The sequence below is a fragment of the Lagenorhynchus albirostris genome, chromosome 10 (assembly GCF_949774975.1).
Source record: "Lagenorhynchus albirostris chromosome 10, mLagAlb1.1, whole genome shotgun sequence".
Lineage (NCBI taxonomy): Eukaryota > Metazoa > Chordata > Mammalia > Artiodactyla > Delphinidae > Lagenorhynchus > Lagenorhynchus albirostris.
The window spans coordinates 53,464,240-53,691,838 of record NC_083104.1 but is presented as its reverse complement, the minus strand read 5'-3'; the positions used below and the strand labels follow the sequence as shown (position 1 = coordinate 53,691,838).

The 227,599-nt window shown below is 40.3% G+C and overlaps 1 protein-coding gene and 1 non-coding gene across 3 annotated transcripts; both read right to left on the bottom strand.

The window, feature by feature from the left end:
• Positions 1–16,874: 16,874 nt before the first annotated feature.
• GADL1 (glutamate decarboxylase like 1) lies at positions 16,875–206,947 on the bottom strand. 2 transcript variants are annotated; one of them, XM_060164089.1, is made up of 15 exons: positions 206,739–206,947; positions 166,265–166,437; positions 161,430–161,556; positions 159,105–159,195; positions 155,169–155,275; positions 154,364–154,479; positions 148,465–148,544; positions 148,289–148,343; positions 143,432–143,548; positions 137,739–137,803; positions 137,384–137,465; positions 113,487–113,686; positions 103,811–103,862; positions 89,095–89,184; positions 16,875–18,638 (listed from the first exon to the last, which is right to left on the bottom strand). In XM_060164089.1, the coding sequence occupies exons 1-15, from the start codon at positions 206,773–206,775 to the stop codon at positions 18,465–18,467; spliced, it is 1,566 nt and encodes a 521-aa protein (XP_060020072.1). In that variant the 5' UTR covers positions 206,776–206,947; the 3' UTR covers positions 16,875–18,464. The 2 variants fall into 2 exon arrangements, with proteins under 2 accessions (XP_060020072.1, XP_060020073.1); XM_060164090.1 differs by lacking the exons at positions 137,384–137,465; positions 137,739–137,803.
• On the bottom strand, positions 97,213–97,319 carry LOC132528345 (U6 spliceosomal RNA). Its single transcript, XR_009543216.1, has one exon. It is a non-coding gene; the product is annotated as a U6 spliceosomal RNA (small nuclear RNA).
• Positions 206,948–227,599: the final 20,652 nt, after the last annotated feature.

Here is a 227,599-nt window from a genome sequence, read left to right as displayed (position 1 = left end):
TGGCTCACGGGCCGAGCCGCTCCGCGGCATGTGGGATCTTCCCGGACCGGGGCACGAACCCATGTCCCCTGCATCGGCAGGCGGACTCTCAACCACTGCGCCACCAGGGAAGCCCAGGTCCCTGTTTTTAAAAAAGCAGTCACTTCAGTACTGGGAAATGTGGCAGATGCTGGTGGTGGCTTGCCCCTTATCCCAGGTCCGGCACGGTGTCCCTCTACATCCCCGACCACCATCTCCCCTGTCCCCGGGTCCTGAGAGCGGCCCGCATCCACACATGGCTTCTCGCGGGGTGCGCAGCGGGCTCCGCGCATGCCCACTTCTCCCTCCCCACTCCTCTCAGTTAACAGGCTGCTGCTATCTCTCCCCTCCCCCCACCCCGCCATGTGTCACGCTTCCTCCCTCTTCCTTTCTACCCAGCCACCCCATCCCACTTGGAGCTTTTTCATTGAGGTATAATTGACATACGAAATTGTATGTTTCAGGTATACAACATAATGATGCAATATTTGTATGTACTGTGAAATGATCACAGTAAGTCTGGTTAACATCCGTCATCATACAGAGTTGCAGGATTTTTTTTTCTTGTGATGAGAACGTTTAAGATCGACTTTCTTAGCAACTTTCAAATATGCAGCACAGTATTATTAACTATCATTACCATGCTGTCACACATTACATCCCCAGGACTTATTTATGTTATAAACTGTAAGTTTGTACCTTCTGACCCCCTTCACCCATTTCATCCACTCCCCACCCCCTGCCTCTGGCCACCACCAGCCTGTTCTCTGAATCTCGTTTTCTTTGTTTTTTCCAATTCCACATATAAGTGAGATCATATGGTATTAGCCTTTTTCTGACTTATTTCACTAAGCGTGATGCCCTCAAGTTCTGTCCATGTTGTCACAAATGGCAAGATTTTATGGCTGAAAAACATTCCATTGTATACATACGCCACTTTTTTTTTTTTATCCATTCATCCATCCATGGACACTTAAGTTGCATTGTTATCTTGGTTTTCATAAATAATGCTGCAGTGAACATGGGACGCAGATATGTTTTCAAGATAATGTCTTCACTTTCTTCAGATAAATACCGAGAGGTGGAATTGCTGGATTGTGTGGTAGCTCTATCTTTAACTTCTTGAGGACTGTCCACACTGCTCGCCTCCATAGTGGCTGCACCAGTATGTGCACTCCCACCAGCAGTGCACCCGCCCCACAGCTGCAACAACCAGAAATGTCACCAAACATTGCCACATATCCTCTGGGGGACAAAAATCTTCACTCTCAGCTGAGAATCACTTAGCTGGATGATGGGGTCCTGTACTACTGCGGGCATTAGTTGTAGTGCTGTCTTAACTAGTAGCTTGGCAGTTTTAGAGGTTACTAATTTTAGCAGTTTCCTGCTCCTCCATTTACCACCTGTGTGACCTGGGCAAATTACTTACGCTGTCCATGCCTCAGTTTAATTATATGTACAGTGGGATTTTACAGGCTTCATCCCATACCAGTGACCACTGTGGTAAGGAATACTGGTGTTGCGTCTTGAACTTGGAAAGCCTTCAGTGCATACTGGCCAGTATTCGGTTGGTTTAGTGTGCCAGGGCTGCTTTCCAAAGAGGCCAATACTGAGATACATCCTAGAGGGCGTTAACAACACAGAGAAGTGGACACACACTGCAGGCCTGGAGCACAGGGAAGCTCCTGTCCTGGGTGAGTACTGGTCATCCTGGGAGGACGCCCATTCACTGAGCACCTGCCAAGACTAGGTCCATGAAGTAGGTACTGTGCCCATTTTACAGATGAGAAATCACACTCGAAGGACCCCAGTAAGAAGCCTAGGGTCTCACAGAGGTAGGTCTGCTTGCAAAGTCAAGGTGTCCTGGACTTCAAATTTGAAATAATAATTTGGAATAATGCTTGGTTCTTTTCTTGTATTGTCTCCTGAGGGACATGGCCTGCCCAGCAGGATGAGAGGGCTGTACCACCATGAAACATCCCCATAGCACCATCATTGTTCTCATCCACCCCCACCCCCCGGGGGTCTGTCTGCACAGTGGGAGCAAGGAAGGTGTGTTCTTATCTCTATTGCTCCACTTGCTTCCACTCACATGAGAAGTGCTGTCTAAATTCTTGCCAAGAGCAAAACTGGAGGACGAGTGAATAGTGTTGCCTAATGTGTGGAGTGTGCCCACTCCTTCAGACAGTTTCAGATTGTGCCAACCTTTAAAAACATTATTTTAGTGGGTCTGTTTTTAACATGTACTAGAAAAAATAAACACATTTACCCTGGGCTTTCACAAATATTATTGCTTGAAATATAGCTGGGTTTAAAAACTTGAATTGACTTTTTAAAATGCATTAACTAGATAACAGTCCTTATTTTTGGCAACTGCAGGGGCTGGGAATATGAATGATGAGGTTGGCGTGCTCCCCACAAGGAAGCAAATCCGTATGAATTGCTAACATTCATGGAGCACTCGGGAAGCACCAAACACCATTCTCTGTGTTTTACCATCTTTATCTGCTTTAATCTTCACCACCAACCTATGAGGTAGTCTTACGTCCATATAAGAGGTGAGGAAACAGGCAGGGAGCAAGGTATTACTAAGAGTCCCACAGTGAGCGGTCTTAAGGCCAGGATTGGAACTGAAGCAGTCAGACTCCAGAGCCCACATGCAGACCTTGAACACAAGGTGAAGCTGGAGTTGAAGGGCAAGGTGGAGTCCTGGAATGCTCGAGGTCTGATTCTTTAGGGTCAAATCCACAGGAGGAAGATGCAGTGCACACTGGAGGGGCCAGGGTGGCCATCAGGGAGCAAAAGTCATTCCTCAACGGCACATGGACTCTGGGCTCCAGCCCAAGTGCTCCAGCCAAAACAGGAGCCAAGGTCCTCTGACACCCCCCCCTTACAGGCTCTGTTTTACCCGGGTTATTTCAGTCCTGGCTACTGCAAAGTCGGGAGCATTCCCGGTTGGCAGTAAGTCTCCAAGTGCCCTCAGTGGGGTCCTGGTCCTTGCATCCGTCAGCAGCTTTGGAATGCAGGCGCTCTCTGTGCCTGGCAGTGGTGGTTTTTGTTTTAAGCTCCCTATGCAAATGACAGGGTGTACACTAATAGTCTAGTCCCGAGGGAAAACCCTTCCCAGGGTGACAGAGAAGTTTTCATCTAAGCAAGCGTGTCCATCCTTTTTCACAAGTCACCACAGTTGGCATCTGCAATTCTGTTCATTTTCCTTCTGAAATAGGCTGCCTAATCGTTGCTTATCACATTTCCAATTAGTATTTCTTTTTTTACTTGGATAATTATAGCTCCAGACTACGGGTGTGGGGCTATGGCTTTCGGGCCTACTTTGCAAACTGCAGATAAAGACAAGATTGTGAACCTTCCCCCGTTACATGGCCTGCCAATCAGCCTCACACGGTGTAATTTAATTCTAATACACCTCCTGATCTTTGGTGCATTTAAAAATAGCTTGTTAATAGTCTTCCTATTCTAATTAAGCTAAAATTGCACACGGTGTGAAATGTGTGCTCTCTCTCACTCTTCTTCTACACACACACACACACACAATGCTAAAAACTCACTCTGCGTGCACCCTGTGCAATCGGTGTTGCTGAAACTGTCCTTGAATCTTCCCCCCTCCATGCCTGCTGTGTAGACAATAGAATAATGATAGCCCTGGTGCTGGTGTGTCACCAGAAAGATGAAATGCCTTTGAAATGTCATATTTTGTCTAAATATTCTAACAAAATCATTAAAATTGGGACCTCTGGAGTCAGATCCCCTTGGTTTGGTTCAAATTATTGTCAGCTCCACAATGACTGACATGGCATGAACCTTTTAATCATTTTATTACTTTGGTTTCTTACCATGTAAAATGGGTAATGACAGGATCTACCTGAGAGAGTAGTAAGAATTACTATAAAAATAGAGTTACTGTTTTCAAAGTCATTAGAACAGAGACTGGTGCACATAAGCATTAATTATTATTATCTACTCCAAAATGAAGTTGTGATGTTGTCATATTTCAAAGACATAATGTCTCAACATCACTATCAGAGAAATGCAAATCAAAACTACAATGAGGTATCACCTAGCACCAGTCAAAATGGCCATCATTAAAAAGTCTACAAACAATAAATGCTGGAAAGGGTGTAGAGAAAAGGGAACCCTCCTGCACCCTTGGTGGGAACGTAAATTGATACAGCTACTATGGAAAACTGTGTGGAGGTTCCTTAACAAAAACTAAGAACAAAGCTACCATATGATCTGGCAATCCCACTCCTGGGCATACGTCCAGAGAAAACCATGGTTCAAAAAGATACATGGACCCCAACGTTCACTGCAGCATTATTTACAACAGCCAAGACACAGAAGCAACCTAAATGTCCATGGACAGATGAATGGATAAAGAAGATGTGGTACATACATACAATGGAATATTACTCAGCCATAAAAAACAATGAAATCATGCCATTTACAGCAATATGGATGGACCTAGAGATGATCACACTAAGGGAAGTAAATCAGACAGAGAAAGACAAATATCATATGAGATTGCTTACCTGTGGAATCTAAAAACTGATACAAATGAACTAATTGACAAAACAAAAACAGACTCACAGACTTAGGAATGAAACTTAAGAGTTACCAAAGGGGGAAGTTGAGGAAGGGGGAGAGAGAAATTAGGAGGTTGGCATTAACACATATACACTACTATATATAAAACAGATAATCAACGAGGACCTACTGTATAGCACAGGGAACGCTATTCAACAGTCTGTAATAACCTATGTGGGAAAAGAATCTGAAAAATAATAGGTACATGTATATGTATAACTGAATCAAGTTACTGTACACCTCATAAAAACACAACATTGTAAATCAACCATACTCCAACAGAAAATAAAAATTTAAAAAAAAGGAAAGAAATGCCTACTCTATTCTCCTCAGGACTTGGTGACCTGGGTTGGTGTCACATCCCCTGGAGCCTGAGCAGGCTTGGGTCCCAAGGCTAGACTCTCATGGGGCTGAGGGAGCTGGGGAGAATGTACCAGCAAATGAGCCCCCCTTGGACCTGTAGTGCCTGGTCCCCTCTGGATGGGACCACAAGCTCCAGATCCAGGCAGGCCCTTCAAAAGCTAAACCAAGCCCATTGCACCCAAAGAAGGGTGGACCCTCTGGTTTGGAAGAGCTTTGAAAAGTCACCTGCTCTCCACATCTCCTGGTGGTGGGATTCCTACTTCCATCCCCCTTCCTTACAGTTGCCCCACCTACAGATGACAGCACCCTCAACGTAGTGGTTTTGCAGGGTTGGGGTTTGTCTGGTGGGTGACGGGTAAGGGGGAAGAAGTAATGAGACACAAGCCCTCAGGAGTTTCTTCTAGCACATTCCACTCTGATAACCCAGGAATGCGAATTTCCTAAGGCTCTGGTGGCCCAAGTTGCCAGAGTGGGGCATATAGAAATGCTGCTGCCTTGTAGCCATTTCTCATAACAAAAACTTTAAAACTGGTGCTTATGGGTACTTCGTCTTAACAAGACCTGTGGGGGCCATAAATATACCTGCCCTCAAGAAATGTCCTGTGGTAGGTAATCAAAAAGGAATTCAAAACAGGGCCAACTTTCAAGAAGCCAATTTCAAGAGGCAAATTTTACTCACACTGTTTAAAAAAAAAAAAAAAACACATGAAAAGATGCTCAGCATTGCTAATGATTAGAGAAATGCAAATCAAAACTACCATGAGGTATCCCCTGGCACCAGTCATCAAAAAGTCTGCGAACAATAAATGCTGGAGAGGGCATGGAGAAAATGGAACCCAACTACACTGTTGGTGGGAAGGTAAATTGTAACAGCCACTATGGAGAATAGGGAAGTTCCTTAAAAAATGAAAAACAGAGATACCATAAGATCTGGCAATCCCACTCTTGGGTGTGTATCAGGAGAAAACCATAATTCAAAAAGATACATGCATTCCAATGTTCATGGCAGCATTAGTCACAATAGCCAGGACATGGAAGCAACCTAAATGTATATCGACAGATGAATGGATAAAGAACTGGTACATAGAGACAATGGAATATTACTCAGCCATAAAAAAGAATGAACTAATGCCATTTGCAGTAACATGGATGGACCTAGAGATTATCATACTAAGTGATGTAAGTCAGACAGAGAAAGACAAATATCTATGATATCACTCATGTGGAATCTAATTTTGAAAAAAATGATATAAATGAACTTATTATAAAACAGATTCACAGATTTCAAAAACAAACCTATGGTTACCAAAGGGGAAACGTGGCAAGGGGGATAAATTAGGATCTTGGGATTAACATACACACACTACTATGTATAAAATAGATAACCAACAGGGACCTACTGTATAGCACAGGGAACTCTACTCAGTATTCTGTAATAATCTATATGGAAGAGAATCTAAAAAAGAATGAATGTATGTATATGTATAACTGAATCACTTTGCTCTACACCTGAAACTAACACAACATTGTAAATCAACTATACTCCAATAAAATTTTTTAAAAAGACATAATGTTCCACAAATCATTGGGTAAAATGTACTCTTGAGGAAGATGAGTCATGTCTTCTGTATAAATACCTTGCCCCTAGCTCTGGTCTGTGGAGCACTCCTAACTACTTTTGGTTTTTTAATATGTTTCAGTTTACCTTTCAATACACATGAATATACCACAATTTCTTCATTCACCTTACTCAAAGACACTGGGTTTTTTCCAATTTTTTTTAATAATTACAAAGTGTTGAGTAGACAGTATGGATCTATTTTATTAGAAAAAGGAAATGATATCAAAATTAATTAAAAGAAGATGATTTACTTCATAAAATTCATTGAAAAATATACAGATTGAGCATGACTAGTGAAAAAACAGGATAAGGAGCAGAAGACAGCATAATTGTGACACACACACACCCCAAAGTGAGAAAAGCTCTACCAGTTTAAATGCTAAAAAATTGTATGCAGGATCTGTATGCTGAAAACTACAGTAAACTGATGAAAGGAATATAAAAGACCAAAATAAATGGAGTGCTATTCTGTGATCATGAATTGGATGACTCAATATTGTTAAAACATCGATTCTCTCCAATTTGATCTGTAGAGTCAAGACAATTAAATCTAAACCCTAGCACTTCTTTTGGTAGGTATCAGCAAGAAAATTCTAAAAGTTACGTAGAAGTGCAAAGAAACTAGGATAGCACAAACAATTCTGAAAGCGAACTAAGTTCTATCTACTTTGAAGACACACTATAAAACTATGTTGACCTAAAACAAATAGACTGCCATTTATTTCTCCAGCAAAAATGGGTTTATTTTGGATCCTCAAGAGATTGTAATTTGGAGTCTGCAACCATGGCAAGTCACATGCAAGTCCCCTGCACAGCAAGGAGAGGAGAACTCTTTTAAAGAGAGGTGAAGGAGGAGTGGGAGGTACAATCTATGGAGTGAAAGATAGGCTCAGTGATGTATTTTACAACATGGGGGATACTGCCAACATTTTGTAATAACTGTAAATGGAAAGTAACCTTTAAAAAGCATATAAAACATTTTTAAAAATTAAAAAATAAATAAAGAGGGTGAAAAGAAGTTAAAAGGGCTATAGTAAACAAAGAGTCGACTGGAGGAATTAAGATTTTGAAGAATAGTGGCTTTTCATTGGCTGAGTTGTGACAGTCTCTCATTGGTTGAGCCCTTGCCAGACATAAAGAGAACATCTTTCTTCTTCCTTTTGGGCTCTGCTATGGTCATAAGATGTTTGTTCTCCTTTTCTTTTTCTGTGGTTGATTTCTCGTTTCATGCCACTGTGGTCATAAAAGATGCTTGAAATAATTTCTGTACTCAAATTTACATGGAGACTAAACTACATGCTACTAAAAAACCAATGAGTCAACAATGAAATCAAAGAAGAAATTTAAAAATACCTTGAGGCAAACGACAATAAAAATACAACCATTCCAAATCTATGGGATGCAGCAAAAGCAGTTCTTAGAGGAAAGTTCATAGTGATACAGGCCTTCTTTAAGAAACAAGAAAAATCTCAAATAAATAACCTAACCTACCACCTAAAAGAATTAGAAAAAGGAGAACAAACAAAACCTAAAGTCAGCAGAAGGAAGGAGACAATAAAGACCAGAGAGGAAATAAAATACAGATAAAAAAACAATTAAAAAAGTCAATAAAACCAAGAGCTGGTTATTTGAAAGGGTAAACAAAATTGACAAACCTCTGTCCACGCTCACCAAGAAGAAAAGAGAGAAGACACAAATAAACAAAATCAGAAATCAAAGAGAAGAAATCACAACTGTGATGGTTCAACATACACAAATCAATGAATGTGATACATCATATCAAATAAAGAAAGGACAAAAACCACATGATCAACTCAATAGATGCATAAAAAAACATTTGATTAAATTCAACATCCATTCATGATAAAAACCCTTATGAAAATGAGTATAGTGGGAACATATCTCAACATAATAAAAGCTATTTATGACAAACCTACAGCCAATATAATACTCAACAGTGAAAAGCTGAAAGCCTTCCCCCTAAAATCTGGAACAAGACAAGGATGCCCACTCTCACCACTTCTCTTCAACATAGTATTGGAAGTCCTAGCCACAGCAGTCAGACAAGAGAAAGAAAGAAAATGTATGCAAATTGGAAGGGAAGAAGTAAAAGTGTTATTATACACAAATGACATGATACTACATATAGAAAACCCTGAAGATTCCACACAAAAACTACTAGAACTGATAAACAAATTCAGCAAGATAACAGGATACAAGATTAACTACAGAAGTCGGTTGCATTTCTTTACACTAACAATGAAATATCAGAAAGAGAATGTAAACAAATAATCCCTTAAAAATTGCATCAAAAAATACTTAGAAATAAACCTCACCAAGGAAGTGAAAGACTTATATGCTGAGAACTACAAAACATTAATAAAGGAAGTTAAAGATGATTCCAAAAAATGGAACGATAACCCATGCTCTTGAATTGGAAGAATTAATATTGTTAAAATGGCAATACTACCCAAAGCAATCTACAGACTTAATGCAATCCCTATCAAATTACCCATGCCATTTTCCACAGAACTAGAACAAATAATCCTAAAATTTATATGGAACTATAAAAGACTCAGAAGTGCCAAAGCAATCCTGAGGAAAAAAAACAAACCAGGAGGCATAACCCTCCCAGACTTCAGACAATACTACAAAGCTACAGTATTCAAAACAGGGTGGTATTGGCACAAAAACACACATACAGATCAATGGACCAGAATAGAGAGCCCAGAAAGAAACCCACACACCTACGGTCAATTGATTTTCAACAAACAAGGCAAGAATAAACAATGGGAAAAAGTTTCTTCAGTAAGTAGTGCTGGGAAAGTTGGACAGCTGCATATAAATCAATTAAGTTAGAACACATGCTCACACCATGTACAAAAATAAACTCAAAATGGCTTAAAGACCTAAACATAAGATATGATACCATAAAACTCCTAGAAGAGATCATAGGCAAAACATTCTCTGACATCAATTGTACCAATGTTTTATTAGGTCAGTCTCCCAAGGCAACAGAAATAAAAACAAAAATAAACAGATTGGACCTAATCAAACTTACAATCTTTTGTACAGCAAGGGAAACCATAAACAAAATGAAAAGACAACCTACGGAATGGGAGAAAATATTTGCAAATGATGCAACCAACAAGGGCGTAATTTCCAAAATATACAAACAGCTCATACAACTCAACAACAAAAAAACAAACAACCCAATCGAAAAATGGGCAGAAGACCTAAATAGACATTTCTCCAAAGGAGACAGTTAGCCAACAGGCACATGAAATGATGCTCAACATCGCTGATTATTAGAGAACTGCAAATTAAAACGACAGTGAGGTACCACCACACACCAGTCAGAATGCCCATCATTAAAATCTCTACAAACAACAAACATTAGAGAGGTGTGGAGAAAGGGGAACCCTCTTACACTGTTGATGGGAATGTAAATTGGTGCAGCCACTGTGGAAAACATTATGGAGTTTCCTCAAAAAACTAAAAATAAGAGTTGCCATATGATCCAGCAGTTGCACTCCTGGGCATATATCCAGAGAAAACTATAATTCAAAAAGATAGATCCATCCCTATGTTCATAGCAGAACTATTTAAAATAGGCAAGACATGGAAGCAACTTAAATGTCCATCAATAGATGAATGGATAAAGAAGATGTGGTACATATATACAATAGAATATTACTGAGCCATCGAAAAGAACGAAATAATGTCATTTGCAGCAACATGGATGGACCTAGAGATGATCATACTAAGCGAAGTAAGTCAGACAGAGAAAGACAAATATCATATGATATCACTTATATGTGGAATCTAAAATATGACACAAATGAACCTATCTACAAAACAGAAATAGACGCACAGACATAGAGAACAGACTTACGGTTGCCAAGGGGAGGAGGGGTAGGGGAGGGAAGGAATGGGAGTTTGGGATTAGCAGATGCAAACTATTATATATAGAATGGATGAACGACGAGCTCCTACTGTATAACACAGGGAACTATATTCAATAACCTGTTAGAAACCGTAATGGAAAAGAACATAAGAAAAAAATATATATAAAAGTATATATACATATATATATAACTATAGTCACTTTGCTGTATAGAATACAATATTGTAACTCAACTATACTTCAATAAAATAAAAATAAAATAAAATAATAAAGAGCCCAGAAATAGACTCTGCAAATATAGGCAACTGATTTTTAATAACTGATGGGGAAGTCTAATATTATAAATAAAATCTTCTGCTAATGAATAAAACCTAGCCCCAAAGGTGACAGTTTTATTGTTGACTAAGCATTAAACCAGAGGTTACGTGCAGCTCAGGTAATATGCTAAAGAGATGGTAAAGACAGAAAGAAATCACACAGGATTAGGCACATGAGTGTTTTTCCAGTGGTTTAGCTTTAGCCCCAGGAGGGATGGAACAGGCCCAAATGTCATATAATCTGCTTATGAGTAATCTCCAGGATTGGCAATTCACCCTGGATTGTTCACGTTAGGGGACATGATGCAGAAATTCCCACCTAGACTTGATTATGTGACTGCAACTATAACGCGCATCCAGTGCTTGCAGGAAGTGGAGAATCTCAAACAGATCCTTATCATTTGCACACCAGATTCGAAGGAATGTGTGTGCACCTGCCTGGCAGACCAGCAAATCCCTCTAATATGAATATAAGACCTCCCCAGAAGCCATGCAGATTGAGGTGTGTGGTTCTGCCCCAAGGATGTGAGAAATACCAAAATTTATCCTCTAGAAAATTCCTCTCTGGAGACCCAAATGTGAGAGGCCTTAGAAAAACATGGCACAACCTAATAATCATTCAACTAAAAATTCAACTCACATGTTGACTTAAGTAGGATTGGAAGACATATTTTTAGGTTTAGCACAGGTTCTCCAATGTGACAATAGGGCCCTCTTCCAAGGGCAGGGAGGCGAGGAGGTAATGAAGTTCCTCCAGCATCGATGCTCACCCACTGCCCCACCCAGCCCACCACAGAAAGGCCTCCTCCTGCAGAGAGAACAGCTGTGTTTCCATAATGGTGTAACAACCTTCTCATCCCTTGGTCTGCAGCAGAACATGACCTGCCCATAGAAGAGCCTTCAAATAACAGAAAAAAATTGTTTAGGACTCACTATTCACTTGGGTTACATTTTGTGGCTATTTGTATTCTACATTGTTATGAGCTATCAGTCAGAATTGCAGAATATGTCAAATATGAGTGGGTCCTAGGCAGTGTTCATAAAATGTTAACCGACCTGTAACTTGTGATTCTTAAAATGAATATGGCTTTAGCCTGACATTCTCTTGTGAGAAAATATTTAGAAATCAAAATCATGCTACTCCCAAGAAGAAAAGTTTTCTCAGATAAGTCAATCTAAATTCATTTTTAGGGGGAAACTCTTCTCTTTTCCTGCAGGGATGCATATACTAACCAGAACACTTGACATTTCAGTTTGTAGCATGTGTTTTAAGATTAAAGGTGACTTCTGTTGGTGGGAATGTAAACTGATACAGCCACTGTGGAGAACAGTATGGAGGTTCCTTAAAAAACTAAAAATAGAATTACCATACGATCCAGCAATCCCACTACTGGGCATATACCCAGAGAAAAACATAATTCAAAAAGACGCATGCACCCCAATGTTCATTGCAGCACTATTTACAATACCCAGGTCATGGAAGCAACCTAAATGCCCACTGACAGACGAATGAATAAAGAAGATGTGGTACATATATACAATGGAATATTACTCAGCCATAAAAAGGAACAAAATTGGGTCATCTGTAGAGACGTGGATGGATCTAGGGACTGTCATACAGAGTGAATAAGTCAGAAAGAGAAAAACAAACATCATATATTAACGCATATATGTGGAACCTAGAAAAATGGTACAGATGAACCGGTTTACAGGGCAGAAATAGAGACACAGATGTAGAAAACAAACGTATGGACACCAAGGGGGGAAAGCGGCGGGGTGGGTGGTGGTGGTCTGATGAATTGGGCAATTGGGACTGACATGTACACACTGATGTGTATAAAACTGATGACTAATAAGAACCTGCTGTATTAGAAAATAAATAAAATTTAAAAATTAAAAAAAGATTAAAGGTGATTTAAAAGCTTTTTCTAAGACATGAGTTAGTTATTTTACATTTAGGTATCCAGGTGTTCCCTAAATAGAGAAGTTATCATCTCCAAAGGCAAACTAAATGCACCTACTTGCCAACCTTCCTCACAGCCACGATTATTTATTAATTACTATGTGCTAAGCCCCCTATGGATATTATAGTCTAATTTTTAAATGCATAGAAATATATAATTACAAATAGTGATACGAATATTTTAAGAAAATTATAGAGAGCTTATATTGGGACAGATCCCCTTTTGGGTGGCTGGAAGGCAGGCAGAGAACATCCCTAAGAAACAAAGAATCAAGCTGGGACCAGAACTGTACGCAGAAGTTTAGCTAGATGGAGGGGGAAACAGCATTGTAGGAAGAGGCAGGACTACATCCAAAGGTTTTGACAGCTGGGGAAAAAAGGAGGGGTGGGATCTGAAAAAAGCCCAACTTCCGGCTCCCATGAGGTGGGTGACAGCACAACACAACCTGTATGGGGCTGGAAGGACACAGTGCCTTGGCAGCCACTTCCAGAATTTGATCTTTATCCTGGGGATTAAAATCACCTGCTTTCGTATAGCTTAACTATCAGGGTCGCGATCACCTACGCCAACATGATTTAATTTTGTTTCAGGAGATTTTCGCTCAGAAACTTCATGTTGTAAATCAGTGAGTAACTTTACTGTTTGCTTTAGGAAATTTCTGCCAACCAGCTTATCCAGAGAAACACTTGACTCATCTCTCCCATCAGGACAAAAGAGGGCTCAGCTGTAGAAACAGCTCACTTATCACACAATTTATTTATGGAGACTTGTGCCAAGACACTCCCCTTGCTGTGCCCACCAACCCTACACCATTACATGGCGGACTGTGTCCCAACCAGTTTGCCTTAAAAGACCCACTATTTAAGCCACCTGAGCACACACCTGAAGCCTGTAAATAGGCTTCTTCAACTCCCCCTTCTGAGACCCCACTGAAACTCTTTCAAGGCAGTGTTGCTCCATACTCAGTAGGGCTAATAAAGTTTTAATTAGCTTTGCTTGACCAACAGCTTTTCTGAAGACCTTCTGCAGAGCTTGTAAAACAGAAAGTGAGAGACAGGATCAGTTTGTGTTTTAATATGGTTGCAGTTTGGTGAGCAGATGGGACAAAGCCCAGAATCAATGTGTGGATGCACTAAGAAGGCTATAGCTATAGTCCAGAGGAGAGGTGAAAGGAGTTTGGAATTTGGACATGACAATGGAGCTGGGATAAATGGATGGACTGGAGACATGTTTTGGAGGTAAATCCAACAAGGTCTGCTCGTAGGTTGGACACTGGGGGAGAGATGGAGACAGAGATATTAAGCATCAATTATAAATTCTGGTTTGCTGAACTAGATAATGATGTCATTCGCTGAGATGGAAGCATGGACAAAGGAACTTGTTTGAACAGGGGTGTAGAAAATCCTGAGTCAGTTTTGGGCACACTGAGTTTGAGTGGGACCTGAGTGGAGTTGTCAAGTAAGCATTTGCCCATGTGGGCATGGAGCTCACAAAGGTCTGAGAAAGCAATGGCCAAATACTAAGAAAATATTTATTCTCACCTCCACTGGGGTCCCTATTAAAATTTCTATTTCAAATCAAAATGCCCTCTAGGCTATTGCCCTCCAACTTCAATGGCAAAAAGCAGACAAGAAAATTCCTATCCTCTGGTTTGAGAAAGGGGCCATGACAGTATAATTATTGTCCTCTTAGACCAACCTAGTTCTTGATGTTTCTGTTTGCCAAGTAACTGTGGGATGTCAGACACAGATTGCTAGGATTAGTTCAAGATGACCCTTTTCTCTCTATACATCTACAATAGCAAAGTGAAGAAGTTTAGAGCCTGGGTTCTGGGGTGAGGTGGATTTAGATTTGACCCTGGGGTCTACCACTCAGTAGTCTGATAATCTTGGAGAATTTTCTTACACTATTTGTGTACCAGGTTCCTTGACTGTAAAATGAGGATAATAAAACTCTCACCTTGACCGAGTTTTGTAAGGTGTGTGTAAGACCATGTAGATGTACTAGCTGGCACAGTCCTTGGCATGTCGTATGGACTCAGTAAATGTTAGCTATTGTCACCATCATCCTTGGTTTTCTGCATTAGAGGAGGCTCAAACTTGTAGAATTTGCCATGAGAAACACCGCACCTGCAGGACTAACAGGTTAAAGAAACAGGAAACCTATATTATCTTTCTCCTTTTGGCTATAGCACTCCACATACTCCCCCTGTCCCAGGGGCATTTACTTTAATGGTCTGGGTGTCCAATGCTTCATTGGTTCAGTCTAATGGCCCCCCGGAAGTTGAGACTCTGTAAGAGATTTCTTGTATCATATCTGGTTGGCTGACTTACAGCTCACATTTTACATGACCAAAACCAGGTAAAGCTACTCTTCTTGCAGCCCTCACCCAGTAATGGCAATTCCTTTCTTATGGTTGCCCAAGCCAAAGGTAAATGAAACTATCCTTCATTTCTCATTTCTTTTTAAATACTCTACTCCGTTAGCCAAGATTCCACCTTTCAGTGCCTCTGGGATCAGACCCATTTTCACCGCTTCCTTCACTACACCTCTAGCATAAACCACCACAGTCTCTTGTTTGCGCTATTGCAATTGCCCCCATTTGATCTCCACCCTTGCCCATGCACGCCCTATTCTCCAAACAGCAATCAGAGTGATCCTCCAAAAATATAAGCTGAATCATGTCAATACGCTGTTCAGATGCTCCAGTGTGTTTCCATCTAAGTCTCCATCTACATGGTCCAGTGTCCTAACTCCCAGATACGTCCCTGATTCCACCACCCTATCCTGACTACCACTCACCCCCATCAGTCCCTCCACTCCAGCCACACTTACCTCCACGTTGGTCCCTGGATGGATCACAAGTGCAGCTCCTCAGCCTTTAGTTTACCAAGCCCTCCTCCTGGTACGCCCTTTCCCCAGATACCCACAGGGCTCTCTTTCCACTTCCTTGACCTCCATGCAGAGGTTCCCCTGTCAGCGAGGCCCTGCCTAACCAACTTCTCTCCGACAGCCAAGTCCACCCTCACAGCTACCATATTCCATCCCTTTACTCTCTGTCTTCAAAATACACATTGCCACCTGACTTGTTACATAGTGACTTGACTGTCAGCCCCAAGGATATAGAAAGCTTCACAGGAGCAGAGATTTTGTCTATTTCAGTCACTGGGTATTCCCTACATCCTAGATAACAGTCTGGAACATAGTAGGCCCATTAGCAATACATTTAAAGGGTGAATGAATTACAATTAACCTTTTATCAAAAAATTTTTCTTGACCATTCAGTCAAGTACCTGATTGGGGGTGGTATATCGGAACATTTTAAGGAGAAAGGATTGGGATGTTCAAAGTACTGGTAGCAGTTGGGTTTTTTTGCCATTGAGCAAGGAACTGTCATCTTTCAAAAAAAAGGCCCAACAGGAGCAGAGCTCAGGCTATTGAGTCTCCCATGACCTGCCTTGTAGATGAAGAAAGACTGAACAAGAGGCAAATCCATACTTGGCTATTAACTGTTTTTTCCACCTTATTCCAGGTGTTAACTAAAAAACAGACCACTTCCAACCTACTGTCTCAATTATTTAACTAAAATGTCAACAGAGCCCAAATTACTTCTAAAATGTATTGGTACCAAATGAACTAATTTACAAAACAGAAACAGACTCACAGACTTAGAAAACAAACTTAAGGTTAACAAAGGGGAAATGTAGTAGAAGGGATAAGTTAGGAGGTTGAGATTAACATGTACACATTAACATATATAAAATAGATAATCAACAAGGACCTGCTGTATAGCACAGGGAACTCTACTCAACACTGTAATAACCTATATGGGAAAGAATATGAAAAAGAAAAGATATATGTATATGTATAACTGAATCAAGCTGCTGTACACTGACAACAAACACAACATTGTCAATCAACTCTACTCCAATATAAAATAAAAATTAAAAAAAAGATTTTAACACTTAAAAATATTAAAAAATAAAATAAAATGACTGTGTTACTTACAAAATAAATAAATAAAATGTATTGGTACAATCCAGTAAAGGGGGGTGACAGGAAGAGAAAAGCCAAACACGGTGTGCTCACATTGCTTTTTATTTCATTAAACCCAAATTACTGCAAACATCAATTTCAGAACATTTTAGGAAGACATTAAAACAAAAAGGCAACAAGAAATGCAATACACACACACAAACACCTATCACCAGAGACTGAAGTAATTCAGAGAAAGATTAAAATATTCTTTGACTGATGGAGATATTGAGAAATGACACACCCTAAAATGAGAATATGGAATAAAAGCAAATAGTACACATCTGCTTTTTAAGTCTTCACAATTTAAGTAAGTTAGGGAAGGCATACAAAATGGTTATTGAATATGCTACGTCTAATACTTGAACAATCTGCAATCATGTGCCTTCCAAATCACAGCTCTAATTAGATTCATAATTATACTTTGTTGAACTCTGCACCCACACCTCTGAATTCTGTTTATTTCTTAGTCAAAGAAAATTCTGCTATAAATCTAGGACCAGGATTAGATAGAATTACAATTATCCATTCCCAGGAGAAATGGAGGAGGTGTTTGCCCTGAAAGACCTCTAATTCTCAGATTCTCTGCCCAATATAAATCACTTAATAGTCTACACTGACATTTCAAAGCTTGCGAAAGGGAGTGTTGTATAACCCTGGACTTCATTCTGGTTCTTTCCTACAAGCAGAGAACAAGATAAAAAAAGGGCCCCTCAAGCTTAAAGAGGTACCTAATTAGAGACATATATGCCTAACGTCTACTCCCAATTAATGACACGAATGATTTTGGGAAGTGAATTAGGACTATTGCTTTGATTAAAAGGACTACACTACAAAGTGTTTGTCTTTTATCCTTATCTCTAATTTAGATAATTTATAATAGATTATGGCTAATTTTAACTTTTGAGAATAAACATTTAGTCTGCATAAAAGATACTTTTTATAAAGTAACCATCTTATATAGTTTCTCTTTTAAAAAACACTTTTGATACACTTCTGATGACCCTAAACATTTGTGCTACAGATGCCACAGCTGCATTTTCAGAGACCGACTCAGGAACCACTGAAATATTAGATATCCTTTTGCTGGCAACACATAAGAGTGCTTATTCTGTCAATTCAAAGTTGTGCTAAACTACTGGTTCTCAGATTTTAACTTGCCTCAGAATCACATGGAAGGCTCCTTAAAATTCAGAATACCCAGACCACCCCCAGAGTTTCTGATTCAGTAGGTCTGGCACGGGGCTGAGAACCTGCATTTCTAACATGTTTCCAGGTGCTGCTGGGATGTAGGGATCACACTGTGAGAACCACTGCTTTAACCCATTAATTTCGATGTTCTTTCAAGAGAAATGAAAGCTTAGAATCCAGAGCCCACGTAGTACTCACTAAACTCTCTCCCAGGCTCTGCCCCAGGGATCATCCGTGAGAAAATCCTTCATTGCAGCAGTAGCACCCAGGCAGCTAAAGAGTCCTTAACACTACTTGCTTAGCATTTTGGTTTTGCTGGGCAAGGATGTGGCATGTTTCCTATTTCTCATTTCCTATAGGCTGCAATCTCCTATGTGCCCCCAGATGCCCTGGATCTGTAACCCTCCAGGGCAGGACCTGTGCCTCTGGGGGATCAAAAACCATAGCTACATGTCCCTACCCAGAAGGTCTATCTCATCCAGGAGGAAGTCCATGTCCTCCCGTCTGACTTGAGGGCTGATCAGCACCTGCCGGAAGAAGTTGACCTTCCCCCGGTGGGGCTGGTAGCCCAGCATGAGGCTCCCCTTCTTCATCATCCGCTCCTTAATGGCCGGGGCCACCTGCATGGGAGAGGAGGGAGGCGGTGAAAGACCAGAACACTGAGGCATCATGATTGCATTGTACCCAGTCATTGGCTACTCATAGGGCAGCCACTGGTGTGGATGCCATTCTCACACACACAAAGTTGACATTAATAATAATCACCTGCTGAGAACTTATGGCATATGAGTACTGATTCAAGTGCCTTAGATAGATGAATTCACTTAATCTTCACAATAACTCCACAAGGGAGATATTATTAATATACCCTTTCCAGATGAGGAAACTGAGGTGCACAGAGATTAGATAAATAGCCTGAGGTCCTGCATTTGGTAAGTGGGAGAGCTGAGATTTGAAAGCAGGCAGTCTCACCCAAGCCCATGCTCAGAAACTTAAATCACGATGCAGTGATGCCACATTAAAATCAAACCAGGTGTTTGTTCTCAGGGGTCACAGTCTCAAAAGTGTCAAATGTTACGTTCCCAAATTTGTTGGAACTAAAAAATACTCCAGTTCAGGCAATTCGAATAAAGAAGATTAGTCAGAAATGGATAAAAAGCACAAAAAATAACAGCCATGCCTTGACAGTCTACCAAAGAAAACACTAAAACAGGTATTATGTGCAGTTATATTTTGCAGACTATCAGTTTATTAGTTTATTAATAGAACATATTGGTTTATTAACAGGAAATATAACCACCGTGTCACTTATTAAGAGGCGTACAGTTGGTAATAAAATTAGTAAGTCCGTATTTTAAGGATTTCTGGTGAACACGGGAAGAATGGGCCCTGAGAGTCCAAGTGCACACATTTTTCTAATTTTCCACTTCCATTTTCATTTTAACTCTTTCACAGTTGCTGAGCATATCCTCAGTGAATATGGGCAAAGAGAACAGAATGAGTGTCTGTCCTCTCCTGTCAGGAAGAGGAGACGTAGCTAGTCCAGAGGGAGAAACGCATACTTAAATAAAACCAGGCACAACGTGGTATAAGATGCCTTAGATGAGGGGCATAAATCTTGGTTCCCGGGAGCCCTTCTCAGAGTGTGACCACCCCACACCACTCTGGTTTGAAACACATCTATGATTTGTCAGATACTTCCCTAAACACAAGCCAAAGTACTTCACCCAGCTCTCAACAAAATGATCTATTCCAAGCTTATGGGAGGATCAATGCTTCAGACCTCTGGAGATATATGTTGGACTCAACCAGAGCCTTCTTAAGCAATGTCCAAGGGTCATTTTAGCTAAATACTTTTTTCATAATGTGCTCATTTTAGAACTTAAATCTTGTAAAACATGAACTATTACTGTGCTTACAACAGCAAAAACGAAGACTTACTCAGCACAGTCACACTGTCATTCTAGCGAAGGACTGGACGTCTCTCACAGTAAAAGGAACATAGGGCTTCCCTGGTGGCACAGTGGTTGGGAGTCGGCCTGCCGATGCAGGGGACACGGGTTCATGCCCCGGTCCGGGAAGATCCCACATGCCGCGGAGTGGCTGGGCCCGTGAGCCATGGCCGCTGGGCCTGCGCGTCCGGAGCCTGTGCTCCGCAACGGGAGAGGCTGCAGTGGTGAGAGGCCCACGTACCGCAAAAAAAAAAAGAAAAAAAAAAAAAAGAACATAAAAAGAAAATATAAAAGCTTTAATGAAAAATAAATGTAGAAAAAGAAGATGAAGTCAGAGGTCAAGTTACTGAAAAAATAGAGACCATCAGGTTCTATAAATGTCTGGGAATGTGTCACAAATTTTATTCTGAGCTTTTTAGATTAGGAAAACAGGGTTAAATCAACACCACCTCCATTCTCTTTGCAAAACTTAGCGACAAAATCCAGTGGATACTGAAGCTGGAAGCTGGTAGGTAACTGTGTATGCTTATGCATGTCCATTTGAAACCCTTCAATTTGTATGCTCTTAGCATCAGTTTTCTTCCAAAGCTGTCTATGCAAGTACTATTTCTTTTAGAATTATAAAATCTAGTAAATAATACTAAGCAAAGGAAAAGTTAAAAGGATTGAGTGTTTTCCATAAAAACGAAGTTGAATCCTTTGGAAAGACCAGATAAAGGAGGCGAGGGGCTGCCAGAATTTACTGCCATCAAGTTAGGTGTGATGGGAGAACTGTAAAAGCTTTAAAACAAAGTCTTGAGAGTCCAGGCCAAATCTGCCCACAGGTGGCTGCCTAGGTTCTGAGCACGTTTTCCATTGAAAAAAACCTGAGCTGGAAAGGACAGATGATTCCTCAAGAGTATAAGTTTATGTAAGAACCATAGACGCCCTCAGAGCATCAGAACCCTGCTCAAGAAAAGCCTCATTTGCTCTTGGAGATCCTCACTTGATGGAAAAAAAAAAAAAACCTTTCCATCAAAAGATGGGAAAATTAAAATGCACATAGATGTGTTTTAAGTTAAAATATTTAAGTTACGTATGCATCACATATTTTTCTAGGATTATTTGCTTTAACTTGATCAATCCTCATCCCCTTAGGTAGGTGGGCTTCTAGTGCATATGTGGGTATGAATGCATGTATATGTGCATGTGTGTATGTGTGGATATGTGCATTTGTGTGTGTACATGTGTTTGTGTGGTGTGTATGTATGTGCATGTGTGGGTGTATGTGTGCATGTGTGTGCACAATCACATGTAATTTAAACTTCTAACCCCCCATTTGTCATTTACTGCTCTTAAAATCCTCCTAGTCAGAGGGCAATGCAGAACTGTGGGCTGACTTAGGCTCATGACAAAGGTACATTTATTTTTAATTCCAAGAGCGAGTGGGCTCTTGCATGTAACCTGTAGGTGTGAGAGTAGGTATGAGAAGGCATGGCCCACAGTGCCCACGCTAATCAATGCCAGGAAGATCTGGTCCATGTGGGGCAAATGTCTACCCAGGAGAGTCACAGACTATCAATTTTAGAGCTTACAGCTTGTGGTTCTGTAGACTGTTTTTAAAATAAAAATTCCCTTCGTATTTATCTCCATCTTCCTCTAGGTAGTACCCAGGGTTTAATCCGCTCTGGCTTATAGCAAATTTTAAATTTAAAACAGGCATGTTCTTGGCTCAAACCTAATTTGCATTATCTATTCCTATTTATTTTTCCTCTATTTTTCTTTCCCAAATGATAATTTATGCTTTACCTTTGGAGAGCAGTAGAATTTTGATTGCAGCTCCTAATGTGGCTCACAGGAGGCGCTTATCAAAATGAATGTCAGGTTTGCATTTCTTGTTAGCAAACCAAAAACATCTCCTAATGTGAGCAAGAAAGATAAAACTAAGAGGCACTCAGATGTGTTAATATAAAGATATTTTTGATCTTTAAATTCTTGCTCTTTGTAAGGCATAAAAATTTGCTTCCATGGGCAGAACACCTGGCATCAGAACCAAACTTCTAAACTAAATTTTGTCACTGACTTTCAAAAATTATAAAGAAATGACTAAATATCTGTGCGATTCAGAGAACCAGCTAAGTAAGGGTTTGGCAGTACAACACACATCTTATTTTCGTACCCATGAATATAAGCTTAATTCCTAGAGGTAATTAATTACTCCTGGCCAAGAGGGGAAAACCTCCTTTGTTTAAATACTTCATGGGGAAAGCAAGCTGTAAGCAACACCAACATCGTTCATTAAATCTGCCACAAATTATAATTGTAGTAGTAGTGGTTGTTGTTAATATTTTACCAGCTCTTTAACATTTGCAATGTGCTTTTCATGTCTCTGATTCTCATAAACCCAAATTAAAGCTTATTTGAAAAGAATCCACATTTTTGCAATTTAGGGACCAGAATGTTCTCGTGACTAGCCAGCTTGTCACCTTTGCACATTAAAAAAAAAAAAAAAAACCACTTCCTATTTATAAAGCTTCAGGCATAATCCAATTCTTGGCAACTAGGATATTCTTTTGCTGATCACAGCAGAGAAACAGTCCTAATCCGACAAGATGGAATACTCACAAGGGAAAGAAAATATGCGCAAACTAAATGTAAATATCTGAATATCGCCCCTAAAGGGAGCACGCAAGGAGGAAAGCAATTTAGCAGGAGTGAGAGTGCTTTCCAGCTCTCAATTATTTTACTGCTGGTTTCTCCCCCAAATTGTAAATCAAATTCTTTTCTCCTGCCTCAGTGCTCTGGTCCCTGCATCTTAAGTGGAGGAAGATCCTGACATTTCTATTTGGTTGCACAGGAACTTAATCGACACATTTCTGTAGGGTTGCTGTTTCCCCCCTTAAATTATGTTTCAGCAATGATTTAGCCATTTAAACAGAATGTTGTTGCCACACCCCTGCTGCATAAACAGCATTTGGTATTTAAAAGTTGCTTAAACCCAAGGAAAAGAAAAAAACAACTCTCTCATTCTGGCCAAGTACAGTAATTTGGTAACAGATAACTGACCAGATGTCACCAGAGCCTTTTATTAAAATAAAATCGTCATGTCTGTAAAATGACATTTCTTCTTAAAAATGTGTAACTTATTTAATGTTAAACAACACATTTTTTTTCAATATACAAAGTGTTTCTCAAACTCTCTGTAAGGAAGTTTATTTTTTCCAGTCCATTACATACTTTTGTGAAATACAATAAAAGTGAATAACTAAATGAAAATTAATTACTAAATTAAAATGAAATAAAAAAGACATAAAAACAAGGTCCTACTGTATGGCACAGGAACTATATTCAATATCCTGTGATAAACCATAATGGAAAAGAATATGTGTGTGTGTGTGTGTGTGTGTGTGTGTGTGTGTGTATAACTGAGTCACTCTGCTGTATAGCAGAAATTTAAAAAACATTGTAAATCAACTATACTTCAATAAAATTAATTTAAAAAGATTTTTAAAAAGAAAGTAAGAAGGTAAAAGGAAGACATAATAAGTACAAGCTAAATTAGTGTGTTTTTTTTTTTTAATCAACAGTAAACTTACTGTTGTTATAAAAGCTTCTAAACAGTAACTCTGGGTTCCCATGTTTTTCATATGGCAGACACCCAGTTCATGGATCTGCAGGGTGCTGGAGACCACATTTTGAGGATTGCTGCTCTGTTTTAACTCCCTTGTCTCCTTGGGGGTGTATATAATTTTAGTTATGAATGTTGGTGTTATTTTTCATACTTACTTCTGCATACTGGCATAATCTCCATACCATTTTGAATCGTGTTTTTGTTTTTCACTAAACCACTGTGCCACAGTTTACCTAAACATGTCCCACTTGTTAAGTCTTGGAACTGCTTCCAATGGCACTTCAGTGAAACCATGAACCCAATCATGAAAACTCTAAATCACTTCTTCGAAGTCTAGTTCAGAGATGATAAATGTCTCAAAATCTCCTAGACATTAGGATCTTTATACAACTTTTTCCATCAGATGCTCTAAGGGTGAAATAGCCACATTTTCACCTGCAAAATATGGGGCAGCACAACACCCAGCATGACTGAGAAGATAAGCCCGTAATTAAAGGAAGTGATCCTTTTAAGCAAATATGAGGGGCAAAGACTACATACACTTCTACTGTGACTCTAGATAGCAGAATCATTCAGAGCTTCTAATAAACCCAGCAAGATGTGTGTTTTGCTAAATTCTCCCCTAAATTGATGTTCTTCAAACTCCAGATTTTAGAGCTGTTTTCTCAATTTCAATTTAATTAAATCTTCATTCTGTAATCTTTAAGGAAGCAAAGATTTTTTAAGGAGTAGGAGGCTAAACTCATAATAATTTGCACATCTTGTGGGGAGAGCATGGAGTGGGCAGGCAGACTAATAAACTGAAGAATAAATTAGAGTTTTATTGTAATTAATAAAACTTTTTCTAAGATTATTTTGCCTAAAGGAGAGTTAGTTGTATCAAATGCAGAAAATTATCTACAATATTTTTTCTCTCTATAAAAGTCACTTGAAAGAGTTTTTAATTTCCTTATATTTACACTAAACTTCATACATCTTTGGCACCTTCTGTATTTCCCAGAACAGAGTTTATAGCCATACCAAAGCTACTCATTGCAATACATGGTTAAGCAAATAAACACTGAGAAAGCAATATAGTGGGGGCTGATTCAGCTGCTATGTTGAATGTTATTTGCTCTAGCTCTAGTTTGGTAAGCTTATTTTTTTTCTGTAAAATGCCAGACAGTAAATATTTTAGGCTTTGTAAGTCATACAAGCTCTGCTGCAAATACTCAACTATGCCACTGTAGCATGAAAGCAGTCCTAGACAATATATAAACAAATGAGCATGGCTATTTAGGGACTTTATTTAGGAACAATGGAATTTAATATTCAATATCATATGATTTTCACATGTCACAAAATATTAACTGCTTTTCATTATTTTTCAACCTCTTAAAAATATTAAGCCCATTTGTAGCTCCTAGGCTGTACATAAATAGGTGATAAGCTAGATTTGGCTTTAGACATAATGTACTAACTCCTTGGTCAAAATGGAAAAAAATACATTACGATATATAAAATCTACCCCTTAGAAGGAAAAAGTGCATGAATATTAGGTTCACTGGGCTTCTTTCAGAAACTCTGAATTGGGCCAGGAAATGAAGAAGCTCTTCCTGTCTCTTCTTCTCCAGCAGAGCATGAAACCAGAGGCACAGATGGGTGGGCAGGGTTGCCACAACGTATTTCTTCCAGAACAATTATTCTTGAACCATCACAACAAGTAGCTTGTTTTATATTGTCTTCCCAAATAATCTGGGTTCCAAATAAGCCCCATGTTCCATGTTAACTTGAGGTGGGTTCTTCTGAGTAGGATATTAAAATCTAGCTCATGAAAAGAGTTGGCAGGAAATGTCCACACTTGGTACCTGGCACCCAGCACAAGACTCTTTCTGAGACTTATAACAAGGTATGTAACTCCTTTCCCCATTTAAGTCATTTTTTTTTTCTATAGTTTGGGGACATCTCAGATTTGCTGAGCCCAGATAGAGATGCAGTGATGATCAAGGTGAGGGCCAGAATTCAGGGCATGAATAGCAGCAACGGCCAGGATTTAAATGGAAGAATTCCAGTCCAAGAGAAGAATTAGCAAGACTAAACCAGTCAGAGAACTTAAGTGGGCTTTCCAGGGGCCTTCCTTCTTCTGAGAAAAGTGCAGACTAGCACAGTGACAATCTAGGAAGCAAACGAGGCTTTCCCAGTGCATATAAGCTGAAGGCCAATCAATCATCAGAGAAAAGATACCCTGGAGAGATTCCCCAGGCATTCCTGAATGCCCAATTTTGCAGTTATAGAAAATAAGATGTGAGAAAGCCTGTAAATCCTTTATTTGTTCATTACTTTCTCTGGTATTTATCTCCATAACTAAAGCATCATGATGGTCCTTGCATGAGCCAGTGAATGGAAGGTCATCATAACACTGATACTGGATCACAGTCTAAACACAGATTTTCATCTCTTATTTTCCTTTTGGCTTCAATTAAAAAAAGATATCCTCTCCAGTGGATAAGTGCATTCCATCAATTTCTGACTATGAAAAGAGCTCAGACATATAAGAACTTCCCAAAACTTAAATGAACATTTTTATCTTGATTTCTTCTACCTGTACATAAGAACCAGATAACTTGATTTCTTCTGACTGTACATAAGAACTGACTTTTCTAAATTTTAAAATTTGTATGGAAACACAAAAGACCCCAAATAGCCAAAGCAATCCTGAGAAAGAAAAACAGAGCTGAGCTGGAGGAATCAGGCTCCCTGACTTCAGACTATACTACGAAGCTACACTAATCAAAACAGCATGATAGTAGTGCAAAAACAGAAATATAGCTCAATGGACAGGATAGAAAGACCAGAAATAAACCCACAGACCTATGATCAATTAATTTATGACAAAAAAGGCAAGAATACACAATGGAGAAAAACAGTCTCTTCAATAAGTGGTTCTGGGAAAACTGGACAGCTACATGTAAAATAATGAAATTAGAACATTCTCTAACACAATACACAAAAATAAACTCAAAATGGATCAAAGACCTAAATGTAAGGCTGGACATTATAAAACTCTTAGAGGAAAACATAGGCAGAACCCTCTTTGACATAAATCACAACAATATCTTTTTGATCCACCTCCTAGAGTAATGAAAATAAAAACAAACTAATGGGACCTAATTAAACTTAAAAACTTTTGCACAGCAAAGGAAACCATAAACCATGAGAAGAGGCATCCTACAGAATGGAAGAAAATATTTTCAAATGAAGCGACCTACAAGGGATTAATTTCCAAAATATAAAAACACCACATGCAGTTCCATGTCAAGAAAACAAACCACCCAATCAAAAAATGGTCAGATCTAAATAGACATTTCTCCAAAGAAGACATACAGATGTCCAAAAAAGCATATGAAAAGATGCTCAACATCAATAATTATCAGAGAAATGCAAATCAAAACTACAATGAGGTATCACCTCACAGTAGTCAGAATGGCCATAATCAAAAGTCTACTAACAATAAATGCTGGAGAGGTTGTGAAGAAAAAGAGAACCCTCTTACACTGTAAATTGAGAGTGAGAGTGTAAATTGGTACAACCACTATGGAGAACAGTAATCCCACTCCTGGGCATTTATCTGGAGAAAACTCCAATTCAAAAAGATACATGCATCCTTATGTTCATAACAGCACTACTTAACAATAGTCAAAACATGGAAGCAACCTAAATGACCATCAGCAGAGGAATGGATAAAGAAGATGTGGTACATATATACAATGGAATATGACTCAGCCAAAAAAAGAATGAAATAGTGCCACTTGTAGCAACATGGATGGACCTAGATATTATCTTACTAACTGAAGTCAGACAGAGAAAGACAAATATCATATGATATCACTTCCATGTGGAATCTAAAAAAAATGATATAAATGAACTTATTTACAAAACAGAAACAGACTCACAAATATCAAAAACAAATTTATGGTTACCAAAGGGGAAACAAATTTATGGAGCGGAGGGATAAATTAGGAGCTTGGGATTAACATACACACACTACTATATATAAAATAGATAACCAACTGTAACTACTACTGTAGAACTCTACTCAATATTCTGTAATAACCTATATGGGTAAAGAATCTGAAAAAGAATATATGTGTGTGTGTGTGTGTGTGTGTGTGTGTGTGTGTGTATATATACATATATTTGTATGTATAACTGAATCAATTTTCTGTACACCTGAAAACTAACACAACATTGTAAATCGACTATACTCCAATAAAATTTTTTAAAAAAAGATATTTTCATTTTCACAGGTTTAACGTATTTCTGCTGTTTGGATATATGTGAAATTATAAATTAAGGAAAAATGAACACTATTGTAACAGTGAAACTTCCCATCAAAGAAAAAAAAAAGAATTGGCTTTTCCTTTACACATGCAATTCAGAACATATAGAAATGGGTTTTGAATTCAGCTAAATATATATCCTCCCATTTGTAACCTCTGTGTTACACAGGGAGGTTGTTGCTAAATGAACAGCTATTGAAAGAAAACATTTCCTGATGGTCTAAACATGATATAGTCCAAAGGGGAAAGTGATTTTTTAGTCTTATAAAAAAAGTTCTTTGTGGTAATGGTTAGCTTTACATCCTTAAAATGTAGTAAATGGAATCTCTCACCCGATACTAAAGAAACAGTTGCTACCTCACAATACAGAAACAGTTCCCTTGTATTTCCAAACACTTTAGAGTAATTTGCCCCAAACATGACATTCTATATAGAATAGGCATTTGCCCTCCTAACACAGTTTGCTTTTGTCTAAAATTGTTCTGAGCTCACAGCCCTAAACAGCAGAAATTTTGCTTATGGCTGATCACAGGCAGTTTCCACCCCCATCAAGGAAGAAACCAGTATCTGCCAGAACAACATTAAAGCACTTCCACATTTCTAAGAGCATTTCTGACTCAAAGAAGGAAAACTGTGATACTGTAGTGTGGATACGTGACCACTGGACTATAAACTCTGTTCAAAGCTAGGTCTTCACCTTATTTTTCTTTATATCCCTCAGAACCTAATGTAAAGCCTTGCCAGGCACTTGTCAAAACTCACAGAACTGTGCACCTTGAAAGGTAAACTTTACGTGTGTGTAAATTAAGAAATGAATAAATTAATTAACTTAAAAAAAACAGAGATTCTGAGAGGGCCATGTAGATCATGAGAGGGCCATGTGAGATCATGCAAGTATCTTCAGCTCCTAGTGCCCCAGTTTCCTTATCTCTAGGCAAGAGATAATAATAATAATAGTACAGATCTCTTCCTAAGATTGATAAAATATGGAATGTGATATTGTGGGTGAAGTGTGTAATGCTGTGAACAGACAGTCCATGATGGAGATTAATACTCTTACTCAAGAAGAATCTAGAAATACAAATCAAAACTACAATGAGGTACCACCTCACACCAGTCAGAATGGCCATCATCAAAAAGTCTACAAATAACAAATGCTGGAGACGGTGTGGAGAAAAGGAACCCTCCCACACAGTTGGTGGGAATGTAAATTGGTACAGCCATTATGGAGAACAGTATGGAGGTTCCTTAAAAAACGACAAATAGAGCTACCAATTGATCCAGCAATCCTACTACTGGCCATATATCCAGATAAAACTGTAATTCAAAAAGATACATGCACCCCTATGTTCATAGCAGCACTACTCACAATAGCCAAGACATGGAAGCAACCTAAATGTCCACTGACAGATGAATGGATAAAGAAAATGTGGTACCTATATACAATGGAATACTACTCACCCACAAAAAAAGAACAAAATAATGCCATTTGCAGCAACAATGGATGCAATTAGAGATTATCATAATAAGTGAAGTAAGTCAGACAAAGACAAATATCATATGATATCACTTATATGTAGAATCTAAAATATGACACAAATGAACCTATATATGAAACAGAAACAGAATCACAGACATGGAGAACAGACTGGTCGTTGCCAATGGGGAGAGGGTTGGAGGAGGGATGGAGTGGGAGGTTAGGGTTAGCAGATATAAGCTTTTATGATAAACCATAATGGAAAAGAATATATAAAAAAATAATGTGTATATATAGATATATGTATACATATGTATAACTGAATCACTTTGCTGTACAGCAGAAATTAACACAGCATTGTAAATCAACTATACGTCAATAAAAAATATTAAAACTGAAAAAAAAGAAGAGTCTAGAGAACAAAATCTGGAAAGGAAATGGAGCATGAATTGCAATGTTTCCTTCTAGTTCTACCACTCATTGCATGTCCTTTAGCAAATCACTTGAGTTCTCTGTAGGTCTGAAAATGAGAAGGGTCATGTTGACCACTCTTAGATGCAAAGGATAAAGGTATTTTGGACATGGTGGCACTTGAAGCTTTTCTTCATGGTGGGCAGTGGAGACTAATGGAAACTGTACGGTCTGAGGTTTTTTTGGAGGCTTTGCAGCACATAAGATCAAATATACTGGGGCTTCCCTGGTGGCGCAGTGGTTAAGAATCCACCTGCTAATGCAGGGGACACGGGTTCAATCCCTGGGCCAGAAAGATCCCACATGTCGCAAAGCAACTAAGCCCGTGCACCACAACTACTGAACTTGAGCTCTACAGCCCGCTAGCCACAACTACTGAAGCCCACGTGCCACAACTACCGAAGCCCATGTGCCTAGAGCCCGTGCTCCGCAACAAGAGAAGCCATGGCAATGAGAAGCCTGCGCACCGCAATTAAGAGTAGCCCCCACTTGCCACAACTAGAGAAAGCCTGTGCGCGGCAGTGAAGACCCAATGCAGCCAAAAATAAATAAACGTATTTTAAAAAAAAGATCATATATACTGTAATAGGGAAAAACAAATCTGACTTTATATTAGATCTGTTCCTTTTGCTTTAACCTTTGTGCTCCGTTGCCTATGCTTAGTAATGCTGGCTCTGCACCTTTTGTAAAAGAATGTTGCATATAGCCTGAAATATACAGGATAGCCCATTCTCAAGTCTCTGATCTTTAAGAGTCCATTCATATAAAGATAAAAAGTTGCAGAACAGAGAATAACATGTGTTTTGTTGGAGGTTTACAGGAGCATCATGACCTATGTGGACAGCTGCAAGAATGAAGGATTCTGGCACCAAGAAGTTTGCAACTAACCATGCCCCCCTCCCTCTAGTTTGCCTTTAAAAGTGCTTTGCTGAAACCCTTTGGGGAGTTTGGGGTTTTTTCGGCACGACCCACCCATCGCTTAGCATGGCCCTGCAATAAACATTTTCTCTGCTCCAAACTCCGACGTTTTGGTTGTTTGGCCTCAATGTGTGTCGGGCACGGGAACTTGCATTCAGTAACAATATCACCGTACTTATTAAATAGAATTCACACATAATTATAGAAGATTTCAGTTGAGTTGTGATTGACTAAGTTAACATAAGGTTCATTATCTGTGATTTTGCAGTTTTCCTTTTGTATTTTGGAGCCATCTTTCAAAGTTAGCAAGTATTTTTATATGCCCCAATTCAATTCTTATACCCCACCCCATGCTTATTTTGCCTGATGACTAAATAAACTAGCTCTATGCACATATGAGTGGCCAAATATCCACTGTCCTCAGGACAGACTCGACTTATACCTGTAATTATCACAGCACTCCTTTTCACTGTTATAAGTGTCCCAATTCAGAGGCAAGGTTATATGGTTTAGACTAACCATAAATGGACCAAGACACTAGTTTACTGACTAGGGACACAATTCCTGAGATTCTGTGACTCTGGACAAGAACTTTGGACTTAGGACTATGACTCCTGTGGGACTCATAGTCCTCTCTTATGAAAAACTGATAATCCCTTGTAGGACTGTCATGTGGACTAAATGAAATAATATAGATAAAAACACCAAGCATAGGGGCTTCCCTGGTGGCACAGTGGTTAAGAATCTGCCTGCCAGTGCAGGGGACACGGGTTTGAGCCCTGGTCCGGGAAGATCCCACATGCTGCCAAGAAAGTAAGCCCGCAAGTTGTGGCTCTAAAGCCCACGAGCCACAACTACTGAGCCAGCGTGCCACGAGTACTGAAGCCTGAGCGCCTAGAGCCCATGCTCTGCAACAAGAGAAGCCATCGCAATGAGAAGTCCGCACACTGCAATGAAGAATAGCCCCTGCTTGCCGCAACTAGAGAAAGCCCGCACGCAGCTACGAAGACCCAATGCAGCCAAAAATAACTAAATAAAATAAATAAATTTATTTTAAAAAAACAAGCATAGCGTTGGCATCTGCTAGGCACTCAATAATATGAACTAGTATTATTAATTTCTTAAAATGAATTGGCTTTTAATCAACTTACATTCACACCTGGTCTTTTATTACTCTATTTCATTATCTCTTGAGACACAAGCATTTGAAAGTGTTGTGAAAACATGACTTGTAATTTATTCTTTCTCCCCAAAGCATCTAAACTGTATTAAATAATTCTGAGAGGTTGTGAGTTAGCAGTTTTAGAAATTAAATCTTACACCTCATGTATGCTGCTTCTATATTAATCTTCTATTTATGTTCTAGGTTTTTTCCAAATCAGACAAAAATTAACAAAGCAAACTTTTTCTTTCTTTAAAAAGTAAAACAGTTGTTGATTATCTTGGCCATTTGATGGTGGGGAGAGAAGTTTCCTTGAAATGTACTGTGGGCAGGGATGAGTTTCTATTGTATTCTAGAAATTTCTATGTGTTGTGTAATTTTGCATACAGAATATCTTGCATACAGAAATATTTTCTAAGTAATGAAGTTACTTCTTCTTTGGACATGTGAAAAGTTCACATATAATGAAAAGGTCATTTGTCCCCATATTCATGAGCTTGTATCCAAAACTTTAGTCTCTGTGTTGTCCTGCCACGTACATTTTTATCAAAGGAAGATCAAGGTGCTTCCCAAATGTGCCTGACAATACACGGCACCTGGTTCCAGACCCAAATCCACAGCAGCTGAATCTGAACTTCGATGGGACAGCCCATTGGTCTGTATGTTTACTGACCAGGCACTCAAGTTCTTGCTATCATGATGCAAGTTTGGGAACCTGGACCATGGCAGTCCTTTAACTAGGACTTTGGAGACATATGGTGTGCTAGGAGGTGAGAGGTGTTGGACAGGAAAAAACAATTTTGAGAGAGGAAGGAGGTGAGATTGGGAATCTCCCATTCCTGAATTGCTTATGTTGATTTCATAATAAACGAGTGACCTTCAAAGAAGCTGTTAGCCAACTTTTCTGTTAATCATAAAACATGAAAAAGTATTCAAAACACTGAATTACGGCCCAGGAAACAATGAAACTCTTCATACTGAATGCTTAAAGAATCAATTTTCCTCTCTCGATATATCTCCTGCCATTCCTTACCTGCTCAATTCTTCTCCTACTCCTTTGCCCTCACTCTTTTCCCTTGACGTCTCCCCCTCTACAATTTAGAGGTGAGCTGCACTGGTGTGCCTCCCAAGCTTACATTATGTAAAATCGGTGGTCCAGAGCCCATGATCATTTGCGTCTAAGAGATCATTTCAGCTTGGCAGACATGGAGAAACAGGCCACACTCGGGGCATACCTTTTTTCAAATATGGATTTTTACCCTTATTTTCCTCTGGAGTATATCTCAAAATCAGCACAACATTAAAAAGTGCTCCACTTTAAAAGCACTGCCCTGTCTATATGCCTCCCAATACAAATGAGCAAAGCCACAGAAACAAAGAGGTCAGACCTCCAGGAAGAATGAAAAACACAGCTTCACATGCGGTGTTTGTAACGTAGAAATGACAATGACGGCAATTCCAGTAAACCTAATGTCAGTCATACATTCAAGGCAGCCAGAATGAACAGTCATAAAAGGAAACCAAACTGAACTGAAAGCTTTAGCTGGAGAATGGACACAATAAATGTTCTACACACTCTATAAAGTAAAACCTTAATACTCAGTGGTGTCACATGAGCTCACAGCTCCTCAGTAACTGTTGTGGGCCAACCCCCAAACGTTAGCCCATGCTGCGAGATCCCTGTATTGTCCCTTAAGATGGCAAGTTATTCGGTAATGCTCGGCCAAGGCTGGCACCACCTCCCGGGGGCATTTGGAAAGGAGTCCAGGCATTTTGGGTTATTGCAATGACAGCTGCGTGTTTCCTGCACTTGATGTGTGAGGTCAAGAGTGACAGATGCTTCACAATGGTTAGACACAACTTGCCCAAGGAAGAATGATGTTGCCCCAAATGCCAGTGATGCCCCTGCTGAGAAATGCTGATCAGGAGCCCTGTGGGCTCCAGGAACACCTTCTACACTTTGTCTTGACACCTCTGGGTCCTTTCAGTTCCTCCCACAAGTTACTGACCTTGCTTTGAGTCAGAACAGATGACTCAATTGATGGGTCAGCGAAGTAAATGGGACCCTTGAGAGCAAAAAATAGCATTTTGTTGTTTCCCTTAGATTCTTTTTTTTTTTTTTTTGCGGTACGTGGACCTCTCACTGTTGCGGCCTCTCCCGTTGCGGAGCACAGGCTCCGGACGCGCAGGCTAAGCGGCCGTGGCTCACGGGCCCAGCTGCTTCACGGCATGTGGGATCTTCCCGGACCGGGGCACGAACCCGCGTCCCCTGCATCGGCAGGCGGACTCTCAACCACTGCGCCACCAGGGAAGCCCTAGATTCTTTTTTTAATGTTTCATTTTAATTTCATTTTTTCCTAGCTTTATGAGATCTATTTGAGAAATAAGAATAGTATATATTTATAGTGTCCAGTGTGATGTTTTGATCTACACTTAAGTAACAAAATGCTTTAGCTTTGCACATACTGAGCAAATTAACAAAAGTGATTATACATTCTTCCTTATGGAGCTCCCTCAACACTGTTGAACCCAGTACTTAAAATTAGAAGTTGCTTTTGAAGCCACATACAAGCCCCTGTGTCCCTGACTTTTGAAGTAAAATGCTGACTCAAGAGTTATGATTGGGAATTGTGAAGAGGTAGAAACAGAGAACAGCTGTTGGGCTGGGGAAATGATGACAATTTAGACTATAAATCCATCACATAGCAGAATCACCTAACTCCCAGTTCCCTGAAAGATACAGATAAAGGCCTGACACACTCCTGAGTTGTTTGTACAGGAAGCAGACCCCCTGCAGGTGAAAACTGCTGACCACAAGCACATAGACCCTAGACTGGCTGAAACCAGAAGGTTGAAGATGCTGACTCCCAATTACCTCACCACCAGCCAATCAGAAGAATGTCCATCAGCGGATCACATCCTCTTTGAACCATTACTATAAAACTCCTCACTACCCCCTCCAGGGGTACACAGTTTTGAGGGCATTAGCCCGCTGTGGCCCCCCTTTGCCTGGCAAAGCAATAAATCTATTCTTTTCTACTTCACCCAAAACTCTGTCTCCAAGATTTAATCCAGTGCTGGTGTACACCGGCCGAATGTCAGCAATACTTTTTCCTTAAAGTCATGGAAAAAGTGTTGGCTGCAGGGTCCTGCCCCTGGAAAGAGGGGCTGCCACAGAGGCAAGAAGGAGGCAAAGCAGACAGGGCCCTTCTTGGCCTCAACCAAGCTCCTCTTTACCTGTCTTACATGTTGGAGTTCTATGTAAGAATTTGTGTGACAAAAAGGGATCTGCCACTTAAAAAGACCAACTTTGAATTTGATTGGCAATGTATGTATTATTCAAGAGCTATCATTTTGGAATATCTGCAAAATAGCCCTCTAGATGTTGGCCAAGGGAATGCTCCCTAGATGCTGAGTCTAAGGGCAGAGAGTGGACCCTGGGGTCTGACATTCTTGACCGGGTTGGGGAAGCTAAGAAAATTCACAGGGAAATATGTCTCCTTGCTAAAACTAAGCTTGTTTTATTTAAGAGTTAAGGATAAGGGGCTTCTCTTATCCGCAGTGGTTAAGAATCCGCCTGCCAATGCAGGGGACACAGGTTCAAGCCCTGGTCCGGGAAGATCCCACATGCCGCGGAGCAACTAAGGCCGTGTGCCACAACTACTGAGCCTGCTCTCTAGAGCCCGGGAGCCACAACTACTGAGCCCATGTGCCACAACTACTGAAGCCCGTGCGCCGAGAGCCTGCGCTCTGCAACAAGAGAAGCCACTGCAATGAGAAGCCTGCACACCGCAAGGAAGAGTAGCCCCTGCTCGCCGCAACTAGAGAAAGCCGGCGTGCAGCAACGAAGACCCAAACGCAGTCAAAAATAAATAAATTAATTTAAAAAAAAAGTTAGGATAATCCATATGTTGCCAAGTTACATTCCAGTACAGTAATAATAAATAACCAACAATAAAAAATGACCATTTCACATAATTGAACTTAAGTATGTCCCAAGCGCAACTATGTAACAAAGCCATATCACATTCCAGGGGCTCTGTTGCCTCTGGCAGGTAAACATCATTCCATTCCCATGCTCTCACTCTCCTGTAAGTGCCCCAGGGTTTCAACTCATCCGCTGGCCACTTGAATGTCCTCTTTTTAAGAACTGCTTGTTCACGTTCTTTGCCCATTTTGGGTAATCATCTTTTTCTTACTGATTTAGAAGAACTCTATGTTGGTAAGAACACTATCTGATGGCTTTACATGTTGCAAGTGATTTATCTGCTTTTAACTTGGTTTTCAGTAGCTTTAATTACATATTACAATTTTTAACCCTTAAAATCCTTAAGAAAACCAAGAAACAAGTAATTGAACTGTTACTCCAGCATTTACTGATTGGCAAACTTAAGAACATATTCCATAACCTCTAAAAACTTACATTTTTCTTATAGCATAATTTCTCCTTAATGTCGTATAAGATGCGTGTTTAATAAACCCAAACATCTTCTGAAGTTCTACTAATGAACCCAAGGCTGAAGTCTCAGGCAAAGTGGGCTGTTTGTATTTCAAGGACATGATGAGAGCTAACTTCAAGTTTTCTCCAAAGTATATTTTTGTTCTCTCAGGGTCAGAATTCTGAAAACAGTATTTTATCAAGCTAGCTTTCTCTAACTGCATATGCAAACAGAACCAGTTTTGGAGTTTCAAAAGAGTTTCATCTTAACCAGTTTTTTCCAGAGTCTAAAGAATACCATTGTCATATATTGTTAAAAAAATTATCTTTCTTTTTCTTTAGTCATAATATCATAGCTAAGGTTTTTCCAATGAATTGAACCTTAATTTCCCATTTTACAAAAGACAACAAAGATACCAATCACACAAATGAAATATACACTCATACACCAGAAAACACAACTGTCACAAATCCTCCGAGAGATGACTGATAAGTCCCAAACACTTCCCAACACAAACAGGCCTCGACGTCAGTCACACATCAGAACCAACTAGCAAAACACCCAAATGACGCTTCGTGCTCAAAAGAGAAGTTTTCCGGGTGCACACCGGTGGACTTACTCGGTCTTGGAGCTCGTCAGCTCTTCCAGCGGCATCTTTCCATTCTAGCAAGGGAAAGCATACATTGGCAGCCAGGGCTGAGCAGGGGAGAAACAGGGAGAAGCCCCGAAACAAATGGTTTGGGCAGCTGCTAGGAATGTCCACGCCAGACCCCTCTCAGGTCAGGTCCAGTGAGCCACGACCAGGAGGCTCCTCGCAGCCACCCCAACGTATCCTCATGGCGGCTGCCCTGCTCAGGAAAACCCGGGAGCCAGATATCGCGAGAGCCCAGACTCACGCTGGGAACCAAATACTTACCTAAAGTGGGTCCAGCTGCTCGCAGCTCAAAAGTCAATAAAGAGACAAGCCTGGGGGAAGGGAAAGCTTGCTTTATTTTGGAGGCCAGCAACCAGGTTGGGGGGCAGGCTGCTGTCCAAAGGCCGACTCCTCCCACTGACAATCAGTCGTCAAAAGCTTTTATAGACAAAGGGAGAGGGCTACATGCAGAAACAGCCCAGTCAGCTCTGACAGTCATCTTGAAACTGGTCATCGGTGGTCTGACCACCATCATCTTGATTGTTTTAAATACAGTTAATCTTCAGTTCCAGGGTGGGTTTGTTCCCATTTCTTTGAGGCCAGTTCTCAGAATTGTGGCAGCTTATGTCATGGCGACAGTCTGGCCATCATGTATTAACCTCTTCCACCTGGCGGGGGTTTCAGTATCTATAAGACAGCTCGCAGGACACGGCTCAGAATATTATATATAGCACTTGAGGAGGAACTATAGGTCCTTTACTTTGCTTCATGACTAAACTATTATTATTTAGTCTTGTTGGACTGTTTTGCTTTGTTTCTGCATTTTCTCACTTCTCTGATTGAACTTATTCTTCGGCTAAAGTTTTCCCCCAGACAAAAGGCAGGCTGAGAACATGCAGGGGCAAGGACCATAGGGTCCTGCTCCATTTCAGATGGACCTAGCCATGATCATACTAAGTGAAGTAAGTCAGACAGAGAAAGACAAGTATCACATGATACCACTTATATGTGGAATCTAAAAAATGATACAAATCATCTTATTGACAAAACAGAAACAAATTCACAGACATAAAAAACAAACTTATGGGGCGTCCCTGGTGGCACAGTGGTTGAGAGTCCGCCTGCCGATGCAGGGGATATGGGTTCGTGCCCCGGTCCGGGAAGATCCCACATGCGGCGGAGCAGCTGGGCCCGTGAGCCATGGCCGCTGAGTCTGCGCGTCTGGAGCCTGTTGCTCCGTAACGGGAGAGGCCACAACAGTGAGAGGCCCGTGCATCGCAAAAACAAAAAAACAAAAAAGCCCACAAACTTATGGTTGCCAAAGGGGAAAGGGAGTGACAGGGGGAAAGGGAGCGACAGATAAATTAGGAGTTTAGGAGTAACAGATATACACTATTTATAAAATAGGTAAACAACAAAGATCTACTATATAGCACAGGGAATTATATTCAATATCTGGTAATAACCAAAATAGAAGAGAATCTGAAAAAGGTATATATATATATATATACACACACACACACACACACACACACACACACATATATATCTGAATCACTTTGCTGTTCACCTGAAACTAATATGATATTGTAAATCAACTATACTTCAGTTAAAAAAAAAGAAGGGATACAAAGAGGAAAAAAAAACTTCTATTGATATGATTAAAATTATATTAGGCCTAAATATTAATGAGGGAAAATTAATCTTCTTATCTAGAATTATGGTGTTTTCCAGTTTCTTTTTTTTTAATTATACAAATGGTTTATTTGCTTCATCTTATTATGAATATTATACATACTCAGTATAAAACACATACATGTGCATGTATGCATACACATACAAATCACCATCACCACCATTAAAAATATTATAAATTAGAAAATAAAGATTATCCAAAATATTATGACCCAGTGATAATACCCATCTCTATTTAACAAGAAAATTCTTAATTCGCAGATGTCCATAAATAGGGTATACAAGGGCTATTCTGGATCGCGTTCTCTTCTTTCTTCACTTTATCATTCTTCATAAGTCTTCAATTTTTTTTGAATTTTATTTTTCTATACAGCAGGTTCTTATTAGTCATCCATTTTATATACATCAGTGTATACAGGTCAATTCTAATCTCCCAATTCATCCCACCCCCACCCCCACCCCCCACAGCTTTCCCCCCTTGGTGTCTGTACGTTTCTCCTCTACATCTGTGTCTCCATTTCTGCAGTGCAAACGGGTTCATCTGTACCATTTCTAGGTTCCATATATATGTGTTAATATACAATATTTGTTTTTCTCTTTCTGACTTCACTCTGTATGACTGTCTCTAGATCAATCCACATCTTTACAAATGACCCAATATCATTCCTTTTTATGGCTGAGTAATATTCCATTGTATATATGTACCATGACTTCTTTATCCATTCGTCTGTCAATGGGCATTTAGGTTGCTTCCATTACCTGGCTATTGTAAATAGTGCTGCAATGAACATTGGTGTGCATGTGTCTTTCTGAATTACGGTTTTTTCTGGGTACATGCCCAGTAGTGGGATTGCTGGGTCATACAGTAATTCTATTTTTAGTTATTTAACGAACCTGTATACGGTTCTCCATAGTGGCTGTATCAATTTACATTCCCACCAACAGTGTAAGAGGGTTCCCTTTTCTCTACACCCTCTCCAGCATTTGTTGTTTGTAGATTTTCTGATGATGCCCATTCTAACTGGTGTGAGGTGATAACTCATGGTGGTTTTGATTTGCATTTCTCTAATAATTAGTGATGTTGAGCAGCTTTTCATGTGCTTCTTGGCCGTCTGTATGTCTTCTTTGGAGAAATGTCTATTTAGGTCTTCTGCCAATTTTTGGATTGGGTTGTTTGCTTTTTTAATATTGAGCTGCATGACCTGTTTATATATTTTGGAGATTAATCCTTTGTCCGTTGATTTGTTAGCAAATATTTTCTTCCATTCTGAGGGATGTCTTTTCGTCGTGTTTATGGTTTCCTTTGCTGTGCAAAAGCTTTGAAGTTTCATTAGGTCCCATTTGTTTATCTTTGTTTTTATTTTCATTACTCTAGGAGGTGGATCAAAAAAGATCTTGCTGTGATTTATGTCGAAGAGTGTTCTTCCTATGTTTTCCTCTAAGAGTTTTATAGTGTCCAGTCTTACATTTAGGTCTCTAATCCATTTTGAGTTTATTTTTGTGTATGGTGTTAGGAAGTGTTCTAATTTCATTCTTTTACATGTAGCTGTCCACTTTTCCCAGCACCACTTATTGAAGAGACTGTCTCTTCTCCATTGTATATCCTTGCCTCCTTTGTCATAGATTAATTGACCATAGGTGCGTGGGTTTACCTCTGGGCTTTCTACCATGTTCCATTGATCTATATTTCTGTTTTTGTGCCAGTACCATATTGTCTTGATTACTATAGCTTTGTAGTATAGTCTGAAGTCAGGTAGCCTGATTCCTTCAGCTCCGTTTTTTTCCCCAAGACTGCTTTGGCTATTTGGGGTCTTTGGTGTCTCCATACAAATTTTAAGATTTTTGTTCCAGTTCTGTAAAAAATGCCATTGATAATTTGATAGGGACTGCACTGCATCTGTAGATTGCTTTGGGTAGAATAGTCATTTTCACAATATTGATTCTTCCAATCCAAGAACATGGTATATCTCTCCATTTATTGGTATCATCTTTAATTTCTTTCTTCAGTGTCTTATAGTTTTCTGCATACAGGTCTTTTGCCTCCCTAGATAGGTTTATTCCTAGGTATTTTATTCTTTTTGTTGCAATGGTAAATGGGAGTGTTTCCTTAATTTCTCTTTCAGATTTTTCATCATTCGTGTATAGGAATGCAAGAGTTTTCTGTGCATTAATTTTGCATCTTTCTACTTTACCAAATTCATTGATTAGCTCTAGTTTTCTTGTAGCGTCTTTAGGATGCTCTATGTACAGTATCATGTCATCTGCAGACAATGACAGTTTTACTTCTTCTTTCCCAATTTGGATTCCTTTTATTTCTTTTTCTTCTCTGACTGCTGTGGCTAGAACTTCCAAAACTACGTTGAATAACAGTGGTGAGAGTGGACATCCTTGTCTTATTCCTGATCTTAGAGGAAGTGCTTTCAGTTTTTCACCATTGAGAATGATGTTTGCTGTGGGTTTGTCATATATGGCCTTTATTATGTTGAGGTAGGTTCCCTCTATACCCACTTTCTGGAGAGCTTTTCTCATAAATGGGTATTGAATTTTGCCAAAAGCGTTTTCTGCATCTACTGAGATTATCGTATGTGTTTTCTCCTTCAATTTGTTAATAAGGTTTACCACATTCACTGATTTGCATATATTGAAGAATCCTTGCATCCCTGGGATAAATCTCAATCCATCAAGGTGTATGACCCTTTTAATGTGTTGTTGGATTCTGTTTGCTAGTATTTTGTTGAGGATTTTTGCATCTATATTCATCAGTGATATTGGTCTGTAATTTTCTTTTTTTGTAGTATGTTTGTCTGGTTTTGGTAGCAGGGTGATGGTGGCCTCATAGAATCAGTTTGGGAGTGTTCCTTCCTCTGCAATTTTTTGTAAGAGTTTGAGAAGGATAGGTGTTAGGTCTTCTCTAAATGTTTGATAGAATTCACCTGTGAAGCCATCTGGTCCTGGACTTTTGTTTGTTGGAAGATTTTTAATCACATTTTCAATTTCTTTACTTGTGATTAGTATGTTCATATTTTCTATTTCTTCCTGATTCAGTCTTGGAAGGTTATACCTTGCTAAGAATTTGTCCATTTCTTCCAGGTTGTCCATTTTATTGGCATAGAGTTGCTTGTAGTAGTCTCCTATGATGCTTTGTGTTTCTGTGGTGTCTGTTGTAACTTTTCCTTTTTCATTTCTAATTTTATTGATTTGAGTCCTCTCCCTCTTTTTCTTGATGAGTCTGGCTAATGGTTTATCAATTTTGTTTATCTTCTCAAAGAACCAGCTTCTAGTTTGACTGATCTTTGCTATTGTTTTCCTTGTTTCTATTTCATTTATTTCTGCTCTGATCTGTATGTTTTCTTTCCTTCTGCTAACTTTGGGTTTTGTTTGTTCTTCTTTCTCTAGTTCCTTTAGGTGGAAGGTTAGATTGTTCATTTGAGGTTTTTCTTGTTTCTTGAGGTAGGTTTGTATAGCTATAAACTTCCCTTTTAGAACTGCTTTTGCCGCATCCCATAGGTTTTGGATCGTGGTGTTTTCATTGTCATTTGTCTCTAAGTATTTTTTGATTTCCTCTTTGATTTCTTCAGTCATCTCTTGGTTATTTAGTAATGTATTGTTTAGCCTCCATGTGTTTGTGTTTTTTTTCCCTGATTGATTTCTAATTTCATAGCGTTGTGGTCAGAAAAGATGTTTGATATGAATTTACTGAGGCTTGGTTTGTGACCCAAGATGTGATCTATCCTGGAGAATGTTCCGTGCGCACTTGAGAAGAAAGGGTAATCTGCTCTTTTGGGACAGAATGTCCTATAAATATCAATTAAATCTATCTGATCTATTGTGTCATTTAAAGCTTGTGTTTCCTTATTAATTTTCTGTTTGGATGATCTGTCCATTGGTGTAAGTGAGGTGTTAAAGTCCCCCACTATTACTGTGTTACTGTTGATTACCTCTTTTAGAGCTGTTAGCAGTTGCCTTATGTATTGAGGTGCTCCTATGTTGGGTGCCTATATATTTATAATTGTTATATCTTCTTCTTGGATTGATCCCTTGATCATTATGCAGTGTCCTTCCTTGTCTCTTGTAACATTCTTTATTTTAAAGTCTATTTTATCTGATATGAGTATTGCTACTCCAGCTTTCTTTTGATTCCCATTTGCATGGAATATCTTTTTCCATCCCCTCACTTTCAGTGTGTATGTGTCCCTAGGTCTGAGGCAGGTCTCTTGTAGATGGCATATATATGGGTCTTGTTTTTGTATCCATGCAGCAAGCCTGTGCCTTTTGGTTGGAGCATTTAATCCATTCACATTTAAGGTAATTATCAATATGTATGTTCCTATGACCATTTTCTTAATTTTGGGGGGTTTGTTTTTGTAGGTCCTTTTCTTCTCTTGTGTTTCCCACTTAGAGAAGTTCCTTTAGCATTTGTTGTAGAGGTGGTTTGGTGGTGCTGAATTCTCTTAGCTTTTGCCTGTCTGTAAAGCTTTTGATTTCTCCATCAAATCTGAAAGAGATCCTTGCTGTGTAGAGTTATCTTGGTTGTAGGTTCTTCCCTTTCATCACTTGAAGTATATCATGCCACTCCCTTCTGGCTTGTAGCGTTTCTGCTGAGAAATCAGCTGTTAACCTTATGGGAGTTCCCTTGTATGTTATTTGTTCTTTTTCCCTTGCTGCTTTCAATAATTTTTCTTTGTCTTTAATTTTTGCCAATTTGATTACTATGTGTCTCGGCATGTTTCTCTTTGGGTTTGTCCTGTATGGGACTCTCTGCACTTCCTGGACTTGGGTGGCTGTTTCCTTTCCCATGTTTGGGAAATTTTCGACTATAATCTCTTCAAATATTTGCTTAGGTCCTTTTTCTCTCTCTTCTCCTTCTGGGACCCCTATAATGTGAATATTGCTGCGTTTAATGTTGTCCCAGAGGTCTCTTAAGCTGTCTTCATTTCTTTTCATTCTCTTTTCTTTATTCTGTTCCACAGAAGTGAATTCCACTATTCTGTCTTCCAGGTCACTTATCTGTTCTTCTGCCTCAGTTATTCTGCTATTGTTTCCTTCTAGTGTGTTTTTCTTTTCAGTTATTATATTGTTCATCTCTGTTTATTCTTTAATTCTGCTAGATCTTTGTTAAACATTTCTTTCATCTTCTCGATCTTTGCCTCCATTCTTTTTCCAAGGTCCTGGATCACCTTCACTATCATTATTCTGAATTCTTTTTCTGGAAGGTTGCCTATCTCCGTTTCATTTAGTTGTTTTTCTGGGGTTTTATCTTGTTCCTCCATCTGGTACATAGCCCTCTGCCTTTTCATCTTGCCTCTCTCTCTGTGAATGTGGTTTTTGTTCTGTTTTCCAGTTTCTTAATGAAGTGGTTTTTAAAATATGGCTGCAAATTCTTTGGCACTGCTCTCGGAAATTTCCTGAATTGGAGATGATTTGTGGCAGGTTAGTTACCAGTAGAAAGCAACAGACACTGCGTGGCCCCCAAGATGAGGTCAGGAGAGGTATTAGGGCAGAGTCCAGCTAGTTCTCAGGGACACTCATCTTTTGAGGTCCAACTATCCTGAGCCCCCCAGCTCTGCTGAATCCCAGGCCACCTGGAGAGGCCTCTAGCAGGTGCTCTGGTTGAAAGTCCCCAGTGAGTTTCCTGCCCAGGGCCAGCACCAACCATCAGACATAAGACTGAAGATGCTTCCAGAATATTTCAGCCCCAGCCACTGCATCACCCTCAGCTATATCAGTCTCCTAGATGCGGCTTCAGACATCCCATTCCCTCTGTGCTGTCTGAATGCCTAACCCACAAAATCTGGGTGTATAATAAAATGGCTGTTTAAAGCTGCTATACTTCAAAGAATTTATAAAACAGAAACTGTTCCTGGAACATTAAGGATATTGTTTTGGTCCTTAAAATTTTATAGTTTTCTTCTGAAGGTACTATACTTCATTAAATTCAGTTATTTCAAGTATTTTTTGCTATTGTGGTGATGAAATTATTCTGACTAAAAATCTGCCTTCTGATATAAATTTCAATTTTCAAGCTCCTAGTTTCTCCTTCTGTATGTAAGAAAAAACTTTTTAGGTATTCAACTTTGTACATCTACTATGGAAAATTTCTAAGTTTTTTATTTGATGCCCTTGGGTCTTATAGGTATACAATCATATAATCTAAAATGAATGTATTTGGATGTTCTCCTTTTAAATATTTTAAAGCCCATGTCTTCTTCTGGCTATTAAGCTGGTAGCACTCTTTGAATAACATTAATGCACAGCGGGGAGGGCAGATGCTCGTAATTTGTTCCTGAGTTTAATGGGAAGGCTTTTTGCGTTTAATATAATTTAATCTAAGACGTCATATAAGCAAACAAAATGATATAACCATGAGATAACCTCTAAACCTTAACATTATTTTTTTAATTGAAGTATAGTGAATTTACAATGTTGTGTTAGTTTCAAGTGTACAGCAAAGTGATTCAATTATACATGTACATATAAATACATTTTCAGATTCTTTTCCATTATAGGTTATTACAAGATATTGAGTATTGTTCCCTGTGCTATACAGTAGGTCCTTGTTGTTTACCTATTTTATATATAGTAGTGTGTATATGTTAATCCCAAACTCCTAATTTATCTCTCTTAACATTAATTCTTTTTTTTTTTTTGACTGCTTTGGGTCTTCATTGCTGTGCATGGGCTTTCTCTAGTTGTGGTGCATGGGGGCTACTCTTCACTGTGGTGGGCAGGCACACATTATGCGGAGCATGGGTCCTAGGTGCATGGGCTTCAGTAGTTGCAGCACACGGGCTCAGTAGTTGTGGCACGTGGGCTCTAGGGTTCATGGACTTCAGTAGTTGTGGTGCGTGGGCTCAGTAGTTGTGGCTCATGGGTTCTAGAGCACAGGCTCAGTAGTTGTGGCACACAGGCTTAGTTGCTCCATGGCATGTGGATCTTCCCCAACCAGAGATCGAACCTGTGTCCCTGCATTAGCAGGCAGATTCTTAACCACTGTGCCACCAGGGAAGTCCCTTAACATTAATTTTGAAGGTCATTCAACATGTGTATTTCTTTTCAATTTCTAAGGATTTTGTCTTTCTTGCTTCATTTTAAGTGGGAGAAATACTTTTGGACTACTTTCTTGATTTACTTGTTCAGCAATAGGTATAAAATGATGAAGTGGCTTTTTCAAACCTGCTTTGGCTGAGCATTGGAAATAATGGAGTTTGGCAGGATGGAGCACAGAAAATGGAACCTTGGGCACTTGGCTGACTAATCCATCTCCTCAGTTTTGGGGAATCCAAAAACACTATATAAATTAAGTTTGTCTTAATTCAAACAACTTTCAACTTCAGGCTCACAAAAGGGTCAGCTTTCTTTAAAAAGGACATGGAAACTTAAACCATAGGGTATCTTCTTAGGCGATTTGACTTTCTTTGTTGTAACCCTGACAAACAGAAGACAGAGATCTGGAATAACTGAAATGCCTCAGAATGGCGCCCACCTGCTGATGGAAGTAAGTCGAAAGCTGTTGAGTGGACCTGCTTTACCTCACCATTGATTGTTTAGCAAGTCATGGGCACTCGCCCCAGAAAGAAAAATAGAAACACGTGCATGGAAGGTGAGGTAAGGCTGGGTGGTTAGAACAAAACACAGAACAATAACCCACCTGGAAGAGGAGGGGGATCGTGAAGTGTTTACAGGAAGCAGTAACTCTGAGATTTCACAACACACCCTGGTTACCTAAGGATGGTTAGGAGGATGGAGGTTCTCTAGTTGGCAGATGGGGGACTGATTGTTCTGGCCTGCAGTAGGTTTTATTACTGTCCTCAATTATCCACATGTCCTGCTCACTGTAAGAGTGTGCATCCTTGCCCTTGCCTCACTGTAAGAGTGTGCATCCTTGCCCCTGCCTCGCAGCCTGCCTCGCAGCAGGAGTATGTATCATCCTTTCATCAGCATGTGACCAAGTACCTGCTGAAATTATAAGAGCCCTTGTGTATTTCCGTCAACCCTTTCCTCCTTTCCCTTTGTTGTGAGGACGGCATGTCCCAGACAGGGGTCCTCCTTCAGCCTGGATGTGAGGATGAGGTCCCTGTGTCAGAGCAGAGCAGCTACTGACCTGCAGCAGACATAAAATGCAATCAAGAAATAAACCTGAGGGCTTCCCTGGTGGCGCAGTGGTTGAGAGTCTGCCTGCTGATACAGGGGACATGGGTTTGTGCCCTGGTCCAGGAAGATCCCACATGTCGCGGAGCGGCTAGGCCCGTGAGCCATGACCGCTGAGCCTGTGCGTCTGGAGCCTGTGCTCCGCAACGGGAGAGGCCACAACAGTGAGAGGCCCGCGTACCACAAAAAAAAAAAAGAAATAAACCTGAGATTGGGGAGGGGGAGCTCACTTGTTCTGTAGTATAACTAAGTGAACCCTAATGAATGTGACTCAAACTAAGTTATAGGTTAAATCTAGGCTGAGTCCCACTTTAGAGGAAACTAGGTAACTCGTGCTTGTTTGCAAGTTTGGATCTAACTAATTCTTCCCACATTAGACAAGGGAGACTAAAGCCCTCAAGCCCTGATGACACCACACACTTAGATTTCCACAATGTCAAGGCAACAATCTGGTGATTCTAAGCTATTATTCGATGAATATCTGCCATCATGAAAGTGGTTTAGTCATATAGAGAGAGCATCAATGTGTAGCACAGGGGTTGGCAAACTTTTTCTATAAAGGACCAGGTAGTAAAAACTTTAGGCTTTGAAGGCCATACAATTTCTGTTGCAACTACTCGGGTTGTAAGTGAAAGCAACTGTAGATAATACAGAACACAGACTGTGGCTGTGTTCCAATATAATTTATTTACAAAAACGAACACTGGGCTGGATTTGGTCTGGGGGCTGACCCTGCTATAGCGTAAGAAAACTTAAAAAACACACAAAGAAACAAAAAAAAATCTTAAAACCAGCCTAATGTTTTACAACCACGTTTCTATTGTTTTAACATTAAAAGCCCCACCTAGCAGCCACGGAAGGACATGCATAATTCCTCGGTTTTGCCACAGAGATAATAAAAGCCACTTCATAAGGCTTTTGGAGGAATTAATTAAGATGAAACATAAAGTGCCAATGAGTAAGCACTCAATGAATTTCAGCTCCTTGCATCCTTCTTCATTCTGCTCTACAGACTCACAGTGGATTCTCACTTTAGACCTATTTAATGCATGCTGAGTTAACGCATGAGGTCAAACAGTAATGAGGTGAAGCAGAGAATCCTTTAAGTCAACACTTGCTGAGCAATTGGTTTGATATGACAAACAGGATAACTAAGAATAAATATTAATATCTGTCATGATTTACATGACCATTAATTAGATTCTTAATTATATTGACCTGACATGGAAGTGCCTTATTTTCAGTTCAGGGGTGTATTTTGAATGATAGATAATAACTCTGTGTTCTATAGCAAAGTCATGAAATTCCCAAAGCCTTGCATTAGAGCTTGTTCTGCATGGACAAGGAATAGAAAAAAGATCTTAGTGCTATCTGCTCAATTACACAGAACTCAATTATGTGACTTACTGAACTCAAGTTTTCTTTTAAAAGACAATGAATCTCAATACTACGTTGCTCTATGTTGTGTTAAATGTCTTCTGACATAAATCGTTAGGGTCAGATGTGCTTAGGACCCCATGGCCAATATCCAGCTGGATATCTGGCCGATATCCAGCTCATCCAGCATGAGCCATAGAGACAACTGTTGAGATAAGTGAACCAACTTTTTTCTTCCTTTAAATGTACATGCCACCAGAGAAAAGTATATATTTTTTTCAATACATTTTTTGGCCTGATTTAGCATATTAAATTTATCTTCCAGTCCTCCTCTTGGACTCACCATGTCCCCGAATTTTAAAATCCCCTCCCCTCCATTCTTTCCATTTCTTCTACTGCCAAAATAATGACCAACATCATTAACAACCACACAGTGTCTTTTCTGCCTAGGAGATGGATGATCTGACATGCATCTTATCTATCACTGTTGCCTTGCAGGACACCAAGGCAGGTATGAACACCTTCCTCCTGGAATAGTGTACAAAGGAAGGGAGAAATATTCTCCTGTAAAACTGGTTATATACTTACGGAAACTTCTACTTTTTCACAGGGTAGGGGAGATTTTTAAGGTAAGTGAAATTGCTCTGAGGTGATGGTATGGTTGTGTGTTTAAATAAACACATGGAGAAGGGAGTACAGAAAAGGGAGATGAGTTAATATTCATTTCATCCTGATGTTAACATACTTCAAGTATAGTGGTGAGTGGAGACAGTATCATTTACACGAGCCCTGAAGCACCCTGTCTAGTGCTTCCGGAATGTGGACACATTGCCTTGGAATCATCTGGAGATGCTTGTTAAAAATACAGATTTTAGGGTACCACCTACTGTAGACCTACAGAACCTTCATTCTCTAAGAAGTTGAGCCTGGAAATATGATTTTTACCAAAATTTCCCTATGATTCCAATGTTAAGTCAAGTACAGGAACCTCCTTATGAAGATCATGAGTGAGGCAAACAGACATGACCATGAGTGTTTTCACATCGGCACGAAAAATGGCACCGGGGCCCATCCCACTGGCCAGCAGGGTGACAGGTGGGCTAACATTTCTGTGAGAAGCTTCTTTCTCTTTCTACTTTGTACTTTTCTCTAGGCCATCAGGCATCTCACACTCTCAGGAACATCAACAAATAAAAATGAAGTATAATTTGGGGACTCAAGAAAAAAATTATTAAAATAATTGTCAGAAAAAATGCCATTTAAATGTTTGAAAAAATGAACCAGATCGATCACATGTACAAAAATCATTCATTTTCTATGAATTCAGTGCTGTCTTTAAGCGTTCTTGAGGGCTGGCCACAGAGGAGAGTGAAAATGAACTAGTGCGAGTTTGAGCATTAAAGGGCAGAAGGCCACTGAAAGATCCCTCCATGGAAGAATGCAGTTGAGGCCAGAAACATCCATCCTTGATCTTCACAGGCTCTTTTGGGTACCCTGTAAAATCACAGCAGTTATATAGGGATGTCTCTAAAACATAGCACCTTTCAGGGTCTTGCACTTTTCTCTTTGCCGCTCAGATGATTTTCATCATCACAGGCCCAGACTAAGCCTTGCACATGAAGCATATCCTCAGATCAGTCCATTAGAACTGGGCTCTGCTCTGTTTATGGTAACAGCAGAATCATCACAAGTGGAACCAGGCCATTGTTCCCTCCCAGAGATTTTAGACCCAGACCACTGGGTTGTCTAAAAGTTCTTTTTTCCCATGGAGCTGCCTTCAGACACAAACATGTCATGAAAAATTTCAGTTTCCTTGGCTACTGACAATAAGGAATCAACTGCATATACAGCTGTCAGAGTGATGGTGTGTTTAGCTCTCTGAATAATGGAGCACAGCCTGGGGAGGAGAGCATGAGGAACTGTGGAACTAAGTAGGATAATTTCATATCTATTCATATATCTCACTGGACCGTCATTTTTTTAATATCTTCATTGGAGTATAATTGCTTTACAATGTTGTGTTAGTTTCTGCTGTACAACAAAGTGAATCAGCTATATATACACATATATCCTTATATCTCCTCCTTCTTGAGCCTCCCTCCCACCCTCCCTATCCCACCCCTCTAGGTTGTCACAAAGCATCAAGCTGATCTACCTGTGCTATGCGGCTGCTTCCCACTAGCCATCCATTTTACATTTGGTAGTGTATATATGTCAGTGCTACTCTGTCACTTCATCCCAGCTTCCCCTTCCCCTGCTGTGACCTCAAGTCCGTTCTCTACGTCTGCGTCTTTATTCCTGCCCTGCCACTAAGTTCATTAGTACTGTTTTTTTAGATTCCATATACATGCGTTAGCATATGGCATTTGTTTTTCTCTTTCTGACTTACTTCACTCTGTATGACAGACTCTAGGTCCATCCACCCCATTACAAAGAATTCAGTTCTGTTCCTTTTTATGGCTGAGTAATATTCCATCGTATATATGGGCCACATCTTCTTTATCCATTCATTTGTTGGTGGACATTTAGGTTGCTTCCACATCCTGGCTATTGTAAATAGTGCTGCAATGAACATGGTGGTACATGTATCTTTTTGAATTATGGTTTTCTCAGGGTATATGCCCAGTAGTGGGATTGCTGGGTCATATGATAGTTCTATTTTCAGTTTTTTAAGGAACCTCCATACTGCTCTCCATAGTGGCTCTATCAGTTTACATTCCCACCAACAGTGCAGGAGGGTTCCCTTTTCTCCACACCCTCTCCAGCATTTATTGTTTGTAGATTTTTTGATGATGGCCATTCTGACCGGTGTGAGGTGATACCTCATTGTAGTTTTGATTTGCATTTCTCTAATGATTCGTGATGTTGAACATCTTTTCATGTGTTCGTTGGCAATCTGTATGGCTACTTTGGAGAAATGTCTATTTAGGTATTCCACCCATTTTGGGATTGGGTTGTTTGTTCTTAAAAATTTTTTTTAATTGAAGTGCAGTTGATTTACAATGTTGTGCCAATCTCTGCTGTACAGCAAAGTGACTCAGTTATACATACATACACATTTTTTTTAATATTCTTTTCCATTGTGGTTTATCACAGGTTATTATATGTAGTTCGGGTTGCTTGTTTTTTTGATATTGAGCTCCATGAGCTGCTTGTATATTTTGGAGATTAATCCTTTGTCAGTTGCTTCATTTGCAAATATTTTCTCTCATTCTGAGGGTTGTCTTTTTGTCTTGTTTATGGTTTCCTTTGCTGTGCAAAACCTTTTAAGTTTAATTAGGTCCCATTTGTTTATTTTTGTTTTTATTTCCATTTCTCTAGGAGGTGGGTCAAAAAGGATCTTGCTGTGATTATGTCATAGAGTGTTCTTTCTATGTCTTCCTCTAAGAGTTTTATAGTGTCTGGCCTTATATTTAGGTCTTTAATCCATTTTGAGTTTATTTTTGTGTGTGGTGTTAGGAAGTGTTCTAATTTCATTCTTTCACATGTAGCTGTCCAGTTTTCCAGCACCACTTATTGAAGAGACTGTCTTTTCTCCATTGTATATTCTTGCCTCCTTTGTCAAAGGTAAGGTGACCATATGTGCATGGGTTTGTCTCTGGGTTTTCTATCCTGTTCCATTGATCTATAGTTCTGTTTTTGTGCCAGTACCATACTTGGACCATCATTTTTATAGCATCCTCAAATCCAGTTTGTTTTTGAAAGATAGTCTCCAATATCATTTATGAATCAAATGAATTTTTCAGTATTTGAGAAAAGCAACATTAATTCACCATTTCCTTTGAAATGAAGACCCTAGACACAGCCTTGTCTCACAAACACAGATCCAAGATTTACATATGTGGGCACAGATCTGTACATTTCCCAGGTCTATCACCTTCTGTAAATATTTCTATTCATTATTCATCTGTTGGCCCCACTCAGGGGCCACACCCAGGTTTCAGTTCCTGTCGGGATAGTGGCTTGTGGTTTGAATTGACCATCTTCACCAGGGGGTTAAAACGAATTTGCTTGTGATTCCCAGCACCAGCGAGAGTCATGGGGGCCGCTGATGATGAGTCTAGCAAAGCTTCCTGCCAATCACACAGAAATGTCTCCTGTCAGAACCACTCCCATATACTGACACATATGGCCCTGCAACACAGGTCAACAATATGCAGAACTACTCACTGGGTAGCAGGGAAAAGTCCAGCCATTCTTGAAGGCAGAGGGAGGGACCACGGTCAGTTACAGAGGGATGGCTGTGTGTTTCCCCCATTTTCCTGGACCAAAGCAACCATGTAGAGATCACGGATTGATTTGGAACACCATCTAGCGAAGGATTTGAGGAAGTGCATGAACAGAGAGAAAATCCCAAGCCCAATCCTGATTCAACTCTTTCAGACTATTTTAAATGGTTCTGAAATGATGATGGTATGATTTTTTTTTTTTAATTTAGGGCAAAAGCAAAACAGGATGACCTGTGTGCATTCCAGCAAAGACCAGATTCAGCTAGTTATCCCATCTGCTTCTTAGGATAGAATGGGCACTGCTCCCCTAGCACTTTCTCGTGGACTATAGTAGGAATGGAAGCAACACACAAGTCAGCCCAACCTGCCAGAAAGTCTCTTCTGGGAATGACAACAAAGGGCTTGGGAAGTATGATGCGAGGGCACCAGGTTTTCAAACACGCCATCTACAAACTGCCATGTTTTTCTTCTAAACAGTATATGTGTCAGAGGCCTTAGCTATGAAAATTTTTTTTTAAATTTCTAGAACTCAATAGCTTTTATTGCCAGAAAATGAGTACCAACATTACCTATTTCACAGCGGGCTGCACACCAAAAGCACTCAATAAATATAAGATTGTTCAATAACTAGAGGCAGGAGAGAGAATTTTTTTGTTGTTTTTGTTGTTTTTTTTTTTGTTCGTACGCGGGCCTCTCACTGCTGCCGCCTCTCCCGTTGCGGAGCACAGGCTCCGGGCACGCGGTCTTAGCGGCCATGGCTCACAGGCCCAGGCGCTCCGCGGCATGTGGGATCCTCCCGGACCGGGGCACAAACCTGTGTCCCCTGCATCGGCAGGCGGACTCTCAACCACCGCGCCACCAGGGAAGCCCACGGGAGAGAGAAATTTTAACTGGGGAGGAAAGCTGAATACAACTCAACCATTACATTTTGAATTCTTCTATATAAAGCTGTGTCCTTTATTTATTTACTTATTCATTCATTCATCTATAACTTAGCTCCACATTTCAATGTCACACTCCTCCATACATTGACCTACGTGCTCTTAGCGTTGAATAAATGTCATGTGACTGCCTCTGAACTTCAGGGGGAAGAAATAAAGCAAACAACAACAACCCCGGACCCCCCAAGCTCAATCTTGGGGTACTTTGACCATACTTAACTATCAGTAGTTTCTAACAAATCTTCATTCATCTTATTCTGACTTTCAAAAAACCTCACTTCACATTCTTGATCAGAAGCTTGCTTTGTCATTTCTAGCTGTTGCTCAGCAGTTACACCCTCCGTTTGCCATTTGGAGCATCACAGTTCCTAGGAGTAACTGATTCTAGCTACTCTAAATGAAAGCAAATGCTGTATTTGTGTTTCTAATGTTGCTGAGTTTTCCTTTTCAGGTGAAGAAAAAAAGCCTCCATCAGGCCTCCCAGCCTCGATCAGAGGTCCCTGGGGAGATGGTGGCCTTCCATCAGGCCCTTGGTCTCTCTCTAATTAGAAGGAAAGAAGGCCAGCCAGAATGGTGGGTGGCTCTTTTACTTCTTCCTTGAACTCTTCCACTGACTAATGGCATATTACTGATCATTATCTTAATCCAGCCCTGCACTGACTAAGCCACACTTATTTTTTAGCAACAAGTGACTCTCGGGACATTTCTTCAAGAAGTCAACACTTTAAACCAATTGGACTTACTTTGAACTTAGAGAATATAGCAGTTTTCAGCAGTTTTCAAACATTTCAACTATGCTTTCCTTACATTTATTGGTGGTTCTTTAACTAACAAGGAGGGAGGGTTGTTACCTGGCAAAACATTCTCAGTCTGCTAGACACTCCGTGAAGAGCACCTGTAGGCAGGCAAGGTGGTCAGATGCTGCTGTTAGTGGTTTGAGCCCCACTGCCTGTGTCACTTGCCCTAGTTCAGCACCTCACACAAACGAGCCACCAAGGCTGCTAACAAGGAATAAGTAGGAAAAACACATCATCTCTCGGGGAGGGGTGAGAAAACATGAAAATGACTATTGCATGAAATGAAATGGATTAAATATCAGAATTGAAGAGTGAAATGTGATGGAGATTTAAGACACAGTGTTCTATAGGCAGAGATCAGGGGTGACGGAAAAGAATACTTTGGGCAGGAGAGTTTATACTTTAGACAAGGGTCCAGAGATACTGCTGGCGCTCAATCAGGTGCGCAGTGCATAGGCAACTTATTATTAATCAGGTTACAGCAGAGGAATTTGCAAGTAACTCTTCCTCTTCCTCCTCCTTCTTCAAAGTAAGTTAAAGGCATTTCAGATTATCCCAATATAACACATCTCTCACTCCTCTGACATGCTTTCATGAAAGAGAGAGAAGGGGTTAAAATTACAATCAAAAAAGTGTATACCAGAGCATTCACTTCTGTTATTTATAATGTTAAAAATGTAGAGGGGAGGGATAAATTAGGAGGTTGGGATTAACATATACACACAACAATATATAAAATAGATGATAAACAAGGACCTACTGTATAGCACAGGGAACTCTACTAAATACTCTGTAATAACCAATATGGGAAAAGAAACTGAAAAAGAATAGGTATATGTATATACCTGAAACTAAGGCAACATTGTAAAACAACTATACTATAATATAAAATAAAAATTAAACTACAAAAAATTGTAGAAGCAAATGTCAATAATGCAAGACTGAATTATGTAAAACAATGGTATAATACATGCATTCTCTTGTGTGTGTAGCCATTGAAAATGGTGCAGACCTATATCAGACACCATGGAAAGATGTCTAAGTGTTTACCAAAGAAAAGCAAACTGTAGAACATTATATATAATATGATCCCATTTGTGTAAAAGTATATTCGTGTATCTGTGTACATATGCCCATATGTAGAGAAGACCAGAAGAATGTTTACCAAACTGTTAACCCTAGTTATCTCCTGATTCTGACACAATGGATTTTTACTTGTCTTGCACTTTCTGTATTGTTGGGTTTTCCAATTTGTTTTTACAATGAGTGTGTATCATTTTCACTAAAACAAAGGTCTCTTCTAAGATGATGCTGGTTTCATCAAACACATATATCAAAATTGAATAAAAATATGCTTTCTGCTTTTGGACCTCATCAGAGAAAGAATCATGAACTAAAAAAAAGAGCCTATAACTAGGATGCTGGTTTGCTCTGAGATCCACTTCACTTTCAAAAGTGTCCTGAGTTAAGCAATACATTCTCTGGTCACCAGACACAAACTGACAGTCTATTTTATGGATGCTACGTAAGTGGACGGAGCTGCCCAAGTGGGCGGGATGCATTAGCAGCACACACTGCCCCAGAAGCCTGTGGGTCTCCCTCTGCTAAGGTTTCCAAAATGCGATGTCTCCCAAGACATCCAAACAACATTCCAATGGTGAGGCTGTAAGAAATGTCATAGTCCATTGAGAGGGTACCATTTTATGCTTTCATATGTTGGAAAGCGCACTGGCTACAAGTTCCCATCTCTCCCTTCCTTCCCCGGACACCAACCTTTTGCGATAACTGCTACAACTAACTGCCAATATTGGCAACACACACACACACACCCCATACACACAGTCTCTCTCTCTCTCTCTCACACATACACCTGTGTACGTAATTTGTTCTGTGGTTTCATATTGCTTGATTTAAATAAGTATCTTTGTCAAACTAATTTACTTTCAGCTCAACTCAAAATAAGTGCTAATTGTCTTTGGTGGGGCTAATGGTGGACTGTGGGAGGGCTCACGCCAAGGAGTACTTCCTGGAACTTCTGCTACCAGTGTCCTTGTCCCCACAGTGAGCCACAGCCACCCGCCACCTCTGCAGGAGACCGTCCAACACCAGCAGCCTGTGGAACAAAAACCACATTCACAGAAAGATAGACAAGATAAAAAGGCAGAGGGCTATGTACCAGATGAAGGAACAAGATAAAACCTCAGAAAAACAACTAAATGAAACGGAGATAGGCAACCTTCCAGACAAAGAATTCAGGATAATGATAGTGAAGATGATCCAGGACCTCGGAAAAAGAATGGAGGCAAAGATCGAGAAGATGCAAGAAATGTTTAACAAAGATCTAGCAGAATTAAAGAACAAACAAACAGAGATGAACAATATAATAACTGAAATGAAAAATACACTAGAAGGAATCAATAGCAGAATAACTGAGTCAGAAAAACGGGTGAGTGACCTGGAAGACAGAATGCTGGAATTCACTGCTGTGGAACAGAATAAAGAAAAAAGAATGAAAAGAAATTAAGACAGGCTAAGAGACCTCTGGGACAACATTAAACGCAACAACATTCGCGTTATAGGGGTCCCAGAAGGAGAAGAGAGAGACAAAGAACCTGAGAAAATATCTAAAGAGATTATAGTCAAAAACTTCCCTAACATGGGAAAGGAAATAGCCACCCAAGTCCAGGAAGCGCAGAGTCCCATACAGAATAAACCCAAGGAGAAACACACCAAGACACATAGTAATCAAATTAGCAAAAATTAAGACAAAGAAAAATTATTGAAAGCAGCAAGGGAAAAAGGACAAATAACATACAAGGGAACTCCCATAAGGTTAACAGCTGATTTCTCAGCAGAAACCCTACAAACCACAAGGGAGTGGCATGGTAACCTTAAAGTGATGAAAGGGAAGAAACTACAACCAAGATAACTCCACCCAGCAAGGATCTCATTCAGATTTGATGGAGAAATCAAAAGCTTTACAGACAGGCAAAAGCTAAGAGAATTCAGCACCACCAAACCACCTCTACAACAAATGCTAAAGGAACTTCTCTAAGTGGGAAACACAAGAGAAGAAAAGGACCTACAAAAACAACCCCCCCAAAATTAAGAAAATGGTCATAGAAACATACATATCAATAATTACCTTAAACGTGAATGGATTAAATGCTCCAACCAAAAGACACAGGTTTGCTGAATAGATACAAAAACAAAACCCATATATATGCTGTCTACAAGAGACCCACCTTAGACCTAGGGACACATACACACTGAAAGTGAGGGGATGGAAAAAGATATTCCATGCAAATGGGAATCAAAAGAAAGCTGGAGTAGTAATACTCATATCAGATAAAACAGACTTTAAAATAAAGAATGTTACAAGAGACAAGGAAGGACACTACATAATGATCAAGGGATCAATCCAAGAAGAACATATAACAATTATAAATATATAGGCACCCAACATAGGAGCACCTCAATACATAAGGCAACTGCTAACAGCTCTAAAAGAGGAAATTGACAGTAACACAATAAAAGTGGGGGACTTTAACACCTCATTTACACCAATGGACAGATCATCCAAACAGAAAATTAATAGGAAACAGAACCTTTAAATGACACAATAGACCAGATAGATTTAATTGATATTTATAGGGCATTCCATCCAAAAACAGCAGATTACACTTTCTTCTCAAGTGCACAAGGAACATTCTCCAGGATAGATCACATCTTGGGTCACAAACCAAGCCTCAGTAAATTTAAGAAAATTGCAATCATATCAAGCATCTTTCCTGATCACAATGCTATGAGATTAGAAATTACTGGGAAATTAGGAATTACTGAGAAAAAAACATAAAAAACAAACACATGGAGGCTAAACAACACGTTCCTAAATAACCAAGAGATCACTGAGGAAATCAAAGAGGAAATCAAAACGTACTTAGAGACAAATGACAATGAAAACACAATCCAAAACCTATGGGATGCAGCAAAAGCAGTTCTAAGAGGAAAGTTTATAGCTATACAAACCTACCTCAAGAAACAAGAAAAATCTCAAATAAACAATCTAACCTTACACCTAAAGGAACTAGAGAAAGAAGAACAAACAAAACCCAAAGTTAGCAGAAGGAAAGAAAACATAAAGACCAGAGCAGAAATAAATGAAATAGAAACAAAGAAAACAATAGCAAAGATCAGTCAAACTAAAAGCTGGTTCTTTGAGAAGATAAAATTGATAAACCATTAGCCAAACACATGAAGAAAAAGAGGGAGAGGACTCAAATCAATAAAATTAGAAATGAAAAAGGAGAACTAACAACTGACACCGCAGAAATACAAACCATCCTAAGAAATTGCTACAAGCAACTCTACGCCAATAAAATGGAAAACCTGGAAGAAATGGACAAATCCTTAGAGAGGTATAACCTTCCAAGACTGTAGCAGGAAGAAATAGAAAATATGAACAAACTACTCACAAGTAAAGAAATTGAAACTGTGATTAAAAATCTTCCAACAAACAAAAGTCCAGGACCAGATGGCTTCACAGGTGAATTCTATCAAACATTTAGAGAAGAGCTAACACCCATCCTTCTCAAACTCTTCCAAAAACTTGCAGAGGAAGGAACACTCCCGAACTCATCTATGAGGCCACCATTATCACCCTGATACCAAAACCAGACAAACATACTACAAAAAAAGAAAATTACAGACCAATATCACTGATGAATATAGTTGCAAAAATCCTCAACAAAATACTAGCAAACAGAATGCAACAACACATTAAAAGGATCATACACCGTGATCAAGTGGGATTTAGCCCAAGGATACAAGGATTCTTCAATATATGCAAATCAATGAAAGTGATACACCATATTAACAAATTGGAGAATAAAAACCATATGATTATCTCAGTAGATGCAGAATAAGCTTTTGACAAAATTCAACACCCATTTATGAGAAAAACTCTCCAGAAAGTGGGCATAGAGGGAACATACCACAACATAATAAAGGCCATATATGACATATCCACAGCAAACATCATTCTCAATGGTGAAAAACTGAAAGCATTTCCTCTAAGAGCAGGAACAGGACAAGGATGTCCACTCTCACCACTATTATTCAATATAGTTTTGGAAGTCCTAGCCACGGCAATCAGAGAAGAAAAAGAAATAAAAGGAATCCAAATTGGAAAAGAAGAAGTAAAAGTGTCATTGTTTGCAGATGACATGATAGAGAATCCTAAAGACACTACAAGAAAACTACTAGAGCTAATCAATGAATTTGGTAAAGTAGCAGGATATAAAGTTAATACACAGAAATCTCTTGCATTCCTATACACCAATGATGAAAAATATGGAAGAGAAATTAAGGAAACACTCCCATTTACCATTGCAACAAAAAGAATAAAATACCTAGGAATAAACCTACCTAGGGAGACAAAAGACCTGTATGCAGAAAACTATAAGACACTGATGGAAGAAATTAAATATGATACCAACAGATGGAGAGATATACCATGTTCTTGGATTGGAAGAATCAATATTGTGAAAATGACTATACTACCCAAAGCAATCTACAGATTCAATGCAATCCCTATCAAATTACCAATGGCATTTTTTACAGAACTAGAACAGAAAATCTTAAAATTTGTATGGAGACACAAAAGACCCTGAATTTCCACAGCAGTCTTGAGGGAAAAAAATGGAGCTGGAGGAATCATATTCCCTGACTTCAGACTATACTACAAAGCTACAGTAATCAAGATAATATGGTACTGGCACAAAAACAGAAATATAGATCAATGGAACAGGGTATAATGCCCAGAGATAAACCCACACACCTCTGGTCAACTAATCTATGACAAAGGAGGCAAGGATGTACAATGGAGAAGAGACAGTCTCTTCAGTAAGTGGTGCTGGGAAAACTGGACAGCTACATGTAAAAGAATGAACTTAGAACACTTCCTAACACCATACACAAAAATAAACTCAGAATGGATTAAAGACCTAAATGTAAGACCAGGCACTATAAAACTCTTCGAGGAAAACATAGGAAGAACACTCTTCGACATAAATCATAGCAAGATGTTTTCTGATCCATCTTCTAGAATAATGGAAATAAAAACAAAAATAAACAAATGGGACCTAATGAAACTTAAAACTTTTGCATAGCAAAGGAAACCATAAACAAGACGAGAAGACAACCCTCAGAATGGGAGAAAATATTTGCAAACGAATCAACGGACAAAGGATCAATCTCCAAAATATATAAACAGCTCATGCAGCTCAATATTAAAAAACAAACAGTCTAATCTAAAAATGGGCAGAAGACCTAAATAGACATTTCTCCAAAGAAGACATACAGATAGCCAAGAAGCACATGAACAGCTGCTCAACATCCCTAATTGTTAGAAAAATGCAAATGAAAACTACAATGAGGTATCACCTCACACCAGTTAGAATGGGCATCATCAGAAAATCTACAAACAACAAATGCTGGAGAGGGTGTGGAGAAAAGGGAACCCTCTTGCACCGTTGGTGGGAATGTAAATTGATACAGCCAGTATGGAGGTTCCTTAAAAAACTAAAAATAGAATTACCATATGACCCAGCAATCCCACTACTGGGCATATACCCAGAGAAAACCATAATTCAAAAAGACACATGCACCCCAATGTTCATTGCAGCACTATTTACAATAGCCAGGTCATGGAAGCAACCTAAATGCCCATCGACAGACGAATGGATAAAGAAGATGTGGCACATATATACAATGGAATATTACTCAGCCATAAAAGGGAACGAAATTGGGTCATGTAGAGATGTGGAGGGACCTAGAGACTGTCATGCAGAGTGAAGTAAGCCAGAAATAGAAAACCAAATATCGTATATTAACACATATATGTGGAACCTAGAAAATGGTACAGATGAACTGGTTTGCAGGGCAGAAATTGAGACAGAGATGTAGAGAACAAACGTATGGACACCAAGGGGGTATAGTGGGGGCGGTGGTGGTGTGATGAATTGGGAGATTGGGATTGACATGTATACACTGATGTGTATAAAATGGATGACTAATAAGAACCTGCTGTATAAAAAAATAACTAAAATCACATTAAAAAGAAAAGTGCTGGGCTTCCCTGGTGGTGCAGTGGTTGAGAGTCCGTCTGACGATGCAGGGGACACGGGTTCGTGCCTCGGTCCGGGAAGATCCCACATGCCACAGAGCAGCTGGGCCCGTGAGCCATGGCCACTGAGCCTGCGTGTCTGGAGCCTGTGCTCCACAACGGGAGAGGCCACAACAGTGAGAGGCCCGCGTACCGCAAAAAAAAAAAAAAAAAAAAAAGAAAAGTGCTAATTCATTTGCCTAACTTAGCTATTTTTTATTTACAATGAAAACCAGGCCCTGGTAGAGCGTATAATAAATAGAACATGATATATTTTACATAGTTTTGGAAGACACAGGACCTCATCTGCAGCCCAAGATCAACTTTTGTTGCAAATGTGAAAGGGCATATTTGGTAGAGAAAGAAGTAAAGAGCTATTTCTTAGGCAAACTGAATATACCAAGCAGAGCAGAAGAAAGCCCTCCAAGGTTTTGAATGGCAGTATCTGGGGAAAATAGGCTAATACACAATTTCAAAGACAAATGATTTGAGGGATGATCTTCCCCTCCCCCAGTATTTGTACTACAGCTGTGTCCCAGAGACATCAATAGAGGGACTGAGAAACTCAATTAGATTTCTGCTGCACTGACGCCCCCCACTGGTCTCACCATCTCACAGTTTCAGAGGAAAGCCCTTTAGAAAAATTTTCACAGGTTTTTGTCACATGCAGGATTTAATTCAGCTTCCCTCTTCGCCCCCGGCCAATTTCATTCCCCTCTCTTTCCAACAAGTGAATGGCAAAGGGTAATGAGGCCAAGGATGAAAAGGACAAAAAAAAAAAAGAAAGAAAGAAAGAAAGAAAGACGTGTGATGGCTGTCTGTCTGAATAAAACAGGCCAAGGTTCTGAAATTAAACCCAGCAGGCAGAATTTTCCAAAGGCTGCCTGACCTGACGGCTGAAACCTCTTTCATGCAAGTTCCAAGTGCTGGTGTGGGTTCTCAGTACACACACACAAAGGGACCTTCACTGACACACCTGAGCTGTCGTCCTGCTCTCCGGGCTTCCTCAGTTAATTTCAGGGTCATTTCCAAGGGATGCAGAATCACAAACTGAGCACTAGCCCAGACTGGCATGAGACAAAGCGTACCGTTCTCTCGTTTCAGACACTGTAGGGCCTGCCTTTCCTGTCTGACAGTCACGGTACAGTTTAAGTCAGGGTACAGTTTAAACATAAAATTCATGTAAGTGGTGTGCTGTGCATGAAGGTGAAGGAATTTATGGTACAAGAGGATGGGAATAACAGTGGAGTCTGTGCCATGCTGACCTCAGCTTTAGCTAATGCCCTGCATCTCACAGTTACCATAATTACTGTGCATTTACTGTGCATCTCCATAGCCCATGAGGATCACATGGAACTCTGTTTGCTTCTTTAAATCACCAGAACCACTCTGAGACCCAGTCTCAAGGAGCTCTAAGTGACTCTTTCCTCGTTCCTTGTCTCTTCACCTCTCCCCCTTAACACATCTTATAGCTGCAAGAAAATGGTGGCTGGAACACACTCCACAGCAGATGGCAGGAGCAGAAGGGCACCATAGATTGTTCTAGAAGAAATTTCCACCATCTCCTAGTTCTCTTGTGGGTTTCTAGAAACGGTTTGTTAACATTTGAAAGATGTCAATCACCTGTTAAAACAACCCAACTGTTGGGAGACTAGTGCTTGCTTTATTTAAATTAATAGGATAATTATTTCTTAAAGTCTCAAAAAAATAAATGCTAAAAAAGGTGGTTGGAAGTCAAGCCAGTATAAGTGGATGACAGCAAACAGGTAAGTCCCTTGAAGTCAGCTAAGAATGTAGACTCTCATCCTCACCAACTTCAATCAGTGTAGGACACTCTATCATCAGAGCAGATGAAGTCTGTCTTTTTAAAAAATTTTTCGTTTTGAAGCAGTTTTACAATGTTGTGTTAATTTCTGCTGTACAGGAAAGTGATTCATTTATACATATATATATATATTCTTTTCTATATTCTTTTCCATTATGGTTTATCACAGGATATTGAATATAGTCCCCTGTGTTATACAGTAGGACCTTGTCGTTTGTCCATCCTATATATAACAGTTTGCATCTGCTAATGCCAAACTCCCACTCCATCCCTCCCCTGATGAAGTCTTAAATTAAATTTCAAGTATATTCAAATTCATAGAGGAGAGTCATAATAGGCATCTTTGTAAACCAGCTTCTCTTTAAAACAAAACACTGTCACTGCCAAAAAAAATGCAATGTTTTCTCTTATTGATGAGGCAGCAATTCACAGCCTCTGTGATGTCAATCTGCTAAATAGGCTTGTGAAATATTAACCACACTACAGAGACCCCACCCATGATTGCACGCAAACAGGGGGAACTTACTTCAGATCGTGTGCGTGGGGATGGTTCCAGTTGACATTACATGCTGTGTCCATAACAGCATTTTTTCTCCGACAGTTATTCCTTCCATTCAGAAGTCTTTCCTCAAAAGCAGCTTTCCTAGGTCCAAATACATCTTTAAAGATGCCAGGGAGAGATTTGCATACAATATGCATTTTGCTTATTTATCTTGGTTAATTGGGGTTCTTGCTTATTGTCTATTTTTAAGTTTTCTTAATTTTAATATTTAGGGAAAACAGAATATAATACTCTCTCAAGTAGTGATTTTTTTCCATTTAAAAAGAAATTAGACAGCAGAAATTAAACACAACATTGAAAATCAACTCTACTTCAATAAAATTTTTTAAAAAAAGAAAGCAAACTACTTCTGTTAAGGAAGGGTGGTTTCTTATTGAAGGTGATTAATGAGAAACCCTTTTCCCCACCCACCACCACAGAGCTCATCCAACAAAATCAAAGACCACAGACGTTAAAAGGATAACTGGTTAGTCCTCCTGCTGAGCAATACTTAAACTCACCCTCTTAACCCCATGTTTACCTGTGGGTCGGGACCTACAGGAGGTCCCGCTGACATGTGGGTAATCATATGAGGAAACCAACGTGAATTTAGTACCACGAAAAATAAACAATGACAGTCTCATTTGCTTCTTAACTATTAAACCTGGAAGGCATGTGTTTCTAGGTAAGATTTAGCTGATTCATAAACTGCAAGAAAACAGGCAAGTTTCTTTGATGCCTTAACCCACTTATGAGGTTCCCGACTCAGTACTTAGTTTTAGTGGTCTCTGCAAAAATAGGTAACTAGAACCTTGACTAATCAGAGAAGAGGAAGCAATTGCTTAAATGACATCACTAGCTGCTAGAAGCACGCTGAGAGTCACGGAGATGCACACAATTTCCCCAGGGGCGATGAGGGCCATTTGCATTACCAATTTCATTTTCTGTCTTGACTTTCAAGTGATAAACTCAATTACTGACACAGGCGCTTATAAAAAAGTAGCTGATTGATATGTGGTTTCTAAATGATTAAAACCCCTTTCAATAAAAAGAGAAAAGAAAGTGTATTAATTTGCCTTTGAAGTGTGACTCCATCCTTTTCACTTTCTCCACGGGTTACAAGTCCAGTGTAGTGTAAGGCGCAGGAAGTCCACCATTTATTTTTAACAAGATGTATAAAAAGGGTCCTACACGCGAGCCTTTTGGGACACCAACTATAATTTTATCCAATTAATGAAATAAAAGTTATCAAGTAATATTACCTTCTGGATTCCTTCAGGAAAGAAAAAGGGAGTATGTTGTGACTGCATTTTGAGAGTCATGATGCAGTGATGATGATAAACATTACAGAGCCTAAATCCTAAAGGGATAGGGAAAAAGAGAGCTCCACAGGGTTGCTGATGACAAACTTTTGAAGGTACAGAAGACTGGGAGCATCAGGAGTATGGAGTCCAGCTTCTACGGCTAAGCTGACAGATGATAAAGTATATTACCTCAATGGGTAAATATTTAAGCTTCATGGAGTGTTAGATATTTGACTGTAAATGAGCCAAGAATACAAAATTAGAAGGAAAAAAACTGCCTGTGAAATTATACTGCAGACACAAACCCTCAACTGCCTGAGAGCCCCAGTTTTTTAAAAGCTGTGGTTGACAGAACAATTTAAGCAGTGAGATGTTTACTATGGTTAACAGAGATAAACCAGCACATGTAAAAGGTGTAATTACCCAGCATGTTTTCCTAACAATGGATCTTAACTCTGGGCCATGGGAGCACTGGTTTCTTTTCCTTTCTGAAAAATCATCTCAGGCGCTTGGGAAAAATTTTTTACGTTTTCTTTAGAAACTAATAAGATGGTTAAATATTGAAAAACTGAGACTTTCATTGAGAAAGCATTATAGCATCTCTGAAGAGGATTTCCTGGATGAAGAATACTATTTAAGCTAGCAAGAAATCCAGAGAATTTGCATTTCTATCAAGGACTTACCTTTCCCTTAATGTAAATTACATCCCAACTAGATATGTCTTGTATTATAATAGGAGATAATAATTATTTATTGACTTGAAGGTATACATACAGAGATGTTTACATTATGAAACCATAAACCTGACTTATTAAAGAACCTGGGTGGTTTTTTCTTGTTATTAAATAGCAACAATAAAAGAGGACAGTTCCAATCTAGCTCTTGGAAGAAGAGAACCACTATAAATAAAGTTTTCTACATAATGAAACTTCTAATAAGTCAAAAATTTCTCTAAGCCAACACTGGAGTAACTACAAAGATAATTAGTCACACATTAAAAAATATATTAAGTTAAAGTCTTGGTGAAGATTCTACCTCTCCATTGGGCATTTCTTGAGCCTGTCCTAGGGTGGGGTTATCTCCTCTGCAATACTGGTAAGACAGGAAATTGTCAGGGGGCTTTTGTTAGGGTGTGACTTTGGAGAGAATATAAACTTTCTGAATGACGGTAAAGTTATAGTTATTTATATGTTTATCTGTATATTTATATGTATTAATGTTTATATTGCATATATACACACATACATGTATATATGGTATGTATTTATATACACTAATGTAATTTGTCTGTTCACCTGTATATTTATACACATATTATATATGCACATATGTACATATATGTATACACACATGTATATACACATGTAAATATATATGTATATATAGTATATTTATATGTTTGTCTGCATCCTCTATTAGACCTTAAGCTCATCGAGGACACAGAACCCTCCGAGAACAGAGCCTGACATATTGGAAACACTCAATAAATATTTATTAAATGAGTGAGTGAATAAGATAAAGGCTAAATGTCCAGAAACATATGTTATGATAGAAAATGATTTAAACATGTGCCAAAGCACTCTCTTTGCCTACTAAAAGAAAGTGCGAGGCACTCGTCTGTATACCCAACATTCACACAGGTAACCCCAAGTGAGCCTTAAGGGGCTAGTTCCTCTGGGAGAGCCATGCTGCCTCACAGGTAGACCTCCGGCAGCCCTCTCCTATGTGATATGAAGAGCCCCCCATACAGACCGTCCATAAAGGCACCATGCCCAGGCCTGGCAGCAGAGACCTAGCATGGGTCAGGAGACACTCACAGCCAGAGGGAGCTTCCCAAGATGCCTCAGCAGCGTGGAGCCAGCAGCAGCAGAGACAAAATGACTCACCACTCTTTGGGCACACATGATCTAGCTACATCAAGAGCATTTCTTTTCCCTTCATCCTTTGATGTAATCATCTTCTCATGAGCCATGAAAACCACATGGGGCATGGTTACAATAAGAACTGTATTTAAGTCTTGGCTCCACCTCAACTCTACCTAATTAACTACCTAATGAGCTGATCTGGGCCTCAGTTTCTTCATATGTAAGATGGGAATGATCATAAGAATGAAACTGACTTTACAGGATTCTTAGGCAAATCAAGTGAGATTGTGGATGTGGAAACACTTGTCAAGCCACAGAACACTCTGAAATATACAAAGTTATAAAGAAAGGGGTCTGTGTGGTAGAATGCTAATTTCTATCCCTCTGCCATGCTTTGCAATGTGACTTTTAAGTTCCCCCCATCAGCAGTTGTGGCGTCTATTCCTCCACCAAACCTCTTCTCCAATCTGTCTGGCTTCGCAATTTGCTCTGATCTATAAAAAACAGCAGAGGGCTTCCCTGGTGGCGCAGTGGTTGAGAGTCCGCATGCCGATGCAGGGGACGCGGGTTCGTGCCCCGGTCCGGGAAGATCCCACATGCCGCGGAGCGGCTAGGCCCGTGAGCCATGGCCGCTGAGCCTGCACGTCCGGAGCCTGTGCTCTGCAACGGGAGAGGCCATAACAGTGAGAGGCCCGCGTACCGCAAAAAACAAAACAAAACAAAAAAACAGCAGAGGTGATGGTGTGAGAATACTGAGCCCAAGAAGTCCTGCAAACTTTCATTTTCTCTCTTGGAACGCTACCACTGCCAGGACAACGCACCCAGAATAGCCTGGTGAGGATTAGAGTCATTCGGAGGACGGCTCGGTTGTCCCAGCCGAGGTCATCCTAGTGCAGCATCCAGCAGCAAACAGAGCCACGATGAGCAGAGCTGCCTGCCTGCCCCATAGCTGACTGTAGGCGTAAAGGGAGCCCAGCCAAGACCAGCAGAACCGCCAGACCATCTGTAAATTCATCAGGACTGGTGACAGCTTATTGTTTGAGACCACTGGGTTTGGGGGTAGTGTGCTACGTGGCAATGGCTCACTGACCTGGCATCATAGCTGCCTACCAGAGCCCTTGGGGACACCTCCAGAGAAGAGGGCTCACGTGGTCGGAAAATGTGTAAGTCAACGACAACTGCATGGTACAGCTTTTCCCTTCAGCTTCCTTCAGCATTTCCAGGGTGGTTTTAACCACAATTTCTGGCTGACCTCAGGACTAAGGCTGAGGGCTTCTGATCTCAGCAGAAAGCCTGCCCTGAGTTCACAGGATACCATGTGAACAGCTGTGCTTCTGCTTCCAAGATGCGATCTAAAAAGAAAATAAGAAATGGCCTCCTGGATCTCATCCCTCTTTAAGTATGCTGTCCCGGCAAAGAGCCAAAGATGCAGGCAGGTTTCTTTTTAAATATAGCTTCTGAAATCAACCTACCCAGACTGACATTTAAAAATTGGCTGAGGGCTTCCCTGGTGGCTCAGTGGTTGAGAGTCCGCCTGCCAATGCAGGGGACACGGGTTCGAGCCCTGGTCCGGGAAGGTCCCACATGCCGTGGAGCAGCTAGGCCTGTGAGCCACAACTACTGAGCCGGCGCGTCTGGAGCCTGTGCTCCGCAACAGGAGAGGCCGCGATAGTGAGAGGCCCGCGCACCGCGATGAAGAGTGGCCCCCGCTCGCCGCAACTAGAGAAGGCCCTCGCACAGAAACGAAGACCCAATACGGCCAAAAATAAATAAATAAATAAAAATACAATTAAAAAAAAATTGGCTGATACAGGAAAGCAGGAAGGGATTAGTCAGCAGAAGTGGAAAAGGGAATAGATCAGAGGCTAGATCATCAGAAGCCTATAAAAACCATAACTGTTCAGGATGATTTGTGTGACAAGTGGAAAGGTAATTAAGAAAGAAATGAAAGGGTAAAAGCCATCAAAGTCTTCTTTACGACCAACTATGTCTTTGCTCACAGAGCTTTGGCCACCATAGCCAAGGCTAATGTGATGCCCTTCGTGAATATTCTGAGGATAATCACAGGCCCATGGGTTAATGTTTCCCTATATTTTTGCCTTGTTCATGTGAGTTTTGTTTATTTCCTAGGGCTTAACTCTCCCACACAGTGTGCATAAGCATGGGATGAGGGCCCAGGACTCCAATCATCCAAATATGTCTCATGATTAATAGATCAGGTTCACTAAGTTATGAGGACTTGAAGGAATTCTACAACTCCTACAAATATATCCCCACCCTTGCTTAAAGGGTTCTCTTTCTATACTGTAACTTCGTGATACCCAGCCTTCTCTCTTTCTCCTTTATTATCAAAATACACCAGCAGCAAAGCTGTTTAAACAACCAACAAATCAGCAGAAACTAAGAAAAGCATATGAGCTTAAGATCAGAAGGCCAAGTACCCATAAACAATGACTGCAGATACCATTCATGGAGTACTTTACAATGTACTAAGCACCATGGTGTTCACACATTACCTTAAATTTGTCTCTCAACAATTCCATGAGGCAGGTATTGTTAAGCCCATTTACAGATGAGAATTGGCAAGATGCAGTGGCTTGTCCCAAAAGTCTCATAGCTACTTACTGGCAGAGCTGAGAGCAAAACTAAGTCTGGATGAGACCAAAGTACTTGAATCTCAAGCTTTGACTCCAGCCAAAATTCTTCGCATTTGAAAATAATGCTTATTCAACATGTTACAAACTGCCAAGCATTTTGTCAGCTGCCTGAACCAAATGTTTCACCTTCCTGAGTGCATCCCCTTCCTTAGCAGAGCTTGGTCCAGCTCCCTGCAGAGCCCCTCCTGGCTGACAATTTTTCTTGGGGCCACTTTTTGCAGCCTCTCCCAGCTCTGCCTTTTGCCTGAGCTCCATTCTCTACACTTTGCTTTTCATCCTTTTTGCTCCCTTCCCCTTACCAAGAGCCACGGTGCCTGGGCTTAAGAACTTTAGTGTTAGACTAGCTCTGTCATTAACTAACTAATTGATTAACATGAGATGTTTGACAAGTAACTTACCTTCTCTGAGGGTAATAACAGAACCTACTTCATAGAAAAGACTAAATGAGTAGAACAGAAAACTAGTCTCAACAAATTTAAGAGGTTATTTCAAGCATCTTTTCTGACCACAATGGCATGAAACTAGAAATTAGCCATGGAAAGAAAAATGAGACAAAAATGATGACATCGAGACTAAAAAACATGCCACTAAAACACCAATGGGTCACTGATGAAATTAAAGAGGAAATTTAATGATAATTTGAGACAAATGACAATGAAAACACAACCATACAAAATCTAGGGGATGCAGCAAAAGCAGTCCTAAGAGGGAAACTCACAGCAATACAGGTCTTCCTCAAAAAACAAGAAAAATCTCAAATAAACAACCTAACCTACCACCTAAAAGAATTAGAAAAAGAGAAACAAACAAAACCTAAAGTCAGCAGAAGGAAGGATATAAAGATCAGAGAGAAAAAAAATAAGATAGAGATTTTAAAAAATTAGAAAAAATAAGTAAAACCAAGAGCTGGTTTTTTGAAAGGATAAACAAAATTGACAAACCTCTGGTCAGGCTCACCATGAAGAAAAGAGAGAGGACCCAAATGAACAAAATAAGAAAAGGCTAAATGAAATTATATATGTACTGGGCTTAGCACAGTGTAAGGTAATATAGTAAAAGCTCAAAAATTGTTATGGAAAAATAAATATATGCCTTCCAGGAACATATAGATTTGGTGGAAGGAGAAAGCCAAAACTATTCCTAGATTCTTGTTACTGAGAAAAAGGTCTCCATGGTGACCCCATTCAAGAGGACTTCATTGGAAGTGCATAAAGCAAGTCTTCTTTATATTTGTTTGCTGCTTTACAATTTATAAAGTACTTCCATAAACAGAATCTTATGTCACCCTTGACATGAGGCAGCACTTTCCAAGACATGGTACCAATGCCACACTCTCGATGACGTCTTCCCTGAACTTCCTGTAGAAAACATTAGGGATTGATTCAGCATCATCCAACCTCCTTCTAATAAAGTCTCTTTTGCAGCTAGGGTGTCTGATGTGATTGAAGGTTAGCCAACTATTGGAACGTGTATAAGCCATCATTTCAGAATCGACTGGGAGAAGGGGCATAATGGCAGGGATCTGTTTTTGCCAGGAAGGTCATGGTGGGGTAGCTGGTTCTGGTGCTGGCATCTCTTATGGCAGATTCACAATTCAACAGGCCACTTCAGACTCGGGAAGGAGCAGCAGTCCCCTGCATGGCCCAGTTCTGGGGTAGGACTTTGAAACATGTCTTTTCAGCCCTTCAGTGATTATGTAAGACTTTAATTTTCTATAAATCCCTTTCTTCTTAAATTAACCAGAGTATGTTTTATTTTCTGAATTTGATCTCTAAGCAGTCACTTAGAAGAGGAATTCTTCTTGACTTCCTTTCTGTACCCACAGTCCTTTGTTCCTGCCCATAATTCTTGTGACATTTGACTTTTCATTACAGTAACTTTTATACATGACTGTCTCTTTTTCCAATTGAAGGCAGCTTGATAGAAGACATCATTTTCATCTTTGATTTTCCCCACAGCACTCAGCACAATGCATGTGCTGAATGGAACTGGGACTTCCCCACAGCAGCACCGTGGCTGGCAAAAGACTGATTTTGAAATATCACTAGGTTTTATTATTCCATGTTTGATCTCTTGTTAAATTACACCTAAATGTAAGTTTTCACAGTGGCCATCTTTATTTGTGGTAGACTAGGTAGCTCTTCAGAAATATTTCTTCCCACTGACTCACTTCCAAGGGAGTACTATATTGATTTTGATCACATGGCTTGATTTGGCCTCACACTGGGGTAGAGCATATCTCCACCATCTTTTCATGTTGGGTTCAGTTACATGATTTGCTTTGGTCAATCATCTGTTAGCAGACATGCTATGACAGAGACTCTTGAAATGCTCTTACGCAGTAGGTTTGTGCTCTTGGGTCTCTTGTCATTGTCATAACAACATGCCCCAGAGGGTCCACTGGCTAAAGGAGGAGGATAAGGGATCCATGGAGCACAGCACCCCCTCCAAGAGTCCAGCCTAAATTAGCACCCCCACCTCTCCTTCCCCTCTCATCTGCAGATGCATGAGTAATACATGCTTACTGTTTTCTATCACTGAGGTTTATGACACAGTGTTGTTGTAGCAATAAGTCATGTTTCTGGAGAGGCAAAGAGGGAAATTCCCTTTTCAAAGAAGACTGGATGTATTAGAAAGAGAAGGTGCCTCTTGTAGGAAGTTTAATACTTTCCTCCACACCCTCTTCCTCCTGGAGACTAATCTCCTTCATTTCCACCCAACACACATTGTGGGGTTGGAGCTACTTTCTGCCCTTCCCACCCCACCCTCCTTGTGCTTTTCAGTAGATGTTGGCTTCTCTTCATTGAGTCCTCTTCTCTCCTCTCAGTATCATTTTTGAGGACTTGTATCACTCTCTGTGGAAAATTCCCAAACTCTAGCCCCAGTCCCTAAGTTGTCCTCAAGTCATAGCCATTGAGTTCCAGCTGCCAAGAGCCTGTCTCCAGCTGGCACTCCTCACGGGATCTCTGACACGGAACTCCCAGACCACAGCCAGCAACTTCTAATTCACTCTTCTGTCTCCTCTTCCTTTGACCATCTCCCAGGTCATCCATACACAAAAATTGCAGGAATAAATAGTTCTCTTCCTGTCACCAAATACCTGCCAGATACCTTGTAGGTGAACTGATGTGGCTTTCAAAAGCACTCAGAGGGAGTTATTTAGGTTCATGGAGCTTTTAAGTTAAAGGAGCACTCTCTGGAATAATTCTGTAAAGCAGAGAGACTTTGGCAATGAGGCTTTGCCCTGAATGTGTTCTCTAATTTCAGGATTTTTAGTGTATACATTATCCTTGAATTAGGGGCAGGGTGGTGAGGGACAGAAGATGGAGCCTCACGTATAAAAAGACTGTGGGAACCAGTAAGGGTTTTGGTGGGACACAAAGGGCATAGGGAAACTGTGGCCACGCCCACTTCAATTATCAAAATTAAAGGCTGATATCCTGTACTGTCCTATTCAAAAATCAATGGCTAATAAAAATGTAAGCAATATTAATTCAGGCTGGCAAAACAGGGATTAAAATTTACCATGCAGAACACAGCCCATAAAAATTTTGCAACTAGATTTTTTTTGCCATTCACAAAGGATATCACACTCTCAGCTTATAGACAGGCATTTAACGAAAGACTTCTGAAGAGACCCTGGGCATAAATCTCATGTTGGATGCTTTTTTTTAAAACTCATTTTGTATAATTCCAGCTTTTCTTCCAGTCTGGCTGGCTTTCTACCACACTGTCTGTTACTGAGATCTGTTGGGCAGGGACAGTAATGAGAATTCTGGGCACAGCCTCTAGGGAGGAGACAATGAGAGCCTGTCAGAGCCCCTTACCACGTTGCTGAGTTAAAACCGATACAGAGAATATTTGTTTGGTGGATTCCAGGAACGAATGACAACTGTTTACTAAGTGTGTGTGTGTGTGGGGGGGGGGGCTTATTGACAAAACAAGTGGCTACGTCTTCTCCCAGGCACCCAGTGTCTGTAGCAAACACATTTTCACATCCCATTAACTGCAGGACTTGAAGTTTTATATGTTTATTTTTATTGCATGGTATATTTTAGCTCCTGTGCTGGTCAAGTGTTTTAGTGCAGATGGAAATTGGGCAAGCTTCCTTCCCTGACTCTGTAGTTGATCCTTGTTCTTTACCCCCAAAAAAGTCTTTGAGTCTAGATTAAACTTTGTCCCATTGAAAATATCAATATTTAGCAGACTGCAGTGATCAAAAAGGGGACTGGGATGAGATTTTCAGAGGTGTGTAGGGGGAGAGAGGAACAGACAGAGAGAAAATGACTTTACTGGACCAGCATTAAGTCAAAAAATCATACTGGAACTCTTATTCTACACCATACCCACAATCGAGCATGCAGACATGCACCAACTGGGGCCAGACGTAAGGTTAATATTTTTAACACAGTGTTGAAATAGTACAGCACATCAGTATGCTGTCTTTGGCCTTACATATAATAAGAAATGTTTACATGTGTGTACACATACACATACGTATATACGTATGTGATATTTCAGGAAGATGGGATGATGAGTGCAGTGAGATTCTAAGAAAAGGGGGCAACTGGGACTAAGGTACAGAATGGAGAGATGAGACTTTGAGCTTGGAGCTCTGGGATCTGAAAGGAACTCGTGCAGCCAGGACAGGTGGGAGGTGTAGCTGCAGGAGGAGGCAAAGCCACACCCCCAAATGCCTCGACGGCCCTGCTCAGGAACCCGCATTTTCTAGAGAAGGTGGCGGGAAGGTCTTTAAGCAGTGGAGCACAGTGATTCATGGCCATTTATGCATGGCCCTCTGACAGTGTGAGGACAGGGGCTTGGAGCAGAGGCAGTGCCGGAAGCAGGTGAGTCAGGTGGAGACATCTGTGGCAATAATCTACGTAGGAAAAGTGAGAACATAGGTTTAAAATAGCTTCCAGTTCACCCAGTACCTCAATATAATGTCCCTTTGGAAGGCTATAGTCAAAATTTCCATGTGATTTTTCAGAACTGCCATTACTTGAAAAAATACACAAAACATATCTGAGTTCTCCAGTACAACAAACTCACCTCCAAAATCAGAGATTAGAAATTTAACAAAAATATTTTTATTAGCTTGTAAACTGTTTTTTATTCAACATACTTTCCACCCTTTGACTTCCATTAAAAATATGTGTGTGGCCGGTCAGGATGGCTGTTATCAAAAAATCTAGAAACAATAAATGCTGGAGAGGGTGTGGTGAAAAGGGAACCCTCCTGCACTATTGGTGGGAATGTAAATTGATACAACCACTATGGAAAACAGTAAGGAGGTTCCTTAAAAAACTAAAAATAGAACTACCATATGACCCAGCAATCCCACTACTGGGCATATACCCTGAGAAAACCATAATTCAAAAAGAGTCATGTACCAAAATTCATTGCAGCTCTATTTACAATAGCCAGGGCATGGAAGCAACCTAAGTGTCCATCAACAGATGAATGGATAAAGAAGATATGGCACATATATACAATGGAATATTACTCAGCCATAAAAAGAAATGAAATTGAGTTATTTGAAGTGAGGTGGATGGACCTAGAGTCTGTCATACAGAGTGAAGTCAGTCAGAAAGAGAAAAACAAATACCGTATGCTAACACATATATATGGAATCTAAGAAAAAAAAAAAAGTCATGAAGAACCTAGGTGTAAGATGGGAATAAAGACAAAGACCTACTAGAGAATGGACTTGAAGATATGGGAGGGGTAAGGGTAAGCTGTGACAAAGTGAGAGAGTGGCATGGACATATATACACTACCAAACGTAAAATAGATAGCTAGTGGGAAGCAGCCACATAGCACAGGGAGATCAGCTCATGCTTTGTGACCACCTAGAGGGGTGGGATAGGGAGGGTGGGAGGGAGGGAGACACAAGAGGGAAGAGATGTGGGAACATATGTATATGTACAACTGATTCACTTTGTTATGAAGCAGAAACTAACACACCATTGTAAAGCAATTATACTCCAATAAAGATGTTAAAAAAAAAATTGCAAGAGGACTACAGAGCTTCCATATGCCCTTCTTCCAGTTTGCCTAATACTAACATTTTACACTACTGTAGTATAATGATCAAAACCAGGACATTAACATTGGGAAAAATATTATCAATCAAATGACAGGTTTGATTGAATTTCATCAAGTTTTCTCTGCTAATGTTGCAAAAATTGAATCCACCACCCGGTATTGTATTTAGTTCCCTTGCATTTTATGACCTAGAAAAGTTATGAACCTTGGAGTATTGGGCAAGTTATTTTACAAAAGGGTATTCATTTTGGGTCTGCCTGCAGTTCCTTCATTATTAGAACATAGTTACACATGTTTTGGTGAGAATACTACCCAAGTGTTTGCCCTTCTTAGTGCATTACTTTGATGCCAATGTCTCACTGTTGGTGATTATTTGGTTAAAGGGGTGTGTGCAATGTTTTATCTTTGTAATTAAATACTTGGGAGAGATACTTTGAGACAATTCTAATATCTCATTTTTTCCTTATACTTTCACCTTCAACTCTTACCATCCATCAATGGATTTTGTATATAATTACCACTATTATGGTGATTTCCTATTTCCCTCATTCCCTTTACATTTATTAATTAGAATTCTTCACCATTAAATTGAACCAGAATCCAAAAAAAATTAATTTTATGATAATAGCATAGAAAAATTTAATACAAGTATTTTACAAAGATGTAAATTGATATTTCATATATATATTTATATATTTATATTTGACATATTCACATTTATCTTTAATAATGTAATTACTGAAGCTATTTTATATTTAAACTTCATACCAAAAAATAAAATAAATTGCTTTAAGAAATTTCAAAATTTAGTTCTCTTAAATAATAACTAAAGATATGAAAGGGGAAAAAATCTCAGTGGAATTAAGAGTGTAAGATTTTAGATCCAAGACATTTTCTCTGTTCAGACTATAAGAAGTAGAACAGAAGTACACAGTAGAAACTAGTTTCTAAGACATGATCTGATAGATTCTGGTGTTCAGAGTATAAAAGAAATCATAACTCAGTTTTGCAACATTTATGTTAGATTACACTTACAATGTAATGTATGCCTATAAGAACAACAGAGCTGCAGGACCACTGCATTATAAACTAAAAACCAAGCTGAACCTTCATTTGTAAAAACTGAGGAGTAATTCAGTTTTAATTTTTTAAATCTTTCCTGTCATCCTTCATAAAGCCTCAGTCTCTGTAATTTTTCTAAGCTTTGATCACATTTTATTAGAGAAACTACTCAACAAAAGAGATGTACCCCAAGCACCTAGAAAAGAGTCTGGTGCATGGTAGGTGCTAGATACGTATTTTTTGAATGAATAGGCAGATTCAAATGAGAATTCTGAGTCCCTGATTGTCTTTTTACCCTGAAGCATTATTAACCCATATGAAAGACATGATTAAGACCCAATTCATTACCAACAAGATTCTAACCCAGGCGTCCCCAAACCCTGGGCCACGGACTGGTAATGGTCTGCAGTCTGTTAGGAACCAGGCCACACAGCAGGAGGTGAGCAGCCTGCAAGCAAGTGAAGCTTCATCTGCCGCTCCCCATCGCTCCCCATTGCTCACATTACCGCCTGAACCATACTCCACACCCCCGCCCTCCGGTCCATGGAAAAACTGTCTTCCACAAAACCGGTTCCTGGTGCCCAAAAGGTTGGGGACCGCTGTTCTAGCCCATTGTAGTACCACCTGGAAAAGCAGCTCCCCCCGGGTTGGAGACTGAAAGACAGTCTCAATTCTGAGTCAGACAGGTGGCATTACAATCAACTAAAGCAAGCTCTGCCGCTGTATTTCTAACATTTGAATTATCCCTGCCCCCTAAGACAGTGGAGTGCTATTCTTTCTAGGACCTCCTAGATAGGGGGATATTTTTATAAGAAGCGGAGCATAATTCAAAGATAGGTAGTATGAAAAGTCTGAACTAAAATCGAGAGAGCTATCTGAAGTCAGACTTTAAAAATTTTGACCTTCAAAATTTTTTTTTTGCATTCTGAACTAATGATGATTTGGTGAACAAAACACAACTAACTAGACAGCAAACTACAACACCAACCCTGCTAGATTCACATAGAGACAGAGGAGGTGGCCTCCTCCAATTTATCTCCTCACGATCTCTTCATTATTAAGCTGCCCTCATCCTGAGAATCCCTTACACAGATCATTCATAAGATGTGATGGTTCCCAGTCCTTCCTGCATATCAGAAACCAGATAAAAAAGATGATCCCAGCACTTCACTCCAGACCAACCCAATCACACTCTGAGAATGAGCACTCTTAGTTTTTAAAACTTCTACGGGTGAGTTGATGGGCAAGAAAGGTAAGAACAACTAATGTCTCTAGGAAACCACTATAAGCACGAGAGTCAGTCACCCAAAGGGTAATCCATCAGGCCATGTCTTTACTCACCGATTCATTCATTTAGCAAACATTTATTGTGCATCTACCGTGTGAGACCAGCGTGAGAAAATGCAAAGAAATAGTAACACTAGCAACTTTCCCCTTATTAAACACTCACACCACATGAGTATACAACCAGGCTGACCTCGTAAGTGTGCAACCAGTGTAGCTGCATAGGGCCCTGGGTGTGGAAGAGCCCCGTGCTGTCACCATCTTGAAATTCTTGATAATTTTGGAACAAAGGGCTCTGCATTTTCATTTTGCTCCAGTATAGAGCTTCAAGGGCTCTATGCTAGCCTGGCTTGGGATATTGAAGCTCAAATATGGCCAACCCCAGTGGGACATGCTGCCCACTTTCTTCATCTCCCCTCCATCAACAGTATCATCAGTACAAATAAGTGAATCTTTGTTGATAACGGGGCTTATCAATGCATCTTCCTTGGCTAAAATCCATCAGCTATTTCCTGCAATGGGTGACTTCTCACCGCCTACTCCCCTCCTCCCTGGCTTGCCACCATCTTTTCCATTCCCCACCCCAAATGCTGCTATCTTACGGTAACAGCCAAGACAGGGTAGCAAAGATGTCACAGGAGTATATGGAAAGGGTACTCATACTCAAGTGTCAGGAAATGCCTTCTGGGCAAGTTGAGGTGTTGCCAGCCTAATTGAAGGTCGACTCAGACCCCCAGATTCCCTATACTATATTAGGTTGAAAGCTATAAGAGGCTTCGAGAAGACTAGGTCATAGTCATAATACTTCAGAGGAGGAAACAAGTACGTATCTCTGGGGCCTCCAGGAGAAAACTGTACATGAAGAGGGTTAGCAGGAGACAGGGCGTGGAGGCTGAGTTAAATCATATCTCCGCAGTCCCTGAATGTTTGCGGACTCTTTCCTTTGGGACAAAGGGAAACATAAGGAGTGACATGATCAGGGTTGTATTTTAGAAAGTTTACTGTTGTAATAGTATTTAAGGTAATTTGAAGGGGGATAAGCAAAAAGGCATGAAGAAGACATTTAAGGCTCATACAGTCCTTCAAAAATGAGGAAACAGGATTAATAATAATGCAAGATAATATTTAATGAACTTACTCTGTGCCAGACACTGTACCTGGATTATGCCATTCAACCCTATCAAAACCCTTTAAAATAGGTGCTTTTTATTATCCCCACGCTATTGAGGAAAAAGAGGAGGTAAAGGGACTTTAAGTAACTTGTCCATGGTTACACAGCCAGTGGCAGCAAAGGTATTATTTATTTAACTCCAGATTCAATGATTTTAAACTCTGATAAAAATCCTAACAAGATGTCTTTAACTAAAAAACAGTTCTACAATCCGTACAAAAAATTTTAAATGTAATGTTAAAGAATGCTCTTTTAAAAAAGAACCAGAAGGGTGATATTTTAGCAGCCTTGAGAACTCATTATAAAGCAACACCATTTAAAACCTTTTGTTCCTGACACAAAAACAGAAACACAGATCAATAGAACAGATTGGAAAATCCAGAAATAGACTAAAGTGTTTTAAAAAGTGTAACACGTGATAACACAAGCTTCCCATAATAAAAAGAGTTAGGAAGAATTATTAAATAAATCAAATTGGAATAACTGGATAATAATTTGGGTGAACTGAGCAGGTTAGATACATATTTTACACTGTACACAAAAATAGCCTCCACATGAATTGAGTTAAATACAAAAAAAAAAAAAAAATGGAATGACAGAAAAACCAGCAGGAGATGGAACAGAATATTTACCAGATTTGTGAAAGAACAATAACTTCAGCTTTGAAGCAGTGGAATAAATCATGAAGGAAAGGACTGACAGATCTGAATACATAAAAAATTTAAAACTTCTGTACAATGAAAAAACAGCAAGACTAAAATAAAAAGCACATTATACTAAGGGCATTATTTGCATTCCATGTGACAAAAAGGGCTTTAAAACTCAAACTATATATATCCTCATTCAAATTTATAAGGAAACCATCAGACCTCAAAATACAAACATGTAAGATAAAAAACAATGGGTACACAGAGAAGCACCATCAGGAAAGAAAAAAATAGAAAATGGTTCAAACCACCAACAACTAATACAATAAAAGCAAAACAAACTTAAGATAGTATTTTTTCCCCTTTCTAAATAAACTTCCCCCCAAGCAGGCAACACCCAGTGTTGCCGCAGTTAGATGGAAGGCTGTGTACTGGTTGCTTACTGGTGGAATGCAACCTTCTTAAAAATCAGTATCCCAATACACAGCCAGAGTCAGGCTCCAAACCACAATGATTTCTATAATCAGCAATTACATACCAAGCACTTTATCTTCTGGAAATAATAAAAGCAAAAGTGGATTGGGGATGGAGATGGTCATTTGTTACTGCTCACAAAGGGGAAATGTTGGAAACAACCCGAACACCCCAAATTATGAGAATGGTTTTATAAACTATGACACAGACTATTATTCAGGGTGAGACACTTTAAGCTATTATTTTCATAAGATTAGTCCAAAGGGATGGAGAAAGAGACAGGGATGTATCTTGAGGGGACAACAGTATTAAGAGAAAAATCATAAAATTATTTCCTTTAAGGTTGTCAGAGCCTGGATGTGTTTATCATTGGAGGGGAGCAATATATTAGAGAAAAAAGAAGAAGGAAAATGTGAGAAGGAGTGAGAGAGAGAAGTAAGGAGAAGAGAGGGTGGGAGGGCAGAGAAGGAGAGGGAAGTGAGTGGTAAGATTGCAGGTGGGATGAAGTCCAGACAGCAGACGCAAAGGTAAGCACAGAGGAGTTTGCCGTGGAAACGAGGAGTGAAGACGAAGGAAGAGCAACAAGAAACACGTTTGAAGTGAAGACACACAGGTCAATTTTATCCTTTGAGAATTCCTCACTCAGGTGAGCTGCTCTTGGTTTGGCAGAATCCAGAAGCCCTGAACCCAGTGATGCTGTAATTCTGTAACATTTTATAACCGCATTTATTCAGTCAGCATTTAGTGTCACTTCCCAGCAAGGAAAGGAAAAATGAGCAAAAGTGCCACCAGGGGGCAGGTTTGGTACTGGCAAAGGGACTTCAAAGACAGCATGCAAAAAAATATATATATATTTTTTCTTTCAGCACAGGATCCATTCTTTGTTTTGCAACAATAAATATTGCATCAAGTCCAGAGAAATTCCTTAATGGATATGAATTTCGCTCAGGTGTGCAAGAAATGTCACAGTACTTTATATCCTTTAAATAAAATTAAACCAACCTCAAGCCGCTATCCTACTAGGTCAGGTTAAAAGTCAATTTCAGTCATTATTATGGCTCCCACAGCCTCATTGGGTCCTGCAGAGGTTCTTGGGGGTCTCATCCAGGGCTAACATTTAGGTCATTGGTTCAATATGTGAAATGCTTATGGTCTGAACCAACATGATCCCTTGATAGTCTGTAACTTGTTAGGAATGGGCAGACATTCCATCACCTGGAACACACACACACAAACACACACGCACGCGCGCGCACACACACACACCTCCTTAGGGCACTCAGAGAAGAGAAGCTGGGATTCATCCTTATCTTTAGAGCTCTTGTCTCCAGCACGCCCCTTTCTGCTCCTCTCTCCTGTGCCTGCCTCTCCGCCTCCATACTCCTCGCCTTCCTCTATGGGTTTCATCTCTGGCCAGCTGAGGCTTTCAGAAAATCTAGGAAGACAGATGTCTTCAAGGCTACAGAAGCCTCAAGAGAAGCATGGAGCCCAGAGGCCAGGTCCAGTGCTCAGTACAGGGAAAGGAGAAAACACAAGAACAGCAAACACCCGTATATCCTAATTGTATTGCCGCACTGATCACAAGACCACAGTTCTTAAAACCCCATTTACAAGTCTGACAGCATGCAACAGTGAGTTTTCTTTTTCTGGTAGATGACACAGAACTTGGACATCTCTCAAAGTTGATGGCGGGCCGGGACTGGCTATCAGATTAGGTGCCCTGGGGGAACAAAGACAAAGACGGGGCACACCCTCATCTCAAGGAGCTTCTGGTGACACATAAAGAGAAACAGGTGATAGGGCATTAATGGATTTAGGTAAGAGTTGCAAACTAAAAGCCTGAAGGCCAGAACCTGTCAACCTTAGTAATTTTTCACTTGCCAACATTTAAAACATTAAAAGCAAAGGACGGTTTACATAAATTTCTATAAATCTAGCATCTCTTTAAAAATAAGAAGACCTGGCAACCCAGACCTGCATTTCCACATGGCAGCCATCATTAGGAGCTGAGTAGAGGCTGCCCCCTTTAGCTGGGGCCACTGCTTTCCAGTTGTCCACAGTCCCCACCACTCCCTATTGTGTTATGCCCCGTCTACTTCCCTCATGTATGCTACTGGCCTAGCTTCTATAGGTTTTGAGTCTGTAACTCCTGACTGAGTGAACTAAATAAAATTATACTCAGGGTACAGTGGTAAGTGTTCCATGAAACTGATTAAGCTTCTGCATTTCTTCAATTCGCACTCTGATAGATCTGGAAATTCAGAATTATTTCAGATGGGCCTGAAGATTTGAGCAGAGACTGGAGAAACTGTTGTACTTAAGTGATTAACTTGGTTCTTATGCAAATGTTACAGACAAGGCCAGCCATACTCCTGGCATCAAGTAGACTTGTTGCTTGTGTGCTAAAGAGTAAACCCAAGGCACAAAAAGATACTTGTGAAATGCAGCTTTAGCTATGTTCTTTGGCCTCATTTCCCATTACTGCTATCTTGAGTGCCCCATGGAGTGTGCGCTGGTGTGAGTGAGCTACAGGAAGCCATACCCATGGACATTCCTCTCAGACCCAGTCCTGTCCTGACCTCAGGTCCAGGACAGTTCAGCCCCAGCCTGCAGAGACACCCAGCTTCATTTTGCTCAATTTTAACTTTCAATAGATCATTCCAAGTTTAGAACTTCTTGCACAGTCAATAAACTTAGGGGAGAAAAATAAAGGAAAGAAAAAATAACTCTTTGTTGAGGACATCTGGACTTGTCTGGCTTCCCTGGGGATTCAAGTAACTATCCATGGAAATTCCTCTCTATGTGTCTGAAAATAATGTTTAAAAGACTAAAAGGCAACATATGAAATAAATTAACAACACCAATTTGGCAAATGTATTCTACATGTTGAAAGGTGTTGTTGAATACAAAGGTCAACTCATGTGAACTTCCCCATAGTACACGCATATCCAACAAGGATGCTGTTGGAATCTTAATGCTTGAAATTTTATTGATCCAATGGAGTAGAGCTATTTAGAAAGCTCTACTTTCTAAAGTAGTAAACAACTGGGGAAGAGAGATGGGCATAAAAGCTATAAGACAGAGTATCCCATGTCCTTCAACAGAAGGGACACCCAGCTTCCCCAGCTGATTTCTGAAGAAGGCCAGACACACAGGACTTACTTAAGTAGCTCCTTGACCCTTAATGACACAGAAGAAACTGATTACAGCTAGTAGAATATCTGACAGATTGTAGAAAATAACATCTCTCCCTGAGAGAATAGTTAAAAGAACAGCATTTTATCTCAGGTCTTAATAATCTGGGGAAAGAGAATATAGTATCTGCAAGAAATAGTACCTTAAGTATTTAGTACATTAAGCATTTTCAAAATCGACATCCCAGCCATCATCAGAAGGAGAGAGTCTCAAGTCACACTCAGAAATATTTTAAGATACTTCTATATTACATTCTCCTTAAATATAATTTTTTTAAAGTAGAGCTTTAAAATGAGGGATATCCACTAGCAAACAGGATTTTTGAAGATGTTATCATTTCTATATTACAGGGTTAAAAAAGAAACTCATCTTTGAAAATTAAAAAAACAAAACAAAACACTGTCACACCTTTAAAGAAACGGGGTTTTTTTCCACAATCCAAAAACGAGTGCTTGCTAAGCAAATGTTACAGATGATGAGGGAAAGAAAATCAGAATCAAAGTCCTCAAAATACATAGAAGACCTCAAAATGTGTATGGACTCATATGCACTCATGTGAACACACATGCACATACACACACACAGCGGAAACAAGTGAAGCACAGCCAGGGGCACTGAGGCCCTCCCTGATCCAAAGCCAGAAAGTGGGCATCCTTGAAAGCACACAACCCTACCCAGTCTACGCTGTCTCATCTTCAAGTGCTGTTCATCAGAAACCCGCCAGGGAGAACACTAGATTCTCTCCAAAGATATTTGGAATACCATATCAAGTTATATCACCAAATAAGCAAAACAACAAACCCATCTAGTAGTTTCTAAAAGATTTATTCTTTGCCTACTGTTGAGGAGAAATGAGCCTATTATAAATGTCTAACATTAGTCACAAATCTGCAGGCCAGTGAATGAGAAAAAAGTTGAAATGGCCATGCTTAAGTACAAAGAGACACCTTGGTAATTACTTTTAAGAATGTAAATTATGTTGGTGGAATGCAGGACTGTTTATGAAATGTCGACAAAAGAGGAAATCTTCTGCATCAGAACATTGAGTAATGATGAAATAAAACAAACTGATGAAATTTTCAATTACATTCTCTGGGTCTTATGCTTTCAGCTTTATCTTTGCCCTCTCTCCCCGACTCCCTCGCCCTTCATACCTGATCACCAAGGGAGAAGAAACAAATATACATAATCTTATTTGGGGCAGCCACCTTAGCGAGTGAAGTCTGCCTCGACCACAGAGCAGGCAGCTTTCAGGAAGCCCTGGGAAGCCTGCTGAAGTTCTCACTGTGGACCCCAGGGGCAACGTCTCTGAACTTGAAATCAGTGCAGATAGTGTAGGTGTTTCAGTAAGGAGATAAGGAAAGAGAAAAAGAGAAATAGGAAGGGAAGACAAATTATATACTATGTCTGGGAGCAAGTCATGAGAGAAATTAGTTTGCAAACTAATTGATTTGACTATGGTATAAACATGGTCTCCAAACAAGACAATCCCTTTGGTATAAGAAGAAAAGATTAGAGCATCTCTGAATAATTAAATATTTTAAATCCATCCTTAAAAAAACTTATTTTGTGCATTTTTAAAATGTACATACTATATTTAAAAATGAATACATGTAGATAATTTAAAACAATAAACATATTGGGGTAAATACTCAATTAAAAAAATTTTTTTTAACTATTAGGAGATTGTGGTTAAAACCTGGGTAACCTTTGCCTGGATAAACACTCAAGGAACTCTAAGGCTTCGTTGGGTCAATTATTCTATACTTTGTTTTATTATTATTATTATTGTTGCTGCTGTTATTATTATTTTCACAAAAGCAATATATATTAATTGTAGAAAATTAAGAAATTGCAGAGGAATACAAAAGAAAGGAAAAATCATCTGTAACTCTATTTCTAAAATAGTTTGGTGCCCCTTATCTAACCACATATACAATATTGTATATGTATATAAATCTCTATGTATATACAATATAGTGACTGTTCTATAACTTATTTTTTCAATTAATAATAAATTATGACTACATTATTTTGGAAGAAAATTTTGATTGTCTATCCACTACAAATTTGCATATAAATTATGTACCACATTTTAATCAACTCCGTATAGTTGAATATTTAAGTTTTTAAAATTTTCTTGCTCTTTTAATGCCTGAGGAACAGACATGGAGGCCTTTGGATGCCAAGCAGAATGAACTAGATTTTATACTGTGGACCAGTCATTCTCAAGGAAATGGTATTATACCTCCAGGCAATATCTTCAAAATTTGGGCAGATGTTTTTGGTTTTCATGATGTTTGGGGGTTGCTCCTTGTGTTGAGAAGGTGGGGAACAGGGATGCCAGCTGCCTTGCACTGTGGAGAGCAGTCCTGAGCCAGGAAGAGCTGCCCCATGTCCTGTACAACTTTGAAATGTCCTGCTGGAAATGCAGGAGGCCAGGAGCCTGATTACAATTATCCAAGCCCAGAATTTAACTCTGGTTTACAGGCAAATGCAAACTATTCTGTGCCCATTTTAAATAAACATTAAGTTTTCTACTACCATGTAAATCAAGGGGAAAATGTTTTCTTCAATGCTTTACCAAGAATTGTGCACCTTTTTTGAAAATTATGTCACTAACATCACCCCATTCCTATTATTGGCATCAGCAACATCACCTACTTCTAAGAGTCTCCGTTTGAAGATGGCTCACATTCACAGTGATTCTAAGAGGATGTGTGAGCATCTTATCACTTCCTTGTGTCTTCTAATATTGTCATGCCAAACGTTTATGTAATGAAATACATATCTTTATTATAAAGATTATTTTTCCTTCATATGACATGTAAGGCCTTCTATTGCCTTTTACAAAATTCCGTGTAGGTAGGTCCTATTTTCTATTGGTTTCATCTTAGGAGAATAAAGAGAACATTTAACAGCATTTATTATAAACAGTGGTCATTGGTCGACTGGGTTGAAAGCTGCGAGTGTAAAGCATTTGGAAGCTTCCAGCAGGAAAATGACAAGATAAAACAGGGCTGCAGGTACGACTGTGCGGAGAGGAAGGAAAATAAACAGGAGGCAGAGACCAGAAAAGAAGCGAGTACAACCTGGGCAGGGAACTAATGAAGACCCAGAATGCTGCAATGCCTGAAAAAACCAAAAAGAAGAACTTTCATGGAGGACATTTTAAAAAGAGGAGTTGCTGGAACTCGGTGGTTGAACACTGTGTCAGAGAGGGGCTGTCACAGCATCAGTAGACAGCAGAGTGACTGTGTTCTCAAAAACAGTCTCACGTGTGTGGGCGCACGCATACACACACACACACATACACACACCCAAACTCCAGGCTCTTTATGAAATAATCCTGCTCCCCTCCTGCTGCCAAAGGGAAGACTTATCACACCACTGATTCTGAAATCTGACAGCTCCGCCTGACATGAGTCTGAATTGGAGGGGCGAAGCCTTACTCGGTTTATTTATTTGTTTGTGATTCTCCATCCAAGATAAATCCTAAAACAAATTTCAAGTGTGCTTTAGGTACACTCCAGGTTATAAATCATATACTTGCATTCTCATACTACAGTAAGCATGAAACCACATAGATCAACAACAGATATATATGCCTCCCTTCCTTGCCAAATTCATGCACACACACCCATGCCAAGAGAGAGGATAAAAGGAAACTAAGACAGAACCAATGATGATTCATCGGCAGCATACATGTTTAGGAATCAGAAGCAACCAGAACAATTAAAATAATATGATATTAGACTGGGCAAGGGCCCCATGGTTCTAAATGGCAGAAAAGTGTTTCCAAAATGAAGGGATGGAGAATCATGTATGTCAATCATGAGAGAACCGATGCTGGAGAATACTGGGGAGAGAAGAGACTGTCCTGATTCATATTTGATCTCCACTTTTTTTAAGATTAAAAGTGTATTATATGCTGATTTATCTGATTTTAGCTTATATACCCATCCTCAATTTCAAATTTTCTGAGACTAGATAATGTAAATGTTTCTTTAAACAATGGAAGAGTGAGTCCATAGTATCCCCAAACATAAAGAGACTATTTACTTATCCTGATCCGTGTCCATGCAACAGTATTGAGTCCATAAAACACAAATATCACCTTCTCGGTTGCTTTTCTTAACAATCAGAAAGTGAGAAGGATGGCAGCCATATCCTTCTCAACATCACCAAACAATGCCTGATGCATTCCATCAAAGTGCAAAATGTCCCTGGAAACATCACCATTAAATTCTCACATTGTTTCTTTTTGAGTCACTTACCCTCTGAAATGTATTCTTTAGCACTTTCTCATTTACATTGTGTGACAAAAAGACAAACCAGATCCAAGGACCATGCTAACTGCCTGATATGGCCAATGGAGGGTTTGTCTAGGCAAAGGCACAGGTAACTCTGTCCATCTCTGCTGCCTGACCTCAGGTTTAACAAGAGGTAAGACATTTATATATTGAGTATGTATTGTGCTACCTTGAAGGAGGCTAAATGAGCCATGAATAAACAGAAACTGGCCTAAGGCTAAAGAAGATGCTGCAGGTGAGGATCCAGGTGGCTATGACTTAAAGGCCATGGTCTTCCCACCTCTACCTAACTAGGCACAAATTCCAAGCACCTGTCATGGAAGATGAGGCCTCTGTGCGCTCCCGTGCCTGCTGCTCTTGTCCTACTCCTAGCACTGTCCCCTGCACCACTGTGGTCTTCGATCACACCCTCCCCTCTTAGCCTCTGGGCCATGATGTTGTGATTCTTCCTGGAACCCACTTCTTCACAGTTGTCACCGACTCACACCTACTTATTGTCCAAGACTCCAATCTAGTGTCACACTTTGGGGTAGATATCCTTTCTCTCTGCCTTTACAGGGTTTCTCTTCATCTAGGCACCTACTAGTTACCTGGTGATGATCTCTTTACTCATTTGTCTCCTAGAATACGAGTTTCCCAGGGCAGGGACCAAGTCTCTTTGATGTTTATATCTCCAGTGCCTGGCACAGTGAGTGCTAAATGTCTGTCCCTTGCATGACTGGCAAGTTTTTACTTTTCTTCTAGAGGGCAATTAGAAGGGCTATCACCTATCAAAGCTGTTAAAACTATCATTGATTTCCACACTGAGGGTAAGGAGGGGTTTGCAAGTCACATTTAGTTCAATGATCAATTGAAATTCATTGCTGACATTTCTATTCTTTTTTATCACATAAGCCCCTTGGTGGAAAGAAGAGAAAGTCTCACACTCACAAAGGGTACCAGATTTAGACTTTAACACTATCTGCTAGTGAAGTGATGCAAGCAGTCACAGACATGCACCAGCAGAGTTTAAGGAAGAAGCCATTCATCATACAACATTAACCATTACCAGATCATGTGCTCTGAAGTGCACTGTGAATTAGAACTTCTGATAAATTCTACCACTCTCTTGCAAACAGCACAATTATTTTGAATATGTGTGTGTCAAGTATCTTGATTTATTTTAACAAATGCTCACAATTTATTTTAACAAATGCTCAAATGTTTGGCATGTCATTAACTTTTAATATACTAAGAACAACCTCTCTAGATCCTCAAGAAGTTCTTGCAAGTACCAAATCATTTATAGGATCAATAGACAATGGGCATTGAATCTATTTCATCCAAAGGAAAAAATGCAATATGCTTATCACTCACCAAATGAAGTTTTGCCCAGAATTCAGGTCCTTCCTCCATCTCTCTGAGGCTCGGTGGAATGTACCAAAAGCAAACATTGGCATATTCAGGCTGAAGATGAAGAAAGTTTGAAAGTTTTTAATTAATCTTAGAATGCAATTCAACTCTTAGCTAGTTTCTTTGAGTCATCATGTGTGTCTTACGTTGATAACATCAGAATCTGATAGATTAGACATCCGTTCAACCTTACTTTTGATAACAGCTTATTGAGAAATTTTCTTCTCAGTTGGGTGCAGCCAGAGAGTGCTCTCCCCTCTGGGTAAGGAATGTGCACAAGATCAAAAATAAACATAATGAAGTTTGAAGCTAACTCATCCCAGCTCTAACTAACCATTAGTTAGCATCTGATACATATATACCTAGAGATACCGTGGTTCATCCCTCTTCAACCCTAATCCTTAAGTTATATCTCACACCACCATATCGTTCCAATAATTTCTTCTCTACTTAAGGTGGCCAAAGTTGTCTTCTATTACCTGCTACACTTGACAAATACAAAATCCCCAATTACCTGTGAGTCGGTAACATATGATGTACTTGGGCTCCACTTAACCAGCCCTGCTGTGACCCTGGCCAATACAGCATCAGAAGGAAAAAAAAGGCCATCAGTTTGACTACTGGCTCTCAAGTATCAGTATCAGGAAAGGTGTGAGTCTGCTAGATGGCTTGCTCAAAATGAAGACTCTCAGCACCTGGGCTCAGAACACCCAGACCTGAATAAGTCCATCATAGAAATGGCTGAAGAACTGGGTCATGCTGGGTCATGCCCACCCACTCAGCACCTTCCTCATCTGATTTTTCATGCTGACAGTTTTTGAAATGACTGCCATTTTCCCATCACAAACACAGTTTGTAGGTAATAACTGGTGTTATAATAGTTCTCAATAACCAAGTTATGCTCCATTGTCAGTATAAAGTTTCAAAGTATTTCAGACAGAAGAAACAGCTATCATCTCACATCTTAAAATCAAAACTGGTACTATAAAGAGTTTTGATTTTAGTGGATTTCAAATTACAACTGATAGCCCAGAAACATTCAAGCTCAACAAGGTAAGCTCTTGATCTGATCATCCCTTCACATTTGAAGTCTGTAACAGGCTTATTGAATTTGACTAAAAGAAAAAAAGGAGCTACAGAAAGAACAAACAAACAGATGAGGAACCAAGATGGCGGACCAGAAGGATGTGCTCTCACTCCCTCTTGTGAAAACACCAGAATCACAACTAGCTGCTGGACAATCATCAACAGGAAGACACTGGAACTCACCAAAAAAGATACCCCACATCCAAAGACAAAGGAGAAGCCACAGTGAGACGGTAGGAGGGGTGCAATCACAGTACAATCAAATCCCATAACTGCTGGGTGGGTGACTCACAAACTAGAGAACACTTACACCACAGAAGTCCACCAACTGGAGTGAAGGTTCTGAGCCCCACGTCAGGCTTCCCAACCTGGGGGTCCGGCAACAGGAGGAGGAATTGCTAGAGAATTAGACTTTAAAGCTAAGTGGGATTTGATTGCAGGACTTCAACAGGATGGGGGAAAACAGAGACTCCACTCTTGGAGTGCACACACAAAGTAGTGCGCACATCGGGACCCAGGGGAAGGAGCAGTGACTCCATAGGAGACTGAACCAGACCTACCTGCTAGTGTTGGAGGGTCTCCTGCAGAGGCAGGCAGTGGATGTGGCTCACCGTAGGGACAAGGACACTGGCAGCAGAAGTTCTGGGGAGTACTCCTTGGCGTGAGCCCTCCCAGGGTCTGTCATTAGCCCCACCAAAGAGCCCAGGTAGCTTCCAGCGTTGGGTTGCCTCAGGTCAAACAACCAACAGGGAGGGAACCCAGCCCCACCCATCAGCAGATTAAAGTTTTACTGAGCTCTGCCCACCTGGAGCAACACCCAGCTCTACCCACCACCAGTCCCTCCCATCAGGAAACTTACACAAGCCTATTAGATAGCCTTATCCACCAGAGGGCAGACAGCAGAAGCAAGAACTACAATCCTGCAGCCCGTAGAACAAAAACCACATTCACAGAAAGATAGACAAGATGAAAGGGCAGAGGGCTATGTACCAGATGAAGGAACAAGAAAAAACCCCAAAAAACAACTAAATGAAGTGGAGATAGGCAACCTTCCAGAAAAAGAATTCAGAAAAATGATAGTGAAGATGATCCAGGACCTCGGAAAAAGAATGGAGGCAAAGATCGAGAAGATGCAAGAAATGTTTAACAAAGATCTAGAAGAATTAAAGAACAAACAAACAGAGATGAACCATACAATAACCGAAATGAAACTACACTAGAAGGAATCAATAGCAGAATAACTGAGGCAGAAGAACAATTCAATAACTGAAATGAAACTACACTAGAAGGAATCAATAGCAGAATAACTGAGGCAGAAGAACGGATAAGAGACCTGGAAGACAGAATGGTGGAATTCACTGCTGTGGAACAGAATAAACAAAAAAGAATGAAAAGAAAGGAAGACAGCCTAAGAGACATCTCTGACAACCTTAAATGCAACAACATTCGCATTATAGGGGTCCCAGAGGAGAAGAGAGAAAGGACCCGAGAAAATATTTGAAGAGATTATAGTCGAAAACTTCCCTAACGTGAGAAAGGAAATAGCCACCCAAGTCCAGGAAGCACAGCGAATCCCATACAGGATAAACCCAAGGAAAAACATGCCGAGACACACAGTAATCAAATTGGCAAAAATTAAAGAAAAAGAAAAATTCTTCAAAGCAGCAAGGGAAAAAGGACAAATAACATACAAGGGAACTCCCATAAGGTTAACAGCTGGTTTCTCAGCAGAAATCCTACAAGCCACAAGGGAGTGGCATGATATACTTAAAGTGATGAAAGGGAAGAACCTACAACCAAGATAACTCTACACAGCAAGGATCTCATTCAGATTTGATGGAGAAATCAAAAGCTTTACTGACAAGCAAAAGCTAAGAGAATTCAGCACCACCAAACCACCTCTACAACAAATGCTAAAGGAACTTCTCTAAGTGGGAAACACAAGAGAAGAAAAGGACCTACAAAAACAACCCCCCCAAAATTAAGAAAATGGTCATAGGAACATACATATTGATAATTACCTTAAATGTGAATGGATTAAATGCTCCAACCAAAGGATGCAGGCTTGCTGAATGGATACAAAAACAAGACCCATAAATATGCCATCTACAAGAGACCCACTTCAGACCTAGGGACACATACACACTGAAAGTGAGGGGATGGAAAAAGATATTCCATGCAAATGGGAATCAAAAGAAAGTTGAAGTAGCAATACTCATATCAGATTAAACAGACTTTAAAGAATGTTACAAGAGACAAGGAAAGACACCACATAATGATCAAGGGATCAATCCAAGAAGAAGATATAACAATTATAAATATATAGGCACCCAACATAGGAGCACCTCAATACATAAGGCAACTGCTAACAGCTCTAAAAGAGGTAATTGACAGTAACGTAATAATAGTGGGGGACTTTAACACCTCACTTACACCAATGGACAGATCATCCAAAATGAAAATAAATAAGGGAACAGAAACTTTAAATGACACAATAGACATGAGAGATTTAATTGATATTTATAGGACATTCCATCCAAAAACAGCAGATTACCCTTTCTTCTCAAGTGCACAAGGAACATTCTCCAGGATAGATCACATCTTGGGTCACAAACCAAGCCTCAGTAAATTTAAGAAAATTGCAATCATATCAAGCATCTTTCCTGACCACAACACTATGAGATTAGAAATGAATTACTGGGAAAAAAACGTAAAAAACACAAAGACGTGGAGGCTAAACAATACGTTACTAAATAACCAAGAGATCACTGATGAAATCAATGAGGAACTCAAAAAATACCTAGAGACAAATGACAATGAAAACACGACTATCCAAAAACCTATGGGATGCAGCAAAAGCAGTACTAAGAGGGAAGTTTATAGCTATGCAAGCCTACCTCAAAATACAAGAAAAATCTCAAATAAATAATCTAACCTTACACCTAAAGGAACTAGAGAAAGAAGAAAAAACAAAACCCAAAGTGAGCAGAATGAAAGAAATCATCAAGATCAGAGCAGAAATAAATGAATCAGAAACAAAGAAAACAATAGCAAAGATAAATAAAACTAAAAGCTGGTTCTTTCAGAAGATAAACAAAATTGATAAACCATTAGCCAGACTCATCAAGAAAAAGGAGAGGACTCAAATCATAAAATTAGAAATGAAAAAGGAGAAGTTACAACAGACACCGCAGAAATACAAAGCATCCTAAGAGACTACTACAAGCAACTCTATGCCAATAAAATGGACAACCTGGAAGAAATGGACAAATTCATAGAAGGGTATAACCTTCCAAGACTGAACCAGGAAGAAATAGAAAATATGAACAGACCAATCACAAGTAATGAAATTGAAACTGAGATTAAAAATCCTCCAACAAACAAAAGTCCAGGACCAGATGGCTTCACAGGTGAATTCTATCAAACATTTAGAGACGCGCTAACACCCATCCTTCACAAACTCTTCCAAAAAACTGCAGAGGAAGGAACACTCCCAAACTCACTCTGTGAGACCACCATCACCCTGATACCAAAATCAGACAAAGATATTACAAAAAACGAAAATTACAGACCAATATCACTGATGAATATAGATGCAAAAATCCTCAACAAAATACCAGCAAACAGAATCCAACAACAAATTAAAAGGATCATACACCATGACCAAGTGGGATTTATCCCAGGGATGCAAGGATTCTTCAATATATGCAAATCAATCAATGTGATACACCATATTAACAAATTGAATAAAAAACATATGATCATCTCATTAGATGCAGAAAAAGCTTTTGACAAAATTCAACACCCATTTATGATAAAAACTCTACAGAAAATGGGCATAGAGGAAATATACTTCAACATAATAAAGGTCATATATGACAAACCCATTGCAAACATCATTCTCAATGGTGAAAAACTGAAAGCATTTCATCTAAGATCAGGAACAAGACAAGGATGTCCACTCTCTCCACTACTATTCAATATAGTTTTGGAAGTCCTAGCCACAGCAATCAGAGAAGAAAAAGAAATAAAAGGAATCCAAATCGGAAAAGAAGAAGTAAAACTGTCATTGTTTGAAGATGACATGATACTATACATAGAGAATCCTAAAGATGCCACCAGGAAACCACTAGAGCTAATCAATGATTTTGGTAAAGTAGCAGGATACAAAATTAATGCACAGAAATCTCTTGCATTCCTATACACGAATGATGAAAAATCTGAAAGAGAAATTAAGGAAACACTCCCATTTACCAATGCAACAAAAAGAATAAAATACCTAGGAATAAACCTATCTAGGGAGACAAACGACCTGTAAGCAGAAAACTATAAGACACTGAGAAAGAAATTAAAGATGATACCAATAAATGGAGAGATATACTATGTTCTTGGAAGAATGAATATTGTGAAAATGACTATACTACCCAAAGCAATTTACAGATTCAATGCAATGCCTATCAAATTACCAGTGGTATTTTTTACAGAACTAGAACAAAAAATCTTAAAATTTGTAGGGAAACAAAAAAGATTCCAAATAGTCAAAGCAATCTTGAGGGAAAAAAATGGAGCTGGAGGAATCAGACTCCCTGACTTCAGACTATACTACAAAGCTACAGTAATCTAGACAATATGGTACTGGTACAAAAACAAGAATATAGATCAATGGAACAGGATAGAAAGCCCAGCGATAAACCCATGCACCTATGGTCAGGTAATCTATGACAAAGGAGGCAAGGATATACAGTGGAGAAAGACAGTCTCTTCAATAAGTGGTGCTGGGAAAACTGGACAACTACATGTAAAAGAATGAAATTAGAACACTCTCTAACACCATACAGAAAAATAAACTCAAAATGGATTAAAGACCTAAATGTAAGGCCAGAAGCTATAAAACGCTCAGAGGAAAATATAGGAAGAACACTCTTTGACATAAATCACAGCAAGATCTTTTTTGACCCACCTCCTAGAGCAATGGAAATAAAAACAAAAATAACCAATTGGGACCTAAGGAAACTTAAAAGCTTTTGCACAGAAATGGAAACTAGAAACAAAACGAAAAGGCAACCTTCAGAATGGGAGAAAATATTTGCAAATGAATCAACAGATAAAGGATTAATCTCCAAAATATATAAACAGCTCAAGCAGCTCAATATTAAAAAACCAAACAACCCAGTCAAAAAATGGGCAGAAGACCTAAATAGACATTTCTCCAAAGAAGATATACAGATGGGCTGAGGCAAATGAAAAGCTGCTCAACATCACTAATTATTAGATAATGTGAATCAAAACTACAATGAGGTATCACCTCACACTGGTTAGAATAGCATCATCAGAAAATCTACAAACAACAAATGCTAGAGAGGGTATGGAGAAAAGGGAATCCTCTTGCACTGTTGGTGGGAATGTAAATTGATACAGCCACTATGGAGAACATTATGGAGGTTCCTTAAGAAACGAAAAATAGAACTACCATATGACCCAGCAATCCCACTACTGGGCATATACCCTGAGAAAACCATAATTCAAAAAGACACATGCACCCCAATGTTCACTGCAACAGTATTTACAATAGCCAGGTCATGGAAGCAACCTAAATGCCCATCAACAAACAAATGGATAAAGAAGATGTGGTACAAATATACAATGGAATATTATTCAGCCATAAAAAGGAACGAAACTGGGTCATTTGTAGAGACATGGATGGACCTAGAGACTGTTATACAGAGTGAAGTAAGTCAGAAAGAGAAAAACAAATATCGTATATTAACACATATATGTGGAACCTAGAAAAATGGTACAGATGAACCGGGTGGCAAGGCAGAAATACAGACACAGATGTAGAGAACAAACGTGTGGACACCAAGGGGGGAAGGTGGGGTGTGGTGGTGGTGGTGTGATGAATTGGGAGATTGGGATTGACAGGTATACACTGATGTGTATAAGATAGATAATTAATATTGAACATGGGAAAAATAAAGAAATGATTAAAAAAAAATAAGGTACTTTGTAATTCAAGTCAATTCCATAAACATTTATCATGAAACTACAATAGTCTTTACAGATCTACACAATTTATACTTGGTTTTCTAATTTATGATTAATTTGGTTTCTCTAGAATAGAATGTACTGGCCTTCAAATTGTTTAATCATCTAATGTGAATAAATCTTTTTGTGAATAAATAAAGTCACTGTGGTTGATTAGAAAGTAGAAAAAAACAGTTATTATCTGTCACTAGATTCTAGGAATTTCCGTCTTTATATCAACGAAGATTTTTTTCCAGGTGCCATTTATGTCAGTTATCAATTTATTGCCTCTCAGCTCCGAATCCACCCGTTCTTTATGTTCTCCAATAATGGAGGTGGACTCTATAAATATTTCTCCTTGCCATCTGGTCCAATCGGAGACTTTATCACCAGAGGGTGCTGGAGGGACACGGAGAAGGAAGAGGTGTCTCCTCCTGGTCACGTGCACTCATCTCATGGGGCTCCTGCAGTAGGAGGGGCTCTTTTCAGCAGTTTTGGTGACCAGCAGCAAGTGGCCCCTGACAGCTTCCCCCAGCACCACGCCCTGTGGCGGCTTCACAGCAGCCTGGTCACAGGAGGATGACCATACATGGTTTTTCTTGCACACTCTCCTCCGGGGACTTCATAGGGAGGGCTGCCAGCGATGCACCTTGCCTTGGATGGCTTGAGTGAGTTCTAAAATATGGCAGTGCCCTGATAGCAGTGTCCTCCAGCACTCCAGGAGGTGGACTCCTAGAGACCCCACCTGTGTGACACCTTGGGGGACTTCCCTGTCATCTTGGGAGCCACACTGCACCCTCTCCAACCTAGTCTGGATCTCAGCCCTGGGTGGGGGTGGCCTCTTCCTCAGTGCTCTATCTCCGTTCTAGGAGTGATGTCTGTTCTTTACAGTATCTGCTATTTCTGTATTTTTTAGGGTCTCTTGCGAGGCAATCTCCCATGACTCCAATCAACTGTTAATAATTCTTTTTTTAAAATATGGAACTCTTCACAGATCTGCATGTCATCCTTGCACAGGGACCATCCTAATCTTTTCTGTATTGTTCTAATTTTAATGTATGTGCTGCTAAAGCAAGCACGATAATTCTTTACATTGCACTTTCCCACTTCAGATTACTGTGCAGTTTTTGTCTTTTTATTGGACCCTAATACATCATTAAATAAGCCATTCTTTTTCATTTGCATGGCAACATTATGAATCATTTTGTAATAGTTTCTATCTGCTACCAGATCTACTCTATATATTATGTTAGGACCTAGTCCTTTTGAACCACCTTTTATATTTTCTTCCTTGAATAAGTTTCGGTTTATATATATATATATATATATATATATATATATATATATATATTTTTTTTTTTTTTTTTGTGGTACACGGGCCTCTCATTGTGGCCTCTCCCGTTGCGGAGCACAGGCTCCGGACGCGCAGGCTCAGCGGCCATGGCTCACGGGCCCAGCCGCTCCGTGGCATGTGGGATCTTTCCAGACCGGGGCACAAACCTGCGTCCCCTGCATCAGCAGGCAGACTCTCAACCACTGCGCCACCAGGGAAGCCCGATTTAGATATTTTGGAAGTGACAAATCTGTGATATCTTTGCCCAGTCTCTTTTAGAATGGTATGGCTCTAGTGCTATGATATTTGAAAACTGGTGAAGCCTTTTTGACATTTCATTTCATTGGAGGAAATTTGATGCTCCCTTTGGTGGAATACCTTTACTATAGGCATTCCCCAAATTATTAAAACTTGGAAAAAACATCCCTTGAATATCCACTAGGAACATATTTGAGTTTTCCTGTCTCTTTGCCTCTGTAGCTCTTATTTTATATAGACTCTCTTCAAGTAGCTTCAAAGCAGTAAAGTGTATTTTCAGAGTAGAACCATTCACATGCCACTTAATTCCATACATATATAAAAGTCTGACCTCTTGGGTGTCTTAGGACCACAATTAGTCCATATTGTCTAACACCACCACATTGAGAAGGCATAATAGGGAATCCAAGTGTCTAGACCAGATGGATGATAGAGAAGGGTACAAAAAACCTGTAGCAGTCATTGTCATCATCTTTAAAAATTCATGGAGAAGTAGAGAAGTGTCACCAAAGAAAAGATGGGTTCATTCTATCCTGATTTTCAAAGAGAAAGAAAGGATATATATTCCAAGAAATAAAGCCAGTGCTTTGATGTCAATTCCAGCAAGGATTATTGAGTAAATAATATGAGACCCTTGGGGGAAAAAAAGTCAGTGGTCACCAAGATACAGTACCTTGTATTCTCTAAAACTGAGCTTTGTCAAAAGAAATTCATCTCTGTTGCTGAAATATCATTAGATCACAACGATGATGATGATTAATAATAATAAAAACTAGCAGTATGCTTTTTAATAAGTATAAATGTAGACTCTAGCACATAGACTGAAATGATCAATCATGCAAATATAGAATGGAGAAGGGGGTCATGATGGATTTTACCTGACTTCAAGCTCACAAGTTTTAAGTAACTGATTAGACTACTGAAAAATTCCAAAGGCAGCACTTAGTAGCACAAAAAGCCTGGGTTTTGGAGTCACATGGATGCAGTTTGAATCCCAACTTCACCAGGTCTTTGCTTGGACAAGTGTCAAACTCTCTAAGCTTCAGCTTCCTAATCTATAAAATGGAGATTATATTGTCTACCCCACAGAGTTGGTTTGATGAGTAAAGAGATTATTTCCAACATTTACCACCACATCTGGCACACAGAAGGCACTCTACTAGTGTAGTGACTATTATTTGGAACTATATTGGTAGAAAGATGTGCTTTTCAAGTGGATAAACAGTCCCACTTGAAAATCTTCACTGGGTGAGACACATCACTGTGTTAATTTCTGCCTACAAATTAGAAGGGGAACATAAAAAAGTTATAGCATGTCCAAAGAAGGGCAACTGAAATGTTCAATTCCATATGATTTAAACACAGAATATAACTCAAAATTTTTATATGTTCTAGATATTGGACCAGGCATTGGGATGAGAAACATGACTTACATTTTATGCTTATCTCCAGGAACTCAGAGAGCAGTGATAAAGCTAGGTACAGGCAATCAAGCTGCAATGGTATGGGTATTTTAAAAGAAGAAATTTCTCATAATCCGAGAAATATTCCTGGCAAAGCGAATAGTACACAGGTAGAAGCTGGTGTATTCAGGGTGATGGCAAGTACTTGGAATGACTAGATGGCAGGGTGTGCTGAAGAGGGGTTATGCTGGAAACAGAGATGGGCATCCTTTCACAAAGGACTTCCTCACTGGCCATGCTGGGGAGTCTGGGCTTGATTCCAGAGGCAACTGGAGAGTTTCAGTCTAGGGGACAGATTTCATTTTATTAGAAAGCCCACAGGGTGGCTGCAGTGTGGAGATGGGATAAAGGGGTCTAAGACTGGAAGCAGCAGATGAGTTGGGAGACAGCACCAACCTGAGTGGTAAGGGGATCCTGAACTAAGGTGGTGGCTTTAGGAGTAGAGAAGGGAAATAGGTGAAGACAACATCGAGACTTTGGTTTAGATAAATCATAGTTCTAATGAAAAAGAAGAAGATGGATCACAGTTCTAATGGAAAAGAGTTCCAAAAATTCATCTGGAAAATGAATTTATCAAAATTTTGGTAAAGAAAATGGCTACACTTCAGCTTTAGAAATGATGAATTTGAGGTGACTGTGGGAGTCTGGAAAATTCCAGGACATACCTATATACAAAGGACTGAAGCTGAGGAGACAAGTCAGGGATGGAGACATTATTGAGACTATTGATGACAAAGCTCTAGACATGGATAAAACATTTCAGGGAAATGGACACAGGAAAGGGCCAAGACAAAAGAATGGAGAGCATTTAAGCAGTCCCCAGATGAAGAGACCTTCACACAGAGACTTAGAAGAGAAAGTCACATGGAAAGGAGAAAAACTGGGAAAGAAAGTTAAAGGAACCAAGACAGGAAAGAAGTGGATAATGGTGCAAAATGCTGCAGAAGTCCAAGAAGAAAATTAAAGGATGTGCACTGTATTTAGCAAATAGAAGGTTGTTATGATCTAATAAAACTATATAAAAACTATATTTAAAAAACTGTAAGTTGCAATGTGCTTGATACATATCAAATCCTAATAGTAGGATTCAGTAAGTATTAGAATATGAATATTTAGAGCTCCCTGGAAGAGGAATAAACTGTGAATTCTCTTACACAGGAAGTGTTCTGGCAGAAGTTGACTTCCTGTTACAAGAACTATCAAGAGAAGTTTCCTGCACTGAGCAGGAAGTTGACTCGATGTCCTTGAAGATCCTTTGTAACTCAGAAAGTCTATGAAACCTAAATAACTCTTTCTAAGGCAGAACTCAGGAAGAGAAAAACAAAAAGTTGAATAATTAGGACTCTCCCAAGAGATCAAAATAAACATGTGAATGATAGTATATACCGCTAAGAAAACATATTAGATCTTAGATCCAACATGGAAAAATAAAGATAGGATTTTCAGGGGCCTATGAATAATGCAGAATTCCTTTGAAATGATAAGTTTCAATCATCTTCAAGAAGATATGCATTACTTTTGTTCTTTTCAGGGAAAGATATTCAAGTACTAGATACTCTGTGTGGTTGTGTTCATTTACTGTTTGTAATGTTCCACTTAACACTCTCACTGCCATCTGCTTCACAGTGAAATATACATATATATCATTATAGACTTTGTTTTTTCCTAAATTGAAAACCTTGCAGTTTTACAGACCTGGGCTCTCATCAAACCTGTGTATCTCTCCTCTTAAGTATGCATTAGGGTTATATTTAATCAGTGCAAGGAAGGCATTTGTTAACAAAAAGAGGCTAATCAATTTGACACTTATATGTGAAATTCAAGGTCTAAATTTACTTTATTTCTCTAAATGGATACAGAGAAAAGAGGCAAATGCAGATCACATACAAAATCCCTTATAAGTAGGAATTCTGGAGGACCATTGAAGGAGCCACCTTCCCTGCTTTGGGGCCATCTGCTCCCACAGATAAAATATCCAGGGCAGAAGGCTGCCTAATACTTAAAATCCACCTTAACTTTCATTACAAGGATGTGAATGTTTGCATTTCCCTAAAGATGATGGCAAGAGGTTCCTCCCTCAATTTTTAAGCCTTTAGGAAGGTATATAAATAACTTTTAAATCAGTTCATTTTTCTCGTCACTTTTTCTCTCAGCTCTATCAAAAGACTGTGCAGTTCTGAGGTGTACAGCACTTTTCTTAAGACCTATACCTCCCACAGCTAGAGAAATAAAAAAGGCAATTCAAACTTGAGAAAATAAAGAGGTAATGCAACCTCAAGAAAATAAAAAAGGTGATTCAAACTCAAATTCAATCCAGTCAGATAGCTCTTGTTTCATCCTTACATGGTAAGTATGCATCTCTAGAAAATACAGACATTTTCTTCTGTAGTTATAATGCCATTGTCATGTCTAACAAAATCAGTGATAACTCCTACCAGTTCATATTAGAAATTCCCCAACTGTTTCAAAATTTACTTTTTACAATTGGCTCCCTCAAACTAAGGTTCCAACAGGTGCATATGTTGCCTTTGGCTGTTCTGCCTCTTAGGTTTCTTTGACCCCGGAAGTGATCATCATCACACTCTCCTTTATTTTTCCTCATGCCACTGACCTGTTGAAGAAACCAGGTCAGCTGTACTGTGGAATGTTCCACATTCTAAACTGGTCTTCTTGCTTTTTAGTGGTGTTACCAGAAAGTCGTTTAAATATGGACTCTTCTGCTCTTTTTGCAAGTTCCTTTATATCCCTAGTTTTCAGGGAGTCTGGATTCTTAGAACCTTCTGATCAGATGCCCCCTTTGCAGACAGTGGGAGAATCCACGGCCAGGAGTCTCTGGAGCAGTGTTTCCCGAAGTCATCTGAGGACCACCATCACATCTCACCCAAGTTACTGCAACAGTCTCCACCTTCTCTCGCTTATTCTTTTCTTGTCCTCCCCTCACCACCACCCCCTCCCTCTCTTCTCATGACATCCAGCACCATCTTTCAAAATGGAAGTCAGACTCCTCTCTGCTGAAAACTTCTCCAAAGATTACACTTGGAATAAAAGGCAAAGGTCTTTACCATGACCCGCCTGGCTCCAGCAGATCTGGTCTCTGCCAACCTCTCCACACTATCACCGACTATCTCTCCCCCTTGCTTAATGCACCTTCTTTTGGCTCCTCAAACACACAAAACTCTTCCTCTCACTGTTGTGGTCTCTCCTGTTGTGGAGCACAGGCTCTGGATGTACAGGCTCAACGGCCATGGCTCACGGGCCCAGCCGCTCTGCGGCATGTGGGATCTTCCGGGACCAGGGCATGAACCCGTGTCCCCTGCATCGGCAGGTGGACTCTCTACCACTGTGTCACCAGGGAAGCCCGCACACAGAACTCTTTTCAGCTTCAAGCCTTGGCAGTTGTTTGTTGATTCTATCTAGAATGCCTTTCCCTCAAGCATCTGTGTGGCACACTTCTTACCATCATTCAGCAGGTCTCAGCGCAGAGGCAACCCCAGAGGGCCCTACCTGCATCCCAACCAAAAAGGCCACCACCATCCACAGCCCCCATTTCAGCATTTTACCCTATTTATTTCCATTATAGTACTTCCCATATCTGGAACTGTCTAATGAGTTATTTGTAATTACTTATTATCTTTCATGAATCTGTTCTACTGTTTTCTTAAGACTTCCCCCAACTTGATGTTTCCCATGTAATAATTTGCTTGCTTATTGCCTGTCACTTTCCTTTTGAATGTAAGCACCATGAGAGTTGGGAACTTCCCTGTCTTATATCTCCAGCACGTAGCAATTGCTCAGTAAATCTTGTCAAATAAATGAATACCAAAAACTAGCCAGATTGCTTATATACAGGATACACTCCTAGGCTGCAGTCTCTAAGTGATTTTTATTATGTTAAAAATTGCTATAAAGTATATGCTATAAGAAGAGCTAAGCAAACCTCACACATTATATTTCTTAAAAATCAGAATTAAATAATATTCTTCATATTTTCTAACCATATATTTTAGAAAAAAACCCCAATAATCTCTATCTTTGTAACCACCATATTTCTTATATATAGCAAACAATCCAACAACAAAATGACTTATTTTGCCATTGCTCCAAAGCTAATATGCTCTCATTATTTTATAAAAAGAGAAAACTATATGCATTATTGTACATTCACTTAATTGATTTTTCACAGAAGCACCACTATAGCACAGTTGAATATTTGCAGTACAAGCATTATGCAATTCATATATCAAGATACAGGTCATAATTTATTCAGTATTATCCTTGGTAATTATTATTGAGCACTGTAATTTTCAATACTTAAAGGCAAGTGTGTTCTCTGAATCCAACAAAGGAAAAATACTCACTAATAGAGTAAATTAACATAATGGACTCTATGAATTAAGCTAATGGCTTGTTTCTAAGTCTGCAACACAAAAACCAATGAAATATAATAGATTAGAAAATTACCACCTTCATCACTGTTGACTGACAAAATCACAAGCACAATTCTGTAATCACTTACTTCCATCAGTAATTTGAATCCTTCTCTTTTCTTGATTTCTTCTACTAGGTACCTAAAAAAAAGTCACAGTAATATTTATAATCTTCAATCTAAAAAATCCATGAACATGGCTGACATACAATAAAACTATAATTTCTGATGCAGAGACAAGGCTTAAAAATAAGTAAGGGTACATGTACAGGCACAGGTCTGTATTTAGACGGATACACCTGAGCCTACTGCAATCCACTGGGGCCTGAGTAAAAAGGTACATCTCTTTGATGAGATGATGTCTATCTTACATGTTAGCATCAGACTTCAAGTGTGAAAGCCACACAAAGTAGATTGGATATATGTCTCATTCATATTCTAGATGGGAATTTAGCATAGGTACTTAAATTATCTAGCTGGCTTGGTGGTAAAAGTTTTTGGTGTTTAGTCTTGCTTGTGTGTTCTTTTAAGATCAAGGAAGTGCAACACCATTCTTCCCCAGGCCAGGCCAGAGGGAAGAAAGACTGATCACTGGTATCATGCTAAAAGTAAGTGGGTTGTAGCCACTGATAGAATGTCTATGAAGTTATCTTGAGTGTCAGGGAAAAAAGAATTATCATGCCATAAGCAAAGGGCACAGCTACATGAGATATGGAATGTGATGGAGAAAAGACTAAAATGACATTGAGAATGAGAGTAAATGAACACTGACTCTGCCCCACTGGGCTTGGTTATTGTCTAAATAAAAAGATAAACCTTCTGAACAATTGGCCTTGAAAACTAGTGATTTGTTCATGAGCTTTGAAAAGTTCATAACACTTGACCCAGTATTTCAAACTTGGGGGTCAAATGTAAGGAAATGATCGGAGGTGCTGACAAAAAATTACTTTCCAGGGTATTTTGCAATTTTATATGTTATAGCCAAAAAGAAAGGAAGGAAGGAAGGAAGCAGGCAAGCAAGCAAGCACTGGCTTTGAAAATCCTGTCCGGTCATATAGAATTATGGTACAATCATATGGAATTGATTGTGTAACTAAATTACATATATTCAATTAATACTTAAGGACAACAAAGAAATGCTCCTCTTTGGACCTCAATTCCCTTACCTGTAAAACTGGAATAACACATTCTGATTTTCCAATCTCAAAAGGACGTTGTAAAAAATTAAATAAAATCATATGTAAAAAATTGTATAGAATATAAACTGTGGAAATGGGGGATCATTATTACTATGTTTATTTACTAAAGGATATTCTAGAATGTGGATATGAAATACACCAGTTAATGGGATGAAGTTCTTTTTTCCCAAACAATTTTTTTAGCTTTTTGCATAAGGTTAAGTATTGGTGCTTAGCATACAGATTATATCATCTTTAAATTATAAAATATCTTAAAAAATCCTATCGGTATTAACTGGATAATATGAATCTTTTATTTTGAGCAATAATGTTGTGACACCACACATGTGCGTGCGTGCACGCGCGCGTGCACACACACACACACACACATATTCACAAAGTATTTGATGTTCTTTCTATATACTCCTTTCCCTGAATGTGTTTTCAGGAGATGTCATGTAGCTGTAAAGTTTTTACACCGTTAGCACACAGCCTAACTTTCGATAAAAGCAATTCCAATGGTCAATAAACATTAGAAAAGATGTTCAAGATCACTGGTAATCAAAGAAATGCAAATCAAAATAACAATACTAAACCTGCTGCCCAGAGGACACTGGAAACAAATTTAAAGAGGGACAACATCCAGTGCTAGTGAATGTGATAGAAAGCTGCTATAAACCTTTCAAAATTAATAATACTCGTAGCTTCTGATCCAGCAAACCACTTATGAGATGCTGGTCAACCAGGAAAACCTCATCAACACTAAGACAGATAGATAGAGAGATAGATAGATAGAGATAGACAGAGAGAAAGAGAGAGAGAGAGAGAGAGAGAGATGCATACACAAATGTTGCTGCATCTAAATCTACATGTGCATGTGTATGTGTGTGCATTCCATACGGAATAATTAGAAACAAGATTAATATCCAGAAATTGGCAAAGGGTAAAATAAAATGTATTATAGCAACACATGTACTACGATGCAGCTATTAAAGAGGATGGATTATATCCACTTCAATTAAACCACAGGGATGCTCATGATGTATTAGTAAGAGATGAAAGCAAGGGACTGAGAAATGTAGATAATATGATTCTGCTTTTTAAGAAAATGTAAAAAAAAGAAAAAGCATAAGTGATCCCTCTCCACATGTATATATGATCATGGAATGAAGACCACATCCTAAAGACATCCTTGATGTCTACCTGAGGAAGCAAGAAACAGGATGCAGTGGGGAGGTAGAGACTGTTTACTCTCTTTTTATATCTCTGCAAAGCTTCATAGGTGTGGTGACTCATAATTTTTGAAAAGGAAATTAATAAAAGAAAAAAATACAAATCACAAAACAAAATAAATAGACATATACAACCTTTATCTATACAAGGAAAGCTTCATGAACCCTATTTTTTCTTACCTTTTCAGGCACAAATATAATGACAATCTGCTAACTCGGTGCCATGATTCCATTCTGAGGGGGCCTGCACTAATCCTGGATACCCCCAGGTTATGAAATCCAGGCAACGACTCTAGAAAATTCTAGTTGTTCAGTTGATCAACTTTGTGATTCTAGGCAAACTCCTCAGACTCCCTGAGCCCTCCTCAGTTTCCTCATGCACGTAATGGAGATGTGGAACTAGATTTGTAAACTCCTTCCCCAACAGATAAGACTGTTAAGATGAAACTTCGACACACTGCCCATAGTCTCAGTTTAAAATATCTGTCAAGGGCTTCCCTGGTGGCGCAGTGGTTGAGAGTCCGCCTGCTGATGCAGGGGACACGGGTTCCTGCCCCGGTCCGGGAAGATCCCACATGCCGCGGAACGGCTGGGCCCGTGAGCCATGGCCGCTGAGCCTGCGCATCCGGAGACTGTGCTCCGCAACGGGAGAGGCCACAACAGTGAGAGGCCCACGTACCGTAAAAAAAAAAAAAAAAAAAAAAAAAAAAAAAAAAAAAATCTGTCAAACTGGCTAACATTGCTCCTGGGAGAAAGGCATCCTAAGGCAGAGCTGAATCATTTCAGTTAAAACTCTGCCTTTTGCAAACCACGTGGATCAATGCCTCCATGCAGTCACTCTCAGAACCTGTAAAGCCCAGTGTAACGAACAACTGAGGGTGGAGGTGATTTGGATAAAGAATTATAACAATAATAAAAGGTTTACACCAGAGTTCCCAAACTATGTTCCTTGGTACACCATGTTAATAGGTTTCCCACATGAAAGTGTTCCATTTAAATAAATTTGAGCAATGCTAGGCATATCCATTAGATTGCTTTTGCTTAAAATTAGAAGTGTACTTGGCTGAATTCATGAGAACATTTATTGAGCTGGTTGGAAAGTTCAGTAACGTCACCAAGAAACAGGCATTTTCTATTATTTCAGCCTGCCATGTTCAGAGTGTTAGTGAATTCACTGGTGTTCACAAGATGGCAGCCACAGCTCCACACATCACATCCATATGTGACAGTGTCCCAGGAAGAAAGAGAGGAGGCTGGTGCAAAATGCATTTTCTCTTAATTTCTATTTAGGTAAGAGTATTTTCCTCAGAAGACTTCATAGAATTCTTCCTGTATCTTATTGACTGAACCTAAGTCATATATCCATCCCTAAGCTAATGACCGGAAAAGGGGATACGCTTAGGTCAATGTTCCCAGCTGGAATATTGCTATCTATATAAAATTGAGGTTCTGTTGGCAAGGAAAAAGGAAGAATGGTTTTTGGATGAACAGTCAACAGTGTCTGCCTACTGGCTAAAGTTTAAAATGTTCCTATATTACAAGCCCCTCAGAGCCTTTAATGTGCTAATGAACACTTTGAATCTCCAAGAGAGGACCAATGTATTGGTTAGCATTGTCAAAACATATTTGACCGTGGAAACATTTTTTGGAAGAACATCTATTAAGATCTCCTGGAAGTCTATTATCCCATGGAGCGTAGGTTCAGAAATGCTAGCATAAAGTGCCTCTTCGATAGGGTACCTACCCTCTTCTTAAATAAATGCTTAGGGACTTTCCTGGTGGTCCAGTGGTTAAGAATCTGCCTTCCAATGCAGGGGACTCAGGTTCAATCCCTGGTCGGGGAACTAAGATCCCACATGCCGCAGGGCAACTAAGCCTGCACGCTGCAATTTCTGAGCCCGTGTCACAACTAGAGAGAAGTCCATGCGCCACAACAAAGATCCCGCATGCTGCAACTAAGACCCAACACAGTCAAAAATAAAAATAAATTAATTAAATTAAATAAATGCTTAAATGAAATGAATTTTGGGGGAGGGGATCCAAATAAGGTTTAAGTTACTTCTGCCTACATTCATAGGATGATTTATTCCTCGCAACTTTTCAGTATATGGACACAGTCTAAAGATAAAATACATTAAAAAAAACAACAACTCTATTCTTATCTGATACAAGCCAGAAAAAAAAGATATACATTGAGTTTTTTGATAAAACTCAGGAACCATAAAACACTTCTACCAAAAGGCATCCAGGTAAATGGGTTCAAAAAGCAACAATAGTGTCATAAAATTCACAGTCCTTCCCACTAAGCTTAGCAAAAAGAGAGAAGAGAGAAAAAAATACACATTAGTAAGTTTTCACCAATCCTACTGGGTAAAAAACTCATTTTATTAAGATCCTGGCTTAGTTTTGAAATGTACATTAATGAAATCTTGCTCTGAAACATTTCCCTCCTTAGTTCCATGAGTCCATTTAACAGTTGTGCATTTCACTTGCCCTTTTGCAGGACATACAGTCCTTTCCAGAAATAGCCTTTCCAGTCCCTTTCTCAATTCACCAGCCACTTGGAGTCTCCCTGGAGCGCTCTGGACCAAGTGCCTCTCGCAGTCTCATCTCATTTGAAATTTCTTCTGATGCAATGGAACCTCCCAGAACTCCTGGGATTTTTTTCCATATGCTTTCTGTATGCTCTGCATATATGAGAACATATTGCATGGCATGTGTGATTCATCACAGACACCTACATGCTACATTTTACAGCATTGTGATGTTTTTAAAATTACAAATATAAAGAAAAAAATGAAAACGTTGGCCCTTCTATAGTCTTCTAGACTCTCTCCCTCTCCTCACCTAGAGAAATACACTAGCACAAAATTGCCTTGTGTTACTGCTTACCTTTTCTATACTGGTACCAATAAATCCCTCAGTGTTCATGCAAGTCAGAGAAATGAATTCCATCTGAGAGATTACAGAGATTGTGTGTCAGAGGAATAGATAAATGATACACTGGAGACCTAGCAACATAGCAGAATGGGAGTTCCTGACCTGTTTCTTGTTCTTGAAAAGACTTACGCACATGACTCTTCTAGATTTGCTTTAAAAATTACCCCTTAGTGAATATCCATTTAACTTGAGTGTTGTAACAAAGGCCTACAAGGTGCCCTCAGCAACCAGTAGCCCTGGGTACTGTAACACGTTTTCAACTTTTCTAACTAGATATCAGAGATCACAATCACCTTGTGCCCGAAATGGTGGTTTTAATAAACCTCAGCCTTCTGGGTTTCAATTATGCTTAATAATCACATGCTGCTTTAGGTTCCCAATGTCACTGGTTTTCCAACAACCAAAGGAGAAAGCAAGTTTTTTGTCATTAATATTTCTTGAGAGAAATGTTATCTCATCCATTGGAATGACAAGGGTCAAATGGAAATTAGGGAAAGCCTCAGAGATCTTCTAGGAACTAATTAGTTCCTTCTTGCTGGATTTCTGACAACTCATAAAATAGGAATCATTGTCCTCTCGAAAAGGTCTGCTCTTGCTTTCCCAAGGGAAGAGGGAACATCTGATCAGGGTGATGGCTGTCCATTGGTCCATCAAAATCTGGTCATTAAATCTTAAGGTCAATATACAAATTTTAAAACTAAGTTCCATTCAGATTCAGGAACATGGAAATGTTGTTTCTATGGAATCAGTGCAATCCTTACTGCAATATGCCAGGGGAAAAGACTTGCACAGCCTTCTCTGTGTTTAAGAGACCTGACCTAGGTAGGGCCTGTGGGAATGGGCATCTTATCTCCCTTAGGCTGCTGATGACAGATGTGTACCACAAATAGTAACACAATTGTCATCTGCAGCTTTACTTTGCTAGAGTTGTTATCTACTGGAGAAAATCATACTTCTTGGAAACAAAACAGTGTTGGTCTGACCTAGAAATTAAGCCAAATATAGTCTTTTGACAGTGGATGAGAATCATTTTTATTAGGTAAACTGTAAAACAAGTGGCTGCAGGTCAGTAGGCTTGATGAGAAATGGTATTTTAACTCCCACCAGCCAGTGGTTTGAACCGATTATGCTGGCTCATATAGAGTATGGTAGTATAGAGTTAGTTTGTACTGGCTAGTGAGAGCCAGTTGTTAAATAATCAGAAATTTACCAGCCGCGACTGTTGGTAGCTTGCAATTTTCCACAGTGGGAATATTTACACCATGGAAATTGGCAGACATTACAAATTGGGGCCTTTTTCCCCTCCTGAGAAACAGTTTATCAGTGCACAACTGCACATAGGCTCCAACTAATAGAACAGACCTCAGAATTCAGAAAATGCTTCCTCTTTCCTAAAAAGCAGAACCACATTCAATTTGAAAAGACATAAAATCATGAAAATAAAGCACTTGTGTTGCTAATATGAAATAATTCTTAATCCCAGAGAAATGTTCTCCAAGTTTATAATTTCACATTCATTCCAAGTGACATGCCTAAAAGGACTCTTCCTTGGCACCTGTCACTGGGGATGGGGGAAGATGATGGCTTTTGCCCACCCCAGGAATGGACTGTTGGATATCAAGAATGTGGAAAGTTAAGGCAAGAAAACCATTATGACTAGTGGCATGACAGAAAAGGGATTATTTTAAATATAGGTCACAGAGTCTGCAGTGATGCTCGCTGAAATGTTAATTCAATTCAATTCAACTTGACAAACATTTACAAACAATGTGCTGTTGAACTGAATTGAAATGTTTACACTTATCCTCCTGTGATATTTCTCTGCAAAATTAGGAAGTAACCTTAGACTATAAATTAAATTCCACCCTGAGATGAATGTTAACTTTGTAATAAATACGGTCATCAAATATTTACATCTAGCCTTGTTTCAAGACACCTGTCATCGAATTACTTAGCAGCTTTGATAAAATAATGCAGAGTCTAGCATACTTAAATAGTATGAGAAAAATACAAACAAGGGAACAGAGCTTCCTGAACTTTTAGTTTAATGGGCAACTATGGATATTTGTGGTAGACAGTTTCATGTTTTCACCACTGTGTAGCTATCTCCCCACTTCTGACGAAGGCACTTTATCCCTGCTTCTAACAGAGGTACACTCCTCACTCAGTGTCAGTATATTCTATATACGTAGGAGGAGTCGACAGTCTTCCCAGTGCCAAGGGAGAGCATGTGACTCAATATCACATTTCCCTGGCAACAGTGATTGACTCAGATATGGACATTTGCCTCATTCAGAAGGAATTAAAACTTTCCTTGGGATTGTTGAGAAAGGAGCACTCTTTCCTTTTGACCTTGAAGTTGAACCTGGGAGGCTATAGATCTGACCCTCCTGGCAGCTACCTTCCTACAGAGGAATAAACTGAACATGGAGGAGAGCAGACCTGATTGATGAACAGAGATTAAGGCCTGGTGATCTTGTTTAAGCCCCTAGAATAAGCCATTCCATAGTCATCACTACGCTGGCTTATCAGTAACATGAGCAAATAAATTACCTTTCTTTGTTTATAATGTCTTGAATGAAGGTTTATGTTGCTTACCAACAGACACAGTATTTACAGATTTTTCAAACTACTTTTTAAACCAAAATCAGCAGAACTGCTGACTTCTAATAGTCCTCTGAAAGTGCCAAAGCCGTCTTTTTCCCTGTCCTTATATCTAAGCCCTTCGCCATGTAACCTTGCAGTTCTTTCTGCCTCTTGACATTGAGTTTGGCCATCTGACATTGAGTTAGGCCATCTGATCTCCTTTGGTCACTGGAATGCTAATAGACATGATGCAATCAGGAGCTTAAAGTATGCTTGCCTTCTTGGGCTTCTGTTACCACCATTACAAAACCAGGCTCTGGCAGGCCTGTTGGTCCTGCAAGACATGCAGGCAGGAGACCCAGACCCTCCTCCTACCCCCACAGCCACCGCAGGATGAGATGAAGCCACTCCAGCCAACTTGCAGACCTCTTAGAATAAACGATTGCTGCTTTAAGATACTGGGTTTTTAGACAGTCCTCAGTGATGCTCAGAGCATCACTGTCACACAGAGAGGCGCATAGGGCACCCATACCTCTTCCCTATAGAGAGAGGAAATTGTTTAAGTCTCTTAAGGAGACACTGCAGGTTTCTGCAATTGAAATATGAACAGGGAGTAAAGAAGGAGAGATTATCCAAACCAGAGATCACAAACTCTGATGCTTCTAGTGGCCAAGCAAGTAAGAAAATAATAACTAATAAAACTCATATAGCATGTGGCATATGCCAGGCACCATCCCGGGTGTTTTACAAATATCAATTCATTTAATTCTACTAACAGTTGTTTGAGTTCGAAGCTGTTGTTACTTCCATCTTACTGGGATGCAATGGAGGTAAAGAAAGTTTTTGCAACTTGTCCAAGTCACAAAGCTTGTAAATGGTGGAGCTAACTTTTGAGTCCCGGCTATTAGCATTCTGTGCCACAGTAAAACAGGCTCAACAAAAACCAGGGGGTGTGGGGGGCGCTGTGGGTCTCCAGAGTCAGGCATCACCATGTTCAGTGCCTTGTCATCAGGTGGGACTGAGAACACTCTGATCTTTTGAGAAAAACCACAAATCTAGATTTTTGACGGTCTCCCTATTAAAAAATATTTGGAATGTTTAAATGTTTGATATTTTAAAACACAATCCAGGTTAACCCAATGGAGCTCAGGCCCAACAAATCACATTCAAAACTACATTTGGCCATGGGCTGCCATCCACACACACTGGTCCAAGCTTACCAGCAGAGTTCTGCTCTGGTGGCAAGCACCCAGCACCTGTATCTCAAGAGCTTTCCTAGTGTCATTGAAAGTAGTTTCAAAAGCTTTGTCCTTACGTTACAAGAAGGCAGCAATGACGGTGCTTCCACATCACCCTTACCTGTATGTCTTTCCACCAGCCCCACATTCTCACAGACCATCTTTTCGGGTCCTTGAAGTCACCAGGATCTCTCCCACACCCAGAGATTTGGGCCTGGTGCTCCCTCCTCCTGAATCAATCTTCTCCCCTTTCTTCATTGGGTCTTAGTTGAATGCCACTTCCTCCAGGAAACCTCTGACAACGTCCCTCAAGAACATACTAGGGAACCCTCCCAAGTGCTTCTGGAGCACCGTGTACCTCCCTTTACCAAAAACTAGGCGCACCTGTATTTTATCTGCTTTGTCACTTGGATGTATCTCTCACTAGGTTGGGATACTGGAGGGCAGAGGGTAGAACTGCTTTGTTGGCAATTCCTAACACACACTAGGTACTGAGAAGATGGTTATTAGATGAAAGAAGGAATACATATATGGAAGAACATCTTTCTATTAGACACCCATGGACACATACACATACACACAGAGCAAGTACCTAGATAAAGCAAGAGCGCGGTTAACTTTTTCCTCAAGGCCTAATGTGCCCAGGGCCTTCCAGGTCATCCAGAACTTGAATGCGTCCGGTCTTCTGCTACATTGGATAGACTTGTCTCCTGTATCATAGCTGACATCATAGAATTTATCCTGTTGGAAGAGGTAAGATGCCTTGGCAGAGTAGCATTTCTTAAGAAGGTCCTTTCGGGAAAAAAAAAAAAAAGGAAGAAAGATAAACTGTAAGACTGTCCATTTTAGAATGCAGTTGATTTCAAAAACACATGCCCACCAACAAAACCTGTATAATATTCTACCACTTTGTGCACAAAGTATTTGGTCTCGCTCTGTGACTGCCCTACGTCAGGAACATTAGGTGTGTATTAACTTTGAGACACAGATGACCCGTTGTGTTTTCAAAAAAACCAAAACCCCCTCAGAGTTGAGAATGCTAAGTCCATCTTCACAGTCGTATTGATGAGTATTAAGCAGTTTTGAAATGATCATATCATCATCTGTATAACATATGACATCAAGATGGGCCAATTTCTCAAGATGAAAAAAAAATTGTCTATAACTCACTCAAGGCTCTGTATTAGAAAAAAAATACCCAACATATTGTACATACTTTATACAATTTCACAGGCAAAAAACTAGGCTTTTAAATCCAAATCCTTTTTTCAATTCATATCCATATTGAAAAGGCCAGAATTGACAGTAACCCAGAGATTAAAAAAAAAAAACCTGAGGAGAGAGCTTATGGAAGAGTCAAACAAGAGTCAACACGTTTTAACCACCGCTAAACAGCACCTACAATTCCACAGAATTGTGGGGGGGAGGGGTTGGTCTCACACAGGTTTTATTTGCAACCAAATTCAATTTGCATTTACTGACTGGTTACTTCTCTCTATGATTTACCCTGGGTGACAATTTGCCCTGTTTATTATCATTCTAGAGTCTTTACTTTGACCTGAAATTATTAGAGTTTAAGCCCTATTTCCTTCAATGTCATGTGGGATCTAAGAAATCCCAGGTATCCTAGCCCATCCTTCACAGCCCCACAATCCCCTGAGCATCTTCACTCCTAGAGAATACCCATTAGAACCTTCTGCTTCCCTAGCATAACCAAACTGCTCAACGCCCCTTAATCACTAGATCATGCCCCATTTGTATCTCTGTTCACACAATTTGCTTCTCTTTGTCTCTGTTTTAATGTATTTGACACACTTGAAAGAATAAATGCAGCATACTTATAAGCTGGGAAGTTTACTAACACTGAACACAGTCGCCTCTCTTTCTCTAGGTCTGCCTTTCCTTTGGGTCCCATCTCAAGTTCTGCTTCCCCTCCAGCTTCTTTATCTGCCCATCACGTTGGCCTACCTTCTTCTTTTCACATTTGACTGCATTTGTTGCCTTTGCTCCTGTGCTGCCCCTACTAAGTGAGCAGCCCCACATATTTTCTCCTCGTGAGGCCAAGCAGCTTCTTAAGGGCAGGAATCATTTCCTGTCCATGTCCACATCCACCGAACTTAACACCATTGGGCACAAAGACCCTCACTAAGCAGTTAGGGTGAGGACACCACCCCCCATATTCTGTACTTTTCTCACATCCCCCTGACGTTTAGTATGAACAGAATAAACACAGATACAAGAACTTCTCATTTGGTGCATCTTCCAAACTTTAACAATGCAGAACCATCAGTGTTGTACAGGAAGCTATGGAGAAACTCCCCACGAGTCACGGAAGTCCTAGAAAATGATTCCTCCTGAAGAAAGAATGTATTACATGCCTCATTTGAGTGATCATCATGTACTTAAAGAATAAGGAGAAAATCTCAAGGTATCACATTCCAAACAAAAGCACACATTCGTTGTCTTAATAACAATACTGTCTTGCGTGGACACTAATCTGGGTATTATATGCTCCAATACCAAAAAGTATGATTCTATAATATGTAAAAAATGATACACCAACTATAGTCAAGAACTCCAAAATCTGGTTAATCCAGTATCCAAAAGTAAACTGATTTTAAACTAATAAAGGAATACTAGTAAGCCTTCAGCCTGGCTCTGATGGGTAATATTGGTAGACACAGGGGAAGAGGAGATTGCCCCGACCTGATCAGTAAGGTAGAAAAAGCCCTTATTCTTTAATCTTTACTATAATTCTATCATCAATCTCTCAACTCTGATCACAACTGTAACCACTGCATCTCCCTGCCCTCAAAGGTCAGGAAATTTGGTTACTGTTTCCATAGCAACTACAGCCTGACCATATAACATTAAAAGACCACTGTAGTTTAAGGACAAACCACAGCGCGCGTGTGCGCACGCGCACACACACACACACCACACACTTATACTTGCATCATGATTATAAATTTACTTTCATCAACCATGAAAGATTCAAAAATTCCCAAAGCAGATGAACTTTGGACATGTCTTGGGCAAGTTTCAGTGCCTTCTGTTAGTGACTGAAAGGGAGAGGAAGCCCATCCATTAGAGGAAGACAAATGGCATCATCACAGACAAATGGAGAAGCAAAGAGCCCAGAAAGCATATCACAGAATGAGTGATTACCCTGTAGTCATGACACTGTTGATCTCGCTGCACTGAAAAATCCTCCTGTCTTGGGAAGGTTTCATAAAGAACAACTAAAAGTATTTCGATATTTACTTTATCAAAATAAATGAAAACTTTCCTCCCAAAGTCCCTGCTTTGCATTTTAGTTTCTATCTTTGTATTAAAATGGATGCGCTGTCTTTAGTTTTAAGATAGATATCAACTAAGAGAAGATGTTCAGATCTCCAGAGAAAACATTTTAGAATAAGTATGGTAAAAGTTAACATTTTTGAAAACATTTAATTAGTCACTGCTGTGCTATCAAAGAGAAGGACCATGCTCATCTTTATATTCTTAATCCTAGCAGGACAGTAAATACTAGTTATCCGAATTCTAGAAACAATTATTCAATGAGAATGCCAATTGCTCCATATTGGGATAGCGTCTCAAACAGTTCTCAGGAATTAGGAGACACTGGGTTAGGATACACACAGTGACAAGTGAAAGAAATGCAATCAAAGTAACTTAAGCAAAAAGGAGAATTTTTATAGGCGCATATATTTAACAATCCAGTCATATATAACCTTCAGGCATAGTTGGATCCAGGATTAAATCTACAATTTGTCTTTTTCCTCTTGTTCCGTTTTCTTCTGTATTGGCCTCACTCCTAAAGCAGAAGGCTGGGATGAAGCCTTGGAACAGTGTCTTCCAGTAGGACCTGTGAGCCCAGGGGGAGGCTCTGTTTAGAGAGTGATGAGAAACGTAAAAGAGGCAGCCTTGGCTGGTGACGCTACCCAAGCCGAGAGACCACTGGCCTCCCAGCCTCAATCTCTTCTGAAGCCAGTGGGCAAGGGAGCCCAGGAAATGTGGTTCCCAGCAGTCAGGTCCCTTGCAGAGCAAAGCTGAAGAAAACTGGAGAATGAATTATACAGTAAAGAGAAATGACAAATGACAAGCATACTACATGAGTGCAGAAGCCACAACACTCCTTTTCACCAAGCATGTAACAATCATGACCAGAGCTAACATTTATGGAGTCCTTACTGTGTGTCAGGCACTGTGCGTGGATGAATTCATAAATCTCGTAACAACCCAATGAGGTAGTTCTATTATTTTTCAGTGCCATTGCACAATGTGTGGAAACTGCAACCCAGGGAGGTTCAGTTAATGACGTAAGATCATGTAGCTACTGAGTGGCAGAGCTGGGTTTCAAACCGAGGCTGCTAGGATTCAGGGCGTGAACTCTTCACCCATTATATTCTACTCTCTCTGCACTGGAGCTTAAATATTTGTGGAGGAGAGGGACCTGTAAAAGCTCATGAAGAGTTCTTGAACATGGCAGCAGAGAATATACCACAACAGAGGTCAAAGCAACCCACATCCTGTTTCAGATTCTTTTTTTTTTGACGGTACGCGGGCCTCTCACTATTGTGGCTTCTCCCATTGCGGAGCACAGGCTCCAGACACGCAGGCTCAGCGGCCATGGCTCACGGGCCCAACCGCTCCGCGGCACGTGGGATCCTCCCGGACTGGGGCACGAACCTGTGTCCCCTGCATCAGCAGGCGGACTCTCAACCACTGCGCCACCAGGGAAGCCCCTGTTTCAGATTCTTACTTTGTTCCTGTAAATACGACTTCTAGTCTTACTAGTGTAATATCTTCTCTGTAAAGCATTTTGAGATTTTTTCTAAATACTTGTGACTGGTGATACTTAATTTATCAACAAAAATACATCCTGGATTATGAGGTTACATATTTTCATTGTCAAAATGAGCTAAGCCATCTTTGATTTCCACAGGCCAGACCAGATCTGCAGGCTCTTTCCAAGGAGTCAGTGACCACTCCCAGTCCTCACTTCTCGCAATCATGTTTTTCAGCTTAACAAAATCTCCTAAAAACTCTTCCCATATGGCTTTTCACATAATCTGTCCCATATCACCATTATTTACATGCAAGAAATTGCCTAGATGCCTTAGAAAGTGGGTATATTAATCCTCTTTGTACTAATTAAGTCATTCCAAAATTAGGTATTGAGGACTTTTATAACAAGCACTATGATGCCAGGAGCTTAGATATATAACCCCATGGAGGTACAACACATCTAGGCTCACACTTGTTGATCGAATGTGCAAAACTAAATTTAGATTGTGAATAGCAGGAAGGCTTGGTTGCAATCTAGAATACAAAAGTGAATTTTAAAAATGATTATAGGGCTTCCCTGGTGGCGCAGTGGTTGAGAGTCCGCCTGCCAATGCAGGGGACACGGGTTCGTGCCCCGGTCCGGGAAGATCCCACATGCCACGGAGTGGCTGGGCCCGTGAGCCATGGCCGCTGAGCCCGCGTGTCTGGAGCCTGTGCTCTGCAACGGGAGAGGCCACAGCAGTGAGAGGAAAAGATTATAGCTTCTGATGTTGTCTTTGTTTATTTATTGAGGAAACATTTTGAGAGACTGAATATACGCCAAAAGCTGTGCTAGGCACTGGGGCTGTAGTGGTAAATGAGAACGCCACTATTCTTAAGAACTTTAATGTGGAAATGGGAACGGAAACCCAGTCAGTTACAGTACAGAGCAAGAAGGAGCAAGAAGGAAGGTCATCTTTCACTAACTTAGAGGCATTAGCACACACCACTCCCATATTTTCTTCTGAAATGTAAATCTTCCTTAAATTCGCCTGAACTATGGGTTAGAATGAGTGGATTCAGAAATGAGGAGGCTGAACTAAAAGACAGTTTTAAGAAATGCAACTTAATACTTTTAAGCAGTGATGGTACCTACAGGAGAGGGTAAAGTCAGGCTCAGTGTCTCAAAGAATGTGTAAGGGCTTCTATAAATAGGCAAGAAACATTTGATAGCACAGAGAACACTTGGCAATACTTCTGCGTGCCCTACACGCATTTAAAAATAGTTCTATCAGGCTTCTCTCTTAGGACAGATGGAGATTTTCTGATCTTCCCCAGGCAACTATCAACATACCTTCTCTGTTAAAGATTATCTAAAACAGTGTTTTTCAGTCTCTGACTACAACCCACAGTAAGAAATTATTTTTCAATAGTGACAGCATCCACTCTAAAATACATGAAACTGAAACCAAAGTTTCTTGATAGAGTATCCATCACTTCTACATGAAATGCATACTGATATTTTCTATTCCATTTTATTCTCACTGTTCATTAAAAGGGAAAATAAAACCCTGATGTGACTCATAGTTGACTATATAACTCAAGACCAATTAGTATGGTGGTTCTTAACCCAAGTTAATATTAGAATTATCCAAAGAGTTTTTTGAAAAATAGCAATGCAGGGTCCTTACTCCAGATCAAAAAATCATAATCTTTGATGTGGGGTAAGGGCAATGCTATTTATTTTAAAAGCTTCCCAGGTGACCCCATTGTGCAGCCATGACTGCAAAGCACTGCTCTGATGGGTCTTCACCTTATGTTGAAAATCCTGATCTAGAAGTTTTGCTCGGCATTACATTCACATTGAATCTAGAAAACTCTCGAGTGTTGAGTTTTCACCAGAGCATATAAACCAGCCTGATTATCTGCCTTCTTTTTGTGCTGTGACTGCCAATCATCCAAGTTTTATTTGTGTGTGAATACAAGTGAAGAATGACTTTAGTCCATGCAACTAAATAAAGAGCATACAGGTTCGATATGAATAATGCTGGAGTCTTCATCGGGGGGAAAATGCTCCGAGCTATGAAACATATGTCCAAGGATTTGGTGTGGATGTGATGTGAAAAAAAAACCCCACAACCTTAATCTATTACACTTTTCGATTTGCTAGGTGTTTGTGATGGGGGACAAAGATTCACTTGTTTATGGAAGCTTAATCATATCAACATGGATACGAGTAAACCTCACTCACTCAACTGAGATCTTGCATTACTCCCATCTCTGAGTTTCTACAATTCTACCTGATACATATCTATTGTCACCCTTCTTGTTGCAAAAGGGAGTTAAGGCAGCTTACAAAAATATGATATGGTGGGATTAGAAGAGAAAAGAAGGAAGGGGAGGCAAGACAGCAGGGAAGGTAGGAGGATGAAGGAGGTGGGGACGAGGGGGAGGGGGGGAGGACACGGGGTCCATTCCGACAGAAAAGGTGATGTGGAAACACGATGAAATGTGGAGTGACATCTGTGCACAAAAGGTACGCCAGAAGGAGAATGAAAGGGGACAGATATTTGCCAAGGTCTCAGCACACCCGGTCCCACAGGCACAGCAAAAGCGTCCAGGTGTCACTTGCTGCTTCTGAGCGCTGAGTCTTGACTATGAACTGTCAACTACATCATGCTGCCCCATCGCCTCACTCATCATTCATCTGTAATTTGAGGATAATGACATTGCGTTGCATCCCACCTCCCGGGGATGGATATTCATGGCACAATGTTTAGGTGAATGTCTCGAAGAAAACATTTATTAACTCAAGACATATTTCTTCAGTCTAGATGGCTTAGTTGCCTCTCTCCAAAATAGGTGGACAGACATAGATGGAAATGAGGTCTTTCAAATTGGACAAAATGGACACCGAGCAAGTGTGCTGCTTTGGACGGGGGCTATGAGAGAGATTCTACAGCAGGAGCACAATATTTAACAAAATCAATCTATGTCTCCAGCTTATTGCAATGCTGTTCACAGGGGCACCTTCAGCAGCAAGGCTGCTGGCCTACATTTCTGGGAGTTTTAGCATCCTTGAGAGGTCTGGCCTCTGAGGCCTGGAGCACAGGTAAGAGATTGATTTTGCACAGGGAAATGCTACCCAGGAGGGCCATTTCTGAAACACAGTTCCCTGATTTTTGTAAAAATCCCATGAAAAGGTTGTTGGAAATTGTTGATATTACCATAACCATGGGCAATCCCACAGAAAACTGGCTTAAATAATAGTTTGAAATGAACTAGGAAGCACTTGGTAAAAACCTCTGAATAGAACCTGGGATGTAGTGAACAAAAGCATTCTTTTCCCAAAGACTCATAACATACAGAAATGTGCTAAAACGACAAAGAATTTTCCCACTGTACACATGGACATTTGTCCACACAGAAGAATCTGTGCATTCACATGTGCCCTCAATCTGGAGAGAACAAGGAAACAAGAAATGGCATGCACAGGGTACCCAGCACATGGCTGGCAGCATACTGTGCACTTTTGGACATTCTCTCACTCAAGGTCATAGCACTTCTTCAAAATGGGAAGTGTCTCCATTTTACAGATAAAATAATGGAATTTCAGAGAAATTATGCGACTTGTCAAAGTCACACAGGGCAGAAGCAGAGGCAGAATCTGAACACAAGTCTTGCTGGGCATCCAGGGCCCTAGGTGGAGGGAGGTATGCACTGAGAAATCGTATTTAATCCCAGAATTTCCTAGTCAAACTGTGGTCCCAGAGCGTGGGGAAGACAAAGTCCTCTCCTCCGGAGGTTCTAAATCAGGGATGGGCGAGTCTGTAAATGAGTTCTGTAAACAGCCAGAGAGTAAATATTTTCAGCTTTAGAAGCCATGGGATCACTGTCACGGCTATTCAACTCTGGGAGTATAACATGAAAGTAGCCATATGGGATCCTTAAATGACCAGATCACACATTCTCCATTTCGGACTGTTTAGAACAGGTCAGAAATCAGGCAGTAACTGGGGTGAAGGCTTCACTCCGACGCTTACCCCATATCCTCAAGCCCTCGAGCAGACCTCTGCTCAGAACCTCTAGGAAGGCCCTGTGCGCTGACAGGTCCAGTGCCCAGAGGCACAGGAACTGCAAATGAACCACAGCTATCTTTCTTCTCCCTGCCTCCCCAAATATATGAAATTGGTACAGTGATGAGGGACAGCATATCTTCTCTATGATTTCATGTAGCCTGGAACCGATGAATGACATTTTTGGTCCTAAACAATTATGATAAATGTCCTGAATGTAAGTGATGCCCTGTCTCAAGGATGCCTAAAGCAATGGCGGCTTTGGGGGACATCCCCATGTGGGGAACGTTAACCCCTGCGGGTCCCCATCACTTCACTGTTAAACTCTACAGCCAAAATCAGACTCTACAGTACACTGAAGATTGCTGGCTCCATGAAGTTCACCTCCCCACCCATCAAGAGTGAGTCAATCCCACAGCACAATCTTTTTAAATTAAAGAGACATATAAAGAACTTCACTCCCCTGGAGGTTTTCCTCTTGGATTTCAACTGAACCCTTTAAGTGGAAGGCATCCTATAACTCTCATAATGGGAAAATAAAATCTGTTAAAGTGACTAACCTTCTAACACTTGCTGTTGCTACCTCACTGGTAGAAAACAATCTTTTTCTTATTATATATAAATTCCTGGTTCTCAGTAGTTCTGAAAAAAGCTATGTATTTCATTGAATTTCACTACATCTCTGGCAAGTTGGATATTGAAATGGCACAAAGACGCTGACAATACTCTAAATGAATGCATTGGTATTTCTGTGACTGGGTGTCGAGGGTTTAATCCGCACTATGGTGCTGTCTAAAACTGGTAATAAAACAGAGGAATAATATGCCAAGATAAGATCCAAAGGACATATAATAGTGACATGTGCTACTCCGTGACAAGGGCATAATGAAATGTACTGGGGAGAGAGTAGCCTTATGAAACAGAAGCCGTAAACTTCTTTCTGACAACTGCTGTGAGCTAGAAACAGGCAAGATGCAATCCATCTACCTTGTTCCATTTCAGTTTCTGGACCAGATTTAAAACTCAGCAATCCATTAGTAAGATGTCACAGCAAGAGATGGAAGACATTTATAGTACACAATTTAGGCTCTCTGCCTGGTTCCCAGGGACTCCTTACTTCCCTTCTCTCCCACAGAGATGGTCACATCACACCGTTCCCCTGCCGCATCCCCGTGGTCCCAGCTTACTGGACCAGAGGTGGAGAAGACAAGGAATTTGGAATGAACACTGCGAGATCCTAATTTAGCTTGTGTTCGTCTTTTGGGTAAAGATGTAAACATCATACTGTGAAGTGCCAACTTTTACCTGTCACATGAACTTAAAAACAAATAAAATTGTTATGAATTTTATCCAAATGATATCACTTTGGATATGCAAAAATGATACTTCACTTTTCTTTCACTGAAATCATTTCTGATTTTGAGCTATGTTTATTTCCAATGCAAACTATTTAATCGGGTCACTTCCAGAAAAACTCAAAGCTCAAACTGAGTGATTTCTCAGACCATGCAGACATAAAACATGGGCAATCGAGATTTTTCCTCTGAGAGTTTTCCTCCTCTTACTTTTTGTTTAACGTCGTTGGGACATTCACAAATGCCGCTAAGGAGGGTTATCAGATAAAATACAAAACCACCTATTAAATTTGAATTATATACAAATTTCATATAAATTCCTAAAACCCAAAATTTTTAGTAAAAGTATTATGCCATGCAATATTTAGGATATACTTATACTAAAATATGACATGTCATTTACCTGAAATTCAAATTTCACTGTGCATCTTATGTTTTCAATTGCTAAATCTGCCGACTGAAGCTAAGGAGGGGACATCTGTTTCTGCAGTGTGGTCACCGCTGTCCTTGTGCTGACCACCTGACCATCTCTAGCTCTTTCCAGATGCTCTTTCCTGCTTACGTCTAAAAACCTGCCTTGGGCTGTGGTTGTCAGATCACGAGTCATGCTCCTTGCTTCTTGACCCTATTTCCAGTCTCCCTTGTGCCCCCCATTCATTTTCAGTCACTTTTGGTTGCTCTTCCCACCAGCCACTGTGAAGCCTACAGGAGAACTGGGGGTATTCTCAGGCACTCTCATGCCTTGGATATACCCGCTTCCCATCTCTATTTAATTTCTGCTTTCCAGATTGACATGAGAGGTGGGGGAGAAGGGAGCCTTCCCAAATCTCTGAGCCTCACCTAGAACTTGGGCCAAGAAAGGAAAGAACCCACATATTCTATTTACAGGGAAGTTCTGTTTTTTCTTGAACCCCCTGGGTTTGCTTATTCATGTTTAATACTTGGTTCTTCTTCAAACACTCTTCTCCCCGCCCCTCCCCCTCAAACTTGAGGACTGTTTATCTGCTTGGGAAAGAAAATGCAAACTAAAAGTGGATTCTGGATGATAAGATGTCCTTTCAACTTTTGAGTTTAAAAGGTAAAAATTCATCACTCTTGATCTCTGCTTTCATTTTGATTATCTGACTACAATAAAACAAACCAGAATTTCATAACACATCTTAAGCACTTGGAAAGTTAAAATTACTTTTATAAATCACCATTGGCTCGAAGAGTAAATCAACACTGTGATTATAGATTAATTGGGAAATAATTTAAATGAGAATACTCCAAAACAAAATTTAAGGAGCGGAGCCAAAACTGCCCTCAAATGTAAAATAACATTTTTACAGAACAAAAACATAAAGAAGCAGGAGTAAATGAATAACAATTAAATAAACAATAAAGATGTGACTTGAAAAAATAAATGCAAGAAGTGATTCTTATGGAGAGAAGATAAGGTAAGCAAACTAAGAAAAAATATTTTAAAAATTAAGACTTCAGGCAAGGATATAAGGTAAAAATTAGATGAAAATGATGAAATGATATAGATTCTACTAATATACTTGAAAATCTCAATAAAATGTATTAAATATTTGAGAAAATGTTCTTGAAATTGATCAAGCAGAGCATGAAATTCTTATCAGCTGAATACAAATGGGAAAATAATTATCTCCCTCCAAATTTCTGAACAAGAGTTTTTTGGTTTTTGTTTTTTTTGTGTGGTACACAGGCCTCTCACTGTTGTGGCCTCTCCCGTTGCGGAGCACAGGCTCCGGACGCGCAGGCTCAGCGGCCATGGCTCACGGGCCCAGCCGCTCCGCGGCATGTGGGATCTTCCCGGACCGGGGCACGAACCCGTGTCCCCTGCATCGGCAGGTGGACTCTCAACAACTGCGCCACCAGGGAAGCCCTGAACAAGAGTTTTATGATTGACTTTTCTCACCATTTCTAAAAGTTGATGATCTCTATGCTCTCATAATTATTCTAAAACAAATAAGACAGTTGAAAGCTGACAGTCAAAATAATCCAACCAAGATAACATGCACACATACTCGCATGCATACACACACACAGAGTAGATTAATTGTATGTATATAGAGGCCAAAATCTAAGTATACAAATCCATTAATACATTAAAGCAATTTACTGCAACTAAATGAGGTTAATCAGTAATGTAGAAAATCAATGAACACACATCTAACTTTGTTCAGGAGTAAAATGATAGAACTACCTTATCAGATATTTAAAAGGGATATGGTAAAATTCAATACTCATTCCTAGATCATTTCTCAGGAGGATTTATACAGAATGTATATCTTAAGGCAACTTTAATAAAATCACAAAGAAGATAAAAATGCCTTCCATTTAATTATTACTGAACATATTTTTGGAAATTTTATCAGTGCATTATAATTGCAACTGATATGAAGCAAACAAAATATATTAGAATATTAGACAGCAAACAAAATTACAGTTATATACTAATAGTATTATATATTTATAAAATGCAAGAATAATTTGAAATCTCTCAGAACTAATATGAAATCTGGTAAGATAGCGGTGGTCATAGTTAAACAAATGAATAATTTTAAATGAAGATTTTATAAGCCCAAGTGCCTCTGTTTTTTAGATAATGAGGGGGGTAGGAATGGGTAAAGAAAGGAGATGCTAGTTATAGAAGCAAAATACACAAATCTATATCAACACAGATACAGTAACATATTAATATTCATCTATCAAGAAAATTTTAAATGATTTAACTTTGACTGGTGGGTGCGAGTAATTTTTATATTCCTCATTATGCCTGACACTATGCTATTTTGATCCTATATTGCTTTAAAAATGGAAAGAAAATACCAATAACTCATATGTTAAAGGTCACCTCTGTTTCAATTAAGTTTTCTAGACCAGCTTCTTCAGCAGCGTTGTTCTTTCACTTGATCTACATTTCCAAAACACCTGCTTTTTACCCTATTACATAAATACGGGTATTATATTTTAATCATTTGCTTAAAATTTGTTTCTTACTATCCCCTGAGTTTACTTATGATAGGGAGCATGTCTTACTCGAGTAACACATAAGAGGCTGCACACATTTGCAAGTGGAATGAAAGGGTGAGTAAATTAACGAATGCTCATCCCCACTGGCAGCACTGAACAGCAGCTGATTATTAAAATGCCAAAGCCTGACATAGCTCAATTCTGGTAATAAAAGACTAGATGAACTCGAAATGCTCCTACGGAAAATAACAAGAAAGGCTGGAAAAAAACATAAAAACTGCATCTAATAAAAAGTGTAGCAGACCTATACAAGGCAGAAGTAAACTTCTGGAAGGTACAGGAGAGGAGTGGAGCTCAGAGGTGAGCCAGAGATGCTTCCACCCCAGGGGCATGTTCAGACTCAGAAGGGCAGCTGCGACAAGAGCTAGAGTGGGGAGATGTGAGGGAAGCGGGACTGTGGCCTCCACGCGCGGGGACCTGGAGTATCACCATCACTTTTCCTCCTAGCAGGCATTTCATGGGCTTCAGGAAACAGAGTTCAAAGGTGGTCAATGTAACGAGAGCACTAAAGCAATCTTTCTCTTGTTTAGGACCCAAAGGTCTCCACTGGAAAGAGAGGTCAAGATTATACTCGGAAGATCCAGAGAATCTTTAAGCGTTGGTCCTGGACTGTTAATCCCCCCCTAGATGCCCAGAAAATGAAAATAAAATCCTCTGTAAAGAAAGAGAGCTTCATTTCTAGTTTCAAATTATTCCTGAAGGTAAATTTTTAAATAAAATATTCAGTAAACCCTCAAAGATTGTAAGGTACCTCTCTAGACAATGAGAGCCAGGACTCACAGACTTAAGAAACAATAGGCATAGCACTTGTGGGAATCCAGAAACTAGAGTTAGCAGAGGCAGACTGTGAATCTATGTTCAGAATGTTCATGGAGATAAAAGCTGATCTTAAAAATGTCGACAAGAACGTAGAGACCTTCTATATGTAAAAAAGATTCAATTTGATGCTACGAAACCAGAAAGACAATAATAAGGTAAGAACCCAAGGGCTAGTGTTAATAGCGGATTAGACATAGCTGAAGAAAGAATCAGTGAATTCCAAATAGGCCCTAAAAATTATCCGCAAGGAGACAAGGAAAGACAAAGTTATGAAACTTACAAACTAGAGTAAGAGAAGAAACAGTAAGAAGGTTTAATATGCATTTAATTGGAGTGCCAGAAAAGAAAGGAGACAAGGTCGATAATTAAATGGAGAATTTTTAAAACTTATGAAACATGTCAATCTTCAGATTCAAGAAGCACAATGGAGTCTAAGCAAGAAAAACCAAACAAAATATATATTAATAACATTATAGATAAATGGCAGAAAATTAAAGAAAGCTAGAAAATCTTAAAGGAAGCCAAAGAAAGAAGTTATTTTGCCACCAAAGGAATGACAGTTAAGTAGTTAACTTTCTAATACACAATGCCAAAAGACAACAACAAAAGTCATTAAAGTTCTAAAGGAAAATTCCTGACATAATTCTATTCCCAGAAAAAATGAAATAAAGACATTTTCAAAGAAGCAAAGTCAAATAGAGTATGCCACCTTTTGATTCATTAAGAAATTCCTAAATATGATCTTCAAGAAAAAGGAAAATTATACCAGATGGCACCTCTGGGACATAGCAAGCAATGAAGACATGTACACAAAAATGTTCGTAGCAAAATTTTGTAAAAGCCCTGAATTAGAGTAACTCAAATGTTCATCAACAGTAAAATGGATAATCAAATGGTGATTTGCTCATATGGAATAGTATAAAGCAGAAAATGAATAACCCTGTGATTGTGCAACTCGTGAATGAATCTTACAGACGTAAGGTAAGTTTGAGTAGCAACAAAGCCAACCCAAAAAATACATACTGCGTGATTCCATTTACATAAATTTCAAAAAGGCAAAAGTAAACTAATTATTTGAGAATGCATAACTACAAAGCAAAACTAAAGAGAAAAGTTAAAAAGTCAGTAACAGGAAGGAGCACATAGGGGATTTCTGGGTTTCTGTTCTTTGTTTTAATGTGTGGGAATCACCTGATTATTCTTTTTATAAAAATAAATTAAATAAATGCATTTCATGCATATTTTATATTTTCCTTATATTTCATAATAATTAATTGAAAAAATATCAATATCATCTAAACTCCCAAATAGCCCTTAGAATGAACTACCAGAGAAGATTCTAATTCCTTTTGCAGTTAACAAAACTTCCTAAATTATGATTTTCCATCAGCATCATAGTCACCTAAAGGCAAGTATGTTTGCTGAGTAAATGCACGTGTGCTTGCATGCACGAGTTGTATGTAACTTCAATATATAAAATATGGCAATTATTTTACAGTTTCTGTTTTTCTACTCAGTCCACAATTAATTCCTTTATTATATGACAGTAACAATTTCTGTACAAATTAGTGTCTAAGTACAACAGCTAAAAATCTATATAAGATGAATCTATATTTACCACCTCTGAGTCATCTATAAAATTAAAATACTTCTCTTATTCACATGCACTTGTATCTGCATTTTGAATTGCCATGGAAGAAAAACCCACAAAAAAATGGACTCCCTGAAATTATTTGGCCTTGAAACAGCAAAGCTAGAAAGCCTAATTAGGAGTGTCAGATATGTTTTTAGATATCTTCCTTGGAAAACAACAAATATGACAGCTAGAAATGTGCAAAGGAAAACAAATGGAACGATTTATGCCAAGAAGTCAAAAGGGCCTCAAGCATCACACCAGAGAGTAGAAATAGAAGAGAAAGCCTTGCTGTAGTGAGTTAATAGTAAAAAATAAAATAAAGGCAAAAGGCAGATGCTTAGAATATTTAAAAAATGCTAAAATCGAATTTTAGCCTACCCACTGAGGCAGGTGTAGCTTGCTACTTATGGCATGCATTTTTCCATTAGCTTCTTTCCAGGTTTTCTTTTATGCCCTAATCCTCATGTTTCTTGTTTTTTTTTAGACTTTAACTTATGTAATCTTCCTATATTATGGGACCCTAATCAGTTTTGTTATAAGGTAAGATAGAGAAAATTCCATCTGTAAGTAGGATCTTCTCTCTGGGATATTTTTCAACTGCTAGTTTTTGTGGAATCAGAGATGACAAAAGGACACAAAGGTAGAATTTCCTATTTCTTCCCTCTTGGTCATTTCTTAGCAAATCTGAAGTTTTCTGTGATGAATGGCAGAGAAGCAAATGTTGCAGTCCCATAGACATAGGATGGCTGTTATGAAGAACGAATTCTTCACCTGGAAGGATATCAGAGAAATTCCCATATTCTTCGGGTTCTCCAGAAATAGACCAGGCAGATGATATTAAATGCAACCACGGGCAGCACCCCAACTCATTCAAGTCAAACTGATGAAATAAATGTAGCTCAATCAGTAGGACCAGGTGGAAGCCACCCAAAGGTTTGAGGGAACTCAGGGATGAAATTGGAAAACTGTTGGCCAAGATGCTTGATCTAGCATTACAAACAGCCACCACCGTTACCCTGGCAGATTGTGAATGTCATTCTGTTCATTAGAAGGGGTCAAGAGAGGACCCGGGAGCCCTGGAAAAGCAAGCTTCTCTTCCGCTTGTCCAGTATCCAATAAAGCACAGCATCATTAGACACTGAAACAAAAATAACTTTCTAGGGGAAAGACAATATGGTTTCTGCAAAAAGGAAAGCATGAGTCACTGATTTATTATTGGTCTCTGAGGCATGTAGATAAAAGGCCAAACGTTGGCACAGTTTAGGGTAGACTTTTTCTAATCACGAACATGAAATGGGATGTAAGGAGATAATGGACATCTCAAACCATATGGATAAGACAAGCAATTTCTACACCCCCTCAAAAAAAAAAAACCTCTATGAACTAGCAAGAAGGGACGCTCTGAGACTTGAAAGAGATCAGGTTGTGATGATAAAGGATCTACTGCAGGTAACAAATTTAAAATATTACCATTTGATAGTATTGGAAAAAGATACAAAGTAAGTTCACTCCAGGAAACCTTTTTATTGAGCATGAATCGAGTGTCAGGCTTTGTACTAAGTTAGTGGGAGTACAGCAATGCATAGACCCCTTCTGCTCTCCAGTAACTCACAGTCTACCATATAGATGATTCCAAGAACCAAGGGATAGGTTCTCTGCTGGGACTTGTGCCCATTTATGACATGATGGCAACTATTGACTGGAATCACATAGTACAATCATGATCATGCAATAACACATCCCTCAGAGCTGCAGTTCACCAAGGAATTAATATACTAGGCTATATGATGCATGGTTCTAAAACAAAGTTACTAGGCTATATGATGCATGGTTCTAAAACAAAGTACAAATCCCCTTGTTAAAATTAATGACAATTGCAATATGAACCCAGTAAATACTAAAACCCAATTTATTGGTTTGTTCAGTGGAGAAAGATATGATGGGTTTTGAACACAAGCAATTCTAACATTAATTATTATCACTCTTTACCTCATGGGGAAGGAAAGCAGACACTATACCATGTGAAGTTTTTAAAATGTGATGCATTTTATATATGCACAAATTTCCAAAAGCCTCATGAAAAAATTAACTTTTTTCATTATAATTTTAAAAAAACAGCAATTAAAAAGAAAATGGGCTATTTACCAACCACGAATTTGTTGAGCTCTGCCAGTGTCATGAAATTCTCAACCTTGCTGAAAAGCTGAAGAATTTTCTGAGCTCAGGCAAGAGTCTCCAAGATCTGGAGAATAATTTTGGCAGCCTCAAGCCCAGGAGACTGATGTCTCTCCTTCAAGTCAAATGCTTCTTTTTTTCTAATCAGTTTTAAACACTGACCTTCCCCCTTTTCTGTTCCATTAGCTAGGAGGCTGTCATTCCAAAGAAATGTATAATGTACGTGTGTAGGGGAAGTGTGAGTGTTCTCTGGAATGAGAGAAAATAAGTTTTTGATGATCAGATTGTTCAGTATTTTCAAACCATCTAACAGCACTTCCATAGGAACTCCATGAAGAAAAATGAGAGCTGAAAAAGAAATCCTCACCAAAGCAGACATAGTTTGTCCTAGTTTCTCTGATAAGCCATGTTCTCTCCCTTTTTTATTTTCTTGCACATTTTTTTAATGGCATATAATAGTTTTCCTTCGCAATGTCAATGATCATTCAGGATAGAAATTTAAGTGGGTCTGAGAGAGAACACATTTCTCAGGTGTGGTATCCCAGTGAAAAATTCCCGCCTTCTCTTGGGGAACCACACTGGGAGATGGTATGAGTCTCCTTTTCTATTTTTTCTCCATGCATAGCAGTGCCAGGCCCACAGTATACCTTCAATGAGTGTATACTGAATGAACTCCCTGCTCCTCTTCTCCCTGCTACTTCTTCAAAAGAAAAACTGGGGGCTTCCCTGGTGGCGCAGTGGTTGAGAGTCCGCCTGATGATGCAGGGGACACGGGTTCGTGCCCCAGTCCGGGAAGATCCCACATGCTGCAGAGCGGCTGGGCCCGTGAGCCATGGCCGCTGAGCCTGCGCGTCCGGAGCCTGTGCTCTGAAACGGGAGAGGCCACAACAGTGAGGGGCCCGCGTACCGCAAAAAAAAAGAAGAAAAACTGGGACCATCCTGAGCCTCCTCTAGACTGAAGATGAAAGGGAAAGAATTCCAAGTCTATCTCCAAAGCCTCACATTTGAAACCTAGGTAGCCCAGAATTGCATGTCAATACCTCCAGCTAAAGAAGATCCCTGAGTAGGAGGAGATACAGTACATCACTGGATAAAATGAGAAGGAAAATGGTTACATGTCTGTAAGTATGGGTGTATAAATGCCTTGCCTGTCAAATCAACAAAGCTAAAAACCCTTGCTATGTCAAAAGCTAACACACACACACACACACACACACATACACACTCTGCTAGTGAGAAGGCAAGCAATTTTTTAGAAGGGAAATTAGGAAACAAGTATAAAAAAGCATCATGAAAGGTGATCATGGCTCTTCGACTTCTAAGAATTTATTCTAAGGGAAAAATAAAGGATACGCCCAAAGATTTAGCCTCAAAGGTGGCAGCCACATCTATATTAGCCCCAAATCATTTGTGTACTTTGTTTTTGTTTTTTGAGGTACGCGGGCTTCTCACCGCTGTGGCCTCTCCCGTTGTGGAGCACAGGCTCCGGACGCACAGGCTCAGTGGCCACGGCTCACGGGCCCAGCCGCTCCGCGGCATGTGGGATCTTCCCAGACCGGGGCACGAACCCCTGTCCCCTGCATCGGCAGGCGGACTCTCAACAACTGCGCCACCAGGGAAGCCCCTATTAGCCCCAAATCAAAACAATCTAGTTGGTCAGTGGTAAGGAGGTAGTCTAGTTAATTATCAAATATCAAAATGATAGAACACCATGCGGCTATGGAAAATGTATACAATGCATATTGACGTGGAGCAATGTTCACAATTTTGTGAAACAGAAAAAGCATGCTAAAATCAAAATATGTTTTTATGTTAGATAAATACATATGTGTAAATTTAAATATATAAATATGCCTAAGAAAATATGCATCTTCAGATATTTGTAAAGGGCAACTTTTTTCTTCATCCTTCTCCTTATCTGAATTTTCTGATTCTGGTCTATGATGTAGGTGAATTACTTCTGAAATAAACATATAAAAATGGACATAATAAAAAAAAATCTTTAGTATCTACATAGTTTTTCTAAGAAAAAAATGTCCCTTTAATTATCTATAGCTGCTAGGTTAAACAGGAAATCCTTGTGAGTTAATATTGGATGATGATGATAAGTAGAAATAGAGAGGAATTATTTATTCTCAAAAAGTCATCTGATTAGCATTTTTCATGTTCTCATATATCTGTTAGATTTTTTTTTAACTAAATAGTTCTTCCAATAAACACTAAAAGTCAAAAAGCCAATACTGAGATTTTTCTCCATCTATGCATCTGATTCTTAGACGTATTGCCTTTTATTTTAGATCAAAGCATCAAAATTGTCTTTGATCCAAAGCAACCATGTAGCCCCAGCATTTACATCTGAAGTCAACCTATTTATAATCACAGATTTTTTTAAATCCCTGATTTTCGTTTTATCCCTATCATGCAGAGTGTCAGTGACAGTATGACTTGGAGAGCAACAGCTCTTTGTTTTGGAAGCAGTCTTCTTTATGGATACAGGAAATTGAAAATGTGAACAAACACCACCAGCTAGTCAGTCAGCATTGTGAAGGCTGGGGCTTTGAAGGTACAATTAGGGAACTGGTTTTTCCCTTAACAGAAGTATGTTCACTAAGTAACTTGCTTTCTTTTAACTAGAGTTACCCCCTTCCATTAACTGGAGAAGTAAGTCCAGATTAAAATCACTATTCATCAATTGCCTGCTGGAGGCACACTCAAGCCCTGTGTTAGGACTAAGGCAATAAAGCTCATCAACTAGCATTTTAATCATTGTTACCTCAGAGCTCTCAGAAGGAATAATTTGGGGTAGGGGAGAAAGTGGAAACTCCTAGTTACTGCTGATATGAAATCAGATATTTCTGAGGATTTTAAATTTACTGAATCATTCATTTTTTCAGTGGATTTCTATTTTTTCCTCGTTCAGTGAGTACTTGCTAGGCACGCGGGATACAGTGGTGAATATAATGACATGGTCCCTATCTATATACAGCTTACATTCTAAGGGAGGGAACATTAATACATGAGAAATCATAATTAAAAATTGTGATGAGCACTTTAGAGGAAGGGAATGGGCTCTGAGAAGGAATCATGGAGAGATGACAGTTACTTGGGTGAGTCAGGAAACTCCTCCTTAAGGAAGTGATACTCAAGCTTTGACACTAAGACAGAGTCACACTCCTCCTAATATGTTTCTATCTATTTCATTAGCATCACCCTGTCCTGGTCCTTCTACTGTCTCCCTGGCCATTCCAACTCAGCTTTCTCACTGCTGGTTCCTCCTCTTCTAAACTCAGACTCTGAAGTTTTTCAGGCCTAAGATCTCCAACCTCTTCTCACTACAAAGTTCCTCCCAAGGCAAGCCATTCCACTTTATGACCTCAAGCATCATCTGCATTCAACAATCCCCTAATATATTTTTCCAGCCCAGAACCCTTTTCCTAGCTTTGGATCCATATGTCAACTGCCTACATGACACCTTCACTTGCATACTGCACAGGAGTCTCAAATTTAACATAGCCCATGCTAAATCAAGATATTTCCCTGTGGAATCTTCTCTTCCTTCAGCAATCTCCATCTCCCTACACAGGACCATTCACTCAGTTGCTGTATCACTACTCAGGGAGTCAACCATGATACCTGCTTCCTCCTCAGGTCCCATGTATAACTGGGAATTCAGCCTGGTCTAGTTGATAGCTAAAATATATCTTGAATTTTATCACACTTTTTCCATACCCTACCATTATCTTGTTTGGATACTGCAAGTCTTTTCTCATCCTGTACCCATTTTTTCCCCCTTTCAATTCATTGTCTTAAATGAAAATCCTTTCTGATTATTCCTTGCTTTTAAAATTCTTCCATTGTTCTGAACATCGAATCATTAAAATGGTTTCTAAGACCCTGCATGATCCATCCACTGCTTAATCTTTTAGTCTCATCTCATACTGGTCTTAGCATTACTCTCTGTACTTCAGCAACTATGAACCTCTTTCAGTTCCTAAAATTTAAAAAAGGACCCTCCTTTCTTAAAGACTTTGCACATGCTGCCCCTTCCATCTGGAACTTCTCAGGTGTCCCTGCTTTGTAGTCTGAGTAACACACTGTTCTCTGTCTCAGATAAGAGTGCATTTGGCTTCAAGTAACAGATTACCCAGTAGAAGTAGTTTTAGCAATAAAGACACTTATCACACATATCACAAAAATCTGGAAGTGGGCACTTCCATACTAAGTGCAATATTTCAAAACTCTTATCCAAGACTATGTTCTGCCATTCTGTGAATGTTCACTTTTTAATTTAGGGTCATTGCCTTATGGCTACAAAGTGGCTGTCAGAGCTCCCTATATCATGGTCTGACACAACAATGTTTCTGCATTCATGGTAGAAAAGGGGGCAGAAAGCTCTCCTCTTGGGTATAGCACCTCTACCAGAAACTAAAACCTTTGTTTCACATTTCTCCCTCATCATAGTGGCCATATTTGTGTCATATAGTGACTCTTAGCTGCAAGGGGGGGCTCGTAAGATGAGTATCAGGAAAGAGAAGGAAGTAAGTCAGGACAGCTGGTGAATATATAATCAACAGTGTTCAACACGGTCTTCAGAGCACTTACCAAAATAGTAATCAAACAATTCAATATGCACACTTTGTTCACTATCTCCTCCGTGAGATTATAAGCTCTTTGACTACGGGGAACGTGTCTGTTTCTAAGCCCAGCATCAGTACTGCGCCCAGCCTATGTAGGAGTCAGTTGGCAGTGGTAGAATGAATGAAAGTACGAAAGAAAACAACACAGGCAGAAAATAGGTACAAAAGGGACAGAAAACTGCCTACACAGAACTTAAGCCGATGATCATATCTCATACCTCACAGTTCAATTCTGCATTCCAGGTAATTTGAAAACAGTCTTTCATTAAAAAAAGGCCCACAACAGTGAGAGGCCCACGTAACAAAAAAAAAAAAAAAAAAAAAAAGGCAACTTTTGAAAGTGCTCCATTCTTTGCACCATGAATGCAATTTTCCTAATCTGTTAATTCCTGCCATGTGAGTAGACATGGGTGCTATAGTTTGCATTGAGATCCAGGAATGAATTCTTCAAAAAAATTATTTTAACCACTGTTATATAGCGTTAGATGATCCAGAAAATTTTAAATTGTCTCAAGGACATGAATGTAAATCAATTCTTAGCTAAATCACTCCAAATATCATTCAACAAGAAAAATTTATAAAAGCTAGAAAGTTATTTAAAAGAATAGTCATAAAATTTGGGGTCTAAATTTTCCACTCCTGAGAGCATCACACTAACAGATAAAGATGTCATTCAGATTATCCGATTAGGGAGAAAGCAGATGTAAAATGTCTGGCACATAAAGGATGCTTGGCATGTTTTTGTTCTTATATCTAGACCACAGGAAAAGCTGGGTTTACTCCTAACTCTTTCATGTCCTATATATGTAACTGTGGGCAAGTTGAATATGTTCTTTGATTCATAAATGATATAGTAATCTTTAACCACCTTTCAGTCATAACATGCTGTCACTCTACTATTGAAAAACTTAGATGAATAGAAGTTAAATGGCATTGAATGTAGTCCATAGTAGCCTACCTAATAAAACATGAAGGAATAGATTCATATTCCCAAGAGTCTCTCTATCTACAGATGCAGAATCTGTTCATAGTTTCTGACAGACATCCTGTTTGGTCATCTCAAAACACAAAGGGCCCCAACGTGTAAATATCACAAAATTTTTTTAAAGAAAGTTGTAACCATCCACACATACGAGACTAGATTTCAGGTTTTAAATATGGTTGTCATTTGAAATAAAATTCCTTAAAAAGAGAAAATGACTTTAGCATTGGGAAAGGGAGTCCCCTAAGAAAAAAATGTAAACAGATGGCTGAGAAAGATCACCCACATGCTGCACACAGATCTTGAGGAGGCATTTCTAAGAATGAAGTGGCACTTCCCAGCCTGGGCCACGTCCCACAAGGATCCTTATTTAACCCAGAGAAAGCATAGGGTTTCTACCTCTAACCAAGAGGAACTTCAGCCTGCTTGCCTCACAGCAATCCAGACTAGTTTCCAGCTCTCCCCAGTGTTCCAACAGAAGCTAAGTACCAACCACTTGAGAGAGGCAATCCCCTAATAAATCAGGGTTTGATGATCAGCCCTGAACCAACATCTTCCCATATAAAGGGGCTGTTAAGCCCCAGCTAAGCATATTAAGCATTCAATTTAATGTATGACACACATCTGCTCTCCTTTCTCAGGGAGGAGAAGTTTCAAGATAACTTAAATCCCAGACTTAATCAAGGGGAAAAAATATCCTGGCAATGTTTAAAACTGAGTTTAAAAATATAATCCAAATGAGGGCGAAAGAGACCATTTTGCTGTAAGTAGTGAGATTATATAATACCTAAATCAAATACACAACATTACCTGAGCAGAAGCACTTGTTTCTTTTACCTGGGTCTATTCAACTTTCCTTTCGATTCCATCAACATTTACCAAAGACCGTCATCTACCTCTGGCCCAAGGTATAAAATACAAGCAAAAATGGGTCCTCTGAAAATATGGTAATCTGCCCCCCTCCATGCCTGATGAAGGCCATAAGAGGAAAACTCACAGATTTGTCTTTTACAAGGAAAGCACAGCACTGAATCCCAGCCATCAGCATCTTGTGTGGATTCCATGCCACAGAATCAGCCCTGTTACGTTAAACAAAGAAAAAAACAGGGTAGGGAGGGGAGACTCAATTAGTTTCTACTGGTGGGAAGAATGCTGGTACATTCAGTATTCACGTCCAAGTTAGTGCTCCAAAGGATTCCTTGTGTGAGCGGTTTAAGGAGTTTGGGATTTTTTTAAACCAAAACAATTCCTTAGTTTTTTGCCTGTTTTCAAAATGTCACTTAATTGGGCAAAGGCCAAAGAGAGTCCCTAGCCTAAATAAAAGGCACTGTGACTGGGGAAACTACATTTACCTGTGGATGCCGTGCAGAAGCTTGCGGTGCTTCCTTGACATCAAGGCTGAGCCACCCCAGGAAGCCTGTTGAGATATTTATATAACGAAAATGATGTTATTTCAATGGTACTTGTTTACCAGCCAGTTGTTATTTGATGCTTTAAGTCGATGTTAACCAATGTGGACTCTAGGAAATTTTGATCACTGGCTCTACCCAGGCGATCAGAACCTCATCACAATAGATGGTCCCCCACTGACGCTTAGGAGTTAAATTCCCACACTATAAGGAAATTGGTATAGTACTCATTGAGTTGCCTGTGGACAAAGAGAAGTGTAAAAGACACAGTCCATATCCTCTCAAATCTTAGAATCTAAAATAGACAATAGCCCTTCAATGTTGACATTCTACCATACACGATGTACAAGTGCTGATCATGAGACATGGGTTCAGGAAAGGAAATCGCAGAGTCAGTAAGTCTGGAGGAGAGGGAGGAAGAATCAATGTGAGAAATAAGAAAGTCAGTTTGGTACTTGAAATCCAGCAGACTTGTTGTGAGGGAATATGAGGGGACCAGCATGGGAGATGTTGAAAGCTCTCCATGGTTATTTAAACTGCACAACATTGTACTGAGAACAGAGTTATCCTCATGTCAATTTTTTAATAGAAAAACTAAGGTTTGGAGGTTATAAAATTTCCAAGGTCTCATAGGTAATAAAAATCAGGTCTGAGAGACAAAAGTCCATTCTTTTTTTACACTAACATCATATCTTAGGGAAGGTGACCAATTGGCCCGATGGTAGAACTCAGCATGGAGAATTGAGGTAGGAGGGGAGTTGCCTAGCAGAATTTTAAAAGGCAACCCCAATGAACATGTACCCCAATGTTCATTGCAGAGCTATTTACAATAGCCAAGACATGGAAGAAACCTAAATAATCCATCGACAGATGAATGGATAAAGAAGATGTGGTTCATATATATTGGGTTGGCCAAAAAGTTCGAACTTTTTGGCCAACACAATACAATGGAATATTACTCAGCCATAAAAAAGAATGAAATAATGCCATTTGCAGCAACATGGATGGACCTAGAGATGATTATACTAAGTGAAGTAAGTCAGACAGAGAGAGACAAATATCATATGATACCACTTAATATGTGGAATCAGAAAAAAAAATGATACAAATGAACTTACATAACAAAACAGAAATAGACTCACAGATATAGAAGGCAAACTTATGTTTACCAAAGGGGAAAGGAGGGGAAGGCTAAATTAGGATGTTGAGATTAGCAGATACACACTACTATATATAAAACAAGTAAGCGACAAGGACCTACTGTATAGCACAGGAAACTATACTCAATATTTTGTAATAACTTATAATGGAAAAGAGTCTGAAAAGAATATATATATATAATATGTATGTATAACTGAATCACTTTGCTGTACGCCTGAAACTAACACAACATTGTAAATCAACTATATTGCAATTTTAAAAAAGATCTTTCTAAAAACTTTATGCCCCAAACTTTGACCTTGAGCATTCTAATATGACTATAGTGAGTATAATAATTTAATTCAAGAAATATTTATTACATATCTAAATAGACTGACACTGAGATAAGTGCTAGAAATACAACAGTAAATAAAACACTGAAATAATAACTCCAAAAAAAAGGTAAGGAAGAGCCCAATATCATGCAGAAAGAAATGGCAAGATTGTGTGCACCATGGATGTGAAGGAGGAAGTAAGTGAGAGGTCTCCACGATCCTCAGAGTATTAAAAAGCTGAGCCCAATGGTGGACAATAAAGAGTGGCCTTAAGAACAGCTCTCTCATTCAGGGCTGTGCCCAGGGGCCAGTGAGCGAGTCACCCAGGGCGCACCCTTCAGCTCACTCGCAGAGTTGGACTCTTGCATGGCCCTGGGCGTGAATGCCTCCTTAAATTTTCAAATACCAAACTGACTTTCTTATTTCTCACATTGATTCTTCCTCCCTCCCCTCCAGACTTACTGACAATGGGATTTCTTTTCCTCTCCTTATTCTCAGCTCTCCTCTCCTTTGCTCATAACACCTACCTGTCCAATGAACCCTAGGAACCTCACTTGCCTCACCTTAGTTCCAGCCCTGTTTCCAGGGACTAGACTCTCCAGTGACCCCATAGGGTTCCCAAAGGTTTGTGGGCCGAAGGTGGTGTGCAGGCGAGTTCCAAAGATGCCCAGATAAAGGACTGATGATCAGGATGGTCAGTCAAGTCCCCTTGCTGCTGCCCTCTCTGTCCCACCAGAGTTCATGATGGACCATGTGTGACCAAAGCTGAGCTATGGAGGCAGCTGCCCTTAGCCTCTGGGAAAACGTGATCTGAACCTGCTAACTGAGGCTCCCCAGACCTGGGGTTTGAGAACTTGACCCTTAGGAACATGAAGATGACTTACATATTAGGTTCTTTTACTTCTCTTATATCCCTAAACTCTAAGTTGCCTGCTTTTCTCAATCTTTTTAACCCCCAACCGCATTGAGAACCTACCAGGGGCAACTAGGGGAAGGATTAATCAGTAAAGCTCAGCCACGCCCATTCACTCTCACCCTTTCCACCTGCCCACTCACACACCTGCCCTCACTGGTGCCTCCTGCACTGGCCTCTGCCTCTTCTTCCTCCTCAAAAAGTAGACAACATTCTGCCAATCTTAGTGAGCTGGATTGAAGTTTTAAAATCACATGAACTCTTTCAAGGCATTAGTTCACTGGTTTACAGGGTGGTAGGCAGAGTTAGAAGCAGCTCATCCACAAATGTATTCCACAAAAGAGCTGAAAGGGGAAAGACGACGTGCCTGATGCCAGTGCCCTACTTGTATTGGCTTCGCTCCATAACCCCCTCACTCCAGAGCTTGCAACAACATCGAACCAACGGATGTCATTATTGAGCTATGAGCCAGACACCATGAGTACCATTTTACTACGTTTTTCTCTTCAAGTAATTAGTTAATAATTTAATTGTAGAGCCAATCTTGAATGGGAAGTGGAGGCAGGGTGGAATGTAGAGATGGCAGCCTAAAGCCCATGATTTTAAATACAGTGTTTGTCACCTCCCCTGGGACTTGGGATGGAGTGTGGGTGAGACACCGTAGGAAGGGTTGCTGGGAGGGTGAGGTTTTGCAGTGGCCGCAGCCTCTGCTTCAGAGAAGAGCTGGACCAGCCCTGAAATCCTGGTCTCAGGCAGAGGCTGGGATAACATTGACTCTCGCAGATACAGAATAATCCTGGAGGCAAAATATTCTAACACAGCTGAAATTTTTCTTATTCTGTTGTTCAAAAATACATTGTAATTAACCAAAATTCAGACACTATCAGAGGTAAGAGTACCATTTTTTTGTGGATTGCTAAGAAAGAAAAAAAAATGACATCAACATACCAATTAGGTATATTAAAAATGTAAACAAAATATGTGTATCTTAGAAATAATAAGATATGGTATATATGCCGGGCAACCTGGTTTTATGGAAAACGCAGAAGACCAAGCAATTCTAATTACATTTTTAAAAAGAAATCAAGTAAATGTCAGTTTTTAATATTTTAAAGGATCTTTAAAATACCCTTTAGAAAATTTCAGGACTTCCCTGGTGGCACAGTGGTTAAGAATCCGCCTGCCAATGTAGGGGAGACGGGTTCGAGCCCTGGTCCGGGAAGATGCCACATGCCATGGAGCAACTAAGCCCATGCGCCACAACTACTGAGCCTGCGTGCCACAACTACTGAAGCCCATGCGCCTAGGGCCCGTGCTCCGTGGCAAGAGAAGCCACTGCAATGAGAAGCCTGCACACCACAAGGAAGAGTAGCCCCCGCCCACTGCAACTAGAGAAAGCCGGTGTGCAGCAATGAAGACCCAATGCAGCCAAAAAAATTCGAACAGGCCAAAGTAATCACTGTAATTTTACTAATTTTTACCTGTAAAATTAATAAACTACCCTTGGTATATGAAGTTTCTTCAAGAGAAGTTATATGCTCCTGCATAAAATTTTATCAACAGAATGATGTCTGCAATATTAGAGGATAAGTGAGTACTGTCTCAATGTTAGAGCTAATTTCTTTAATAAGTCATATAAACAGTTGTCAAATTTAATCTAATACTACAGACATTCAACTTGAAGCTTATTATATGCAAATAGAACAGTTTGCGTGGCTTAAATATTCCCTTATAAAAGTGTTTTCTTCAAAAATTCAACCTTTGATTTTTAGAAAATCTAGAGAGGTTTTCATTCACATCTTACAAATCACAATTCTTTCTAAGCCCCATAAATCTCTTAATATCACTCCCAATTTGGAAACTGCTGTAGTTACTCTGTTTTACAAAACCATATAATCTATATTTGATGTTTCTTTTATGAGAGTAGAATTTTTAAGTATAACTGCTCATATATTTGATTTTGCCCCTATTTCCACAGTCATAAAAGTACTCACTTCATATTATCTTTCAGGACATACTGTATTATTATGCTTCTAAGTCTATAAAAATCAATAAGATATAAGTTGAAATGTGAACAGATACAGATACTATAATCCCACTTAAAGAAGTCACAAATAATCTACCTGATGTATTGCCATTGGCTTACTAATCAAGCCTATAACTCTAGTGAGCTTTATATTACCACTTCTGCTTTTACCAAATATTAGCATACATTTAATGAAAGCTTTGAGTTGCTGAAAAATTCTTTCGATATTATATCATAGAAACTTTACCTTGAAAGCATAAAGTCATCCAAACTATAAAATTATGCACAGGCATATCCCCCAAAGAAATGCTCAGTTACCTAATGTTTAGTAAGTAAAAAAAATTGTCCTTTCTTTTTCTGATAAGGAGGACACAAAACCACTCACTTACTGGAGGAAAGTTCCTCTCAACTGCAGGTTCAACAGTTCCTTCTACTGGGTTGAATCAAACTAATTAACTGCTGTTTTCACACACACACAAAGAAAACCAAAATGCTCAACAAGCATTCATAACTGGCTGAATTCAACTTTTTAACCTTAAATAAGTAGAATTGTTAAGAGTTACTTTTAATTTAGGACAACAATTATTATGAACAACCCTAGGACCTACAAAACTAATTAGAAAAAAAAAAGGCCAACCCTTTAAGTTAGAAAATTGTGAAGAATATAAGTTATCTCAATCCCTCTCCAATAGTTATCTATGATAGATCCAGATAAAACCTGTTTTAATTATGGCATGCAATGAAGTCATGCAGCCTTTTGCATTTTCCAGCTGATTGGAAGCACAGAATGTTAGAGCTAGAAGATCCTTTATTGACCACGTCAGTCATTTCTCTCTTTACAGATGAAACCAAAACCCAAACAGCTAGGGTCACAATGAAGAGGAGGCAGATTCAAATCCAAAACCAGCCTCTCGACTGCACAGTAGGAAATGTGTCCCCCACACAGTGTTGCCTCAGTGACAGTAGATCCAAGGGACCAAAGAAATGATTCAGGACAGAAGAGGAAATCTGGAAAACTAAGACAAAATGCGCATCAATGCAGGATCTTCTTCTTTATTACCTAACAGGAAACAACACATTTATTTCCCCTAATTAGAAATATACATTTAAATACAACTAGCTGGAGACCTCACATTTAGTTACTGGGAATACGAAAAACTTCCCACCAAAGCTGCAAAAAGGCTAGAAAGTTTAACAGATATGCACACCCAGATGAACTTACATCCACGTGGAGCCAGAGGCCATGCCTCTCGCACACGTCCGCTATCTCATCCAGAGGATCGAAGGCCCCCAGTACGGTGGTACCAGATGTGGCACAGACAAGGAATGGAGCTGCACCCTGTGAGAAGGACCCACACGTGAGAATTGTAAGAATCATCATCGTCACCATTAAATCTGTGCTGCAGTAGGTTGGTAAACACAAGGGTTATACACCCAGACATTTATCTGGTTTCTTTGGAGATAAACATTCATTGAGTGAGTGTTGTTTACACTTCTCCATCACATGGCCTCTAGTCACTATAAATAGGCTAAAGAAACAGAAAATGCCATGACAATAGTATCGTTTGTCCCAACTCCACATGCATCCTTATTCTCTTTACTCTCATTTTCTTTATTAGTCTTTTCTGTTCTCTAGCTTTTCTGGATAGAAGTGAATAAACTCAACCTCCACAGCAAACTGGCATCCTGTGTGACTCCTAACTCCTTCCCAGGGAGACTCATCGGGGCCTCCCTAACACCTCCAAAATAAGAAGGAACAGGACTGGAAGACAAACAGCCAGCTCCAGGAGCAGACCATGCAGCCTGTCTGCTTGTCACCTGGTAAAGTAAGAGCAGCTACAAGGCAAGGGATGTAATCAGGTATAAATTTGGCATCAGAGGGGATACGGTAACCTCATTGGGATACACTCCCCCAAACGGGTGCTGCCACAGAGAAAGTCATTAGAATGTGCTGGAAAAGAGAACCTGCGTCTTTCTGCCGTAATTTTCCCTCCTCATCCAGTCCATGGCTGCGTCTTGCGGAGAGAGCAGGTACCCGTGAGAAATGGGAGGAAAGGGAGAATGTGGGAACAAGTGCAGAGATGAATGGTAATTCCAGCCGAGCGAGCCAGGCACCCTGGTCCCATGAGGGATTTTGTGGCAGCCATGTAGAAGACAGTACACGAGGTTGTTTCCAGATAGATCCATCCCAACATGTTGGCAGAGGTGTGTTGCTCTCTTTGGAAGTGCCATGAGGGGAAAATTTGCAGACAAAGGTGGTGATCAGGAGAGCAAGTAGAATCCTGATTCTAGAGCACAAGAAGTCAGTGACAAGAATACTTACTTGCAGAGAAAGAGTCAAAGTCATTTTAGGATGGAGTCATTTTCCCCTCAGTTTTATCGTGAAATACACTTGTTCTTGTAAAATAATTTAATGTCAGGGGTGTTCAGCTTGAACCAGATTCATTCCAATTTAGCTGACCTTTGACAGAAAGAAGTTATTTCTCGATGGAAAGCGGGGCAGAGCAAGGACGCTTGGTCCGCATCTCTAGGCTGAGATGCACAGGAATCAAAGTGATGGTACACAATGGAAACATCTGCCACGTGGGGAGACAGCTGTGACACATGGACTACAGTCCACCATGCCTCCTAGAGCACGGCCAGTAGGTGACAGAGCCCCTGGGACCATAGGCTTTGGGACTTCTTCCCTGTAATCAACTACCAACAGATTATGTCTTTATCATGCCCATGACCTAAATGAAATGTGACCAGATTTACATCCATCAGTAAAAGCAATAGAAAAAGTAATTTACTAAAACCACTGAAGGTGTCTTTAATGGTTGAGCTTTCCTTATAAAGTCTATGACATCCTGACAATTGTGAGACAATATCTATGCTAGCTATTACAGACCATTAATGAGTTTTCCTCACCTGTTTAATCTAGCTACAAATATAAGTCCCAGAAATTCAACTTTCATAATCTGGATTTAACCTTCCAGGTTTTTTTTCCCTTTCTCATATCTCACACTGTTAATGAGAAAAGTCAGTGGAAACAGTATTGACTGTGTGTTGCCAATGAGTTGTATTCTCTAAGAAAGTTTGTCATTTCAAATACTCATACACAAAAATACTTCCAATTATTCAGTGTTTATACTAGTTTTATCTTTTTATAAGCACTTTAGAACTTCTGATGCTTCTGTGGTTTTTACCATCTTTGTAATGGCATCAAGGTAAAGGTCACTGCTCAACAGATTTTTAATGGGTCGTGGTTGGCCAGGGAATTGAACCTCAGCAGCAAAAAAAAAAAGTTGATAACTATTTCCTACCTCTGTAACAATATGAGTTAAAAACTTGAAACAAACAACAACAAAAAGTAGGTCTGAAGCTACTGAGAAAAAGAAACTAGTCATCAGGTATTAAAATGTCAGAATGGATGCAAGATTTGTCCTTAGTGAATCCAAGCTCAAGTTTTAACTGACTTGAGAGAAAACTGAGGAGGCATGCCAACACTAACCCTGTTGCCCTACTTTCAAATGTGCCTAAAGCAATTTTTACTTTTTAAAAACTTCCCTTTCAAGTTCTTAACTTCAGGATATGTCACTTTCATGGACTTTCATTGTCAAAACAAACAGAAATTTGAACAATGAAAATAATAATGACTGCCGTGGAGTAAAATCCATCCAATATGTTAGAAGATGAGTTCTTCATGATACTTTAAAAAGAAAAAAAGGTTTGGCTAGCTTGCAGGATGCCTGGCAACTTACTCACTATTCTGAAAATTGGTAAATAAGGGAAAAGAAGAAAATATTGGTTCTGTCTTGCTTGTCCAAACTGTTTCCTTAGGGAAACCAAATACGGATGAAGAAACAAAAATGTTTAGGGTAGTAGGCCTGCCACTAAATGAAGAAGGAATGAGAGAATGAATTAGAACATCACTAATGAAATAACGGGTCTAGACAATGATGACAAATGGCAGCAAAATCCATGAGGTGAGAGGCTGATGCAGAGTTCTGTGACAGATGGACCGATAACAAAAGGAGGTCCAAGACATCTCCTGATTGAAAGGCAAAATGCCACACATGAAGTCGTCCTGGTAAAAATTCCAACCTGAATCTTCCCAAGTCTCAGTATCTAACAGCCAAATTACAGGAAATATAGAAAACAGATGGGGAGGTACAGGGGAGGGGAGCGCTTAGAGTCTCAAATTCTTGATGGAATCAACAAAATCCATAATGTGAAAACTCTACAGGGCAAAGGACTTGGTTTCTCCAACAGATCAGTTGCAGGGGAAAAAAGGAGGGGAGACTGTAGGTTAGAAAAGATTTATGTGATAAATCAACCAAATGCCACACATGGACTTTGTATGACTCCTTATTCAGACCACCAGCTATTTTTTTAAAAAGGCAATGGAAGAAAGTTTAATCAGAGTGAATACTGGCTAATATTAAGAACTTATTCTTGCTTATAATTGCGTTATGGGATTTTTTGAAAGAGAGAGTGCATATCTTTTACAGATATACTGAACTATTTATAGATCAAATGACATAATGTGTAGGATACACTTCAAACTGATCTAGAGGTACTGGGAGGGGATGTGGGCATAAGCTAATGATTGTGAAAGTTGCATGACTGGTATATGGAATCTCATTATATTAGTTTTACATATATTTACAATTTTCCATAATGAAAAGTTTAAAATTGAAAGAAAGAAAGAAAGAAAGAAAGGAGGGAGGGAGGGAGGGAGGAAGGAAGGAAAGAGAAAGAGAGGAAGGGAAGGAAGGAAGGAGGAAGGGGTGTTGGTGGGTGTTCCCCACCAACAAGCATTAATAACATAAAGTTCTTTTTGATAGGAACTTCTGTAGAAAAAGATAAAACTAGATTTTAAAAAATAGATAAAACTAGAAGGTGATATCTGTAGTTCACAGCAGAATAAACAGGTTGCAATATAGAATTTTACCCGAGATAAAGAAATCTGATAACCTGTACCACCAGACAACTATCAAATCCACTTGTCAATGAAATGTTTTAAAAAATATCGTGCTAAGGACACACACCAGAAGCCAATACATGTGCAATAAAGGCAGAACTTTTAAGTACAGAATTTCACACCAAATACAGTGATCTAGCATGCTCCAGACAAGTTGAATTTCATGAAAAATTTTTAAAAATATGAAGAGTGAAAGAAAAGAAATATAATACTAAATCTTAAAAAATAAAAATTAAAGAACCCATCTTTCCTAAAGTGTGAAGCCCTCTGAGGAGAGATAAACTTATATCCCAGCTCAAAAGCTGGGCTTTTAATTTTTCAGCAGTCACACCCCACGTTGTTGCGGTCTATTGGAAAGTGGTGGGAGAACGGTCTGAAGCTCCACTGGCATGGGGGCTGCGGGAAGATGGGAGGGAAGCAGTGAAGTGGCTGCACCTAATCCAGTAGGCTTTTGGTCCAAGAAGCAAGATGGCTGGCACCAAGACAATGCCACACCCAAAAAGCAGATGCCAGGCTTAGCTGGAGTACAGCAGGTGACCAGGGCCATGCCTTGTCTTCCCCAGCAATGGAGGTGCAAGCTTTAATACATCCTGGCAGCTAAGGAAGAGAGGCTAGTCTGCCAGAGCTGAAATACTAGACCCACACCCAACAAGGGGTGATGGTTATGGATGGGCTTTGGGTGGAAGCAACCCAGGAGGACAGTTTGATCAAGAAATCAGAAATCATCCTAAATGCAGCCCAGAGACAACTGGTTTAGCCTGTAGCATCCTCAGAGTCAAGAGCTACGTAGGAGTGTGGATGCTGGGACCCTGCTAGAGAGGCTGGGCTCATCTTTTGAGGCTAATTCTAGGCAAGAAACCGGAATCCAGTGATGTCAGTGTTTTAATAAGCTCCAGCCATCTGGGAATGAGAACATCTGAGAAACTCCGCAGAACGTGTAGAGCAAGCACCCGGAAATAGCACATCTGTAAATGAGCTTCCTCCTTTAATTCTAAGGGGCCCTCTTCTCTCTCCCACACATACAGACGTGGGCCTGGCTGCTGGCCCTGCATGCTCCCCCAATGCCCAGACACACAAACGTTTTCTCTCCCTCCCTCTCCTTCCCCCTCTCACCTCTTTCTTGGCTTGCCACACTTGCCTCTCCAGCTCCTCAGGTATCATCTTACCTCTAAGAGACACAGGTTTGAGACATTGTTATGTTCAGCTGTGAACAGACCTTGGTACTGCTTTTTAAATAGTTATCAGTTTCCCCCTCCACCCACCTGGCTTCTGGATCCTGTCCCCATTACCTTCCATCTGTTTCCACAAAGCAAACATTCTCAGTACCAATCCCAAGAAAGGAGGCCGCCTTCTTCATAGAGTAATGACACTACATTCAAAAAGGCAAGGGGGAGAGAGAGACACAAATACATAGCATGAAAAAAGCACTGTTTATTTATCTAAATGGGTGTACATTATACGGCTAAGCCCAATCTTTGGAATAGTATTGCCATAAAAAAAAAAGAAAGTCATTTAACTGAGTTCTTTAGTATAGTGGTTGAAAACACTGATTTTGGTTGGGGTCAGAGAAACCAGGATTTAATCCAAGTTTTCCCAGTTACAGCTACAGACCCTTGAGCAAAGAACACATACTCTCCAAGCCTCCATTTGCTAATCTATAAAGCGGACATGTGGATGCCTCCTCCACCTGCTTGTCATGGAGTTAAATGGGTTAATGTATGTAATGAGCTAGCACAGAGCCTGGCATACGGAAAAAACTTGGTCACTGGAGGCTGTTGTTTTATGTAACATTGAAAAAGTTTCTCTTGATGCTACTAATAAAACTCAGTATTAATGGAAACAGAATCTAGTCCACTGCTGACTCAAAAGCCCTCTAAGGAGTGAGCAAGACTGTCTCAAAAATTGTAGTCACAGACCACAGGAGGATCTGTTTTCAAGAGCAAACAATGGGTTATAAATGCTGATCAGACACTTGACCAATCTTGTTTAATAGTGAATATAAGACTGAAATTAGACACACGGGAGTGTGGCTAAATCATAACAACAAAAGTAATAATAATTTATAGACACACTACTGATGCAGCCCTGGCATGAATGAGGCTAAGAGCTGGCTTTGGAATTAGGTCTTGTCTATTTCTTATCGGCAAATAGTAGTATAGACTTTGGAGTGTTGGGTCTTTTTGCCCTACGTAAATCCTATCAAATAATTAGCATTCAAACATTGGAGATGTCGCTCTTTGTACATTACTGTGGACAGGTGGTCAATTAATTCCTTTTCATGCCAGAAAAAAATGAAGGTGCTAAAGGACATTATTGTACCAAAAAACCTTAGTAATTTAATTTGTAGGTATGAATACATTAAAAGAGTAGTCAAGCCTTCACACTTAACTTGATATATTTCCCTCAAATGTGGTAATTTCTTTCCTCTTTTGTCAAGAGAGTTTTATGGGGAGCTCTTTCTGAATTCTGTAAAAATAAATGCAGAAGTAACACCATCAGGAAAAATGAAACCATCCTAAATAATTAATTTCCAAATATCAAACAGGACACGTTCAAAATGCCTATAGGATGCATTCATTTCGAGTTGTTACAAGAACATGTGCATAGTGAAGAGTAATAATGTACATGAAAATATAGTTAATTCCCTACTTGCTACATCAGCCCACCATAGCTAAGGTGACATAGCTAATGTGAATTATTTCTCACCAGAGATTGGGGCTCTGGCACCAAACAGCTATTGGTTTCATAATGATAAATAGTAGCCTACCCCCACTGACATCTGCCAATAAGGAAAATCACATTGCTTTGCCCTGAGAAACAGCAAAATACCCCCAACCAATGGATCTGCTGAATAAAAAACCTGTCATCAGAATAAGAATAGCTTCGGTGGAGCTATTTTTGGGTATCTCAGGGCAAAGTAGAGTCCACTGTCAATCTCAAATGGATAGAGACAGCTTTTCACAAGTCTGAAAAACTGAAGCCTAAACATCTGAAAGCATCAGAGGAGGAAAAGAGCCCTGGAAGGGGGAAAAAAAGAGAGAGCAATGCTTCAGACATACTGAGTAGTTTCAAGAGAAGAAAAAACCTAGAAGGCCGGAGTTCAGAAGTAACAGCTGCATTTAGAAACAAGAGGCGCCTACTCCCTTCACTGGCAGAAGAGAAGTTAGTCCTTCTAAGACCCAATCTCCCCCTGAGTTTCACTCATCCACAGAAGACACACAAATCTCAGTGGGCATTCATTTCTATAAAAGTAAGACGGCCAGTGTCCACAGGAAAGACAGAATTGCACTGAAGTTTTCCTTCCTGGTTCCAGCAAGGATTTCATCTGTGACCTTGGGTTTCTCAGTGAACCGCTGCTTTCCCCTCCTGTGGATTGTGTTCTGGACACTTGAAGTCCTATGATGCTGACTAGTTTGAAGTTCAAATTAGCTTCAGGTGGTGGGGAGAGCGGGGTTATGAATGTTATGCCTTAGGAAATAAAGAAAAGGAATGTACAGGGACTTTTCCAAGAGCACGCAGCTGGTTCAATTCCTAAAGAGGCAGAGTCGGAATCCAGATGGACTACCTTACACCCTGCACAACATCCTGAAAAGCACCTGCTGGCCCGTGAATGCCTGCAATGCCATCCAAACTCAGGGCAGCCTCACCTAGAGAGCAGGGCCGTGATGGAGGGAGTCAGGCACCTCAGGTGCAAAATTTAAGGAGGTATGACCTTGAAACGTGGACTCTACACGTCTCACTTGCCTCATCCCAGCCTCGATCCTGTTAGTGAGGAACTATGACAACTGATCACTGGCCTGGGAGTGAAAAGGGTTTCTTTTCTCCCTCACTTTTTAGTGGCAGACAATAATCACTACTTCATGCTAATTCCCAAAATGATTTGAATGACAACCCTAAGATTTCTATAAACGTAAGTAATTCATATCTAACTGCTAATCAGGCCACAATCTGTTCCTTTTATTACTTTTCTCCAAAAGTCCCCTTCTCTTTGGTTCCCACTTGGCCTGGAGAGGCTACCTTAGATATGCTGACAGTCTAGGGGTCTCTGCTGTGATCTTCCTGGTCTCCACCAACAGCTGAATTACCGTGGACACCTGAAGTGTATGCAAAAACCCCTTTAGTGGCGAGTGCCCATATTCTGCATTTGATGGTGCAAGGCAGAGATGGAGTAACTTACCCTGGTTCATCTGCGGCTGCAATAAAAACTGGAAAAGTAAGGCCACCTGATAAAGCAATCTGGGAAAATAACCAGGGGGCCATGGGCCAACGCCTGAAAAAAAACAAGGGGGCTATAACAAAAAGATTAGCATAGGGTTTAGGATCTTTTAGGAAACACAGCTTTCTTTAATTCTTTTTTTTTCACTAAGTAATGAATTGATTTGTTGTAAATAGTGGTACAGAGGTCCCTAAAATATGAATTAAAGTAATGCCAATGCTATGACTTGGGTCTCTTTGGCAGAGCAGGGAAAAGAAGGAGCTACAAAGAAGCGTATGGTGGCTGGGGTAAAATTCATATATTCAAGGCTATAGTGTGTTCAAAGTCATGGAATTTTTCTATGGACTTCACTTCGTTGTGGACTGAATGTTTGAGTCCCCTCAAAATTCATGTGTGTTTAATCCCTGCCCCCCAATGTGATGGTCTCCAGGGCGAGACTCTGATGGGATGAGTGCCCTTGTAAGAAGAGGAAGGCAGGCCTCACTTTGACCACGAGCCTGGACGGAGGCAAGGCCATGTGAGCACAGAGGTTCACTCGCCAGGAAGCAGCTTCTCTCCAGACACCAGCACCTTGATCATGGACATCCCAGCCTCCAGAACTGTGAGAAATAGACGTCTGTTGTTTAGGCCACCCACTCTATATTTTGCTAGAGCAGTCTGAGCAAACTAAGACACACATCTAGCTTGGTTTTCTGGCTCCAGCCTCTGCTGGTCTGTTAGCCAAGGCATATATTTTACCTCTTTTCGCACCTATATCTCCACCAGAGATTTTAAAAAATACTTAGTTCTGGGTTCACAACTTTTCAATTTCTTTTCATTCCCAACTTGTCAGCTACACCTGTTACTGATCTTTCCCAGGCATAATCTTTATTTTAGGCTTCCATAGAAATTCTTCCCTCTTTCTGGAGCAATTATCCCAGAAAAGAACTCTGGTACATTTTAAACCAAATGAAGAACGAAAAAGGCAAAAGTAAAAGCACTGCACTGATAGGAGGGCCCCTATTTAATCAGCTTTCCAAGGCATGGAAATAGCAATTCTAATGCAGAGGGGCTCTGCATTTCTGATACACTAGGGTTCCTCCAACTGAAATACCAAGGATTGGAACCCGACGGTTGGAACCAAAGTTTCCCAGGGCAGGGAAATTCTACTCCATAATCATTCCAAATAACCAAGCATTTTCCACAGATGTCCATATTCCCAAACATTCTTCTCTTGCTACAGAATGAACATCTCATGAGGAAGGGCCTGGGGAGCTGAGGTCAGAATCTCAGACTAGATGACTCCTCCCAGCTGCCCCCAACTCAATGCCCACTTTGCCCTTAGCGCTGAACTAACCAGAACTCAGGCAGGGCAGGGGGAACACGCGGGGGTGGTCAGGTTCCTGCATCATTTATACTTTTGCCATAATAAAGTAACTTGCTCTTGAAAGAAAGTAACAGATACAGGAAAGTCCAGCTGGAATTAACAGAGACTTTTCAGAGTTTGCCCACCTCACGTGTTTGACAGGAGACCTAGGATTATTGCAGAAGGTACAGGAGGGGACATGGGGAAGAAGCAGTGGTGGGATGGACCCCCAGAGGCCCCCACTGGAATCACAAAAATAAAAACAAAAAAAGCATCCCTTCTAAGTAAGACTGCATATGAGCTGTGCTCTGCATTATTATTGCTGGGTCATTCTCCTCCTCCTATTACTACTAATAGCTAACGTTTTTGTCTATCTAGCATGTGCCAGATGCTACTTTACATGCTCTAACTCATTCAACCTTTGCAATAACCCACTAATCAATCAGTGCCTACTAAGCTCATGTCGCCACTGGGCTGCTTTAATGGCCCCAGACTGTTCACTGCTCCCTGCATCCAATCCCTTTTCCTGGTGGCTTTGCAGAGTCCCCTTAAGACGTGAAGTCTATTTTCCCATTTCTTGGATCTAGGTTCCTATATACAACTTATTTTACCAAGAAAATGAGGAGAAATGACAATGTGCCAGTTCCGAGCCCAGGACTCAGGAGGCCCAGTGTGTGTCCATGCTGTTTTTTTTTTTTTTTTTTTTTCCATGCTGTTTTTTACCTGCAGCACTGTCATGACAACACATCTGGACTAGCCTGCTGGCGGATGAGAGACAAGTGGAGCGTCACTGGGGTCATCCCAGCCCAGCCACTCCCAGATCAGCCACTCGCCAGCCAAGCCCAGCCAAGAACAGCAGCACTGCCCAGCTCTCTCCAAACTCAAGGGCAATAATATCTGGCTATAGTTCTATGCCACTGGGTTTTGGAGTAATTTGTTAGATATGAGAGCTAACTGATACACTCATTTTTATAAATTAGGAAACTGAGGCACAGAGGAATTAGTCAACTTACCCAAGGTCACTCAGATAGTAAGTAGTGGAGACAGGAATTGAATCCAGGCAGCCTAGTTGAAAGCCAATGCGCTCATCCACAATTGGACCTCCTACTTCAGTGGGGAGCACAGTGAGATAGGGGATCGTGGCAACATCCAACTGTGCGTGTGTGTGCACGCGTGCGTGCACGTGATGTTCATTGTTACTGAATATCTCCCTTTCCTCTTGAAGAGCCCTTGTGTTAGCCATTCAAAGCAATCAGTTTCACAAGGAAATGGGAGTAGAAGACATACCTGATATCAGTAGCAATCATCTAAGTTCTCAAAAATAAGACACTCAGAGATTCAAAGAAAGAGGTGGCGCTTTCAAATTAAGTGTTCTCTTTTCTCTAAGAAAATGTTACAGGCTATAAATTTTAAATAAAGGTGATGTACAAAATTGGGTGGCCAGGGCTTACAATATCAAACCGATCAGAATTTCTTTTGGAATGAATACAATGTTGTACGTAGGCACGTGACTCACACATGGATGGGATAAGAGCACATCGGGAGCACCCAAACAAAAAAGCCCTCTTCATGATGTATTCATTCTCAGAAAATCTATATCTCATATCAAAAATAATTTGTTTTTTACCTCTGCTGATGTGAAAAAGATTAATCTTGGCAAGCCAGACAGCCCCTTTTCTTTAATATCAGGACAGTACTTGTATCTGGCTAAATTCATGGCATACATATTGGACACTGAACCACCTGCAAAAACAAAACCAGAAATATGTATAGCGTGACATCCTTGTTCCCCAAGTGCTGGCTACGGTAGGAGGCATGGATCGCTGTGGGTGCACCAGCCTAATGACAAATTACTGTCAAAATCAAGGGAGCACCCCCCCCCAATCCCATTACTCTTACACACTTCCTCATCTCCAGTTCCAGAAGTTTTGGTCTATTCTCTCATTCCAGAGCTTTTCTAAACTAAGAGTTTCCATCTCTGGACTTAGGGCGAGTACCCAAGTCTCCATAGTTAATAATATTCTTTCTGTCTGTCTCTAATCAATAAAATGACAATACATGCTCCTCCCTGGTTCCAAAGAAGGACTGTAGGAGAAATCAAATATGATTCAGGAAACTTCTCAAGTAAAATTAATTGATAAACTTGAAAAAGGTATGATAGCCCTTCCTAACTTCCAGCAACAGATAAATTCATTTGTGTTGGATATAAATCCAAAACTGTAGACATCTCATTTGTTAGCATGTATGTCACTTCTGTAGCATTTATGCAAAATATCGTCACTCTGGAGAAAGGCACAAGCTCGATTCTCCCCAAGTGGCATGATTAATATCCAAGTTTTTGTAATGTGGAAGTCTGTGGGGAGTTGTTCCTCAAATAAGGCATGAATAAAATTGTAGATGCTTTAATGGAGGCAATAACTAATTGTACTTACCTGGGTTAAATATTCCATCCCCTTCTTTCCAGCCAATAAATTCAATCATTTTCTTCAGAACCGCTTCTTCCACTAACAGAAACACTGGGGACACCTCATACGTATAACTAGATAGATATAAAAAACACTTCACTTCTATGACTAGAGTCAAACCATCCCTTTGGAGTCCCAAGAAATGCACACAGAGTTTTATTAAACCAAGTGGCTGCTGAAGTGTGGGTAGAGTCTTTGGAAATGAATCCATCGGAAACAGAGAATACACAGTCTATGACAGCGCTGGTCATGGTTAGATAAATGTCAGTAGCTGGTGGCTTTAAGGATACTAGCTACTTTGCAGTCTTAATTTAGAGCAAACCTTCAATGTCATTGGGAGGATCAAAGCAGTGCACCTGGATTCTTTGTATTAGTCATGAACAGCGGCCGTTTAGCTCTTTGGTTGCTGGTTAAAGAAAAACCATTGTCATGGTAGCCAGGTTTATTAGGTTACTACCATGAATACCCTAGCAGTCAGCTCTAGAACTTGGGATTCCTCCACCACACTCCTGGGTTTGTACAAATGGCAAGAGCACTGTGGACATCTCTTATGATGCAATGATTTTACTACACAGTGCTACCTGGATCCCTGTCATGAAGGTTTGAGGCTCTGGGCTGGAATGCTGTCATTAGAGAGCATTGCTAAGTTAGCCCCTTTAGGAATGTCCTGTGGTGGTTCACACCTGATGACTGGTCCAGTTGGAGGGACAACTGGGCCTGGCCTTGGGGGCCCAGCTCCAGACCACACTGAAGGGCCAGGGTAGCTCCAGAGACGTCTGTGGGGTCAGCCGAGGTGGTCTTAGAGCCTACACAGTGGCTTGACTCCTATCTCTGCCCACTCCTGCTTCCTTCCCCTCCCTTCCCCTCCCTCAAACCCTGTTGACCCCAAGGGTTTCCCTTAATAAACATCCTATTCACTAAGCTCCATCTAGGGCAGCTGCCCAGGAATCCAGCCTGAAACAGTTACCATGTAATTTTATAACGTTTCTTTCTTTCTCCAGATAACTGGAGGGTGACTAATATGTATAATCTCCTTCTTGAACAATTAGGTGATTACCTTAAATTGAATCTGAATAAATATGTACTCTAAATATGTAAGCTAAGCAGACACATTTAAATTCATAGTCACGGAATTTAATGCAATTATGTTAACATCAGAAGGAAAAAAACTTTAGTAAAGAGGCAAAAAAAAAAAAAAGGAAAAGAGAACACCTACTGTGTTATCACCTCCCTACCTGCCAAGCACTCTAAAGTTACATCATTTTTCAAACAATTTAGCTTCTATTTTCAACCATGCTAGGAAACCACTTTACACATATCAAAAGTGTGAAAAAAAAGTATATATATGTACGTGTACCTACAAATAAAAGTGAAATAATCATTCACTTTTTAGTAAGAAGAAAATACTATTAAACTTGTCTTTGAAAACTAGCTCAACTGTAAACCTAGAAATTGGCCTGGAGGTGGAGGAGAGGACAATACAGAATGCGCTCGTGGCTTCGTGAGATTTTGAGTGGACTCCTCAGCTTAGCAGCAATTTAATACTTCAAAAGCCTCTAAATATTTCAGTAAAAGAACCCAGATGAGGAGTTAGAAAGATCCCAGGACTTAAAAGGAGAGGTTCATGGGCTTCCCTGGTGGCGCAGTAGTTGAGAGTCCGCCTGCCAATGTAGGGGACACGGGTTCATGCCCCAGTCCGGGAAGATCCCACACGCCGCAGAGCGGCTGGGCCCGTGAGCCATGGCCACTGAGCCTGCGCGTCCGGAACCTGTGCTCCGCAACGGGAGAGGCCACAACAGTGAGAGGCCCGCGTACCGCAAAAAAAAAAAGAGGTTCACAGAATTGTGTAATTTCAGTATCTTTTCTACCACTTAACTCTTCTACCCATTGTAACCTGGTATCTGGTATTGTCTTGAATTATTCCACGAAAAATTCTGTAACTGAAGTCACCAATGACATCCATGTTGTTAATCCAAGGGACATTTTTAGTCTTTGTCTTAGTTAAACACTCTGCTCAACAATATATGACTCTGGACACACTCTCCTCCATGGCTCCCAGGTCTTCCCAGTGGATTTTCTCCTTCTTGTCTCTCCACTGTAGGCTTATTCTCCTCCTCCCAACCATGAACTATCAGATGCCCTCAAGGCCCAGGCCCGAGTCGTCTTCTCTCCTCACTCTATGCTGTCCTGCAGAAAGTGCTTCTCCATCTCCTGGTTTGTTTTTATTTAAAATATCTCCATCCTGCTCATTAAAATCACTTGCTGGGCTATGAAAATATATCAGTGCCTGGGACACATAGACAGAAATTCAGATTTAATTGGTCTGGGCTGGGACCCAGGTCTTAATATTAACCAAGTTCCTAGGTTGATTCTAAACAGCAGAAGGAGTTGAGAATCCCTGACTTTAGGAATCTCATCCATGCCCGCTACTGAAATTACCATCATTTGCCAGTAACACCTAAATTTATAACTTCCATATAAATATCAGAATTTCAGGCCCATATATATCTCAACTCACCAAGAGTATACTCTTAAATATTTCAAAGTTACTGCAAATGCAAATGTTCACAATTGAAAACTGAATTACTGCTCTTGCCTTTTCAACCATATACTTGAAAATTGGTCCCTCTTCCGGTGCTTCTTATCTCAGTGAGTGACATGACCAACAACCCAGCTATTAAAGCCAGAAACCCAGGCATCATCTTATAAACCTCCCTCTTGTTCCCATTTCCAAGATCCAGTATATTATCCAGTTCTTTCTGTTTTATCTTCCAAAGACATTTTTCCCTCTCTATTCCTACCACTTCTGTCTAAATCCAAGCAACTATCATCTCTTACCTGACCAAGGTAATGCCATCCTAATGGGTCTCCTCCAATCCATTCTCCATATTTCCAGTGATCTTTTTACTAAGCAAATGTCACCTAGTGATGTGGAAACCTTCAATGGCTTTTCATTGTACTTAGAATAACTCATAAATGTGGCCCACTGGGCCCTGCACGTCTGGCTCCAATCTTGTCCTCCATGACACCCCCCATAACTTTCTCAGCTACACCCACCCTGACTTTTCGGTTCATAGCACATGCCATGCTGTCTCTTGTCATAGAGTCTTTGAACATGCTGTTCCCTCTGGAACCCATCCCTCCTCTTTTCACCTAGTTAACTTTCATTCTTTCTTCAGCACTTAGCCGTCACTTCCTCAGAGAAGACTTCCCTCAGTGCCCAATAAGGAAAACTTGTCCCATTTATATTTATAGCATCATGCACCTCTCCTTCATTTGAAAATAATACATTAATTTGTGTAGATCATTTTGATTAATTTTTTTTTTTTTTTTTTTTTTGCGGTATGCGGGCCTCTCACTGCTGTGGCCTCTCCCCTTGCGGAGCACAGGTTCCAGACGCGCAGGCTCAGCGGCCATGGCTCACGGGTCCAGCCGCTCCGCGGCATGTGGGATCTTCCCGGACCGGGGCACGAACCCGTGTCCCCTGCATTGGCAGGCGGACTCTCAATCACTGTGCCACCAGGGAAGTCCCATTTTGATTAATTTGCATGCATCTCTTATATCACTAGATTATTTGCTTCATGGAGGCAAAGCGGAGGTTTGTTTTTACACAAAGTATCTCTCCAGCACCTTAGCACAGACATGGCTTTTCATGCAGGAATGAGTTCCTAATCAATTTTCTCATCTGTTAAGTGGAGATAATTCCTGCCTTACGCATCTCACAGTACCACTATCGATCAAACTGTTCTTTGAATACTGCAAAGTGTCATAAGACTATTCCATTATTTATGATGACACTGCACAAATGAAACCATTAAATAGAAGTTCATGAAATAAAATTTCACCTACTTAACAAAATCTCTAATCCATATTCCTTGTAAAATTCCATTTAAAGGTACTCACACACTTGGGTTTAATGCTTCTGTCATAAATCTGGCCACCAAAGAGTAATAATCAAGTCCAGCATATAACTGGTTGAAAAATCTTGGATGGTCTGTAAATTGAAACAGAATATTAATCTACACAGCAGTAAAAAAGAAAGAGAACTATCGACAGAATAACATAAGTGACTCCTTCAGACAATGTAAGCAGCTGGATACAAGGAGTATACAATGCATGATTCCACTTATATGACGTTCAATATGGGGCAAAGCTGATCTGTGGAGACAGAGATTAGAATCCTGGGTACCTTTGGCAAGGAGATATTGATTAGGAAGGGGCTTGAGGGAGCCTCTGGAGTCCCAGGAATGGTGTATATCTTGCTCTGGGTGATGGTCACTTACACGCAGATATGTACAAATTCACTGAGCTGAGCACCTGAGGTTTTCCACTTTCCTGAATGTAAATTATACCTCAATTAAAAAAAAGCATTTAAAATATTGTCATGTACAAGGGAAACAAATGTTGAAGACCCATTTCATAGCCCTGTCTACTGAACAATATGTTTCTAAGCAGAACTTGAGTACTCTTTTGAGGGCTTTGCTTTACCTGTTTCTTTTTAAATACAACCCAGACCCAAACCAGAACCTTGAGAGATGGATTATTTGAGCAGTTTGTCCACATATCAAAGCCTGCTGCTACCTTTACCTTCTAAAAATATCGATGTTAATTTCCCTAATTTAAACACATTTCACTCACCAACAGGGTTCACTTCAGGCTCCTGGCAGTGAGTGGCCTTTTAATTTTTCAGATTGGGCCATTTTTTATAGTGCAACTGGCATCGTGTTGATGGAGTACGACGTGACTCATCATGCAGCTTACATAAACTTTCTGATTCAATGCACTTCAAAGGCAGTTGCCTTTAAGGCTCGAAAAACTTCAGTTCCAACTTTCTATTTTTTTCCCTCCTATAAAAGGTCTCATAAAGGTTCTTGGCTTTACACAGTGTGAATATTCACACCAAACCCCCGGCTAACGGCTGGCTTGACATTCTCAATCATAGGAAGCCCAGTGTGACAAAGAATAAAGAGGCAGGAGGCCTATTTCTAAATTTGGGTATTTGGGAATCATTTTAGTTAGTGACCTCTCATTGCAACTCACCACATTTAGTTTTGGGGTTTTTTTCTCTTGAAACCAGTTCAATGAAAAACAAAAGTCTCAGAAGAAAATGTCTTTTCGTATAAAACGTGGCAAACTTCCTCTATTCTGGCAAAGAAAACCAGACATCGCTACAAGTAATTTTAATAAGATTTTTTTTTAGTTCCGCGTTAATTTATGATTGATTTCCATGGTAACTTTATGGAAAGTATCCAGTACACTGAAAAATCTACTGCATTAAATGTCATTCTACACTTCCGACATGCACTGTAATAATGAGATATGTATCTCTGCTTTTGAAATGCTAACTGGTTTTTTGATATATACACCAGACTTTCCCAAGGGAATATAAACCAATTATTTTTAGCCAGGATTTTATTATGTTCTTTCCACTAAATTTAGTTCGGTGTCAGAACTCACAAGGCATAATGTCTGTATGGTCTTAAGCACTAGATTACCTTTATATCACACTGAGAAATGCATATTTTGGAAAGTTATTCTTCTACTTCTGACACTTATTCACTGGGTATACAGGATATTAACAGTCAATTGGAATAGGACTTAAGCACAAGACAAATATCATGTTACTGCATTTACAAAAGATCACAGTGGTTAAGCATTATTGTGAAACTATCAGAGCAAAAACTCCCCATGCATTCATTTTCTTATACCTTCCGAAAGGTTTTTATCTTTTGATCCTGCTAGATTTTATCAAATAATTTGGTACTTGCCAACTGCCAAGAGTACTTTACAAATAAATCTATCCCTGTTTATAGTAAAGACACCCTCTTGAACATTTTGGGGGGCCATATTCTGGGTGATCAAGATTTAAAATCCCTTAACAACTTCTAAAATCAAAATACTGTTTATCAGTTTGGACCAACAAAAGAAATGATAAGTAGCAGTCATGATACTGCTACTTATCAGGAGGATGAGGATTGCTGAAGAGGAGATAATATTTACATATGACCACTAACCATCAGTTTTTCTATCAACCTACCTTTGGCCTTGACAAATCCATTTTACGGATTAGATGGACCATTGTCAAAACATCAGAACCACTATTTTTGATCCAGGTTTCTCATCCCATAAACAGTGCCCTAGTCGCCTTTACTGTGAGGTAAATACAGGCTTAAGAAAATGGAAGAACGTGTTAGAGGCACGGATCAAGGGAGTCAGTGAAGTTCTTACTGGTCTTGACGCTGTAGCGTATGACGTCCTGGCAGAGTTCCAACAGCCGGTGGTGTGGCTCTCCTGTGTCCCTCAGCTCCAAGTCGAGGAGCTGTTTCAGCTGTTCAGGGGGCCGCCACTCACAGACCTAGAGATTCGGCAATGGCACAGTTAACTGGGCACCTGCTAGAGCCAGGTGTGGAGAGGATGTCAGAAGCGTGGCCCCTACCCTTGTGAAGCTTCCAGACAAGTGAGAGAGAGAGAGATTTAACCTGCAGCCATAGTTCCCTGTGACCAGAGCTATGATGGTAAAGCAGATGTTGTTGGAACAAAGGAGGGACCCCATCCTACATTTGGGAAGATGTCCTGGAGGAACTGACATCTAAGTTGTGACATAAGAGTGGGATGAACCAAGCAAAGATTAAGGGATGGGGTCATGCAAGGGGCCCTCTAGGTGGGAGGAACAGCACAGGCAAAGCTGAGATATAAGGGCACTCACAGCCCTTCTGAAGAGTGAAGTCCGTTGGTGTGGCTTGAACACAGAGCCTGGGGGAGGGAGGGAGAAGTGAAGTTTGGCTCCCGGCATAACTCCTAACTTGTCTCTCTGCTTGTCCCCTGGCCCCATACAATCTACTCTCAACCAGGCAGCCAGAATCCAGAATGCTCCTCTTGTATATGAGCCACGGTCTCCCCTCTGCTCAAACACCTCTGATGGCTCCTCATTCTTTCAAAGTAAAAGCCTACGTCCTTATAATGACCTAAAACGATCCTGTACAACCTCCTTTCCTGGTGGCACTGCTTTCCTCCCAGCTGACTCCGCTCCCACAACCTGGCCTCCTTTCTGTTTCTTAAAAGACCAGGCACATTCCCACCTTTGGGTCTTTGCCCTCAGCCTGGAATGACCCCCCCTCCAAATATCCTCATCACTAACTTCCTCACTTCATCCAAAACCCTTCTCAAATGTCACTTTCTCAATGACAGCAATCCTGAGTCCTTATTTAAAATCCCAGGCTGCACATTACCCCAGCTCTAGCAATTCCCCCCAACTGTTTCTTCTTTTCCTTCTTCCATAGCACCTGACACCTTCCAGTGTGCTGCGTAATTCATTTATGATATCCTACACAATCTCCATGAGAGCAGACATATCAGTCACTTTGCTCACCGATCCCAAGTAACTAACATGGCCTGCCATAACAAGAGGTTATCAACAAAGATGTGTTGAATGAATGAATGAATGAAGAGATAAACAAGGCTCAGATTGTGACAGGCTTTGTGTGGCATGTTACAGAGTTTGAACATGGCTCTAGAAAAACTGTTATGTTTTGGACAGGAGGATTATATGATCATATTTGTGTTTTAGACAATAGCTTTGGTTGCTATATGGAGATTCCAAATAAAATTGGAAATAAGAGGTTACTCTAATAAACCAGGCAAGAGAAGGTAGTAGTCTGGATGAGGCTAGCTGCTTTGGGAATGAAGCATATCTGGAGATTTTGAAAATGCACCATCAACAGAACTGAGAAAGCTGTAGCACATCAAGGATGAGGGAGAGCAATGAGCCAAAGGCCATCCTGAGGTTTCCAGCTTGCACACGGGTTGATGGTGGATGGGGTGGGGTGGGGATGATGATTTGGGGGCACATTTAGTCCAAGGCACCTTCAGGACACCCAAAAGGGGTGTAGCAGTTGGACTGAAGCTCTTGTAAAAGATCAGGAACAGAGTTCCAGGCATCCATTATAATATGACACAGGTGACACAGCTCAGAGGGAACCTACAGGAAGAGGGGAAGGCGCAGGGTCTCACCTGGGCGGCGCCAACGCATGAGAAATGGTCAAAGGGAGAGGAGCTCAGTTGTGAGTTGGAGGACAAGCCAGGGAGGCAGGGAGACTCCCAGGAGAGTTTTGTGCTACTAAACAAAGGAAGAAGGATGCTTGAAGGAGGAGACGGTCATCACTGTCAAATCCTGCTGAGAAGCCGACTTAGACAAAGCCTGAGAAGTGCTCCTGTGATTTATCGACAAGGAGGTGTCCTTGGCAAGAGCATTTGACTAAGGGAGGTGGGAGTGGAGGCCAGATTGTGTGAAGTGAGGATGTAGGAGGTGAGGAAGTAGAGGGAGGGGGGCAGTGTTGACAATCTTTAAAAAGTTTCGCTGTGGAGGGGAGGAGAGAGACAGGGGGGCCTCCAGGGAATAAAGACCAGCATGTGGGAGGCTGGGGAAAGCAAGAGGAAATACCAAGTCATGCGAGAGGTATGAAATCAAACTCTCAGCTTAGAACCAAAATGGGCAGAAGTAAATCAAATGGGCTGAGCCCATCAAAAAGAAGGACTATGGGTTCATGTAATGTGGATGAATCTCCAGCACATTTTGCTGAGAGAAAATAGCAAGACTCCAAAGGCTACTTGTGATATGATTCCATCTACCTTACCTTCGGAAAAGGCAAAAACCACAAGGACAAAAACAAAAAACAAAAAACCCACAGATCAGTGATTACCAGGGGCTAGAGGTGAGGGGAGCGGTTGACTATGGAGGGGCACGGGGAAATAAGGGGGGTGATGGACCTTAATCTGTATCTTAATTCTGTTCATGGTTACAAGACTTGTCAAAACTCATAGAACTGCACACCAAAAGGAATACATTTGACTGAATGTAAATTACAGCCCTATTAAAAAACAAACAAACAAATAAACAAACAAAAAAAGTGGCTGATAAAAAGTGTCTATCAAAGAGGGTGCTAGTAATAATCATCTATGTGTGGGGACCCATCCTATCCTCAGGTCACCTTTGAAAGGGGACTTGTTGAATCTCTGACCAAGTAGGCTAAGTCAGCAGCATAAAATCCTCACCTCCCTCTCCCAACCTCAACATAACTTTCAAGCCAGCTTCATATGGATGCATGTCTACTATACTGCAATGGGCTTGGGGTTGCTTAATGGACAACTTAGGGTCTTAAGCCTACCCTTCTCATCCTACCTCCCATTAGGGCCCTGTATGAGCCCTTCTTTCTAGATGAAGGGTCCTCTTAGTGTATTAAATACCTTATCCTATTACAACTCTCTATCATTTACCTCCCGCTTTCTTCAACACACCTGTGCTGACTTCTCTCTGTCCATCAAAACCTTACTTCACCTTCAGACTCTGCATCAAAGTTCAAGGTGCCCACTCCTCAGTGAAATCCCCAAACTCTGCCCAAATCACGCAGCATTTATCACATTCTTATTGGGATCCCCTGTTCTCTATCCCAACAAAAACTTGTTCTCCCAATGAGATTAAAATTCTGTTCAAAGCTGAACCTTTTTCTTACTTTTCTTAATATCCCCCAGGCCCAAATGTAATGCTTTACCCTTAGCTAACACTCAGTTAATATTTAATGACTGAATAAAGGCCGATATAAACAAAGTTCCGGGGGAGTAGTTTACTCCAAAGTAAAGCAGGTCCAAAATATTCCCCAAGTACAAAGAAGACAGGAAAATATGCAATTATAAGTACATATCAGGAAACACTTCCAGTGACTTTGCCTTGAATTTAACCATTCCAAGATCATGGGTCATTTCTATTTTCCTATTATTTTCCCAAACGCATGTTACCAAAAATTCAGCATACCACTTCACATTCAAAATTACTTTTTTAAATGACATTTATTTCTCCTGATAAAATTGAAATGAAAATCTCTCCCTCCATTTCCTGATAATCTGATTCCAGTATGAAAGGTGATCAATGTGAGAGAGGTTAATTTTGAGATTTTAAGAGACGTATGGAGGAATCATTAAAAGCACAAACTCTGGGCTTCCCTGGTGGCGCAGTGGTTGAGAGTCTGCCTGCTGATGCAGGGGACACGGGTTCTTGCCCCGGTCCGGGAAGACCCCACATGCCACGGAGCGGCTGGGCCCGTGAGCCATGGCTGCTGAGCCTGCGCGTCCGGAGCCTGTGCTCCGCAATGGGAGAGGCCACAGCAGTGAGAGGCCCGAGTACCGCAAAAAAAAGAAAAAAAGCACAAACTCTGAAGCCAGCCTGCCTGGAGTTTAGTATCAGCTCTGAGACTTGCTAGCATGTACTTTGGGGCAACGTACTTGACCTCTTGTGCCACATTTTTTCCCTTGTCTCTAAAATGGAGTTAATAAATAGCACCTGCATCTTAGGGGTCTTTAATGATTAACTACACAAACACATGGATTAAATACACAAATGCGTATGGAATAGTTCTTAGAATATCACCTGGCACGTAGTAAGTACTGTTAAGAATAGATGTTATTAGTGGTAATTCCAATATCAATTTGCATCTGAATTTGGGTCTGAATTTGAAACCTAGAACCAGTCATTGGTACCAGTCAGAAGTCAGACTTCACAACCCAAGATTTCTAGTCTGAGCTCAGACAAGGTCCTGGTAAAGACCCTCAGATAAATTTTTAAACTTTTCACACTTTTTCTACCTTCTGCTTGGTTTTCCCTAGTAACATAAAGAATATGCGCAAGAAAATGGAAAGCAGAGTGTGCTTTGGAGAGTGTAGAAAGCAGATCATTGGGTGGTTTATAACCTATATTGTTATCTGGGGTGAAAGCTTCATCCTGTGCTTCACAGCCTTACCTGGTTAAACTCTGGGTCTCAGCCAATTTCCTGACACATGCTGGGTGGCAAAGTAAAAGTCAACCCTCCCAGGAAAACAGAGACTGGGTGGGGTTCTGGAGGCGGGGATGGGGTGGGGAGTAGATACAAACTTTGGTATCTGGGCATCCCCTTGAAACAAAGGTATAGAGGAAATGAAAGCATGATTCCCATTTCCCTTACGTCTAGCCAGCCAGGTTTGGTTAAAACCTATCTTTCGCATTCTTAGCGTTCCTTATAGGTTTTTATATTTACCTTCTCATTGATGTCTGTAGCCTTCAAAACCACCTCTTCCATTATTAGTCTACAGGCCTCTTCGACAAATTTTTCTCCTGCTTTTGCATCTGTTGTGGGGCCATTCAGTATGACTCCATCCACGAAAACAGTGTTCTTCCTGCTGGGAACCATCTCTTGTGGATCGATATCTCCTGGAAGCACACAATCAAACCATGTTTGAGAGATAATCTAATTCGAGCACAGAACAAAACACAGGGGAAATGGCTCACCGTCCCACCTTCAAAGGGCATACCTTCTTTTAATACATTTGAGGCATTGAAGCTGACAGCTTCTTATGGTGCCCAATGGCATGACAGAGTTAAAGAAAGAAAGTTCCATTTTCCATTCCCGCAGCATCTTGTTTAGCATCAGGGAGCGTGGAGGAGCTCAAGCAACATAAATTCAACCCATTTTACTCACTCATACAAACATCTTTCAGACACATGTACAAAAAGATCTTTGTAAACACAAGCCCATGTCTAGTTCATGGGCACACACTCTCTTGTAATTTAAGGATGACCATACCTTTCCTTTTCATAAGTCATACCTAAAGAAGAAGAAGTAATGTCAACATGCCTTTTCTCTTAACTTTACGTTTTAAGCCTGTGATTAAATGCCCTTCTGCCTTGTCTATGAAACCCCTCGTTAAACCCACTCGGCCATTTCCTACTGAGAGAAGGAGAAAAGAATGTGAGCAGTGTCGCAATTCCTGTAAACCCGTATTTATAACACCTTTAAACTTTTCAAACTTGCAATTTAGGCAGAAGGATGGAGCAGGACATTTTCAGGACTGGACAGTTGCCAGTCAGTGACTAAAGGTTAAAAGTCAACATGGAAATCTATATCTGAGAATAAAGGTTACTGCCTACCCAAAATAGCCCTCCTCCAAAATAATTCTGGCAACTTAATCCAGATATTCAACCAATATCTGCCTCAAGCTCTGACTCGACTGTGTTCTCTTTTTCTGATCACTATCCCTTTCCTCCTTATAATGTATATGTTCACTGAGTTGTGGAAATTTACAGAAACAATTTTTAAAAGTATTTTTCAGCACCTCAGCTAGCACAGCACCTCACTTATTCTTTGTAAATACACCTTAAATATGCTGATGGTCTGTATTTCAAACATTTTTATACTTATTGAGGGTTCTAACTGTATTAACAGTTATTATACCCTGGAGCCCATCTTCTCCTCGCAGTTAAATGTTTGGTACAATTCCGTGGTTTCCTAAACCCTTTAATTCTATGACTGGCAAACTCAAATGGTGTCCACGAAGACAGATAAAAATGTCACCAGAAGATTCCCCAATTTGAGAAAGACAGAATCTGTAGCAAAGGATCGATCTTTTATCCTCACACCCAAGGGTAAACCATTCAGAGCTCCCACGATGAATTTCAGTTCCATCCTTCACTTTCACTTATGTTTCACTTGAAAAGATGTATTTGACTTGGTTTAGGACAAATGGTGAAGCCCTGGAGTTGAGCTTTTGGATGGAAATGCTCTACACCTAAAGGCACTTTCCTCCCCCCAAATTTTAGGTCGTAAAAATAAATTGGAAAAGAGGGCAATTATTCAGGGAACCCTGGTTATGTAAGTGGGCAGTGCTATTATTAAGCACATGGAAAAAGTTCAATTTTTTTCTAACCTCATTAGTAGGATTTCAGGTTTTTATTGCCCAGGGAATAGCAACCACTCTGTAGGCCTCTCAGAGTTTCCCTCTCTCTCTCTCTCTCTCTCTCTCTCTAACACACACACACACACAAATGTCAAACACCCACTTGAAACCAGAATAGCAGAGAAATTGAAATTAAAATTGTCTGTTTCTCCACAGCCATCAATTACAGAAATCGCCTATAATTCAAACAATTATATAGGAGAAAATACTACTTTAAAAAAACTAAATAGAATTGGGTATAAAGTATGCGTCTTTTCTTGATAGATATGTTTTATTTCTATTACCAGATGTGATCATGTCGCTCCTTCCCCACTACATTTGCCCAACTGGAAAAGACCCTCCGGAGATTGAACAGTCAGTCAAGCTGTGATCTTCTGGGGATGCACACCCAGGACCTCCCATCTAACTGCTAGAGTTGATAGCGGTAAATAATGAAATTGTTCAATGGGAGGAGTGTTCCATGAAGAATATACCCAGAATCTGTCTGCTCTTCATTCCCCGCTCCCTTATCACCATCAAACGCTTGGGTTAGCCTTTCAACTAACCCTCGGCTGCCACCCTGCCCTATGTACCGTGTAGACAATTCTCAACATAGTAGCTCCTATGTGTCTTTGAAAAGATGGCACATCACATGATGACTCCTCTATTCAAACCATTCAATGACCCCTTATCTCAACAAATTAAAAGTCAAAGTCCTAATAATGACCTCTAAGGCTTTAAATGAACTCCTCCCCCATTATCTCTTGGAACTCAAACCTCATCTCTTATTCCTGCCCTCAAAGCTCACCATGTTTCACCCACCTTCTCCTCTTCACTCTTCCTCGACTCTTTTCTTAAACACCAGCTTCTCAGCGAGGTGTCCCCGACGACCCCATTTCACACTGCACCACTCCCCTCCCCCACCTTCTTTCTCTGCTTTATTTGACTCAAGAGCAGTGACATACAATTCTTATTAATTTACTTGTTTAAATATTGTCTCTGCAACAGAGGTTTTGCTCTATGGGAACATGAGCTTGTGTCTGTTCCACAGCACCCAGAATGTGCCTGGCAGTTTGTAGGAGTTCCATAAACATTTGTTGGCTATTAAACTTAAAAAGCCCGGGACCCTGGTTCCCTCCACCATTCAGTGATCATGTCCCTTCCTCTGAGGTGCCATCGCAGGTTGCCAGCCCTAACCGAGGAGGAAACACCTTCGCTGGAATAGGGCAGACATGGAACTCCATTCATGGGCTAGAGAAGGGGCAGCAGGGGCTGCAAGAAGGACCTGGAGAACAGGGTCAACAAGGCAAAACTGAGTTTGCAGTCTGGGTTATCAAAAGAAACAGTTGGTGAGAGGCTCTCACTTTCTTCCCTGAGCTGTTCTTTTCACCAAGGCCACTCCTACTCTCTCTTTTCCCTCCTTCCCTTTTTTGTAGTCATATGACTTCTGAAAGTCAGTCCATAACAAATCTCATTCCAGGAACCGCAATTCCAAGCGTGGAAGCCAGTCAATCCTGAAACACTCCAACTTCTGAATTTCCACCAATTCCTCAACTCCATACTTTCCAAACCCTTATCTATATAAGCTCAACTTCTGTTTTGTTTAAAGAGATGCCCAGCTCTGCCTTGCTGAACAAACAATAAATTCAGCTTCAAATATTGTTTCAGAGATTCAGTCATGGCCTCTTTCATTGACATAGGAGTAAATGAATTAATACAGACGAAGACCTAAAACAATGCCTGGTGTGTAGTGGGCACTCAATAAATGTTAGAAATATTAGCTAACTCAGTAAGTGTAAGTTAATAGTAGTAGGCAGTCAAGACTATTTATTTATTTCTTTTATTTTTTTTTCGCGGTATGCGGGCCTCTCACTGACGCGGCCCCACCCACACCCCCGCCGCGGAGCACAGGCTCCAGACGTGCAGGCCCAGCGGCCATGGCTCACGGGCCTGGCTGCTCCGCAGCACGTGGGATCCTCCCGGACCTGGGCACGAACCCGCGCCCCCGGCATCGGCAGGCGGAATCCCAACCACTGTGCCACCAGGGAAGCCCAAGACTATTTATTAAATACATAAACAAACAGGAGTAAATTACATGTGACAGTAAGCAATGACAGTAGAAAGGGAGATCTCAGAGTAATCAGATGCTCAGGGTAATGAACTCTAAAGTGGCTGGTGAGTTATCCCCTGGAAGAATGGGAAGACGAAGGCTCAGTGGGAAGGGACTGTCCTTATGAAGAGAGTTGAACTTCTGGCAACAGCCAAGCAGTTCAGCCCACATGGGGTGGGCAGCTGTCCAGACTTCCCACCTTGCACCGTGGTTATCTGTGTAGAGGTTTTATTTCTTGCACCAGATTGTAAACGCCTACAGAAGGGATCCATGTCTCAATTTTCTGGACATTCCAGAAAACCGTTCAGCCGTTGGCATTCGTAGGCACTCAGCAACTCTCTGAGGACTGGCTGAATGTATTGTTATCCTGGAGGTCATCTTATCTAACCCTTTCATACAGTCCCCCAAATCCCCTCCCCAACCCAGTGGCTGATACAACAGGAGAGCTGAGTTCTAGTCTCTCAGGTTCTTTGATCCTGGAATAGTATATCCTCTCTGTGCTTCAGTTTCCTCATCTATAAAATAGGAGATAACCCGAGGAAAGTGCTGGGCTGGCTGCACTCTCACTTACACTAACAGTACTGAAATATACTAACATTGCAGGTGGGTTTAGGGACCACTGTTCTGGTTGACCTCTAAGATGCTTCCAGAATCTTAACATCTTCGTTTGCCTGGCTTCCTTCTTATCCTTTAATAATTATGTTTTTCATTTCAACAAACGTGTTACTCACCTACCATGTGCCACACAGCAGGTGGGGGCTAAAGACAGGAATTGGATCATCTCCTTGAGGATCTCAAAGTCTCTTTGGGGAGTTAGGTGCTGGAAATTTACAAGAATAAAAGACATGTGGGGTAGGCTCTGTTCTAAAAATTTTATAGATTTAGCAAATTTAGTTGTCACAAAATTTCCAGTTAGTTACTCAGTTTTATAGTTGAGGAAGCTGAGACACAGAGGGTTTAATTGGCTTGCCCAGGGTCACAGAGCTGGTAAGTAGTGAAACTGGGGTAAATAATATAATATATTGAAGTTCTACAAAGGAGCAATGAGATACTGCTCTATGGGCATCTACAGTTTGCAAGGCAGTGTTAGAGAGTTAGTAATGACAGCATGATGAATTAGACTCGGTGCCTGTCCTCGGTAATTGAGAGCCTCAGAGTTTGAATAATGCAATAGAAGATAAAGGGTGTCAAGTGCCATGAGAAGGATACCAATAAAATGTTTTGAATGTAAGCAATGTAGACACTTAGGGTTAAGGCTTAGGGTTATAGGAGAAGCTGAGGTATCAGAGAAGGCTTCTGAATTGGAAGACCTGTCTTCTCTTTAAATATCTGCAGTAAGAAATAATAATAATAATTTTAAAACCTCATTACAAAGTTATAATTTTAAAACCTCATCTTAAAGTAGCAAGTCCATGACAAACAGCTGTGAGTGGTCACAAAACTTCTCCTACAGTGACTCAATATGCATTTGTGTCATTTCTTCAGGCTTTTACACTAGTTGGGTAGACAAAGCAAGTCTAATTTCTCTTCCACGGGACTCTAATCCAAACACATGAAGACCTTTACCAACTCTCATCTAAATCTCTTATTTTGCCAGTTAAAACTGTTCCAGTTTCTTCCATGGATCTGAGAGACCATGGTTGTTAGTCTGGGTCAGTTTATTTCTATCTTACAAAATGAGGCATACCCCAGGTGTGGTCTCACCAACTCAAAATACAGTGAATTGGTATTTCCCCTTCTCTGGTCTTCATGATTCCATTAGTAAGGCTTCTATTAGCATCCTAGTTGATTCCAAAGCTTAAGCTTTGAAACCAGGCAGATCCTGGCCCCAATTCTAACCATGTTGCTGTGATCTTACCCATATCACTTAACTTCCATGTGATCCAGATTTCTTATCTGGCCAACAGAGAAAATAGCCATGCCTATTGCACTGAGTCATTGGGAGGGTTGAATGTGGCCGTACGTGCAAGCTGCAGAGCCAACTGCCACGAGTAGAGTACAGGACACAGAGTATGGGGACCTTTACTGTGGCTAAGTCTACATGAACTCTTCCAGCACCCACAGTACACTGTTGGCCCAGGTAAAGTTTAGAATCAATAGCCTTAGGTCTTTGTCAGAAGGTCTGCCAATAAGAGCCAAGCTTCCCATATGAGATTCTTTAATTGTTAAGAGCAAAACAGCACTAGGAAAATAACTCTTGCTTCCAAAGGATGGAAAGAGGAACAATGGATCAAAAGTGAATCCAGGCATCTGGTGGGGAGGCCAAGGAACTCTTCAGAAAACTTGTGCCAAAGACATTGGGGCCCCAGGGAGAGCTGAGGGTCAGGATCTGGAAAGCCCAGTAGGCCAGTCCAAGACAGGAATGAGAAGCAAAACCTGGGAAAAGAGGATAGTATTAATTAATAAATTAATATGGGCCTACCGTGTACCAAGCACCAGCCTGGTGCCTGGGAATACAGAAATTAAAAAACACAGAATCTCTGCTCTCAAGTTGCTAAAAGTCTTGAAAGACAATATCCAGGGGGCCAGGGAGAAGAAAAATAGAGCTGAACAAAAGTTGAAGAGACATTCCTCTGTTCTGGAGTTTTCCAAGTCAGGTGTCTCTTTTAAGCTCAAAAAAGTGCACACCTAATTTAGTCAATGTACCTGGTCCTGTAAGACTTATACATTGTTTGCATCCCTTTTGAATTTCACAACCATTTTAAGTCATTTTTGTTGTCTTAGAAACAACACACCAATGCCAGGGTAACTACGAGCAGTCTACAAGGAAGAAGGTTATAGGAAATAAACAAATATTAAGAAATAACAATAATACAAAGCAGTGGCCACAGAAGCTCTGAAGGTGTGGGTAGTAGCAACAAGTACAGGGACTGAGTCTCTGAATCTAGCTCTGTGATTGGTAGAATCATAGACCTGACTTAGAGACCAAACCATGTCCACAGTACAGCCCCCAAATATGAAGTCACAGGAGAAAACGGCAAAACTATGCTCACAACTTTAGTCAGCTAGAGATGGGCACCCAAAGGCAAAAAAAAAAAAAAAAAAAAAAAAGAAAAGAAAAAAACAAAATTTAAATCACTCAGTCTCATTTTGGGGGTTAAACTCTCTTTAGTTGAAATATACAGTGAGTTAATACTTCTTTCATTTATACTTCCCAAAATATTTACTGAATACCTGCTATGCATAAGACACTGGGGTAGGCACTGTGGGAGACTCAAAGATGGATCAGACACACAGACAGTGACTTCAAAGTCCAATAAGGAAAATTAGACACATTTATGAATACCTAGAATCCCATCCAGAAGGTATAAAGCATGATACTTGAGGTCAGACAAAGCACACACTGAAATTCCAGAGGAGGGCTTCTGACTGTAAGAAGCAGAAAGTCCTCTTAGATGATATTTAAGATGGTCCTTCATTCAACCATTCAGCAAATACTTACTTAGTGCCTGTTATGTTCAGAACACTGTGTGAGGCATTGGAAGCCAAGCCATGAACAAGAAGACACAAATTTACATTTACTTGGGATGGATGGGAGACATAGTTAATAAAAAGGCAAACAGATAAATAATTAAAATAACTGCAGACTCTAATAAATGTTCTGAAGGAAATTACCTGAATGACTTGATAGGATGAAAATAAGGAGGTATTTCAGATCTGATCAGGGGAAAGTATTTCTGAAGAAGAAACATTTGGATTGAGATGCAAATGAGGAGAAGGTTTCAGATGTAAAAAGACATGAAAAGAGAATAGTCCAGAAAGAAGGAACAAAAAATGCAAATAATCTATAAATTGTCCTTCTAAAGGAATAGAAAGACATCAGTGTAGCCCAGTGTGAGGACGAGGGGAAGGAGGAATAGAGTGAGCTTTGGAAAGACAGACGGGTAGCAGGTTAGGTAAGGTGTTTTATTCTAAAAGCAACAGGTAGCCACTTAAAGATTTTAAACAAAGGAGTAACATGATCTGGTTTACATTTCTAACAGATTTCTCTGGTACCTTGTAGAGGATGGACTGTCTGAGTGCAGGTGTGGAAACAGGGAGATTGCTTAGGAGGCTACTACAGAAGTCTGGGCAACAGAGAATGGTGGCTTTGATCCAGAAGACGTAGGAAAAGCATTGCAATTGGGAAATTTTGGTGGTAAAGCCAAGAGGACTTGCTGATGAAGTGGGTGCAGGGGGTCAAGAAAACAAAAGACTCTTAGATGACAGGGCCTTATGCTGATACAGGGACCACTGGAAAAGGGCAGTCGGGTCAATGTGTGGTAAGGTGGGGATGGAGAATCAAGATTTTTGACTGATTTGTAGAAATTCGTTATGATGGGGTAGAAACAAAGATTATGGCAAGGACATTCATAACCAAAAAGGAAACTGAACTAGGCAAAAAAATGTGTGTGTGTGTGTGTGTGTGTGTGTCTGTGTCCAGGAAACCTCAAGTACTTCTGTTTGTCCAAGGGGCAGGGTCTGTAAATGGCAGAAGTGACTGACTGCTGAGAGGTGACATGGGCACCAATCTTGCAGGAACCTCACTGGAGACTGAGGAATGCGTATGTTACTTGGTAGGCAATAGGGAGCCATTGAGAACTTCTGATGGGATAAGAGGAGTGCTTTAGAAAGATGAAGTGGGTACCAGTGTCGAGTTTAGGTGGGAAATCAAGAGTTCAAGTTGGGGAGACATGATGGCAATAATCCAGGCCAGGGAGAGGGAGGACATGGACTAGATAATAGACAGGATGGGGGGTTATATTTATTTTGACTTCTCGCCTACAATATTATTAGTGCAAACTTGAAGTCAGGAATCCCGTGTCTTTCTAATGAGCCCTACAACTGTACATGGATAGTACAGTTTTCTATCCTCCAGTAAGTCTATGTTCTAAAATGATCTTTGGATGAAAGGTGACAGAATAAGATAGGAAAAGGTAATTTTGTGTATCCATACATCAGCTCCTCTCTTGCAAAGCATGGATGAACACAGAACATTTCAGAACATGTTCCCATTACCCTGGGTTTTATTTTATGAGACCCTGTTGTGTTAGCATCTGGGATGTCAGTCAAAGGACTCCGATTCTGTGGAAACACCAAGGCATGCCCTTTAACAAAAGAGCTGGGTCCATCAACACCATCCGTTCTCTGAGAGGACAAGCTTCTTAGAAGGGAGTCTCTAAGGAGCTCCTTAACATAGCTGTCAGTGCCCTGCCAATGGCCAATAAGTGCACGGTCACCATATACCCTATTATTTATTTTTAATTTCAAAAATGTTTTCCTTTCACTGGGCAGCAGGCCAAAAATTGGGTAACCTTCTGATGTTTTCAGGAGAGTAGGATTCCCCGAGACACCTACTCCTATGGCTTGAGTAAACATTACTTGACGGGATCTACATGCTGGTATTGTAAGTCTTAGCTTGTCATATTGATGGCCAGCCCGTGAAACCACCCTCAGCCATCATCCCCCCTCTACACCTTATGAACCGATGGGTACTACTTCAGCTTACAGGGACGTGGATGCAGTCAGGCTCTATGAGAAAACTGGACTGGCATACACATATAGTAAATTCCAGCCCAGGCTGGAGAACGTGGCTATGCATGGTGTCCTTTCATCTCGCTTATCAGCACCGTGCTCCCCAGAAGCTGCTCTCACCATGTCTGCCCCCTCCTTCACTGGCCACTGCCCCCCAGCGTCACCATTTCTGCTGGCACTTCCCCCTCTGCCATCTTGGCTCTGTACCCTCTTTGACTCTTCATCTAGTTTCTTGCCTACATATAGTTGTGAAACATTACATTTGCCTTGTTGCTTTATCAGTGACTCCTGTGTTTTCTGAGATTTGAGGATGAGTAGGGAGAACGTCCATTTTGAGTTTGCTTGTTTGCTTGGGGAATTTTTGGCCTAATCGGCATCCCAACTGGAACCACTCTTCCCCTCAGGACACAGTCTGGGCAGCACCGTCAGTTAAGGTTTTCCCCTTTCACGCTATCTCCAAGTTTCAAGTATTCCAGATCTCCAGAGTTGCCTTGGCTCCTGTCTTTTCCAAGGCCTCATTATTTAGCTCTCTCTCCAATTCTGTGAGTTCTCCCAAATCCTTCCAGTCAACTCCCTCTTCTAGTGAGCAAGAGTCTTTCTGTGTTCTGTGAAAACAGAAAACCATAACTAATATTCTGAAAAACTTGACTTCTGTAGAAATTCCCAACTAAGGAAAGTTAAAGACAACGACACACAGCTTAATAAGTATATTCTCTGTACCTTCAGAGTTTCCCACCTATTTTAATTGTTCTGCAAAACTTAGAGGTCATCCAGTTCCTGTCAAAAAATAAATATTGCATTTTTTCTCTTTTTTAAAATATTCCACTTATGTACAAGTCAGGATGTTTGTGGCCAGTGGGTAGAGCACTGTCTTAGCAAAAAAGAGTCTAGACAGCCCTGCCAAAAAGAAATACAATTCCAGCCACCTGTGTGATTTTATCTTTTCTAGCAGCTCTTCTAGTAGTAGTATGGCAGAAAGGGAACAAGAATATACTTGCATTTAGAAAATAACAATAGCTAACATTTATTGGATACTTGCAATGGATCAGGTACTGAGCTAGGTACCTTATATGTGTTACTTCATTTAATTCTTATAATAATTATCTTCATTAACTCAATTTTACAGGTAGGAAAACTGAGGCCAGAGAGATGAAGAGAATTATAAGTGACAGAGCCAGAATTCAAAGCCAGGCAGCCTGAGTTTGGATATCATATTTGTAATGACTATATTCTACCTTTTTCCAAAAAAAGGTGAATAAAGAGATATTGTTTCTCATGTCTTATCAACCACTCTAAACTATTTGGACACATATTTTATACTCCTAAAGCAATAAGCAATTATCTGGGAACTATGTATTAAATTGCAATGTGCTGCAATGTAATATATAGTTTTAAAACCAATTTGCTCAAGTGTTGACTGCAGGATTTTAAATGATTCCACTTAACCTGCAATTTAAGTGAAAATTTAAATACATGCTATAAATGGGTACCTCACTTACATTATCCATTGATTAACTCTGATGTAATGCTCATTTGTGCCCAGGGTACTGCCTCCTAGCCTAGGCTTTTGGAAGGTCATCTTCTAGGTCAGTAGTGGGCAATTACTCTCAGCTCAGTATTTCAACACCCATGCTATGACATTCACACGTGGCCACCCTCAAATGCAGAGAACATCACTTACCAAAACCTCTTTATGGAGTGTATTACATGAGACTGGAAAGAATATACTGAGAAGCTGCTTGGGATGGCAATAAGACCTCTCCAAGAAGCATCTTTAAGTGAAAATAGATGGTCTAAACTGCCTTCTAAGGAGGGAGGACTCTTACTTGCAGGGCAAATGCATTGCTAAATGGGGTAGGCAAATTTGGGTTCAGAGATGAATTGCTCAGTAGAGAAGAGGGTGAGGCAACCACCAGCATCTTTCTCCTCATCCTTTATGCTACACAGACTCAGCCTCACCTCCATATAAAATCAGAGCAAATATTCCAAAATTTTAACCTACCTGGGAGCCAACACAGTCACATAAACTGCATTACAGATGGTGCCCCTGAAATGGCAAACGTGGCACCTCTGGGGGATGCCCACACATCTCATTGCTACTCTTATGTTGATAAGTGAGGCACTCACAGAACACTGCATAAAAGACCATAAAGGCATTGGTCTGGGCTAGTCTACAGCTGAGACCCAATGAGGCATGAGTTTAGAGCCATCTAGAATATGTGCCAAGGTGGGGTTTTGGCCAATTTTGTGTAGGATCATGGGATCTTAGAGTTTGAAAAGCACTTACAGATAATTTGGGAAATGTCCTCATTTTGAATTTGAGAGAACTGTGATTCAGTGGCACACAGACTGATGTTTACGTATCCCCTTCTGTAAGTCTATTGGATCCTCTAAGGGCTGTCCACACTACACCTCTCAGAAGTATTTAGAACCTATTTCACATAATAATAGCTACTATTTATTCAGCCCTTCTATGTGCCAGGTTTTGATAAGTCCTTTACAAACAGTAGCACCTTTATCCTACACAACAACCCTGTGAAGATACAAACAACTAAAACCCACTCTGGTTAAGTTAAGCAGAAAAATAATTTATTGGGAGGGTGTGTAAGTTATCTATAGTTGTGTAACAAATGACCCCAAAACTTAGTGGATTAAGTCAACAAGGATGTATTATTTCCTGTGATCCTGTGGCTTGGCTAGGTCTGGGTAGTTTTTCTGGTCTTCCCTGTGCTAACTCACACACCTGCAGCAACTTGTATGTTGGCTTGGAGCCGAGTTCACAGCTGGGAAGACTGAGATAGCTGGACCTCTCTCTCCTTGTGGGCTTTCATTATCCAAGAGATTTGTTGGGTCTTCCTCAGAAGGTGATGGCAGGTCTGAAAACAGTGAAGGAAAAAGCTGACAAGCTTCTTGAGATCTCAGATTGGATGTCACACAACTTTTTTTTTCTTTTGTTACTTTTGACACACTCTGTTGGTGAAAGCAAGTCACGAGGAAAATTGTACTCAAAGATACAGGAAAAAGCTCACCTCTTGGTGACAGAAGGCAACATCACATTGCCAAGTGTATGCATTCTAGGAAGAAAGGAATTTGAAGCCATCTTTGCAATCCATCAGAGCCTACCCCCTGACCACAAATTATTCACATTCCTCCCATCTACAAAATACGCTCATTTCCATCCCAGGACCAACCCAAATCTTATCTCATTATAGAAACAGACTTCAATTCTGGGATCTCATGAGTTGTATCAAGTCTACAGACAGACAAGGCTGTTAAATTGCAGCTGCTCTTGATCCAGGGACCCATAAACAAAAACACAAGTTATCAGACACCACACACAAACAGTGAGAAGAACAGGATAACTGCCACAGACACACCCAGGAAAGAATGAAAGGCCCAGGTCCAGGCACTGACCCATAGCAGTTCTGAAATCTAGCAAGGCGTATATTGCATATATTGAATGTGGTCTGATTCTGCCCTCTGGGATGGTTTCCTAACCCATTATTCTTTGTGGCTCTTGGCTCTGCAATCTGGCAGAAGCGAAGAAACATCCCAGTCTCTGTGATATTCTTTGAGGTCGCATACAATGATGGGTAGTCGCAGACATGCAGCAGTGAGCTTGGCCTCACTCTCTTCTTCTCTTATCTGGATGCTTGGTTCTGGTTCCCCCGAGATGGCAACTACACAGAGAAACAACTTTCTTCCTCCAGCTCCTTTGACAGTCACACTTTGGCAACTGTGTATGCCAGAATTCATGGATTCCCACACAAACTCTAACCTGTCCATTCTTGACGGTGCTTCAGGAAGGCTGGTTAGTGACTTTTCTGTGACTTCCAACTTCCACTTGTGGAATTTTCCTTTCATGGCTCCTCCTACATTTGTGTAAGGTTTAATTCCAATAATAAAGTCCTTATTCCACAATGCATCTTACATACAACCTGTTACTGCATTTAATCTTCATCACAGCTGTACAAGTTATAGACATCCCCATTTTACAGACAAGGACACTGAGGCTCAGAGAAGTTAGGACACTTTCCCATGACTTCACAGCTAAAATATGTCAGAGCTCAGATTTTACCTCAGATTTATCTGATTCCCAAGCCTATACATGTAATTCCTATTCTCCATCTACTGGGAGAAAAGGGATGGGAACAGTGGTGTGCTGCTAAAATTGTTTCTGAAGAAAAATAGATCCTGATAGATCTATTTCAATGTTATGGTATTCCCATCAAGCTAATTTCAAGGTACCAATAGTTTACAAATTGGCTTACAACATTTCTGAATATCTGACACTCATGAGCTGGTATGAAGTGGCTTCTGCCCACCACGGTATAGGGATCTAGGAAAACAAAAAAGGTCTTCAATAAGGAAATGTAATCATAGTCAACAAAAGTTGGATAAGGTGGTTCTTTGGGTGTCTCATTCATGTGCAAGCTACCTGATTTCCAAGTGCTAGCACTTTCATCTCTTTGCCTGTGGCCTTTCTAATCTGCCCACTTACACAGCAAATCAGAAGCTCTGAAAAATTAATACCCATATCAGCATCCCTCAATCAACAAGCCATAAAAATTAATGTGTAAACATCCAGCTCTCTTGTCCTTCATATGGGATAACTCTGAGAGGTGTATTCTTCACTAACACTCCTAGTTACCCAGTGGAAGTAAGCTGTAGTTAACCTCAGTGATAACTTGCTTTATAAGGTATTCTCTGTTGGCCTCCCTGGGACCACCTTCCAAAGGTACTACTTATGCTCCAATCCTTGACTGCTTCTGGAAAATCCAAATCAAAACAAATGACTACTGGTTTTTGAATGCCTGTGGACCAGACAAACACTGTACTAGGTACTTATGTTACATGTCTTTATACGAATCTTCATAGCACCTTATGAGGCAAGTGTTACACCCAATTCTACAAATATGGAAATGTGGATCCAAGAGTTTAATTAACTTTATGCAGGTCACATAGCTGGCAGGGCAAAGAGCAGAGCTGATATTTAAACTATGATTGATTACAATGTCTCTTTTCTTTCCACTAAACCATGCAGCCACTCTTGCCAGGGAGGTTGGACTAACGCAGGTGAAACAATAAAAGAACAATTAACTGCTAAGCTGACATATTGTATTGAACACTTCTGGGAAAAAGTGTCATCATATGTATGTTCCACAATTACTTTCTAAAATTCTCTTTTGTTGTGCCATCAACTTGAAAAATAAGGCCATGGACAAATATTAGGAAATTCAATTTTTCATAGATTTTCTTTCTCCTCTATCACTGCTTCATACAAATTAGGTACTGAAATAAAACTGAGCGGATAGCATAGCAGAATATACCATAAGGAAAATGCATATGAGGAAAATATGTTCCATGGATGTATTTTTTGGCCCACATAGCATCTGAAAGAACAGATATGTCATAAAATACCAACTAAGTCTCTATTGATTTTGTAAGTCGATACAAAGTATTAGAAGATCAAACAACACAGCATCCAGAGTGCTGAATTGGGAATAGGCTTATTGGCTAGGAAACTTAAACAAAGGGAAGATTCAGCAATACATTTAAGAGGCAAAAAATTGAGTGTGGGAATTTAAGATTTGTCAATGCTACAGCTAAATCACCAAAACAGATTTTAATATTTAACAACGGCTTGCAGACCTCAAGTAATTTAGATAGTTGCTCTGCAATATTTCCCACTAAGAAGCTCCTGGATGCTGAAATTCTTAGCACTGCACCAAGACATGGCAGATGCTGGTGGAAACAAATATAAATCCAACTCTGATTTAATCAGTATTTTGCAGAGTTGATTTCTTACATTTAATTATCTGCTGGACAATATGCACAGAAAGAACACTCTGGAATTTGGAATGGGGTAGGGGTTCTTGCCCCAAGTCTGGCTCTATATAGTTCTGTGGCTGCCAAGTAGTACTTTAACCTCTCTGGTTAAATGATGCTCTCAGTTAAATGGTGCTCTACAAGATGACTTGCCACCCTAACAGTCAGTGATTCTATGGCTAAAGCCCTTTTTGCAATTAAATTCCTATTCATGTAATTAACATAAATCACATTCCAGCATTTCTAAAAGCAATCTTCATCAATGCTCTGCAGAACTGTGAATTCCTATAATGTTTCAGGACCTCCAAGGTAGTGGCTCAGGGGAGGAACTGATGGAGATGATGAGCAGGTGAGCCTGTTTTATCTCAAAAGCCTCTCTATACTGTTTTGCTTAAATAGAGTTCATAGGCATGAATGAATGAAGGAACACTTTGGCTTCAAATTACAATATGACTGATTGACTTTTGGCAGCCATTACTTTCCCTTCTTTAAAAAGTGGAGAACTTATCTACTAAGCCTCTTGCCATGGGACACTTCATCAGCAGACCTGAGACCCAGCTTTACACACATCTGTCTTTGGCAACTGCACTCCCCCAAGACAGTGCCAGTGTCAAGGGCAGTCACTAAAGCAGCCAATTTCATTTGTTTCAAGGCTATTTGTAGCACGATTACATGTATGACCCTCAGGTATACTGAGAAAATATAGTACTGACATACCTCGGAGATATTGCTGGTTCAGTTCCAAACAACCACAATGAAGCGAATATCAAATAAAGCGAGTCATGTGAATTTTTTGGTTTCCCAGTGTGTATAAAAGTCGTGTTTACCCTATACTCTAAACAAAGGGAGGATTTAGCAATATATTTGAGGCAACAAATGAATTGTGAAAATTTAAGATTTGTCAGTGCTACAGCTACAGTTAAGTGTGAATTAGCATTACCTCTAAAACAAACAAACAAAAACCCACTTAACTAAAAATACCTTGTTGCTAAAAAATGCTACCCATCACCTGAGACTTCAGTGAGTCCTAATCTTTTCGCTGGTGGAGGGTCTTGCCTGGATGTTGATGCTGCTGACTGATCAGGGTGGTGGCTGCTGAAGGTTGGGGAGGCTGCGGCAGTTTCTTAAAAGAAGACAGCAGTGAAGTCTGCCACATCAATTGACTCTTCCTTTCATGAATGATTTCTCTACAGCATGCAGTGCTGTTTGATAGCATTTGACCCACAGTAGAACTTCTTTCAAAACTGGAGTCAAACCTCTCAAACCCTCAACTAAAGTTATTCTAAATCCTTTGTTGTCATTTCAGCAAGCTTCAAAGCATCTTCACCAGGAGTAGATTCCATCTCAAGAAACGAATTTCTTTGCTCAACCATAGGAAGCAACTCCTCACCTGTTTAAGTTTTATCATGAGATGCAATAATTCAGTTCCATCTTCAGGCTCCACTTCTGATTCTAGTTCTCTTGCTGTTTCCACCACATCTGCAGTGACTTCCTCCACTGAAGTCTTGAACCCCTAAAAGTCACCCATGAGGGTGGGAATCAACTTCTTTCAAACTCCTGTTAATGCTGATATTTTGACCTCTTCCCATGAATCATGAATGTTCTTCATGGAATCTAGAATGGTGAATCCTTTCCAGAAGGTTTTTAATTGACTTTGCCCAGATCCATCAGAGGAATTCCTATCTATAGCCTTACTAAATGTATTTCTTAAGTAATAAGACTTGAAAGTTGAAATGACTCCTTGATCCATGGGCTGCAGAATGGATGTCGTGTTAGCAGGCCTGAAAACATCATTAATCTCTTTGTACATCTCCATCAGAGCTCTTGGGTAACTAGGTGCCTTGTCAATGAGCCGTAATATTTTGAAAGGAATCTTTTTTTCTGAGCAATAGGTCTCAATCATGGGCTTAAAACATTCAGTAAACCATGTTGCCAACAGATGTGCTGCACCCAGGCTTTCCTGTTCCATTCATAGAGCACAGGCAGGGTAGATTCAGCATAATTCCTAAGGGCCCTTTTTCAAAATGGTAAATTTCAAACTGGTAAATGAGCATTGGTTTCAATGTAAAGTCACCAGCTGCATTAGCCCCAGACAAGAGAGTCAGCCTGTCCTTTGAAGCTCAGAAGTCAGGCATTGACTTTTCGTCTCTAGCAATAAACGTCCTTCCAATAGAAGACTGCTTCATCTACATTGAAAATCTGTTATTTAGTGTAGCCATTTTTATTAATTATCTTATCTAGACTTTCAGGAGAACTTGCTGCAGCTTCTACATCAGTACTTGCTGCTTCACTTTGCATTTTGATGTTATGGAGACACTTCTTTCCTTAAACCTCATGAACCAACCTCTGCTAGCTTCAAACTTTCCTTCTGCAGCTTCCTTACCTCTCTCAGCCTTCCTAGAATTAAGGAGAGTTAGGTCCTGGCTCTGGATGTGGCTTTGGCTTAAGGGAATGTTGTGTCTGGCTTGATCTCTATCCAGTCCACTAACACTTTCTCCATATGAGCAAGAAGGCTGTTCCTCTTTCTTGTCATCCATGTGTTCACTGAGTAGCACTTTTAATTTCCTTCAAGAACTTTTCTTTTGCATTCAGAACTTGGCTAACTGTTTGGCACAAGAGGCCTAGCTTTTAGGCTGTCTAGGCTTTTCACATGCCTTCCTAAGCTTAATCATTTCTATCTTCTGATTTAAAGTGAAAGACGTAGGGGGAGACCTTCAAGATGGTGGAAGAGTAAGACCTGGAGATCAACTTCCTTCCCACAAATACATCAGAAATACATCTACATGTGGAACAACTCCTACAGAACACCTACTGAATGCTGGCAGAAGATCTCAGACTTCCCAAAAGGCAAGAAACCCCCCACGTACCTGGGTAGGACAAAAGAAAAAACAGAGACAAAGGAATAGGGACACGACCTGCACAACTGGGAGGGAGCTGTGAAGGAGGAAAGGTTTCCACACACTAAGAAGCCCCTTCACTGACGGAGACAGTGCGTGGGGGACGGGAAGCTTTGGAGCCATGGAGGACAGCACAGCAACAGGGGTGCAGAGGGCAAAGCAGAGAGATTCCCTCACAGAGAATCAGTGCCTACCAGCACTCACCAGCCTGAGAAGCTTGTCTGCTCACACGCCAGGGTGGGTGGGGGCTGGGAGCTGAGGTTTGGGCCTTGGAAGTCAGATCCCAGGGAGAGGACTGGGGTTGGCGGCGTGAACACAGCCTGAAGGGGGCTAGTGCGCCACAGCTAGTGGGGAGGAGGTCCGGGAAAAAGTCTGGAACTGCCTAAGAGGGAAGAGACCATTGTTTTGGAGTGCACGAGGAGAGGGGATTCAGAGCACTGCCTAAACGAGCTCCAGAGACGGGCGCGAGCCGCGGCTATCAGTGCGGACACCAGAGACGGGAATTAAATGCTAAGGCTGCTGCTGCAGCCACCAAGAAGCCTGTGTGCAAGCACAGGTCACTCTCCACACCTCCCCTCCCGGGAAACTGCAGCCCACCACTGCCAGGGTCCCGTGATCCAGGGACAACTTCCCCTGGAGAGCACATGGCACACCTCAGGCTGTTGCAATGACACGCCGGCCTCTGCAGCCACAGAGGACCTACAAAATACGGCTAGCCCCGTATTCCGTACCTCTCCCTCCCCCGGGCCTGAGTGAGCCAGAGCCCACTTTCCAGCTGCTACTTTAACCTCGTCAAGTCTGAGCAAAGAACAGACACCCTCAGGTGACCTACACACAGAGGCGGGGCCAAATCCAAAGCTGAAGCCCAGGACTTGTGCGAACAAAGAAGAGAAAGGGAAATCTCTCCCAGCAGCCTCAGGAGCAGTGGATTAAATCTCCACAATCAACTTGATGTACCCTGAATCTGTGGAATAACTGAGTAGACAATAAATCATCCCAAAATTGAGACGGTAGACTTTGGGAGCAAAAATATATATATTTTTCCTTTTTCTCTTTTTATGAGTATGCATGTGTATTCTTCTTTGTGTGATTTTTGTCTGTATAGCTTCGCTTTTACCATTTGTCCTAGGTTTCTGCCTGTCCCTTTTTTTGCTTTTGTTTTTTTATTGTTTTTTTGTTTCTTGTTTTTAGTATAGCTTTAGTGCTTATTATCATTGGTGGATTTGTTTTTTGGTTTGGTTGCTCTCTTCTTTCTATATTTTTTTATTACTTTAACATTTTTTATTTTTAAAAATTATTTTTATTTTTTTATTTTAAGAACTTCATTTTATTTTACTTTTCTCTTTCTTTTTTTCTCCCTTTTCTTCTGAGCCGTGCTTGGTGCTCTGGGCGGGTGTCAGACCTGTGCCTCTGAGGTGTGAGAGCTGACTTCAGGACCCTGGTCCACCAGAGACCTTCTGGCTCCATGTAATACCAAACAGCAAAAGCGCTCCCAAAGATCTCCATCTCAACGCTAAGACCCAGCTCCACTGAACAACCAGCAAGCTACACTGCAGGACACCCTATGCAAAACAACTAGTAAGACAGGAACACAACCCCACCCATTAGCAGAGAGGCTGCCTAAAATCATAATAAGGTCACAGCCACCCCAAAACACACCACCAGACGTGGACCTGCCCACCAGAAAGACAAGATCCAACCTCATCCACCAGAACACAGGCACTAGTCCCCTCCACCAGGAAGCCTACACAACCCACTGAACCAACCTTAGCCACTGGCGGCAGACACCAAAAACAAAGGGAACTACGAACTTGCAGCCTGCAAAAAGAAGACCCCAAACACAGTAAGTTAAGCAAAATGAGAAGACAGAGAAACACATAGCAGATGAAGGAGCAAGGTTAAAACGCACTAGACCAAACAAATGAAGAGGAAACAGGCAGTCTACCTGAAAAAGAATTCACAGTAATGATAGTAAGAATGATCCAACACCATGGAAAAAGAATGGACAAAATAAAACAAATGTTTAACAAAGACCTAGAAGAACTAAAGAGCAAACAAACAATGATGAGCAACACAATAAATGAAATTAAAATATACTCTAGAAGGAATCAAGAGCAGAATAACTGAGGCAGAAGAACAGATAAGTGACCTGGAATATAAAATAGTGGAAATAACTACTGCAGAGCAGAATAAAGAAAAAAGAATGAAAAGATTTGAGCACAGTCTCAGAGACCTCTGGGACAACATTAAACACACCAACATTCGAATTATAGGGGTCCCAGAAGGAAAAGAGAAAAAGAAAGGGACTGAGAAAACTTTTGAAGAGATTATATTCGAAAATTTCCCTAACATGGGCAAGGAAATAGCCACCTAAGTCCAGGAAGTGCAGAGAGTCCCATACAGGATAAACCCAAAGAGAAACATGCCGAGACACATAGCAATCAAATTGGCAAAAATTAAAGATTGAAAGCAGCAAGGGAAAAACAACAAATAACATACAAGGGAACTCCCATAAGGTTAACAGCTGATTTCTCAGCAGAAGCTCTACAAGCCAGAAGGGAGTGGCATGATATACTTCAAGTGATGAAAGGGAAGAACCTACAACCAAGATTACTCCACCCAACAAGGATCTCATTCAGATTTGATGGAGAAATCAAAAGCTTTACAGACAAGTAAAAGCTAAGAGAATTCAGCGTCACCAAACCAGCTTTACAACAAATGCTAAAGGAAATTCTCTAAGTGGGAAATACAAGAGAAGAAAAGGACCTACAAAAACAAACCCAAAACAATTAAGAAAATGGTAATAGGAACATACATATCGATAATTACATTAAATGTGAATGGATTACATGCTCCAACTAAAAGACACAGGCTGGCTGAATGGATACAAAAACAAGACCCATACATATGCCGCCTACAAGAGACCCACTTCAGACCTAGAGACACATATAGACTGAAAGTAAGGGGATGGAAAAAGATATTCCATGCAAATGGAAATCAAAAGAAGCTGGAGTAGCAATACTCATATCAGATAAGATAAACTTTAAAATGAAGAATGTTACAAGAGACAAGGAAGGACACTACATAATGATCAAGGGATTAATCCAAGAAGAAGATATAACAATTATAAATATATAGGCACCCAACATAGGAGCACCTCAATACATAAGGCAACTGCTAACAGCTCTAAAAGAGGTAATCGACAGTAACACAGTAATAGTGGGGTGCGTTAACACCTCACTTACACCAATGGACAGATCATCCAAACAGAAAATCAATAAGGAAACACAAGCTTTAAATGACACTGTAGACCAGGTAGATTTAATTCATATTTATAGGACATTCCAACCCAAAACAGCAGATTACACTTTTTTCTCAAGTGCACATGGAACATTCTCCAGGATAGATCACATCTTGGGTCACAAACCAAGCCTCGTAAATTTAGGAAAATTAAAATCATATCAAGCATCTTTTCTGACCACAATGCTATGAGATTACAAATCAATGACAGGGAAAAAAACATAAAAAACACAAACACATGGAGGCTAAACAATACATTACTAAATAACCAAGAGATGACTGAAGAAATCAAAGAGGAAATTAAAAAATACCTACAAACAAATAACAATGAAAACATGACTATCCAAAACCTATAGGATGCAGCAAAAGCAGTTCTAAGAGGGAAGTTTATAGCTATACAAGCCTACTTCAAGAAACAAGAAAAATCTCAAATAAGCAATCTAACATTACACCTAAAAGAACTAGAGAAAGAAGAACAAACAAATCCCAAAGTTACCAGAAGGAAAGAAATCATACAGATGAGAGAAGAAATAAATGAATTAGAAACAAGGAAAACAATAGCATAGGTCAATAAAACTAAAATCTGCTTTTTCCAGAAGATAAACAAAATTGATAAACCATTAGCCAGACTCATCAAGAAAAAGAGGGAGAAGACTCAAACCAATAAAATTAGAAATGAAAAAGGAGAAGTTACAATAGACACCACAGAAACACAAAGCATCCTAAGAGACTACTGCAAGCAACTCTATGCCAATAAAATGGACAACCTGGAAGAAAAGGACAAATTCTTAGAAAGGTATATCCTTCCAAGACTGAACCAGGAAGAAATAGAAAATAAGAACAGACCAATCACAAGTAACGAAATTGAAACTGTGATTAAAAATCTTCCAACAAACAAAAGTCTAGGACCAGATGGCTTCACAGGTGAATTCTATCAAACATTTAGAGAAGGGCTAACATTCATCCTTTTCAAACTCTTCCAAAAAATTGCAGAGGAAGGAAATCTCCCAAACTTATTCTATGAGGCCACTATCATCCTGATACCAAAACCAGACAATGATACTACTTAAAAAGAAAATTACAGACCAATATCACTAATGAATATACATGCAAAAGTCCTCAACAAGATACTAGCAAACAGAATCCAACAACACATTAAAAGGATCATACACCATGATCAAGTGGGATTTATCCCAGGGATGCAAGAATTCAATATATGCGAATCAATCAATGTGATACACCATGTTAACAAATTGAAAAATAAAAACCATATGATCATCTCAATAGCTGCAGAAAAAGTTTTTTAAAAAATTCAACACCCATTTATGATAAAAACTCTGTAGAAAGTGGTCATAGAGGGAACCTACCTCAACATAATAAAGGCCATATATAACAAACCCACAGCAGACACCATTCTCAATGGTGAAAAACTGAAAGCATTTCCTCTAAGATCAGTAACAAGACAAGGATATCCACTCTCTCCACTATTATTCCACATAGTTTTGGAAGTACTAGCCACAGCAATCAGAGAAGAAAAAGAAATACAAATTGGAAAAGAAGAAGTCAAGCTGTCACTGTTTCCAGATGACATGCTACTATACAGATAGAGTCCTAAAGATGCTACCAGAAAACTACTAGAGCTAATCAATGAATGTGGTAAAGTAGCAGGATACAAAATTAATGCACAGAAATCTCTTGCATTCCTATACAGTAATGATGAAAAATCTTAAAGAGAAATTAAGGAAACACACCCATTTACCATTGCAACAAAAAGGTTAAAATACCTAGGAATAAACTTACCTAAGGAGACAAAAGACCTGTATGCAGAAAACTATAAGACACTGATGAAAGAAATTAAAAATGATACAAACAGATGGAGAGACATACCATGTTCTTGGATCAGAAGCATCAACATTGTGAAAATGACTATACTACCCAAAGCAATCTACATATTCAATGCAATCCCTATCAAACTACAAGTGGCATTTTTCACAAAACTAGAACAAAAAATTTCACAATTTGTATGGAAACACAAAAGACCCCGAATAGACAAAGCAATCTTGAGAAAGAAAAATGGAGCTGGAGGAATCAGGCTCCCAGACTTCAGACTATACTACAAAGCTACAGTAATCAAGACAGTATGGTACTGGCACAAAAACAGAAATATAGATCAATGGACCAGGATAGAAAGCCCAGAGATAAACCCATGCACCTCTGGTCAACTAATCTATGACAAAGGAGGTAAGGATATACAATGGAGAAAAGACAGTCTCTTCAGTAAGTGACGCTGGGGAAACCAGACAGCTACATGTAAAAGAATGAAATTAGAACACTCCCTAACACCCTACATAAAAATAAACTCAAAATGGATTAAAGACCTAAATGTAAGGCCAGACACTATAAAACTCTTAGAGGAAAACATAGGCAGAACACTCTATGACATAAATCACAGCAAGATCCTTTTTGACCTACCTCCTAGAGAAATGGAAACAAAAACAAAAATAAACAAATAGGACTTAATGAAACTTTAAAGCTTTTGCACAGCAAAGGTAACCATAAACAAGTTGAAAAGAAAACCCTCAGAATGGGAGAAAATATTTGCAAATGAAGCAACTGACAAAGGATTAATCTACAAAATTTACAAGCAGCTCATGCAGCTCAATATCAAAAAAAACAAACAACCCAATCCAAAAATGGGCAGAAGACCTAAACAGACATTTCTCCAAAGAAGATATACAGATTGCCAACAAACACATGAAAGAATGCTCTACATCATTAATCATTAGAGAAATGTAAATCAAAACTACAGTGAGATATCATCTCACACCGGTCAGAATGGCCATCATCAAAAAATCTACAAACAATAAATGCTGGAGAGGGTGTGGAGAAAAGGGAACCCTCTTGCACTGCCGGTGGGAATGTAAATTGATACAGCCACTATGGAGAACAGTATGGAGGTTCCTTAAAAAACTACAAATAGAACTACCATATGACCCAGCAATCCCACTACTGGGCATATACCCTGAGAAAACCATAACTCAAAAGGAGTCATGTACCACAATGTTCACTGCACCTCTATTTACAATAGGCAGGACATGGAAGCAACCTAAATGTCCATCGATAGATGAATGGATAAAGAAGATGTGGCACATATATACAATGGAATATTCCTCAGCCATAAAAAGAAACGAAATTGAGTTATTTGTTGTGAGATGAATGGACCTAGAGTGTGTCATACAGAGTGAAGTAAGTCAGAAAGAGAAAAACAAATACTCTATGCTAACCCATATATGTGGAATCTAAAAAAAAAGGGGGGGGAGGTCATGAAGAACCTAGGGGCAAGACGGGAATAAAGATGCAGACCTACTAGAGAATGGACTTGAGCATACGGGGAGGGGGAAGGGTAGACTGGTATAAAGTGAGAGAGTGGCATGGACATATATACACTATCAAACATAAAATAGATAGCTGGTGGGAAGCAGCCGCATAGCACAGGGAGATCAGCTTGTTGCTTTGTGACTACCTAGAGGGATGCCATAGCGAGGGTCGGAGGGAGACGCAAGAGGGAGTGGATATGGGGATATATGTATATGTATAGCTGATTCGCTTTGTTATAAAGCAGAAACTGACACACCATTGTAAAGGAATTATACTCCAATAAAAATGTTAAAAAACATAAAATAAAGTGATAGACTTGGGACTCTTCCTTTTACTTGAACACTTAGAGGCCACTGCAGGGTTATTAATGGCAGAAGTTCAGTATTGCTGTGTCTCAGGGAATAGGGAGGCCCAAGGATAGGGAGAGAGATGGGGAAGAGCAGTCAGTGGAGCAGTCAGAACTCACAAATTTATCAATTAAATTCACCATTTTAGGACTTCCCTGGTGGCACAGTGGTTGACAGTCCACCTGCCAATGCAGGGGACACGGGTTCGTGCCCTGGTCTGGGAGGATCCCACATGCCACGGAGCGGCTGGGCCCATGAGCCATGGCCGCTGAGCCTGCACGTCCGGAGCCTGTGCTCCACAACGGGAGAGGCCACAACAGTGAGAGGCCCGTGTACCGCCCAAAAAAAAATTCACCATTTTATATGGGCATGGTTCCTGGTGCTGAAAAACAATTACAATAGTACCTTCAAGGCCCGTTAATCACAGATCACCATAAAATATATAATAATAATAATAGAAAAGTTTTAAATATTGTGAGAGTTACCAAAATGTATATAGAGACATGACATGAGAAAATACTGTTGGAAAAATGGCGCCAATATACTTGCTCAACACAGGGTTGCCACAAACCTTCAATTTGTGAAAAAAACACAGTATCTGGGAAGTGCAATAAAGCAAAGTATAATAAAACAAGGTCATCTTGTATCTTTATTTTGTTCTCTAATTGATCTTATCTTCCCCATGAGTCTCCACTGATGGAAGGAGTTGACAAAATTTCCTCTATTTAACCCAATCTTGTTAAAATGTGGTCAGCTATGATAAATTAAACAGTCCCTTTAGGCAATGCTCAGTTTTACAATGCTCAATAAAAATGCTTGATCTCTCAGATTTGCACTCCGCTGTCTCCATTTGCTCTTTCTGGTGGCTTCTAGGTACATGGGGAGGAAAGCGTTATGTTACTCAACTTCAGGATGGTGGAAGAGTGGTGGGGTCCTTGGATCCGTGTAGGCTCCCAGGCACCTTTGTCTCTAGCAATCTCACTTATCTATATCTTTACTTCTCTCCCACCTGGCAGTCATGGCTGAGGCATACTTGTGGTCTCTTCTCTCTCATCGTGGTCAGGTACTGGGGATGCTCCCTGCCTAAGACGGACTCACCTTGGCTGTTGGTAATGATACAGACCCCTCTGGGCTTATGACACATTCTTCATCAGCTCCCTAATAGAGGAGGTTTATCTTACTGTTTCTACCTTCATCCTCATCAGAGACCCTTGGGAGGATCAAGGGTACTCTATCCAGCTACCTTCCTCTGAGGAAAAGAGGGTCTGTCTGAGTTACCTCCACCTCCTGAAGAGCTAAGTCCAGCCTCTCTCTCTCTATCCACCTCAGTGAGCCATCACTTTTTGCTCTGAAGAGGTTGCAAGGTGGTCTCCTCCAAGAGAAGTTGGTAAAGATCTCTGTTGTTCAGTGTTTCCATTAAATTACCATGTAAATGATCTACTGCCCCTCACTGTCCCTTGGCTTTGATCTCAAGTAATATGAAATAGAGACAAGTCTTTCAGCACTGACCTATCTTGCTTCAATCTCTTTTTTTGTACCCATTATCTCTTCAGGTCTTAAGTGGAGATTTTTTCATTGAAGTTTTTTACATTAAAAATTCTCTTTTTTGACCCTAGCTTTATGGATAACCTTTAAAGGTGCACAAGGGGATCTCCTCTGTACTATGAACAAAACTCCATGATTTTTGCCTCCTACGTTTATTAGATCATGTTCAAGGGGAAATAAAAGCATTTAGAGGGGACTTCCCTGGCGGTCCAGGGGTTAAGACTCTGTGCTTCCACTGCAGGGGGCACAATTTCCATCCCTGGTCGGGGAACTAAGATCCACATGCTGTGCAGCGTGGCCAAAAAAAATTAAAAGAATTTAGAAAGTCCTATCTGAAGGCAATAGTCTGTCTTGCAAAACTATTGTTTTGCTTTGAAACTCTTATTTTGACCATAGTAATCTAAACAGTAATTGTCTTTCTCTTTGCATTCTACCCGCAAAGGTCACAATCTCTCTCAGGCAGACATCTACTTGCAGAGAAGAGCAGGTACTCAGAAACAGCAGAAGAAAAGCACAGTAATATATTTTTGAAATATCATACACATAGAAATGCCCTAAAATTGGATTTTGGTGAAGGCTGCACAACTCTGTACATTTACTAAAAATTGAATTGCACAAACAGGTGAATTATATGATATGTAAGGACCTAAAGACCTATGTAAATCATACCTCAATAAAGCTCTTAAAAAATCATGTGCAATGTAAAGAGGAGTGAAGCACAGTTGCCCAGCCTCCTGTAAGCTGTACTACAGACCTCTTAGTAGTGAAACCAAGCAGGACCCTGTGGTGCTCCTGGACATGGAAGCCTTTCTGTGTCCCCCGTTCCTTGTTTATAGGGTAGAGACTCCAGCCTCCTTGACCCTCCCTGAGTTCCAAAGGGCAGATTCGAATAGTTGTCATCCCCTTCGAAGGGGATGGAGAGATAAGAGAGGAACAGCCAAGAAACAACAGTGCAGCCTTGGTGCAGGGTCCTGGTTCCACCTCAAGGGATACACAGAACAGTATCTTTGAGCTCTTTATGGAACAAAAAACCCCAACAAATGGAAGATGGTAGCATTCTTCATTCCAGAGAAGATCACCTGAGGCCAGATTAAAGGAACCAGAGAACCTCATCAAGAGACCACTTGAGGCCAGATTAAAGAGTGCAGGCCCTGCACACACCCTAATCTTATTAGCAACCTCATACCCTTGAACTACTGCTATAAAACTCCTCACCAAATCCTCCCAGGTTGGGACACACGGTTTTCAAGAGTAAAACTTTGCCCGCTGTGTCCCCCTTTGCCTGGCAAAGCAGTAAAGTTATTCTTTTCTATTTCACCCAAAACTCTGTCTCTGAGATTCAATTCAGCACCAGTGCACAGAGGCCAAGTTTTCAGCATCAGTAGGGCAGCTGATGGGAGTGGTGTAAATAAAGCAAATAAGGCAAGAACATGCAGGAACTGACCCTTTCATAAGGGTTAGAGACCAGTCATACTCCCAGTGCAGTTCAGTGAGTAGAAAGCTATAATTTTCCCTTAAACTGGGACTTACCAACTATGTTTACATGTGTATCTCTTGAGCAATAAAATGTTATCCGTTTCTTCAAATTGTAAGCATGAACTGTAATTATTCATGCATATGTTTACACAAAAATATATTTTCACCTACAAATACTCTATATGGAAGCTTCTTATCTGGCAACATCGAAATCCAGAACTACACAAGAATACAAGATATGCAAAATAAATAAATAGAACAATTCAACGTGACAGGTACTTATAAACTCTTCTCATAGACCTCTTCACACCTCATTCAGAGGCAATCTGCTTTCTATCATGGGCAATTCCAACCTTTTGTAAGCTAAAAAAACCAAGATAAATAATTGCCAAACTTGTTAAAAACAATAAACTGGAGTAAGTGCAGCAAATGGTGATTAAAAATGCTACTAGGATTTATTAGGAGAAAGAAAATATAGCTGACACTCATGGAAAACCATGATGAGGGAGACAGCAGCAGGATAAAAGAAGATGCTAGAATTCAAGAACAGCAATCTGACATCGTTCAATGAAGGGACAAAGAAACAGGTGGACACATCTCAGCTCCTGAGAATGTTATAATATTATTCAGTGCTCACAATGGCAATGTCAAAATACACAAAGAAGGTTAAATTTTTCAGGGAGGCAAGTGAGCTCTTAAATTATTTTATAAATTTTTCTATCCTTAAAAGTATTTTTGTTTGGTTGTCTTTAAATTTGGTATTCCTTTTTTGTTGTGGTAACAAAACACATTGCATAAAATTTACCATCTTAATCATTTTTAATTATACAGCTCACTATGTTAAGTATATTCACACTCTTGTGAAACAGATCTCCAGAATTTTTCATCTTGAAAAACTGAAACTCTAAGCCCATTAAATACTTCCCATTCCCTCTATTCCCCCAGCCATTGGTAACCACCATCCTACTTTGCATTTCATATAAGTGGAATTATACAGTATTTGTCTGTTCGTGCCCGGCTTCTTTCACTTAGCATAATGTCCTTAAGGTTCATACACGTTGCAGCATGTGACAGGATTTCTATCATTTTTAAGGCTAAATAATATCCTCTTGAATGTATATTGCATATTTTGTATATCCATTCATCCATTGATGGATATTTGGGTTGCTTCCACCTGTTGGCTGTTGTGAACAGTGCTGCTATAAACATGGGCATCTCTTTAAGACCCTGTTTTCAATTATTTGGGATATTTATCCAGAAGTGGAATTACTGGTAGTTTCATTTTTCATTTTTTGAGAAACCTCCCTACTGTTTTTCACAGAAGTTACACCATTTTACAATCCAACCAACAGTGTACAAGAGTTTATAAAAAACTGCCCCATAATGCTCTCAAATTACTAATATTTGAAATAATTAGTAAATGAGAGCATCAACTTTCAACCAATCCATTATAATGCCTAATGAAGTTAACGCAAGAATGGAGGAGTTGAATAGGAGAAACTTAATAAAATGTTTTATTGTCTAATAATAAAAAGCCTTATAGATAAAATGATTTCGTGGTTGTTTCTAGAATTTAAGGATCAGACTAATAAATGTAATTTAACCAAAAGGACTGAGAAAGAGGAAGGGCTAGGGTGGTATAAACCAGAGTTCAAAAGAAGGCAATCTTCAAGTAAAATGTTAAACCATAAGCACAAAAGCAGCAAAATCCAGATTGTGGGGGATTCTATAGACCGAATGGCCCACGTTCTTCAACAGATAAATTATTTGAATAGAAAAGGACAGTACATCTATATAAATTAAAAGATCTACCGCAATTTTTTAAATGGGTAGGACTACATTATTAGGTCTAGAAATGCATATTTGGTTGGTTAAACTATGAAAAATGCAAAAATCAGGGTAATTGTTCCTTACAGGGGAGGGAAAGGGCTATGTCTTAGTATGTGTGACCCCAGGACACTGGTAAAATTATACTTCTTCATTTGGGTGGTGGTTCCAAGTGTACAAAATGACAGCTAGGTGTTGTATATAATCAGTCCCTCATAATCCAAAAGGAAGTCTAATGAACACAGTGTGGAGAACAATCATCGTGGAGTTCCAGTCTCTCAGGGACCATCAGAAGCTCAAGGTGAAAAGAAAGTGGGAGGGGCCAGAAGGACTGAGATGGATCCATGAGTGTTGGAGCAAATTTAATGGGAGGGATTCTGTGTCTGAGACATTATTTCCTTTCAGGTATTTTTCCCTTTCCATATCCCTTCTACCACAATGCGGTGGAATAGGGGTACCATCTTCAAATGAAGAGGTCAGGACCTCTAGAGAAGGAGTGTAGCAGAGCTGGATAACAGGGAAGGGATGGGGCCCCCCATACTCAGCAAGGTTATAAGAGTGTTTGGGAGGGAAAACCTCAAAAATGAGGTAGGGATTTCCTTCAAGACTGAAAGAGTTCTCCACATGGAAGAGAAAAGAGATGCTGCTGACAGAACCTGGAAAAAGAGGCCCAGGACCTACCTCTCAGTCAGAAACCTGAAGAAGCAATGAGAATTAGAAAGGAAACAATATCATGATGTCACCAGGGATGCTGTAGAAGCGACATTGTGATTTCTGTGAAGTACATATTGATAAACATGAAAGGCTAAGAATACCAATTCTTCCAATCCATGAACACGGTGTATCTTTCCATCTGTTTCTGTCATCTTCAATTTCTTTCATCAATGTCTTATAGTTTCCCAAGTACAGGTGTTTTGGCTCCTTAGGTAGGTGTATTCCTAGGTACTTTATCCATTTTGATGTGACTGTAAATGGGATTGTTTCCTTAATTTCTCTTTCTGATGGTTCATTATTAGTGTATAGAAATGTAACAGATTTCTACATATTAATTTTGTGTTCTGCATCTTTACTGAATTCACTGATGAGCTCTAGTAGTTTTCTAGTGGCATCTTTAGGATTTCTATGTATAGCGTCATGTCATCTACAAACAGTGATAGTTTTACCTCTTCCTTTTTTTTTTTTTTTTTTTGCGGTACGCGGGCCTCTCACTGCTGTGGCCTCTCCCATTGCGGAGCACAGGCTGCAGACACGCAGGCTCAGCGGCCATGGCTCACGGGCCTAGCCGCTCCACAGCATGTGGGATCTTTCTGGACCGGGGCACGAACCTGTGTCCCCTGCATTGGCAGGTGGACTCTCAACCACTGCACCACCAGGGAAGCCCTACCTCTTCCTTTTTAATCTGGATTCCTTTTTCTGCTTGCTGTGGCTAGGACTTCCAATACTAAGTGAAAATGACAGTACTACCCAAGGCAGTCTACAGATTCAATGCAATCCCTATCAAAATATCAGAGGCATTTTTCACAGAAATAGAACAAATAATTTTAAAATAGAAACACAAAAGACTCTGAATAGCCAAAACAATCTTTAGAACTGGAGGAACCACACTCCCTGACTTCAGACTATACCAAAAAGTTACAGTAATCAAAACAGTATGGTCCTGGCACAAAAACAGACACAGATCAATAGAACAGAATAGAGAGCTCAGAAATAAACCCACGCACCTATGGTCAACTAATCTATGACAAAGGAGGCAAGAATAACAAATGGGGAAAAGATAGTCTCTTCAATAAGTGGTGCTGAGAAAACTGCAGCTACAGGTAAAAGAATGAAATTAGAACATTCTCTAACACCATATACAAAAATAAGCTTAAAATGAATTAAAGACTTAAATGTAAGACTGGAAACCATAAAACTTAAAAAAAATGGGAGGAACACTCTTTGACTTAAATCACAGGAATATTTTTTTGGATCTGTCTCCTAAAGCAAAGGAAATAAAAACAAAAATAAACAAATGGGACCTAATTAAACTTAACAGCTTTTGCACACCAAGGGAAACTATTGACAAAATGAAAAGACAATCTACTGAGTGGAAAAAAATGTTTGCAAATGATATGAATGATAAGAGGTTAATATGCAAAATATATAAATAACTCATACAACTCAACATCAAAAAACCAAACAACCCAATTAAAAAATGGGCAGAGCACCTGAATAGACATTTTTTTTCCAAAGAAGACATACAGATGGCCAACAGGCACATGAGAAGATGCTCAACCTCGTTAATCATCAGAGAAATGCAAATTAAAACCAAAATGAGATATCACCTCACACCTGTCAAAATGGCTATCATCAAAAAGAACACAAATAACAAATGTTGGTAAGGATGTGCAGAAAAGAGAACCCTAACATTTAGAGAAAAGCTAATGCCCAACCTTGTCAAACTCTTCCAAAAAATTGCAGAGGAAGGAACACTTCCAAACTCATTCTATGAGGCCACCATCACCCAGATACCAAAACCAGACAAAGATACTAAAACAAAAGAAAATTACAGACCAATATCACTGATGAATATAGATGCAAAAATTCTCAACAAAATACTAGCAAACAGAATCCAACAACACATTAAAAAGATGATACACCATGATCAAGTGGGATTTACCCAAGGGATGCAAGGATTCTTCAATATAAGCAAATCAATCAATGTGATACAGCATATTAACAAATTGAAGAATAAAAACTATATGATCATCTCAATAGATGAAGAAAAAGCTTTTGACAAAATCCAACACCCATTTATGATAAAAACTCTGCAGAAAGTGGGCATAAGGGAACCTACCACATCATAATAAAGGCCATATATGACAAACCCAAATCAAATATCATTCTCAAGGGTGAAAAACTGAAAGCATTTCCTCTAAGATCAGAAACAAGACAAGGATGTCCACTCTCGCCACTATTATTCAACATAGTTTTGAAAGTCCTAGCCACAGCAATCAGAGAAGAAAAAGAAATAAAAGGAATACAAACTGGAAAAGAAGAAGTAAAACTGTCACTGTTGCAGATGACATAATACTATACATAGAGAATCCTAAAAAATGCCACTAGAAAACTACTAGAGCTAAACAATGAACTTGGTAAAGCTGCAGGATACAAAATTAATGCACAGAAATCTCTTGCATTCCTATACACTAACGATGAAAAATTTGAAAGAGAGATTAAGGAAACAAGCCCACTCACCACTGCAACAAAAGAATAAAATACCTAGGAATAAACCTACCTAAGGAAGTAAAAGACCTGTACTCAGAAAACTATAAGACACTGATGAAAGAAATCAAAGATGACAAACGGATGGAGAGATATATCATGTTCTTGGATTGGAAGAATCAATATTGTGAAAATGACTATACTACCCAAGGCAATCTACAGATTCAATGCCACCCCTATCAAATTACCAATGGCATTTTTACAGAACCAGAAAAAAAAATCTTAAAATCTGTATGGAGACACAAAAGACCCTGAATAGCCAAAGCAATCTTGAGGGAAAAAAACAGAGCTGGAGGAATCAGGCTACCTTACTTCAGACTATACTACAAAGCTCCAGTAATCAAGACAATATGGTACTGGCACAAACACAGAAATATAGATCAATGGAACAGAATAGAAAGCCCAGAAATAAACCCATGCACCTATGGTCAACTAATCTATAAAAAAGGAGGAAAGGATATACAATGGAGAAAAGACAGTCTCTTCAGTAAGTGCTAGGAAAACTGGACAGCTACATGTAAAAGAATGCAATTAGAACACTTCCTAACACCATACACAGAAGTAAACTCAAAATGGATTAAAGATCTAAATGTAAGACCAAACACTATAAAACTCTTAGAGGAAAACATAGGAAGAACACTCTGACATAAATCACAACAAGATCTTTTTTAACCCACTTCTGAGAGTAATGGAAATAAAAACAAAAATAAATAAATGGGACCTAATGAAACTTAAAAGCTTTTGCACAGCAAAGGAAACTATAAACAAGATGAAAAGACAACCCTCAGAATGGGAGAAAATATTTGCAAGCGAATCAATGGACAAAGGATTATTCTCTAAAATATATAAACAGCTCAATATTTAAAAAACAAATAACCCAATCAAAAAATGGGCAGAAGACCTATATAGACATTTCTCCAAAGAAGACATACAGATGGCCAAGAGGCACATGAAAAGCTGCTCAACATAACTAATTATTAGAGGAATGCAAATCAAAACTACAATGAGGTATCACCTCACACTGATCAGAATAGCCATCATCAGAAAATCTACAAACAACAAATGCTGGAGAGGGTGTGGAGAAAAGGGAACCCTCTTGCACTGTTGGTGGGAATGTGAATTGAGACAGCCACAATGGAGAACAGTATGTAGGTTCCTTAAAAAACTAAAAATAGAACTACCATATGACCCAGCAATCCCACTACTGGGCATATACCCAGAGAAAACCATAATTCAAAAAGACACATGCACTCCAATGTTCACTGCAGCACTATTTACAATAACCAGGTCATGGAAGCAACCTAAATGCCCATTGACAGACAAATGGATAAAGAAGTTGTGGTACACATATGCAATGAAATATTACTCAGCCATAAAAAGGAACGAAACTGGGTCATTTGTAGAGACATGGATGGACCTAGAGACTGTCATACAGAGTAAAGTAAGTCAGAAAGAGAAAAACAAATATCGTTTATTAACACATATATGTGGAATCTGGAAAAATGGTATAGATGAACTGGTTTGCAAGGCAGAAATAGAGACACAGATGTAGAGAACAAACATATGGGCACCAAGGCAAGAAAGCAGGGGGTGGTGGTGGTGGTGGTGGTGTGATGAATTGAGAGATTGAGATTGACATGTATACACTAATATGTATAAAATAACTAATAAGAACCTGCTGTATTAAAAAAATGAAATTAAAAAAAAAGAGAGAGAACCTTTTACACTGTTGGTGGGAATGTAAATTGGTGGAGCCACTGTGGAAAACAGAATGGAGGTTTCTCTAAAAACTAAAAATAGAACTACCACATGACCCAGCAATTCCACTCCTGGGTATATATTAAAAAATAATGAAAACACTAATTTGGAAAGATACATGCACCCCAGTGTTCACAGCAGCATTGTTTACAAGTGCCAATTATGGAAGCAACCTAAGTGTCCATCAACAGATGGATAGATAAAGGAGATGTAATATATATATATGGATATATGTGCGTATATATATGGGTATATATACATGGGGGTAGAGGATTAAGAGATACAACCTACTATATATAGAATAAATAAGCTAAAACGATATACTGTACAACATGGGGAGTATAGCCAATGTTTTATAATAACTATAAATGGAATATAAACTTTAAGAATTGTGTATCACTATTTTGTACATCTGAAACTTATTTAGTATTGTACAGCAACTATATCTCAATTAAAAAATTTAAAAATATGTAAGGTTAAAAGTTACTCATTCACAACTCTATTCCCAAAGAATGGTGACTTTAAAAAAAAAAAAAAAGGGAAGAGACCACCCTGCTTTACAAAGTTCTTGTTCCTGGAACTAACTCTGCAAACAAAGAAAGTATACAACTGGTAGCCACCATGAAAGCACCTCAAGTACATACACAGAACAATTAGGGAACACTCACTAACTAGTTATTCATGAACTGTCCTAACATCTTTACACAACAAAGGAAGGAAAGCCTAGGGCAGAGGGGAGATGAAAAGTTAACTATGATTTGCCGCAAAACAATGTATTCAAGAAGACATGTTGGAAAATTAGTATCTTTTGTCCTTGGCATTGAGTCATTGGCATTCTTTTTCCTACTTTGGGTTTCTTTTTCAATTGCTCATCTCTTTAAAATCAATTATGCTACTTTGTAACCCTGAGATGCTGAAACTTATTTAAATGTTCAAAACAGTTAGGCAGACAAATTTGGAAAATCAGTTGAGAAGACAACTTAAGTGTCCAGTGACAGGGGATTAGGTGATTCAGTGTAAGTGATCTATGATATTGTTTTATAGTACATAGTTCTTGTATTGTGTTTCTTCCTTAAAAAAGAAAGCAAGTTTATTACATAAGAATCAGAAACATAAACAAGCAAAAAAAAAAAAAAAAAAAAAAGAATATCCATCATCCCATCTACCCAGAGGCAACACCTATTAATCCTTTGTTATCTCTCCATCTAGATCCTCTTGCAACATATAATCATTTTCCAAAAGCAGAATGCTTTCACATAGCATTTGATAGCCTTCCACAATTTATTTAAGTCACCCAGAGAAGGATATTTATATGTTTTAACTAACACCCTATTGTTTGGCATGTAAATACTTATAAATTTTCACTATTGTAAACAATTTGGAGAAGGAAAAAGTGAATATGAATTCAAAACTTAACGCAGAAAACAACAAGGACTAAAGTATTTCAGGAATCACACATTGTTACCTCCCATCACTTCCTTATTCATTCACGCATTTTTTTATTCAAGAAACATATGTTGAATATATGTACCTACGCTGTGCCAGGCACTTAGCACGTGCTGGGGATCCAGTAAATAGAAAGATGTGGCCCATGCCCTATGGATTTTATGTAAGAAACAGAGATATAAACAAACAATTAGAAAACACTTTGAAAAGTGTTAAGATATGGACAAAACAGGGTTTACCAAATTACACTAGAAAAATCAGTGAGCAAGAATCAAAGTCTTGAAAGTCGATTGTGAGGGTAACTCCACGGTGCCATGGACCAAACTGCTTTCTGAAAATCACTCTCCCACAATTCACCTGGACTCCTAACACATCTTTCTGTTTTAATATATAAATTAACTTCTCCTCAGTCTTTCTCCAAAATGAAAGTCCCAGTTGCAGACACAGCAGCCAAAGCACATACACACGCACACACCATGTGTGGCTGATCACACACCTGGCAGGCTTCCTGCATCAGTAGGTAGACTGTGCCCGGTAGTGTCATATAGTTGAATGGATGTCACGTTAGCCCTATCTTTCTGGGGAGCTGTGTGTTGCTAACACATTCCAATTACCTCATTAAACTCTACATCCAATTTTCTGGATATAATAAGTTTATGGGGAGCCTGCTACTTGCATAGTAGAGTATATTATTAGAGTAGCAGAGTATATTAATATACTCTGTATACTAGTGCTAATGTTCACAATAATTCTAAATAGTGGATTTTTTATCTCTATTATACAGATGAAGAAACTGAGACTCACGCAGTTTTAATCATGTATCGAGAGATACACATCAGAGCAGGCTGAAGTCAGAGTATTCGCTGTGCATCCTTCTTCTTCTGTTCCCACAGTTCACCACAGAGAACAGCTCTGCTCCACTGTGGGTCAGCCTGCTCCCAGCCTTCTTTTTTTATTTTATTTTATATTGGGGTATAGTTGATTGACAATGTTGTGTTAGTTTCAGGTGTACAGCAAAGTGGTTCTGTTACACATATACATGTATCCATTCTTTTTCAAATTCTTTTCCCATTTAGGTTGTTAAATAACACTGAGCAGAGTTCACGGCACTGCCTTCTAATGTGGACCCATCTGCTGCAGCCTGAGAAAGAAGGGACCCCTGGTCCACCTGCTCCAGAGAAGGGCTTTAGAGAGTGTCCCATGAAGCACTGCCTTCTCCCTCAGAAAGGCCAAGCTGCGCTTCATTCCTAGCAACCAGAGGGTTCCTGCCCCAGGGGCAAAGCACAGGTCCCTACCCTGGGCAGAGGGGCAGAGGAGCTTCCACTTCCAGCCTTTTGAATACTGATGGCCTTTCCTCCCATTTTCCCACCCAAAGGAAGTGGGAAGAATGCTGCTCTCACTTCAATGAGCTTAGAGCCACCTTCCAGGGGCCTCTCCAGCATTCTACCTGTGGTCCCTGAATAGGGTGGCGGAGGATGCTGTGGGCCACCTGTGGACACTCAACATTGTGGTCCAGCAGGAGGCAGCACAGGCTCTGGGTTAGGTGTTAGGGGCATGTGAACACTCAAAGCTGACAGTCACCCTCTCAGAGCCTCGGTTTTATAAAAAAATGTTAATAATAATAATAAAAGCAGATAGCAATAGTTCTCCTAGCTAGTGAGGGTTAGAGAAGCTGGTGCTTGTAGCTCAGCATAGCAGGTAAGTGAGTGTTCAATAAATGTGAGCACTTCTTATCCTAAACGAGGGATCAGCCACTGGGTGATAAATTTTACCTACAGTGGGTTTCATTTAAATTATGATCAAAAGGAGTAAATAAAAAGTGAAAAGTTTACAGACAGAAAGAAAACGAAGCGATATAGAGGAGGCCAAAAAAATTACGCAGAAATTTTGTTCCTGAATATCATGGTTTCAATTTTATTCCAACATCAGACTTACAACAGGCTATAAAAGTCAGATTTTCAACAGAAAAAGTTTCTGTCCCCTGCTATTAAAACTTAAAATTTTCTTCCATTTTAAAAGTGTTTCAACAAGAAACAAAGCTGCATAAAATAAAAACGATGACTTTGCAGGACAAAATTATATGGAAGGTTTGTGTTATGATTTCAAACCAAAAGGAAAAATATGATTTGAGTTCAAATAATTCTTTATTTCTAATGGTATTAAAATTTGAATCTGGTATAATTAATTGCCTAAATTTCTCTGGGATGTACTATGGGCAGATTATAAACTGTATCAAAACATGAGGAGTAGAATAAGAATTCTTTATCTGCAACAGGATTCCCTATGACATTCTTCCATAATGTATAGTCTGTAACAGATACTCAAACCAGAGAGCTTGTTTAACACAGGCGTGTCATTTAACATACTCATCACATGTCACTTTCACAATCTTGTCAAACATACTTGGAAATTTACTAAGTCTGACAGATATATATCCAGTCCTCTTTTAAGATGTCATAGCAAACATTTGGCACAATTGGGTGTTATTGGACATGTTATCGCCTTGTCACCTGCTCAAGGATAACCAGACTGACAGCAGCCTAAGCCTTTTGGTATCCTCCGAAATTCAGATTTAAGGTTAAACTCTGCACTTTGCTATTCACATATAGTAATTACTGAAGTCCTCACAAGTTACAGACATGCCTGGTTACAAGGACATATGCTTAATTTAGGAAGACTAGATACTTTTTTAAAGAAAGCTTTCTATCAGAGTTCTGAAGGGTTTGTGGCTTTAAAACAGGAATTAAGATTCCAAACAAAACAAAACAAACAAAAGAGTGCAGGGCTAAGGTAGTCAGATACAATTATCCTGACCATCCCTGCCTCATATAAAGAAGCCTGCCATATTATCAGGAATTTAAAAAAAATTAGTCTTATGTATCAATCAGTTTTCAAATAACCATTTGTCTTAGATTACACTGTGTGCTGACCTTAGAAACACAAAAGTAATCATTTTACAAAAAGTTCCAGCAAAGTGCCAGTTTATTATGTTATTGTAAACAATAACCATGCAACTTAAAAAAATATATTTTCAAAAGAGGATCCAGGACAGTGATGCTGAGAACTCTGCTTGGGACTGTGAAAGGAAGGAATGAAATATTTTTTGCAGCACAGTGATTCTTGCCTTACCAATTACTGTGCAAAATTCCTGGTCCGCAGGGAACCCTGGCCTGTGCACCTGCCTCACAAGCCCCCAGAGTTTCAACTTAAAAAGCAACTTCATTAAGTCGTGTTCAGTACAATCCGAAAGGGTTATTGATGCAAAGACGAGTTTATTCCTGGAGGAGCGATCCTCCTAAAAGGTCAACAACTAAGTAGCTAATAGCAATAATGATGACCTTTCAGGGCAGGGCTTTTGAACCACAGGTAACCGGAGGCAGTTAAGGGGTCAAGTTTGAAATCTTTAGCAAACATGCAAATAGGTGAATAGGTGAATTTTGATGGGAAGAAAACGTTCAGAATATTTCATCACCCGTTCAAAGCAACCTGAGACGCTTCCCTCGCAGAATCGTACCACCATTATTTCCCAGTAGAACTAAATGACACCCGAGTTCTGAAGTCAGTTTGGGGAATTCTGCTGCACGATTCCTTCTTTAAACGAGTAACGTCCCGGGTCCCCCACCCCACAGGCTCCAATCCGAAGAACACGAGGGCATCACTCACTCTGTAACATGAGGTAGCCTCTTTTAACGCCTGTTTGTGGAGGCGGGGGTGGAGGGGTGTTGCTGGGTACATCCCAAAGTAGAAGCAAAATCATTCCTTAAACGGAAGGAACTCCCACCGTGCCTAGAGAAACCCGCGGCAGCGCACTGGTCAGTGAAATCAGCTCCGCATTTGATTTGACAAACCCGCACAGCGTGGCACTGCGTTCCAAGAGCGGTTCTCTGCGCTTTAGAAAAGTTAACTTGTTTCATTCTAAAAAGAACCCCAAAAAGAGCAGAAAAGGAGCAAAATTGCAGGAAGACGAGGACTTCCTACCCACACCAGCCGCCTAACGGGGAAATAAATAACCCTCCTTCTGGTCCCCCTGATCCACCGGCACCGGGAAGTTATACCCCGCGTGGGGCCGGTTAAGGACTAAGAGGCCGCGGCGCCTGCGAGTCGTTACCGTCCAGCGGGCGCTCGCGGTCCGGGTGGCAGCTCATCTCTGCTCCGGCTCCGGGCGGCCCGGGCGCGGCTCCCGCAGTCAGGCGGCGGCTGCAGTTGCCGAGGCAGCGCCCGCCGTGGGGACCCGCAGGTGCGCGCGGCAGCCGCTGGGCGCTTGCCACCGCGTGGGGACGGATAGGGACGCGCTCGCGCTGCCTGCTCTCCGCAGCCCGAGGCCCCGGCGCCAGCCTTCTGCGGCCCGCGCCTCTCTATTAATACTTGGCGAGCTGCTGGCGGCCTGCCACCCGCTTGACCCGGGGCCAGGGTCCCTCTGCCAGAGCTGCGAAGGGCTGGGGCACGGTGTGCGGGGGCGCGGGGCATTTGCCCAGGTGGGAACGGACAGGGCGCACCCCCAGCAGCCCTTCAGGGTAGAGACTGGACACGAGGTTGGGTGAGTGAGCCTTGGCCTGTGACCTTCCCAGCATCCAGTTTTTTGTAGTCACCACCTCGCTGGGTCTGATCTGGCCAGAGGAGCCCTAAGCTAAATCTGATGCCCGCTCCAGGCCACCAGCGCAGGGAACCTATTTTAGGGCAGCCGCGGTGAATAGGATCCGCTACCCATTCATTCAGGCCTGCCTTGACATTTAAGAGCTCCACAAGCGAATGTCTTGCCCCAGATCCCATTTCACCCTTTTGCCTCTGCAACATTACAAGTTTGGAGAAGGGAAGGCGTCGGCACCTTGTTGTCCGGTGGTAAAAACAAAACGAGGCGGTGAATTCGAAAGGGCCTCTGTTTGGTCTTTAGACTCAAATGTTCACAACACTGTAATTGCTCCAGCAAGCCCCTGCAAGTTAGGCTTCAGCCATGTTCCTATTGTAAATTTAAATTTAATCAGCGAGGGCTGCTTTTTTGTCATCCCTCCAACACGTTTCATGTTTAAATTCCCTTAGGAGCTTTTAACTGAGGCCGTTGAGATGACAGGAGCAATCGGTGAATACCATTTCACAGCACACTGATGACAACTACCTTATAGAACTGCATTTGTAATCCACATCCTTCAAGGGGCTAAAAAAAAAAATCCTCGTTTACTTTCTTAGCAGGTGAACTATTTCCTCTGGCTGCATAATTAAAGTCCATATCAGTGAAGACAGTGCAGCCCTTTTTTCTCAAATAAGAATTGATTATTCCTACTATACATAAGACTAGAGTTATTAAAAATATTAAAGTTAAGACCCTGCAGACAAATTTTATGAAGTTTCTGAGACCACCCTCCCTCCATCTACTCTTCTGTAGGCAGTTTCACCAGATAAAGGACTGAGATCTAGTGATGGAAGCATAAATAAGAACTTCAGGAGTTAAACTTTGGTGACTCTATTAAAAAAAAATTTAAAGGAGTATACACTCTGGCAAGTTTTTCATTTAATTAATTTTTTTAGCTTTGTAGTAAGTGGACCCTCTCTACCCCAGCTCAGAACAGTGACCAGTGTCAGCCTCTGCTAAATTAAATACCTCTCTGTGTGAGGCAAACCAGGACCAACTGGGCCACAGTGGACTCTAGAAATGTCAATTTAAAGACCTGTTCCCTCTCCCCTCCTGCACCAACCAGGGAACATGCCATTTAAAATTTCTTAGATTGAAAGCCAGAAACTGCTCTATAAGCTCACCTCTTACTGGCTTATCTCAACTCTCATATTTACTCCTATGACAAAGGTATTGTGTTATATTCCTTCTTGCTTTCATTTCTCAATTACTTGGCACTTCCTCTGTGCCAGTTACTAGGGATTTCAAGAAAAATCCTGCCCTCAGAATGCTGTAGTGTAGTTGAGAGAGATGGTTTAGAAACAGCTACTTTTTCATCATCTGTTTCATGTTCCATGAAAGATATGGGGCACTGAGGAGCCACAGCTGAGGGGATGGCTAATTCTACTTGAAGGATTAAGAAATGTTTCTAACCAGTACTGACCATTTTCACTAATGATAGTGGCTATTATTTTTAAACATGTACTGTGAGCTAGGCACTCTGCTAAATGCTTTTCATACATTCCCTTCTATAATCCTTATATGGGATTGGGAATTGTTATTACCCCCTTTTTACAGATGGACAAACAGAGGCTCAGCTTTAGTAATTTGCCCAGAAACACAGAGGGGAAGCATTTCAGAACCATGATTAGAAGGCAGCTTTCTGTAATTACAAAGCCTGTGCCCAGTGTCTACACTGGGTTGCACTGATTAGCAAAGATGCTTTCCACAGTCTATGATAAGAGCTTTTCACCAAAACCTTTCAGGAAAATGGGTCCTTGGAAGGTACACAGACAGGCCAGGTGGCGTTGCAGGAAACTGGACTGCGCCCTGGCAGCCTTGGCTCCCTCACAGAGTAGCATCCACATTTCATAACATGGTGGGACCCAAAAATTGTTCTTAAGAAAGAAGTTGGGGATTGTTGTCCCAGGCAGGACTGCTGTGAGAACACCATTCATTCATTCATAAATCCATTCAACATCTGTTGAGCACTTACTCTATTACACACACTTTGCTGGAAGCTGATTTCATCTCAGCAACAGATCCCCCTAGGAATGCTCCAAGGAATTAGGAATTTACATTGAGAGAAAGGAAAGAAAAAGTATCTTTAGACTCAGAGTTGGTTGGCCATTGGGCCAATTTACTGGAGGCTGAAAAACATCCCTTTTGCTGGACAGGAAGTGAGAGAGAAGAAAGAAGATCCTAAGCATCTATTCCAATGAGAAAACTTCCAACTTAGTCACACCTGCTCAAGGAGGCCCACAAGTTGTATTGGTCTAAAATTCTGGAGGCATGTTCAGCTCTGGGGCGGTAAAATGTAATGGTTAGGAATCCAGCCTTTTTGTCAGACAAACACTACATTCAGATGCTGATCTGTCAGATCCTGGGTCAATGATGATCCAGTATGGTCAATCCAATACTGTCCAGTGAATGAGTAGTAACTTGGGCAAGTTTTACAAATAGCCTAAGGCTCCATTTTGTAAAATGGGATTAATAGTATAAACCCTATAGGGTTTTTGCATGATAATCTTTGTATTGGTAAAGATGTATTAACAGTTTCTAGTAGTAGAGAACCAAATTAGCAGTGATTTTAAAAAATTAGATTATTTTTCTCCCTTAACATGAAGGTAGTAGAGTTAGATGGTCTATACTTGGTACTGAAGCACCATGCCTTCATCAAGGACCTAGAAGCCTTGTCATTTTCTGCTCCAGCATCCTTAATACAAGCTTCAGCCTCAGGACTTCCTCATGGTCACAAAATGGCTGCCAGAACTCCAGACTGACTCATGTTCAAACAAGGAGAAGGAAGGGGGAAAGGGCAAAAATAACACCTGACAGCTGAGTCGGGTCCCTTAAAATAACTTTCTTGGAAGCCTTATCCAACAACTTCCATGTAAAATTCAATATATATTTCCTCTGCAAGAGAAGCTTGGAAGTATGTGTGTGTGTGTGTGTGTGTGTGTGTGTGTGTGTGTGTGTGTGTGTGTGTTAGTTAACCTGGGCATTTTACAGATTCTGTTATCCAGGGAAAGGCAGCCAGCAATCTGTGCCATAGTTGGAAAACCATTTGACACAGTGCCTGGCACAAAATAAGTTTAAAGAGAGATAGACAGAGGCAGAAAGAGACAAAGAGAGACAGTAGCTGTGTTAGGGAATCAAGAAGTTCCCCCAAAAAACAGATGATAACAGGACTGGTCTGAATGTATGTGCATGTTGGGCAGGGCAGCAGGGAGTTTGGGTCAGGTGGGTATTTTTCATGAAAGAACATTCATTCATTTTATCAGTTTCAAGCAGAGTTCAAAACTGCCAGGAAACATCATTTAGATTATAATCAGCACACTTTGGTGCTAAATACCTAAGGAACACAACTTAGAGAAATCAAAGAACTCAGGACAAGAGGAAGAAAGACTACAGCAAATTCATAGAAACAAAAATGGAGAGAAAAAATGAGAAAGTTATCCACCATTTACTGTTTTGAAACAACCTAAGTGACATCTGGCTACCTTAAGAAATTTTTTTTAACAAGCACTTTATTAGGATATCAAGGGCATCAGACTTGACTGGAGGTTAGAAAATCAGACTTAGAAGTCAAGCAAGAACCAAGCCAGGTCTGAAAGTTCAGTAAGGAGGCAGCACAGCAGCATCTTTTTGAAGGGACAGGTCTAGCCAAGGATGCCCCCCCACCCTGAAAGCCCCATTGCCACCCTCAGACCCTACCTCAAGTACCCAGAAAGAATGGAACTTCTTATTTTGGGATCACTTGATCAAATCAATCAGATGAGTGCACCGGATTGGCCAGCCTGGATCCAATGGTGGATACAGGATGGATCTCTTCCCTTTGGATCTCTTCCCCAGGTGCTGAAGTGCCCCCACTATTACCATACTCAAATAGAGGACACACACACACATAGGAAGGAAGGATAGATGCAGGACAGCCAAAAAAGACAAATGTCACTACAATATCCCCGTAAGCCAAGCTGCGTTGTGAGCACATGTGATCTTCACAAGAATCCTGAGAAGCAATTGTAGGGGTTCAGAGCGAGCCTTCCCCAAATGTGCCACTTTTGCAAGGGGATTGTTTTGAGCTAAAGGCAATCAAGAGTCTGTGGGTTCAAGAGAAATTACTGCCCCTCCCTTAACTACTTAGGAGAACGTAAATTGGGAATTTTTCCCAGAAAAGAGTTACTACTGAAGATAAACGTTATCTAAGTGGCCCCATCTATATGCCAGGACAAACATCTAATTACCAAATAGCTGTTCTTCTTCTGATCATCCTGTGAATTGCCCTCCTGTCCTTGGAAGCCCCAGGCCCCTATTCCACTCCTTAGCTCAGAATGGCATATATACCTCATTTTACCTTTCTGTCTCTGAAACTCTCATGTATGTAGGGTTCCTGTACATTTGAAATTAAAATTGACATTCTTCTGTTCCTGTGTCTCATGTCAATTTAATTCTTAGACCAGCTAGAAGAACCTACAAGGGTAAAGTTTTCTTCCTCCTAACATAATTATTATGACCTCTATTTTATAAATTTTATTAGGCCTTTGTCTAAGGCTACATACTTAGTAAGCAATAGAGCTGGGATTCAAACTAATGGATTTTAAGAGTTCTTCCTTTTTCTAATCTGTGACATACTTCCATCTTTTGTTTTATTTGGATTTGGCATCATAAGAAAACACCTGCCTCACTGGGGCTAGGGTCAAGGGATTTGGAAGCTGACATTGGGATATTAAAACTCACTTGACATTGAACACAGTTCTTGCAGCTAACAGATGACGAAGACACAACAGTTATGCCTTGATGATGTGACAGGCACTGAGTTAAATGTGGTACACAAGTAAGACATGGTCCCTCAGAGAACACTGTCTGGTAGGGGAAATAGATGTGTGAACAGTTAACTCAAAATGTGTTGTGTTAGATGTAACAATAAAAGTAGGTACAAAAGTATGTACAAAAGTAGTGATGAGCAGGCAGCAACTGTGTCAGAATGACCTGGTTTTGCTTGGTAACAAATAAGCCATCAAATCCCTGTGGTTGATGACAACTAAGATTTATTTCTCATTCCTGCTAAATGTCCATCATGCATCTGGTGCAGCTTTCTTCATCACCCAGCCAGGACCCAGGATGCTGGACCATTGCTTCCTCTGGACCATTAACAGGCAAATCATGCTCAATCTCTGTTACAGGAATAACAGCCATTATTTCTGGTGATGGTTAATTAGGCAAAGAAAGTCACATGGCCAAACCTGACATCAATAGTACAGGAACATAACAGTCTTCCCTCCGAGAGGGACAGTAAATGTTTGTAAACAAGGATATAGCCACCTGGGAGAGGGTAGCAATGGGAAAAGCTTCCCCAGAGAGGAGAAATAAGAAGTGACTGGGATCAAGATAGACTCTGGAATCAGCCTGGTTTGAATTTCACATCTACCACTTGCTTCATAACCATTGGAAAGTCACAAAAATTAGCTAAGCCTCCTTTCCCTCAACAGTTACTATAAAGAGTAAATAAAACAAACATTTAGCACAATGCCTATAATACTTGGATATTATAGTACATAGTAAGCACTTCATAAATGTTAGCAATTATTGGTGTAAAGAGCTGGCTTTTGAGAAATGAACACAAGTGTATCATATTAGGAAATGAGGTGGAATGCCAGTTTTCCAGGCAGAGGGACCAACATAGGCAAAGTGTTGGCATCAATAATTGGGTTGGTGTTTCTCAGAAAGGCTAAAGTGGGGAGATGGGGGTGCCCGGAGACAAGGTCCTAAAGAACCTGTAGTCCATGTTTAGAAGCTTAGACTTTCTCCTGGAGGCAGTAGAGACCCAGTGAAGAGTTTTAATCTGGGGCAGATGGAGAGAGGCAGTGGCATTATGGAAGATGGATGGAGGGTGAAACCAGAGGTGAGGAGACCAGTCATTCTAATAATCCAGGTGAGAGATGGAGAAGTGCTGCCACCAGGGAGGGACAGTAAGAATGGGGAGGAGAGACAGGAAGGAAAGAGTAAGAAATGTGTACAATCTGTATGTGGTGGGGGCCTCTGTCTGCCTTCTCCACTACTGAAGCCCCAAACCCAGCACATCATCATGCATGAACCAGGCCCTGAGTAAGGAGCTATTAAGTGAACACATCGGCAGGACTTGTGCTGTGACTAGATTCTGGTCTCCCTTCTCTCAGTGTTTTCCAGATTCCAGAGCTTTCCAATTAGACTCACCTCCGCACCCATTCCTATGTCTTGGATGGGAACCTGAAATCTATATTTTTAACAAGCAATATTGATTAGAGGTAAGAAACTAATGATCAACATGAGAAACCCTGCTAAACTGATTAAAATATTATTAGCTGAGAAGAACAAGGGAGCTGTGTATGTCAGTGAGGTACCATTAGGTGATCTAGGACTTTGCATTCCTTTTTCTGTTCTGGGAACTCACGTTTGTATTCTAGAGGAGTTACATTATGGTTAGTTATGTCATTTAAAAAATAAATGTCTTTGTTGTAAGCAGTGTGGCTTCCACCCACTATTAGGAACCCTGGCTAATATACTAAGTTTCCTAGAAATCCTGCCACCCCATTGGCTCACGCTTTGGGTTTGATCAGAAAGGCAATGGCAATACCTCTAGAATGTTCCTTCTTGGAGTGTAATCTGCAGAACAGCGCCAGTCTGGGAAGTGCTCATAACTGGTCCATGAATAAGTTCAGACAGAAAATGAGGGAGTCATTTAGAAACTGTAATAGAAACAAGCTCAGCACCACTGACATCTTGGACCTGGAGGTGGTTGAATGCTCTGTGCATTCTAGGCTGTGTGGCAGCATCTCTGGCATCTACCCACTAGATGCCAGTAGCACCTTCCTCTCAGTGAGGACAACCAACAACGTCTCTAGACATTGACAAATGTCCCCATGGGACAAAATGTTCCTGGTTGAGAGCCACTGCTTTATAGCAATTTGACAGACTAATTTTATGTCTGATGTATCAAATAATATAAACATCAAATTGGGATTTGCATTATGTATATCTTTTTATTTCATTTTTCTAGTAATTTGTTATTATCATATTTTACTATTAATTTAAGGCAGATTTAAAACATGGTCCTTCCCACAGATAGTTTAGAACAGACTAATACGAAAGGTCACTCTTAAAATACAGAAGTGTTCCTTAGAGGAAAGGGTACACCTGGATTATCCTTCATCTCTCTGCTGTAATAACCAGACGTTACAAGGTGACTTATGAAGAAATTAACTAGCCTTTATGTTTTATGGTTTTGCTCCTGTAGCCACCATGGAAAGTCTCCAGTCCTCCATTGCTACAGAAAAAGAAGTGTCTTCTGGTGAGAGTAAGCAGTTCTCTTGTCTTTCCCAGGACAGAGGAAATTTTGCTGGGGAGGGCATAGGCCAAGACAGAGACAGACCCTAAAATTCTTATGACAGAAAGGCCTAGGTCAGAGGTCACAAACTACCCAGCCACCAGCTGAATCTGGCCTACAAACAGGTTGTTTTTGGCTTCTACCTTGAGTTTTTTTAAAAATCAATTGCCAAACTATTTCTCATGAAAATCTCATTCTCAGCATCTCTTGAAAACTCAGAACCTTTTGGCCACAGTGGGCTTGGCTTCCCTCATGGTGTCAGTCAGCAGAAACTGAAAAGCAGCCACTGTCCTTAGTGCTCTTCTGCTGTCCCCTGACAAGCCCACCTCCTGGTGCATGTGGGCATGTGAGTTGGCAGAGCCTGGGATAGGCCTCCAGAACAACTAATTGGAAAATTGGAGAAACCTAGATGGCAGAGAATTTGACCTTTGGTGTGGAAGGAAATGGGGCCGACGACGCCCCAAGCCTGGGGGAGGCAGGTCAGAGGTTCAAACAATTGCAGTAAGTTACACAGGTCTTGGCCTGGACCCTGGGGGCTGGAGGTAGGCAGGCTTCAGAAGGGGCTGGCGATACAGGCACCTCTGGAGGGGGAGGCAGATGGTGTCAGCCTGATCTTCCCGACTGTTCCTTTGGAATTTGAGCCACGATTCTGGTCTGCCTGGTAGGTGATGACCCCCACCAGCTGGTGTGCAGGCCCCTCTCACAACACCAATTACTTGGTATTGTCAGACTCAAGATTCCCCTGCTACAGAATGCCTAACCAACCCAGCAAGTGAGTGCTTGAGCCAAACTTAATGGACCTTAGGAAAATAAGTAACTGTGACACTGATTGCACCCTGGGTGCCAGACAGCAATTGCCATCTGTTAGAGAAATACTTCATGAGTATCTACCATGTACGGGCTGAGGCTACAAAGACAGGTCAGACCAACAGTAGTCTCTTCCCTGTGATGCTCTCAGCTCAGGAGTGGAGGCAGATGTGTAGAAAGATAATTAGGACACACTGGGTGAATTGAATCCTGCAGCAGAGAGAGCATAAGTAACAGCTCTCTGCTTGGAGAAACACGGGCTTCTCAGAGGAGATGGCATTCAGCTGGGCTTAGAAAATAAGGGAGTGTTTACAAAATGAAGAAAAGAAAAAGAGTCATTAGCCACAGGAATCAGCTTGTGCAAAGCCAGAGGTTTGCAGGTTTGCTGAAATGAGCAGCAGGTCAGAGTGGCAAGCACAGGGGTGGGGTGGGGTGGGGGAGTAAACAAAGTGGTGGGGATCTGAGAAGGGGGTTGGGGTAAAGTGGTATCTTCAAGTCAAGGTGTTCAGACCTGAGCTTGTACATTGAATGTCAACTCAACGGGGTATATTATCAACTTTGTTTCTTTGAAAGTCAAATCTGGTGACACATTAAAGATAGACTAGACAAGAAGAGTTGGACATGGACAGAGCAATTCTGAGGCCATTGGTAAACCTGAACTAACGAATAAGGAGGTAAGGAGGAATTTTCTAGAAAGCTCAACACTTGCATTAAAAGGGGAGGTGAGGAAATCTTCAAGATGGCGGAGGAGGGAGACATGGAGATCACCTTCCTCCACACAAATACATCAGAAATACATCCACATGTGGAACAACTCCTACAGAACACCTACAGAACGCTGGCAGAAGACCTCAGACCTCCCAAAAGGCAAGAAACTCCCCACGTACCTGGGTAGGGCAAAAGGAAAAAGAAAAAACAGAGACAAAAGAATAGGGATGGGACCTGCACCAGTGGGAGGGAGCTGTGAAGGAGGAAAGGTTTCCATACACTAGAAGCTCCTTCACTGGCAGAGACGGGAGTAGCTGAGGGGAAGCTTCAGAGCCACGGAGGAGAGCACAGCAACGGTGCAGAGAGCAGAGAGCAAAGCGGAGAGATTCCCGCACAGGGGATCGGTGCCAACCAGCACTCACCAGCCTGAGAAACTTGTCTGCTCACCCGCCAGGGTGGGCGGGGCTGGGAGCTGAGGCTCAGGCCTTTGAGGTCAGATCCCAGGGAGAGGACTGGGGTTGGCAGTGTGAACACAGCCTGAAGCGGGCTAGCGCGCCACAGCTAGACGGGAGGGAGTCTGGGGGAAAACCTGGACCTGCCTAAGAGTCAAGAGACCACTGTTACGGGGTGCGCAAGGAGAGGGGATTCAGAGCACTGCCTAAATGAGCTCCAGAGACAGGCACAAGCTGCGGCTACCAGCACGGACACCAGAGATGGGCGTGGGACGCGAAGGCTGCTGCTGCTGCCACCAAGAAGCCTGTGTGGAAGCACAGGTCACTATCCACACCTCCCTTCCTGGGAACCTGTGCTGCCCGCCACTGCCAGGGTCCCATGATCCAGGGACAATTTACTCGGGAGAACGCACGGCGTGCCTCAGGCTATTGCAACCTCACGCCATCCTCTGCCACCGCAGGCTCACCTCCCTCCTCCCGGCCTGAGTGAGCCAGAGCCCCCAATCAGCTGCTACTCTAACCCCGTCCTGTCTGAGCAAAGAACAGCCGCCCTCAGGCGACCTACACACAGAGGCAGGGCCAAATCCAAAGCTGAGCCCCAGGAGCTGTGCGAACAAAGAAGAGAAAGGGAAATCTCTCCCAGAAGCCTCAGGAGCAGTGGATTAAAACTCCACAATCAACTTGATGTACCCTGCATCTGTGGAATACATGAGTAGACAACGAATCATCCCAAGATTGAGGTGGTGGACTTTGGGAGCAACAATATATATATTTTTCCTTTTTCTCTTTTTGTGAGTGTGTATGTGTATGCTTCTTTGGGTAATTTTGCCTGTATAGCTTTGCTTTTACCATTTGCACTTGTCCTAGGGTTCTCTCTGTCCATTTTTTTTTTAGTATAGTTTTTAGCACTTGTTATCATTGGTGGATTTGTTTTTTAGTTTGGTTGCTCTGTTCTATCTTTACTTTATTACTTTAAAATTTTTTTAATATTATTTTTTATTTTAAGAACTTTATTTTATTTTACTTATTTCTTTCTTTTTTTCTCCCTTTTCTTCTGAGCCGTGAGTCTGACAGGGTTGTGGTGCTCTGGGTGGGTGTCAGGCCTGTGCCTCAGAGGTGGGAGAGCCGAGTTCAGGACACTGGTCCACCAGAGACCTCCGGGCTCCACGTAATATCAAATGGCAAAATCTCTCCCAGAGATCTCCATGCCAACACTAAGACCCATTTCCACTGAAGAACCAGCAAGCTACACTGCAGAACACCCTATGCAAAACAACTAGCAAGACAGGAACACAACCCCTCCCATTAGCAGAGAGGCTGCCTAAAATCTTAATAAGGTCAAAGACAGCCCAAAACATTCCACCGGATGCTGTCCTGCCCACCAGAAAAACAAGATCCAGCCTCATCCACAAGAACACAGGGACCAGTCCCCTCTACCAGGAAGCCTACACAACCCACTGAACCAACCTTAGCCACTGGGGGCAGACACCAAAAACAATGGAAAGTACGAACCTGCAGCCTGCGAAAAGGAGACCCCAAACACAGTAAGTTAAGCAAAATGAGAAGACAGAGAAACACACAGCAGATGAAGGAGCAAGGTAAAAATGCACCAGACCAAACAAATGAAGAGGAAATAGGCAGTCTACCTGAAAAAGAATTCAGAATAATGATAGTAAGAATGATCCAACACCTTGGAAAAAGAATGGACAAAAAACAAGAAATGTTTAACAAGGACCTAGAAGAACTAAAGAGCAAACAAACAATGATGAGCAACACAATAAATGAAATTAAAAATTCTCTAGAAAGAATCAATAGCAGAATAACTGAGGCAGAAGAAAAGATAAGTGACCTGGAAGATAAAATAGTGGAAATAACTACCGCAGCACAGAATAAAGAAAAAAGAATGAAAAGAATTGAGGACAGTCACAGAGACCTCTGAGACAACATTCAACATAACAACATTCAAACTATAGGGGTCCCAGAAGAAGAAGAGAAAAAGAAAGGGAATGAGAAAATATTTAAAGAGATTATAGTGGAAAACTTCCCTAATCGGGAAAAGGACATAGTCAATCAAGTCCAGGAACTGCAGAGAGTCCCATATAGGATAAATCCAAGGAGGAACACACCAAGACACATATTACTCAAACTATCAAAACTAAATAAAAAGAAAAAATATTAAAAGCAACAGGGGAAAAACAACAAATAACATATAAGGGAATCCCCATAAGGTTAGAGCTGATCTTTCAGCAGAAACTCTGCAAGCCAGAAGGGAGCAGCAGGACATCTTTAAAGTGATGAGAGGGAAGAAACTACAACCAAGATTACTCCACCCAGCAAGGATCTCATTCAGATTCGATGGAGAAATTTAAACCTTTACAGACAAGCAAAAGCTAAGAGAATTCAGCACCAGCAAACCAGCTTTACCACAAATGCTAAAGGAACTTCTCTAAGTGGGAAACACAAGAGAAGAAAAGGATGTACAATAACAAACCCAAAACAATTAAGAAAATGATAATAGGAACATACATATCAATAATTACCTTAAATGTAAATGGATTAAATGCTCCAACCAAAAGACACAGACTAGCTGAATGGATACAAAAACAAGACCGGTATATATGCTATCTACAAGAGACCCATTTCAGACCTAGGGACACATACAGGCTGAAAGTGAGGGGATGGAAAAAGATATTCCATGCAAATGGAAATCAAAAGAAAGCTGGAATACCAATTCTCACATCAGACAAAATAGACTTTAAGATAAAGACTATTACAAGAGACAAACAAGGACACTACATAATGATCAAGGGATCAATCCAAGAAGAAGATACAACAACTGTAAACATTTATGCACCCAACAAGGAGCACCTCAATACATAAGGCAAATGCTAACAGCCATAAAAGGGGAAATTGACAGTAACACAATCATAGTAGGGGACTTTAACACTCCACTTTCACCAATGGACAGATCATCCAAAATGAAAATAAATAAGGAAACAAATGAAAATAAATAAGGAAACAAAACATCTTGTTTAAATGACACATTAAACAAGATGGACTTTATTGATATTTATAGGACATTCCATCCAAAACAACAGAATACACTTTCTTCTCAAGTACTCATGGAACATTCTCCAGGATAGATAGTATTTTGGGTCACAAATCAAGCCTTGGTAAATTTAAGAAGACTGAAATCGTATCTAGTTTCTATTCTGATCACACTGCTATGAGACTAGATATCAATTGCAGGAAAAAAATCTGGAAAAAATACAAATACATGGAGGCTAAAAAATACACTACTTAATAACCAAGAAATCACTGAAGAAATCAAAGAGGAAATCAAAAAATACGTAGAACAAATGACAATGAAAACACAACGACCCAAAACCTATGGGATGCAGCAAAAGCAGTTCTAAGAGGGAAGTTTATAGCAATACAATCCTATCTCGAGAAAAAAGAAACACCTCAAATAAACAACCTAACCTTATACCTAAATCAATTAGAGAAAGAAGAACAAAAAAAACCCCAAAGTTAGCAGAAGGAAAGAAATCATAAAGATCAGATCAGAAATATATTAAAAAGAAATGAAGGAAATGATAGCAAAGATCAATAAAACTAAAAGCTGCTTCTTTGAGAAGATAAACAAAACTGATAAACCATTAGCCAGACTCATCAAGAAAAAAAGGGAGAAGAGTCAATTCAATAGAAATAGAAATGAAAAAGGAGAAGTAACAACTGACACTGCAGAAATACAGAGGATCATGAGAGGTTACTAAAAGCAACTATATGCCAATAAAATGGACAACCTGGAAGAAATGGACACATTCTTAAAAAAGCACAACCTACCGAGACTGAACCAGGAAGAAACAGAAAATATAATCAGACCAATCACAAGCACTAAAATTGAAACTGTGATTAAAAATCTTCCAACAAACAAAAGCCCCGGACCAGATGGCTTCACAGGCGAATTCTCTCAAACATTTAGAGAAGAGCTAACACCGATCCTTCTCAAACTCTTCCCAAATATAGCAGAGGGAGGAACACTCCCAAACACATTCTATGAGGCCACCATTACCCTGATAACAAAACAAGACAAAGATGTCACAAAGAAAGAAAACTACTGGCCAATATCACTGATGAACATAGATGCAAAAATCCTCAACAAAATACTAGCAAACAGAATCCAACAGCACATTAAAAGGATCATACACCACGACCAAGTGGGGCTTATCCAGGAATGCAAGGATTCCTCAATATACGTAAATCAATCAATGTGATACACCATATTAACAAACTGAAGGATAAAAACCATATGATCATCTCAATAGACGCAGAAAAAGCGTTAGACAAAATTCAACACCCATTTATGATAAAAACCCTCCAGAAAGTAGGCACAGAGGGAACTTACCTCAACATAATAAAGGCCATATATGACAAACCCACAGCCAACATCGTTCTCAATGGTGAAAAACTGAAACCATTTCTGCTAAGATCAGGAACAAGACAAGGTTGCCCACTCTCACTACTATTATTCAACATAGTTTTGGAAGTTTTAGCCACAGCAATCAGAGAAGAAAAAGAAATAAAAGGAATCCAAATCACAAAAGAAGAAGTAAAGCTGTCACTGTTTGCAGATGACATGATACTATACATAGAGAATCCTAAAGATGCCACCAGAAAACTACTAGAGCTAATCAATGAATTTGGTAAAGTAGCAGGATACAAAGTTAATGTACAGAAATCTCTTTCATTCCTATACACCAATGATGAAAAATCTGAAAGACAATTTAAGGAAACACTCCCATTTACCACTGCAACAATAAGAATAAAATATCTAGGAATAAACCTACCTAAGGAGAAAAAAGACCTGTATGCAGAAAATTTTAAGACACTGATGGAAGAAATTAAATATGATACAAACAGATGGAGAGATATAGCATGTTCTTGGATTGGAAGAATCAACATTGCGAAAATGACTATACTCCCCAAAGCAAACTACAGTTTCAATGCAATCCCTATCAAACTACCAATGGCATTTTTCACAGAACTAGAACAAAAAATTTCACAATTTGTATGGAAACACAAAATACCCCGAATAGCCAAAGCAATCTTGAGAAAGCAAAACGGAGCTGGAGGAATCAGGCGCCCGGACTTCAGACTATACTACAAAGCTATAGTAATCAAGACAGTATGGTACTGGCACAAAAATAGAAATACAGATCAACTGAACAGGATAGAAAGCCCAGAGATAAACCCACACACATATGGTCACCTTATTTTTGACAAAGGAGACAAGAACATACATTGGAGAAAAGACAGCCTTTTCAATAAGTGGTGCTGGGAAAAGTGGACAGCTACATGTAAAAGAATGAAATCAGAACACTTCCTAACACCATACACAAAAATAAACTCAAAATAGATTAAAGACCTGAACGTAAGGCCAGACACTATAAAACTCTTAGAGGAAAACACAGGCAGAACACTCTATGACATAAATCACAGCAAGATCCTTTTTGACCCACCTCCTAGAAAAATGGAAACAAAAATAAACAAATGGGACTTAATGAAACTTCAAAGCTTTTGCACAGCAAAGGAAACCATAAACAAGATAAAAAGACAACCCTCAGAATGGGAGAAAGTATTTGCAAATGGAGCAACTGACAAAGGATTATCTCCAAAATTTACAAGCAGCTCATGCAGCTCAATATCAAAAAAACAAAAAACCCAAGAATGGGCAGAAGACCTAAATAGACATTTCTCCAAGGAAGGTATACAGACAGCCAACAAACACATGAAAGAATGCTCAACATCACTAATCATTAGAGAAATGCAAATCCAAACTACAGTGATGTATCACCTCACACCAGTCAGAATGGCCATCATTCAAAAAATCTAGGAACAATAAATGCTGGAGAAGTTGTGGAGAAAAGGGAACCCTCTTGCACTGTTGGTGGGAATGTAAATTGATACAACCACTATGGAAAACAGTAAGGAAGTCTCTTAAAAAACTAAAAATGGAACTACCATATGACCCAGCAATCCCACTACTGTGCATATACCCTGAGAAAACCATAATTCAAAAAGACTCATGTACCACAATGTTCACTGCAGCTCTATTTACAATAGCCATGACATGGAATCAACCTAATTGTCCATCGGCAGCTGAATGGATAAAGAAGATGTGGCACATATATACAATGGAATATTAGCCATAAAAAGAAACGAAATTGAGTTATTTGTAGTGAGGTGGATGGACCCAGAGTCTGTCATACAGAGTGAAGTAACTCAGAAAGAGAAAAACAAATACCGTATGCTAACACATATATATGGAATCTAAAAAAAAAAAAAAATGGTTATGAAGAACCTTGGGGTAGGACAGGAATAATGATGCAGATGTAGAGAATGGATTTGAGGACACGGGGAGGGGGAAGGGTAAGCTGGGATGAAGTGAAAGAGTGGCATGGACATATGTACACTACCAAATGTAAAACAAATAGCTAGTGGGAAGCAGCCACACAGCACAGGGAGATCAGCTCGGTGCTTTGTGGCCACCTAGAGGGGTGGGATAGGGAGGGTGGGAGGGAGACGCAAGAGGGATGAGATATGGGGATATATGTATATGTATAGCTGATTCACTTTGTTATAAAGCAGAAACTAACACACCATTGTAAAACAATTACACTCCAATAAAGATGTTTAAAAAAAAAAAAAGTGGGGGTGGGAGAGAGAGAACTGCCTCAGCTTTCTGCCTAGGGAGACTGGGTAGATGATGAACCTATCAACAGAAAGTAAAAAAACGAATAAAGTACTAAAATCGTGTTTGGGGACGATGCATCAATAATGAATTGTTTGGGATCAATTTGAAAGAACTGTGGGGCCTCCAAATGATGCTTTAAAATAAGGTACTAGAGATTCCAAGTCCAAGAGAATGAGAAGGAGATACTAGGACAGAGATTTCATGGATGGTGGATGAAGCCACGTGCAAGGCTGACATTGCCAGAAAGAGGAGGAAAGAAAGGCCAGGAAAGAACCTCAGGGAGCCCCAAATGTAAGAAGCAAACAGAGGAGAGGATGCAGCAACAGGAGAGAGAAAAGACAGTTGGAGAAGCAGGAAAGTAAAGTCTAGACAACAGAAGGAAGATCAAGGGGGGTGTTGGGATGGTCACCCTGACGTGCTCGCAGAAGCCAGGCCAGAAGAGATGCACATGGGACAGAGTGATGCAGAGGCCACCACTCAGAGCCACTTCAAGGGGTGGTGGTGGCCAGAGCCAGAATGCAGTGGGCTGAGGAGCGACCCGAGGGTTTGTGGAAGTAGAGATGGCCAAGGTGAACTATTAATTCAAAAAGCTTGATGTTAAAGATGAGGAGAGAGTCAGAGGCATGATGTGGCCTGTGGTGGTGGTGTTTCAGCTTTGTCTTGCTTTTCAGACTTCGGGGTGGGGGGGCGAGTTGGGGGGCAGGACTTGAGAATATTTTCAGGGAGCGGGAAGGACCTGGTGAAAAGAGTCTCGCTAACAATGCAGCGGAGGGGGCTCTGGATCGTGCTCCAGTGAGGCCATCATCTGGGACTGAGGGAGGAACCACAGGCCGTCTGGTTTCACAGGTGTCATGGGAGGGAAGGTGACTTGAGGGAATGTCTCTGGAAAACCTCACATCCCCCCGAGACTTGTTATGCCCCAGCAGATGGGTGGCATTCCCCCAGGACCCACCAAATCAGAATATCTGGGAGACAGGCCCATAACCTGCATTTAAAACCAGCACCCTGGGGCCACCGTGTGTGAAAGGCCATGGAGTGAGAGTGGAAAGAGTGGCCTCTGAACCAAAGTGCCTGTATCCAGCTCTCATCTCTGCCTCTAACCAGCTGTGTGATCTTGGAAAACTTATGAAGGGTCTCTATGCCCCTTCTGGTTAGTGAGGATGATAGCGCCTACTCCACAGGAGGACTGCTGGGGAGTAAATGAGTTGGCCTATGGAACACATTTACAGTCGTGTCTAACACATAAGAAATGCATGCGGACTGAAAAAAAAAGCACAACCTAAAAGCTGAGACATATTTCATTTGGTGGACTTGCTGAGGACTTAATCCTGGGATGCAGCCTCTCAGACAGCTCTGAGGGACAGCTCCGAAGAGGTAAGGGAAGAGCCAGGATATACAAGGGGTTTTGCAACAAAAACCAGGTAGTTGGAACGTCAAAAGTTTACTGTTAATTAAAGAAAACCAGGCATCTCAAGTTAAGGAATTTAATGCTTTTCTATGTGTGGGAAGATGCAAGAATATGGGCTTACTGAAATCACTCCTCTGATATGCACCTTAGCTATCTAGGGCCAGTATCCTGTTTTTCTCCACCCTGAGTCCCCTCAGGATGCACAGTCGGGGGCAGCTGCAGAGGCTGCTGGCTTGATGGCCCCAACATCCTTTGTTTACTGATATGGCAGGCAACATTCTTGGTCCACATGCACAAGAATGTGAACATTTATTGTTTTTCCAACACCGTCTGCCATAATAATTCTGCTTACAGTTTGCCCACAAATCACCTGGGGTAGCTTGTTAAAATGCCAAATTCCACCGCTGAGACTCCAGAGATTATGATGGAGTTGGTCTTGGTCTAAGGTCAGAGCTTGAAATTCTACATTTTGTTTTTTTACTTTTTCAATATTTATTTTTTTACTTTGGCTGTGCTGGGTCTTAGTTGCGGCACGCAGGATCTTTGTTGCGGCGTGCGGGCTTCTTAGTTGCAGCATGCGAACTCTTTAGTTGCAGCATGTGGGATCTAGTTCCCCGACCAGGGATCAAACTCGAGCCCCCTGTATTGGGAGCACGGAGTCTTACCCACTGGACCACCAGGGAAGTCCCGAAAATCTGCATTTTAAGCAAGTCCCTCCTCTTCCCAGATGATTCTGGTGCAAGTGGGCACAAGGACCACACTTCTAGAATCATTGTTCTGTAGGATTGGCCAACAGGCTGGCTGTGCCTCATTCCCAGCTCTGCCCACACATGGGAGGGTCAAGATGGCCACAAGGTCTTGAGGGGCCCTCACAAGAGTCCACAAAAAGGAAGGGCTGCCAATTAGAGCTAATTGTGACAATTCTAAAAACAACTTTCACTCTTAAAAACCCTTGACTCTCAAACTACTCTCACCCAAGTTAGTCATGTAATTGCTACTGGTGTTTTCTTTGGGGGCAAAGAAACTTTGAAAAGAGATACCTGTGATTATGTAGGAACTAAGTTTCAGGGACATGAGGTCATTTTTTGGTGAATTTATAGCACAGCTGTCCCTGTATATGTTGGTTTCAAACCTGACATTTAAAAAAAACAAGAACTGTAAGAATGTAAATGGGCACAGCAAACCAAACATTTTCTTCCAATTGGGTAGTGGTTCCACAATTTCAGCTTGAGTACTCAGTAAAGGGATGGCTATTTATTTTCCTAAATAAAAGTAATGGAAAAAATGATTGGAGGTGAAATTAGATTCCTCCTGGCAACTCTATGTAATGAAGGGTAATTGAAAAGGAGAGGCCAGGTGTCTGGCCTCCTGTGTGCAATGCAAATGAGGCTCCTTGTTTACTAGGGTTTTTTCTGGGCAACTTTTAGTTAACTTACCTTGAGACCTGGCTTCTCCTGCTGAGGAAAGGGGGTGGTCTAGTGGGGCAGCTTCTACTCTGTCCCAATCACAGTGGATTCGTATTAATTTACCAGGGTTCTCTGTATTTTGGATTAAAAACATTTGAGTTTTGCTGGCTTAACGAGGCTTCTAGAATCATTGACCTGAGGTTGCAAACAGGCTGTCTGAAGCCATCGCTGGCCCACAGAGGTGCTTTCCTTGTGTTGCCTAGTGTTTTTAACATTTCTAAATAGTCGCTAGGTTTTTTTCTTAACTGAGAGACTTCACATTAAATTCAGACTTCAAGCTCTTAAAAAAATATAGGGTCATGACCCAGATTCCTGCATGTTTACAATGAGTACCCATTGCTCCCTTTATACAGGAAAGGTAGTCTATGAACTAACTGCCCTGTGTCTCAGTTTCCTCATCTGAGAAATAGGGTTAATAATTCTGCTGCCCCATAGAACTGTGGTGAGCAAGGAGCTGACATATGTAAAACACTTAGTGCCTGGCTTGTAACAAGTGTCACAGTCTCCACCCAGCCTGGTTTATTTAAATTCCTATCAGGCCCTTATATGCATTTGCATTTGTGACTGTTACTATAAGCCATGCAAAAGATAATTGATACAGAAATTTCTGGAAAGCAAAGGAAATTGTGGGGAGTTAGTACCTTTTTTCCAAAAAATGTTGGCCGTAGGGAATTTAAGATCTGAGGAGAGCAAGACTAATCTGCTGAGGAAAACAAGAGGCCAAATCTGTAATGCATTCTACACCTCAGAACACTTTTCTTGTTAAACTCTGCAGTGTAATTTTGAAGCTTTGGGATTTTTTCCCTTTTGTTTATCTCTTCTCCTGTGTTTGCAAGTAGTAAAAATCATTAAAAAACCTCACACAATCTCGGATGTGTTCAAGAGGAAGTAAATAAAAGATTCAAGACAAGACTCTGATCCTGACGAATTCCTAGTATGAACAGTCATATGGCATCAATAACGTGAAAGCATTGCCTCCAGGAGAGAAAGTCCGGTGAGAGATTCACAGCAGCTGGGGTGACCCTGCCTTGTCACCAAAGACTGACCTATCTTACCATGCTGTACATTTTCATTCATCTTCCCATATCCTCTCTCCCCACTCCCCCACCCTGCTCTATGCCCAGGAGGCTGACCTGGATCCCACTGGGCTGCCCCGCCTTCTGGTATACAGTTGGATTCAGCCAATGAGGGGCTTTGGCAGGAGATTGGGTGAGGGGGAGTGTGAGTTTCCTGTGCTTCCTCCTCACTGGTTCGCTACAGGTTGGTTGTGTCTCCCCACTGATGACCCATGTGGCTCCTGCCACATGGCCCCTTCCAAGCATCTAGTCTCTCTGAGTTCCAGTAACTGCTCTCCCCACTTTGCCTCTTCAGGCAGGTCAAGGATGACAAAGGATCCCAC

Excerpts from the sequence above, each read along its gene's own strand:
- GADL1 (XM_060164089.1), bottom strand. The coding sequence starts at position 206,775 with ATGAGCTGCCACCCGGACCGCGAGCGCCCGCTGGACG. Across the intron at positions 161,557-166,264 it reads CTACAGACATCAATGAGAAG|GTCTGTGAGTGGCGGCCCCC; the intron begins GTAAATATAAAA and ends CCGAATCTCTAG. Across the intron at positions 18,639-89,094 it reads TCTGGGCAAAACTTCATTTG|GTGGCCCCGGCCATTAAGGA; the intron begins GTGAGTGATAAG and ends TCTCCCATGCAG.